Source organism: Notamacropus eugenii, chromosome 2 (assembly GCF_028372415.1).
Source record: "Notamacropus eugenii isolate mMacEug1 chromosome 2, mMacEug1.pri_v2, whole genome shotgun sequence".
NCBI classification, from domain to species: Eukaryota; Metazoa; Chordata; class Mammalia; order Diprotodontia; family Macropodidae; genus Notamacropus; species Notamacropus eugenii.
The window spans coordinates 286517550-286801606 of record NC_092873.1 but is presented as its reverse complement, the minus strand read 5'-3'; the positions used below and the strand labels follow the sequence as shown (position 1 = coordinate 286801606).

General features: G+C 38.1%; 4 protein-coding genes and 1 long non-coding RNA gene across 19 annotated transcripts; 4 read left to right on the top strand and 1 right to left on the bottom strand.

Moving 5' to 3' along the window:
• The first annotated feature begins 8798 nt into the window (after positions 1-8798).
• Positions 8799-13874, top strand: LOC140527341 (uncharacterized). Its single transcript, XR_011974769.1, has 3 exons — positions 8799-9035; positions 13292-13439; positions 13564-13874. It is a non-coding gene; the product is annotated as an uncharacterized lncRNA (long non-coding RNA).
• A 21562-nt stretch (positions 13875-35436) lies between these two features.
• Positions 35437-61642, top strand: HENMT1 (HEN methyltransferase 1). Of its 6 annotated transcripts, none has more exons than XM_072644193.1 (7): positions 35437-37376; positions 38785-38913; positions 42941-43053; positions 45653-45781; positions 49297-49479; positions 58010-58187; positions 61107-61642. In XM_072644193.1, the coding sequence occupies exons 2-7, from the start codon at positions 38794-38796 to the stop codon at positions 61566-61568; spliced, it is 1185 nt and encodes a 394-aa protein (XP_072500294.1). In that variant the 5' UTR covers positions 35437-37376; positions 38785-38793; the 3' UTR covers positions 61569-61642. The 6 variants fall into 6 exon arrangements, with proteins under 6 accessions (XP_072500294.1, XP_072500293.1, XP_072500291.1 ...); XM_072644192.1 differs by having other exon boundaries at positions 35437-37504; XM_072644190.1 differs by having other exon boundaries at positions 35440-37376; positions 45647-45781.
• An 8440-nt stretch (positions 61643-70082) lies between these two features.
• EEIG2 (EEIG family member 2) lies at positions 70083-155433 on the bottom strand. The gene is made up of 11 exons (XM_072644195.1): positions 155162-155433; positions 114985-115105; positions 112823-112852; positions 109286-109402; positions 100843-100889; positions 83821-83924; positions 81092-81187; positions 80758-80953; positions 80502-80629; positions 79605-79674; positions 70083-74773 (listed from the first exon to the last, which is right to left on the bottom strand). Exons 1-11 carry the CDS (start codon positions 155308-155310, stop codon positions 74731-74733), a joined length of 1101 nt encoding a protein of 366 aa, XP_072500296.1. The 5' UTR covers positions 155311-155433; the 3' UTR covers positions 70083-74730.
• Positions 155434-155906: 473 nt separating this feature from the next.
• Positions 155907-257207, top strand: LOC140527336 (mitochondrial adenyl nucleotide antiporter SLC25A24-like). 10 transcript variants are annotated; one of them, XM_072644184.1, is made up of 12 exons: positions 155907-156068; positions 156754-156884; positions 175468-175593; positions 207372-207498; positions 219422-219509; positions 226877-226988; positions 229216-229374; positions 234731-234883; positions 235781-235888; positions 242940-243107; positions 245937-246087; positions 256830-257207. In XM_072644184.1, the coding sequence occupies exons 4-12, from the start codon at positions 207429-207431 to the stop codon at positions 256994-256996; spliced, it is 1176 nt and encodes a 391-aa protein (XP_072500285.1). In that variant the 5' UTR covers positions 155907-156068; positions 156754-156884; positions 175468-175593; positions 207372-207428; the 3' UTR covers positions 256997-257207. The 10 variants fall into 10 exon arrangements, with proteins under 10 accessions (XP_072500285.1, XP_072500284.1, XP_072500286.1 ...); XM_072644185.1 differs by lacking the exons at positions 155907-156068; positions 156754-156884 and adding an exon at positions 171165-172023; XM_072644183.1 differs by lacking the exon at positions 175468-175593 and having other exon boundaries at positions 155907-156884.
• A 22050-nt stretch (positions 257208-279257) lies between these two features.
• Positions 279258-279976, top strand: LOC140522984 (uncharacterized). Its single transcript, XM_072638102.1, has one exon. The coding sequence runs from the start codon at positions 279287-279289 to the stop codon at positions 279974-279976; it is 690 nt and encodes a 229-aa protein (XP_072494203.1). The 5' UTR covers positions 279258-279286.
• The last annotated feature ends 4081 nt before the right edge of the window (positions 279977-284057 follow it).

Below are 284057 nucleotides of genomic sequence, written 5' to 3'. Positions count from 1 at the left end.
ACTGAGAATTAGTGGTTTGGGACCCATAACAGAAATTGGCATACAGAATAGGGTGCTGAAACTTGAGTAAAGAAGATTTCAGATTCTACCTCATATGAGCACAGGGGAAAATTTCATGACAAATCAAGGGATAGAGAGCATTCTAGAAGGTAAAATGGACAATTTGGATAAATAAGAGTTTTTACACAAGCAAAACTAATGTATATCAAATTAGAAGCAGATAACTGGGTGGAAAATCTTTGCAGCAAATTTCTCTGATAAAGGTCTCATTTCTAAGGCATATGAGAACCTAATTGTGTTAGGCAGTGGATAAAACCCTGAGCCTGTATCCAGGAAGACCTGAGTTCAGAGGCAGCCTCAGATATTTATTAGCTATGTGATCCTGAATAAATCACTTAATTCCTGTTTGTTTCAGTTTCCTCATCAGCAAAATGGGAATAATAAATAGTATAGAATAGAATAACAAAAGTACCTACCTCACAGTGTTGTTGTGAGGATCAAATAAGTCAGCCAGTAAAACACTTGGCACAGCACTTGAGCCATTCCCCAAATGACAACTGGACAAAGGATATGAAAAGGCAGTTGTTAGAGGAGGAAATCTAAACTATCAATAACTATTTGAAAAAGTGCTCTAAACCCTGCAAATTAAAACAACTCTGAGGTATCACCTTACACCTATCAGATTGGCAACACTGGCTAAAAGGGAAAATGAAAAATGCTAGAGGGATGTGGTAAAACAGGTATAGTAATGCATTGCTGGTGAAGCTGTGAACTAGGCCAGCTATTCTGGAAAGCAATTTGGAACTATGCCCCAAAAGTTAATAGACCATGCACACTGGTCTATTTCTCAAAGAGTTAAAAGAAAGAGGAAAAATGCCCATATGTCCTGGATACTAAAGGTGGAACTCATCAAATGGGGGATGACTGAATAAATTTATAGTATATGAAGACAATGGAATCCTATTGTGCTATAAGAAATTATGAAGGGGATGGTTTCACAGAAACTTGGAAAGACTTTTTTGAACTGATGCAGAGTAAAGTAAACAACTAGATGAACAATTCATACAATATTGTAAAGACAAACAACTTTGGAAAAACTTAAGAATTAAGAACTCTGATCAACACAAACACCAACCACAATTCCAAAGGACTCATGATGAAACACAGGCTTCCCACCTCCTGATAGAGAGGAAATGGTCTTGGGGTACAGACTGAGACATTTTCTTTTGGACACGGCCAATGTGTGAATTAGTTTTGCTTGCCCATACATGTTTGTTAACAATGATTTTCTTTTCAAATGGTGTGTTGTTGGGAGAGAAGGTGTATTTTCATTAATTGAAAAACTACAATTTAAAAATGAAAGAAAAAAAATTCTGCCTCAGATATTCTCTGTGTGACCCTGAGTAAATCACCCTTCCTAAGCTTCAGTTTCCTCAACTGTAAAATGGGGATAACACCTACCTAACAGGGTAAGGGGGTTTGCAAACTTTAAGTGACTGTATAAATGCTAGCTATAATTATTCAAAAGGCACAGGGTAAATAAAGGGGAGTAAATCAGATTTAGTAGCTGTAAGACAGATAAACACAGCACACAGGAAGTCTGCTAGCACAGGTTCACTCTTGATTTGGTTAGACAGGAAAGGGGTTAATAATCTTTATTCTACTCTCTGAAGAGGATTGCTGATAATGGGAGCATACCCTAATTACCCTTCTCGAAGGGGCTGGTGAGAAGAGGGGACAACTGGCCTTATATCTTGATAAGGTCAATTGAGACAGGTACAACTTGTACTTCCCCTAAATCCCCTCAAGCCTCAATGAGGACCAATTGAGGCAAGCACAAATTTCCCCCAGGCCTTGATGGAGCTCAATCAAGGCACACATATCATTCCAGCTTGTGCCCCCAACCCTAAGGTTCCCCATTCACTGACCAGTGACCACCTGCTTTATTGGGCACCATATAAAGAAGGCATATCGCCAGTAAAACAGCCTCACAAGTTTACATCACCTCATCCCTGTATCTCACTGTGCAGCTGCAGTAGATGTTTATATTATGTTTATATTATTATTATATAATGCTGTGCAAATATGGTGGAGATATTTTGAACCATAACTGTAGAAACTCACCCTGTTATGGCTATGGATCCTGGGAAACTGAACTCTAAGAAATAATAACAAAAAATCACTTTACACATACTGAAATTCACCTTACATACACTAAAATTCACCCTCTATACAGTAGCATTGTAAATCAGTAAGACTTATTGCACACTTGCCATGTGCCAGGTACCATGCTAAGCCCTGGGGATACAGAGACTAAAGTGAAATAGTCCCTGGTCTCACAGAACTATGAGGAGACAACATGGATATGTATGTACATGATATATAAAAAAAGAATACAAGGTAGTTATGTGAGGGAGATCACTAGCAGTCCAAGACAGTGGGATTGGCTTCATTTACTTAGAACTGTCATTTGAGTTGAGAAAAACAGGAATTCCAAGAGACTAAGGTGATAAGAGAGTGTGTTCCATATATGTGAGACAAGACAGCTCATGTCATGTGTACTGAAAGGGGGAAGGGAAGAAAGAGAACAAATATTTATCTTATAAGCACCTATTGTGTACTTTGCACTGTGTTAAGTGCCTTAAAATTATCTCACTTGATCCTTATAACAATCCTGGGGGGCAGGTGTTATTATGATCCCCATTTATAATTGAGGAAAATGAGGCAGGCAGGTTAGGTGATTTGCCCAAGTCACACAGTTAATGAGTATCTGAGCCTGGATTTAAGCTCAGTCAATTCCTGCCTCCAGAGCCAGCGCTCTAACCACTGTACAATCGAGTATGGCCGGATTGTAGAATTTGAGGAGGGGAGAAATGTGTAAGAAAGGTAGGAAGGAAGCAGGTTGCAATGAGTTTTTAAATGCCAAACAGAAGACTTTATATTTGATTTTTAGAGGCAAAGGAATGTTACTCAGCTGAATCAACTTAAGGTGTCTTCAGTGCTTATCTTTATTGATATCCTACCAAGGCTAAGTAAATCTCTCTCTTTTTTTTAATGCTGAATCACACATGAGTTTCTCCTTTTGTTCTAATGTTGAACCTAAACTACCAGGGAACTGGCCTGAGTCAGGCCTATCCCAAAACCAAGGTATATTAAGAAACTATATTCACTCATCTGAGAGACTGGGGGGGAGAGGGGAGAAGAAAAGATATAAAGCACCTGGTTGAAGATCAATGGAAGGAGAAATAGAAGCAGTTTATGCTTTGTAATATATACCACATTCCACCATAACAGAAGGGAAAAAGATTTGTTTGGGGAGTAGATCACAAAATAGCACAGGAGCATGATGCGATAGTCACGAGAATCTTCAGTGGGACATTTGCCAGAGCTCTCTCTCTACAAAAAGCAGAGCTGCTTATAAATTCTACTTGCCTCAATGATAATTTCACCTTTCAAAAGCTAAGGGAGGTAAGAAGGGAAAATTGTCTTCTGGCTCTCTTCCTCATTAATGAAGAGGAATGGGTTGGTGGGGTAGAAATGAGCACCTCAGGAAAAGTGACCTCTCATACTTTTTTGATAGAGAAGTTAAGAAACACTAGGCATAGTCTGACATGCATTCTCAATTTTGGAAAAGGTCTTTCTTGATCTTTCTGCAGGCTGTGTTCATCTTCTCCTTTTGTTCATCTTCTCCTACTGAATATTCTTTCCACTAGGGGTTTTCAGAGTACTGTTTTCTTTTAGTTTTCCTACTTTTCTGGCTGTTCCTTCCCAATCTCCATTGATGGATATTCATCTTTGTCTTCTAACTGTAGTTTCCTCTCAAGAGTTTTTCATATGCCCTTGTCTTTTTTTCTGTAGTATCTTATTTGGTGATGTCATCAGTTTCCATGGGTTCAATTATAATCTCTATGAAAATGACCTACTGGATCTATATACCCAGCCCTACTCACTCACTTGAGCTCCAATCTGGTGTTTCCAGCTGCCTAACCAGATATCCTATAAGCATATTAAACTTAGTATGTTTGAAACAGAACTCATAGATGGCAAAGTAAAGGCAGGGACTACCTGAGCTCTCCCAAATTTCCCTCCAAACACCTTTAAAATAACACCTAACACCTCAAACCAAATTCTGCATGGCAGAACCAACAACAGGTCAGGGTGAAACAATTTTCAAAGGCAAGGTAAAGGAAGTTGACCAGAAAGGTCTGTCTCATTAAGGTGGTGATTGGACCTGCTATGCATCACAAGCTACATCCTGGCAAGCCCGCAGCAGGCCTTAGAGATAGCTGCATCAGCAACAACAGCAGCAGCTTAAGGAGCTCTTAACCCACAGATGGTAAGGGGGGGTTGGACAACTGGTTAGAAGAAGATTACAGGGGACCCTTTGCTGGCACTAGGTGCAGGACCCTGTTGCATTGCCCATACACAGTTCTGGGTGAAAGTTCCAGGGCAAAGAGAAACACTAGCTAAGTAGCATCTGTGGCTGTAGAGGCGCAGTGGCCCCAGTTAAAGTTCCAGGGTGGAGAAAGCAAACAGGTGAGGAGAACAGTGACCACACCTCTCTTTAAATCATACTACCTTAGAAGGAACTGAAAATTTGCAGTCCCATCCCTCACCCTCAAACTAGCTTTGAAAACAGCAGCATAAGAAAATCTGAAACTTAGGACTGTGCCCCCTCCACCTTGGGAGCAGGGCCAAACTTTAATATAAAGTTGTAAGTTAAGAAATAGGCTAGAAAAATGAGCAAACAAAAAACCACAGAAAATTACTGTGGTGACAGGTTAGATCAAAACACAAACTCAGAGAAAGATGACAAAGTCAAGATAGCTTATATGCAAAACTTCAAAAAAAAATGTGAATTGGTCACAGGAAAAAAAATTCCTGGAAGAGCTCAAAGATAATTTAAAAAGTCAAATAACAGAAGTAGAGGAAAAGTTGGGGGGGAAAATGAAAGATGGAAGATAATTGTGAAAAGCAGAAATTACCAAATAGTAAAAGAAGCACAAAAATTCGCTGGAGAGAAAAATTCCTTTAAAAACAGAATTGGCCAAATGGAAACAGGTACAAAAACACACTGAAGAAAAGAACTTTTTAAAAAAGTAAAATTGAGGGGCAACCAGGTGGCACCGTGGACAGAGCATCGGAATCAGAAGGATCTGAGTTTAGATCCTGTATTAGACACTTACTAGTTGTGTGACCCAGGGCAAATCACTTAACCATGACTACCTTGCAAAAAAAAAAAATAAAAGTAAAATTGGCCAAATCAAAAAGGAAGCACAAAACCTTATTGAAGAAAATAATTCCTTATAAATTAGAATTGGGCAAAGGGAAGCTATTGACTCCATGAGACATCAAGAAACAATAAAATACAACCAAAAGAATGAAAAAAATAGAAGAAAATGTGAAACATCTCATTGGAAAAACAGCTGACCTTGAAAACTAAATCAAAGTGAGATAATTTAAGAATTATTGAATTGCCTGAAAGCCATTATCAAATAAAAAAGAACCCAGGCATTATTTTTCAAGAAATTATCAAGGACAACTGTCCCCATATTCCAGAACTAGGGGATAAAACAGAAATCAAAAGGATCCACTTTACCTCTTGAAAGAAATCTCAAAATGAAACTTCCAGGAATTTTTTAGCCAAATGTTGCAAGCAGACAAAAAGAAAAAATTCAGATATCATGGAGCCACTGCCAGGATAAAATAACATTTAGCAGCTTTTATATTAAAGGATAAGAGGGTTTAGAATATTCCAGAGGGCAAAAGAACTAGGATTACAACTGAGAATAGCCTACCCATCAAAACTGAGTATAATCCTTCAAAGGTAAAAATTAATATTTAATGAAATAAAGAACTTTCAAGCATTCCTGCTGAAAAGACCAGAGCTGAACAGAAAATTTAATTTTCAATTACAAAACTCAAGAGAAGCATAAAAAGGTAAACAGGAAAGAGAAATCATAAGATTCGATAAAGTCAAACTGTTTACATTTCTACATGGGAAGGTGATACTTATAATTCCTAAGAACTTTATCATTATTAGGGCAGTTAGAAGGAGTATATCATAAGCTAATTAGGAGAGTATGTCATATCTTACTTGTAAGATCTATGGTTAAGGGAAGAATTTATAATCAAATGAGACAGAGAGCATTACAGGAAGTAAAATGAGTAACTTTGATTACAGCAAATTAAAAAGGTTTTGCACAAACAAAATTAATGCAGCCAAGATTACAAGGAAAACAGAAAACTGGGGGAAATTTTTTGTAACAAGTTTCTCTGATAAAGGCCTCATTTCTCAAATATATAGACAACGGAGACAAATTTATAAGAATGCAAGTCATTCACCAATTGATAAATGTTCAAAGGATATGAACAGAAAAGGATATGGTTTTTCAGAAGAAATCAAAGCTATCTATAGTCTTACAAAAATGCTGTAAATCACTATTGATTAGAGAAATGCAAAATGAAACAACCCTGAGGTACCATGTCACACCTGTCAGATTGGCTAATATGACAGAAAAGGAAAATGATAAATGTTGCAGGCGATGTGGAAAAATTGGGACACTTACATACTGCTGGTGGAGTTGTGAAGTGTTCTAACCATTCTGGAAAGCCATTTGGAACTATGTCTACAGTGCTATAAAACTTTGATCCAGTAATAATACTACCAGATCTGTATCCCAGGGAAATTAAAAAAGAAAAGGAAAAGCAAAAGGATCTCTCTCTCTCTCCATATATATATATATTTATAGCAGCTCTTTTAGTAGTGGCAAAGAATTGAAAGTTGAGGGAATGCCCATCAGTTGGGGATGGTTGAACAAGTTATGGTATATGATTGTGATGAAATGCTATTGTGCTATAAGAAATGACAAGCAGGATAATTTCAGAAAAACCTGGAAAGACATATGAAGCAATGCAAAGTGAAGTGAACAGAACCAGAACATGGCACATAGTAACAGCAATGTTGTACAATAGTCAACTGTGAATGATAGCTATTCTCAGCAATGCAGTGATCCAAAATAACTCAGAAGGCCTCATGAAATATACTATCTACCTCTAGAGAAAGAACTGATGAAGTCTAAATGTAGATTACTTTATTTTCCTTTTTTTATCTGTTTTCTTTTGTAACATGGCTAATATGGAAATGTTTTATATGACCGTGCTTGTATAATCTCTGTCAAATTGCTTGACTTTTCAAAGGAGCAGGTAGGCAAAGGAGAAAATTTGGAACTCAGAATTCTTAAAAATAAATGTTAAAAAAAATCCATGTAATTGGAAAAAAATATAAGTTAAAAAAAAATTCACCTCCTCCCCTTGTGAACTTTCCTGTTTTCTTGTTGAAGGAACTACCATCTTCCTGGTCTCATAGGTTCACAACCCATCTCCTCAATCTCATTCATTTCACATATCCAATAAATTACCAGATTTTGCCTCCCCAACATTTTCCATGAGGCCTATTATGTTTAAAAATTAAGGTAAACTAAGAGACAGGGTTCTGAGCATGATCAATTTATTAGTTAGTCTAGCGGTATAACCAGGGACAGCTAGATGGCATAGTACCTGGTCTGGAGTCAGGAAGACTTCCTGAATTCAAATTTTGCCTCAGATACTTACTAGCTAAGTGCAAATCAGTTAACCCTGTTTACCTCAATTTTCTCATCTGTAAAATGAGCTGAAAAAGGAAATCTTTCTCAAGAAAACCCCAAATGGGGTCATGAAGAGTTGGACATGGCTGAAAAAGACCAAACAACCAAAAGCAGTAACCAATAAAATGTTCAGTTGCCTCTGTCAATGACCAAAGATACTGAGTGAGGACTGGCAGAGCAGCAGAAGAGTGTCTTCTGATTAGCTATTAATAACATTGTATCATGAGGAGGTAGATTATGAGTCACTCCACCTCCTCCCCATTACTTCCTTATTGGGAGATGAGAGTAATCCTCAAGTGACAGGAATAGTTTGCAGACTCTGGTGTGGTCTGCAGTGGTTTTAATTGAAATAACTTGAATTCAGGATAAGTGAGTGTGTGTTGAGGTTTAGAGGTACTCAGGACCCCAAAATACCAACACCCCAGGTCCTGCCCAAATGAATTCAACTCAAGCCTTCTTTCAGCCAAAGAAAAACAAAGTTTATTAAAGGTCTGCCATATTGTATAGACTTAAGGAATCTCACTATTTACTAGACGCTTAAGGAATCGGAGCATTGGTGATGCTTGTATTGTCAAGTGGACCAGATGATATCTGAGCTAGACTGAATTTGAGCACCTTCATGGAAACTGGATGGTTTTTATATACAGAAAGATTATGGGAGGGATCTAGGGTTGGCCAAGTAGTCTGAGGTGACTGGAGAAGGGGTTTAGGGAGGGTCATGAGAGTGGTCAGTAGCTGAGGTAACAACAGGTCAGATGTCAGAAACCAAGAAAAGGGGATTTTGATATGATCAAGGGTGGGAAGGAGTCTGAGGCAATCCAAGGTAACAGACAGTCAGTCGAGGGCTAGGCTTGCTTAAGGGTAACAGATTTAGGCATGAAAAGCCAGTTCAAGTGGGAAGATTTGAGGAGAGTTCAAGGTGGGGTTTTCCAGGGCCTTTGGACAAATGGAACTCAAATTCTTTTGGGGTAAGGGGTGAAAGTCTCGGCTTGGGCCTGTCATACCCCATCAAGTGAGGTTACAAAGGTTGTTGTTATTTGTCCTTAGTTTTTGAAGACCAGTTAAATCACAGGTAATGTCTTGAATTGAGTGTGAATTGGATTTAAATGAGGCAGAGTTCCCCAAAGTCATCAGCCTTACTCTCTCTTCCAGAGTCACTGAAGTCCAGTAGCAAGACAAAAGTCAGAATACTGGCAATGATCCAGGATGCAGTGGATCCCTTGGTGTCATCTTTGTCTACCAAGCTGTGCTGCCTTCACGGCCCCTGGAAGAAACTGTTCTTACCCACCCATTCCACTGGGGAAGCTTCACATGCTTGGGGTAGACATTATAAAGGTAGACAACACGTGTGGAGATTCAATTCACAATAAAATTGAATCCTAAGTGGAGGTAATTACAAGATAAAAGCTTGGCCCTTAATCAAGGTTCTTGGGATTGTAGTGGTGAAGTTACAAAAGTAAGGAGTTTGAACTTCCGCGGCCTTAGGAGAGTATTAAATCCATGCCAGCTTAATTAAGTCCCAAAAATAGAATTAAAATAAGTTTTCAATTTTATAGACCCCTTCTCTGCAGTGAAATAGCCATCACTCTAGTTCAGAGTCACGTCTTGCCTGCTCTGTTGTAATAGCCTCCTATTTGGTCTTGCTTCAAGTTTCTCCTCACATCCTCTGCCAAAGATTTTCCCAAAGCATAAGTCTGATCTTCTCACTCCCTCCTCAGTACACTGCAGGGGTCCCCTCTTATCTCTATGATCAAATATAAAATTTGGCATTTGAGGTTCTTTACAAACTATCCCCTTCCTATTTATCCAGTTTTTGTATACTTTAGTTCACTTCACGAACTCCATGACAAAGTGATGCTGATTTACTTGCTGTTCTTTGAACACAACATTGCATCCACTGACATTGTACCTGCTCATTGGCTGTCACACATGTTCAGAATGCTCCGCCTTCTTTTATCTGCTTCTTGATATTCCTAAATTCACCTTCTGCAGGAGGCCTTCTGGTCTCCCTTGCCACTTGAGCCATCTTAGTATATATTTTGCATGTACCTGTTTGTTTACATGTTGTCTTCTCTATAATAATGTAAGTTCCTTGAGGGGACGGTTGTGGTTTTTGTCTTTGTGTCCCTAGTGGTTAGCACAGTCCTTGACACGTAGAAGCACTTGAATGTTTATTGGTTGCTTGATTGTTTGATACTCAAAGAGTTTGACTTCTTAGTAATAATTCCATTTTATGGATTTTATTTTATATGTATTCTGCTTATCTTTCTAAATTATTTCATGCAAATCTTGTTTCTCTGAACTCCTCAAATATATTTATCATTTCTTACTATACAACAAAATTTCATTACATTGATATTCTGAAATTTTTTCAGCTGTATCCCAAGTGATGGGCAACTACTTTGTTTCTAATTCTTTTGCTATCACAAAGAGTACTTCTATGAATATCCTGGCATACATTGGACCTTTGTTTGTGTGTATGAGTCCCTTTGGGTATATATACCCATCATTACACATAGAGGGGATACTTTTCTAGCTTGGCAACCTATTGCAAAAATGACAAACCTATTTTTTATTCAGCAGCCTTTGGCAATGTTCTGCAACACTATGTGATATTTCTATGACCTAAGAGGAGCTGATGTTTTCAGACCTCAGCTTGAAAATCTTTTAAAATCTACAAATGATTTAAAATTTCTCCTAGACACTTGCTTTGCCTTTTCCCCCTCGAAGCTGCCACCAGCTGAGTATAAGCAAGACAATTACATTTATTTAATAGATAATTGAGAAAAACAAGGCTATTTCACTTAAAAATTCCCATATGCAATAAAATAGTATTAATTTTTATAAAATAATGCATGAAGTACCCTCACTTTGTACTTATAAATCACCAACTATGTTATATATAGTCATAGGCTCTGTGAGCAGAAGAAAACTTCTAGATCAGCATGGTGTACTACAAAGACAATTGGACCTGATTGCAATCAACAAACCTAGAATCAAATCTAGGCTCCCACATTTACTGTTTATGTGAAGATAGGCAATTCACTTAACCTCTCTGAGAGCTTACTCATCTGTAAAGTAGGGGCAGTCATATTTGCACCACCTACCTGTCTTCCTACTTGTGAACAGTTAAGAGAAAAATGGGTTGTAAGTCTTAAAGTACTATCAAAATGTAAATCATTATTGCTGATTCATAGAATTTTAGAGCTGAAAGGTAGAGGTCACATACTTCAGTGGCTCTGAACATTTACAAGGACTTGTTTTTAATTTTAACAAGTTTCATGGACTCCACTTGAAGTAGGTATACTATCAGATTCTGTTTATTGAAAAAACACGCAACAAAAAGCTACTATAAATTCAATAATGCTTTTAAATGACATTTATATTAAAAATCACTACATACATTTGAAAATCAGCAATAAATATTATAAGGGCAAGCAGAAAGCCTTTCCCTTAAGTATTTGCCTACTATACCTGCATATAAAGAGCTCAGCTAGGCCTGTAGGAAAGACGATGAAAGACCATAACCCACGGACCTAGCTTTACCTTGATATGTTGCCCTGCCTGCCCAGCTACTTGGGAGAGCAGAAGGGGTTAGACTTTAGAAAATTCGAGACCCTGGAACCTTAGAGCCCCTTAGCAATTAATGAGCCAGCACTCCTTAAGTGCGTGTAGTTTAGCCTTTAGATATTAAAATCTTTGTTTTTTAATGTTTGATTATTTTTAATTTTGAAATTCACAAACATGAAATACATAAGCATTGTATATATCCCATAAAATAGAAAAATAGTTTTACACATGGAACAAGTTCTAACATGAAGAGTCGGATTTTCTTTTTGAGAAGTTAAATTTAACACGGCCCTTTCAAAGCTATTCTCATTCCTTCTGGATTTCTATTGTTACGCTGCATGTATTCTAAAAAATCCATCAATTTCCTTTCCTTTTGTGGGGGAGAGGTGAAATGGAGGAAGGGCAATTCTATTCTGAATCTTCACTGCTATCCTGTGCTACCCCAAACTGAAAATTGTCAGAAAAGAAGTCAACCAAAATAAATTCTACCACAGTCCATGTCCCCAAAAAGTAATTTATTCTACATCCTGTATCCAACACCTCTCATTCTTGAGGCAGGTGTGCTGCAGATCTTGATAAATCCTCTGCAATACTGGTTGCTCATTATAATAGAGTTGTGACATCTTTCAAAGTTATTGGCCGTTACAATGTTGTTTTGTTATCAATTACTCTCTTGATTCTATTAACTGCATGATGCATTAGTTCATATAGTTCTTACTGGATTATAACTGAAATTGTCTATTTCTTGGCATGTTTGTGTTCCATTCCATTTATATACCAAAATTTGTCCTGTCTTTCTCCTATTGTAGGATGTCATACCTTAGTTTCTAGTTCTCTGTCATACAAAGGGAGCCGTTATATATTTCTGTACAGTTGAGGCCCTTGCTTCTTTCTTTATGGGAAAATGCCCTCTAGTGGTGTCACTGATTTAAAGGGTATACACAGTTCAATCAATGGCTTTTTCTTTCTTTCTTTTTTTATATATTTATTTATTTAAGTTTTCAACATTCATTTCCACAAAATTTTGAGTTCCAAATTTTCTCCCCATTTCTCCCCCCCACCCCAAAACGCCAAGCATTCTAATTACCCCTATCACCAATCTGTCCTCCCTTCTAACATCCCTCCCTTCCCTTATCCCCATCTTCTCTTTTGTCCTGTAGGGCAAGATAAGTTTCTATACCCCATTACCTGTATTTCTTATTTCCTAGTTGTATGCAAGAACAATACTCAACAGTTGTTCCTAAAACTTTGAGTTCCAACTTTTCTTCCTCCCTCCCTCCCCACCCATCCCCATTGGGAAGGCAAGCAATTCCATATAGGCCATATCTGTGTAGTTTTGCAAATGACTTCAATAATAGTCATGTTGTCTAAGACTAACTATATTTCCCTCCATCCTATCCTGCCCCCCTAGACATTAAAATCTTAAGGCTTATAGGTAGCTCATGACAACTTGGAGTAAGTTTGCCCAAGAGAACCCAAACCCTAGGGGCCAGAAAAATTAGTACAAATTGAAAATTAAGCTTAATGGAATTAGCTAGCTAGAAGAAATCTGTTCCGAGTCCTTGAGTGCTTGTTAGCTGGGGCAAAGAAATATCTTATGGGGGTGGGAAGGCCCTCTAGCCTAGCTTCTAAAAAGGAATAGATGAGCCATTAAAAAGCAAGGATGTCTCTCTCTCCCCTCCCCTCTTAGGGAAGTCTACTGCTGACCCAAAGCCTAAAGCAAGAACATCTGCTTTTCTAACAATGCTGTAAAATGTCTCTGGGTGTTTTTGGTGTAGAAGAGCCAGAAGTAGACAAGTTCCACATCTGTGTGGCTAGCAGGGCTGTTCCTGGCAGTGGCCACTATCTGGCAAAGATGATGCATTCAGTGGAAGACTACACAACTGGGCAACCCATTCAGGCAGGGGCAATTTGATGACATTACTAAAAGACATCAGTGATCTCTAAGGGTTGGAGGAGTGAAGGGCCAGTTGCATAAGCCAGCTTGGCTTAAGTTCTGTTTGGAAATTGTCCCCTATTGCTTGAAGCAAGGGAGCACATGTCTCACTCACTACCTTTGTTTTCTTTCTCCATAGATTATCTATTCCTACATACAAGAAGCTGTCCAACTGTTAAAGCCAATCTAATCTAAGTGATCATTAGGTGATCCTTCAATTCATACTCTTGCCTCAATCACAGTGCCTGAATTCTGATATAGTGAAGAAAAGTCTGGATCCACCACAGGTCCTGATACCTTCCACATGTCTGTCAGTTAACCAAAAAATATTAGATGCCTACTGTGTGCCAGGCATTGTGCTATGCATATACATGTAATATTTTTGTTTTTTTCTGTTCTCTTTTTTAACAGGACTAGGAGCCTCCCTAAAGAAGTGATGTCCCCTAGCTTTGCCAGCTTAAAAAAAAAATCTTTGAGCAGTCTTGCAAATGGGGGAAAGTGGTTTATATTCCATAACATACTCCATGCGTATATCTTGGCTACACATGTGTACTAGGTATGTCTGCTCTTCCCACACAATGATGTGTGTGCTTATGGAACAGTGAGCTCCAGGTTTCTGAGGGAAATTTTATATAGCTACTTTTATGTCATTTCATCAGATAGTTTTGATTTGTACTAATTGTGTTATTTGGCTGACTATTAAAGGTAAACATGGGAATAGAGTGCTCATGAGTTATTGTGCTGCTGGAGGTGAGCCCACTATGTGTCCAATCCAAAATAGTTACTTTATGAAATGTGGCTTTATGTGGCACTTGGAGGCACAAATTACTTAAGTCTACAGCCTTATGTATTACACAGACGTCTTTGATAAGCTATCAGCTGATTATTTGAAATATTGTGGAAATAAAATCCACAAGAACTGGCAACTGATTGGCTCTAAGGGGTAAAGAACAAAGATGATTCCAAGGTTGTGAACCTGATTGACTGGAAGAATGGTGATGCCCTTGACAGAAATAAAGAAATTAGGAAGAAGGGGAGATGTAAAGGGAAAGACATGTATTCCTACTTTGAAAATGAATGAATGAGTAATACAATTACAAAAAGAATATAGCCCTTGCTTAAATTAAATAAGAGAAGACAACATATAATGAGTAGGGGCTAAGGAGGGGTGATTTGATCTGGAAAGTCACTGGGATAGTGAGTGGAGCCACTAGACAGTTAATTGACATGCTCTTTCCAAGAATGGTAATGTTGATTTGATTATTGTTTCAAGGGAGGGGGAAGGGGTGGAATGTGGGCAGTGGCATGGTCTAAAGATGGCTAGTGAAAGTCTGAGTCAGGCCACTTAAGAGCAAGCAGGACCTGAGGGTCAGAGCTGGAAAGCCAAGGCACAGGCAAGGAGCCATTGCATAAATATGGCCAGAGAGCAATAGCTGAGTTTGAGATGTATATGGGATATCCAGGAGGGGGCTGAGCTCAGGAGAGAGATTACAGCTGGATATATAAATTTGGGAGAAGTGGGCCTAGGACAGAGCTTTGGGGAATATCCATGCTTGGGCAATAGGAGATGGATGATGATCTGGCAAAGGAGACTCTGAATACGTTCAGACAGTTGGGAAGGTCAGGTAAGAGCACTGTCACAGAAGTGCAGGGTGAAGACATTATCCAGGAGAGAATAGTAGTTAATATCAAAAAGTTACAGAAAAGTCAACAAAGACAAGGACCAAGAAAAAACCACTGGATTTAACAGTAAGATCACTGGAGAAAGTAATTTCAATAGAGTGGCAAAGTCAGATGCCAAATTGCAAGGAAATGAAAAATGATAAGGAAGTCTAGGAGTTTGGCAATTTAAAAAAAGTAGACATGTAAGATGATAGCTTGAGGGGATGGAAATCTATATATTCAATCTTTTTTTTAAAATAGGTTCAACCTGATCATTTTGTAGATAGCAGGCAAATAGTTAGGAGAGCCTTAGACAATGAAAATGAGGGAAGAAATGATTGATAAGAGAGAAAGAGACAAAAAGGGATGGTATCAAGGACATAAGCAGAGCTTAATATTGGAAAGGATAAGAGTCACTTCTCTCTCAGAAACTGGAACAGAGGAGGAGATGATGGAAGATAACAGGAGTTTTAAAGTGCAGAACAGGGGAGAAGGTGCTTTCAATGGCTACAGTACAGTAGGGAGGTTGTATGGGAAGCTTGAAAAAGGATTTAGAAAAATTGCAGAAGGAAGTGTTTGAATTAATCAGAGAAGACTTAAAGGATTGCTGAGCAGTCATAAGAGCACAATTGAGATCAGACAACATGGTTTTATAGTGGACCAAGTTACAAGATTTTGATTTCCTTCAGTAACTCAGGTGTAGAAGTGGGAAAGGCAAATAATGGAAGCAATTCAATTGAATTTGACACAGATTAAGGTGTGTGTGTGAGTGTATGCATGTATGCATATGTGTATGTATATATGTTTGTGTGTCTATATACATATATATATATATATATAGAGAGAGAGAGAGAGAGAGAGAGAGAGAGAGAGACAGAGAGAGAGACATACTCACACATACACAATTGTCAGTCTTTCTTTCAGGGCTGTTTGTAGGAATTTTGTACTCATGAGGCTCCAGAAATAGTTATGGGACATACAGAAATGCGGTGGGAGTGGGAGGTTAAGGAGGGGTATAACAGAGGGTTCCCAGCTGGTGTTTGGGATAGTGTCCAAATGGTAATGTCTTCAAATATTCTAGTATGATTATGGCCCTGCTTCCAGCTCTACTCTTGCAACCTTTTGTCTCCTTCTGCCCACTTCACTTCTCTTCTGTTATATATACTTCTCTCAGCATGAACAACGTAGGCCAGTTCATCAGAAAATGAAATTCACTGTAACTGTTGAATAAATGTTTGAACCCTAAAGTGAAGCTGTACTTGAGGTTGCCAGCAGGTGGTGGTAGTTTTCTTGATTTATGGTTTGAATTACCAGGCTTATACTATAGGTCTGGCTGAGATGGAGATGAGTAAATGTTACTATTTAAAAATTTAAAAAAAAAAAATTTAACTGTTAAAAACAGATTACATCTAACTCCTATTAAACCATCAGATGCTTTAGGAATCTAAGGAATGAAGGTGGAGCCAAGATGGCACTCAGAGTGGTAGAAAACAACTTCCCTCCACAAAACTCCAAGGTAGGGAGGCCTGGGACTGTGTACCAAGAAAGGAGGAAGTTCAGAAGCCTATCTCAGCAGTGATGGCTCAGACCAGGTGCAGAGCAAGGTCTTATTACAGCATCTAGTCTAGCCTGCAGAGAAATAACCAGGCCTGAAATCAATAGCTCTTTTTGAGGTGGCAAAGAATGGGAATCTGAGTGGGGTGCTCATACGTTGGAGAATAGATGAACAAGTTATGGCATATAAATGTGATGGAATATTATTGGGTGGAACACACAGAAGGATAATGATCAACCACAATTCCAAAATTCCAATGATGAAACATTCTCCTTACATTCTGATAGAGAGGTAAAGGACTCAGAATGCTGAATGAGACATTCTTTTTGGACACTGTCAACCTGGATGTTAGTTGATAATACATATCTGTAATGAGTTTTGGTTTTTTGTTCTCAGTTGGGAAGATTTGGGATGGGAGGGTGAGAAGGTAGATTTTGGCTGATTAAAACAAATAAAATATTTTTTAAATAAAAAAAACCAAAAAATAATTTTTTAACCTCTAATGGAAGCGGTGTTACAATGGAAAGAGCCCTGAACTTAGAATCAAACTACCTCAGTTCTAATGCTGTCTTTGCTGACATACTGTCATGGCAGTCCACAAATCACTTATCCTCTTTGAACCTGTTTCCTTATTTATAGAATGGATACATACATATATGTGTGCACATATAAAAAAAATATATATAAACATATTCACCTACTTTTAACTTTTTCTCCGTGTATATGTATATCTCTATATTGCTATCTATATCTATAGCTATCCATATAGCTATATATCTATATATATTCCTACTTTCTCTATCGACCTCACAGGTAATTCTGAGGAAAGAACTTAGTAAATTGCTCTGTAAATGAGAAGTAAGATGATTAGATTCTTACTGTAGTAGTAACCAGGTCACACTAGGTTGCTGAAAGATTCCTAATACCTCTCCTAAATCTTGACTGGGAAATGATAGTCTCCATTTAGCAGCTCAGCCCTGTCCTTGAGCCCAGGATCCTCTTTGGTTGTGCAATCCAGTTTACCCTGGTCTGGTTTTGTTGACTCTCTCTCTAGGACTCCTACTACGACTTCTCCAGTGGGATCTCATATCCAGGCTTTGTTCTCCCATATAGACTTTCCCTCTTCAGATGATCCCTCTGATGGCTGACTTTTGGTTGTTAGCAGTAGATTCTCTGCCCTTGCCAGCATGCTGTGGCCAGGCAGTCCTATGGCCTCAGTTGGTCTTGGTGAGACTTGCAGGCTCACAGAGATCCTCTAAACAGGTGCTCACACCTTCATTTTTTGAAGCATCTTTGAGCTGGCCAATGTTGTTACTCTCTACAATGGTGCAGACCACTTGACATTAAATAACTTAATGTTGGGATTGGAAGCTCAATTCCGTGTGGACGGTCTCGGGCAGGTAAAAGTGGGACTTCTAAATCTTAGAGTCTTACGAGGCCCTCCACGAACAGCGGGGGTTCGAGAAGGTCAGACTGAGCTAGCTCGGCTAGCTCGGGTATTTCCGCCTCTCCCCCGGAGATACATGATGGGTGGAGTCTCCCTGCCCTCGAGGTCGTCCCGGATTGGAGCACACCTAGTTACCTAACAGCACGGTATTGAGATGCAAACTGTGTGGCTGAAGATTAAGTAGGATTGAGGAAGCCTAAAAGCTCTCTTAGCACGTGTGGAGCCAAAGAGGATAGTAGGGCTCCGCTTCTTTTCTTTCCTCTCTCCCCTCCCCCTCTCTCCCCGCTTGTACTTCTACTTCCAGTCCCTTAAGCTTAGCCTCCTTAGGAAGTCTCCCCCTCTTCCTCCTAAGGAAGACTCCCTGCATTTGTAACCCGGACCCTGAAATAAAGCTCAACCCCTGTTCGACTCTGGAATGTCCTTTCTCTCATACGTTTATCCGGTTTGGCCAACCGAAGACCTGGGACAGGTAAGAAAGACTCGGGTAGCCCAATACAGGCCTCTAGGCCTGGCAACTTAAGGCCATTAGCAAAGTTATTTAGTTGTTGTTTTCTTGTCCTAATAACGTCCATTAATTTCTCCAGCTATCATTTTTCAGATATGAGCAGCTAGATGGCACAGTAGAGAGAGCACTGAGTCTGGAATCAGGAGGATTTGAGTTCAGATATGGCCTCAGACACTTACTAGATATGGGTAAGTCACAAAACCCTACTTATTAAGGTCCCTGTTCTGTCCTAGACACTGTGCTAGGCCCTAGGGTTACAGAGAAAAATGAAACAATACTTGCTCTCAAAGAGCTTATACATTCTATGGTGAAGACAAAATGTATATGTGAAGGTGTGTCTAGTGACCTAAGGTTTTCAGTGGCCCCCAAAACCAAATTGATTAAGTTTTGATAGTCATAACCTGGCAGGAATTTGAGGTAGGTGGGTGGAGAACAATGTTCTTGCCTTCTTAATTTCACCTTTGTTCTTGTGTAAATTCATTTGAATACTGAGAAGACCCAGAGAGGGCCTTGAGAATAGCTAACTCTAAATCAGTTATCAGTTGAAAAAAAAAATCTTACCACGAGGATGTCCTGCACGGCTTTTGTTAGATGGGTATAGTGACTATGATGAAAGAGCTGTTGGCCTACTTTCTAGAAACTGTTCTGTTTCTATTAGGAAGAGTTTCTAACCACTACACCCTACAAGGCTTCATCTGAGACTTGGGTGACCCTGAAAAAAATGAGACTAGAAGCTATTATTGGGGAGTAATAAACAACAAAAACTACCCATTCAGTAACTATGAGAGCAGCACTTAGGACTATCCAGAGGTCACCAAACGACTGGTGGAGCAACATGCTCAGTAGTCACCAGGAGACCAGAGGATTCTAAAGGCAAAACCACAATGAAGTTGCTGTTTCTGCAGCATTAGAAATGTGAGTTGCCTTGGGGAATATACGCCTGACCATGCACATGCCCCACTTGTGTGCCCCTCAAGTGTGATCCTTTGCTAGTTCATTTTCCCTACTGATAATAGATTTTTGTTTACAGAGGGGTAATGTTCTATTGCAACTTTGTTGCTATTTTTAATCACTATATTAATTACTATATTATAATTTTGAATGCTATTTCAACAAATGCTGTTGCTTTTAATTTATTTAATAATCATAATGGTGGGGACTCAAAACTATGATTGTAAGTAGATGTGGACCTTCAACCTGTGGGGGGAAGTTGGGGGGTTTCCACTTTGCAGAGTGCTCCAGGCAATGCAAGTACGAAGTAATTGGGGGAATGGGTAATTTCTTATTCTGATTCTCATTAATAGGATAAAACTGGTGCTGGAGTGGAAATGATGGGAACTTTGAGGGCAACTGACCACTCCATTTTAGAGTTTGTGATAGAGGAGAGGAAATCAATCTGGCCATAGTTTGATACGCACCCTCTAGATTTTGGGAAAACACATTTCAGAGAGTTCAGAGGAAAGATAGGTAGGATCCTGTGAACTAAAAATGCTTCATGGGAATTCAGCCCAAGAAGGATGAGAGATGCCAAGAATAAATCTTAAAGACATAAAGGGAAATAATTCCAACAAGTAGGACAAAGGGAATTTACGTGATGATAATGTGGATGCACAGGGGACTCATCAATTAGCTTACATTTTAAAAAGAAATGTCAGACAATAAACATTTAAGGGCCTATGTGCCAGGCACTGTGCTAAGTGGTAGGGATACAAAGAAAGGCAAAAGACAATCCTTGTATATATACAGGATAAATTGGGGATAAGCAACAGAAAGAGATCACTAGCATCAAGGGAGATCAGGAAAAGGCATCTTGTAAAAGGTGTGATTTTAGCAGGGACTTAAAGGAAGCCAGGAGGCAGAGATGAGAAGAAAGAATTGTACAGAAGACAGAAGCAAAGCCAATTAAAAGGAGATAAATATAAGACTATGGCATAACCTTGGAAAAATAATGTAAAGAAAGCTTAAGCTCAAAGTGAGCTTAAGGTAGGAAGCTAAGGAGAAAAATGGTTTTTAAAAACATCTATATTGGGAGAAAAGGAGTATCAAAGAAATGAAAGGCTATTTGCTTGGGGTGAATGGGATGATGACTGGGAAGAGAAGTATAGCAGGGCAGAGCCAAGATGGCAGACTAAAAGAAGGGACTTCCCTGAGTTCTCCCTCAAAGCCCTCCAAATACCTGTAAAAAATGACTCTAAACAAATTCTAGAGCTACAGAACCCATAAAATGAGAGAGAGAAAAACAAATCCCCAGCCCAAGACAACCTGGACATTCAGCAAGAAGGCTGTATTGCACTAGGCAGGAAGTGGAGTGCAGTCCAACATGGGCTGCATTGACCAGAGCAGGCCTCAGGAGACTGAATCATTGACACCTGTGGCAGTTTCCAAAGTTCTTAACCCACAAATGCCAAAAAAGTCAGTGGAAAAACTCTGTGGGACCTGGGGAGAGGCAAAGCCCAACTGGGTCAGCCTCAGTCCCAGGTGTGGGCATGGTGGCAACGTGGCAATGGTGCTGGCAGTGGTGAAGGCAGCAGCAGCAGCAGTGGCATAGACTACTTATGGATCTCTGGGTCCACAGACAGTGGGGGACTGAGAGGCTGATACAAAATCTGTGAAGCATATATACAGGGCAGTACACACACACCCACTCCCACCCCACTGGAAGCAGAGTCATACCTTGACAAAGAGTTAGAAAGTCAAGTATTTGGCTGGGAAGATGGGTAAACACTGTAAAAGAACTCAGACTATAGAATCTTACTTTGGTGACAAAAAAGATCAAAACATACAAAAAGATAACAAAGACAAAGCTCCTGTATTGAAAGCCTCTAAAAAAAAATAAACTGATTGCAGACCCTGGAAGAGCTCAAAAATGATTTGGAAAATCAAGTAAGAGAAGTAGAGGAAAAATTGGGAAGAGAAATGAGAGTGATGCAAGAGAAACATGAAAAACAAGTCAACAGCTTGCTAAAGGAGACATCCCCCTCAATACTGAAGAAAATAACACCTTAAAAATAGACTAACCCAAATGGCAAAAGAAATCCAAAAAGCCAATGAGGAAAAGAATGCCTTAAAAAGCAGAATTGGCCAAATGAAAAAGGAGGTCCAAAAGCTCACTTAAAGAAAATAATTCCTTCAAAATTAGAATGCAGGGGGTAGAGTCAAGATGGTAGAGTAACAGCACAGCCTTTCTAGAGTTCTCCTTCCAAGTCCAGCCAAATATCTGTAAAAAATGGCTCTAAACAAATTCTAGAGTAGCAGAAGCCACAAAACCACTGAGTGAAAGAGATTTCCAGCCTAAGGCAGTATGGAAGGCTGACAGGAAAAGTCTATGGCACTGGGCTTGAAGTGGAGCACAACCCAGCTTTGTCAGCATGGCAAGGCAGGGACAGGACTGGAGCAGGCTTTAGGGCACAGAATCACGGGCAGCAGCTGTGGTTCCCAGATTTCTCAACCCACAAACACCAAAGACAACTTCAAAGGTCAGTGAGAAAGGTCTTTCACCTGGGTGAGAAGGGAGCAGGGTCTGGCCTCAGCCTCGACCCCAGGATGGCAGCAGTCACTTTGGAGCCCCTGACCTAAAGACCCTGAGGGAATTGAACAATTGATCTGGATCTCAGCCCTGAGTGGTGGTCCTAGGGTGAGGAGGAGCACTGGTGTGGTGGAGCTAGTGCAGGTTCTGGAGAAGGAATTCCACTTACAGATCCTGGACAGAAAAGCTTGTGGTTGCTTTTAGACCAGAGTGCAGGCCAGGAGAATTACTCCTCTCCCTTGATTGTGCCATCTTAGAGGAACTGAGAACTTATAGGTCCCTAAAATATACCCTCCACTTGACAAAGGACTCAAAAGCCAAGTAACAAGCTGGGAAAATGCCCCCAAAATGGGAAAAAAATGAGACTAGAGAAGGTTACTTTCTTGGTGAAAAGGTATTTTCTTCCATCCTTTTGGTTGAGGAAGAACAAAGCATGTCATCAGAGGAAGACATAAAAGTCAAGGCTTCTGCATCCAAAACCTCCAAAAAAAAAATACGCAATGGTCTCAGGACATGAAAGAGCTCAAAAAAGATTTTGAAAATCAAGTAAGAGAGGTGGAGGAAAAATTGGGAAGAGAAATGAGAGCAATACAAGAAAATCATTAAAAGTGAGTCAACAGCTTCCTAAAGGAGACCCAAAATATGAAGAAAATGACACCTTTAAAAATAAACTAACCCAAAAGGCAAAAGAGGTCCAAAAAGCCAATGAGGAGAAGAATACTTTAAAAAGTAGAATTAGCAAAATGGAAAAGGAGGTTCAAAAACTCACTGAAGAAAATAATTCTTTAAAAATTAGAATAGAGCAGTTGGAAGCAAATGACTTTATGAGAAACTAAGAAATTACAAAACAAACCCAAAAGAATGAAAAAATAGAAGAAAATGTGAAATATCTCATTGGAAAAACAACTGACATGTAAAATAGATCCAGGAGAGACAATTTAAAAATTATGGGACTACCTGAAAGCCATGATCAAAAAAAGAACCTAGACATCATCTTTCATGAAATTATCAAGGAAAATTGCCCTGATATTCTAGAACCAGGGGGCAAAATAAATATTGAAAGAATCCACCAATTACCACCTGAAAGGGATCCAAAAAGAAAAACTCCTAGGAATGTTGTAGCCAAATTCCAGAGTTCCCAGGTCAAGGAGAAAATATTGCAAGCATCTGGAATGAAACAATTCGAGTATTGTGGAAATACAATCAGGATAACACAAGATCTAGCAGCTTCTACATTAAGGGATCATAGGGATTGGAATATGATATTCCAAAAGTCAAACGAACTAGGATTAAAACCAAGAATCACCTACCCAGCAAAACTGAGCATAATACTTAAGGGGAAAAAATGGTCATTCAATGAAATAGAGGACTTTCAAGCATTCTTGATAAAAAGACCAGAGATGAATAGAAAATTTGACTTTCAAGCACAAGAATCAAGAGAAGCATGAAAACGTAAACAGCTAAGAGAAATCATAAGGGACTTACTAAAGTTGAACTGTTTACATTCCTGTATGGAAAGATAATATTTGTAACTCTTGAAACTTTTCTCAGTATTTGGGTAGTTGGAGGGGTTTATATATAAAAATAAAATTAAAGTGTGAGACAGGAATATATTGGGAGGCAAAAGGGAGAAATGAAATGGGGCAAATTATCTCATAAAAGAGGCAATAAAAAGCTTTTTCAATAGAGGGGAAAAGGAGGGAGGTAATAGGGAAAAAGTGAAGCTTGCTCTCATCACATTTGGTTTAAAGAGGGAATAACATGCACACTCAGTTTGGTATGAAAATCTATCTTACACTACAGGAAAGTAGGAGAGAAGGGGATAAATGGGATGTGGGGGGGGATGATAGAAGGGAGGGAAAATTAGAGGAGGGAGTAATTAGAAGTAAATACTTTGGGGGAGGGACAAAGTCAAAAGAGAATAGAATAAATGGGGGGCAGGATAGGATGGAGGGAAATATAGTTAGTCTTTCACAACATGACTATTATGGAAGTCTTTTGCATAACTACACATGTATAGCCTTCTTAACTGCTTGCCTTCTCAGTGGGAATGGGTGGGAAGGGAGGAAGGGAGAGAATTTGGAACTCAAAAGTTTTAGGAATGAATGTTAAGAATTGTTTTTGCATGCAACTGGGAAATAAGAAATACAGGTAATAGGGTATAGAAATCTATCTTGCCGTACAAGAAAAGAGAGAAGATGGGGCTAAGGAAAGGGAGGGGTGTGATAGAAGGGAGGGCAGATTTGGGAAGGAGTAATCAGGATGCACAGTTTTTGGGGGTGGGGGAGGGAAGAGATGCGGAGAAAATTTGGGACTCAAAATCTTGTGGAAATGAATGTAGAAAACTAAAAATATGTAAGTTTTTAAAAAGGAAAAAAAATTTGGAATGGAGCAAATGAAAGCTAATGACTTTATGAGACATCAAGAAATTATAAAACAAAACCAAAAGAATGAAAAAAATAGAAGAGTATGAAATACCTTACTGAAAATACCACTCACCTGGAAAAATAGATCCAGGAAAGATAATTCTAAAAGTATTGGACTTCCTGAAAGCCTTGATCAAAAAAAGAGCCTTAGACACCATCTTTGAAGAAATTATCAAGGAAACCTGCCCTGATATTCTAGAACCAGAGGATAAAACAGAAACTGAAAGAATCCACTGATTGCCTCTGGAAAGAGATGCTAAAAGAGAAGTATGGTAAAGCTGCTCCATTTTTACTTTGTTTTTGTTTTCTCTGCAAAGGAGAATGACTTTTATTCTAGAAAATACTGAACAAAAATGACTAATAAGGCATTAACACCTAAATAAAGAGATAGTAAGAGATGCTCAATACCAGATAGATAGATAGATAGTTGTTGTTTGAATATAAAGGGGACTCAGTTCTCAAATGGCATGGATTGGAGGTCTCATTTAGGAAATAGCCCATGTTTCTCCAAGGGAGACTGATTTCTGCCTTTGTAGGGAGCAGGAGGCTGGGTGCTTGCTCCTTCTTTCCTCCATCTCCAGTAGCCTAATGAAAAAATAGAATTTTATCTATCTGTAACATCTCAAACAGTGTCAGAAAATTACTAGCTGAATGACTCTGGGTAAATCACTTAACCCATTTGCCTCAGTTTCTTCATTTGTAAGATGGGGATAATAATAGCACCTACCTCCCAAAATTGTGAGGATCAAAATGAGATAATTGTAAAACACTTAGCATAGTGCGTGGGACACAGTAAGTGGTTTATAAACATTAACTATTGTTAATAAATATTGGTGATCTAGGAAAAAACTTTTTAAAATAATTTTATTTTTAAAACATAATTTAATTAGTTTACTATTGATACTTCCTTCATTTGTGTTTTATATGATTAGCTCTTTCTTCACAACAGGTAATGCAGTTATCCCCATTTTACTAATAAGAAAGCATCATCCAAACAGGTGAAGTAATTTACCCAAGGTCATCCAGCTTCTAAGCAGCAGAACTTGGCTTAGAGCCCTTATAGATCTAGATATTCTCACATACTGATTTCAAGCTTTCTCTGAAATCTGGGTCTTCTGGCTTCTTTCTGAGCACTCTCTAGTCTCACAAGGGACTATGGGGCTCAGAACTTGCCATTATCTGATATCAAATCTGTTCAGGGTTTATTGACTTTGGAAACCATGGAAATGTTGAGATCTTCACTCAAGCTCCAAAATCTTGAACCTTTGGGCTTGGATTTGAAGTCTTTCCTGGAACTTGAACTCCACCAGCTCCAGCACTCAAGTGTTCCACATTCCAAAACCTTCAGGGTTCCTCATCTGAAATCTTAAAATGCAACAAACAGCACAAATCATATTCTCCCTTGAACTCAGTAACATACGCACATACTTAAACTCACAGTCCATTCTGCTCTGTTCATACATTCTGAGTGCCTGCCAGTAGCTACTGTTTTCTTAATCACAACTCAGGAGGTCAGCTCACTATAGCTACTCCACCCTCCCACCTCTCCATGGTTCATGGTTCATAAACCTAGACTGGCAGTGGTGGTGGTGTGTACATACAAATTAGTAACTATTCATAGGCTGTATTGCTGCCATCTGCCTTGCCCCAGGGCTCTTAATTCTCATGCCCTAGACTTCAGTTGGAGACTGTTATCTTTTCAGTAAAATGGGAATACTTACACTACCTATCTTATTACTTATTGTAAGGGAAGAGCTATTTTTGAAAGAAAGCGTATATAAATACCCTTAAGAGACTCATCAAACTGTAGGCTGAAGCAAGGTTTTTATCTAATTTCTTTTGTTAACACCACTTTCAATAGCCTTGCCCACTGAAACTGTAGCTAGTGTTACTGCAATTTTAAGATGCAATGGAATATTGGATAATAATGGTTTAACTGTCATTCTGGAGAAACTGATGTGATGATTAAAAAGACAGAGGAAAGGATTAAGGATTTATTTCCTAAGACAGTGTAACAGTAAGCACCCCAACATACACGGGGGGGCCTGCTATCACAGGTTCTTTGATCTGCTTCTCTAAAAGGAAAGCTTTTGAGGGATTAACAATCACTTTAATCACGCACATGTATCATTCAGTTCATTCAGGGAAAAAGTCAGCACCCTGAACTTCAGAGAAAATACAGAGAAATCTAAATCAACAGATAGCACTTCCAAACTAATAGTAAGCAATATATACATCACAATTCAACAGACAGGTCCACCTGTCTGAATTACCAGAGAAGGAAACACTAACATCTGGGTTTTCAAAGCCAGGGGGCTGCTTAGCAGCTTCCCAGAGACTCATCTGGCACATAAACTTTCTTCCAAAAACTAAGTCCCAAAGTAATATCTCACCCCCTCAAGAGTATTTATACCTTTTTTAGAGTCAGAGTCACTTGAGAGCCAGTGCTTCATTAACAAAAGGTGTCGGCCCTTCCTACAAATCTTCCCTGATCAAACTCCCCTTAATGGGCAGGCCATTAATGGGCATTATACTTATTGATTATACTAAAACAAAAACAGCAAAAGATCCTACTTTGCTTACCCTTACAGATAATTGGGTTCCTAAGACCATTTACCTGACATGGAAGGATAAAGAGAATTCTTGAGAAAAACCTTTAAGTGGTATCCTGAGACAAGTGATGGTAGGATTACGTTTCCAGAACTGAGGAGTCAGAAGCAGTTATTATGGTTAAAGGTGACGTTAGTAGTGTCTTTCTCACAACTGATGTATTATAAATAAATTGTCTTTTTTATTCTTTATATAGTGTTGGTATTTTTGGCCTGAGAGATTGGAGGGTTTGAAATAACACTTGTGGGAACAGAATAAAAAGAAAATTAAAAATATTTAATGAACCTGGGAAGGGGCTCAAAGCTAAATATTTAATTAATGAGAAAGATGCTGCACTATTAGTAATTAATGTGTAATTGCTGGAATGCTGGAACGTAGCCTTGATTATCTTAGAACTTATAATGAAAATAAATGAAGAAAATGAGGTAGTAATAGGCAGAGAGATAATCATCCCACTTATTCTAAGCCTTTATTATGACAGACTAGCTAGGTAGCACAGTATTGGCACTTGAGTCAGGGAGACCTGAGCTCAAATTCTGCCCCAGACACTTACTAGCTGTGTAACCCTAGGGTAAGTCACTGAACCTGTCTTCATCTGTAAAATGAGGATAAGAGTAGTACCTACTTCCTAGAGCTGTTGTGAGGATGGAGTCAGGTCATATAAAGCACTCTGCATACCTTAAAGTACTATGTGAGTGCTAGTCATGACCATCATTATAACACCTTTTCCCCTATTATCTTTCTCTTCACTTCCCAGTGCTTCCCCAGATCACTGACACAACTAAGGATCACAAGCTTTATCTTTCAACAGAATTTTTAGTTGGAAGGGTGGAGACCATGCCTTCTCTAATTTTTATCTTTTTAACAGCACCCAGTTCATTGCTTTCCACAAAGTGGCCAATTAAATACTGGTTTTAATGGAACTAAACTTGGTAAAAAGCCATATAACAGAAGATAAAATAGCATATTCTATTCCTTATTCAATCTCTTCTCTTCTACAATTTATAAAATGCAAAGCATTATTTTCCCTTGCAACATAGATGGCCACAAAGTAATTCACACAGTACTTTGCCATTAGTACTTTTCATTACATTCATTTTTTTTTTGCCACTTTTCTTTGGGGATCCATTGCTGGTCTTACTCTCAGGGCTAACAGATTTCTGAAGAATTACAGTTCTCCCAGATGTTGCTGTGGAAACATTTCCTTTTCCTTTCAAAGCCATGTGACTTTTCTTTGTGACTGTGGTAGTGTTGCCAGGATCTTCAGTGGTATCATCATTATGTCTGCAACGGGCAGAGGCTGAATAATTTAGTCTAATCTTAAAAGGTGTAGTTCCCATCTATTTTTGTCCTGCCTGTTTTTTTTTTTCTGTGATGTTTTAATGTTGTTACAGAAGTCACAAAAAAGTGTAGTCAGGCTTTGTGACTGAGTGATGAGAGCCTATATGTGCTAGGTGTTGTGAGTGACATGAGAGTTACAGTAGACAAGATCGCTGCTCCCAGAGAATTTATAATATAGTCTAGGAGACAAAATTAACACAGTAAAACAACTAGTGGACCCTTTAGAGCTGAAATGAATGTTTTTTGATAAGTGCAGTGGGAATTCAGAGAAGTGAAAAAGCAGTAAAGGTTTTAGGTTTTATAAAAAGTTTCATGGAAGAAGTGGGAAGAGTTTTGATGAAATCCTTTGAAAGATAAGTATGCTTTTTTTTATATTGTGGAGGAGGATAAGACATTCCATACAAGAGAAACCATATAAGAAAAGGAAGGACAGCTGGATTATTTCATTGCATATCAGAGCATATTGAAGAGACAAACTTGTTTAGAATGGAGGGTTAGGGAGCAGAAGGAAATAAACATCAGACAGGTGTAGCCATATTAAAGACTTTTTTTCCCTGATTTTTTTTAATTTGATGATATAGAAATAATACATGAGAGAAAAATAAAAATGGCCTGCAAACCCATGCAATCCCTACCAAATCTTCTGCAATGATGGTGGGAGAGTAGTGGGAAATGGGACAGAAGGTGCTACAAATCACATTATTTTTAGACTTTAATGTTAGCTATATTTTTAATCTAAGCGTGCAATCATGGTACAATGACCAACAAGTAAGCATGTTACTGTGGGAACTAAATTATGTCAATCTTGAAAGTACTGAATAAGTAAAACCAGACTATATAAAGAAGTCATGGCTAAGCAGAACAAAGGCTCACAGATCCTGCTTGGAGAGAAAAATGAAGGAATTTTCTTGTCTTTCTTTGTATCCCCAGCAGTTAGCATACTGCTTAGCACATAGTTAGTAAATGCTTTTTGTCTTGACTTGACTCAGTGGAAGTAGTTTAATTGTGTAAAACAAAAGCAACAAAAAATATTTCATGTAATTTTTGGTTCTATTATCTATAGACAGATATGATGAAAAATCTAGAGGACTATATGAAAAATAAATAAACTGTCAAGATTTCTATAAAAATTATTTTTCTTTTTAATGACAACTGAGCAACCACATTTGGACTCTAACATCATAGTCCTTAATCTGTAGCATGAGGAAGTAGAAGAACTGTTATGAAATAGAAATCAAAGCCTATCTTTGGGCTTTTAACAGCTCTTGAAGAGTGGTTAGACTAGTGTTGGAACTAACACAGTCTTAATGACTTTGAGTGATCAGCTCTCAAGTCGTTGTTTGTCCTTCATGCTCAAAGAGGACCAAAATGGCATCACAATAGTGAAAAAATGAAATAGTAAAATAATAAAATAGTATGGGTGATGCCTTTTGGACTTGCTTATGTGAGGCAAAGTTGCACAAAGTTTTTGGCCTCACTCTCTCTTCAGTTATTGAAGTCCAGTGGCTAGATAAAAGTCAAGATGATTGGAGATGGCTCTGGTTGCAGTAGATGACACTGGCATCTTTGATGTCTGACCAAGCTCTAAGCCCTCCATAACACCTGCTTCTACAGTCTTTCATGGCCTATTTAAACAAAATGTTCACATCTACCTATTCTGCCAGAGAAATCTTCATATGCTTGGGATAGATACCCCTCTAAATTGCCAGGCTTAAGGCCCATGGGTTGTATTCAAGGGAATATTAAAAATGTGCCTCAAAGCATATGAAAAAGGAAAATACCAAATGCTTGGCAAACAAAAAATCAGTTATTACCAAAAAAAGGATACCTAAGAAATATCAATAGGCAATTAATAACTACTACATGACTACCCCCCTATTGCTACAAAATCTTTATGAAGACAATATGTATAGCTATTGGGGGCTTGGTTGATGAAGATATAAGAAGACAGCAGGAAGCTTTGGAGGAGAATATGGACAGGAGTGATGTAGATAAAAAGGCTGATGGGTTGATATCTGCACCATTATAGAGAATACTAATGTCAATGAGATCACAGATTTATGAAAGAAGCGGGAAAAGAAAGAGAATAAGTATAAATATAATGGCCACTATATGTCAAGTGGTTTTTACAACTGTTTTCTCATTTGAAAGTATATAGACATGGGGATGATTTTGTGGGTTTCTTATTTCCAGCTTAGGCAGGATATTAAAAATCAAGGAGAGGAGCTACAGAATTTTTGAGCTGGAAGGGGCCTCAGGGGTCATCTGGTTCAATATATACCTGAAACAGAATTCTCACTACAACATAATGGTAAAATGACATGAGAGAATGTCACCCCCAAGTGTTTACTTCTCCAGGCTGAACATCCCCAGTTGCTTCAATCAGTCCTGGTCCATATGACATGAACTCAAGGTACTTCATCAATCTGGTTACCCTCCTCTAGATTATCAATGACCTTCCTAAATCATGTCACCCAAACCTGACTGAACAAAACATTCTAGGTGAGGTCTGACCAGGGAAGAGGATAGAGTAAGTATCACCCTCCCCCCAGGCCTATGCACTGTATGTCTCGTTATGTAATTCAAATTCTCTCTTTTTTAAAAAAGTTATCACATCACATCACATTACTGACTCATGTGAGTTTACAGTCCCCTAATATCTCCAAATCCTTTTCAAACTGATAGCTAAACATGCCTCTGTCTTGTACTCATGAAGTTCATCTCCTAAACCAAGTTTAAGTTAAGACTTTTTCCATTTATCTCTACTGAAGTTTATATTACTAGATTAAGACCAATGCCATAGCCTGTCAAAATCTTTATAGATCTTGGCTGTATTTGAACGTTAGCCATCTCTTCCAATCTCTAGTCCACCATCTTTCTACTGAAAGAAAAGAAGCATATTGTATAATCAATTCTCAGAAGTCAAGATTATTACATTGACTTGAACTCTGATTTTTTGGTGTCATTTCCTTTTACATTTGCTAATTTGTAAATCTGGTGAGTGGCAGCTAGATGGTACAGTGGATAGAGCACCGGTCTTGGAGTCAAGAGGACCTGGGTTCAAATTTGGCCTTAGATACTTACTAGCTATGTGACCTTGGGCAAGTCACAATTCTGTCTGCTTAGTTCTTCATCTATAAAATGAGCCAGAGAAGGAAATGGCAAACCACTCTGGTTTCTTTGCCAAGAAAACCCAAAATGGGGTTACAAAGAGTTGGACTGAAAAAACAATTGAACAACAACAAGTCTGAGAAGCATGCCATTTATACCTTTATGTACAAACCTGATAAAAATGTTAAGCAGTATAAGGCCAAGTACAGATCTGCAGCTCTATGCTGGAGACCTCCTGCACTCCAAGCTGGGCCACACAGCTAGCCTGGACTCCATCTGGTATTAATTCATACCCTTCCATCAGAACAGCACAGGAGTCTTTATCAAAGGCACTGCAAAAATCTAAGTAAACTCTTATTTTCCTAATCTGCCAGTTTAGTACAATGGTCAAAAAGGGAACAAAGTCTATCTTGGATAGCTTGTTTTTGGGGATACAAAAAGGATGGTGTAATAGTAAGCATCCCAATATACAGAGGGAGCCCTACTATCACAGGCTCTTAGATCTGCATTCATAAAAGGAAAGCAACTTTCAAGGGGTTAACAATCACTTTAATCAAGCACATGTATCATTCCTTTAACTAAGCACATATATCATTCACCAAGTTCAGGGAAGCCAGCACCCTGAACTTCAAAAAAAAAATACAGAGAAATAAAAAAATCAACAGTCTTGGCTTCCTCTGCCTTTCCATAATTCAACAGACAGGTCCAACTGTCTGACCATAGTTACCAGAGAGGGAAGCACTGACATCTGGGTTTTCAAAGCTGAGGGGCTCCTTTAGCTGCTTCTCAGAGTGCTCATCTGGCCAAACAAATACTTCCGTAGTCAGTAAGCCCCAACTTAGCTTAGATACAGATAGTCGTATGGACTATCTGTGCCCAACCTGTGGTAAAGCATTCCGAGCTCATATTGGTCTGGTCAGGCACAGAGGGACACACTGAAATTTCACTTTATCATGGTGATGTCACTTTGGTCCTCTTGGAGAAGGAAGATCAAGTGTAAATCTTGATCAAGATCAAGATACTCAACTCAGAGTATTTATACCTTTTTTAGAGCCAGAGGGAATCTCAACCCTTGAGAACCAGTGTCTCATTAACAAATGCTGTGGGGCCTTCCTACAAATCTTCCCTGATCAAACTCCCCTTAATGGGCAGGGAAAGATCTCTAAAGATCTCTAATTAACAATTAAAGAAACTGTACTTTACTCCTGGTTAAGACTCTTGATTGATAAAAGCAAGATTCAATCAGAGGCACTTGATCTTCCTTCAGTTTGGTAGTCAGTAGGCCTTCAGTTTGGTAGTCAGTCTAATACCACTTCTCTCCCAAACTTTTCTTCAGAGCCTCCCAAACACTGAGCTAGCTCTGGCAATGTGGGCATCAACCTCATTATCAATATGTACATCCCTGGAAAGTGCACTACCAAGGTAAATGAACTTATCCACAGCATTCAAAACTTCTCCAATGGTTCCACGTATGGATGGTGTGGTGGTGGCTGATGGAGCACCTGTGTTTTCTTGGTGTTAATTAGAAGGCCAAAATTAGCACAGGCAGCAGAAAGCTGATCCATACTTTGTTGCATCTCAGCTTCAGAGGCTGCATTGAGTGCACCACCATCTGCAAACAGAAAATCATGCACCAACCCTCCCACCACTTTGGTCTTGGCTTGTAGCCTTTTCAAATCGAAGAACTTACCATCAGTATAGTAGCTGACCTTGATGCCATGTTCATCCTTATTGAAAGCATTTGACAACATGGCTGAAAACATAATCCTAAAAAGCATGGGAGCAAGCACACAGCCCTGTTCTACTCCATTGGTGACTGAGAAGGCACAAGAGCACCGTTCACTATCCAGAACCCAGGCAAACATGTCATCATGAAACTGACATACAATAGTGATGAACTTCTCCTGGTAACTAAATTTTGACATAATTTTCCATAAGCCCTCATGACTAACAGTGTCAAAGTCCTTGGTCAGATCTACAAACGTGTACAGACCTCTGTACTGCTCTGGCGTTTCTCCTGGAGTTGTTGGGCAGCAAATGCCATATTGACTGTTCCTTGGCCCTTTCGGAAGCCACACTGGCTCTCAGGTAGATGATCATCTTCCAGGTGAAGGATTAGCCTTAATATTAAGGAAAACTAGCAAAAATCTTGCCAGCAGAAACTAAGAAAGAGACCCACTGTGACTGTTACAAGACAATCTATTCCCTTTACCCTATAGAGATGGACAGTAGAGGCATCCTTGAACTCCTGGGGGATAACCTGCTCTTGCCATATAACCTGGAAAATTTCAATGGTTCCCCCTACCTTGTAAATCTCAACTGGAATAGAATCAGCACCAGATGCTTTGCCACATGAAAGGAGTCTAATGGCCCTCAAAATCTCCTCTTCAGTTGGAAGTTCAGCTAAGGAGGGATTGACTTCAACCTGAGGGAAATTGTCAATGGCCTCAACATTGATTGATGATGGGTCTGTTGAGAACGCTATGGAAATGTTCAGCCCATCTCTCTAGGATCATGCCCTTATCAACTAATCAATGTGGCTCCACCAGCACTGAGTAGTTGTGATACACCATAGGTTTTTGGTACTATGTATCTACTCTTCTAAAGGGTTACTTCTTTTACTGTTTTCAAAAAGCTTTAACTTCACCTCCATTACCACCAGTCAGAGAATCATAAAATGCTGCAGTTAGGTGGGACCTTAGAGATAATCTAGCTCCAACCTCTGGTTTTAGAGGTGAAGAAACTGATGCCGAAAAAACTGACCCACCCCTTCCCCCCTTTCCCAGCTAGTTTCTCTTTGGCTTTTTCCCCTTCCATCCAGTTCTTTCTCAGCCTCTCACCAAATTAAAAGATGAAAAGGCACTGATATTTAGGGGGTGGGGTGGGGTGGAAGGCAGGGATTGGGGTGGGAATGGGATCTTTCATTCTGTATAAAAAAGAACCACAGTGAAAAAAAATGTAGCTACATGCTTCACTCTCTTCCCAAACTCATTAAGGAAAATTTGAGCCAGGGTCTCCCAGTAGCATTTTTACAACTGCTCAAAGAGCCCTCACTGGTGAGGTTGATAAATAGCCACAGCAGCTAGCCTTATGTGATTTGAATAATCCTATCCAGACTTTAAGGAGAATACACAAAAGGTCTCTCCTTAGCCCTAAAATCTTAAGTAGGTAATTCTAAAGCAGCTAAAGGCAGTAAGGTGGTTTCCCTAATGTGCACCATTAAGGTTGTTGCAGGTGATACTGTTTGCCTAAATTAGGGTTAGAGCCTCAGGTCTCCTCCTGACCAGGAGTTCTAAATATCCAAAATGATCAGTACTTTAAGGGGGGAGGTGGAGGAACCCAAACATTTTTGGCACAGTAATTTACGTGAGCTCTGTATTACAATACATCAAAATAAAAGCCCGGAACGTACAATTTGAGACCTTCTCCTTAGGAGGTGCTTGGGTGCATGTACTTGGGCTCCAATTCTAAAATCACATTTCTCCTTAGCCTCAAAATACTATCTCAGGCAGTTTCTCCCCAGCCCAAGGACACAGCCTGCCCTAGCAAGGGCTCCCTTCCTACTATAGTAGCCAGCTGCACCTGTGGAACTCATTAGTTCGAACCAGCTGTGTACTGAACTGGCTACGTACTGGAGCATAATGACATTTACTACTCACTGACCAATCGTGTATCCTTTGACTTGGACATACCTATCTTCCTTTACATTAATCTTGTCTAACAAGACATTGAGGACAGAACCCTGGTTTTTCCTGGTCAGCCATGACTGTTGGTCAACTTAGTGACGGTTCAGGCCCAAAACCACACCTCCAGGTAGCCCACGCTTAGGCTATTTCCTGCTGAGTTTTGGGTAAAATACCTGCGCAGTAGATATCAAAAGTGCATGTTCCTTTAAGAACTGACCACTCCCTAATCCCACCCCAAAACACCTAGTTAGCATATTTGGCACAAGTGATATTAGAGTATCCTATATAAACTTTCTTTGTACCCTTTTAAGGTTGTAGGTTCCCCAAGAACTCTTGCCTGCTGTAAAGCCTAATAAATCTTTACCTTGACTTCAACAAATGCGTGAATTCATGAATTCTTCTTCAGATGACCTGCCCCTGGCACCCTGGTTTTTGTGGGAGTCTCACACCCCCTTTCCAGCCCTCATTACTCCCACTTTTGTGGGCTTATTCTGTGAAAAGGAACTTGGAGTTGCCTTAGGCAAGTCGCTTAAACTCTGTGCTTAATTTCCTTCTTCTCTAAAATGAAGGAGTTGGACTAGTCTGCCTCCAAGGGTCCTTCCGGAGATAACGCTGCTGGAGAGAAAATTCATCATTTTAAAGGGAAATCTGAAAAGGAATTGAGTGCCTTGGGATAATTTTAGTTATTTTAAAGTTTGGAATAGTTATACTTTTCTTACTAAAACATTGTAGGAAAGATTTTTTTGAGCATGTTTTGACTTCCTATTGTGTAGTGCCTAAAAATTAGACAGAACAATTATTATGGAAAAAGTATTTTATGACCTATGAAGTATATTTGTTTCCTCATTAGAACTTAAAGCTGGAATTACAGTGTGGTATTCTCAGTATATTATTTAATAAACTTTTCCTTGCCCAATGACATTCATTCAACATTTCTAAAGTTTAACACAGCTTTTGGATTTTATGCAAAGCACCAAAATAGTCCTTGTAAAATGATTTGAATGATCCAGATGTCACAGATCTTTTCAATTCCAACTGCCTTAGCAATAACTTCACAGAAACCCATCCTAATTCTTAACTAGAAACGTAAAAAAAGAAAATAGTTCCTAAGTATAAATCATGGCTATCATAAAAAATTGATCCTAGTGAGAATGAATCAGAATGATGGCTTCTAAAGGCTTAATTTTTATAAGCAAAAATTAGGTTTGAGGTTGAAGTTTTGTTCCAAAGCGTTAGAGGTTCAGTCTTCAGATTCCTAGGATATGATCTTATAGGGGTCTTGTTTTTTAAATGAAAGTGGTTTCTAAATATTTCAGTAGAGAATCTTTCCCCCCACCCAGATTTTCATTTTATTCTTAAATACCAAATAACACAAGCTTTTCCTTATATAACGTGGACTGCGCGTGCAATAGGGAATCCTTTATGTAGTTCAACAAATAATTTTCCGAACTGTCCTGTTGGTCCGCGGGCCCTTTGCCCGCTCTTTCCTCAGACGAACAGTCGCCGCAGTTAAACAACATTACAGACCGTTTCGTCCTTGTTTGTTTATTTTTGTGGTTCCTTCCATCCTCACATACAACACACTGGAGCAGGAAGGCCTCAAGCGGCCGCGTTTGATTCCAGCAGTCTTTCCAGCTCGCTGTTCGCGGGGGTAAATGGGAAGAAACGCGGAAAGCCCTGGGCAAAGCTCCCCTGGCGGTGAAGCTCCACGCTGGGCACAAGGCCCGCGAGGGCAGGACGGACAAAGCGCTCCTCAGGGGGTTTCGTGCCTCTACAGATCAGGCTGCAACAAGCCCGGGACGCCCCCCTTCTCCTTTCCCTAGACCTGGGGGCCTTCCCCGTGCCCGTCTTGTTTGTGCCCTCTTGCGGGCATGCCGCTCCTCGAGGCCGGGGCTCTTTGTGCCTTTTTTCCTTTCTCTCCCCAGGTCTTGGCACATCGTTGGCGCTCACGAAATGCTGTTTAGTCGCCTAACTGAAAAGAGAAGAGGGGCTTTGCCCGCTTTTTTTTTTTTTTTTTTACAGGGCACTCTGTAGGGGGCTACCTTCCCCGCCCCTCCGCCCAGGTTACAGCTGCCTCTCCTTCCCGGGAGAATCAGGAGCACGTGGGCGCCGGGGAGCTCAGCACCTTCCCAGCCACAGTAGCTCGAGGGGTCACTCCAGGCCTACACACGCGAGCCGTCCACGTGCAGCCGCCCCGCCCCACCCCGGGGCAGGTGGGCGGGGCTTCTCTGGCTACCCCACGTGGGCAGTCCCAGGCCGGGTCAAACAGCGTGTCCGCAGGGCCTCTGAGCCCGACCGGAAGCAGGAGAGCAGGAGGCAGGAAGCCGGAAGTGGGCGGTGGCGGGAGCAGGCTGGGTGGGTGAGAGTCCTCGCTCGAAGGGTCTGCTGTGCGGTAGGCTGCTGGGGATCGGGAAGCCTCCGGGCCTGGCCAGGCAGGGCGGTGGGCACGATAGCCCTGCCCTTCCTGTTCCTAGGCCTCAAGGGTGAGTGGGGGCACCGCCCGCCCCACGTGAGAGGCAGGCAGGCCCGAAGCCTGGGTGTGGCCTGAGAAGAAGAGCCAATCTCCGCGTAGGGTTGGTCTAGGCTTACCCGTAGGCATGGTAGTAAAAGGTAGTTCTGTAACATAAATGAAGGGCGTTGGTAAACGTAGAAGAATTAAGCCTGCGGGTTGACGGAAAGAGGGTTTTTTTAAAAGAGCGTGTCATGTGAGCGTGGAGTTAGCTTAGGCAAGGAGCTTGAAAGCTGCGCTTCCTTTCCTTCCCGTGTAAAACGAAGGTGTTGGCCTAGCTGCCCCCGGGCTCCTTCCGGAGCTAACCCTGCCCCAGAGTTCTTTCACCTTCGTTGTGTCGCTTTAGTCTTGTGTCGCTTTAGTCTTGGCCCCCTCCTCTGGACTCCGCTTCTTGGCCAGGAGGTGGAGTGGTTTGAGGTTTCGTGGAAGACTCAGACACAAATGACCAAACGTTCTCATCGCCATAGCGTCCTCTCACTTCTTGAGCCAAAGGAGAGTATATTTAGATAAAATACTGCGCTGGATGTTCTGTCATGGAAAACAATTTTAGTAAAATTATTATATTCAGTGAAATCTAACATTTAGGCATATAAATCAGGTAAGTGTAAAATATGACAGAAAAGTGGCGTTGGCTGATGCAACGTTTTATTATGAACTGGTAGATCAACAAATTGAATTAAAGAAACTTGTAAAAAAATTTCAAGGTATCCTTTAAAAGATAGGTATATGTATGCATGCATATGTGTACATAAATGCAGACACACATGTGGTGTGTTGGCACTCAGGGATAGAATTAATATTTACCAGTAGGTTAATTATGCTATTTTAGGGCGTTTTTTGGTATTAGAAAAATTATTTCAGAGAGTGTAAGGTACTAGGAGTTTGATCTAGAAGGAACTTTTTTAGACGTTGACCACGTCTCTCTTGCTTTGAAGAAAAGGGAGACCCAGAGAGTTTAGGCGATACTCCTAGGAGTTACAGGGTTCATGAATAGCAGAGCTGGAATTTGAATTCTTGTCCTTTAATTTTAAATCCAGGAGTTTTTTCCATGTGATTTCCTTTATCCTACAGTTGAGAAAGTGTAATATAAGGTGTCCCAAAAGTCTTAGTGTATTGAAAATGCACCTTGTCCAATGATGGCATATATGAGGAAATAATGTAACTTAAAAAAAAAAACTTAACCATCATCATTAGAAGTCATGGGGAGAAAGGTTAAAAAAAATGGTATTTAGAGAAATTTTTTTTTTTTTTTAGAGTGACGTTATGGTTGATTCAGAAGGTCGAGGAGTTCAAGTAAAAGAGAATATTAAATTCACACCTTCATTATCCGAACAGCGGCATAAGTTTGTTTTAGATTTTGTACGGAAACACAAACCCCAAAAGGTTGGTTGGTATTTCATTGTTTTCAGCATGTACGAATGTATAAAGAGGGCTTTTTTCAGACATGTCCCCCAAATGGATGAGTGGATGGGGGAGCCAAACAAAACACTGTTATATTTAACTGTCTTTGGTATCTCTCAGGCCTAGCACAGCACTTGGAACAAAGATGCAGAAAAAGGTTTGAGTTGAGTATGTTGCAGTATCAACATCTTAGAGAGTTTGGATCAGATTTAACTTGATTTTCCTGTATTTAGAGAATGCTCTTAAGTGGGTAGGTTTATTTAACTGAATTGGACATTATTCAATATAAATAAAATTAAGATTTTCACTTGATGACCTCTAGGATTGGTTTGTGCGTTTGATACACATTTGCATTGTTTCTAGTAAAATTGTAGTTGTGAATTAAGGCCTGTTGCATTTGATCAAATGCTATACCAAAATTCCATTCACCTTTTTGTTGCATTTGACTTGTGTTTAGAAAGTGTATAGACCTGAGAAGTACAACCTCATTCATGATAAATAGGACTTTCAACGGACATCTTAAAGTAGGATTCATGTCTTAGGATCTGTGTGCAATCTGCACAATTGGTGACCTAGCTTCCTTTTTCCTCTACTTTGCCCAGATTCTCTGTCTCTTGCTTAGTCTTCCATCCTTTTAGCTGTGTTTTTGGATCTTTTATTTCAATTCAGTAAGGGTTTGTTCTGTGTATGGTATGTACCAGGAACTGTGCTAGACAGAGGCCTTTGAGGAGCTTACATTCTGCTGGACCAAAGCAACCTCTGGCCACAGATGTGCAAATGCAAAATATATACCAAGTAATATTTTTGAGAGACAGGGTGAGACTATTAATCTGGGAGGATTAGAAAAGACCTCAGGTGTAGGAAATGGTAACAGAACTAGGGTTTTAAGGGAACTAGAACTCCAAGAAATAGAGGTGAAGAAAGAGTCCTTCCAAAGGGAGCTTGTGCAAAGGCTGGAGGGGGGGAATGGGGTGTGTGTGTGTGTGTGTGTGTGTGTGTACAAATGTGTGTGAGTGTGAAACAAATAGGTGAATTTGGCTAGAGTATAGTGTGTGAAGGGAATGGTGTTAGAAGATAGGATGAACCAGGTTGTGAACGACTTCAAATGCCACACAGAGGAGTTTGTGCTTTATCCTAGAGGCATTTGGGAGCCACTGAAGATTCTTAAGCAGGGGAGTGATATGGTTCAGGAATATTACTAATTTGTCAGTTTTCTGGATCATGAATTGTGGAGGGGTATGACTGGAGCAGAGAAACCAGTTGTGGGCTAATTTAATAATGCAGGTAAGAAAATGATGAGGGTGTGGGAGAAAACTATACTATGAACTTTGGGCACAGCCTGACAGAAAAGCGTATTAATTGAATTCCAATTCTAAATATCTCTGCTTAGAGGAAAAAAATCCAAAGGAATAGAAATTAATCCGATCTTTGAGGATCTCAAGTCATTTTTCACTCACTATTAAACAGTATTCCCAAAGACAAAATTTTGCAACAAGATAGAAAACATAGTTACAGACTTTTGGTGAAAAGTTCAGTCAACAACAGTAACAAACTTTCAATGTTTTGCTTCCTCAAACAGAACTTGACTATCTGAAATTAACACACACTCTCTCACCCCACTCTCTCACCCCACTCTCTCACCCCACTCCCTCACCCCACTCCTCTCTTTCTCTGCTCATTTTCCGAAGGGCCCTTCTTTCATTGTGGTCACAGGTAAACTCATGAAATACTTCTATTAAATGAATTACTTAAAAGTTTCTTTTTCTTAGTCTGATCATTACACTAATTATTTCAGGAAAGAGTTCTTCCTAGGCTAATGAGGCATTTCCCTTTAAACTGATTAAACCTTTGATAAGAATGATTTTTTAAGAAGATTTCAGTGCTGAACATTGTTTTAGAATTGATCATTAAAAACTAATAAAATTTTCTCATTCAGATTAGAACAAGGACCTTTTGGTAGTTTGTAATGCACATTCTAAAGAGAGAATAAGGTGGGGAGTGGGTTTCTGTAGCCTTTCACCAAGAGCCTGAATTAGGGGAGGGGCTGATGTCTGCAAAATGGTGAGGGATACAAAAGGTGGTGCAGAGCTAAAATCAGTAAGACTTAGCACCATATTGGATGTGGGGAGGGTGGAGTGAGGTGGGGTGGAGTATGAAATAGTGGGAGGAATCAAGGATGATTCCAGAGTTTAGAACCTGAATTCCTAAAAGAGTGGTGATCTCCTTTACATTTGAATAGGGAAATTAGGAAGAGAAGGAAAGTGGGGGGAGGAGGGAGGAGAGGTTCAGTTTTGGACAAGATGTATTTGAGATGCCTATGGGACATCATAGGTTTGGAATGTACCTTCAAAAGATGATTACGTATTGGCTAATGAGACACTACTCTCCCTACTAAGAGAGAGTATGGATAGTGGAAAAAAAGCAGAGATTTCAAACACTGGTCACACCAACCTCTGAGTGAGACCAAAACTAGATTAAAATGTTAATTGGGAAATTTTTAACAAATAAATAAAAACACAAAAATAGGCAATATTATATTTTAAGAGCAAATCAATATGTGGCTCACAGGGATCCTAATTTAGTGGCCCCAGTTTCTATATGAGTTTGACCCCAGTGTAGAAGAGCACCTAAGAAATGCATATGAAGATTGTAGAAGATACATAATGATCCAGCAAAGGAGACTTAGGACAATTCAGATAAGAAGAGAACCAGGAGAGAGCAATGTTTATGAAAACAGAAGAGAGAATGTTGGGGGTGGGGAGTACCAACATTGAGGTGAAGAAAGATGAGCATGAAAAGAGGGTCACTGATTTAGCCCTTAATAGATTCTTGGAGAAAGCAAATTTAGTCAGGTGGTGAGGTGAGAAGTGAGTGGAAGGTGATGAAAAGGCATCAGTACGGTCATCCTTTCTAGGATTTTATTCTCAAGTTGGTTTTTTTTTTTTTTAAACAAATATTAATGTAAAAAAGATAGAGCTTCTAGGTATCATCAAAGAGCAGGGAATTATGATGTGGAGTTTAGGACCTTTGCATTGCTCCTGAGCTTCTGCTTCTGTCTGTATCTTGTGGAGAAAACTACTTTTCTGGAAGTGGAAGCTTCTGTAAATTGTGTGCTTTACTTCAGATGAAGGAATTAGGAGTACAATTGGTATATTACAACCATTGACAGAATTTGTATTTCATCTTTGAAAGGGGCAGTCGGATTTCTTTGAATGTTATGGTTATCGTGTGGTATTAAGGTACTTAAGGTTATACAGTACCTTTTGGGGTTGGGCTTGGATCAGTTGATACTCTGACTCTTTTAGGACTCTTGACTGATTTCTATTCCTTTAAATTATATGTTTCTAAAGACCTGCAAAAACTGTTACTGTGAGACTGATAGTGTTTTTACAGTAGGAAGGATAGGTTTCTACTTAAGAAACCATCTATAGTATTTTAAAGTTATACTCTTCAGAATAATAAATGATAAAATGTGCCAAACATTGATATATCCGTTCTGTATACATAGAAAAGTCAAATTAGTTATTATACTATTAAGATCTTTTTGTTATGGAAGTTTGTCACTCAAAGTCACTCTAACACCTGGGGGTATTTACTGAGGCATGCATTGAAATAAAACCCCAAAACCTTCTATTCTTATACTGTTCCTTATTTCTGCAGTTTTAAAAAAAATTATTTGATCCCATTAAGTGAATATGTTTATTTTTAGTAAAATAGGCTGTGTCATTACTTAGAAGAGAGGTGGTCCAGAATTGTGATCAGCTTCAGTGGAGGGATAATTGAGTTAGTTGCCTGGGACACAGAGGTTAAATGACTTGCCTGTTGTCACACAGTTGGTATCAGAGCAAGGGAGATACTTTCCACATCTGACTCTGAGTCTAGTCCTATTTCTTATATTGTGCTGCTTTTCCATGTAATTATTCTGTTATGTCCAGGAATCTCCTCAATTCATGCTTGAGCATATTTTGTTGATAAAATATGATTTCTGTCTTTTCCATTTTGTTTATAGGTTGCAGATTTGGGATGTGCCAACTGTAAGCTCTTATGGAGGCTAAAATATCATGAATCTATTGAGGTGCTTGCTGGACTGGATATTGATGAAAACATACTAACACGGAACATGTAATATTGTACTTGAAAATTTTTTTTCTAAAGTTTTTACTTTTAGATCAATAAGTATCATAGAAGACTTAGTATGATTAGGTTTAATTTAGTAAATATTGAACCTGAAAATGTCGGGAAGATTGAGATTAGTGAATAAAATGAGTTTGTTTTTTTTTTTGGTGATGGTGGTGGTTCTATCCCTTCATTTTGCTTAGTTGGATTGTGTTTTTAAAAGTGGTATGGGGACCCGCCTTGTTTTATTTGTGTGAAAGTCATGACAGGAACAGGAAATTACTGTTCCTGTGACATTAAGATGACCCTTAGTAAATTAGACCTTTCTTGATTGGAAGTCCATTTTGCTTTTATTTTATTATACTCTTATCATTGTAAATGACAGTGCATGGTTCTAAAAGGTACTTATCTTGTGAGTCAGTTATTGTGTAATTTTTTTTATTGTTGAAACTAGGATAAGATGGAAAAGAAAAGTGTTGATAGGTTTTTCCAGTTGCACCACATCTTCACGTGTTTGAAATATTGGGACTACAAAATCATACATCAATGCTCTAGACGTGATTGCCAAACAAAAACCAAAGAAAACATTTGCCTTGGAACAAAATAGAATTTCAAAGGTTCTCAAATACAGTATTTCCTGTATGTATGCTAAGATAATCTGACATTTGCAGATGAAACTGCAGGTATCATTACTTAATAATCTTGTCTGTTAATCATTGTCAAATGAGTTAATGTATGCAAAGCCCTGTGCAAATTTAAATGACTATATAGATATCAGTTAAATATAAATAAATACAGCATAAGGTAGGGGACGTAATCGCTACAGATATTTGCTAATATCTCAAGTGAATTCTGGTATAAAGTCCAAGTAAGTTTTTAGATGGTCCTGCTTACAAATAATGTATTTGATTGCTTTAAGTTCCAGAACACTGTAGGATATCCCATTGAAATCTATGATCACGCTAAAGAGATCAACCACAACCTAGCAGTCTACACAGGAAATAGCAAATAGAGGAGAGTGCATGTCACCCAGATTGTGTGGGAGGAGTAACTCAGTCAGTTGGCCCCATCTGTACATGCATTGTGCATGAAGTCTGCAGATGAACTATGGACCAGGCTTAAAACTAGTTAGGAAAAAGAACGGCTAGATAGTGTCTTTCCAAGTACGTAGCATTTTCATTGATTGTGAACTGTTTCTTGCTTCAAAAGCCCATCTTTTAGCTTCATTATTCTCCAAATGATACTGTAATGGTTATGAGTCATGGAAAACCATCTTGGTAGTACATGGTAAAATGGCTGCAGCTATTTCCTTTGATGAAACTTTGTGAGAAGAGCCATTAGTAATCAGGTACATGTATGAATACAAAAAGAGATCAATCAGTCATAAAATATGATACTTATTATAGGATGACTTGATCAATATTGTATAATTTGGGTGACATGCACTCTTATAAATAGATTATAGTCTGTAGTTATGAAAAATGATATTGCTGATATAATAGATTTTCAGCATGTGCTTCTTTTTTATGTATGATTTTTGGAAAGAAGTGGACAAGAACCACACTGGATGGGAACATGCTCTAATCTGTATTGATTGACAGAGAGCCTCTATGGGGGTCATAGTGCCATAGAAGTTTTATAGTAAAATATACAGTTTAATTGAAGCCTTAGTTTCAGCTTTTAAAAAATTAAGCATTGTTTTATAACTACAAAAGTTTGTGATTCCATTTTCACAAACTAATTTGGTGACTGAATACTGTTTAGGGCTTGAAGCATCAGTGGAACCCATAAATGCTGATTTTTGGAGTAGGGATTAAAAAAAGACCCCTAAATAAAAGGGACTTGAGTAATTTTTAGAACAAAGTGGAGAAAATTAAAATTTCATTATTCAATTTATTGAATTCTATTCAGTTATCTATTTTCAATGTTAACAGTATCATGGTGTTTTAGAGTAAAATATTGCTGGCATCAAAATTTTCTCAGGACCCCTATTTCCAGATAAGTTTCTTAAAAAGCAGTTTAATAAATGCTACTCTTTGTAACTGAGATGCCCTTTAATTTAAATATTTCTGTTCATTTTGCCTACATACCTCTTACTTTCCTAATATAATAAATGTGTGGAATGTTCTTAGGGTAAAAAAAAAAACTTTGAAATTAGGTATCTATTCATAAATATAAAATCCTGTGATTTCTAGTCCTTCAGATCATGGTAATCTTCTATCATGCTAAAAAGAAATTGGCTTTGCCTGTTGATACTTTTGTACTTTTAAATTTCAGGTCTATTACAATACCAACTCTAAAAGCCTATTTTCTAGGGAGCATGTGGTTATCTGTTCTCTCAGAATATGTGATCTGTAGGCCAAGGAGTGCGTTGGCATAATAAACATGATTTTTATTCCATTAACTTCCTTTTATTTTTTTACCTTTAGAGTTTTTGTAATTTATGCTACAGTTTGATTCTAAAGTTAGGTTTAGTATGAATAGTTCTTTGGGAATAAAGTCCCTTCATCTTGAAGGCCTGGTGGACTTTTGGCTGTTAATGATTATGGACATCAGACTTGGAGCAGTTTTAGTCCACCTTAAAATAATGCTTTTACAGTTACAGGTTACATACAGGTGCTGGAGACTATCTAGATCCCAGGGAGAGACCTTTAACTATTACTTTGTATCATGGCTCTGTGGTGGAAAAAGATCCTTGCCTCCTTGGATTTGATTTGATAACATGCATAGAATTGTGAGTATTAATCTGACAGGTATTCTGTGATAGTAGTTTAAAGGATTTTTTGCTGCCTGAATTAGTAGGAATTAAAGGGAAATGACATGTTTTAAATTACTTCTCAGCCCTATTTTATGCCTGTATAAATGTAATGCTAACTTTCTGGAGATAGATGTACTGCCTGACTCCAGCTAGTTAAATCAACCAGCATATAGTAAATGGTATACTACGTGAGGCGGAACTAAGAGAATACATGCATAAATGTAAAAGAAGACATTGTTAAAAGACCCCAAAACTCAGATCAAGGCAATAACAAATCTTGATTCTAGAACACTGATTGAATATCCCTCCCTCCTCTCATGGAGAGTTAGTGGATGGCTGATGTGGAACAAGAGCTACTTCTTAGACATGGTCAGCTGGTGTTTTTAACTGTACTTCCTGCTTCCTGGAGAGTTCTATTGGAGAAGGAGTGGTATTGAAGAATGACAGTGTTGTTTGAAAAGATATTGGTGAAACATTAACAGTGTCTGAGAATCAAATAAGTGGGTTCCTTTCTCTCATTTTTCAAATGGTGTATAAACTACAGGTTAGAGGAAAAATGCCCTAGATGAGTACTTTTTATTAGTAGCTTTTATGTATTATGTTTATAAATCTTTTGCCCCAATTGACTTTACCCTTGAAGAGATAATAACATTGAGTTTATTAATACCTAAAGGATCGATGGGGCAGCCAGGTGGTGCAGTGGATAGAGCACTAGTGCAGGAGTCAGGAGGCCCCGAGTTCAAATTTCACCTCAGACACTTGACACTCACTAGCTGTGTGACCTTGGGCAAGTCACTTAACCCAAATCCTGGGTCATCTCCAGTCATCCTGATAAATATCTGGTCACTGGATTCAGATGGCTCTGGAGGAAAAGTGAGGCTGGTGACCTGCACAGCCCTCCCTCACTCAAAACAAAGTCAAGTGCAAGTCATGTCATTATTTCTCTGATGGCATGGTCTTCTTTGGCAAAGAAGGATGAACACACACCCACCCCCCCTAAAGGATCAGTAATGGAACCTAATAGTTTCTCCTTTTAAAGTATACAGTCCTTGAGGACAGGAACTGTTTTTTGACTTTATACTCTGCTTAGTGTTGTGCCTGACATGCTTAATAAATCCTTTTGGACTACTCAACTATAAAGTATGGTTAGTGGTTCATACATGAAAACTTTCCTTTGGTTAGAGGCAAAAAACCCCCAAACCCTTCATATTTCATACCCAGTTTAAGTTAGGGCTAATAATACAGAGTTAATTTTTTCTTTTGAGAAAATTTTGACAAGAATTTAAATTAAGCTTATTGACCTCTGGTTTTGAAGGTTCTACCCTATACCTTTTTTTTTTCTTTAACTCAAGGTAACATTGACCCTTCTGTGTTGAGGTGCCTCTAAGATTCTCTGTGGCCCTTTAAAGATGACTAATAGTGGCTTACATTGTAGCCACCAGTTATGAGGACCCCAGTGGCATTCTATAATTCTGGTAACTTGAATTTGCTGATGACAGCTGAGTAGGCATGTTGATTCTGTCTTTCCTGGTCCACAGATCATTCTTGGCAGAGGGAAAAAGCTAAGTAATAATTAAGGTGCTCAGTCATCTTTTTCATTCTCCTTTCCTTTGTTGCTCCTTTTCCCAGTATACCTTAAAACAAAAAAAAGGAAAACCCACTTTATTGTCTTTGACATAAGAACATTTGACTTAATTTAATACAGCAAAATGGTGCCTTAAAGACCGTCTTGAAACAAGAAATCTATTGATTTGTTAAGATATGCAAGGTTTAGATGCAACCATAGAACCTTGTTCAGTGATCTTTTTCAATCAAATGTGGCATAACAAAGAGACTGACATTTGTTGTTGATACAATGAGAGATTTTAATATTAGAAGGGACCACTCTGATCATCTAGACCAACCCATAATCCTCACTGATATATTTGAAAAGTGGTCATTTTTTGGCCTCTGTATGAATGGGAGGCAGTCTTACTTCCCAAGGCAATCCATTGGCACAATGAATAGGGCTGGAATTGCAGTCAGGAAAACCTGAGTCTAAAACCTTTCTCTGACACTTTACTAGCTGTAGGACCTTGCACAAGTTACTTGACCACTCAGCCTTAGTTTCCTTATGTATAAAATGGGGATAATAGCACCTGCCTCATGATGTTGTTAGGAACAAATGAGGTGATATATATGTAAACACTTAGCAAAAGCGCTGTGTAAATGCTAGCTACCTCTGTTATTGTTATTTTATTTTTGCACAGCCCTAATTTTTAGGAAGCTGTTTTTTACATCATTATAAATTTGCCTTTTTATAACTTGCTATGCTCCTAGTTCTGCCCATTTGTACCAAGAAGAACAAGCCCAATTTAAACCACTACCTCATATTCCTCTGCTTTAAGGAACAGTTGGTATTTTTTTCCCCTTTATCTTCCTTATCACAAAGCCACTCATTCCTGGTATGTGCCTGACTGGGCTTTTTCATGAGCTTTTCTTCACTTGAAGCCGTCCTGTGTGGTGTTGGGGTAATTCGCTGAATGTCGTTTATTTATCTTCCCTTATGTATTGTCTTTTCTGATACCCTAGGAAGCCTTCTCAGCTTGTTACGAATCATCCTCTTACTCTCATCTAGTTGGTAATCACAGCCATGTAGATATCATACTTTTAAGTATAGTTCATCATTTTCCCCCCTCAGTTTTCATTTTAGATGTGCATATTGTTTCTGGGTTGATCCATCTTGGTTTTTCCCCCCAATTGCAAATTCCTTGAACAAGGAGTGTTAACTAGAGTCAGAGGACTTGGGTTCAAATCTCCTCTCTGATGCTCACTCCCAGATGACCTTGGATAAATCACTTAGCCTCAGTTTCCTCATCTGTGAAGTGAGGAAGTTGGACTAGAGGGCCTCTCAAGTGCCATAAGGCTCTAGATCTGTGTGCCTACTGAGACTCATAAACTTAAAGCATCATTACAGCCCTTGACAATGAACTCACTCTGGATTTAAGTTCTGATGATCTCATTGTAGTGCTACAATGTCTGAAGTATTTTGTGCACATTTGCCTGGCCAACACTGAGCTTTGAAGGGGATGTGAGGAATAGAAAAGTACATTTTCTAGTCCTGTTAAGTTACTTCCTGTCCCCACGTATACCCTATGTCTTCCAGTCTCCATGTTTTTGTTCACTTCTATCTTAGTCCTAGAATGTTCTCCCTCTTCATCTTTACCAACATAATGTTAGCTCTTTGAGGACAGCCACTGTTTCTTTTTGGTTTTGCTTCACTAGCTGCTTTTCTTTGTATCCCCAACATTAAGTGCTTAATAAATAAATGTTGGTTGACCTGATGAGTAAATTTTACGGTAATGACTAATGTGGTACTATAGATATTATAATTGTTATTATAGATGTTAAAAAAGTGTCAAACCAGCTAGTTCTTATTTAAATTGATTTAGAAAAAGTACTTTAAAAGAGTCAATACTGTCTTTAAGTTCATTGAATCTTAACCTTTTCAGAATAGAACATCTAGAAGCCAAAGAGCTGTCCCAGTTCCCAGAAGTAATATTTGGATTCTTCTCTCCAACTACGGTTATTATCAGCACACCAAACTCCGAATTTAATCCCTTGTTTTCAGGAAAGACACTATTCCGACATCCAGATCACAAGTTTGAATGGAATAGAACACAATTTCAGAGCTGGTGAGTTTTATGAATAACTGTCACAGTTGAGTTTAAAGTAATTAGAGTTAGATTTTTATACGTTAAAGTATACATTAAATTACAGGATGAATTAATACGTTTTTAAAAACATTAAGGATTTACCATGTACTAAATTCTGTGTTAAGTGCTGGTAATATGAATCAAAAAAGCAAGACAATCCTGCTCTCAGAGTTCACATTTTAATGAGGGAAAACAACACACATAGGATTAAGCTTCAAGTTAGATGGAAAAGCCCAGTGGTTCTCTAGGGTACAGTGAAAAAGCAGATGTGAATACATCTTATTTTAGTTTTGTTTCCATCAGAACCATATCCATTTCTGTTGTACTATTTGAATAGTAGCAATGAGAGCTTTCTTTTTGTGGGTCTTTGGTGACCATGTTTACTTAAGAGACAAAGACTGCAGCACCTGCATCCCCAGGTTGAATTTTCACAAGGGGTCATTCACCTAGACAGTGTCTTTGGGGGCTAGGTTAGAAGCAGGGAAGGTAGTCTAAAGGTGGGGTTCTGCCACTCTTGGGGCTCTTGGACTCAGCCATTAGTGACAGTTCTTGAATGGTTGTTGGCAGTGGCAGGCCCTTTCTCCACAAGGTGTGCTTTTTTGGATGATAGGTCAGAGCTGGAAGCAGAGATCATAATATCATTGTATTAGAGCTGTGTTGAGGGCAGGACCACTTTCCCCAGTGGGTGTGCTTGTTACTGTTGTTTGGGCCAGACTGAAGAGGGGACATTGGTTGAGGGTGGATGGGAGATTGCTGTTTTCCAAAGCATGGGATCTTGTGTTAACCTCCATCTGGATCTGAAGGGAGGTGATTGTGATTTATCCCACTTGATACATACTGCTGCCATTCTCATCTATGGAAAACTTTACATTCATTTTGAATAATCTTTAAATAAGCGATACTATATTCGGTCTAGTTTCTTCAAACTACCCAGGTCATCCATAGCTTCTTCTGCCGTTAGTTGGTATGTACAGGAACAATTCTAACAGTAGCCTCAGCCAAATGAAAGTAGAAAGGTGAATCTCTTACTACTTATCTTAAAGCAGTGATTATGTGCAACTTTAAATGGCAAACTGAGGACTTTGTATTTTTTAGTGGTAGCAGAGTGCTTCTGAAGGCTCATGACCAGATGAAGAGCATGGTTGACCTGCATTTTAAAAAAATTACTTTGGCAGCTGTGTGGAGACTTGTTTGAAAGGGGAGAGACTGGAGGTCCGAAGACCTTTTAGCAGGATATTGGAACGATTATATGAGAGGTGGGGAGAACTTGAATGAAGGTTGTAACCTTATGAGTGGTAAATCACGAGAGATGTATGTGGAAGTAGAATTGACAAAAAAAGACTTGGCAGCTGGTTAGGTTCAGAAAATGGGGAAAGGGATTGCAAATCTGGGTACCTAGAAGGATGATGGTAATAGGAAAATTTGGAGGAAAGGAAAGCTTGTGGAAGATGAATTCTCTTTTGGTCATTTTGGGTTTGAGATGTCTTTAAGACATGCAGGATGCCTAGATATTCAGCAGGTGATATGGAACTGGAGTTCAAAAGCAGTTAGGGCTGTATATATGTATTTGGGAGTTATCTACATACGGACATTCCTTTTTCCCTTTATACTTGAGATAATTACTTACAGGTGTAAGTAATTTGTAGATTAGATTTTATTATTGCAGTTTTTTTCTAGTTTTCCTTTCCTTCTGGTGTTCTCTCTTTCACACATTTGATTTTCATTTGTTGTTCCCTGGACTCCTTTAAATTGCTTAGTGCTCCCTAATTCCTGTATTGCGTAGGATGGCCTTTTAGGGGGGAGGGATTAAGTATTTGAGCCAAACTGACCCTGTAGCAGAGTAGGTATTGCTTTATGTATTATGGTATCAGGATCACTGTAGTCATTAAGATAATTTAAATCATAAGAGCTAACGAGATCTCTAAAAGAAAATGTAGAAAAAGAAAAGGGCCCAGGAGTGATCCTTGGTTAATGACTGTTGCTAACTGTAGTGGGACAATGGGCGAGCCATGGAAAAAATCACAATTTCAGAATTAGAAGGGATCTTGGTCATCATTTTTTAAAAAATAAATTATTTTGTTTTCAGTGTTTACAATCACTTCCATATATCTTAGATTTTTTTCCCCTCCCTCCCTCCCTGAAACAGCATACAATTTTATATAGGTTCTATACATACATTCCTGTTAAATACATTTTTACCTTAGTCATGTTGCATAGAAGAATTAAAATGAATGGGAGAAATCACAAAACATAATACAAAAGAAAATGTTCTGCTTCATTCTGAGATCGAATTCCATGGTTCTTTGGATGTGGAAGGCATTTGGTCATCATATTTAACCTGTATCCTCAGCCTACCCAGAGCTTAGCTCCTGCTTGAAGACCTTTGAGAGGGCAGGCCGTTCCACTTTTTAATTAAGAAATTATGGCTTTGCTTTTTTGTAGCTTCCAGTTTGGCTCCTACTTCTGCCTTCTGGAACTAAACATGACACTTAGTCCCTCTTTTGCATCACAAATATGAAGAGTTGTCTGTCCTTCCTCAGTCTTCTATAGGCTCAATACCCCCAGTTCCTTCAACTAGTCCTTCTAGAGCACTAATTTGAGGCCGTTTGCTATCTTGATTATCTCTTTGGACCTTCTCCTACTCATTAATATCCTTCATAAAATGTGATGCCCAGAATGGAGTAATATTTTAGCATCATTTGAACAGGGCAGAGTATAGTGTAGCTCAGGATTATGTTGGGTTTTTTTTTTTTAGGGGTGGGAGGTAGAAGGGGAGAGAATTCCCATGTTATACTTTTGACTCCTTGAATTTAGGGTCCACTTAATATCCCCAAGAGACTGTAAAAAGAAACAGGCAGGCAGGAGACCAGCAGAGAGCAGTATTACAAAAGCTAAGAGAGAAAACAATTTCCAGGAGGAAGTGTTAAAAAATAATCAAGAAGGATGAGAACAGAGAAAAAGCTGTGGAATTTAGCAATGGGTCAGTAGGTACTCTTAGAAAAAGCAGTTGCAAGAGAGTGAGAGAAGAGTTAGGGCATAAGGAATTCGGGGCAGCAAAAGTAGATGATCCTTTCTAAGCATTTAGCTGTGAAAAAGATGTAGATGGAATTATGGAAGGTTTACAGAGTCAAATGAAGGAAAGGCTGAAGACAGGAGAAAGAGGAAAGGTCCTGGAGGAGAAGGGGATGATGGATGGTGTCAAAGTCACAATTAGAAGGGTTAGCTGTAATAGGAGAAAACCCACTGTTTTACCAGATAAAGAAGAGACAGTGTTGTATGATATTGTCTAAGCTAAAGGGATAGGGAACCTTCAGCCTTAAAGACACATGTAGCCCTCTAGGTACTTGGGTACAGCCTTTTGACTGAGTTTGAGTTTTACAGAATAAATATTTTTAATGGAATTTGTTCTGCGAAGTTTGGATTCAGTCAGAGGACCACACTTGAGGACCTAGAGGGCCATCTGTGGCCTCTAGGCTGCATATTCCCCACCTCTGGGCTCTAAGGTATGTCATATGTGGCATAGAACAGGAAAAGGAGCTATTGCCTCTGTTTCTTTAATAAATTATTTCTAAAATAAATAAATGAGGTCCTCTGAGAGAAAAAGCGAGGGTTGTTTATAAGTTTTGAGAAAAGAGTATGTAGAAAAGCCATGTTGGGGAGGATGGGTCCTTCTTTGAGTTGTGAACTCCCTTAGATCCGTGGCACTTGACCCCAAACCAGTAGTGCAGAGCCCTTACCAACGTGATAAATACTGACCTATCTAATGGGAGCATTGCTTCGTGTTAGAGTGAAGTCCTCTGGTATGAAAGAAGCACCAAATAGCACAAAGCACCTGGCCCTTCCCATGTTCCCTCTCCCAGCCTCCTGTAGTTCCATCCCTTTTGTGCTTCCATTCCTGCGGTCGTATTCAGATCAGGGAGAGGAAATCAAAATCCACAGAACCCTCAAAGTTTAGAAGCCCCTGCCATTGTCTTCCCCTCTCTCGGTTATCTTCCTCCAGAAATGTTCCCAGGCTGCCTTTGTTTGCGCAGCCACTAGGGACCATGGCAAACTTTTGAGAGGTTCCTATTAAGTAGTTCTGTCTGTTGTTTCATCCCCCACCCCATGGACACATACCTTCTTTGAGGCTTTCTTCTCCTCAGTAATAGAGCTTTATTTAGGAAGACCAGTTTTTTTGTCCTTAACATTCGTTGCTACCTTATGCTCATTCTGAGCCCAAGCAGTCCAGACAGGGACTTTTCATTTTTAGTTGCATGCCTTTGCTTTTCTTTTTGGGGAAAAAAAAAATCTTAATTTGGTTGATGAATTTCCTATCTATTCCTTTCTTTCTTCTCATTGTAATTACTTGCCAGAATTTCCTTGAGATCATTCCATTTTTCCTGGGCCAGCTTCCCATATAGAATTGCAGACACTGGGATACTACTTATTCTTCTTCTTAAGTATCAAAATCTATTATTCGTCTAGGATGTGCAGCAGACTTATGCCCTTTTTAGTTGTCACAAGCTTTAATGACAGAGTTGTCTTTGGCTTCCCATCACTAACTACATAATCTAGCATCTAGTCTTTCAAGATCAGAAGTAAGTTCAGAATAGCAGTCTCATATTTTTTTTTTGAAAAGTGATCATATAGACAAGTTTAATATTTATCAGCTACTTCTGCTGTTAACAGAGAACATTCTAGCAGATGTCTATATACTTGTTATGCTCCATCACTGCTGTAAAGATACCCCAGATTCAGAAACTAATCTTAAGCTTTGTGGGCAGTTCTTTAATATACTTTTACCATGATAGCATTTCTATTTCTCGATTTTTTCCCCCTTGCTTGTAGTGCATAAATTTCTTTACATTTTCCCCTTGAGGCGGAAGTAGTGTAGTGGTTTTGGAGGCAGAATGACAATAACTTAAGTATATACACAATTAGAGCTCTGTTTGAAGAAATCGTGGATCTTTGGGATATGCATATTAAGTGTCCAGTTCAATTTCAAGAGGCATAAGCCAGGGTAACATGCTTGCTAGAACATGTCATTTCTCTCTCTTGTAGAGGATGTCCATCACAGAATCCATTCTTTGTAGATGAGGAGGTCCTTTGGATGCTCTGGTTTGTGGATGATATGATAGTTTCCAGAATACTGCAAACCTTCCTACGTGGGATCCGGTACAACTGCAGAGTTGAGCCTAACTAACCACGCACATAAAGAACACCCTACAGACAGAAAATGCCTGTTGTTCACACTGTCAGGCGCTTGAATTGATGGCCCATGATACTGGCTCCTGTATGTGTGATGGAGAAACACTTTAGAACAACAGAATTAGAGAAGAAAATACACTGACTTGCATGTGGGGAAATTGCGTTGTGCTTTTAGTGACCTTTCTGAAACAAAGGACCATCTTTGTAACATTAATATTCTGGTGATGTGATGTGGCTGTGAAAGCATGGCAGCATGCACCTATCTCCAAAGAATTCAAGGTTCAGGACATCTTGAAGGCATTGGAGAGATATGTAGACATGAGTAAGCTATGTATTTCCAATGAAGGACTATGCAAAAGTAGCAACATAAGAGAGATTGTCCAAGAAAGGGAAGTAGGCCCATCATAATAAGAGGTAAACAAAAAAACAATAACAGAGGTTTTTGTGTTCCACTGATACCTTATGTTGAGATTTAAGTAATCCCTGTCGTAGGTAAACCCCTATAGATTTGTGGGAGGACTTGTATAAGAATGAGAAGGTATCATGGGTTGGCATCTGCACCCTTGAAGGGCATTCACATTGATCATAGTTCCATCAAAATGTGTGCAAGGCACTGGGCTGAGTTGTAGGGGTACAAGGATAGAAACAAAGGAACCCTGTCCTCTAGGCACTTATTTTCAGTTGGGAGGGTATGTGATATGTATAGAAGAATATGAGAATTTGAAGAGAAGAAACATTTTGGTAGAGGCAGAAATTCACTTTGTGAAGGTGATACCTAGCTGAATTTTGAAGGAAAGCATGGATTCTGAAAGACAAATGTGGGAAGAAGAGAGCATGAGCGCCCATACTCATGTCTAGGCTTGGGACAGCTTAGGTGCACAGAGCAGAAGTGAGAATGTGAGCTTGGGGAACAGCTGAAAGGTGGAATATGTGAAAGGGAGTAACAGGAAATCTAGAAAGATAGACTGAAGACTTTAAGTGTGAGCTGGAAGCACTTTTATTTGCTCCTAAAGGCATTAGTCATTGAATGCTTTTCCAGCCAGGAGCATCATAGTCAGACATTTTGCCCCAGGGAGGAATAGGAATGTGTAGAAGGGTGAATGTAGAGGAGGAAGAGGAGTATAGCGGATGGAGGTTATCGTATTTGCTTTGTTTCTTTTGAATAAGGCTGCTTTTGATAATACCCTCATTAGTCCTAGTAATTATGAGGACAAATTTAACTCCTTGAATCAGAATTTCTCACATTGTTTCTCTTCCATATTCTGTTGTATATCAACATCTGAGGCTTTAAGTTTTTTTCGTTACTGCTGTTCTTGGATATTGTTTCTTGTGAGTAAGTGCTTCTCTTTTGTTTCTTGTGTTGTACCTTTTACAGTCTCTGGTGGCTGGTTTGGCAGATATATGTGTGGGCAGTTTTCTTCTTTGTTTTCAATTTAGAGCCTTCTTTATCAGATTTGCAAGTTTTTAAAAAGTCATGTATTTTTTGCTAGCCTTAATTAGATGTCATTGCCAACCACAAGAACTAACCTCTTCTTCCTAGGATATCTCCCGTGGTAGCATCATCATTCTGTGGAGCATGAGAAATTACTTCCTCCAGCTCAGATGGACATAGCCATCTGTTGATTAAATAATTCCCCAGGTTCATTGGTCCTTTTACTTCTGCCCCAGTCCTCCCCCTGCTGCAGTTGTGACGTGGGTTGTGATGCCCTTTTGCTTCTGTGTTTCCCCTTTGAAGTGCTTGTTCTATCTTTTCAAGAAGCATTTCTTTTTTCCTTAACATGCTGAAGGACCGAAAAGGTGCCTGACAGTCTTTTTATCCTTAAGAGGAAGACCAAGCCTGCATTTTTGCCCACACTTAACTGTTAGATAGCAGGGATAGAAATGAAAATAACAAATTCCCTGCAGGCTATGGATCCTTTCAGATTTCTAGAATTTTTACAGTAAGTTTTTCACTAGTTATCTGTCACTCGTATTAGTTTATCAAGTATTTAAGTGCTAAATGTTGTTTTTCTTTTTCTTTTTGGTTTTCTGTTCAGTTTAACCAGCTTTCGTTTGTCTATGACTGAATTCTCTACCTAGTTGATTGTTTTAAATCACTTTGTGTCTTTCCACCCCCTATTGTCAGCTGTCAAGGATTAAACTGGGTATTGTAGCCAGAGAGAAAATAAATATCTGAAAAGAGACAGCCTTATGCCAGAAAAAGTAGTGGTTTACCTGGTATATAGTCTTAGGGCACTGAGAAGGGCCTTTCCTCTCCAGACCTCACCAAAAAACCCAGACTCTTCGGTGAGTAAAAACTGATTCCGGAACAAAGTCTTTCATTTGTCGATTTGAAATGTGATTTAAACTGTAAACCCCTAGGGAGAAGGGAACATTGGCCTCTGTTCATACTAAGAAATGAATGACTGGTATAAAATTCTTTATTGAACAATCTCTTATAAAGAATGAGTAGAGAGAGACTCCATGAAGGCACCAGCAAGCCTCTGGGGTTGGACAGGATTGGATAAAGAACAACAGGCCTCTTCAGGAGTAACAGTAGCTTATACTTAGATAACACTTAGAAGCTTAATCTCCTCACACCTCTTCGAGGGAGCCAAAGTATCAACCTCATTTTCAGACGTTTGAAGTGAGCTCAGAATGCTTTAGTAACTTATCCCTGATCAGATGGCTGGTAAATAACCCAGCCTAGACTGAAACGGATGTCTTCTTACTGCAAGTCTACATGGCTTCTCCAGAAGGCCCAAGAAAGGAGAATTTGGAGCGTCAAAGACAAACTGGGCTTTTTGCACAATATTCCTTAGATATGCTCTTAGGCCTTTGTGTTTGACAGCTTAAGTGACTGAGTCATTGTTACCTACTGTGTTTCAAAGCCAAATAGAGGTTTTGGATAGGCATTATGCTTTGTTATCAGCACTATTTCCTCCTTTGATATGAATGATTTATTAGTTAACACTATTAAAGTATCAACCTGATGTCAATTAGAGCCTTTAGGGGGGAAATGATCTCCAAGTTGAGTAGTAAAGCAAATATTTTTTCAAAAATTTGTACTTTGAAGCATTTTATAATTTGTTTTATAATGTGCTATATCTATATAGTACATATACTATATATATAGCATATATTACATGTCTGTAGATGTATGGTTAGAACTATCTATGTGAATAAAACTTTTAAATAATTTTTTAAAACTTTGTTCACTTGAAAAACTAAGCTATTGCAGGTAGAAATTTTTTCTGATTAGACTTCTGGCCATAATATAATTTGATCTGGTTTTAACCAGTTAAAATATATAACTTGAAAGACAATTTGTCTTTCTTTTTAGGGCTTTAGATGCAGCAAGACACTATGGTTATTCAGTGGAGTTTACTGGATTAGGAGAACCACCACCTGGAGCTGAGGCTGTTGGGTTCTGTACTCAGATAGGAGTCTTTGTGAAAAATATACCAAATGCTGTTGAATCTCTACACAATGAAAAAACTATAGAATGTACTTACACAACAGTAAGTATGTCTTAGACTCTTAAGATGAAATGCAAACTTACTAATGATCTTCGGAGGAGAGAGTACAAGGCTACGAGACTTGCAAAATTAGATGTTATTTCCTTGACTCAGCAATAGAGAATAATTTCTTCAATTGCATATTGGATTAAAAAACAAAGTAGAACCTCTTGTTAGCACTAGAAAAGATGGCTGGGATGTTGCTGTGTTTAGGGTGTGTTTTCTTGTATCATTTGCCTGTATCAAAAGTTGGTGTTCTTGCTTAATCAGTGCAGGGAATGGTAAAACAAGTTAGGGAAGGTAAAAAAGCTTAGTTATAATGCCAAGCCGTTTAATTTTCTCTTTTTACTATAGCCCAGTAGCTATAGTGCTGGCCTCTTACCTGTAAAATTAGCCAGCAATTAATCAAGAAACTTATTAAATGCCTGTGTGCCAAACCTTATGCTGGGACCTGATGATACAAAGAAAAAAAAAGACAATCCTTTTCCTCAAGGAACTTAGATTCTGTCGGGGGAGACAGCATGTACTTAGATAATTGAAAGGTGGGGGGGGGGGGGAGATATTTAAGGCAATTCAGAGCAGGTACTGCTTAGGACCTCACAAATTTGTGTGAATAAACAGAAGGGGATGGACATGAGAGAGTCTGTGAAGGTAAAGTGGCAAGGCTTGGCAGCTGATTGGATTGAGGGTTGGGGAGTCAGAAAGAGGGAAGGGGGAAGGGTGACCCAGAGATTGTGAATCTTCAATGACTTAGAAACATGACAGTGTCCTTGAAATAGGGAAGCTGGAGGGAGAGAAGCAGGCTTAAGGGTAAAATAGTTCTTTTTTTATACATGTTGAGTTTAAGATGCCTTTGGGACATTCAGATATAGTTACCCAGCAGTCACTTGGTACTGTGGGACAAGGATTCAGGAGATTAGAGCTAGATAACTAGATTTGGCCATTAACTGCATGAAGAAAACTGAACATATGAGAGTAGATGAGCACAGAGAAGAGAGACCACGACAGGACCTTGGGGGTACTTCCATGGAGGGGGTAGAGTAGAATATGGGTAATTTGGTTAGATCAGAGAGTGGTGCCACAAACTGAAGGAGAAGAGAATACCTATGAGATCATCAGCAGGGTCAAAGGGCACAGAGGTCAAGAAGGAGGAAGCCTGAGAATAGGCCATGGGCTTTAGCCCATCAGAAATGGTTGGCCAAGGAGAGAGGCTGGGAGCCAGAACAAGTGGAGGTGAGAAGTGAATGCATAGTATCCAAATCTAGTCTTGTTTTACTACCATTTAAAATTATTGTAAGCAATATTAAGTATTCAACTAACTTGTTTTGATAATTTGCATTCAAGTGAATTTTGGTAAATTTTCTGTTCTGCTTCTACTTTTCTTACTTTGAATTATTTCATAAAGGTCCACTTAGAATTCTTTCTATTGCTCATAGTTGTTCATCTTAATTATAGTAGGCATGGAAGTGTTAAAAGTGGAGATGGTGCTAGGCTGGGAGTCAGGAGATACCAGAATTCGAATCCTACCTCACTGGCTATGTGATCACAGGAAAGTCACCCTCTCATAGCCTTCAGTTTATCTCTAAAATGGGAATACTTACCTCACAGCTATTATATAATAATAATTATTATTTGTAAATTACTATATGTGAAGATAAAATAAGAATATAAAACACTTTAACATATCTTTAAAACTATAAATGTTAGTTATTCCATTACATCAGTGAGCCACTCTTCTTCTTGGGCATATCGTTTCTGGCCAGCCTTCTATTTAGAAGTGACAAATAATGCTATTAGAATCTTTGAATAGAGCCTGCTTGTTGTTAAAACTCCCAGGGAATATTCCCAACAGTGGAATTAACTGGTCAGAGGCAGCTATTCATTTTTCCTGATACCTTCACTACCTAGACTGGGTTCAGTGAGCCCATGTTTTTCATAAAACCCTTCTGGAAGATTTACACTTTAAAGCCACTGCCTCTTCATGTACAAAACATACATTAAAAATGTGACTTGTTCTCACAGATGTCAGGGTAAAAAGTAGTGAAGAAAAGATCCTTTCTTTTCCTGTTCCTTCCTAATAGATCTTAAAAATTAAATGAGTCTTTAGTCAGTAGTCTACTTGATTAGATTATTCCAGATATGATATTAGTTTGTACCACATAAATTCACTTCTTATTTTAGGATTTCTAGAAATTAGAATATCGTTCATTGAAGGCAGGGACTGTCAGGTTTGGGTTTTGTATTTGGTTTGTGGAGGTTTTTTGGTGTTTCTTATGGTATCCTCTGTGCTACTTTTTAGCCTTATATGTTATTCTCCTTAACACTAAGTTCCAGCCCACCTGCCTTATTACCTCCTATCTGGTCTTCATGCATTTTGCTTGGGCTGTCCTCCATACTTGGAATACAGCCCCTCCTCATTTGATTTCTCAGAATTCTGATCTTCCTTCAAGTTTCAGATGAGGTGCAACCTCCTACACTGGCTTTATCTTGGTCTCCACAGTTGCTAGTGCTTCACTCTCACAAGTTTATACATTTCGTTTATTTATATTTCACTTACATGCTTCCATCCTTGCCCCCTCAGTAGAACCATAAGGTCCTTGAGGGCAGGGACTGTCTTAATTTTTGTCTTTGTATCAGTCCACATAATAGGCATAATGTAAATGCATTATGGGTGCCACTATTTAATAGAATTAAATAGCCCTCATAAACTTCCTGTGATGTCCTTCAGGAGACTGAGATTCAACTAATAATTTTCTATTTTTTTCTCTATCCCCCCATAGAGTACAATCATCTTGTAGTGCAGTTTTGCTTAGATTTTTTTCTTGATAGGTGGGTATGCATGTGCGCATGCACATGTCTGTGCTTAAAGAACATCTTTTGTATTTCAGAATAGTATCTGAAATTTTCTTCTCCTCCCTCTAGGTTGGTACAGTGATATATCCAAGCCTGAAGGAAGAAAAGTACCTCCGGAAGGCAGTATCCAATGAAGTTTTTTCTCAAATCTTAAAATTGAAGAGAGCTCTACTAGAAAGTCTCAAGATGAAGAAAGACAGGGATAGTGGTGATGAGCTTGAATTTGTCAAGCTTGAATGTGATAAATCCAAAAATGACCCCACTGAGGAGACGCCCAAGCCATTCTGTATTGGAAATGTGTTCTATATACCTCTGGAAAGGCTTTTCTCTTTCCCCAAAATAAAACACCTATGTGGTGACCTTGAGACGTTAAAAATGCTAATTGCTGATGAAGTAAGGCTAAGCAGTGATGGTTCTTCTGTCATGATTAACATTGTCGATGAAGAGGACTGTGATTTGAGTGACAATGATTGGGATGACTACAGTGGGGAGGAGCGTAATGGTGGTGGCTCTCATGGGACTTGCCTGTGATGGGGATGACCGTGAAGATCATTGATAAGTCGTTGTTGTTTTCACAATTCAGGGAATTAAACTTCTTAATGGGCTCTGCTGGTTATTTATTTTTTTTCTGTAGGAATCTTAGGACAATTTTATTTGAGGTTTGGGGTTAAATGTAAATTATTGATGTTGTAAACCAGTAGTGCCAAACTGAAATAGAAATAGGGCCGCTAAACCATTCATAAAGATCCTTGGTGGGGGGAGCTATATACTGACTTAAAAAAACACATAACCACGATGTATGTTGTATTGTATTTTTGTTTGTCCCAATGACATTCTAATCTAATTGTTTTGACACCTCTGGTTCAAACTCCCTTAGTCTGACTCTCCTTACCAGAACCACATGAGCAGAAGTGCTTACACCTTCAGATCAGTATTAGATTATGCCCTTATATGCTAAGCATTAATGGCAAAAATTTATCCCTAGTGAGAGAGACATTTTTTCATTGGAACTCTTAGGGTAGACTCCATGCCAAGGTGATCTGGCAACTCTGCTGGAGAATTTTCTGCTGCTTTGCTGCCTTGCCCTTCTTCCACCTGTCCCTGCAAAGGTCTGTTATACTTCCCCCTTTTTGTTTTGTCTTCTCTGGAGCTATAAAAAGGGAATCCTGCTCTCGAGTTCTCAAATGGCCATAACATAGATTGCAAGACAGTACTTTTGATTATGAAAAGTTGAAAACTAGGGGAGATGAATGGACAGGAAATTATGGGTTTGGGAAATAAGAAACTTACGTGAAGCAGCAGTAAATATAGGGGGAGGAGGAAATGTTATGGCATCAACCACTCAAAGGCTAATGTGAGATGAATATCAAAGTCAACATTCCTTTTGTAAAGGGAGTCCAGCTTCAGTCCACCTTCCTATATTCTCCACCTTTTAAAAACTGATTATTCTGGGCATTCTGTTGTGTCCCCTTATTTGCTTACATTTGTGTTACAAGAACTGTATTGAATAGGGATTGGACCTGTGACCTCATTGAAGAGAAAATATCCTTTTTCAACTGCCTAGAGTGCAACTCAACCTGCATGTAGCAGACCTGAGAGTTGAATCCAGAGCTTCCTGGCTCCAAGATCAGTTCTAATCACTCAGCCACGCTGTCTTTGCATTAATTACATAAGGGATTCCTCATTTTCTACTATGTCACAGCTCCCTGGTATTAGCTTTATGCACCCTGATTCTGAATTGTAGGCATAGAAACAAATGTGATGTGCAGAAATCAGAGACTCTCCTGTGTTGGAAGAAAACCAAGAGTAGCCATGGGAAAGTTGAGGCTTGTATTGTAAGAGATATTTTCATGTTCTTGTTAAAATGCAAAATGGCTTGAGTTTGCCTGTTTAGTCAGGAAAGTAATACTTAAACTGGCTTAGAAGAGACATATTACATGCAGGCTGACTGGGAAAAGTGCACCCTGAGCAGGTGCCTCAGTGATCACAGAAACTTCAGTTGCATAAGATTTCATAAAGATTCTAAGTGGTAAAGTAAGTTGGAAAACATCTAGTTCAGTCTGTGCCTAACAAAAATATTACCACCACAACAGATTTTTAATCCCAGTGAGTGGAGCCCTACTGGGACCACATTCTACTTTGAACAGCTCTACTGGGAAGTTTTTCTGCATAGCAAGCCTAAAATTGAACCTTTGCATTTTCTATTTCTTGTGGTATTGTCATCTGGTACCAAGTAGAACCAGTAATTCAGTTCAAATAATGCAAGGCTTGTGCTGAGGGTGCCAAGTCTGTCATCTAGGGGCTTATAAGGTCTTTTGGGGGAGTACAGTTTGTAAATATGAGTAAGATAATGGCAGGACAGAACAGAATAAGAAAAGGGAGAGAAATCAGGAGAGATTACCTGTATGACTGAATCATAAATTCAGTCTTGAAATCAAAGGATTCTAAGAGGCTGAGGTAAAAAAGGATACATTTCAGCCTACTCAAAGGCCCAGGGTGGGGGGCAGTGGGAAGGCCATAGCTAAGTGGGTCTGGGGATAGAGTACCAGGCCTGGAGTCAGAAAATTTCATCCTTGTAATTTCAGATCTGGCCTTAGACACTAGCTTGTGTGACCCTGGGCAAGTCACTTACCCATGTTTGCTTCAGTTTCCTCATCTGTAAAATGAGCTGGAGAAGGAAATGGCAAACTACTCCAATATCTTTTTTTTGCCAATAGTTTATTTTTAAAAAATTATTTTTGGTTTTCAACATTTGCTTTTATAAGATTTTGAGTTCTAAATTTTTCCCTCCTTCCCAAGATGGCATGCAGTCTGATATAGGCTATACACATATGATCATGTTAAACATATTAGAACAAAAGGGAAAAACCATAAGAAAGAAAAAGAGAAAATAGTATACTTTGATCTGCATTCAGACTCCGTAGTTCTTTCTATGAATGTGAATAGCATTTTCCATCATGAGTCTTTCAGAATTGTCTTAGATAATTGTGTAGCTCAGAAGAGCTAAGTCTAACAATCGGTCATCACCCAATGTTACTACGTACAGTGTTCTCCTAGTTCTGCTACTCCAGTATCTTTGCCAACAAAACCTAAAATGGGGTCAAGAAGAGTCAGGCACAACTGACAAATGACTCAACAATAAAGTATAGTATGGAATAATGTGAAATGTTTGGAAAACCAGTTTGGAGTCTTATCATGAAGGACTTTGACAATGAAAGGAGATTGTTTTTTCTTTTTTTTAAATGTTTATTTTGTTTTCAACATTCATTTCCACAAAATTTTGAGTTCCAAGTTTTCTCCCCATCTCTCACCTCCCCCTCCCCCAGAATACCTTACATTCTGATTACCCCATCCCCCAATCTGCCCTCCCTTCTATCACACCCCTGCCTTCCCTTAGCCCCATCTTGTCTCTTGTCTTGTATGGCAAGATAAATTTCTATACCTCATTACCTGTATTTCTTATTTCCCAGTTGTATGCAAAAACAATTCTCAACATTCGTTCCTAAAACTTTGAGTTCCAACTTCTCTCCCTCCCTCCCTACCCATCCCACTGAGGAGGCAAGCAATTCAATATAGGCTATATATGTGTAGCTTTGCAAAAGACTTCCATAATGGTCATGTTGTGAAAAACTGTATTTCCTTCCATCCTCCTGCCCCCCATTTCTTCTCTTTTGACCTTGTTCCTCCCCAAAAGTGTTTACTTCTAATTTCTCCCTCCTCCCATTATCCCTCCCCTCTATCATCCCCCCACACCCCACCTATCCCCTTCTCTCCTACCAAATTGAGTGTGCATGTTATTCCCTCTTTAAGCCAAATGTGATGAAAACAAGCTTCACTTTTTCCCTATCACCTCCCCCCTTTCCCCCTCCATTGAAAAAGCTTTTTCTTGCCTCTTTTATGAGAGATAATTTGCCCCATTCCATTTCTCCCTTTCTCCTCCCAATATATTCCTCTCACCCCTTGATTTTACTTTTTTAGATATCATCCCTTCCTATTCAACTCACCCTTTGCTCTCTGTCTACATATGTGTGTGCATATGTGTGTGTGTATGTGTATAATCCCTCCAACTATCTAAATACTGAGAAAAGTTTCAGGAGTTACAAATATTATCTTTCCATGTAGGAATATAAACAGTTCACCTTTAGTAAGTGCCATATGATTTCTCTTTCCTGTTTACCTTTTCATGCTTCTCTTGATTCTTATGTTTGAAAGTCAGATTTTCTATTCAGCTCTGGTCTTTTCATCAAGAATGGGGGGCAGCTAGGTGGTGCAGTGGATAGAGCACCAGTGCAGAAGTCAGGGGGACCTGAGTTCAAATCTCACCTCAGACATTTGAACTCACTAGCTGTGTGACCTTGGGCAAATCAACCCCAATTCTGGGTCATCTCCAGTCTCCTGATAATATCTAGTGACTGGATTCAGATTACTCTGGAGGAGAAGTGAGGCTGGTGACCTGCACAGCCCTCCCTCACTCAAAACAAAGTCAAGTGCAAGGCATGTCATTATTTCTCTGATGGCATGGTCTTCTTTGCCAATGAAGGATGAACACATTTTATCAAGAATGCTTGAAAGTCCTCTATTTCATTGAATTTTCATTTTTTTCCCCTGAAGTATTATACTCAGTTTTGCTGGGTAGGTGATTCTTAGTTTTAATCCTAGTTCCTTTGACTTCTGGAATATTGTATTCCAAGCCCTTCGATCCCTTAATGTAGAAGCTGCGAGATCTTGTGTTATCCTGATTGTATTTCTACAGTACTCGAATTGTTTCTTTCTAGCTGCTTCTAATATTTTCACCTTAACCTGAGAACTCTGGAATTTGGCTACAATATTCCTAGGAGTTTCTCTTTTTGGATCTCTTCTAGGAGGTGATTGGTGGATTCTTTCAATATTTATTTTGCCCTCTGGTTCTAGAATATCAGAGCAGTTTTCCTTGATAATTTCATGAAAGATGATGTCTAGGCTCTTTTTTTTTTGATCATGGCTTTCAGGTAGTCCCATAATTTTTAAATTGTCTCTCCTGGATCTGTTTTACATGTCAGTTGTTTTTCCAGTGAGATATTTCACATTTTCTTCTATTTTTTCATTCTTTTGGGTTTGTTTTGTAATTTCTTGGTTTCTCATAAAGTCATTAGCTTCCACCTGCTCCATTCTAATTTTTACAGAACTATTTTCTTCAGTGAGCTTTTGAACCTCCTTTTCCATTTGGCTAATTCTGCTTTTTAAAGCATTCTTCTCCTTATTGGCTTTTTGGACCTCTTTTGCCAATTGAGTTAGTCTATTTTTAAAGATATTATTTTCTTCAGCATTTTTTTGGGTCTCCTTTAGCTCTGCTCAGCGCCCCATGCCATAGACCTTTCTTGTCGGCCTTCCAGGCTACCTTGGGCTATAAATCTCTTTCACTCTGTCGTTTTGTGGCTTCTGATGCTCTAGAATTTGTTTGGAGTCATTTTTTACAGGTATTTTATGGGCTGTAGGGGGAAGAGCTAGAGTAGGTGCGTCTTTCTACTCCAAGGAGATTGTATTTAATTCAGGGGCAACAGGGACCCACAGAAGATTCTTGAGGTGAGTGATGTTCTTAGACCTGCACTTTATTTAGGAAGATTATTTTGTAGACCTGTGGAAGATGGATTGGGGAGGGGACATCCTGGAAACTACAACCTGACTTGTTAAACTCCCAACTTAGTACCACAGAGACAAATTTTCTTAAGTTATGACTTATGTTTAGGTTTTCTCCCTAAAAGTACACAATTTGTAATCTGCATCAGATGTGGGACAGGTAATTTGTTGTTACACACAAAAGAAATATTAAGCACAAAAGACAGCTAAACTAGGAAGAATAATAACTTACATCTACTCTTACAGTCTCTTGAGTGGTGGATACTTAAACTGAAGATCATGAAGTTGTCCACGATACTTCTTTTCCCATTAACTTCAGCTCTGCACTATCAAAACAACTACAGGTACCTGTTTTCTACTGAAAACGGTGGTGACCTTTCTCACCAAGATCTGTGGAATAAACTTCTGGACACTCCTGGCCTGCTGCTATTTTGCTCCAACCCGATCAGACCTCCAGACATTTCGAACTCACAAGATCACTCCTGGACATACACATCTAGGGATAAATACTCATTTTGTCTAGGCTCAGAAATGGTCAAACAAAAAAAATGACAGCCTTAAACTGGGCTTGGGCTTTAGATGCTATGTGCTCACAGCTGTAGGAAGGCCAGAGATAGGAGACTGGGCCAGTTGACCTTCGACATCCCACTGTAACAGGGAAGTAGTTTGAAATAGTCCTATCAATAAGCTGAAACTATAAAAAAGACCATGGAAGGTTGGGGGTTCATGGTGGTACCTTTCTTTTGGACTTTCAACAAATCTTCGGTTTTTCTAGCTCCATATCCAATACGGGGAATCTTCATCACTTCCAAGGGTAAGCCCTCTACTTCTGAGTCATACATGACCAGAAATAGGTCCCAGAGTTCCCAAGTGGTTGATCAGAGCCAGGGATGGCAGCTCTGACCATGTTCCATGGGATAGACCATAGGGAATTGACACAGATGTACAGGATCAAGAGACATTCCCCCTGTAAACAAGTGGTCAAAGGGCCTGAACAGTTCACAAAAGGAAAAAAAGTACAATCAATTGGATTTGATATCTAGAGCCTTGGTGATGGTTGTATTGACAAGTGGGTCAGAATGAATCTGAGCACTTTCACAGAAACAAAGTGGATCTAACACACAGAATGACTGTGGGAGTGATCTAGGGTTAGGCCAAGGGGGGTGTGTGTGGGGGGTGTGTGTGGGGGTGTCTATGGAGGGTCTTGATGGGATGGCCAGTAGGCTGGGGCATGACTAGAGGTCAGACTCTAGGAACCAAGAGAATGGGATTTTGATAGGATCCAGGGTGGGAAGTGACCTGAGGCAATCCAGAGGTAACAGAGATTTGAGCATAGTGATAATGTAGAGCTTATGGACTTGAGCAAATGCCAGATCAAGTGGGAAGATTCAAGGAGAGTTCAAGGGCGTTCTCTCATACCCCATCATTTATTCAATGATCAGAACACTTCAGTTTTCCTCAAGTGATTGTTCCTTTGATTTTGATTTGATCTGAAAAGCCTGGGGCTTCTGTTTGTACTAACTGTGGGTGAAGCTACACTTTATTGTATTCCACTGAGTTTACATATACATATGTATATATGTAGTGATGTTTTTGGCCTTTTTCTCAGTCAACAATGCTGTATCAATTAAGTAGAATCAGGAGAACAATACACAAAATGACTTGGGTGCCAAAAAGAATTTGAATTGTGATCAAATTAAGGATAAATCTCTACCCTCTAGAACAGATGATAAAGCACACTTCTCTAAGTAGAGAGATGGGACTCATCTACATCTAGTAACTAGATGCAATACTGCATATACCCCACATATTTGGAATGATATGTAGTCATTTTGTGGGTCAATTGCTCCACAATTTTCTGTTATTAGGGAAGTTTTGATGAAGGTGTCCCATGGGAGAGTGACTAAGTTTGCTTGCTTAGCCCCAGAAGACAGAATTAGGAACTGGTAAAAACTGCAGATGCAAGTTTTGCTTTAATGTAAGGAGACTCTTCCCAAGAAGTAGACTTGTTCAAAAGTGAAATGGGCTGCTTTGAAAGGTAGTGGGTTCTCCTTCCCTAGACTGCTGCCAGTGGAGAATGAAGATCGGGAGGATTGTAGAATGGACTGCTCTTCAATTGTGGCTTGTACTAAATGAACTTTGAGGTCCCTTCTACCTTTAATGTCTTAGTTTTCTAGATTTTTAAATGCACAGGAACAGGAGAGACTGCCTTCTGAATGCTGTTTCTAAGTATGTAAGACAGTCAATTCTTGATTATCTACATATAATGGAAGTGACTGAAGGAGCCAGGGCACATTTTTCCTTCCCTTCCCCATCCACTGGGTCCATTCTCAGGCCTGACCCATGTTCTTGCTGCTGTCTGCACACAGTCACTATTGCTATTTCCCTCCACTGGAAATTCAGAGAAAATCTGGCACTGGATGAGGTGTCACAGAGAAGCTGCCTTGAAAAACATAAGAAGCTCTCTCTCCTCATCCTTGTAGATCCAGGAATGGACAAGAACCAATCAGGAGGTGCTGGTCACCTCTGCCTTCTAGCAAGGAGGCAGAATTTGTAGCTGACAGGAAGGGGCCAGTGTGCTTGCTCAGCCCCATCATCTTTAGGACATCCTCAGCCAAGAGCATAATAGCATACTCTTAGATAATAGGTGTGCATAATCCAGGAGTGGGGAACCTTTGGCCCTGAGGCAACACGTGGCCTTCTAGGTCCTAGGGTGTGCTCTTTTGACGGAGTCCGAGTTTTACAGAACAAATCCTTTTATTAAGGGGATGTGTTCTGTGAAGTTTGGACTCAAAGGGCTGCACTTGAGGACCTAGAGGGCCACATGTGGCCTCTGATCAAACATCGTCCCTTCCCCCCCCCCCCCCCATAATCCATCAACAAATTGTGTGGCAATAGAGAAACATTCATTTCCAGGGCATGGACAGGAAACTGACCTAACGAAAAAGCAGAGAGAGCCCTTTCTGGTGCATATGACTATGGAAGGGATCCCTCACTGATTATCTAGTAGCAATGAAGAAAAATTGGCCTGGAAACACACCAGTTATCTATAGTATGATCCCTGATCAAGGCTCTCAACCTTTCAGTGCTTTAGGCAGCTAAGATGATGGGTAACAAAAAAGGTGCTTAATGCACTATAGAAGTTGCTCCCTCATCTAGGAGTACCCTAGGAGATCACAGGTCCACCCAATACCTATCCCTATGAATAAAACCAGGTGACTTGGTCTGGAGAGGGCTGGAGTATAGAGCTGAAGAAGTAAAATGATACCGGGGACAACTACTCCATACATTTTTTCTAACAGAATACAAAGAAAGCTCTAGGAAGTAAGATACACCTTGATCTATAAATTTAGACTCCTTTACTTCCCAATTTCAGAGGTAAAGAGGGAACATCTCCCACTCTTTCTTTGTATATTAACATACCCAAACTTTAAGACATGATTTTTATTGAACATTTTTAAAACTCACTTTAACATTATTACAAATACTTTACAATAAAAAAAAAATCAGCCATAAAAAAAGGGGACATTTTCCTGGATTTATCATTGTACAGTTTAAGCAAAAAAATATTATATCTAAATATGAAGGTCATTTTCCATGTATCCAAGCAGAATACTTATGGATTCACTTCATCAAAATACACTACACACATATGTATAGATACTTAGTGATAAATATTTCTACAATTAACCAATAAAGCACATTTACCTCTTTGGGTTTGTCTGTTTCTTTCCACAGACTGAATCAACCTCCAAGAGGAAGGGAACGTTGCCTGTATTCATTTCCAAAAACAACCAAATGGAATAGCTACAAAGTGCCCTGCTCATGTAAAATTTCACCAGTATTTATTGGCAAGATATTTCTGGGTTTTTATAATAGGAGGTAACCACAGAAGTCTGGAAATAAAGTATACATTTTCCCACAGAATTTAAAGCCTTTGCCAGTTTTGATCTCTAAGGAAACTGGCTTAAGACCAGTCAAATATCTACTTTATGCTTGTTGTGTCATCTTATTTAGGAAAATCCTATACATTAGGGGATTTTCCTGGGGTGAACTTTAGGTAGGTTTACTATACGTCCATTTCATACGTGCATTTTAAAAGGTTTAATAGATGGTAGGTACAAACTGGTACCTGAAAACTTTTTGGACACAGTATGTCAGGTCTAAGAGTAAGAGGCTGAGAACTTCTTGTCAAGAATTAACAATAATTTTGTTAAATGGATAAACAAAAATTAACACTGAGTAAAGGTCTTCTTTTTCCTATACTAAGCTATTGAGTTATGTACAGTATCTCATAAACATTAGGGCAGAAGAAAATCAAATTAATGACTCTTTCCATATGAAGCTCCATCCCACAGAAAGAGTACTGGACACACTTGTTATTCCTTGATGGCAAGGAACAATCATTAGATGTTATAAAGATCATGCCAGACTTTGTCAGAAGGAGGTGAACTCCAAGAGCACTTCATAACTGAGAGCAAATTATTGTATTCTAGAGGCCTCACACTTCAGAGTGTTATTACATAATCAGAGCTGTTTAAAAGCTTTTTTAGCTAGCCAGTAAGAACACCAATCCACAATATATTGTCCAAAATCTTATCAGCTTTGAACATGGTTATACCAAGTTTTGCAACTGAGGAAATTCAAAATAGATATTAGAATTCCAAACCTCGGAGTTAGAGATGCTCTTGTTCAGTTCTTTGATTTTACAGACAACCTGATACCCAGAGAGGTGACTGCAAGGCCAGGATCAAAACCCCACGTCACCTGACTCTCCATCTTACTAACACCATATTGACTCAAATGTTTATAATTACTTCTGGATTATATCATTGATTATTTGGAAGACATTAACTGCTATCTTATTTAGGCATGTTTTCATTGGAGGCTGGGGGGATATTTATGACTTTCAAGCTACTCAGGTTAAATTTAAAAGCTCCTGGGTGTTCTTGGAGTCAGAGGACATGGGTCTGAATCCTGGCTCAGACACTGAGTGTGTGACCTTGGGTATGACACCTCTTGGGCCTCAGTTTCCTCATCTATAAAATGAGGTAAATGAACTCTAAGGTTCCTGCCAACTCTCTACATAAAAGCCAAACATTGTTAGAGGAAACCAGTTTGGTTATTAACATTATTACTGGCATGTCCTTGGAATGAGATAAAATGATAAGCTTCAGTGTTTGGGGTCTACACTGTCTCACTAGAATGTGTGTCAGATTAGAAGGAGTAATTCATGCGTTGATTCAGATTTGGGAGAACCACACTTAGCCTTGTGAAAATGGGCATTCTGATTGATCTTTACTGACATACTTCTCATCATCATACTTTCCTTCATCTTTACTAATGTCTTTCTTCAACATTCTGAAATATACTTTTATTCTTTAAGAATATATTAATGCTTTTCTTTGGGACAGAATCAGAAAAAAAGAAAGAAATAATCTCCCTCTTTCAGATTTCAAAAACTTCTTTGGTTGTAAGAATTTGAAATTTGTTTTTTGATATTTAAAAATCTATTAAAATCACAACTAATTCTTAGAATAAGATCTTCTGATTGTAAATCAGAATAAAAATTAGACTTGTGGCTTCAAATATACTTGATGACTACTGTGATGTTCTGAGGCAATGAGCTATAAGTGAATCAAACTAGAAAAGGAATGCAGATGTTTAATCGGACATTAAATAATGCAAAACTTTTTAGCAAGACTGGATTTTTTTTTAAAATCCATGAATGCAATACTAACGGAACATGAAAGAGAAATAAAATGATGTTACAGGCTCTCATTGAATTCAGATCCTAAAGGCACTTACTTGGAAGTGCTTTTTCCCTCTCCTAATTAATGCCTATATTCATTAAACGTTTTCCAACTTTACACTAGACAGTTCCAAAATCAAGATTTGCTGGTATCTGTTGGATTTTTAAAATAAAGATATATTTTTTTAGTCTTCCCATTTCTCTCCACACTTTATTATTATTTTAAACTAGTATTGCACTATGGAAATACATTCTGGCTCTCATACAACGAAGCCAACAGATATAACTCCAATAAAAAATATAACCTAGAAACAATATTTGGGCAATAGAAAAATATGTTTTTCAGTGTTTTGCTATTAAGAAATAGCTCTTTTTAAATGATACTTTTGGCTCTATTAAGTTTATCCTTTACTTTCTTTTTTTACAATGATTTCTATATATACGGGACAGTCTATATGCTGTGTTTACAAATAACTTTTTCTTACTTTTTAAAATAAGCTTTCCTCATTAATTCTCATTGATTGCTTCTCCAAAAGAATTTCTAAATAATGATTAAGGAAACTCAAACCCTAGTCATTCTAAGTACTCTTCAACAAATATTACTTCTTCTTTATTTTTAATCTGCATTGGCAGGGAGAACGTTCATTCCAAGAGTTTCCGAAACTAATGAAATCACAAGCTTAGTTCCACCTGACCCCTTTCACCCCAAAAACCCTAACCCAGCCCAGGCCATGTATTTAAAAATAGCACGGGGCCAAAGCATCATTAAGCAGCTACAGAATGTATGTATTAACAACGGAATACCAGAAAAAAAAAGCTAAGCCCCAACATTTGCTGTTATAACTGCTCCAAACCTCTAAACTAGGTTACAAATAAAACTGGAATATTAAAAATTGTTCTCATTTAAATAAATACTATAATTTCTCCCTAATTTAGTCTAAATGAAAATATTTTTGTAAAAAGTTCTATTTGCAGACATATTGATGCAATGCCTTTCTTGAACGCAGCATGTCAGATCTGAGAGCTAATGGGCTGGGAATTACTCATCAAGAATTAATATTGTTACAGTGATTAAATGATCCAGAAAGAAAAGCATGAAATTCTTTCACATGTACACTGCAGTATCAACCTTCCTCCTCACATCCCATGGATAAGTGGAAGGGGGCTACATGGTCTCCACATTCTTTGACATGGTTTTCCTTAGCTTCCTTTTCTCAAGGCACCTTTGGGCATGGTTAAGGACAAAATTTAGTACCTAACTGCAGAGGGCTGACAGAAGAAACAAATCGACATCATCAATGCCAAACAGCAATTGGTCTGTTTTGCTCTATCCCATGCCAGACTGGATCCATTTCCCAGGCTCACACAGAGCTGAGCTTGTGTGCCAAAGGCCACTCTGGCTTCACCGAGATGACAATTTTACTTTCAGTCCTCTGAGATTTTGCGCCTAAAAACAGCAGACTGTATCATTCTGTGAGTTAAGTGAATGCCTAGCTGGGACAAGGTGACTACTGGTGACCTAATATACTGGATGTTAAACTTTGAAGCTTACCTGGAAACACTTCCAGAGTGGCAGTGCCTGTAGCTTTTCCATAGCTATTAGCGAATAGGAGCAATGCTATGTACAAGAATTCTGTTTGACGGTGCTAATCCCACTCAGTCATCTCAACTTTTATGTACTTGTTTCCGGGCCCTGCAGGTGTATTTATATTTGACAAATTTAGGAGCAATAAATGGTTTATATATTTAGATCACAGAGAAGCATTTTCCCTATTAGCATAGATACATATTTTAAAGCAAGTAATGCTTGAAAAAGGGATGGCAATTTGGTAGTGATATTTTAGGTAGTCTATAGGAAGAGTTCCTTGAAAAAACCTCTATTAATATAGGAAGAACTTATAAATTTGCATTCTAACAATCTGTTTAAAAAAAAGGGCTTTCACCTTAAAGCCAAATTCCAAACATAGTAATCATCACTGATTGTGAATATAGAAATGACACTTAAAATATAGAGCAATTTTTTCCTTTCCAAGACAGGATGTTTTCTAAGTAGGAAGCAAATATTTCACTAATATGTACATTTGCAACTTATGCCTACACATGGCCCTCACTGTGTAATGTAATAGTGCCTTCTACTCCCCATGCTGAAGTGTCCTGTCACGGAACAAGAGGCACTTTGAGATGAACAAGACAAACCAATGTTCATTTTCCTTTTTTACAGAAGAAATCATTTCATCTTGCTCTGTGTACTTTCTCACAAGAATTTGAGAAAAAGGACCCGAAAGCCCAAGTATCAGCATCTGAGATCCACAGGAAAGTTCCGCTCTAGCGTTTTATCACGACTTGTTCATATGCGCCAGATCCCACTCTGAAACAACAGCACAAAAACAAGATTTTAAATCTAGAGCCCAAAGTTTGGAATTTATCAGGGAACTGTGGTTAATTAATTAGGGAATTTTAGCAAGGAATAATGGTTAAAAACAAACAATTCCATATTACATGCATTTTGAGAGGAACCTAACTTAGGCCAGTCCCCTAGTAGTTTAGGTTTGCTCTTAGAACAAAACTAGACACTTCTATGTCATTTAATTGTTAAAAAAAAAAAAAAAAGCAATTCACTTAACCATATCAGGAGAAAGATATTTAATGAGAATAGTCAGTAAAAACACCTTGAGTTGATTCAACTAGGTGAAACTCCCTTGTCCAAGTCACCCATTGTAATCTACTAGCCAAATCTATGAGAACACAACCCTTTCTCCCCTGTACCCAGTACCAGCAGGTGAATAACTAAGGTCCAAAGTCTGAGTTTAGGCCACAGAGCCAACCAAGTCACAAGGAATGTTTCAATACTTTTAAAGGACAAACTTCCTTAATCTGCATGGGGGAAAGCAGTAAAACGTAGTTCCCATCACAACATGTTTTTATGATGAATATTAAATATTTCATGAAAATAAGGCATGCAAAATAAACAATTAGTGGATTTATGTGTTTAAATTTCTACCAATTTCTACTACCTTAATTCCAGGTTCTCATTATATTAGACTACTGTAAGAGCAGGCCAGGTAGCTGCTTCTCCCCTTGGCTTCTTTCCTTTCCAAACCATCCTTCATATTACTGAAAGAATCTTAGTTCAAGGGGTAGGAGAAGTGAGGCTGGTGACCTTGCACCATCATTTCTCTGATGGCATGGTCTTCTTCGGCAACGAAGGATGAATACAACAACAAGAAGATAGTATCATAGTTTTAGAGTTGAAAGGGCCCTTAAAAGGTCATCTAGAACATCATTTCACAAATGAGGAAACTGAAGCCCAGTGAGATTAAGAGACTTGCTCAAGGCCACACAAAGAATGACAGTCAGGATTTGAACTTGGGTCCTCTGATTCTGAGTACCTAAGTGGTACAGTGGAGAGAGTTCCAGGCCTGGAGTCGGGAAGGACTGAGTTCAAATCCAGCTTCTGACACTTACTAGCTTTGTGACCCCTGGGCAAATCACTTAACCCTGTTTGCCTCAGTTCCTTATCTGTAATGACAAACCACTTTAGCACCTTGGTGAAGAAAACCCCAAATGGGGTCACAAAGAGTCAGATGTGACTGAAACAACAACCGCTTCTGATTCTAAATACAGCAGCCTTTGCACTACACCATGCTGCCTCCAAACACAACTACATCATCTTATGAACAGCAACAACGAGGAACAGTGTAGTGTAGTGGGAAAGCACCAGTGGGAGAATGCAGGCTCCATTCCTTACTAAGTTATGTGAGTACAGGCAAATCAGTTTACTTGGCCATCTGCAAAATGGAGATGATGCTTGTTTTACATACCATACACAGATAGTGCAAGGCTCAAATGAGATAAGCTATGTAAAGGACTTTGTCAACTTTGAAGCATTGTATACTGCTATCTTATTCTCATTTTTTCATATGAGATAGATTTCAACTAGAAATAGTCTTGGGATAAGTGGCTACTCTGCTATTATTGGAAACTTCTTATTCTGTGTAACTTGGAGATGAATATATGGGATAGCAATATCTATGAAAACACTATTTTTTGAGTTTTTATGAATAAATAATCTGCCCAGGCAACTGTGGCAATAGCTCGGTTTGATATGATGGTCTCACACCAGTACAGTTTTTTGGCTGAATTTTTCAGGCTATTTTGAGGTCCATATTTGTAGCGTGTGAGTTTGCCATCTACAGTTCCATAAAAGATGTATAATTCTGATGCCTAATTGTAGCCACTAGGCTATGTCTTGCTGGGCTTCTGAAAGGTGTTAAATTTTTATAGCCTTCACTTTTGGGTTACATAGTCTCCCCCATTTCCTCTCAAAATCTCCTTTGTTCACTAAGTCCAAGATCCTTAAGAATAACCCTCTGTAATTTCTTGTGGCACTGACCTGGCCCTTAATTGACATCATAAATCCTGTTTCCACAAACAAATACACAACTCAGTCAATTTGTTGGATGCTTCTTTGTTGACATTGTTGGTGACTTCATATGGATGTGTTCCATTAAGAGCCCTTCGCTTCCACTGCTGGATTTTACATCATTTCATAGGCTCTAATGAGAGGTAAGTCATTTTCAGTTACATTATACAAATCCAATGATTTGCATCCATGATCACACTTTCCTATTAGTCAGCAAGTGATGTCTGCTTATAACCAAAGTATGTTTTTAGGCTTGTGGACTATTTAATGCAATCTAAAAATGTCTATCCTTTTTAGCATGGAAGTATTAATCTTTTTACACCTGACCTAGATAGAAGGGCCTTGTGTTTTGTTAATATGGTACAGTTTTTTGTTAGAGTGCTTTCTAAATCTGTGATGGCCCATTTTATAATTCTGAAAGGTGTATGTTAAGAATGGTATTGAATAGATGTTACCAATTTTTTTCCCCATTAAGTTTGATTTCAGAATGTCAGTAAGTCTTTTAACCTATCCAACTATAGCCATTTCTCTTTTATCTCAATAATGGGTTTTTTCTTTTTTCTTTTTCCTGTGCTTTCTGTTCCATCTCCTGTTTCAACCTTTAGTATTTTGGGGATAATTTGTTTATTTTTCTCTCTTGTCAAGCTTTCTTTATATTTAATGCATTCTCCAGCACTTCTCTGTTTTGAGTCAACACTGTTCAAAATTTTCTATCACTTTTTCTACGTGTTTATATTCTAAAATGTGTGGTGCCCTTCATATTTTAAAAAAAACCCCCAAAATTGGGGGTAGAAGTAGACTATAAGCTCAATGGGACAATAATAGCCCCCCAAAATTTATGTAATCTCAGGCTGCATGAAAACAATGTGTTCAGAACAAAGTTGGTGACAATTCTATTGTATTCTCTTGTTGACATCACTTCTAGAATGTTATATACCAGAGGTGTCAAATTAATATAGAAACAAAGGCCATTAAACCATACATAAGGATTAATGTGGGCCATATGGTGACGTTTTCGTTTGGTCATTTCAGTTGTGTCTATTTTTTGTTACCTCATTTGGAGTTTTCTTGGCAAAGACACCAGAGTGGTTTGCCATTGTGTTCTCCAGCTCATTTTTACAGATAAGGAACTGAGGCAAACTGGATTAAGTGACTTGCCCAGGGTCACACAGCTAGTAAGTGTCCGAGGCCAGATTTGAACTCATGAAGATGAATCTTCCTGATTTCAGGCCTGGCACACTGTGCCACCTAGCTGCCCCTATACAGTGACTCAGAAAACCACAATAAACATTATCTATGCTGTTATATTTTTATTTATTTTGTTAAATATTTTCCAATGACAGTTTAGTCTGATTTGGGTTCCACTTGGGCCACAATGTGGCCACATGTTTGACACCTCTGTTGTACAGTGTTTGGGAACTACATTTTAGAAAGATCATTTACAATTTGCAGTGTACCTGTAAGTGACTAGGGCAGGCTGACCAATGCCTTTCCCATTGTGTAATGGAATTTAGAGGGTGCCAAAAATTTTAAATGAGATTAAAAGATCATGCAATTAAAAATTTCGTTATATTTATATTTTGACAACATTGAAACTGAGCAAGAATAATTAAATTAGTTACACTAGGAAGCTACCAGATAGTGGTGGCTCTTGGAATAGTCACTCTCTGGGCAGTAATCTCCTCAAGTATAAAACAAGGACTAGATAACCTACAGGTTCTTCTATCTCTAAATCTATGATTCTGCTTTAAACATCTTAAGGTCTTCTTTCCCTCCAGTTCCCCTCCTCCAATCTTTACATAGCTACATACTGGATGGGCCCCTATGTGAGCGGTGGCCTTCAAAGTAATAGTTGGCAGCATCTAGAGTTCTTCCTCGGCAGGGAACAATGTCCTGGGCTCTGCAAAATCCAGCGATTTCTCCCATCACAGAACTGATTTGGAGGAAGGGGGGGTTTCACCCTCTTCACATGAGAGGGCCACTGATCTAGGATCTTTTCTTTCACAGTTAATTTGATTTCTGCTTTCTTCAGATATTGCTTTGTATTGCTTGCCCTGGGCACCAAAGCAACTGGCTCTGTTGCTCAGGGTGGTAAGACAGTTCAAAACTATGAAGACTAGCCAAAGGGACTGAGGATATTTAATTTAGCCTAGAAAAGAGAGGATTTCAGGGGAATGTGATAGCAGTCTTCAAATATTGGAAGATTACTTCCTAGAAGGCAAAACTAAGATGAATGGTTAGAAGTTACAACAAGGCAAAATTTGGCTCAAAATTAAGATGAATTAGAGCTGTCCAGTATGAGGGACTGCTTTGGGAGAAGAGGAGCTCTGTCACTAAAGTTCTTCTGAGGTGGGGTGAATGATCACTTGTGAGGGATGTTGAAGAACAAGTTGGGCCAACTAATTTCTGGGGCTCCTTCTAGCTCTAAGATTATCTGATTTTAATGTTCACATTCCCTAATGTAAGTTCATTTGAAAATTTGCAACATTTTTGCTGTAGTTGTGACCAGTTTCAGCCCATAAGTATTACAAAGTATTTAAAATACTTAAAACAGTCCTGTAAGGCATGTGATATATAAATATTATCTCTCCTTTTCAGATGAAGAAACTGAAATTTAAGGAAGGTAAAGTGACCTCTCCCAGGTTACATAGTCAGTAAGCGACAGTGCTAAGAACAGAACCTTGGCTTTTTTGCTTTTAAGCTTAATACTTTTTCTAAAACTACACAACACTCAATTTAGTCTCAGTTTCTTTAAGAATCTGTTTAGAATACATACCTATTTGGGAGGTGATGACTGCCAAAAGATGTACTCCCCCCAGGACCCACAAACAGCCTCAGTCCTTCTTCTAAAAATTAAAATAAAAACTGTTATTTTCAAGTAATATAATAGCCATGAATAAACTAAATTTTAGTTTCCCCAATTTCAGAAATTTATTTTAAAATTTCAAGTTATAGTTTAAAGTTAATGTTCTGTCAGCTCTCTCATCAAGTTACCTAACATTCTTTGTTAACTCAGTGCTAGAGAAATCAGTTTCTATGAATCTCCATTAGTAAGTTTATTTCTTTGTCTCTACAATCACTTAAATAATGAAAACTTAGTCAATTTCAAATGATATTTGTTTTCTCAGGCACAATAAAACTTTTAGTAGTAATATATACACCTTCAGTTACGGAGAGAGTTTTGGGAAAGAAAGATCTTATTGTTGGTTTCTGTTTAAATAGCACACCCCTGGGACTTCCACATTGCCTTACTATTTTGATGTGTAGCATTAATGGAATAATAAAAAAAAAAGCTGTCACAGAAATTCAAAACAATTCATAATGACAAAACTGATATATATTTATAAATCCAGACAGGGACAGAGGTTATTTGTCTTTTGCTTTTTTAAAAAACCAAAAACAAATCTGTTACAAATATATCTTTGCTTTTTAACAAAAGTCTACTCCTTGTCAAGGCCAAAATACACAGTCAGAAAGAAGTAAGCAAGAGAAGTAGTCTTGGGATTAAAATGGATATCTATTTATTTGTTTCTCTTAAAATTAAACGCCACGGTCTTTTTATATCACTGAATCTCCTCTGCTAACTCCTGATTTCCAAAATTTATTATTATATATTATATTATAATAAATTAGAGTTTATTATTCCAAAACTATTGTTTAATTTCATGCACACCTTCTGCACTGGAGTCCAGGCTGAAGTCTTGACTTTGCAATATTTTTTCAACAACATCATCTGCATCCACTCTGGTAGCATCAACGCGCTGTAGCTGAGATTCCACGGAATCTTGCTTCACAGGGTGCCTTTGAAAATTAAGTATTATTTTATCAGAATTTATATTTTTAAGTTTTTAAAAATATTAAAAATTTCCCCCATTTTTCTTTTCCATGATATCAAATATAGTACTCTAACCAGAGACGCCAAAATATACCTGTTGAGTTTTTCTGATGATTCATCGCCATCTTGTTTAATGGGTGCGTCAAGATTAAAATCAACTATTTTCTGTTCGGTGTCCTCACTTGGCTCTAGGATGCTTTCAATACCTGTTGATGTACTTCCCACTGAAGCATTTCTCTTGTGGCAGAGGTCTGAGAAACTAGATGACCTGGAGTGACATGTACTATAACCTAGCAGTTGAAAATTAAACTGGTTACAATGCTATTATCAAGAACAGCCTGATAATGCAACATTCCATATGACAGTGAGGTTTACATTATTTTGCAGTATAAAAACTTAAACAATTCAACTTCATTATTAACTTCTACCTGACACTTTTGATTGCTGGCTTGCATAGCTTGATGTTCTGGAATGTCCACAGGCACCAAGTTCATCTGGAACGGAGGCACTCTTGGCTGAGAGATCTGTAATATGTTATGATATTATTAATACTACTGATGGAGGCTTAGACTATTCACTTCTGGAGGAAACATCTGGACTGACTTGTGTTCTCTGGATCCCTGCTGCTGCTTTCTTGGAGGTATTGAGTAGTTATTCCAGGATCTCAGGGACATCTAAGGCTTCAGACCTCAAGCTTTCAGTGCTCTCTAAGTGGCCTGACTGAGGGCAAAGCTTGATTGCTGCCCATCTGATTTGAGCTCTGCAAGGTTCGGACCAGGGTTTTGGCTTGAAAAACACACCTATGAGCTTGCTCCTGAGTGGAGCTGTAGTATACTGCCCAGTACATAGAACAGGGCCTGGCAAATAGTAGGTGACTCAGTAAATGTTTACTACTTAGGTACAGGTCTCCTCCTCCATAGACCCTGGAAGTGGCCCAGAACTGGATAGTGAGCAACAGAACTGCCAGAGGTACCTATTTCTGGACCCTGTAGAAGGCTGGGTACCTCTGTGTGGGATTTGGCACCTCTTTTTACCCTGGTGCACAGCCTCTTCCTATGGTGGACTGGTCTGTATAGTATCCTCCTAGCTAGACTCTGTGCCCATTGTCCACAAACCTGTCTTTCTCCCTCTGTAGATCTGGGCTACACAAATGATTCACTGTGCTTTTGTAACTCAGTCTGGTAGATCTTTTCTAGATCTGTTTGGAGGAGTCAGGAGAGAGCTCAGTTCTGCTTCTTCCTGCTGTTCCACCATCTTGCCTATGCCATCCTGCTCTGACCAGGAGTTTCTAACTGCTCTCAAGAAGATCCCCACACACCTCAGTAGTTTTTAACCACTCCTGTCCCCAGAAGCAAGGACATTTCTGTGACCTGGTTTTTATAATATCTCAACATCTTCAACACTCTCTTCCTGCAGTTTGGCTGTTCTGTATATCCAGACTACATGCCCTTCTGATGTTTCCCACAACTATGCCCTGTAAGAATTCCCTCCTCTCCTTCCTCCCTGAGGATCCCTGTCTAAATAAGGCAGCACATTGTCCTGAATTGCATTTCCTCAACCTGAATCAATGCCTCACTTTATTTACTGATCACCTATTGGTCTGAGTTTTTTTAGGTTGACAGTCTATTTGGGTGTATGTAGGAGTTTTAATAATGGTATTACTGAATTTGTTACTATCAACTTACACTGATTTTGTTTATGTAAAACTTTAAATTTTATCATTAAAAAGGTTTTATCTCCTGTGATCATCTCTTTCCATAGTTTGGTCAAGAACTCTTCCCCAATAGAGCTGTGAGAAGTCTCTCTCCCTTACCAGCCCCCCACTAAGTTTTTACTGATATTTTCTGTTTCTTTTATCACCACAGTATCTTATTTATTCCTCCCTCAATCCCTCCCATAAGACATATAGTAATTTTTAGAGTAGAAAAAAAAGTCAGGACAATCGACTGATATATTGAAAAAGTTCAAAAATACGTGCTATGTGTAAACAGTCTTATGTTCCTTTGGTTATTTGACTTAAATCTTTTTTTCAAAGTGGCCCTGTTACTACTGGCTCTCTTTTCCTAAGTCTTAGTTTCTTCTTCTCATTTTCCCCTTTTTCCTTTAGGATTCTGCTTATTAGCTCTCTCTCTTGCTTTTATTTGGAGATGTATATCTTCTCTCTTAGTCAAGTACACCTTTAGCTAGTCCTATTCGATAGTTTTTCAAATTTCATTTTTGGTGCTCCTTTCCAAAAGGGATTTCTTTCATTCTTTTCATTATCCATCTTCTCTGCTTACTCTAGATCCTGATTTTTGTGGACCTAATTTTTAAATGACAAACTTTTCTATATTTTAATCAGTATTGAAGAATTTATAGCAGGAAATTTTGGGAAAAAATGTAATTTTGGCTTATACAGGTTTGTATAATAAGAATTCTATTGTGCTTTATTAAGCCATTTACAAGATAATGTCCATTTAAAGATGTTTCTTATAATCTTATAAATAAAATAAGTAACTCTGTTTTTCAAAAGTCTTGCAGGAAGAAATCACACATACTCTTAGTTCAATGGTACCACTATTAGGCCTACAGGTCCAGAAAGGTCAAAAACACAGAGAAGGGTCTCATATATACAAAATTATTTTGTAGCAGCACTTTTTGTAATAGGAAAGAACTGTAAATAAACTGTAAATAAGCAAAGTGGGCACTCAAAGTGGATTGGGGAATAGCTGAACAAATTGTGATCTATTAATACAAAAGAAGATTATTATGCCAAAAGAAATGTTAAATCTAAATGATTCAGAGAAACTTAAGATGACTCCTATGAACTGATACAGAATGAAGTGAGCTAAAACAGAGTAATTTAAACAATGACCAAGTTATGTAGAAGAAAACAACACTAAATGACTTCAGAACTCAAATAATTTTAATTTGAGAAGCCTAAGGTTAAACATGCCTTCTGTGTTTTAGGAGAGAGGTGATAGACCAGTGGTATGGAATTATTTATATATTTTCAGACATGCCCAAAGTCTGTATTTGATTTGTTCTGCTTGACTATATTTATTAGAAGAGAAGATTACATATAGGGTCAAGAAGAGTTACTTGGAAGTGATAAGAGCAGTGTAAAAATAGAGCAATAACACAAAAGAAAATGATAAGAAGAATCTCAAAGCCATACCTGACAAGCCAAGGTGGATTTTGAGAGTCTCTCCACCCTTCCGATCCTCATGTAGAGATTCAGATTCACCGGCAATTGGTATATACATTGACGTGGATGGAGGCCTATAAGTAAACACTTGTAGGCTCAGTATGTATGTGTGAGCCTGGAATATTATTTTAGATTATTTCTCCAACCTAATTAGAAGCACTCACTAATCCCAGCTTTCCCCCTGACATTTATTATTGTCTATTTAATATTCCCCCCAATACTATATTAAGAATTTAGGTAATATTTGACTTAGCTTCTTTTCTACTTGTTTATCCCACAGGTATCTCAAACTCAACATGTCTAAAACTCCTTAAATCTATTGCCCTTCTGAAATTCCCTAATACTGATGAAAGCACCGGCTTTGGTGCTATCATCATCTCCTCACTTTTATTCACCCTATATATTTGATTAACTGCCAGATTCTTATTTTTATTTCTGCAGCACCTCTCCAAACATCCCCTTCTCTTTACTTACACAACCACTCTTGCCTGGACCCTTTCTTAAGTCTTTACACACAAAAACCCATTTTCCAAACTGCTGGCAAAGTGATTTTCAGGTGTTACCATATTACTCCCCTACTTAATAAATTCCAGTGATTTTCTATAATCCTAAAAATAAAATATAAATTTTTTCCTTTGAGATGTAAAGCTCTTCAAAACCTGGTGTCTTCCCAACCCTCTAGTTGTCTTACACATGGCTTCCTTCCATGTAATCTAGGGTCCAAACACAGTGGTCTACTTGCTGTTCTTCACTTGGGATGCTATCTCATGGGTGTGTACCCTTCTACTATCTTCCATACCTCACCTTTGCCTCTTAGAATCCTGGGCTCCCTTCCAGACTCAGCTCAAATATCGACTTTGGCAGAAGGCCATTCTCACTCTCCCTAGCTGCTGATACCTTCTTTTCTAGGGTTACCTTGTATCCATTCCATGTATTTTGTATTTATGTACTTTGGCTCCCTATTAGAATGAAAGAATGTAAGGGGTTGTTTTTGCTTTTTGTCTCCCTGATGCTTAGCACAATGTTTGGTACACATTAAGAGATTAATAAATGCTTGCCGATTGATTGGATCACTGCTTGTTGAATCCTTTTAGAGGGGATTCTTGTTTAGCTATACGTTGGATTAGATGGCCTCTGAGGTTCCTTCCAACTCTAAATTTTACTGGACCAATTGGTTCCTTATAATCTCTTTGCAAATACAAGGTCATAGAGTTTTTTTTTTTTTTAATGAAAGAGTAGCCTTATTCTGTTATTTTATCTACAGAAAATAAGATGACTTTGTATTTATTAATCTTTTGCTGGTTTTGCAGTATGCTTCTCAAGTCTCTTGTATACCTTTCTCCATCCATCCTCATTTTTACTGGCAAATATTTTGGCCTCCTGTTTTACTGAGAAGATCTAAGTTTGACATGAATTCTTACATTCCCATTATATTCTTAAATATATTTGGTTTCAAACCCAGCCTATCTCTCCTCTTGTCTTAAAGGAAAGGATATTACTCCTTTCTTAAGGTTAACATTAATTCATCTGTGCCTTCAATCCTGTCTCTTCTGACTTCACTCTATAAAACAAGCTTCCTCCTCACAGCATCTTCAATATCTTCCTAACTCATTTGTCTTCTCTTCATCAGCTATTATACTATGGCATGTGGGTTATGTGGGATGAATGAAGGAATTAGCAGAGGCTTCATCAAAGAAGTGGCATCTGAGTAGGGTTTCAAAGAATGAATAGGAATTCAGCTAGTGAGGAGGGGGAAGGAAGGCATTCCAGGCCAACAAAGGCAAAAGGGTGGGAAGGTCCAGTGTGTGTTCAGAGAATAGTCTACTTTACCAGTAACATATGGAGTATGTGGAGGTCAATCACAGGGACATTTTTCTTATAATGGGTTGACATCCTCCAGCCTTTAACTCCCATCTCTTGGCTCTAGCTCTCTCGTTTGGAGGTACACAAAATTAGGTCCAATGATACTGTTTAAAACATGTCACAGCAGATAGTGTGATGGTGGACAATCACTGGGTTTGAATCACAACTCTGCTACTCATTATTTAAAGCCCTGTATAAGTTACTTCACCTCTCTAGGACTTGCTTCTTAAACCCCCATATGAGGTCATGACCCACAGTTTAATAAGTGCTGAATGAGTCATGAGTAGAAAAAGTTTAAGAAGCCCTGGTAGATAAACTTGATGCACCATCTCACTCTAAATCTGATTCCTCTAACCATTCTCTTTTCTACTAAAACATCCCCAGTTCCTTTAACCATATGCCATATGCCATATATACAAGGTTTTCAAAATTATTCTGGACACATTCTATGATGTTAATGTCCTTCTTAAAATGTCAAACCTAGATGTGGTTTGACCCCTAGAAAGATCAAGGGGCATTTTCTTTGCAAGTCCCCATGGAAAGGCATTAGGCAAATGGGGCATGCCAGTATAAAAGGAACATTATAAATTGGTTGAATAAAGTTAAATTTGTAGGTCTTATAAATATAATAATGATGGTATTATAAAATGATGCTGGCTGTGGCATCTTTTAGTGGAAGGTGGCCCTGGTTTCCACTTTAGCCACTACTTATTACTTCTGACTTTTCAGCTCTATGATCTAGATTTATAATGATTGATTATGGTTTGCCCATATGATAAGTGTAACCTTTACTTGAGCAAGAATTTCTCAGCTACAATTCTAACTTGCCTTATTTCAAGCAGACTTCAGATAGTTCATGAGCCCCATTTAGCCACAGTTCTACAAGTAAAGCTAGGAGAAACAATATGATCTTGGAAGTTCCTCTCCCTTAAAACATCAAGATATGGAAGCCATAGGTACCCTCCAGCAGTAACTGTGCAGGATTTGGGTCCAGAATATTAATACAACTCTTAGGGGTAGGATGGCTACTCTGTGTGTAGGGAATGCCTGTCCAGCCTGGCTTCACACCTCTATGAGTTGAATGGAGATTGAGTGTGGGGGTAGGTGTAAAGGGAATAGGGTAGGGACACATAATACTTCAGTGAGTACTGCCAAGAAATTACCGATTGTACATAGATTTCCCTGAGTTCACTGGTCAGCTGAAGTTATTCTTTGACTTGTGCCCTCGGGAATTCCATGCCAAGAGCACCAAGGTAGCTTTTTTATCCTTGAACAATGGAGCAGGCTACCATCAGGCCCTAATTCCTGGGTGGCCATTACCTGATAATAGACTTTGAAAGCTGTTGAAGGAACTTCACAAGTTATTAATGATCCATTTTATCCCTAATCTGCCAATCAATAGATGCACTGGTTTTAGCAGGGGAAGGACTCCACAGCATTTCTACATTCTGGCCTGGAGCCTCTAGTGAGACCAGCATATATAAATAGGCCAATCTGAGGAAGACTTGGTAGATCTAGTCTAGCATGAATTGGACAAAATAGGGCCAGGAAAGACTCTACTGGCTGTCATCAAACAGTGCACTTCAGAACATGAGTGGGTTGACAATAGTCTTCTTGTGAGTTACATATACCTTGAGCTCCAACCCTCAGACCCAATTGCTCTCTACAGAAAGACCCATGAAGCTTAAGGTGGTAGAGTGACCCAAACTGAACCTAGCTAAAATAAGACCTAGATCATTGAGGAGAAGATATGTTTGCTTTGTAGTCTGCTGGTCCCCAGTTAAAGGCATGGAGAGACAGGAAAACATACATATCCGCAGCAAGAAGCCCACTACCAGAAACAAAACTTCATTCTCCTTTGGTCTCTGACAATCCAGAACAACATTGTTCCTGCTCCTCAATCTGGGACTACCAGGAGGTCACTTATTCCAAGTCCAGGCTTTGGTGGACATGGGAGCCTCCCTCAACTTTTTATAAATAGGGTCAGGCCAGACTACAGCCCTGGTTGAATCTGTAGATAGTAGCGGCTATCAATATAGTTAAGCCCTTATGACTGGGCTAGCTCAATAAATTTAGTTCTCATGATGCTGAGTTAGGAGAACATGAGAAATACCTATCTTAGACATAAAAATCTCCTATATATATATATATTTTCAGTTGTTCTGAGGGATCAGTACCCCGCTTGGCACAATTCAGACAATTCTTACAATGTACAGATCATTTTTATCTTATTGTACAACTGGCTGGAAGAGTTATGGGGAAGAGTTAAGGGGCTACTTCCTTAGAACTAGATACCAGTCGCACTGCCACATTAGTACCAGACATTACATTATGCATTAAATGCCACTGAGGGAAGTGGTTATCTCTAGTAGAGAGTCTTACTAATTTGGTTATCAGTACCCTTGTCTAAGAAAGAAATATTTGAGAATTATATCTATATCCATATCTACATATCTTATCATTTTTTGGGGAAAAGAATAGTTAGAGGTCTAAAAGTCTGATAATAATGGCAGTGCCATTATTATAGGAGATAAGTGCCCTTTGCCCTTTATCTTTAAATTGTTATCATTTCCCCTCTACCTGAAGTACTAGATTCAGCTTAAGGATTGTCTTTTCAGAATGATGACCTTTTCTCTCTCTTCCAGTTGGGCAAAACAATACACAAGACCTCTTCTGCTCGCTCCTGGTGGCTGGCACAAGGAGGCCTTGTTGGGCCTATGCCAAGAAATGTTTGGTAAATAATTTCTACTCTCCTCTTGGGAGTATTTGTCTTATATCTTTAGGGGCAATTATTAAGGATTCTATTGTTATTTTACATAAGTCATTTTGGTGAGCCTGTATATCTGTTACTGAGCTACAAAGTCTCTGACTGCCCAAGGGCTCTGGTTCTCATTAAATACCTCTCGCTCACTCTCAAGAAAATTTGTGTGTTTAGTCAGTGGGATTTAGTCAACTAATATTCTTTTTGCCCACTACTGAAAAAATTCTAAAGGTACAGAACAATGGCCCACAACATATGTGAAGTATTCGAGTGCCACTAACAAATAAAGTGGTAGAATATATAGGCAGTATCTTCCCCAAAGTGTATATACTTCAGTCTCTTTGACATTCTTGGAAAGGAAAAATAAGTAGTGTCAGTCAGCTTGGAATTAGGGTTAGGGAAAGACATGCCATTTGGAATGCATAAAACCCTAAGGTTTTCTAGCATGATATGAACTCAAACTTTTCAGAACTTGCTGGACAATGGACAGTAGTTTACCTTGATTATATTTTGACCTCATGGGACCCTGGCCAGCACTTTGGTAAAAGGCATCCTTCAGTACCTGCACTGGAGCCACCTATTCACAAATTCAGATAAGTATAATCTGAATAACAGGAAATGGGATTCCTGGAACTTGTTAAGTAATGGGTCAAGGTAAAGGAATGTTATACATTGGAATGACCATGTGATGGCTACAAGTATTGCAATGGGAGCTCCCTGTAGTTACAAAGGACAATGTCTTAAGTTTAGATATTACAATGGCTGTTTTACTCCAATTTTTCTAGCTCTGACCATATCTTTCATGAATTTACTCAAGTAACCAAAGACCTTCTATCAGATACTACTTAAAGAAAGTACCTTTAGGGAGCTTAAATAATGATTGGTCACTGTCTCAGTGCCATGACATCCAGGCTCATGGTAAACAAGAGTTGAGATGGCAATGGGGTTAATCCTATCCTAAACTGGTACCTCTCCTCAGGTACTCTGGCCCTATATGTATGGAAGCTATCAGAAGCTGAAAAGAATGACACAATCATGGATAAAGTACTGTGGACATTTACAGCAGCATTGGAGGGATCATAGATTTGCAGTGGGAAGGCACATCAGAATTATTTAGTCCAACTTTCTTACTTTACAGATGAGGGAACTGAAATCTGAGATGATAAGAACCTTCAGCATATCTCCCAAAATCAAATTAATGAAGTGAGTGCTATTTCCCCCCAGCCATTTCAATTTTCCATTGTGCATATTCCAGGCTATGATAATCAGTGGATGTGATATACCCCCAGATACCCATATAAGGGTTATCATAGCCCCCCAAATTTCACAGCCACTCAATCCTGACTAAATTTCACCGATCTGATCCGACAATAAGAGACACAATCATACATAACAAGAGGATTCATACATCTAGGAAGAGTTATCTACTAGCTAAATTGGAGGGACCACCCCTACCCCAGCAAGAAAAGGGGTGGTTTCAGATAAGTCTCTTTTCCTCCCTCTCTGATCCAGGTTATACGTCTCTGCTTTAGGAGTCTCAAGAGACAATGTGGTGATTATGGAAGACCAGCCTATTGGGAGGAGCTGTCCAAGACATTCTATACATAAGAATTCTAGGAGCTCCACTGTAAATCAATAGAATACACCCATGTGCTGGGATGATAAAATATGCTAGATCAGAGGGAGAAGACCTGAATTCAAAGCCTAGCTCTGCTACCTGATACTTGTATGACTTGAGGCAAGTCACAAGTTCTGTGAGTCTCAGTTTCTTTTTCTGTAAAAGGAGTAGATTGGACTAGATGATCTTTGAGGTGCTTTCCAGCTCTTAAGCTAGGATTCTATGGTTCTGCATATATCCCATTCACCCCCTAGGCATGATAGTCTAGTGGTCTGCTGGAAAAAGTCCTGAATTTGGAGACAAGTGAGCTTTGGGTTCAAATCTAGACTGTGATCACCCCAAAACACTAACATAGAATGAACTAGACACTAGGTCCAAGTAGTAGTCATGGAAATCTGTGCCAGACTTGCTGGGGGTGGGCGGGAGTGGACAACGACTCAATTTGAATGAATTCCTGTGTTTAGAGATGGGGAAAAAAAGAACATGGAATAAGTTCTGAGTCATACTTTACTAAGTCTCTGGAATTGCTCACTGCTATCAGTATAAATGACATACCAATAAATCTTATGACTCAAAAGGTAAACCCCTGAGTTTCCAAAACACAGTTCAACTGTTGGACTGCCCTTAAGGTCATGTGCTTCCAAAGATTATTCAAACGAATTACTTTCCATTACAGAAGTCTGCATTCTTGACTAACCACAGAATGCAGGTGCAATGATTCATGGTATCCTTGACAGACATATTAATAATTTTGTTTTGTTTTCCTAGGCATCAGAGTATAGATAAACTTTTTATTTTTTAATTCATGGAAAGTCAGATTGTATTTCCTTTCAGACCTCCAGAGAATGATATATAAAATGGTAGTCATTAAACTGTTGTACTCATTATTTTCAAAAAATACTGTTGTACTCATTTTCTCAAAACAGAAAAAACATTTATTCAATGGAGCAGCATGATCTTATGGAAAATGTCAGCGTGCAAAGTCAGAAAATCTGGGATCTAATCCCAGTTTTAAACCTGACTGATTATAAGTCCTTCAAGAAAATTTCTCAGGTTCTTGTACTCCAGAGCTCACCACTAGTAAAATTACTCAAAGAAAAAAGAATAGTAATTCATAAAGAAACTGAATAGGAAAAAAAAATGTAGAAATGTGATTAAGGGTTCTATTGATTTAAGATAAAATTTTATTCCATCCTTAATTTGAATGACTGATTCATTACTTCATATATATATATACATACATGGTTATCTATGTATATAATAGCTATATATCTTTTGATACCTTTCCTAAATTGCTAATTTTTAATTACATTCCTTCTTCTGTTCTTAACTTTTTTTTAGCACATATAAACATAAGCACTGAAACAAAAAAGTTACGAAGAGAAAATCCACTTCATTATTTTTGGTAATGAAATAACACTAGGGCACTTGATAGTATGGAATTGCTGTGAGAATAAAACATAACCTAGTATTCAAATAACATTTTTTTTTTTAGTGATGATGTGAATAAAGAGAAGGACTTGGCAAATAACACTCACTACAATAAAAAATAACAAAATTATCAGGTATAATTTTAGCCACTCATTCATAGAGTGATTCTATAGTAAAATAAAGAATAATTTATAATAAAAAATTGATTTTAAAATCTCTGTTCTTAATACTGAGCAACTAAAATGGACAAGCTTAATAGCTGATCAGAATAAAGAGTATTATTATAAAGATTTAACTGTGAAAAAAAAAGCCTGGCTGGACATTCGATGAGAGGTAACTGAAAGGCATTCACGTCAACTGGTAGCCATACAATGTCAAAAGATGGAGGAAGACCTTCAGCCATCAAGTGAATCACCAGGAAAGGTTTAAAGTAGGACAAATCATCCAGGACAGACTGAGATCTGCATAGCAAGGAAGGAGCACCCACACTTGATGAGGTCACAGGTCCAGCCAAGGACAGCATACAAATTCTTGTCTTGCTTCAAACTCTCCAAAGGCCATAGCAGATTTACAAAGAGAACAAGATGGAAAACTGCACTATAACCTGGTGACTTTTACTATTAACTGACCCCAAATAGTAAATAAAATGATCATTATTCTCATGTTTCATCATGCTATCATTTGTGTATTATATATGAGACATAGCAAATTATATCTGTAGTTGGTACTAAAGATGTTACTTTATCTGCAGGAATATAGTTTTTAGCTATGATCCTGTTTATTATTATTAGTAAAGACACTTTCAATTCTCTTATGAATGAAGCTCATGCTTGCCATTTCTTAGAGATTAGAATTATGTATGTTTAGTTCCTTACAGTACATTTAGTAGCTCCAACAATTTTTTTAGAAAACTCATGATTGTCAGTATTTTCATATTTTATCTTGTATTTACAAAATATTTCAATTCTAATTACTGCACACCAATGTACTATAATCTTATGAATATTGCTGAACTAATGTAAAGCTCAGTTAACTCACAGTTATTTCTATCTTAAATGAAGTATATATCTGATGTGCAAAGCATTCAACTTTACCCATGTCAAAAGTGCGAAACATGAGAAAAAATGTTTTCACATGATATACATGACATTTTTACTTCACTAAAGGGAGAAAGGATGAGAACATCTGACTCCAGTTCACAAGTGGGGTTATCAGATATTCTTTATATGGCTATAGTCCTGACACAACTTGCCTCCTCACAACTACTCATCAAACAATTCCTCATCTGAAAACTACAGTTAAAGAGTAACCACAGTAGAACAGGAACTAGTAGAGAGAAGTGCAAAGAATTTGTCTCTCCTCCCCACAAAATGCTTGGTCACAGGGGGTCAAACTGAGTAATTATTAATAAATATAAGAGGGTAGTTCATATTCAATCAACCAGGTAAAACCTGGATTCTGAGAGAAAAGTTTAGTCTGCTCAAAATTCCAATATGGTGGCAAAACAATTAGGCCAAACATAGTTTGAAAGAGGAAACAATTAAATTTTTCTGATTGTTAACTTTTTAGAAGCTGAGATCTTTGTAAGGGAACAGAATTTTAAAGGAAGAAAAGCTACTACATGACAAGAATATCTTATATACATTGGTGGTAATACTTTGTTTTCATACACACTATCATTTTGATTCTCATAGCAACCCTGTTGTCTAAGTAGTATTATTCCCATTCTACAAAACTGAGCTTTTGAGAGATTGGGTGATTTGTTCAAAGCCTCAAAGACAAATTAGCAGAACCCAGGAACTCTTGACTCTGGGTTCAGAGCTTCTTCCAGATATCATGCTGCCCCCTACTCAACTGCCAAATAACATTATAACTTTTGGAAAATTAGCCTGACAATAGCACATTTTTACTTCTGTGTGCAGGAGGACAATTTGGGTAGGATGACAACCTGGTGTTCTGAAACTGAAATGTAGAAATGAAACAATAACCTCACAATGAGACATAATAAAATTAAAAAAATAATCCAAAGAATATTTTTTTGGGGGGGAACCTTACACCTTTCTTATCAAGGCTCCATGTTTTTTGCTTTATGCCTTAAAATGAGTTAATTCCACATTGATGCAGTAGGTGGGGTGTTGGCCCTGCAATCAAGAAGAACTGAGTTCAAGTTTTCTCTCAGAGATTTATTAGCTACGTGACCCTGGGCAAGTCATTTAATTTCTCTTACCCTTACTCTCCTCATTTATAAAATGGGAATAATAGCACCTACATCATCATCATCATCATCATCACCACCACCACCACCACCACCATAGTATCGAATTTACTATGTGCCAGGCATTGTCCAAGTACTGTACAATTATTATCTCATTTGATCCCTCAACAATTCTGGGAGGTAGGTGCCATTAATATCCCTATTTTACAGATGAGTAAACTGAAGCAAACAGAGGATAAATGCCTTGCCCATGGTCACAAAGCTAGTAAGTGTCTGGGGTCAGATATGAACTCAGATTTTCCTGATTCTAGGCATGGCACTCTACTGTGCTACCTAGCTGCCCCCACAGGGTTGTTTTTCAGGATCAAATGGGAATTACCTATAAAATCCTTTGCAAACCTTAACACACCATAAAAATCCTAGCTATTATTAACTAGAAGAATCTTACAGAATTCAACACTTAGGAGTATTCTTCATATATTTTATTACAGAAGAGAGAAGAAAAAGGAAGGTAAGAAACAGTTAAACTGAAAAGCCTGCCATGCCTTCTGTGGTCTGTCTGGTTCTGGCTTTATCTGATATTATACTCAACCTACATACTTATCTGAGCTGTAGCCAAACCGGTACTTGCCCTCATAGTACATACCTTCCACTTTGCCTGACTCCATGTCTTTATTCACATTGTTCTCAATACTGGAATTCCCCCATCATACACACCTGTTAGAAATCTGCCTGTTCTTTAAAGCTCAGCTCAAATGCAACTTCCTACATGAGACCTTATTAGCTTCTAGTACAGAGGGAGCACTGTAATACTAAGTGGTAAAAAAAAACTTGTTGAATTGAATAGAATTTCCTGATGTGCTTAGTAGTCCCCACCCCACCTTAAACTTCAACAGCATTTTCTATCCCTCTTAGGCACTCTTAAGATATTATTTTATGTTATACACATTTATATGTATCATATCCCTTTTAAACACTAAGCTTCATGAAGGTGGCAGGGACCTGTCTTAGTAAATTCTGAATCTCTGCTACTTGCCTCCCCCAAGGCTTAAGTATGATGTTCTGCACATAGGTGGGTGTTTAAGAAATGTTTAACTAAAGAAATTCCCTTTTGAAAACATACAAGTATGTAACAGATCTTTAAAAAATGTGATATAGAAAATCTGAGAAATGGATTTTATAGAGAATCTGAAAAAGCTTTCTGGTAGGGAAGAGAAACTGATAAACGACAGAAACAGTTTGGATGGTATACAGCTTTTCTCCAACACTAACCCTTAAGACACAAATGTCTGTATTAGCCCTACAGTGAATATATAACTTAACCATCCATCCTTTTCAGCAAGCTGAAAGTGGGGGAAAGTTAGGTGGCAGTGATTTCTGTTTAACCCCCAAAGTGCCAAAAAGCAATAGGTGAATGGAGTAGCTGTTGATTGAATTCCTCTTGCCTTGGAAAATATTTGCACTGAATAAAAGAAATCTATATGCTTACTTTTACTGATTTAAAGAGGCACTAAATGAATTTGATTTTTAACTAAAGCAAAAACCAAACTACTACAAACCCACGAGAAATGTTATACCTGCAGAGGATATTAATCTCCAAGAACAAATTAACATTTAAATTTAAATAGTTGAATAACACTCAGTGTGTTTTCATTACTTCAGGGAGCTAAATGAAAAGAAAAAGCACAATTATTGAATCCATTTGAGCTTACATTTGGCCTGATCTAGATAAATATATTAAATGCTACATGGCTTTTAAGAACTGCTAGAAGAGTTTTCAGAAAATGATTTGGGAATAACTTTTCAGACAGCTGTTGTTACCAAATGGAAAGCTACATCCTAGTTTCTCTGAACAGACTAAGAGAATCTGAGACTTTATGATCTGGTCTACAGTGGATTGTTAACATTTTTCATAAAGAAAACATCATTTCAAACAAAACACATTGTGCTTAAATGTTCAGAAAATTTTACTTCAATACTTTTGACATTACCAATTTAGACTTCAATCCCTAGTAAGCCCCAAGGAGCCAAGTGGTGATGGACCTCTTCACAATGACAGTGTGAAGGTCTTCAGATAACTATCTCTGGGCCTTTACTCAGTCTTTCCATCCTGTTGAGTTCTAGCAGTGCTTGAGCTACACTCTCCTAACCTTTAAGAACCCAAGGTCAGGTCCACACAACAATAAAGCATTAGAGTAAAACTTAAATGGAGGCTTCAGAAATTAGTATAAGAATTTTAGGAAAAAAAATTTCCTCTAATCCACTGCCTCCTTAAGATACCAACATATTAAACTACTTAACTAAATAGCGATGCTGTTAAGTATTCAACTTGCAGTTTCTGAGCTTCAGTTTTATTTTGTTTTTTTAACAACATGACTTTTGGGATAAATAGATATAGCAGTTCATGGTGAATTCTAAAGGTCCTATAATATTAAGGACACTTATAGTCTTTGCATGAGTCAGCCCTTTCTTGCTTAACCTACTGTTTTGTCAAAAATACCTATGATGATATCTTATATTAGAAATCCCTTATCTCACTGAAGTGCTACTTCCAAATGGTTTTGAAAAAGATATTCAAAAGGAACAGATTAAAATATCAAGAACATATGCTCCTATGAGGATGGCACAAATGAGAGGGTGGAGAGCATGTGGAAGAGAATCAAAGGAGAGAGAAACAGCTATGAGACTACAGACCATGAAGAAATGAAAAGTGAGCTCCAGAAGTGGATTCTGAAGCTGACAAAGAAGCCTAAGTTAGAGGCAGTATGCCATTGTGGACAGAGGGCTGGACATAGAGTCAGGAGCCCTGGGTTTGAAACCTGTCTTTGATCCTCCCCAGTCATTCAGCCTCTCGGAGCCTTAATTTCCTCATCTATAAAGTGAGAGGGCTGTATGGGATGCTCAAGGACAACTAGCATATCTTGACTTTTGTCTTGCCGTTGGACTTCAATGACTCTGTAAGACAGACTGAGGCTGATGACTGTGCAACTTGGCCTCACTTAAATCGAATTCATGCATGAGTCGACATCACCTGCCATTGTCACTTGTCCTCTTCGAAAAGGAAGGACAAATAAATAACAATAATAAAGAGAGAATAATAATATCCATAGTCCCTACATCTCAGGGTTAGTGCGTAAATCAAGCAAGAAGAGATAAAAAGTGCTTTGCAAATTAAAATGTTATTTATAGGTAAGATACAGCTATATAATCACTTATTATTATACAGCAGTGATCTGGACTTCAACTATCCTGACATTTCCCAATCTTCCATAATGTGCTGTCCTCTCCTCTCCAGTTCTCCATCCTTTCCTTTTCCCTCCCTCTCTCTTCTTCCTTCCCCCTCTTCCTCATTGTCCCCTTTTCTCTCCCTCTGATAAAAGCAAAAGAGATGATTGATTGATTCTTGACTTGCGTTGATGATAATTTCATTATCTGAAAAGTGATTGAAATGAGGGAAACTATTACTTTGGTCCTACAAATTCTGGACAATAAGAAGGAATTGGGGGCTGCAAAAGGATTTCGCTGACAAATTTGCTTTTAAAAAGGCATACACAGGTGATGAAAGTAAGGGCAGTTACATAAAAGTGACTATATAAAAGTTACTGGGTGATATAAAAATGCGAGCAATACAAAAGTCCAAGAGGAGCCAAAGGCTAATGAATAAGGGTTTTAAAAAGTTATGCTGGGAGCATGGTGATTAAAGAAGGTATGGAACTGGTATTCAGGGTAGGTGGGATGATGATAATGACTGACATTTAGACAATGACTTGATATGCATGGTTTCATTTGATTTTCACAATAGCATTATGAAATAGGTTGTAGTTCTTCCTTTGTTTTCAAAGAGGATCAATGACATCACAGGTGATGTCTTGATTTACATGTGAATTGGATTTAAATGAGGCAGAGCTACAGAAAGTAGTCTGCTTCACTGTCTCTTCAGACTCAAAGTCCACTGGCAAGACAAAAGTCAAGATGACTGATGAGTGGTGATGGTTCAGGATGCAGTGGTTTTTTGGATGTTTGACTAAGCTCTAAGGGCTCCACATCACCTGCTTCAGTTGCCTTCATGATCACTGGAACAAGGTGTTCCCAACTACTCACTTTGCTGGGGGAGTAGTTGGGGTATTTGGAGTAGACAGCCCCTCTTAACTCATTGACAGGTCTGAGGTCTAGTGGTTACCCTCAGCCTGGTTTAGCTCGTCTGCTGAGATGGTTTTGCCCAGTGTGGCCACTGCTCATGCTATAGCTTCTTAAAGCCACAGGTAAGAGCTGGGTAACAGGTAAACATCAAAGGGGGAGGAGCAGCCCAGGAAAAGGGTTAGGCAACCTCCGCACCCCCCAGCACTAAAGGTATTAACTTCCCCAGAAGTCAAATATTTGCTTTGAGTCATATCTGCAGTTGATAGGCATCAGAGGAAAAATTTGAATCCAAGGTTTTCCTGATTACAAGTTCAGTGTTCAGAACTACTCAACTGTTCTTTTGTAATGATCTTTACACTACAAAGTACTGGAAAAACTTGGTTAATAAATGTGTGTTGAATTGAACGAAAATGATTTAACATGTGCGAGCAATGGGAATACAGAAACAAAGAGGAAAAATAACTCCTGTATTTAAGAAGCATAAAATCTATTGGGGAAGGGAGAAAGGGAGAGCAGAGAATATAATTTACACAGATAAGTGTGATGATACAAGGTAATCTGAAGAGGGACAGGGTGAACAACAATGGGGCTCACATGGGTGGTGTGATCCCTGAAGGAAGATACAATAGGATCCCTGTGAGCAGACAGAAGGAGATGGATGCAGAAGATATTATCAGGGTGAAACTGGAAAGACTAGGGGACTGAAAGGAAAGAGAGGGCATAGGAGAGGTATGAGACAATGAGACTGGTGATGTTGTGAACCCAGGGGACTGGAGTTTAGGGCTGAATTGCTTCATTGTGAATTGAAACAAAATAAATAAGGTGATAAATAGATTTTTAATGTTCTGATGTACAAATTCTCACAAGAGGTAACTGAAATATGTGTAAGGCATCTATGGTGCATAGAGCACTGTGCTAGAGGTAGGGTGAAATAAAACTGAGATAAATCAAGGAACTGCTGTTAAGGGAGCTTATGACTCTAGGAAGAGGATATGATACACATTTTTTAAATGGTCATTGTATGTGTAGTAAATAGTAGAAGAGACCCCATTTAGAACATGTATGATTGAAAAGAAAAAGGTGGTCTGATCATGGGGTGAGGGATTAGGGATGGGCATCTTTAGTAATATACTGGGATCCAAAGGAAGGTCTCTAGTACCATCATCCTCTATGGAAGATTTATGAAAAGACACTAATAAGAATTGTACTAAATAAGTATAGTCACAATTGTATCTTACTAGCTGTGAGGCTCTGAAGGAATTTTGCTTGCTTCAGTTTCCTTATTCAATTTCCTTATTTTCCTTATAAAATAGGGAGAACACTTACCTCCCAGGGTAGTTGTGAGCATAAAATGAGATAACACCTGTAACGCATTCAACACAGGGCCTGGCACAAGGTAGGCACCATATAAATATTTGGTATTACTATTATATCAAAGAAATCACAAATCCATCTAAGTATAGGAAAGTTATGCATTATTCATTCTGGGGGATGGGGGAAGGGGTTTGAGTCAGGGAGGAAAGTCCAGATCTGTGATTTCACTGGTGGAAGGAAGGAAATTTCAGTGAGGAAACTCTCCCTGTCAATTCAAATCAACTCTTTACAATTTATACTCTTAAGAGAATTGCTAGGGGCCACTGAGAGCATAAAAAAATGACTTTTCCTGACCAGGTCATTTAGCCAGTATGTATTAGATACAGGGGGCAGCTAGGTGGTGCAGTGGATAGAGCATCAGTGCAGGAATCAGGAGGACCTGAGTTCAAATCTCACCTCAGACACTTGACACTCACTAGCTATGTGACCTTGGGCAAGTCACTTAACCCCAATTGCCTCATCCTGGGTCATCTCCAGTCATCCTGATGAATATCTGGTCACTGGATTCAAATGACTCTGGAGGAGAAGTGAGGCTGGTGACCTTGCACAGCCCTCTCTCACTCAAAAAAACAAAGTCAAGTGCATGTCATGTCATTATTTCTCTGATGGCATGGTCTTTTTCGGCAAAGGACGAACACACACACACATGCATTAGATACAGGACTTTAATTTAGGTATTCTAGATGCTAAAGCAGGCTCTCTCTTCACTGTACTATCTCTCTAAATATATTCTATAAGTATTCCTAAGTAAATATTTCTCTTATCTTGGGATCCTATTATTCTTTGAAAATTAAGTAACTAAATGTATGGAGAAAATATGTGTTTATTCCTTAACACGGAACCTGTGAATTTGTTTTTTACAACAATATTTTGGGAATTCTCTCCACAAGCAGCGGCCCAGTCTCTTCTTGAATACTTCCCCTGATGAGGAAAAAAAATGACTTCAATTCAAAAGAGACTTTCTAAGTAATCAAATCAACTTCGTCATCCCTGAAAAGGCAGTAGCGATCATTTGCTCTGTGCCTTCAGTCATCAGGCACTGCTGTAGTCTCCTTCTGGGTCAATACTCTCTCATATGTCTGCCCAGAACCAGGGGTTCTTAACTTTAACATTCTGATAACTGCATTTCAATAAAATGGAATTTCTCTGTAATACAATGCATTTTATTTTATGTGTTGTCTTCCATTAGATGAATGCAAACTTTTTTTGTCTTCCCAGTGGTTAGCACAGTACCCCTCATATGGTTAAGTGTTTAAAAATGGATGAATTTAATTTCATCCATTTTTAATTATCTACTATCTCAGTTGACAAAGGAATCCATTTCACTTTCAGACAGCTCTTGTCAGAATGGTCTTTCATACACTGACAAGTGTGTGAATCTGTAAGAGATATTTTAGAGGTAGATCAAAGGAAACCATTTTGAAAGGACAAAAGACCTATCAGCTCAATATAAAACAAAATTATTTTGAATATTTCTTAATTTTTTCTGGGTTATACACATGATAAAAATTTAATTATAAACTTTAGACACATCATTCATTATTAATACTTCAACAGAAATCCCAATGCACTTATTGTGCATAAACTTACGTTTTAAAACATGGATCACCAGACATGAGCTGCATACTGATCAAGACCTAAGGATGACAAAAACAAATAATGTTTTAAAAAAGCATCTAATATACTGAGAACTTCATTAAATTATGTTCACTACACTAAACCAATTTAAATGACTACTTTATATTGAGAATACATTCTGGTGTCAATAAACATTAAATTTAATGTTAAGAACCTAATAGACTCAGGGTTGGGAGTAGAAAGAAAAAAACCAGACAGGTGTTCCATCAGTAAATTTTCTTTCAGTGATCTGAGTTAAGGCTTTCATTTGTCTGTGTATGCCTTAGAATCAATTAAGAAAAACTAAGAATAGGAATAAAGTAACGACTTAAAAGAGGAAGAGGGATAAAAAAAAAACCCCATAAAACACTTAATTCAGAAAAGACAATATTGGAGGAAATAAGAAACAACTCATAACTCTAAAAGTGAATGCATTAAACAATCCAATAAAACAAAAGTGACAAATTAGATAAGAAAACAAAACTTCATAATTTATTGCTTATAAGAAAAACAGCTAAAAAGTAAAGTCATTAAACTGAAAAACTTTTGCACAAACAAACCCAATGCAACCAAAATTAGGAAGGAAGCAAAAACTTGGAAAGAATTTTTTGCAACTACTGTCTAAAATATATAGAGAACTGAGTCAAATTTGCAAGAATATAAGTCATTCCCCAATTGATAAATGGTCAAAGGAATACGGACAGGCAGTTTTCAGAGGAAGAAATTAAAGTTATCTATAGTTATATGAAAAAATGTTCTAAATCACTATTGATTAGAGAGATTCAAATCAATACAACTCTGAGATACCACATCAGAACTATCAGATTGGTTAACATGACAAAATAGGAAGATGATAAATACTGGAGATGTGGGAGAGTTGGTACACTAATTCATTGTCAGGTGTGAGCTGATCCAACCATTCTGGAGAGCAATTTGAAACCATGCCCAAAGGGCTACAAAAATGCATATACCCTTTGACCTGGCAATATTGCTTCTAGGATTGTATCCCAAAGAGATCATAAAAAATGGGAAAAGGACCCATATGTACAAAAATAATTTTAGCAGCACTCTTTGTGGTGGCAAAGAACTGGAAATCGAGGAGATGCCCATCAATTGGGGAATGGCTGAACAAGTTGTGGTATATGAATGTAATGGAATACTAATGTGCTATAAGAAATGACGAACAGGAGGACTTCAGAGACTTCTGGAAGGACTTATATGAACTGATGCTGAGTGAAATGAGCAGAACCAGGAGAACATTGTACACAGCAACAACCACAGTGTGCTAGGAATTGTTCTGGTAGATTTAGCCCTTCACAGCAACGCAAGGACCTAAAACATTCCCAAAGGACTCTTCAGGCAAAATGCTTTCCATAGTCAGAGAAAGAACTAAGGAATTGGAAAGCAGAATGAAGCAGACTATTTTTTCTTGTGTTATGTTTTGTTTTGCGTTCTCTCATAGTTTTTCCCATTCTTTTAAATTCTTCTATGCAACATGATTAATGTGAAAATATGTTTAATAACAATGTATATGTAGAACCCATATAAGATTGCATGCCATCTCAGGAAGGGAGGGGGGAGGGAGGGGGAGAAAACTTAAGACTTATGGAAGTGATTGTTGAAAACTGAAAACAAATTAATTTATTAAAAAATAAAAAGCAAAGTCACACACAGAATAAAAAGGAGAAGCTGGAACAAAATTTGCTAGGCATGAGGTGAATCCAAAAGAGGAGCAGCTACAATCATGCTATCAGACAAAGCAAAACTAGAAAGTCTCGCTGGATGGCAGGACCCCGGGCTCCAGGGCCTCCATTTAAGGAGTCTCAGCACAAACTTCTACACTCCTTTTGGACTTCTCCATCTCTTTTCTCCATTCCTCTCTCCTCCATTCTGCCTTTGCAGCTTCCTTTTGTGGTACCTTCCTCCCATTAGACTGTAAGGTTTTTGAGGGCAGGGACTGTCTGTTTTTATTTGTATCCCCAGAGATGAGCACAGTGCCTAGCACAAAGTAGGTTCTTAAAAATGTTTACTGACCAAAACATAAAACAAAAACCATAAAAAACATACCAACATTAATACTAAACTTAAGTAGCACAAAGCAAAAATTAACTGAATTGCAAAAAGACATACATAAGTACTAACACAACATCAGGGAGAGGAGTTTAATTTTCCTCTTTCAAGGGGATAAACACAGGCAAACAAAAGGTAGAGAATTAAACAAATTACTGGAGAAATTAGACCTCAAAGCTTTATGATGGAATCACTTAAAAATGGCATTTACAAAAACTGCCCACGAAAGCCCAAAGAAATTGCAAATGAATATAAAAAGGCAGAAATACTAAACACATCCTTTAGAGAGCATAAAGCAATAAAAAACAGTAATCAATTTAGGTAGACAAATAAAAAACACAGAGCTGAACGGAAACTTGATGTGATATTATTGGGCCTTGCTCAGGCTTTTCCAAAAGCCTCCCCCGCCACAAACTGCCTCAGTTCATGCTCTTGCCCCATGGCATGAAGTGAAATACTACAACATGCTAGAGTGCTTCTGCTCCTCACAAGTTTTACAGGCAATTTTCTGATACTGCTCCAAACTGTGTGGCTCCCATACAGATGTAGTACTTGTCTACTCTACTTATAGTCATATGAGAGCCCAAGCTTTACAGAAGAAATTTTTATGTAGTTAGAACATGTTGTATGTGGGCTTTGACCTTATTGTATGTTGACCAGTCTAGTCACTGTCTCACTCACATCTTCTGAAATAAAACCAACTCCATTTGCCCCATTTCACCCTTTAGCTATTGTCTTCTTCCTCACCTTCCTTTCATTATTGAACTTCTTGACAACACCTGCTGCCTCTGTTTAACTGAATTACAGAATTATAAGATGTGAGAACTAGAAGGAACTTAGAGGTCCAACCCCTTTATTTTACGGATGAGGAAAGTATGGCTCCTAGATGGTCAGTGGCTGGCCTACTGTTGTAGGCACTTAGTTGAATCTGAATTAGAACCTCTTTGTCTTGACTCCCATTTCAGCGCCCTTTCCTCTATACCATGAGCACCCCAGATGGCTCAAGAAGCTGAGCAACTTCACAGGGAGGAACATTTACAGAACCTGATTTGAATAGTTCAGCAGGTACACGCAGGCCTAAACCTCTTAGTGCAGCCTGTCTTTCAGTCACTGGGCCCATATCAACTATAAGGTTAGTTGGAATTCATAGATGGAGGGCTCGGTAATTTTCTCCATCAAATAAAGTGTGAGTGGTACTGTTAATACTATAGGCAATGTGCTCCTCATTTCTTCTCCAATGGTTTTTAATTTAGGCTTCAATTAATTAGTACAAATGCAGTTCTCAATGTCTCCAATGGTCTCCTTTTTGTCAAATGCAAGTGTTTCTCTTAAATCTTCATTCTTCCCTATGTTGCTGTTGTATTTGATGAGCTGTTGACCACTGACTGCATCATTTTTTGAAATTCTCTCCTCCGCTTCTATGCTATTGTCTCTTTTTGCTTCCTTTTTCTTTTTGACCACTCCTTTCTTCTTTTCCTCCTTCTATCCCTAACTAGAGGCAAGATTCAGTACTTCCTTGGCTACCCTCTCTTTACTATTCCTCGATATGAACCTTACATTCCGGTTAAACCCTGTTTAACTTTCCCAACTGTCAAGTTATGCTCATCCTGTTCCCTCCATCTAGAATTTCCATATCCTCTCTTTTACATATCTCCAAATATTACCCATCACTTAAAGTTAAACTAAAGTAGCACCTCTTCCAGGAATCCTTCCCTGGTTATTCAGGTCACAGTTATTTTTCTGTTCTCTAGACTGAACCAGCACTTGTTGGAGCTGGAACTATCAAAATCTATCTATCTATGACTGACACTGATAGAAAAATACCATCAAGGCTGGTCAGGGGAGGGAAGAGCAGGGCAGGCTGGGCCAAGACCTTACCTGGTGTTCTGCAGCCAACTACGTGCTTGCTACTTTAACTATTTTGCTAAGAAGGAGTTAAATTCAGTTGTTTTCATGCTGCCAAAGGCCTACAAGTACTGTCAGTTCTCTAAATTTTGGTGTCTTAGGGCAAAACCTGAGTGGCCTTGCCCACTGATCACACTACTTCATCACATACTGCCAGAATTATTACCCACCTATTTCATGTGTAGTAGTTTGTCTTAGCTCTCTAACTAGATTGTGAGCTCCTGTACGGAAGAAAGAGATCTTATCTTACATGCCTTTTGTATTCCCCTCAGTGATCAGAAGAAAATGGGGACTGGTGACATTTCCAGATCTTCAGTTACCCCCTTCCCTACCACCACCATCATCATTATAGCTGAAATTTATACATAGCTTTAAGATTTGCAAAGCGTGTTACATCCATTTTCTCCCTTCATTGATTACAGATGAGGAAATGGAAACTCTGAGAGGTTATCTAATTTGCTCATTGTCACATATAAATGTTGGAGGCAAGATCTGAAATGAGATCTCTCCCAACTCCAGATGTAGTATTCTTTTTGTACAACACTATCACTTATCAAAAGGAATCACTGAACGATAATAGCCTCTACAAATATCTACAACTTAATTCTGAACCCATTTAACAGCATTGGTTAATGGTTAGAACCATTAACAGCAACTTGAGGATACTAAAATGGTTTATAATGCTATAGCTTCTAAGAATCCACATTCATTCAAAGCCCCCAGAGGCCATTTGGGTCATCTATTTCAACATGTGGATATTTTTACAAATATGTTGTCTTTGTCTTTTTTTTTCAAGGGAGGAATTTACAGTTTTATAAACAGAAACAAAAATGGTGACAGTTTTAGATATTAAATAGATTCTAATTTTTTCAAGAAAATTATTATTTTATTTGATGTTATTAAGTCTACATTCAAGATCTCCCTCATCCAAGAAGCTTTTGCCTTTCCTTGTGTACTTTGTGTAGGCTTTTTGCTCCTTAGTTTGCCTTAAGCTTTAATTTTTTTGAAAGTACAGGTATTTTGTTAGTCAGTTAACAAGCATTTATTAAGCACTTATTCTCTTCTAAGCATTGTTTTAAGTGTTCAGAATACAATGAAAGGCAAAAAGACTGTCCTTATTTAATGTTTCTTTAATGTTGTTTCTCATACGTTAAGTCTGAGGTACAGAAATCCTGGTCTTTATTCTTTTTTCAATAATCTTACAATATTTTATGTCATACAATAATATGTGCAATACCATAAGCAAGAAAAATTCTTCCCATTTAAGAAATATGGACTGAGAAGCTAATCTAGCATCAATATAAAAGTCAAGACAGAAATAAGTCATAATCTAAGTTCCTAATTGTTTGTTCTGCACTTTTCTGTAACCACAGGTTAAAAAAAACAATCTTAGGTGTACAAAAATGTACATTATAAAGGATCATCCTTCTACCTTTCACTGTCACCATTTCTCCTATGGAATCCATTATCTCTTATGTAAGATGTGATGTAGTTAGAAGGATTATATACATTTTCACATCTTTAGAATTAGACAGCTACAAGAACCTGAATCTGAATAAAGTTACAGTATTTCCATTTGTCTTCCTCCTTTATTCTACAGCTTCCTTTCTTCATTTATGTCTTTAGGACCAATCCCTCCTTTCAAGTTTAAATCTTTTCTTAGTAGACCACACATGGGAAGGGAAGGCCAAAGACCTGTTATAATGAGATTTCAATAGGGCCTTAGACAGTCTCAGCATTCTTGCAGATAAGATGGAGAAATGCAGACTAGATGATGTTGGTTGATTTGTTAGTTGGATGGATGATCAAACCCAAAGACTGTTGGTTAGTAGATAGAGATCAACCCAAGGAAAGTTTCTAATCACACTAAAGGACTATTTGACATGTTTATCAGAGACTTAGGTGAAGATACAGAAGGCAAATGTATAAAATGTTTAGATGACAAAACTAGAAGGAACAAGTAATATACTGGATGGCAGAATAAGGATTTAAAAAATTTTTGTGGGATAGACGAGGCTGAAACCAGCAAGATTACATTTATCTCTACAAAATTTCAAGTTTTACACTTGGGAAAAATGAGGGAGACAACAAGTCACATGAAAAAGACCTGGATACTTTAGTTGACTACAAATTTTAATCAGTTAACCTTATGACATGGCTTTCAAAAAAATCTAACAGAAACTTAGAGGAGACTACATTTAATAGAAGTTATATAGACACAGGGAGGTAATAGGTAACTTTACTCTGACAAATATTGTGTTCAGTTCTGGGTGCCATATTTTAACAAGGAAACATAATGAAATGTATATAACAAGAGTCCTAAAAAGAAAATTGTTAATCCTGCCATATAAGAAATGGTTGAAGAAATTGAGCCTAGAAAAGAGAAGATTTAAGAGAGACATGATAATGACTTTGTAAGTATCTGAGTACCTGTTAGGTAATAAATAGTAAATCTATTTTACATGTTCCTAGTTCTACCTTTTAAAGAGCTAAAGAGAAGTTACAATGAGTCACATTTTAAAAAGAATGATTATAACTATTAAAAAATTAAATAAAAGGCAACAAATAGACAAAGCACTAGATTCAAGGTCAGGAAGTGCTGGGTTCAAGTATTGCCTCTAATATACTAGTTGTGATCATGGACAAAGTTAATTAACTTTTCTGTGACGTAGGCAATTCCTTAAGATGGTTACAGATGAATTGCCAACCCACATAAAGGGAATTTCCATACCAGAAGTTCCTCATACTGTCAAAATCCTAAGTCTGTACCGCAAAGCTAGGCTGATCATCTCAGGGATACTGTGGAGGCGATTTGTGCATTGGGCAGGAGGCTGGATTTCTATGATTCTTTGTCTCACAACATTTCTCCTTCAAATATTACTCCGGACATTTCCTCCTTTTCAATCTGAATCAAAATTGAAGCTACTTTGGCCAAAATGAATATGGCTTTCTAGATCCTCAAGTGTGGCCCTTTGACCGAATCCAAACTTCACAGAATAAATGGATTTGTTCTGTAAAACTTGGACTCAGTGTAGAAAAAAATACCTAGAAGTCCACATGTGGCCTTGAGGTGGCAGGTTCCCCGCCTGGAGATAGTTCCTATAGAGATAAACTCTCCTATTAGTTCTCTTGTGTTTTATTGAATCACTAATCTTATTTGTTCAGCTCCCAGTCACATGCACTCCATTTTCACAAAGTATGACTATTTATTTAAAAGAAGAATATTCTCTTTTGCCCTGCTTGTTCCTTCACTTAAGTGTGCAAGTACAGAGGCTTCCTAAATTATGAGAGATAGTTGGTCTCTTTACAGAGACATTCTCTTGATGCTTTCTAGCTAAAGAACATTTGACCTTTCTGGATTTCTGAGAAAAGGCAGAAATTGTCACAAGGTCAATCTCTAAGCTCCTTTTTAACATGGAGGCACTAGGCAAACAAATACCCCTGAGATTTCAGGGGTACAATTTTTACCCAATGAATGCTTACGCGAGAAGGATCAATTGGAGATAGTTTAACTGAGGTCCTCTCTGCCTCCTCAATTATTTTGTTTGGATAGGTCTTTGGTTGCTTGGCAAAATTTTAATGGACTATATGAGTAGCAGGCTCCCAGAAGTACTTGTCAACAGTAGAAGGGCAAAAAGGTGATTTCCATGTTACTACAATAGCCACCTTATTACCTTTCCAGTCCTCTTTCAGTTTACAGTAGCTGAAAGTATCCTGTTCCTTCTACCAAGGCCCTGATGGACTAGTCTCACAACCAGCTTCTGCTGCCAACCAGAAATCCACTGTAGCTTTGCTTCCTCTCATTTGGTTGCCCAGGTTGTACTGCTCCCTCTCGCCATCATTATTTGCTCCAGATAGAATTTCTCTTTGCTATCATGGTTCATCCCTGCACATGGACCCCATAAGGAGGGGTCAACATAGATCACCTCTATTATGCATTTATATGTCTACCACAGACTCTAAGGAATTACTTTTCAGGTGCTTGTAGGCACTTTGGAATGCCCAATGATGATTTCTCCACTATTCCTGGAAATGACCTTTTAAGAGGCAATGATCTCTTTCCATATGGCTAGGGCACCAAATGAGGCACATCAGGGTTCCCTAATGTGAACACGGTCTGCGTTTGTCTACCTCAGTGACTTAGGCCAGGCTTTTCCAACTGGTAAATGCTTCCAAGGTTTTGACTAGATTCTCTTGATTTCATTTTGGTTTTGGAGGCCCTTGTTGGGCTGTGTCCCACTCCTAGAGCCCTCAAGGAGATAGTGTGGCATTGTGGAAGTCAAACTGTATCTTGATTGATGAGGCCCAGTGACTAGATTCTTTTCACCTCAATGTTGGCTATTACTTGAAAAAGGAGAAAATTGCATCCATCTCTATTTAACATCTGTGTATATACATATACACAAATGAAATTTGCTTACTTTAAGAATATTTTACTTACTTTAAGAATAGAATTATCCTGTCTTGTATTTTTGGTATCATAACCTTCTAGTAAACAGCGACGAGTGGTACTTCCTGATCCAGCAAACTCTGCTAGGTTTAGATCTGCAAAGCCCAGCTATGAAGAAAAAGGGAAAATATTAGTAGAATATTTAAAAGTACCAGTCTATTCATTTTCTCTAATATTTTGCTAATGAAAAAAATTTGTTTGTGACAGATGTTACCCTTGTATAGAAAGCACTTTATGATGTTTTAAATTATAAATTTAAATTTACTCCACAAAATACTCTCATTTGATCCTCACATCTACTCTGTGAGGTAATCAAAGCAAGTATTCACATCTTAATTTTAAGATGAAGTTACTGAGGCACACAGCAGAGAAGTGATTTGCTCAAGGTCACAGGATAAGAGGTGTCATGGCAGAATAGATGAAGAGCTGTCCTCAAAGCCAGGAGGGCCTCTATTCCACCTCTCACTCATCCTGGCTCTGTAACATAGGGAAAGTCACAACATTTCAGTGCTCTAAGTAACTCTCTAAGACTCTAACAGACAAAGAAGGTAGAGGGAGTTTCCTCACTTGGGATTTCCCTGTACCAATGAATTCACAGGTCTAGTTGCTACTCCTATTCCATACAACTAGTGAGTGATAAAGCCAGGGCTAGACCTCAGGTCTCTTGACCATCTCTGGCTGTTTGTTCTTACCATTCTATTATCTTACCTTCTAGTCCAGAAAGCTCCTTGTTTCCAGACAGACAAAAATTGCGATTCTTTCCCATCTTTCCTGATTCCAGTTCATCTCTACCTCACAGTTCACCACTACTTCTTCTTGGTGCCAAATGACTTGACATGGAACAGCTTTCACCCTCCACTCAGGAATCAAGTGGTCTAAATGCTTTACCTGGTACAAATTCTCTATTGCCACCAACTGTACTTGACTACCCCTCCAGTCCCCTTTCAGTTTATAGTAGTTGAAAGCATCCTGCTCCTTCTACTAAGTCCCTGATAGACTGGCCTGGCCTCATACCCAGCCTCTGCTGTCAGCTACAAACTCACTCCAGCTTTGCTGTCTCTCATTCTGTTGCTCAAGTTGTATTCCTCCCTCTGTTATTATTATCTGCCCCAGAAAACATTTCTCTCTGCTGTTATGGCTCATTCCTGCATCCTCCCTCTAGCTCCTGTTGCACCTTGGCCCCATCTTTTTACTGCCTTAGGGATAAACACAAGTCCACTCTCCATGTCAAAGGAAATAAAAGTTAAATTCTTAAAGTAAAAATATTGTATCTTCAAAAAAATTAAAACCTGTTACCATAACAAGAATGTTCAGGAAAAACTAAGAATACAAATTAACATCTATTATTAATATAAATTATCACCAGAATTAACATATAAAAGAAACCTGAGCAATTTTTAAAAAGTAATAAGATTCTATTTACAAGGTGATGTGTGGTTTAGTGGCCTCTTGGTGGTGCAAAACTGGTTCAGCAAAGGACAAAATAAGTTTTTAGGCTACATGGAGGGTCAAGCCAAGCCCAGTATTCAATTAATCACTAACCATTTATTTAAATCCTACTACGTTCCAGACACTATGCTGGCACTAGGGACATGATGACAAAGTCTATCACAAGGAGTTGACAACATATATAAATGCACAAAAACCATAACAGGTGATTTTGCGAGGCATTATGTAGCTGTATCTTGAAAGAACAGAGATTGAGGAAAGAATAGAGTGCACTCTAAGTTGGAGGGACAGTCAATGCACAGGCACGGAGAAAGGAGGTAAAATCTCATGTACAAGGAACAATGAAAAGGCCAGTTTTGCTAGATTATAAAAGGGAAAGGGAGTAATATATAATATGTAATAAGGTTGGAAAAGAAGGCTTGAAGGGTTCTAAATGTCAAACAGAGGAGTTCGTAATTGATCCTCTAGAAAAAATAGGGAGCATCTGGAGTTTATTAAGTAGGAGAGGGATATGGTCAAATTTGCATTTTAAGAAAATCACTTTGGCAGCTGTCTGGAAGATGGATTGGAATATAGAGAGACCTGTTAGGAGACTACTGAAAAGCTCCAGATGAAAGGTGATAAAGGTCTGAACAAGGGTGAAGGCTGAATGAAAAAAGGGATAGATGGGATAAAAGATGGATAGGGTGAGGGGCACTGAGGAATCAAGGAGAAAATAGGTTGTGAACCTGGAAAGATGGTGGTACTCTCAAAAGTAAAAGGGAAATTCAGAAGAGAAAAGGAATTGTTTCAGATAGTATTACTATTTCATGTGAGAGCTTGAGATGACTGTGGGATATCCAGTTCAAAATATCTAGTAGCCACTTGGTGATGTGGGAGTAAAACTCAGGAAGGGAGACAAGGGCTTGATATATAGGTCCAATAGTCATCTGCCTTAAGATGATGATTAAACCAATGGGAGCTGATAAGGTCACAAAACAGGGGAGAGGGGGAACAGAAGAGGACCACGGACAGAATACTGAGGCATACCCATAGTTGGGGGAAAGGGGAGGACAGTGTTGGAATGATATGAAAATATTCTAGCACATAAGACTGAAAAGGAATGCTCAGATAGGTGGGAAGAAAAAGAAGAGAAGCAGTGTCAGAAAAACCCAGAAAAGAGAAAGCATGTGCTCAAAAACATTCAGTGTTACAGGGAGGTCAAAAAGGATGAAGACTGAGAGAAGTCCACTAAGTTTGCAACTGAGAAACCATTGTGACCTCTGGTGAAAGGTGTTTCAGTAGAGTGGAGAGGTTGGAAACTAGACTACAAAGAGTTGAGAAATGAGTGAGAGCAGGGGAAATGGAAGCAATGAGGACCAACAGCTCTTTCTCAATGACTGCCTGAGAAAGGGAGGAGAGAGAAAGAAGAGTAAAGTGAGGGGGTGATAAAGTTTCCTTTGGCTTCATACATTAAGTTATAGGTATTAACTACCTATCTTTGTATCACATGACATAGCAATTTCACACAACGAAGAATATCAAATGCTAAATCCATTGAGCTTCTGGGGTCCAGTGCAGGGGTCCAAAAATGTTTGAGATCTGAGGGAGTTACGTGCATGATCATCACATAGTCATTCTCACAGCCCACGGACTCACTGGAGATTGCAAGAATGTATGTATCCATTGAAGGCATGCTAATACAGGACTGAATCAGTTTGTATCACATCCACCAGAACTAGCCAGTTTCCAAGAGCTGGAGTTTCAAGATAATAGGACTTACAAAGGGAAAAGTGCACACATTTCACCTCAAAGCTCAAGCACCAAGTATCCATAAAGAGATCCACATACCCTCAAGAAAGTCATTAGGTTTTAGCCACTTTTTTCTATATTATGGTACTCTCTCTAATTTATTTGTGCTGTTCTTTGTTTATGATGTTGGGACATTTAATTGTCTTATAGTTGAGTCTTTAATCAGGAAGTGGCACATGTAGTTGAGATAAATTGCATCTTGAATTGCTCAAATTTTAGGCCTACAAATAGCAATAAGGAATAAACAATTTTTAAAAAATATTACTTTAGAAAAATATATCTATTTACCTTCGCATAAGCCTTTCCTCCTTTTAATTCCTGCCAAAGACACAAAATACAATCATAAAGTAATTATTTACCAAAGCCTTAAAATATTATATATCAAAGAAATCACTATTATATGCATTCATCTTTCATAATAAAATGGCAAAATACCATAAGAGGCTTTAATTGCAAACAAAATGTCTGAGAGTAGAAATGTCATATGTAACAGGGTCTTTTTTGGTGGGGAAAGAAGAAAATAATCACATTAACAATATGTATATATCCCTTTGAGATATGCTAACCTGAGTTAAACAGAATTTCCCTAGGATTCAACTTGTACGAGAAAGATAAAAATAACATGGAAAACCTGATAGTAAGGAGTCAATCAAACAAGAAGGCTTAATGGGAATGTTCTGGACTCTTGCAATAACATGAAAGAAAGAAAAAAACTATGTTCATTATATTCTACCTAAAACAAACAAAAAAGTGCTAATAATTTTTTTAAAAGTTTTCAGTGACAAAGGTTACCACAAAAAATGTACAATGCTAATAAGTCATCATTGCTGATTAGTCATTAACTAAAAACTCCTACTCCTTGGCTATTTCTGTCAGTTGAGGTTTTACTATATGTACATTTTACAGCCTACTTGGAAATATAACCATTTGAAGATAGGCAGTTGGAAAGGGCTTGATGGGCCCTCTTCAAATTAAGGTAATTTTTTAAGCACATTAAAAAAATGTAATTTATAAGAGAATTTATAGTAATGTAAATGCCAGACATCAAAATAGCAGAGCAAAGTTATAAGTTGTGATCTTTAACAAATGTTTCTTGAACAAAATTTGAAGCAAATAAACTAAATGAAATAATGAACACAACAGAAGGTAGGGAGTACAAACCCAAACTTTGGTAACAACTTGGATCATTCATGATTTAGGTTATTTAGAAGTATTCACCTCTGTACATACGTACAGTAAATCTTGTTTCACAGGAAAACACATTGCGACTTCCTTTCTGCTCCTGCCCTACACCTCACAACACATTGCACTGTTATTTTTAACACAAAGAATAATATGTAAACAGTGCAATATGGTAGAGAGGATATCTCTCTCAAATGACTTTCCTTTTAAGAATGAACAACAAAGCCTACCAACACAGTGACTAAAATGCAAAATTCATCTTCTGCTTATACTTCAATGATAGTTTACTATTTATATATTTTTGTTTTGTGTGTGTGTTTTTTGATAATTCCATGTCTGGCACCTCTTTAAAAGTTTGATTAGTATTCTATTTTTTAAAATGCTTAAACAACAGTTAAATAAATAATGACTCATTCATTTCTATTTCAGGAAGGAGAGATTATTTTAATTTTGATATCAGTAACAGGTTTATACAAACTCAAACTTACTAGCTGAAATTATACTTTTGACCTAATACCAAAATATAGTTATCCAAAATTATATAACTTAAAATTTACAAAATGCTTTCACATACATTATCTCATTTGATCCTCTCAACAAACCATGAATTAATTTAGTGATAGGAATTATTACCCTAATTTTACAGATGAGGTAATTGAATCTTAAATGGCGTGCCAAGGTTACATAGCTAATAAGCAGAAGCAGCAGGATCTGAATACAAATCTTCTGACCTTCCAGTTATCCTTATTTTAATAAAGTAAATTCAGCTATGTGGGTGAAAGAAAATTAAAGCTGCCTACTTCATTCCACAGAGAGAGTCAGTAAGAAGGTTAAAATGCATCTCTTTTGATCTAGCATAAAAGAGTAGAGTATCCAAGCTTATTTAAGGTCTCTTTAAATTAATTTTGCTTTCTTCTAAAGGTACTATTATAGTATCATATACTTGTATAAATATATTCATATATTCTTTATGTACATTTTCAGGTTTATCCTTTGTTTAACCTCCAATATGATTATGCAGTATTATTAATAGTAAGATATACAATGCTAATAAGACAGGCTTCCTGTCTTGTATTTACATTTCAGACTTTAAAATTTTCTTCAGATTTACTGCATTTCTGTAGCAAATTATAATTACAATCATGGGAAGCTCAATTACGTGACACAGGTACAACAAAAGAGAAAAGGCATAGCAATAATTACACAAAGAAAATTACTATGGAAATAATTATGGTTTGTAAAAGGAATAAATTGTGTGCTATTTTTACCTTCCTCACAGAGACCCTGTAGATGCAAGGATCCAGAATACCCGTAGCAGCACTTGCGCTCATTTTGCACATAAATGAGAACTTCTTTCTCCAGTGAACACAGTTTGCTTGCACCACCTCCCTGGGTGGGGGGAAGACAATGGAACCAGTTAATTACTATAATAGACATGTGTTTAAAAAAATTATACTCTTGTACTTTAGTCTGATAAGTGATACTGAATTGGGAACTAGGATTTTTAGAAAGTAACAGAAAGAGAAAAATACAAATTGATGTTCTTGTTCTAAAAATCTGCTTAGAAAATTTGTTTCCTTTGAAATAATTTTACCAAAGTAAACTGAAAAACGAAGGTATACAACTAAATACCCCAAAGTGTATGCATAATTACCTCATATATAGCTACACCATGATTTATAGAAATAAATTTAGCAATATTCCCTTCCCTTCTCACCCCCTACTCCCATCCCCCTAGAAACCCTGTGATCGTTTTATGAAGTGTAGCTCCATAAAACCACCTTAGATGTGAGTGGTCCTACTGAGGTAGCTAGAGAACTTTTAGAATTCTGCTTGAAATATGGCAGAAGGCACAATTTGCTAGTATATTCAGTCAGGTTTGCTTCTCAAAGTTTAGTAGGGCTCAATAGCATATGGTAGTTTAAGAATCCTTCCCGTGATACAGCTGGTCATTAAGGGCATACAGAAGTATCATATAAGTGGAGCCTGAGCCTTTCAAATCTGGTGGATGCCTGAGATCATGTGAATCATCATACCCTGCTCTGTTGACCAGATGTGTTTCTATAAGGAATGAGGGAGGATACATCTACCACAGCTGAAGCGAAGTACTACTTTATCATTCCTCAGATCTTCTCTGTACCATAGCTAAACAAAAAACAAGACAAAACAAAATCCTTTTGTAAACTGGACCTATAAGCATCTGATTTTACCCCAATACCGAACCAGACCAGGGTACCAGCATTAGGCCTCCCCTAATACAAGGCTGCTCAACTATGTGGTATTTGAACTGAAGTTTCCCTAACACCGGGTACTATGCCATGCTGCCTTTCATCTATAACTAATAGTCTTAGAGATGTGACTGGGGGCTGAGGGAGAGGTTAGGTAAAGGATGAGGAACCTTAGGACTTAAGAGCACATGTGGCCTTCTAGGTCCTTAAATATGGCCTTTTGACTGAATTCAAATTTTACAGAACAAATCCTTTTACTTTTACTAATACATTTTTTTGTCTTTTATATTTTTATTTTATAAACATATTTAAAATACCAAAGAATAAAGTAAGTTTCAATGAACTAATCCTCCCAGATTGACTGACACAATTAGAACATTAGGAAGCCATAAGGGCTAAATTGATGGCTGCTGTACTCACTGTTTAGTTCTAACTTTCCCTGCCTGACTGGTGTCACCACTGCACAAGGCTGGTTGGTGAGAGTTTATAGGGGTTGAGTATGCCAGTCTGTTATCAGCTTTTGATAACAGTGCAATGTGTTTCTGTTTGAAGTGGAAATTGTAAATTGTTGTGCAGCTCAGCAATATTTTTTAATTCCGTCTGCTTAAGAGCCCATCATGTCAAAGAAGACCAAGACAATGCTGAAGGAAGAAAACAGATTTTTAACGAAGAATGGAAATTGCAATATCAACGTTAAAGAAATTCAGTGCTCATCAGCATTCTAACATTCATGAGGACCACAAATATTTTAAATTAGGGGGAGAGGCGTGAAATTAAAAGAAGAAAAGCAAAAGCAAAGCCAATTATTTCTAGCAGCAATAAGACCTGGAAATAATGTCACTGAAGCAATTTAAAATGTAGATAATATGCTCAGGGGGAAAAGGGGAGCCATTCAATGATGTAGAAACTGTGAAAACATGCATTGTTGAAGCTGTAGGATGCTTAGACCCCGATAACGTTTCAATGTACAAACATCTGCGTCTTTCAAGGAGAACCATAAATGACTGGCTTCATGAATTAGCCTTCAACTTAAGAGAACAACTTCATGTAATACTTCAAAAGGAAAATATATATTATTCAATCACTTTGGATGAATGAACTGATACTACTGACTCAGTACAGGTTTTATACTTCATTCAGGTCATAATGGAAGATTTTCTTTGCTATGAAAAATTACTCCCTTTGGGCACTCTAGTAACAGAACATGGGGTACAGATTATCTTCAACAACTTTCAGGATAAATGTTGTGAAGTTGGACTGAAATTGGTAACCTTAGCGAGTGGATGTAAAGATGGTGCACTTTCTATGACAAGAAGACATTATTGCACAAATGAAAAAAGGATTAACAGATCCACATGCTATCATTTCTTTTCACTATATCTGGCGTTAGCAGAATCTCTGTGTTAAAGCTACTATTTTAAATGGCACTTTGCAACAAGTTATAAATACTGTTAACTATATTTGTGCAAATCTAACGTAGCATCATCTGTTTCACAGCATACTAAAGTTGAACAATGAGGTATTCGGTACAGATTTGCCATATCATTCTAAAGTGTACTGGCTATTGCAGGAACAGGTGCTAGCCAAAATGTTATCTCTGCAAGAACAGATAGTTAAATTTTATGAAGGGGGCAGAGCCAAGATGGCAGAGTAGAAAGACACATATACTCTAGCACTTCCCCAACAAACCACAAAATACCTGTAAAAAATGACTCTCAACAAAGTCTAGAGCAGCAGAAGCCACAGAAAAACAGAGTGAAGGAGGTTTCCAGCCAAAGATAACCTGGAAGGCTGTCAGGGAAGGTCTATCTCACGGGATGCTGAGCATAGTGCAGCCCAGCCCTGGCCACGCAGCACTGGGAGGAACAGGACCTGAACAGACCTCCTGGGCAGAATTCCCAGCAGGGAGGGTCCCAGATCCCTTAACCCACAAGCCACAAAGAAAGTTCCAAAGGTCAGTGTGGGAGGGCTTTCCCAGCTGGGAGAGAGGGGAACAGGGCCCCCCCAGCACTGGCCCCAGGCAGTGGCAGAGGCTGCAGTAGCAGCAAGTGGCTACAGTAGCCACGGAAGCAGCCTGGGTCCATTGTCCAGGCAGCTCTGCTTGAAGCCTCTGGGGCAACTGAGCAGTTTATGTGAACCTCAGCTCTCAGTAGCTCTGGGACCCGACCCCACCCAAAGCCCCTGGGGTAAGTGAGCAGCTGATCTGAATCTCAACCTTGATTACAGTACTAGGGGGAGGAACACTAGGACTCTCCTCTTGACAAAGGATTCAGAAGTCAAGTTACTGGCTGGGAAAATGCTCAAAAAAGAGGAAAAAAATGAGACCATAGAAGGTTACTTTCTTGGTGAACAGGTGTCTCCTTCCATCCTTTTGAATGAGGAAGAACAAGGAATACTGTCAGAGGAAGTCAAGGCCTCTGCCTTCAGTACCTCCAAAATGAGCATGAAATGGACCCAGGCCATAGAAGAGCTTGAAAAGCGAGTCAGCAGCTTGCTAAAGGAGAACCAAAAAAAAAGCTGAGGAAAATAACATCTTTAAAAATAGGCTAACTCAATTGGAAAAGGAGGTCCAAAAAGCCAATGAAGAGAAGGAGGCTTTAAAAAGCAGAATGAGTCAAATGGAAAAGGATATTCAAAAGATCACTGAACAAAATGGTTCTTTAAAAGAGAGAGTGGAATCATCTCATAATGATTATGAGATAAACCAAGAAGTTATAAAACAAAACCAAAAGACTGAAAAAAGAGAAGATAATGTGAAACATCTCATTGAAAAAACTGACCTGGAAAATAGATCCAGAAGAGACAATTTAAAAATTATGGGACTAACTGAAAGCCATGATCAAAAAAAGAGTCTAGACATTATCTTTCAGGAAACTATCAAGGAAAACTGCCCTGATATTCTAGAACCAGAGGGCAAAATAAATATTGAAAGAATCTACCAATCACCTCCTGAAAGAGACCTAAAAAGAGAAACTCCTAGGAATACTGTGGCCAAATTTCAGAGTTCCCAGGTCAAGGAGAAAATATTGCAAGCAGCTAGAAAGAAATAATTCGAGTATTGTGGAAATACAATCAGCATAACCCAGGATCTGGCAGCTTCTATATTAAGGGATCAAAGGGCTTGGAATAAGATATTTCAGAAGTCAAGGGAATAGGAATAAAACCATGAATCACCTACCCAGCAAAACTAATACTTCAAAGGAATAAATGGGTATTCAATGATATAGAGGACTTTCAAGCATTCATAATGAAAAGACCAGACCTGAATAGAAAATTTGTCTTTCAAACATAAGAATCAAGAGAAGCATGAAAAGGTAAACAGGAAAGAGAAATCATAAAGGACTTTCTAAAGCTGAACTGTTTACATTCCTACATGGAAAGATAATATTTGTAACTCTTGAGATTTTTCTCAGTATTTGGGTAGGTGGAAGGATTACACATACACATACAAAGAGAGACAGACAGTACAGGTTGAGTTGAATCAGAAGAGATGATATCCAAAAAATTAAATTAAATTAAATTAAGGGATGAGAGAGGAAAATATTGGGAGGAGAAAGGGAGAAATGGAATGGGGCAGGCTATCACTCATAAAAGAGATGGGTGGGTGGAGCCAAGAGGGTGGAGTAGAAAGACACACATATACAGGGTCTCCCCACACAGCCCATAAAATACCTGTAAAGAGAGACTCTCAACAAATTTTGGAGCAGCAGAAGTGGAGAACAACAGAGTGGAGGAGATTTCCAGCCCAGGATGACATGAAAGGCCCACAGAAAACGTCTGTTGCACCAGACGTGGAGCAGAACCCAGCCAAGCCTTGGCCGCTGGGCTCGCAAACAGCCCTCGGGGGAAGAATCTTTAGTCACAGCAGCAGCAGCAGTTCGCAGATCCCTCAACCCACAGGGGCCAAAGGTCAGTGACAGGGTTTTTTCAGCTAGCCAGGAAAGGGGAAAGGCCTTCCCAAAGCTCTGGCCTCAGGCAGTGGCCACAGAGGCCACATCAGGCAGGCAGCAGTAGTTACCACAGCAGCCTTCATCCATTGTTGGATCGTAAAAACCCTGGGGGCACTGAGGAGCTGATTAGTATCTCAGCCCTGTGTAGAGACCCTGAAGGAGCTGATCTTTATCTCACACTGAATGGCGGTGGAACTGGAAGCCAGATGGCTGTGGAGAGGAAACTCTGCTAAGATTCTGGGCACAAAAATCTCTCCCTACTCCCAGATCAGTGTACATGCTTGATTGGGCCACCTTGGAGGAACTGAGATCTTACAGATCCCCAGAGTATACCCTACTCTTGACAAAGGACCCAAAAATCAAGGAACTGGGTGGGAAAATGCCCAAAAAAGGGGAAAAAATAAGACTATAGAAGGTTACTTTCTTGGTGAACAGATATCTTCTCCCATCCTTTCTGATAAGGAAGAACAATGCTTACTATCAGGGAAAGACATAAAAGTCAAGGCTTCTGTATCTCAGATATCCAAAATAAATATTCAGTGGTCTCAGGCCATGGAAGAGCTCAAAAAGGATTTTGAAAATCAAGTAAGAAAGATGGAGGAAAAATTGGGAAGAGAAATGAGAGAGTTGCAAGAAAAGCATGAAAAGTGGGTCAACACCTTGCTAAAGGAGACCCAAAAAAATGCTGAAGAAAATAACACCTTGAAAAATAGGCTAATTCAATTGGCAAAAGAGGTTCAAAAAGCCAATGAGGAGAAGAATGCTTTAAAAAGCAGAATTAGCCAAATGGAAAAGGAAGTTCAAAAGCTCACTGAAGAAAATAGTTCTTTCAAAATTAGAATGGAACAGATGGAGGCTAATGACTTTATGAGAAATCAAGAAATCACAAAACAAAACCATGAAAAAATGGAAGATAATATGAAATATCTCATTGGAAAAACAACTGACATGTAAAATAGATCCAGAAGAGACAATTTAAAAATTATGGGACTACCTGAAAGCCATGATCAAAAAAGAGCCTAGACATCATCTTTCAGTGAAATTATCAAGGAAAACTGCTCTGATATTCTAGAACCAGGGGGCAAAATAAATACTGAAAGAATCCACTGATCACCTTCTGAAAGAGATCCAAAAAAAGAAACTCCTAGGAACATTGTGGCCAAATTCCAAAGTTCACTGGTCAAGGAGAAAATATTGCAAGCAGCTAGAAAGAAACAATTCAAATATTGTGGAAATACAATCAGGATAACACAAGATCTAGCAGCTTCTACATTAAGGGATCAAAGGGGCATGGAATATGATATTCCAGAAGTCAAAGGAACTAGGACTAAACCCAAGAATCACCTACCCAGCAAAACTGAGTATAATACTTCAGGGGAAAAAAATGGTCTTTCAATAAAATAGAGGACTTTCAAGCATTCTTGATGAAAAGGCCAGAGCTGAAAAGAAAATCTGACTTTCAAACACAAGAATCAAGAGAAGCATGAAAAGGTAAACAGGAAAGAGAAATCATAAGGGACTTACTAAGTTGAACTGTTTACATTCCTACATGGAAAGACAATATTTGTAACCCTTGAAACTTTTTTCAATATCTGGGTAGTTGGTGGGATTACACACACACACATACACACACACACACACACACACACATACACACACACACATAGAGCACAGGGTGAATTGAATAGGATGGGATCATATCTTAAAAAAATGAAATTAAGGGGTGAGAGAGAAACATATTGGGAGAAGAAAAGGAGAAACGAAATGGAGCAAATTATCTCACATAAAAGAGGCAAATAAAAGACTTTTCAGTGGAGGGAAAAAGGGGGGAAGTGAGAGAAAAAAACATGAAGCTTACTCTCATCACATTCGACTAAAGGAAGGAATAAAATGCACACTCATTTTGGTATGGAAACCTATCTTACAATACAGGAAAGTGAGGGAGAAGGGGATAAGCAGGGTGGGGGGAATGATGGAAGGGAGGGCAGTAGGAGGAGGGAGCAATTATAAGTCAACAGTCTTGGGTAGGGACATGATCAAAAGAGAGAACAGAAGAAATGGGGGGGGCAGGATAGGATGGAGGGAAATATAGTGAGTCTTACACAACATGACTATTATGGAAGTTATTTGCAAAATTACACAGATATGGCCTATATTGAATTGCTTGCCTTCCCAAAGGGGATGGGTGGGGAGGGAGGGAGGAAGAGAAGTTGGAACTCTAAGTTTTAGGAATAAATGTTGAGTAATGTTCTTGCATACAACTACGAAATAAGAAATACAGATAATGGGGTATAGAAACTTATCTTGTCCTACAGGACAAAAGAGAAGATGGGGATAAGGGAAGGGAGGGATGTTAGAAGGGAGGGCAGATTGGTGATCAGGGTAATTAGAATGCTTGGCGTTTTGGGGTAGGGGTAGGGCAGAAATGGGGAGAAAATTTTGAACCCAAAATTTTGTGGAAATGAATGTTGAAAACTTAAGTAAATAAATTTAAATACAAAAAAAAAGATATGAGAAAAATGTTGCTCAATGGAGTAGAAAAGGGAGGAGGTGAAAGGGGAAAAGTGAAGCTTATTCTCTTCATATATGGCTTAAGGAGGGAATAACATGTTCACTAAATTTGGTATGAAAATCTGTCTTACACTACAGGAAAGTAGGGGAGAAGGGGACAAGTAGGGTGAGGGAGATGATAGAAGGGAGGGCAAATGGGAGAAGGGAGTAACTAGAAGTAAACACTATTGGGAAAGGACAAGATCAAATGAGAGAATAGAAAAAAAAAGAGAGGACAGGGTAGAATGGAGGACAATATAGTTAGTCTTACACAACATGACTATTATGGAAGCCTTTTGCAAAACAACACATATATAGCCTGTATTGAATTGCTAGCCTTCTCAGTGGGAATGGGTAGGGAGGGAGGGAGGGAGGGAGGGAGAGAAGTTGGAATTCAAAGTATTAGAAACGATTGTTGAAAATTACTATTGCATATAGCTGGGAAATAAGAAATACAGGTAATGGGGTATAGAAATTTATCTTGCCCTACAAGAAAAGAGAGAAGATGGGGATAAGGGAAGGGTGGGGTGTGATAGAAGGGAGGGTACAGTGAGGGAAGGGATAATCAGAGTGCAAGGTGTTATGGGATGGGGGAGGGGAGAGATGGGGAGAAAAATTGGAACTCAAAATTTTGTGGAAATGAAGGTCAAAACCTAAAAATAAATAAATAAATAAATTTTTAAAAAAGGAAGCAGTGACAAGAACCATCATCTCATGAGATTAACCTTATTTCCTTTTTTCTGATAGAAACAGAGTGTTTAAACTGGCAAAAATCAGGATAATAGTTGACCTAGATTGTAACAAAGCATTTGACAGAAGCTCTCATACTATCCTTAAGGACAAGATGGGTGAGATGTGGGTTAGACACTAATACAATCAAGTAGATTTAGAACTGTTTGTACAACCTGATCAAAAGAATAACTATTAATGGTTCAAAGACCACTTGGGAAAAGGTCTCCAGTAGAGTGCCCCAGAGATTGGTGTTTAATATTCTTATCAATGACTTGGGTAAAGGCATAATGGGCAGATTTGTCAAAAATTCAAATCTCAGAAGAATGGCAAAGGAAGATTGATCAAAAAAAGATATGATGAACAGTGGAAACAACTCAATGCTGACCTATGTAAACAAGTTATTGGTAATGCAAATGGGTTAGACATTGTAAATTAAGTTGACAAAAATTATTATAAATTCTACAGAAATTTAATATAAATCAACTGCTAAAAGAAGGAAACCAAGAGTCTTTTAAAAAGAAACTGAGTTAGCAAACACAACTTATATGCCAAATGGAGAAGGTTGGTAGTCAAAGTCAATTATCAGTTTATAACGTAAAATCGTTGGTAAAAATTTAAAAGTATTATGGAAGATTATGGACAGTATCATAAAGCAGAGAGAAGCAGCAAAGGGTAAAAGATTTAAAGAATGCTTGGTGAAAGACCTAACTAAATAAAGTTATCCTACGAGAATTTGAGGATGAAAATGAAGAGACTAATAAACTTTTGCAAAGAAACTTTTTTTCTATGAACAAGCATTTATTTTCTCTCCCTCAACAAAAGCCTTATTAACAAATATGTATAACGAAACAAACAAATAAAAAAACTGGCCTCATCAGCCATACCCCGAAACATATGTTTGTCTCATTTTGTATCTCTTATCCATGACTTCCGTCAGGAGGGAGAGGAAGGAGAGGAGGGGGAGGGGGAGGGAGAAAGAGATAGAGAGATAGAGAGATAGAGAGATAGAGATAGAGAGAGAGAGAGAGAGAGAGAGAGAGAGAGAGAGAGAGAGAGAGAGAGAGAGAGAGATTGAAGACAGAATATAAAAAGGAGCTGAGAAGTGGAAGAGCAGTGAGGGGGCAAAACAGCAGGTGAAGAGGTACAAAAGTGCAGAGAATGAGGGGTAGAGCCAGGAGCAAAGTCAGCACGGCCAGGGTGCTTCATGAAATGGTGGTCCAGACTAGTACAGCATGATTCATCATCAGTCCTCTCAAACTCATAGTTAATCATTGCATTAGTAAAAGTCCTTAAAGCTTTCAAAATTACATTACAATGCTGCTGTTACTGTATAAAAACTGTTCACTTGATTCTGCTCAAGATTTTTGAAATAAACAAAGATGGTGGCTATATCTACTTGTTAGACATCTTTACCTGGATATCTTGTTGGGATTTGGAACTCAGCATATTCAAAACAGAATTTCTAACCATCTTCTCAAACCCCACCCTCTTCCTGATTTTCCTATTTCTATTGCAGACACTATCATTCTTTCAGTCATGCAGATTTATAACTTTGGAGTCATTTCTCCACTCTTCTTTCTTCCCTCAGTCCTTCCCTCCCATGTCTAACCAGTGCCAAAGTTTATCAGTTCTGCCTTCATAATCTCTCCCGTACCTGTCCCCTTCTCTCCACTAACCACTAGACCCAGTTCAGCCTTGACTAACTCTCATCTGGATTACTGAAATAGCCTTTAAAAATAAGTTTATATGGATGTCTTTTTTTTACATCATCAGTTTTCTCTGATATTCCTCACGCCTCTTAGAGGGCCAACCCATACAATAAATAGTATTTTTAAAGAAGAAAAAAAGAGGAAAAGCCAGCATAACCAATCAATATATAGAAAAAAAAACTTGAAAAAGTATATGTACAAGCCTGTCACATTCACTTTTGAATTGTGTGTGGCTGCTCTTTCACTTTACATTGTTGTAGTTTTTGTGCGTATTGATTTTGTGGTTCTGCTTACTTTATGCAGTCTCAGTTTCTATGGATCTGTCCGTGTTTCTCCGTCTTCATCACACACGTCATTTTTTACAGCCAACTATCATTTCATTACATTCAGTTACCACAGTGTGTTTATCCTTCTTCCATTCAATGGGCATCTACTTTGTTTCCACGTCTTTGCTACAAGAAAAAGTGTTGTTACAAATATTTTGGTATTCGTGAAGACTTTCTTCTTACCAGTGATCTCTCTGGGGTATAAGCTCAGTAATGGAGTCTCTGGCCAAAGATGATGGACATTTAAGTCACTTTATTTGAATATTTCCAAACTGCTTTCCACTGAGTTCCTTGAAAATATTGAGTTCTAAATACAGCATGGTAAGGAAATAATCTGAGACTAAAAATTACCACTGAAAATTCCTTAAGATGGGTGACTGAATGCTTTCTCATTAGGAGGCTGTCTCTCTTGAGGTTCTGGCTTGAACATGCTTTACCTCACTACATTTTGCCACAACAGCAGTCATATATATCCATATCTCTATCTATCTAATTCATCTAATCCATCCATCCATCCATCCATCCATCCATCCATCCATCCATCCATCCATCTATCTATCTATCTATCTATCTATCTATCTATCTATCTATCTATCTATCTATCTAAGTTCATGTATTCTAGTGATAAATTTAATGCTTTTCTTAGACTTTACTAATGACTTAATTTTTAATGAGCTAGAAATGTCATTAATTTCTTATTTGGATGCAATAATATTTATATACAACTTTACATATAAAAATATATATAACATTTATATGCAATTTATACATTAACATTTGCAAAGCACTGTGTGTATAAAATTGCATTTTGACCCTCATAAAAACCCTATGGGATAAATGATATTATCACCCTCATTTTACAGATGGGGAAACTGAGTTAACTGTTTTGCCAGAATCATAGTGCTATCAAAGTGTCTGAGGCAAGATTCAAATCCAGATCCTCCTGACACCAAGTACAGCACTCTATCTACTCCCTCCGCTCCCACTGTAGTATAATATCTCCTTATTTAAGTGGGAAATTTCTCACCCAAAGCCCAAACACCATTCTATGAAGACTGAAAATCTGAATGAGGTTAAACTTTGGAAACAACTTTCTTTCCAATGCCAAAATTCAAAACAAATAGCAGCCACACTCATACTCCTACTTTATACCCCTCCTGGTTCACCAGTGCTCAGACTGGTATTCTTTCCCATATCCACCACCAACGTTAAAGTAATATGACATGCTCAGAGTATCTTTGTGGAACCTGTATCCAAGTGTATGGCCAGGGCTGCACAATATACTGGGAGATGGAGAACAGGGACAAGGAAGAAGGTTAAGAAGAACAGGAATATAGGTATAAAAAGCCCCAGGGAACTTTCACAGATGCCCTGGATTCCAGAACTTAAATTCCTATACCAGGTTTGGCTCAATAGCCAGGACAGTGGGGAGAAAAGAAAGGAGGAAGTGGTCATTGTGTTGACAGGCTGTTTGCCAGGACAGCCATGACTCTGTGCTAGTCCTTATAGCAGAATTTGAAAGTAAAATATGTATATTATACTGTTATACTATACATATAAATCAGTACTGAAGAGAAGAATCCAGGTCTCCTGACTCTTAATTCAGCACTTTCCCTACTATTCCACAAGCTAACCACAAGATCAGATTCTAAACTCACCAATTTAGAACTTGAACAAGATCATGTTTTAAGCTACTGATATTTAAATCAGTAAAAACTTTAAAAAAAAGTCTTAGGCATACATCTGATATAGTCCCTTGTACTTATGCTGGACGTAGAGAAATTCTTCCAATGGGCTTTCAATTGTTTCTCCTCATTCAAAACTCTACTAGGAGAGGGTAAGGGGGTCAGGGAGGAGATGAAAGGAGCAAAGTGTTTTGGTCTGCTTGAAAGATCAAGCTTTTCTAACCCAATGCTCTTCTTTTTAAAGTAAGGAAACTGAGGTCCTAATCCTTTAAAACCAAATTCAAATGTCTTTGTTGGGTGTTGATTGATTTTTTTCATATTCTTATCTTACCAATGATCTATTCAGTAAAGCAATTTTCTGGTAATGTAATTAATATAAGCAGTCAATAAAAATTAGCCCATTAAAAAAGAATGTGAAATAATGTAAAATAAAAGCTCTATGGCATTATGCTTGAATAAGGACAGTAGCAATTTTTATCCTTTCTAATGGGTTCAGTGGTTATGACAGATGGTGTCCAGAACTATATCATTCTATTAGTTTTAGAAACACTTGCCTTTAGCCGTGTTAAAATAAATCTTTTTATTGTTGCTTTGTTTCTTTTAAGTGGTTAAGTGACTTATGAAATTCAAAGGAAGCTGATGAGTCACAGAAGGGAAAGCACTGACGTGACTGATCACAGTTGCCAAATACTTTTTCTGAGTTTGTTTCCAGGGTAACCAATCAATATAGCAAACTGCCTCTAAATTTGCAAGTGAAATGGTAAGTGTGTAATAAATGTAAGGATTTTAATGAAATTAGAGACTACCTTTATGAAACTTTTCTGCTGTGGTCAGACAATACAGGATGATGTGGCAATAGAGTCCTGGAAGAGCCCTTAGAAAACATCCAGGTCCTGGGAGTATTAACAAGCATTAAGTACCCAGGAATCGTACTCAGCTAGGGGAGTAACAAAGGCAAATACAAACCAGTCCCAGTTTACAATTTTCCAGGATGAAACAAGTACAGTAATAAGTCAATGCAAAATAAATACACTGGAAATTTGAAGAGGGGAGATCAGCAAAGGCTTCCAGGAGGAGGGGACATCTGAAGGGAGCTTTGAGAGGGCTCAGAACTCCAAGAGGCTGAAGGAAGAAGGGAGGGAGAGCATTTCCGGTGCCTGGCATGTGAAAAATGCATGGAGTGCAGTGGGTCTGGTGAACGGTGAATAAATAACTAGTCTGCTGGAAAAATCTTTTAACATCATGCTCAAATTCCACTATTAAACAATTATAATGACTACTGGCATTTATGTAGTCATTATTTCCAAAGGAACTCAATAGATCTGCAACATGCTCAATCTCATTAAAGCACAAAATTTTAGATTATTATCTGTTATGGTATACAGATGATAATAGGAGTTGATTTTTTTTCTTTTAAGAAAACAGACCTAAGGAACTGCTTTCAGGAATTCCAGTACTACCAAAAATTTATGCTGAGTCCAGTCCAATTTTACCTTTAAACAAAATTGTTATATGTTATCCAAACTCTATATTTTTCAGTTAACATAGGTTTTTTTCGTAAAAGAGATGTATCACTTAGGGAACAGGAATTTTAGGAAAAACAAGGAACAGAGCTGAAAAAAATTAAATACTGAATATCTAAATTGAAACTATATAATTATAATTTTAACCACAACACTAAGAAATGTCCTTCAATGGCATTACCAAGATTTCTATTTTGTTCTAGTGCAATTGACATGTCAGTCCTAGCTAACCTGAAATAGGTCGTGGAAAGATATTCAAAAAAATAAGTGACAAAAATTCTAGTTTAATATTATGATGTTCCCAAACAGAAGCATAACAAAAAGTCAATATTCCTTTAATCTGACTATATATATATTTAAGAGAGTTAAAGGAGGTTTTACAAGTATAATTTGCTGGCATGTTAGTGATTTTAACACCTCTTTGTGTAAATACTTGGTGTGTACTCAAGAAGCAAACTGCTCAATTTTTAGGGTATGCATTTCTACTCTGGAAATTGGCAAATGCTATTATTGGGGCTTGATTTATTGTTCTGTTGAATGTCCAGACTTAAGAAAGTAATGGAGAAAATGTTAATAATGTAGATTAAATTTAAAAGTATGTCAAATGTACTTTTTTTTTTGATGGGGGGGAATAGCTGATTGTTCTACATTTATCAGTACCCCATTAGGCTTTAGCACCAACCCTATATTATTGCAGTGAGATCACTTTTTGCTAACTATACAGTTACTTAATTGGATACTTAAAGGAACTGGGATTTTGTTGGGATAGGTACTCATTCACTAAAGCAGACTGACTTCCCTCTCTGATCTGGTAGACTGTTGTTGCCTAAAATGTCATCACCTTGTGGCTAGCCCTTTCTAACTTACATAGGTTGGTCCTCAAGATCCAAACACCCAGTTCTGTCTGGGTCAGGAGTCAGGAGGGAGTTGATTTCAAAGCATTGTAGAGGTAGGATGATTATTAAATCTTAGAACTGCCTCAGCTAGTATTTTACAACCCCATGGGCTGAAGCTTCCCATCAGTAAGATGAGGGGCTTGGGCTAGTTATAGGGGTGGGAAACTTGTGGCCTCCAGGCTGGGAGGATTTCTAAGGTTGCTCTTAGGTCTAGATCATATGGTCCAATATGCCACAAATAACCCAAGATAGTGGAAGCTGACAGAGACACACATTTTGAAGTCAACATTCTAGGTCCAAATTCTACTTCTGCTGCTTAGTACCTGTGGCACAGTTAAGAGTACTTGATAAATATGACCTCAGACACTTATTAGCTGTATCAGGCTAGGTAAATCACTCAAATGCTTTCAGTCTCAGTTTCTTTCTCTGTGAAATGGGGATAATAATAGCTTTACCTTATAGGTATTGTTGTTATGAGGGTTGTTATGAGGACTAAATGAGATAACATATGTGAAGTGTTTTGCAAACCTTAAAATTCTATATGAATGCTAGTTAGAATAATATTGATGATAATAATAATTAGTATTATTTGTAGAAGAGGAAACTGGAACCTAGGAGGTTGTGATTTAGTAACAGTAATAGCAATTACAGTGATGATGACAATAATGATGACATCACAACCCCTCTGGTCCCAGTTTCCTCCTCTGTAAAATGAAGAGGCTGGATAAGATGGGACTCTGAGGTTCCTCCCAGCAAGCTCACTCACCCAGGTGATCATTCTTTTCTTTTCCTCTCTTTTTTCCTCACTGTGGAATGCATTTTCCTAGTTTAAGATCTACTTGCCTAATTATTCAAATGCTAATTTTACAATTAGCTTTTATGATGCATGAGACATCATTAAAAGCATATTTGACTGGAAAAAAGATAGGCTGGTGGCAGCCTGAGTACAAGACAACATGAGCAGCTGAAGTGCAACATTGGTAGCTACAAAATAATTTGTTTCAATTTTTAAATTTACGTAGAATTTTGAGGTTTGCAAAGTATTTTGGAAACTTTAATTTCTCATTATTGTCACCAGCACCCTTTAAGGCAGATGATATCATTATCAGTAGTTTACAGATGAGGAGTTGGGAGGTATAATGAAATAGGGTCGGAGCACAGGGCACTTCTGTATTATTCTGAAAAGCACTGGCTTGTAAGCTGAAAGAAAAAACTGATATGCTTCTAATGATACTAGCAAATTTGTTTTATAACAAAAATTTCCTCCTGAAAGTGTCCTATTTGGTGGATAATTTTTAAAAGTACTTGAAATAAATCAATGCAAGGTCCTGTAATTCATATTCTAAAGTAAATGAAGTGATGGCACTTTTGAAAAATTTAAAGATAATAAATGTTGCATACTGCCAGAGGAAGTCAAGGGCCCTCTCTCCAAAGGGGACTTAAACTTGGCTCAAGAAATAGAAGACCTTAAAAAACAAGTTAGCAGCTTACTAAAGGAGAACCAAAAAAATGCTGAGGAAAATAGCAGCTTTAAAAAGAGGCTAACTCAATTGGAAAAAGAGGTCCAAAAAGCCAACAAGGAGAAGGAGGTTTAAAAAGCAGAATTAGCCAAATGGAGGAGAAGGTTCAAAAGCTCACTGAACAAAATAATTCGTTGAAAGAGAGAATTGAGTCCAGGGAAAAGAATGACTATGAGTTAAACCAAGAAGTTAGTAAACAAAACCAAAAATTTAAAAAAATAAAAGATGGATGTGAAAGAACTCACTGGAAAAACAGCTGAGGTGGAAAATAGATCCAGGAGAAATAATTTAAAAATTACTGGGCTACCTGAAAGCCATGATGAAAAAAAGAGCCTAGATACTATCTTCCATGAAATTATCAAGGAAAATTGCCCTGATGTTATAGAATCAGAGGGCAAAATCGCTCACCCCCTGAAAGAAACCCGAACAGAGAAACTCCTAGGAATATTGTAGCCAAATTTCAGAGTTCCCAGATCAAGGAGAAAATACTGCAAGCAGCTAGAAAGAAACAATTTGAGTAGTGTGGAAATACAATCAGGATCTGGCAGCTTCAACATTACGGGATCGAAGGGCTTGGAGTAGGATATTTCAGAAGTCAAAGGAACTGGGATTGAAGCCAAGAATCACCTACCCAGCATATCTGAATACTTCAAGGGAAAAAATGGACATTCAGTGATAGAAACAAATTTGAAGATTTCATGGTGAGGAAAAGACCAGATCTATATTTAGAATTTTGACTTCCCAAGACAAGAATCAAGAGAAGCATGAATAGGTAAACAGGGGGAAAAAAAAAGAAAAGAAAAATCATAAAAGACTCTCTAAAGCTGAACTGTTTACGTTACTACATGGAAAGAAAATATTTTTAACTCTTGAAATCTTTTCTCAGTATATGGGTAGTTGGAGAGATTTTACATACTCACTCATACACATACACATAGATAGATAGTGCAGGGTGTGTTATATCAGAAGAGATGATATCTACATACACACATACACACACAAAATAAAATAAAATAAAATAAAAATTAAGGGGTGAGTAAGGGAGTAATGAAACGGGGCAGGCTATAACTCATAAAAGAGATAAGAAAAATCTTATTCAATAGAGGAGATAAGGGAGAAGGGGAGGGGGGGGAAATAAAGCTACTTTCCCCACATGTGGCTGAAGGAAGGAATAACATGCTCACTAAATTTGATATGAAAATTTATATCACACCACAGGAAAGTAGGAGAGGAGGCAACAAGTGGAGCAAAGGGAATGTTAGAAGGGAGGGCAAATGGGAGAAGGGAGTCGCTAGAAATAAACACTTTTGAGAAGAGACAAGGTTAATTGTAGGGGGGAAAAATAAGGGGGATAGGGTAGGTCAGAGGGCAATATAATTAGCATTACACAACATGATTATTATGGAAGTCTTTTGCAAAACAACACATATTTAGTCTGTATTGAATTGCTTACCTTCTTAGTGCGGCTGGGGAGGAGGGGGTGAGGGAGAGAAGTTGGAATTCAAAGTAGTAGAAACAAATGTTGAGAATTTTTACTGCATATAATCGGGAAATAAGAATTACAAGGATAGGGGTACGGAAATTTATCTTGCCCTGCAAGAAAAGAAGGAAGATGGGAATAGGACAGGGGTGGGGTGTGATGGAGGGGAGGGTACGTTGAGGGAAGGAGCAACCAGAATGCAAGGTATTAGGAAGTGTGGGGGGGGTGATGGGGAGAAAAATTGGTCATGGTACAAAGTAAGGTAAAAGCAATTAGTATTAAAACAATAGACTGAATTAATTACTGAGAATAAATCAATGATATCTTTAGTTTGGAGAAAATAATTTCAGTCTAACTTTCCAAGAGGAAGGTAACCTCTGATAAAATTTGGCATTGATGGAAAAGTCAAGGTTATAATGGTAAATTTGATTTTATGATTGCCATTTAATCAGGAACTAGAACATGTATAGAAAGACATGTAAGCCACTTAAGACTTGCCTAAAAGATGTTCCTTAGCCAAAGTGAAACTATAATCATATTTTAAACCTGGTTATAGGAACTTGCCATTTTTAGATGATGTGGGACTACTAAGTGACTGTTCTTCTGAGTCTAACTCCAGGTATGGATAGCAAGAAAGGCGATCTGAGCCTCCATTACATGATGCCAGTAAGCTGATGAGATGCTGGTATGAACTGCATAGGTGATCTCAAGGGAAGAGTGGGAGAGCGGCTGTTCAGCATGGGCTGAGGTGGGATTCTCTGGACTCAGTTTCCCCAATGACACCTGGCAGACTTTAAGCCTGACTGAATACAAGTGGACAATCTACTCCTGCCTGGAATAGACATGAAGTTGGGGAGATATTGTTTCCCTGCAATGTCCCTACTCTTGGTGGCAATTCCCTATGGTCAAAAGGTTTGTAACCTTAATACCAGATCTATTCAATTATAGATAATGGGTAGAGGAATATCTGAGGCTGCCTAAAATTAAGCTATTAGGCATAGGACTTTAGACCAACAATATTGTTAGGGTCTTTTTATTCTTAGTAACAGTGAGGAGACAATTAGATCAAGAGATTGTGAAGTTAGCAACATAAATATTATCTGTGTCTCAGTTGGCTTATGTTTTAAAAAAAAACTTTTGTGGTCCATATTGTAAATGCTTTAAAAAGATGTATCACCTGACCAAAAGTTTGAATTGCTTTATCTGTTATAAACTGTGTTAAAAATAAATTTTAAAAAAGATAATAAATGTATGATATTTTTTCTGTATTTCCCAATATTAACAATACCTCCCCCCAATGAAAAAAAATGTAAAGATTCGTTTGTGGGCGTGTGTTCATCCTTCATTGCCAAAGAAGACCATGCCAACAGAGAAATAATGACATGACTTGCACTTGACTTTGTTTTGAGTGAGGGAAGGCTGTGCAGGTCACCAGCCTCACTTCTCCTCCAGAGCCATCTGGATCCAGTGACCAGATATTCATCAGGAGGGCAGCTAGGTGGTACAGTGGATACAGCACCAGTGCAGGAGTCAGGAGGACCTGAGTTCAAATCTCACCTCAGACCCTTGACACTCACTAGCTGGGTGACCTTGGGCAAGTCACATAACCCCAACTGCCTCATCCTGGGTCATCTCCAGTCATCCTGATGAATATCTGGTCACTGGATTCAGATGGCTCTGGAGAAGTGAGGCTGGTGACCTGCACAGCCCTCCCTCACTCAAAACAAAGTCAAGTGCAAGTCATGTCATTATTTCTCTGATGGCATGGTCTTCTTCAGCAATGAAGGACGAACACACACGATTCCTTAGGATGACTGGAGAAGACCCAGGATGAGGCAACTGGGGGTCAAAGATTTGTTTATTAACCACTTGTCTGGCCTACATTTTATTTTGAAGACAGATGTTTCTTGATATGAATGGAAAAGGAACTCTTTCCATAGACAGATCTTATTTCACATGAATAACAATAGATTGGCAAGAGATTCACCATGGGATAGCAGATGTTGAAAACAAGTACTTAAACCTCAACATGTTTTGACCATGGTGAATAAAGAATGCTCTGATTTATCTAAGAGATGTTAATATTCCTATCATTTTTAACTTTCTTTTTTCCTGACCCAGATCTGTGATTTGATTGGTATATGGAACTCCATGTGAGTCACTTTCTATACCAATGCAGATAGGCACTTTTTCTGAAACTTCTAGGTCACCTAGACCCCTCTCAAGTGGCTTGTCCAGGGTCACACAGCTAGTATGTCAAAAATGGGACTTTCTGGCCCTGACGCCAATTTTCTCTCTATTGCAGCTATGGTCTCCACACTTATGATTACACTCTCTTATCAGTAAGAAATATTTGAAAATGAACTCCCAATCTGTGTATGTTACTTTATTTATAATTTATGTATTACTTATACAAAAATAGAAATTGAACCAGAATAAAATGATATTTGATTCTAGAATCAAAAGTAGGAGTGGAGTTAAGTGAGTAGGAGGGTTGACATGATTAGACCTGCACTTTAGAAAAACCACTTTGGCAGTGGAGGGGAGGATGGATGATGGAAGTGAGGCAAGACCTGAGGCAAGGAAACCAGTTAGGAGGCTATTACCACAGTCCAGGTGAGAGGTGATGAGGGCCTGAACTAAGGTAGAAGTTTTGTGAGTGGAGAAAAAGGACATGAGGGAGATGTTGTGGAGAGAAACATGACAAGACTTGACAATAACCAGATATGTGAAGTGACAGTGAGTGACATTGATGTTATAAACTTGAATGACTGGAAAGATGGTGGTCTCCCAGACCAGAAGTGTCAAATTCCTGGCCAGCAAAATTCCTAACTGAGGCTAGAACCAGATTAAAATGTAAATGGAAACATTTAACAAAATAAGTGTAAATTTATGGTTTTCTAAGTCAAAATGTAGCCCACAGGGATCCATTTCTATTTGAGTTTGACACCATAGTCCCAGACAAAAACAGGGAAGTATGGAAGAGTTGAAAGATGAGTGGGTTTGGGGAGAAAGACAATGTCTTGAGATTTGTGATGAAGACCCATGCTTGCTCATCCTGTCTGACTCACTCTGTCCCACCAAAAATGAAAAGTGGGGAGGGGGGAAGGACTCTTACTGGTCACTGCCCAGCTTCAAGGTAATCTGGGGGACAGAGGATAGGCATGCTAGGAGTAGGGGATGGTACCTGCACAGATGTTGTTAGGCATGCCCAGGTAGTAGTTAAAATGATAATTTCCATGGGTGGAAGGAGTGTAATGCTGAGTTCAGAAATGGGAGAGAGTGGGAGCATGAAGGTGGGGGAAAGTGTTGAGGTATAAAGGTAAGTCTAGTTGCAATGGAGACAAGCCCCTCAACTGGCTATTGTAGGGAGAGTGAGAAGGGATCCACCTTCTCATCTTCCAGTTGGTAGATCTCATATATACACATACCATGGGGTTAGGTCACTGCTCTCTTGGTGTCAGGCCATGTTCTGAGACCCCTGCACTTATACCTATCATACTGTCTCAGTAGCATTTTGATGATATTACTTTGAAAGGCAGCTGTGACTGGTATCTAGGATTTATTTATATCAAAGAAAGTACAGTTCCATATTATTTTTATATGTTATGAATATGAAAATTATAAAGAATTTTTATCAATAAAAATTGTGTAATTTTTAAGAGATTTGTTTGCACGCTTTTATAAAACTGCAACACATCCTTGGTTTGATTTAAATAAAATACAAAATTACTTGCATATATTATTTGTGAAAAGTAGGGAGGGTATGGAAAGCAAGAAAATTCTGTTTTCCACATTCCTACATGATAAGGGTTGTGACCTAGCATGGAGAGGTTAGAGGTCAGAAGCTAATGCGCAGGCCCAAGGAGCTGTGTAAGGAAGGGCTTATCAGAGAGAAGAACATGGAGTCACATGGCCAAGGGACAGTATCGTGGGAGATCCAAAGTTAGGAAAACCGTATAAGAAGCCCCATCTTTCTGAATGTGTTGTAATCGTCTTGTAACCTTACTGGGGAGGCTACCCTTCCATTTGGGATGTCATGATTAATAAAAGTTTTCCTGATTTCCTGATTTCACAACAGGTATTGATAATATTTAATATAAATTTTGGACTTTAATAAGGGCCAAAGCTTGAATTAAGAAGAGTCTGGACCTAACAGTCTCCTTTGTTATCTTAAGTAAACTCAGAGAATGCCTTTTGGTTGTATCTTAAGTAAACTCAGAGAATGCCTTTTGGTGTCAGTAAAATTTCCTTAGGAGACCTTTTTCCTGGCATCTTAGTTATAAGGAAAAACACAGATGTCCTGGGTTGTTATTTCAATTGAAACTTTGTTAAAGGTACTTTCCTGTGACAGCAGGAGGTCTGCCATCAGAGTGGTAGGATTTTCTCCTTATCTTATGTTACAGAGACATATGCTACAGAAAGGAAATTCGCACAGCTTGGGATTATAAAACCCATTGACACTACTTTGTTAATTGTCTTACTAAATTTACGATTTGTTCAACTAAGAGAGTTCCTTTCTCACAGCGAAATGTAGAAAAACCAGAAGATTTCTGTACTGGACAGCCAGATTTGATCCTGGCTCCACAGCGCTATGTAACTGTTATCTTTATGGAGATTTGTTTAACTGATTAAATCATAAAATGTATGCATTTAGCCTGTTGCCTTTTCTCTAACAAAGTTTTCAGTCAACAGCATCATTCTTTACTTAAGGTGAGCATGTTTCTCACTGTTGGGGGCTTGTTAGATGGGCTCACTTCTAACAGAAGATGACTCTTTTTTAAAGGAGACTCTGCTGTATGAGCTTTCTAAACTACTGTTTGATATAGGATTTATGGAAAGATTCAGACAAAAAGCTTTAGGATGGAGAAGTTGTAGAGAAGCAACTAATGATTGCAAAAAGAGATAGACAAAGGGGAAGCTGACTATAACCTAATTTATAATCTTAATATGTGACTGACTAACCCACAAAATAGTAGTAAAAAAAAAAAAAAAGGATAGTTAACATTTATATAGTCCTTATGTGCCAAGTATGGCTAAGCACTCTACAATTATTATTTTATTTCATCCTCACAACCACTTTGGAAGGAAGGAGCTATTATTATCCCAATTTTCCAGATAAGGAATCTGAGGCAAACAGAGGTTAAGTGACTTGTCCAGTTTCACACAATAAGGAAATGTCTGAGGCCAAATTTGAACTCAGGTTTTCCTGAGTCTAGGCCCAGAGCTCTATCCATTGTGCCACCTAGCTACCTCAAAGCAGGTAAATTCACACAGAAAACAGAGCTGATACACACAAGGAGACCTACAAAATAAAAATATGCAAATGAATTTAACTAACAAAGATTCCTCTCGAAAATTCTAAGAGCAATACCTCTAGGTTTTTTGTGATACAGTGAGATGAAAGAAGAATTGAATGAGCAATAATTTCAATGCTACTGCTATATATTTTATTACCCAGAATACTAGGTAAGAGGTTTCAGAAGTAATAGAATTCTGGAATAGATACGGAGAAAGCCACTACAGAATCTCTTTCTTTATACGTTTCACCAATTAGAGATTTTGTCGTTCAGTCATGTCGGACTCTTCATGACCTCATTTGGGGTTTTCTTGGCAAAGATACTGGAATGATTTATCATTTCCTTCTCTAGCCCATTTAACAGATGAGGAAACTGAAATAAAACTGAGGGTAAGGTGAGGATAAAGTGACTTGTTCAGGGTCACACAGCTAATAAATGTCAGTGGCCAGTTTTGAACTGTGCTTTCCAGAAGATGTGTCTTCCAGACTCCAGGCCAGATACTTAACCCGCCTCCACCAGGTTGCCCCAATTAGATACTCTGGGGTAAAAAGTCTTTTATTATGCAAATTTCCTGGCAGCAAAATGTTTTGGACTAGCACACTAGAGAGGCTTAAATGTACCCCCATACTTCCACACCTTCAACCATGGCTATAGTGAAACAGGAAGCACTTTAGCAGACCTGCAGCAGTTTGAGTAAATTTCACCATTAGGTGGGGCAGCCCTTTGAACAAGGAGGCTATAAGAAAGTTTTAGGAGGGTATCAGGGTATTTCTGAAATTTGAGGGAAACTCCTCGCAGACTACTGGAATGCTTTTCACCTTCTGGTGGATTACTTTGATCTAGGGTTATTGGATGTTTTTATTAAAGTAATAATTTAGATGAACACTTGGGCTGAGTGGTCCACTGTACCAAACTTGGAACTAAGAACGTCCTCATGCATAATTAATGGGGAACTATTTAGACAATCAAATTTATCTAAGTCCAATCAGTCTCAATCTAATCATTATAATATGAGATAAAGGTCAAAAGAGATTCTACTTCCTGACTCTTAGCATTACTATTGTATTTGTGGAATTCTTTTCCTTGTGACCTTTAAAAATGTTTGTCCTCCTTTTTTCAGCTTTTCCCAAGCTGAGCTTCAATATACGTAGTTCAGTGATAAGGACTCTCTTTAACTGCAGTCTAACAATAAGAAAGATCTCTTAACTGAACAGGGACTGTTCTAATGAGAAATTTTTCATAAAATATTCATAAGTCATTTTATAGTTAGCTTGATCAATATGTATTTGTGGACAAGAGAGTTTGAAATAAAAAACAATAACCATACCTCAAAAGTATTGAAACCCTTCCTTTCAGGCACTAGTGGGATAGCCAACAAAAAGAGAGTCAGGAGATGGAATGTTGCCTGTTAAGGAACAATAACCCAGCGAGCAGGACTGGGGTACAGAGTATGTGAAGTAGTGTAAGGTTAACTTCTTCTGGCTTGTTACCTGCAAATTTAATAAGCATTCTCTTTATATCTCTATAGGTATATCAGGAGAACTGGCATGATGTGAGTGTTGAAAGATTAGGTTAAAAAGGGCTTTAAATGCCAAATAAATGAGTTTACATTTTCTCTTAAAGGTAATAGGGAGCTGCTAAGGGATAGGGGTGGGGAATCTGTGGCCTTTGAGGACACTCTAGGTGGCCCTCTAGGTCCTCAAATGCGGCCCTCTGACTAAACCTAAACTTCACAGAACAAATCTTTTTTTTTAAAGGGAATTTGTTATGTGAGGTTTGGATTCGGTCAAAGGGTTGCACTTGAGGACCTAGAGGGCCATGCATGGCCTCAAAAGCCACAGATTCCCCCAAAAGCCACAGATTCCCCACCCCTATTAAAATTCATTGAGAGTGTTTGGAGAGGGGGAAAAGGGAAGATATCAGACCTATGTTGAAAGAAAATCACTCTTGTGGATGTTTGGAGGATGTATTTGGAAAAGGGATATACTTGAGATAGGAAGACCAAATAGGAGCCCGTTGCAATAGTATAGGCAAGAGGGGGTAAGGATCTAAACTTAGATGGTGACTGAGTAAATGGAGAAGGGCTGAGGGGAAGAAAAGCAAGATTTTGGAACTAAACTGGATATGTAGGGTGAGTGGAAATGAGGAGTCACTAGCTGATATTGAGACTGTGACCTGGATAACTAGAAGGATGGTGATGCTCTCCACAGTAACGTGGAAATTTAGAAGAGGGGTGAGTTTGGGTGAGAAAGAAAAGATGATTTGTTTTGGACATGTTCAGTTTCAGATACCTATAAGATATCCAGTATGAAATATCTAAATAGGCAGTTAGCAATGCTTTACTGGTGTCCAGGAGAGATGCTAGAGCTGGATAAATAGATCTAGGAGTCATCTGCATAGCAATAGTAATTGAACCCAAGGGATTTGATGTGGTCATAAAGTGAGAAAATGTGGAGAGAAAAGTGAATAAGTCCTAGGACAGAGCTATGGGTATCCTCTATGTTGGGATGGGACAGGGATGAGCCAGCAAATGGCACTGAGAAGTAGTCAGGTGGAAAGGAGGAGAGCTGAGAGTCGTGTCACAAACACTCAAAGAAGAGAGAGGATGTAGGAGGAGGCAGCCTATACTATCAAATGCTTCAGAAAGGTCAAGAAGGATGAAGACTGAGATAAGGCCATTAGAAATGGAAATTAAGAGATCACTGGTAACTTTGGGAAGAAGTTTCAATTGAGTATTGAGGTAAGAAAGCAAACTGCAGGGAGTTAAAAACAGGGAGAGAAGTGGTGAGACCAAGTATAGATAGTTTTTTCTTACAATATGGCTGAAAAAGTGGGATAGAAAAAATGGGAAGATAATTAGAAGAGGCAATGCAATCTAGTAAGTTTTTTTTAAGGATGAAAAGACTTGCTTTTGTCTGTAGGCAGTAAAACAGGAGCCAGTAGATGGGAATGCTACTTTCTTCTAATGTATTAATGTTTTGCTAGATCTAATTGCCCGACTAAAGAACTAAGTCTGTGACAATGTCCTATTAACCACTGGGACCTAAACATTTTTATTTGCAAGACAAAGAAGTATTTTTTTCCTCTGTGCTTTCCTTTTTTATTTTTATTTTTTGTCATCTAGCTTCTCCTGGCCAAAACAGACAGTTGAGAAACCAACTGCAGAGGCACACTATGGGTTTGAATCCCTCATGACTCTTTCTGTACAACACTTCTGCTCCATCTGACTCTGCTTGGAAAATGCAGTTCTAGTGTATTTAATAGGATGATCCTCCACAAGGGGTATTAAAAATTTTTTTTTTAAATCTCTACTTCAGGATCAAGCTTTTATTTACTTTTTTAAAAAATACTTTAAAAATCATTTGAAAAGAACAATTACTACTTACTGGGTACTCAGACACAAATAAAAAAGTGAGAAAGTCCTTGCCCTCAAGGACCTTACACTCTACTTAGAGATACAATGCCTCACACTAGGAAGCCAGTATCTCACAACCATCCTGAAAGTCTTCTTGGGTACTTAGTGAAGACTTCCTTTAATAATGGAGGCCTGCTAGATGAGATCATTTTTGGAGTGCTCTGAACTAGAACAGAGTTGGACATTACTTCTTTATTAAAGAGTGACTATGTCTATACACATAGAATTATGGTGACTTTGTTGGACAAATTAACCAGTTAATTAAATAACTGGCTAATGTGATCCAAAAGGTCATTGTGTATATAAACAAACTCTAGGACAAATTTCCTCTTGGTCTTTCCCAAAGTCTTACCAGGACTTCCTATCACTCTGGATCAGAAACAATGGTAAAGCCATCATGAAGGCTCAAGGTAACATTTTAAGAGTTACTTTTAGAGGCAATGCCTTAAACCCAAAAGAATAGCTTATGATAGAAATTTCAGACCCTTAGTTGGTAGAGATATTTGGAGGTTGAACATGGGGGTTATGGTGGAAGGGGAGAGGAAGAGGAGAAAACCACATCCTGGCTAGGACTGGATTTGCCTAGAAAAAGTATAAATAAAACATAAAATTTGGAATCCTTTCGTATTGTTACAGAACCCACTAGTTCACTCTAAAATGGATTGCCTTTGATGAACTAAGAAAATTATGAAATTTTAATTATGAGTTATTCCAGTAATGATTCAGTCCAATTAAATTAAATGAATATGATAAAGACCAAAAAAAAATCAATATTACAGGTATATTATGCTTTTCATTAAGACAAAATAACTCTTGGATATAAGCCATTTTCTAAACTACATTGCTTAAAAATAGCATTCAAAAAGGGAAATGCTGAGCATTTTTTCAAAGCAATCAAATAATAGATTTAAACATAGAAAGAGAATGTACTTAACTTTCAGTAAGTAACATGAGAAACATAAATCAGGTAGGATCTCACGTACAGGACTTTTAAAGAAGAGTTGGTATGAGAAATGCACCACCTTTTCTTAAGAAATGTGCCTTGAGGAGTTGTGGAAAGAGGGGAAATCTAAGACCTATTTCTTATCCAAAGAAAAACCTTGCTAGAGTTAACTGTTGCTGCAGTAAATAATTATCCAATGCTATGAACAGGTAAGTCTCTCTTTCTTTCTTTTTTTCTTTTTTTGAGGCAACTGGGGTTAAGTGACTTGCCCAAGGTCACACAGCTTGTAAGTGTCTGAGGTTGGATTTGAACTCAGGTCTTCCTGAACTTCAAAGCTGGTGCTTCATTCACTGTATCACCTAGCTGCCCCTAAACAGATTGTTGTTATGCTCATCTTTCATTGCCAAAGAAGACCATGTCATCAGAGAAATGACAACATGACTTGCACTTGACTTTATTTTGTGTGAGGGAGGGCTTTGCAAGGTCACCAGCCTCACTTCTCCTCCCGCCTGAACAGATTTGTCTCAAAGAAAGAAGTGCAGGTTATCAATAGCCATAATGCTCCAAATCACTTATTAAAGAAATGCAAAGAAAGCAACCCAAGAGTCCCATCTCATTGGGAAAGATTACAAAGGAGAAAAATGACTTTTGGAAAGGCTACAGTATTTAGACAGGCACTCAGCACTATTGGTTAATTAGTGCAGCCATTCTGGAAAACCATGTGGAACTATGCTGCAAAAAGTCACCAAACTGTGTATTCTCTTTGCCCCAGGAATACCAATATTCAATCTATAACCTGAAGCTGAAAAAAAAAGACCCATGTGCATAAAAATACTTATTAGTAGCTATTTTTGTTGTAGCACAAAAACAACATAAAAAGAAATAAAGAGGTACCCATCAGTTAGGAAATGGCTAAAAAAATGATAGTGAATGGAATTTTATCGTATAACAAGAAACAAAAGGGATAGTTTCAGATAAAACTGGAAGACTTCTAAGAACTGAATCAGAGTGAGGTGAATAGAACTAGAAGAGCAATTTATACAATAACTTCAACATTACAGAGAAAAACAACTTTGAAAGACTTAAAGAACTCTGATCGATGCAATTACCAATGACAGTTTCTAGAGGACTGATACTGAAGCATGATACCCGCTTACTGACAGGGATGCTGAAATCATGGTACAGAATTAGACATATATTTTTTGGACATGACAAATCTGTGGATTTGACTATGCTTATTTGTTATAAGGAATTATTTTTTCCTTTTTTTATAGGAAAGGACAGGGGAACTAGCAAGAGATTTGCCAAAAAGAAGAAATGAAAAAACGGTTATTGAAGCATTTTGAAAAATACACCAAAAAAGAGAACAGAAGGAAGGTCAGTAGAACACAAACAAGCAGGAAGTTTGAAAGTGACATGCTGAATTTATTATACTAAAAAAAAACCCCATTTTTGTACATTGTGCATAACAGAGACTTGTAGTTTCACATTATTTTTCTATTTTACTTTATATATGTTCTTTCTTTGTGTTCATTAAGTTCCAAATAAATGTTTTAAAAAAGAATTTGCTACTAAGGCTCACAGTTATATTTCTTCAGTTTAAATACAATTCACAATTGGGAAATAATATACTTGCTTATATTTTAGTATTACTTTATAATTCCTGTTAAAAAGTGAAATACAAGAGACTGATTTAATTATTAATTGCTGCTTCTAGATCCTTACTCCAGAAATCAAAAAAGATCTATTAAATGCAATCATGACGATGACAACTAACTTCAGTACTAGAGTTCTTTTTACTATAGCCAGGCTTGTCTTATTCAAAATACTGACTTAAAAAAATTCTTAGATTTAATTTAATATAAGGTTTAATTAAATATATAACATATGCAAAGCACTCTATTTCTTATTACAATGTTGGTGTGATATGAAAGTATATCTGTACCTCCTTTATTTAGGCCAAACACTTTCTTTCAACTAGATTTTTGATGCCTGTTAGAAGTTCATAGACAATATTTTAGACTAAGGTCTTGGACTGGATGGCTAGGCAACACTATATATACACACAGATACATAAACACACAATTCATAGTTACACAACTGACTGAAAGGTATAGAAAATACATAATCCTATTTTGCTTCTCTGTTGACCACAAAAAAGTATTTAATTAAGTAGTAGAAAATGCAGCCTTCAAGGTTCTCTTCTAACAAGGTAGCTTTTATGCACAGGTTAACATTATATAAAATTGCTTGTAGAGGCAACAGACGTAATTTTCAGTTTAGTATCAAATGAGGCATGAAACAGGGAGATTGATGCTTGTCAAATGATTGTTATTATCCAGGAGGAAATATGGAGGTAGAAACCAAATGGAAGAAGTATTCCCTGTTGATGATGAGATTCTTTGGCTTTTTGAGGATGGTACCGAACTGACTGCATCAAGGCCCAGAACACTGCTGGGCCTCCTAAATGAGATCCATAATTATTTATGAGTTTGGCCTATCGATATAAGAACACTGAATTTGGAAGCCAGAGAATTTAGGTTCAAAGTCAATCTCTGACTCCCAGGGGCTGAGCAGAGGAAACACTTGGCTGAGCTCTCCCACATTTCCCTCCAAACAACTTTAAAATAACACCTCAAATAGAATTCTGGAGTGGCAGAGTCTAAAAAGTCAGGGTGAGACATTCATTCAAAGCCAAGTTCTGCTATTTGCTACCTATATGACCTTAGGCAAGTTTATTAAGCTTTTAGGGCTTCAAATTTCTCATCCATAAAACCAGCAGGTTAGACTAGACCTCTAAGATTCACTCCATTTCTAAATTCCAATCCTGATAAAATTTGAGGGGGTTAGGGGTTCAAGCCTTGGCTCTGCCACTTACTAACTGTAGGACTTCAGGCAAGTCCCTTTACCTTACCTTTCTAAGCCTTGGTTTTGTCCTCTATAAAACAGGATTAATGTTACTACCTGCTTTCTGGACTGGTACTTATAATGTGATATAATATAAGTAAAATTATTTGCAAACCATAAAGCCCTGTATAAATATAAGCTATTATTATGGTGACAATTTTCAGACCCCTCCCCTCCTGGCCTTTTTTGTATAGACTTACTCCAGTTTGTCGATATTTCTACTAAAATGTGGCATCCAGAAATGGACTTGGTACACTAGACATAGCCTGACTAGAACAGGGTATATATTTTACTAGGCAATGTGATGGGAACAGTGAACAGGGTAAAAGGAGCCCTACGTTTTAGATGTAGTTTGATGACCGGGCACATGACACAATCTTCCTCAGCTTCAGTCTTCATCTGTAAAATGAGGGTGTTGGCCTAGTTCTTCTTAAGTCTCTTCTATCTAACTGTCTATTCTATAATCAAAATTATTTCTCATTATATTTCATTCTATATCCCAACATACTTGTCATCCTTAATAATACAATAAAGTATTCAGAATTCTTCTGGAAAATAATATCAAGGTGCTCTGGTGAGCATGCTCCACCATAATTAATCTATGACCTATGACTATAATGTAACAAGATTCTGAGGTAGCCTCTAAAATTGGGTTCAAATCTCACCTTTTCCATGAAGTCTTCCCTCTTCCCCTCATGCAGAAATTATCTATGAAATCTGGCACCAATAAGGTGAGCCCCTGGGAGATGAAAAAGAGGGGTAGACCAGCCCAAACTGGAAGATGGTGCCAGTTAAAGCTTCTGTGACTATCAGAACTAATATCTGTCCTGTCTAGGCACTTATAGCCTTGGGGAGCTAGGGGACCCAGTCTCAAAAAAACCAAAAGATCCATCTTGTTCAACCCATTCATTTTACAATTAAGACAAAAAGGCCTACCAGGTAAATTGGCCCACTCAAAGTGTCAAAAGTAGCAAAGATGGAAATGAAACACTGATGTTATGCCTCTTAATTCAATGTATATCTATCATTCAGACTCAGATTCTTAGCATCTCTACCAGTACCTTGAACAAGGTTGTACAGAGCAAGGATTTAATGTCTATTAAAGAAAGAAATGTCCCATATACACCAAAGTATTCACAGCTGAACTTTCTTAGTGGTAGCAAACAAAAACTGAAAACAAAGCGGATGCTCATTGATTCTGGAATGGTTGAACACACTGTGGTAAGTGAATGTCATGAAATATTGACTTGTGAGAAATGATGAATTTGAGGAATTCAGAGGGAGGAGACATATGAAGGTAAAAATTAAAACAATAGATAGAATGGCAACAGTAATGCAAATGAAATGAACATGAAAACAATAGATAGAATGGCAATAGTAATGCAAATGAAATGAACACTAAATTAAAACTGTGTGTTAAGTAATTAAAAGAGGGACCATGGTCTAGTGGACAGGGTACTAGATTCATAGTCATGAAGACCTGGGTTCAAATCTTGCTTAAGACACTAACTGTTCAATAGTAGGCAAGTATTTAACCTTTCTGTGCCTCAGTTCCACATCTGAAAAATGAGAGGATTAGTTTAATGGCCCAGTTGTAGAAAAGAGTTGATGAAGTAGTTCTTTTTTCAATAGAGGGGTGGAGGGGACCAAGAGTACAAATGTGACATATTGTTGCAGTCACTTTATTGATTGGTTTTGCTTATTGTTCTTTGTTTCAAGAGCTCATTTGGTGATGGAGAGGAAAGTTATAAACGACTGGGACATCAAAAAAATGTATTTTTTTAAAATAAAGGAAAAAGGAGAGATTGAACTAGATAATCTCTAAGGCAGTGTTTCCCAATCTGTGGGCAAAGAGCCCTGGAGGCAACTGAATAACACAGTAAAGTAAAAAATAAAACAAGAACCCAAAAAAGGTGACCATTAATAAATGAGGTTGATTTGTCATCTGTTTCATTATTAGACACCTGCAGCTTATATGTACATATATCCATGGTATTGTGTGAATATGCTTTACACGTAATGACTCTGGGCAATTCTAAAGAGATCAGTTTGATGGAACGGATTGACCCTATTCCATGATTTTATCTGAACCAATTCTCATGGAGTAGCATTTAGAAAAGTGCACTATCTTTACTATTATGCTAAAAGAGGATAGTATGAATTGTGGATTTAAAATTTCTCGTATGGTTATGAAGAATTGTGGTAGCATGAACAGAGGGTATTTACTATAGACTTGCTGATATTTGCTATTTACTACAGTTCATCTCTTAAAAGATAGTTTTTAAAACATTTACTATACCATGAGAGAAAACCTTAGGAAGAAAACACTAATGGGAAAAGAAAGTGCCCACAGCTTGTTTACAAAGTAAAAGATTCGATAAACATATGTGCACATTAGCTTCCTGGACACTCCCAGAACTCACATGTGCTTAACGACAGCTGCATGTGAAAGCTATAAAGTACTGTATTTTAGATATTAGCAAATAAACAGACCAAAAAGCCCCAAAAAACAAAACAAAAAAAACCAAACTGGGGAAGACTGAAAATATAGGAATTCTGCACATATTGAGGGAGATTAAATATTAATCTTCTTCAACATATGATCCCCAATATTCTCACTAAATTATCTCCAATCAGGCCCCTACACTAAGAAAAGGAAGGAGGGACGGCTAGAATAACTGATGAAAATTTATGAGTGTAGCCATAGACTCTAAATTCAGTTCAATTACCAACTCTTTCATTTAGCTTTCTTAATCATATGCTACAGTCAGCTGAGCTGGATTGATAGTTAAATTTTCAGCATGAGCACCTGAAACTGTCCAGCACTACAAATCAGGGATTGATATAATGTTGACCATCTAAGCTTAAAGTGAAGGAAATAATGTTTTCTAAGTCAATATGCTCCCTGGGATTCTCAGGTTTAGTGACCCCCCTTTTCTGTTTGGTTCTGACACCCCTGGTCTAAAGTACTGAGTGGTTATGTGACTTGCCCTGGGTCACACAGCCAACACATATGGGAGGCAGGACTTGAGCCCTGGCATTGCTGTCTTCAAGGTCATTTTTGTATTCACTACTCATATGCGGCCTTTCACTTGCATGTTCCCAACAGGAAAAAATAAATTCATTACACCTTTCTTTTCCCAAATTCAGGAGCCATTGTAAAGGAAGCATGGCATGATGGACAGAGTAACTGGTACCATCTTGGTACTCCCAGGCAGCTCTCTAAGCCTTAAGTTACAGCTGAGGGCATTGATAGAGGGAATTCCTTACCTGAAGTCCTTTAAAACAATGAAGTCATAAGTCTGGTAAAAAACAAAATTAAACCCAACATCATAAATGCCTTTCAGTCTTTATTTTTCATATAAATTAACATTTAATGGTATTTGAAAATATCCTATCTTCCTAGGAGAAAGAACAGCTCTCTGAAATCAGTTAGCATGACATATTCCTTACATTGATTGAGGAGTTATTTGTGAGGTAATTCTAATCTAGGAAGCTCCCCTAGAAATGTAGCACTTAAATCTACTCAAACATTTTGTAGACTGAAATCTACAAGTACATACTTTCTCCCTACCTCCGAATACCTGAACCAGTTCAACATGGTTCAGTCCTTGACAATTCTTCTCCTACTTTTCCATTCTAGGGATTCAATGTTTTTGAGGAGGGGATTTTTACTTTCCAGAAGGTCTGGGAGAACTACAGACAGTGATGTCCCTAAGCAACACTCTTTAAACCATGACTTTCTCCACACTAGAAAAGTCTACAAATCAGACTTGATGTGTAATACGGTGTAATGGTAATTTAAGGTTAATGGTGGGTAGGTGGGGAAAGGGTTAAAGATCTTCCCCACCCTTATTAGGCCTCAATACCTTCTGTTAATTTTTACTGAGGCACTAGGTCAAGAGGGCCTTGCTCTCAGGTTCTGAAAAGTGTATAAATACTCTGAGGTGAGGTTTTGATTTGGGGGCTTATTTTTGGAAGAAGGTTTGTGTGTCAAATGAGACTCTGGGCAGTCATTTTAAGAAGTCCCCTGGCTTTGAAAACCCAGATGTTGGTGCTTCTCTCTCTGGTAACTATGTATATACGTAATGGTCAGACAGATGGAAGCCCTATCTCTTGATTTTTATTTCTGTTTGTATTTTCTCTGAAGTTCAGGGTGCTGACTTTTTCTCCTGAACCTGAGAATGCTATATGTGCTTGATTAAAGTGATTGTTGACCCCTCAAAAGTTGCTTTCCTTTTAGAAAAGCAGATCTAAGAACCTGTACAGCAAGTCCTCCTGCGTATGTCAGGGAGCTTGCTGCTATATGACTATTGTTAAAGTCATTTAATTGACAAACATATTACTAAGTGGTTGCTCTGTAAGTCCTATGGGGAAATAGAGATGCTGTCATGTAGCCTTTGGGGGGAAGGGGGATACTTTATAAACTTTATAAAGAAAATCGAATATGAGGGGAACAAAGTACCATGTGATATTTTATGCCTTGGATAAAGAGGGGGCATTAAGAGCCATTCTTTGAATTGGTTGAATTTCAATCAGGCAGAGGCAAGAACAAGGCATGCTTAAGAGCTATAAGGAAAGGTCAAGTGGTTCAGAAAGAACCCCAACCCTTTCTCACATAGCCCCCAGTTCCAATATCCTCCACCTCAACAGTGATGGCTTTGACAACTTTCAGCTCAGCCCTATTCACTTATCATTTACTCCAAAGAAGCCTTCTCAGCTCTCAAACCAGGGTTACAGAGCCCAGATGGATGGACAGAACTATGAAATCTGCAATGCCATACAAGGAGAGACAATTACTATTCATATGCATAACATTTTAAAGTTTGTAAAGTACTTCCTCAGCATTACATTGCAAGGCAGGGAGTATTACTAACCACATTTTACAGATGAGGAAACTGAGGCTTATTTTAGGATTATTGTGTAATTCCCACAAACTGGAAAATTACATATTACTGATTTCCATACCATGCCATAACTTCACCAAAAAATTGAGGACATTTCCTGAGAGGGTCCTTTTTTCTTCTCTTCATTTAATATTCCACTGACATCATCCCTCTTCCTCTGACTGTAATGAGCTCTTATGCTTGTCAGGGCCAACCCTCTACATGTACCTCTGACCCTCCCCTTTTATCTTCCCCAGCAGACAGTCCCCACAATTATTATCCCAGCTCTCTATCACCTCTTTACTTTCCTGCTGCTTAAACATGCCCAGATCTGCCCCATCCTTATAAAATCCTCATGACATACTACTACCATGCCTGCTAGCTACCATCTCTCCTTCCCTTCTCAGCTAAACTCCTTGAAAATGTAACTTACATTCCAGTGCCTTTACTTCCTTTGCTCTCACTCTATTCTAAGCCCTCTGCAATCTGACTTCATTACTCAACTGAAACTGCTTTTCCCAAAGCTACCAATAATCTCTTACTTACTAAATTTAATGGTCTTTTCTCAGGCCTTATCTTCTTGAATCCTTATCCTTACTGAAACACAACATTATTGTTACCTTCTCTTCCTAACTTTTTCCTCTCTGGTTTTCCTGACACTGCTTTCTGCTGGTTCTCCTACCAGTCTCATTTGCTGACTATTCACCTATATCATTCCCATAAACTGTGTTTCCCCAATCCCTTAGGCCAGGGGTAGGGAACCTGCGGCCTCAAAGCCACATGGGGCCTTCTAGGTCCCTGGGTATAGTCTTTTGACTGAGTCCAAGTTTTACAGAACAAATTATTTTTATTAAGGGGACTTGTTCTGTGAAGTTTGGATTCAGTTGAAGAGTCACACTTGAAGACCTCGAGGGTCACATGTGGCCTTGAGGCCGCAGGTTCCCCACCCCTGCCCTCTTCTGTTTTCCAGTTAAACTCTTCAACTAGTAATTCTCTCATCCCATAGGTACAATTATCATCTCCAGGTAGATTTACCTAGTCCTAGACTCCCATAAGGGCAATGGTCCCAACTCTACATACTACCAGATAATTGGAATCCATCCTTCCACCCCCCCCCACCCCCCCCACCCTTCCCCTCAGCTCTGGGAGGTTGGTTTTTGCCTTATCTTAGAGGGGTCAACCTCTAAAGGCATCTTCCTGAAATCTCTTCAACATGCCCCTAAGCAAGTAAACATAGGATGTGCAAATTTAGAGTATCCACTCCAAATATTTACATGAACTATCTGTGCCCAACCTGTGGTGGAGCATTCTGCGCCTGTATTGGTCTGATTGGACACACTGAAATTTCACTTTATCATTGTGATGTTATTTTGGTCCTCTTCGAGAACAAAGGACAACAACCAACCAAGCAAGTACACTTTGGCTGGGCCCCCTTCCAACCTCTCTTTTTTTGGCTCCTCTCCTCAACCTCCCCTCTTTTCCTGAAAGTTCCTGAGGGTAGGAGCTGTTTTGCATGCTAGTATTTATATCCTGGGCACTTTGCACAGTGCCTGGCATGCTGTAACTGCTTGATAAGTATTTTAGTATTCTGTCATTGAAAGTGGAAGTGCCCTAGGGATCTCAAACTCCAAAACTGAATTCATTATCTTTTCCCCCAAACCTATCCCCCTTACTTATTCCTGTGGAAGGCACCACTATACTTCCATTCAACCCGTGTTACACCATACTTGTCACCCTCAAGTCTTCACTCTTGCTCATCCCATGTCCATTCAGTTGCCAAATCTTTTATTTCTTTTTCTACAACATCTCTTGCATTCATTTGTTTCTCTTTATTGGTTCATGTCATCATCACCTCTGGCCTGGACTATTGCAACAGTCTTCTAAATGGACTTTCTCAAGTCTCACCTCAATGCAATCCATCCTTCACTCGGCTGCCAAAGGGAATTTTCTAAGGCCTAGGTCACCCTTCCAATTGATAAACTCCGAACAGGCTCTTCTACCTTTAGATCAAATATAAACTCCTCTGTTGACTAGCCTGGCACCTTTCTATTTGTCTTCTATCGGGTATTAGTATACCCGATAGAAGAAGGTCTAGCCATACAGGCCTCCTTGCTATTCCTCAAACAACACCTCTTCTCCCATTTCCAGGCCTTAGCATGACTGGCCCCCATTCTTTCCCCTCCCCCCCACCCTCTGGCTCCTTGAATCTCTGGCTTCCTTGGAGTTGCCTCCTGCTCAGTCTTCTCTTATCCCTCCAGCTGCTCAGGATGTATCCAGTTATGCACCAATTTATGTAAATGCTGTCTCTCAGATTAGATGGGGGGGGGGGGGGGGCTCCAAGAGGACAAGAGCTAGTTTTGCTTTTATTTGTATCCCTAGCATTTAGCACAGTACCTGGCATATAATCAGTACTTATTAAAGTGCTAGCTGATTTTATTGACAAATTCCAATCGTTATCCAACTTGCAATACCTTCCAGAAAGCAATGTTATAAGTTCAAAGACAAAAGGTACAGAGTACTGAGATTGTATAATGACTATGCTCAAAATTTCATTTATAAATTGGTTATTTGGAGTTTGGAAGGCATTTACACATAGAAACAATTCTATAATTGAGGATAGCTTCCAGACTAACCCAATTTAAATCCTATTTATCTTTAACAAAGCTGAAATATTTTGTTGCAATGCTAGTAAACAAGAGAAAAATGAATGACACCGAATAAGAAGTTTCCTTAATTTATCTCGGTTTTTTTTTTGTTTGTTTTTTTTGTTTTTTTGAGGAAACCATGTTTAACTAGAGATTTTTCTGTAAGAATTCTGAAAGAGGATGAGGAAACCCGAGATTTTCCCAAGGGAATGACAAAAATTAGAAGAGAGGAGAAGATAATTGGTTAATAGACTTGAGAGTTATAAGATACCTTGTGTGATATAATACTTATTTTGCAAATATGGAAACTAAGGTGGCTTGCACAGGGCCACACAGTCGGATCCAGGATTTAAATCTAGGTCCTGACTGAAATCCAGAGCTTTTTCCACTATAGAAAGAAGCTATATTTTCATCTATGAAAAGGAGATTGCCTAAGCTTAAAATTAACTGACCTTTGAAGACAGAGAAATGAAAAACAGGACACGGGGAAAATAGGGAGGGGTGTGGGGAAGGAGAGGGGTAGAATCATAAACAATGTCTGGAACCAGAAGGGATCTCAGTTGCCACTCAATTCAGTGCTTTCATTTTATTGATGATGAAAATGTAGATAAGTGACTTGCCCAAGGTCACAAGGGTAGTAATCATGAGGAATAAGGTAGTCAGGAAGAAACACTGTGCCAAGTACTTTTAGGCACCACAGCCCAGGACAGCATGATTCCTATGGCTGGAAGGGAAGGGAGGCACAGGGGATGTGGCAGGAGGAACATGCAGGGCCACTTGTCTGACACCTCTGCCTTAGGGCACTGTGAGGTTAGCTGATTTTCCCAGTCATATAACCATTATGTGTCAAAGGTGGGCTTGAACCCAGGTCTTCCTAGCTTCAAATTCAGCTCTCTATCCACTCTCCCACAGTGCCTTTCAGTACTATTATGAATAATGGAAAATAATTTTTTTTTGGTGTAAACACTTTAAAGTGTAAAGCCAGTATTTGAAGAAAAATCAACAGTTCCTACTAACCTCTCTTCCCAAGCCAAAGAACAAAAATTCATTCTTTAAGACAGCATTTTCTAAAGCTACAACTTTCCAATAAAGGAACTTTACTCAGATTTGGCAGACTTGTCAACTAGGTTGCTTCTCCATTTCTTCCAAGGCTGGAAATTCTCCAGTCTTTTACAGCATATTGCTTCACTACACTCCACAACCAATCATGCTTCATTCTCTAAGGACACACAATAGGATTAAGCTAATTGTGCAACAAGTATAAGAGATAGAAAATTCAGAACTGGAAAGATCTAAGGACCCACAGAGTTCCATTAATAAACCTTTCAAGGCCTTTCAAAGTTAATCAGTATTAGTGAATAATTTAAACAGTAGCATTATGATAAAAGAATGCAATAAAAATTGCTGCCACTTCTGTGAGGATATCTGACTTGAATTAAGATTGAGTTCTCATAGTTCCAGAACCTACAAATTCACAATACCACCCAAAGGAAACAAACACAATGCAAAAACTCAATTGTGATGAACACCAATGGTCCACTATTATAGTCCTCTCAGGTCTAATGGCCTGTGAGGCACTAGCCTTTGGATTTTGAGGTAGAGACTTTAAGCAGGGGGAATAGGAAATAGGTCCCTTAATGCAGGGACCATGCCTAGTCTTTAATATATAATTCATAACATGCCATACACTGGCTAGGCCTTGGGTAAATTGACTACTGACTCAAATCAAGTTGGTCTCCTGGGAAAGAGTGTCTTGAATGCTTTTTGACAGAAGTGGGAGTAGGAAAGCAAGAAGGGAATACGAATTTAAATAGTGCCTATTATGTGCCAGGCACAGTGTTAAGTATGGTGCTTTACCAAATTTTATCTCATGGGAGGTAGGTATTGTTATTATCCCCGTTTTACAGGAAACTGAGTCAAAAAGTGGTTGAGAGACTTGGCCAGAGTCACACTGCTAGTGTCTGGGAACGGATTTGAACTCAGGTCTTCCTGACATCAGGAACACTCCTCTTTCCATTCCACCACCAATTTGGCACCAGAGCTAGTAAATGGCATTCCCTATTAAGCAACTCTCCTGAGTGAGGGTCAAGGAGAGGAGATAGATGTCAAACAGCAACCTTAGTAGCTGCTTGTAGCAGCAGGGAGAGTATAAGGTCTCTCCTTGGAGAAGGTCTTGAAAGGAAGAAAGAGAATACTTAAATTTAAAGACAGCTTCTCAAGGACAGCAGAATGTGATATCTCTCTCTGGAGGTGAGACAAGGAAGGGAGGAGAGGGGAAAAGGAGAGAAAAGAACCAAGAAGGGTGAGAAGAAATCAGAGGGGTTGAGGAAATAAGGAGAAAGGGCAGAAAGGAAAGGAGAAGGAAGAACAGGGGGAGGGAAGGGAAAGAAGGAAAGGAAAAAGTAACAGGGAAAGAAGAAAGGGAGGGAGAAGGGAAGGAAGAAAAGGAGAGAAGGAAAACAGGTAGAGAAACAGGAGAGAAGGGAAGAGGGAAGAAAGGAAGGAATGAAGCAGCTAGGAAAGGAAGAAGGAAGGAAGGAGGGAGGGAAGGAAAAAAGAGGAAGGCAGGCAGGTGGGAAGGAAGAGAGGGAAGAAGGAAGAAAAGGAGGAAGGAAGGAAGGAAGGAAGGAAGGAAGGAAGGAAGGAAGGAAGGAAGGAAGGAAGGAAGGAAGGAAGGAAGGGAGGGAGGGAGACAGCAGGGGCAGCAGGGCAGCAGGGCAGCAGCGCCGAGGGGCGGCGGCAGCGCTCACCTGGAGCTCTCGGCGCTGAAGCTGCCCCCGTCCAGCAGCCGCATCTTGCAGAAGAGGATCCCGTTGACAAAGGGCACCGAGGAGAGCTCCTCCAGCTCGAAGTCCACCTTAAACTTGAACTTCTTCTTCTTCATCATCATGAAGGCCATTCGCCGCGGCGCCGGGCGCGGGGCGGCGGGGAGGAGGGGGCGCCCCCTCAGCGCCCCGGAGCCTCCTCTCAGCCCCGACCCATAGTCGCCGGCTTCCCGAGCCCGGAGCGGGGCCGGAGGGGGAGCGGCCGCCGCGGCCGCCCCTCGCCTCCGCTTCCTCGGCCGCTGGAGCGGCGGCGGCGGCGCCCGGAGCGAGCGGGCCGCGGGGAGGCGCCCGCCCGCAGAGGGGGCTCCGCCTGGCCCCGGGAGTCGGGCGGACAGCGGCCGCGCTGGCGCCCGGGATCCCTGCGGCGCGGCCACGGCCACTGCCGCCCCTGGCCGTGCGTGCGTACGGACTCCCGGTCCGAGCGCCAGTAACCGCCACGGCCGAAGCCGCGGCCGCCGGAGCAGGAAAGGAGGGGGGAGGGCGGGGAGAGGGAGGCGGTCGGGCAGCGAGCTCCTCGACCGCCTCAGCCCCCGCCGCCGCCGCCGCCACCGCCTCTCGCGGGGCCGGGGCAGCGCCCCCCAGCGGCCGCAGCGGGCGTCGCCGCGGGGGCGGGGTGGGGCGGGGCTCGGGGAGGGGGGAAGGGAGGAGGGGGCGACAGGGTCTGGGGCGCAGGCGGACGCCGAGGCCGAGAAAAGTCACCTCCCGCAGCTTCTGCGCGGAACATGTGGTGTCTCTCTTTGGGTTAAAATAGGCCAAAAAAAAAACAACCAGGAGGAACCAAAAAAGAGCTTCCCCCGAACACTTCCTTTTTGTCTCTGCCTTTTCATTTTCTGTTAGTGTTGCTCCTGGTCCCCGCCCTCTCCTTCGCTCTTCTCTTCCAGAGAGAGCCCCTGACTTGGACGGGAGTCACGAGGGAGAAAGACGAGAGAGACAGAGACTGGAGAGACAGAGACGGGAGAGACAGACAGAGACAGAGAGGAGATAGACAGAGACAAGAGAGACAGAGACGGGAGAGACAGACGAGAGAGACAGAGACTGGAGAGACAGAGACGGGAGAGACAGACAGAGACAGAGAGGAGATAGACAGAGACAAGAGAGGCAGAGACGGGAGAGACAGAGACGGGAGAGACAGACAGAGACAGAGAGGAGATAGACAGAGACAAGAGAGGCAGAGACGGGAGAGACAGAGACGGGAGAGACAGACAGAGACAGAGAGGAGATAGACAGAGACAAGAGAGGCAGAGACGGGAGAGACAGAGACGGGAGAGACAGACAGAGACAGAGAGGAGATAGACAGAGACAAGAGAGACAGAGACGGGAGAGACAGAGACGGGAGAGACAGACAGAGACAGAGAGGAGATAGACAGAGACAAGAGAGACAGAGACGGGAGAGACAGAGAAGGGGAGGAGAGAAACAGAGACGAGAGAGACCTAAAAGAAGAGACGCAGGAGAGACAGAAGCAGAGGAAAGGGAGACGGAGAGCTCCGGCTGTGTAGCCTAATCTTTTCTTTTTCAGATGAGGAAACCTGAGGATCAGGTGTGCCCAAGACATCCATAGGTGGTAAAGGACCTAGCACGAGTGGCATCCAGGCCTCCGAGCCCAGAGCCGAGCTCTTCCGCGGTGCCACGCTGCCCTAGCATTCTAAGGTGATGGGGGCGGGGAGGGGAAGCGCCCTCTTCTATGACTTTCTCACAGGATGAAAAATAGACCCTGACTAAAATAAATTTGAGGATTTCTTGGGAACCCCAAGTGTTCCCCCCTTGGCACCCGCGCCCCTCCCCCCCAGATTCATTGATCGTGGTGTCTCTGTCCTAGGTATCAAACTCTGATCCTAGGTACCTCTGTCCTAGGTATGGAAAGGGGCCAGCTTTCGGAAGGGGTGTCGTCATCCTTACAGAGCTAACCCCGGTCCAGATTTAGATTTTGTCTCGAATCGGAAGCTTGCGTCTTGAGAACCTGCCCCTGGCTGCCTGGGGCTGTGTTTCTTGGTCCCCACACTAGCGGGCTCATGCATCCATCTCCACGTCATCGCAGAGGGCAGCCTCCGGCGTGCTGTGTCAGGGCTGGTTCTGGAGTCACTTGCTGTTGGGAATTTGACAGCTCCTGTGACATTTCCGAGGCGAAACTGAAATACCTATTCAATCCCTTCCGTTGTTTCTTGGCGATTTTGTTTTCACCTTAAACTTAAGCTTTGTCAGTATGTGTTTATGAATATTCTGTGATTTAGAGCACTTGTTTTATGAAGGAAGAAATAAATATATATGACATATAGTAAACTTAGATGGTACAATATGTAATAAATGTAATATGCAATAAATATGTGCGTAGCATTTATTAAGCATTGATTTTATTAAGCCAGGAATAGTGTTGAGCGCTGAGGATACAAAACCAAGAAAATCAGACAGTGTTAAACCTTACAGGAGAAGACAAAACATAAAGAGGATCTGGAGAGAGCAGGAGAGTGGGGAGAGATGGGAAGGGAAGGAAGAGACCTGCCTGGTCTAGGAAGGTGGTATCCATGTGAAGCAAAACTAAGAACCAGGGTCCAAGTGAGAAGCTATTTTATTACTGATTTACTTTCTGCTTTGAGTACCTTTCTAGAAGGGCTCTTTTAATATCTCTCAGGGAGTCTTTACATTTAAACTAAATCTGACTTTTAAGAGATCTTCCCTTGCCCTGTGGGTGGGGCATAATGAGCCAGAGAATGCTGGAAAAGTCTAGTCAAGGAGTGGCAGCCTCATGGCCACATGTGGCCATGTCCTTAAGTGTGGCAGACCTAGAGGGCCTGTCTGGCCTAGAGGCTATGGGTTCCCTGCCCCTTTCTAGTCCCCTCTGTTCTTTAGAGGTCCAGCACTGTCAGGATTGAATCTAGTCTCTAGAAGCCTGGAGGTGTGGCCCTTTAGTGGGAGAGGCTCCCCACTTCCACCTCGGACTACATAGATTTGTCTGTTTACAAAATATAAACTATTCCCCCTTTTCTCTATTTGGTAGTTTTCAGTCCTGTCTGACTCTTTGTGACCCTATGTGGCATTTTTCTTGCCAAAGATAATGGAGTGGTTTGCCATTTCTCCAGCTTGTTTTACAGATAAGGAAACTGAGGCAAACAGTTAAGTGACTTGCCCAGGGTTACGCAGCTAGTAAGTTAGTGAAGCCAGATTTTAACTCAGGACAATGAGTCTTGGCACTCTATCCATTTGGCCACCTAGCTGCTCATCCTCCCTCTTCCACTACAATGTAAATTCCTTGTGGTCTGAGACCTAGGACCTAGCACGGAGCTTTATACCTCATGCATACTTAATAAATACTTGTTGAATTGGACTGGATTGAGTTCTATTCAAAGGATGCTGTTAAGTGAGATCTCCATTGAGAAAACCAGACTTACCTTGGTTATATAAATTTTTTTTTAGCTCTCTGCTTTAAAAAACTAATTATATATTGAAAATTTGGTTTACAAGCAAAAGCCAAAGTGAGATGAGGAGTGGAGGTGGGAGTGAGTTACAGATCAGTTGCTTTGGCACACTGTTATCTGCCAAAAATACATTTTTCCCCAACAACCCTCCAAAAAGGTGGTGCTTATCCTTAGTAATGTACTCTAGTGCTGAGATGTTTGGAGATGGACAGGAATCAATGAATGAGTATTTATTGATCCTACAGCTAGAACTAAGCAGCTGCAAAAGGTCTGAGGGGGAATCTTTGGCCTCAAGGCTACAGGTAGCATTCTACCGCCTTGGGTGTGTGATCTTTTGACTGAGTCCAAGATTTACAGAATAAATCCTTTTATTAAGGGGATTTGTTCTGTGAAGTTTGGATTCAAAGGACTACATTTGAGGACCTAGAGGGCCACATGTGTCCCTGAGGTTGCAGGTTCCCCACCCTTGCTTGCCAACTCTTACTGAGCCTATGACAGGCACTTCAATAATATTACTTTTAAAATATGTACATATGTTAGTCATTTATACCTTCTGGAGGTCATTATCTCAACTCCTGTCCCAAAGCTCATTGGTTTGGGACTCTCCTTATAGTTGGAGATGAAGGTGAGGGATGGGGGCAGAGTTGGTGAGAGATGAGAGCTAAGAACTTCCATTCTGTCAGTCCCCCTTCAGTGACGCTTTTATCAGCAGCTTTCTAACTTTGAAAGACAAAATATATAAGGTCAACCTCACTTCAGGTTGCTGAAGGAAAAAAACTCTGGGAATACATGAGGGGAGCAGGCAGTCTTCATCATATTTATATACCAGGCTTGCTATGCTAAAAGGCTTTGGAGAGTTTCCCCTCCAGAGAGATCCTGGATGCCCTCTGTCTTGGTTGAGCTAAGTTCCCTCCATACCAATGGTGAAGCTCCTTCACTCTGTGTCTGGTATACTCCTTTGTATACCCTCTCTGATTTTTTTTTGCTATGATTTGGATAAATCAATTTCTTTACTATTCTCTACGTGTGCTCATTGAAGAGCACATATTAGGTGGTAAAGGGGTCACATTTTGTATATGGAGATTGGGATCCCTTATTCCCCAAATGACAAGCAATCAAAAGTCAGCTGGAATTTGATTATAACCCCTAGACTAATAATATTTAAAGGAGCAGATAGATGTAATTCTAGTCTTGTACCCTTCTCTCTATCTGAGGAAAACAGAGCAGTGACTTTTCGCTTCACCTCCTGCCAAGAATGAAAGTTTCCCTTTGAGAAGGGTGTCTCTATTCTGCCTTCCTCTGAGCCACAGGACAGCATCCTCTTTGCCATATATAAAGCCTCACTACACATGTGGGCCCACTCTCTCTTTATCTCTGCATAGGTAATTGTTAGGCAAATAATTATTACCTCTTTTATAACCAAACTTTCAGAGATAAAAAGTTGGAAGGAAATGGAATAATCACCATAAACTAGGGTGAACTAGGGTGTGTGTGTGTGTGTGTGTGTGTGTGTGTGTGTGTGTGTGTGTGTACTTTTTAAGAGCCAGGAAAAACCCAAGAATAGGCTTTAAGCTAAGAAACCACGGCAGTTTTTGGTCTTTCCTTAAGGAAGAATTTCAAGTCAAGAATTTCAACAGATTTGGAAGCTAGAGAAAGCAAATCATTTAATCAAGTATCCTGGCTGAGGCAGTTGCCTCTGGTGGCAGTGGATAGTGGGGGCTGATCTCCAGTTAGGATAGATCTGTGCTCAAATCCATCTCCAAACACTTACTAGCTATGTGACCGGGGCCAATCAAAACCTTTGCCTCAGTTTCCTCATCTGTAAAATGAGTATAGTAATGTCACTGCTGTCCCAGCACCAACTCTGTTGTGTCCTTATCACTGGTCTAGGAATGTACTTATCACTGTGGAGAGAGAAGAGATTGGAGCTGTGATTATATTGGAACAGAGTGAGGATCCAGTGAAATAGTGTTTTTAAAGCATTTTGCAAACCTTAGAGTGCTTTATAAATGCTAGTTCTCATTATTACTAAGCATTCCACTGGACACTGGCCAGTGGACACACCTTACAGAGGTGGGGAACCTGTGGCCTCAAGGCAGCTTTTTTACTGAGTCCAAGTTTTACAGAACAAATCCTTTTATTAGGGATTTGATAAGTTAAATAAGATACATAAGGGGCAAGTCCAACATAGCATCCATCGAGGAGGAGGCCTGGTGGGAACAGCATGATGTCACTAAAAACCATTAGTGACCATGCAGTATGGGAGGCCTGGGTTCTTTCCCAAATACATCATGGACACCTGAGCCTTCTATATAAGCTCCCCTAGTCACAGCTATTTCCCTCTACATGTCCCTTTCAATATATATTGCTTTTGTGTGTCTATTCTCACCACTAATGCTTTGTGTATTTTTGGGAGAGTACATTTCATGCTTATGGGGAGGATGTTTTATTACTTTTCCCATTATGCTCTTGAAGTAATGGTATCTTCCAATGGATTATTCAATAGTTTTGTGGATCCCATAGACTGTCATGAAGTGAAGCTAACCATTCCCTGGGGGACATTCCCAGTGAGTTATGGGGTATCCTCATATCCTTATGCTTTTAAAAAAAAAATCCCCTTGTTCACTCGTATGTGATAAATCAAAATCTTATGTGGTATAATAGAAAGAATATTAGAACTGGATTTAGGAGACCTGACTTTAACTTATGACCCTTACTAGCAGTGGGAATGTGGCTAAGCCCACTTAAACTCTCTGATTCTATTTCCTCACCTATAAAATGAAAATATTAATATGCTACCCATGGGTTGTGAGGAAAGTGCTTTGAAAAATTTTAAGTAAATTAATAATACAGTAAAGGCTCAGAGCTTCTAGTAATATACAGGAAGTATAATTTTCAAATCAAAGGGTAAGATTTTCAAGCCTAACCTACAATTCACGAGTTCCTTGTCCCATATCCAGTTAAACTCTGCCATGTCCTTATCACTATGCTAGGAATATACTTATCACTGTGGAGTATGAGAAGTAAATAGAGGCAGAGAGAGATTAGATTTATCATTTTATTGGAACAGAGAACTCCTTGACGAAGAGACTCTCTCCCACAGCAAATCAGCACCTTCTCTACAATAGTCTGTAATATTAGAAAGAATTGTCTAGAACTCTATGTTAAGTGGGAAAAGAGAATAAGCATGTATATAGTACCTACTATGTGCCAGACATTTTACAAATATTATTTTGCTCGATTCTCACAACAGCCCTGAGAGAGAGGTTCTATTATTATCTCCATTTTACAGTTGAGGAAACTAAGGCAACAGAGGTCAAATGACTTGCCCAGGATGATAGAGTTAGCATCTAAGGCTGGATTTGAATTTAGATCTTCCTGACTCCAGGTGGAGTTCTATCTGCTGTATCACCTGTTACACTAGGCAACTGACTTGTCTAAGGTCACATCGTATGTATCAAAGGCAAAAGAAGTAAATATTACTGATAAAAGAACTATATATTGCTTTCTGCCCTTAGTTTGCAGTCTAATTCCAAACTATGATGAAATTCTATGATGAAAAATACTAAAGCATACTTTTTTCACTTTATTTATTTTTCTTGTTTTTTTTTTTTTTGGTGTGTGTTTTCTTTTGCAACAAGCCTAATATAGAAATATGTTTTGTATGACTTCCCCCATTTAACTGATATTAAGTTGCATTCTGAGGGGATGAGGGAGAGGTAGGGGGAAGGGAGGGAATTTGGAATTCAAAATTTTAAAAAATGAATGTTAATTTTTTTACATGTAATTGGGAACTATTTAATGAAATAAAGTGTTTAAGAAAAGTTTGCAGACTAGTAGGAGAATCAAAGTAATGCATATCAGAAAACAGAGAAAAAAGGATATGATATGTATTGAAAAACGGCTTAGAATAGTACCTGGCGCATAGTACGTGCTTCCTCTTTGCTTTATCTTTTGACGAAATCACTCTATATTATAGATATACAATCCCACGGGTTTGGAAGCTCCATCAGATTCATTCTCAGGACTCTCAGCCCCTTGAGAATGTCATCTTATTTGAATAGGTGTCTATTATTTCAAAATGGAGCTTTGGGTTAGAGAGTAGTAAGAAATAAGTTTGGATAGGCATGTGGGTATTCATCCTTCGTTGCTGAAGAAGACCATGCCATCACAGAAATAATGACAGGGCTTGCACTTGCCTTTGTTTTGAGCAAGAGAGGGCTGTGCAGGTCACCAGCCTTACTTCTCCTCCAGAGCCATCAGAGTCCAGTGACCAGATATTCATCAGGATGACTGGAGATGGCCCAGGATGAGGCAATGGGGGCTAAGTGACTTGCCCAAGGTCACCCAGCTACTGAATGTCAAGTGTCTGAGGTGAGATTTGAACTCGGGTCCTCCTGACTCCTGTACTGATGCTCTATCACTGCACCACCTAGCTGTCCCAATGTGTGTTCGCCCCTCGTTGCTGAAGAAGACCATGCCATCAGAGAAATGATGACATGACTTGTACTTGACTTTGTTTTGAGTGAGGGAGGGCTGTGCAGGTCACCAGCCTCCCTTCTCCTCCAGAGCCATCTGAATCCAGTGACTAGACATTCAGCAGGATGACTGGAGATGACCCAGGATGAGGCAAGTTTAGATAGGCAAGAAAGGATTGGAGGGGTTCTTAAAGGTCAGACAGAGGAACTCTAGTGCAGTGGTTGAGGGAACCATATTCCTCCTAATTAATATTAATGGTATTAATTATCATTAGTATTAATAGAGCTTAGTATGTGCCAGGCATTGTGCTAAGTGCTTTACAATTATTATGTCATTTGATCCTCACAACAATCCTGGGGACTAGGTGCTATTATCATCCCCATTTTACAGATAAGGAAACTGAGACAAACAGAAGTTACCTGGCTTGCCCAGGGTTAGTTACCCAGCTAGTAAATGTATGAGGTTGGTTTTGAACTTAGGTCTTCCTGACTCCAGGCTCAGTGCTCTATCCATTGACAGAAGAATGATATGATAAAAGTCCTCTTTTAGGAAAATTAGCCTGAGAATGGAATTGGAGGCAATTACCCAATATTTGTTTGTCTGAGAAAAAAAATGCATCATATTTGAAAAAAACATCCTACTTTGCTATTTTGAAACTCCTAAAAATTGGTGACCTTTTGTTTAGTTTATCTTAACTGGAGAGTCTCTGCATATTTTCTAGACAGATTAAGTAATATATGATTAATTCAAATTGTTACTTCAAATTAAGCTATAATAAATGGTTACTAGGGAACTACAAGAGGAGTTTAAATAAGAATTTTCTCAACCTAATAAAAATTTTGTAATTTAACTTCAAAGAAATGATGGTAGTTAAAAACAGTAACACCTTCCCTCTTTGTTATATGGATACACAGTGACATAATTATTACAACTGAAGTCTGACATGAAAGTAGGGTAGGTAACTGTCTTAAAAACAATCTTGTTTTCAAGTAAGACTCGAGACTCATTTTTTTTTACAGTTTTTATTTTTTGGTATTATAAACTTGACAAACACCAACAAAAATGAACATTTCTAAATTTAAAAAGGAATAGAAGAAGACGATTACATGTGAAACTGTAAACACTGAAGTCGATTTCAACAAGATGGTTCCATTCCTTCATGTTGGGACCCTCTATGGCATCTTTGGGGTTGGCTTTGCTTATAGTTCTGAACCCTTGTTTGGAATCTTGGGAAAATCCCTGTACTAGATAACCCAAAAAGCTGATACCAAGTTGGCCCTTTTAAGCACATTATAATCAACATTATCTATTATTATAAACAATGCAAGAGGAAGAACCAAGGAAACTCACAAGTAGCCAATTTGCAGAATCATAGAAATAGAATTGGAAATTTCTCAAACATCATTTAAATGAACCCATACTTGAATGGGTATATCCTCTACAGCAGCAACAATGTAATGATAATGGCCAACATTTATATAATGCTTTAAGATTCGGAAAGCACTTACAAATAATCATTTTATTCTCACAACAATCCTGGGAATGAGGTGCTATTATTATTCCCATTTTACTGATGAGACAAATGAAGTTAAGTGACTTGTCCAGGGTCACACAGGTAGTAAGTATTTGAGGCTGTGTTTGACATCAGGTCTTACTGACCCCAATCAGGTGCTCTATCTACTGTCTCACCAATCAATTCCCAACAAGTGGTTATCCATCCTCCACTTGAATACCTCTGGTGATGGGGAGTCTACTACCTTTTGAGGAAGGTCATTTCTCTTTTGGATGATCTTTCTCAAGGGGCTGATGGTCCTGAGAATGAATCTGATGGAGCTTCCAAACAACTTAGTTGGCTTTTTTTTTTTTTACATCAAGCTGAAATTTGCCTCTCTGTAACTTTCTCTTCTTGTTAGTTTTAATTCTACCATCTTGGAAATAACTGATTTAGTCATATGGAAGGGCTGTGTAGTCAAAAGAACTTTTAAAATTTGCTGCCTGAAAACCTGAGATTAAATTTCTGCTGTTCTGCTACTTCCTGCCTGTGTAGCCCTGGGAAAGTGACTTGCAAGTGTCCTTGTATCACCTCCTCTGACCTCCCTGTAAGTGGGCCTTGTGTGAGTTCTCCAAAAGATAGTCTTTTAGGCAAACATATGTTTGACATTTGAACAATGTGGCCAGCCCATTGAAGTTGACCCACTGCAACATTTTGAATGTTTGGCTTTCTTTTAGGTAGCCCAGTAGATAGAGTGCCTGGAATCAGGTGCTTTTATTGTCTCTGTTTTACAGATAAGGAGAATGGAAGCAGGGAGAGTTTAAGTCCTTGCTCAGGGTCACACAGCTATTCTCTGAGGCTAGATTTGAACTCAGTTATTCCTGACTCCAGGTCCAGTGCTCTCTATCCACTGGGCCACTTTGCTGCCTCTAAGCTTCTAACATGTTATGAAAGTGTTGGTTGATATAAATCTGAGTTGCTTATTATATTTTACTTATTTTTCAGATCTTGAGATAAGATGAAAGGGAAAATGGTGGATTCCCCTTTATAGAAATGGGAAACTATTTCTTCAGCTGGAGTTAAAGTGGGGCTGGGATGTTAAGACAAAATGGGGTGACTGGTGGTAGATTTGGCATGCCTGGCATGCCAAGATACTCCTAGTAAAAACACAAGCCAAAATATCCCCAGAAATGTATGCATTTAAGGGATATCAGTTATTCTCCTTGGGATGAGGAATGTTTGGAGTTTGAAAGGAATGGAAAGTCAATTTCCCAAACATAGTAACCAGAACCTCTTGCTGGAAGGTCTTCCTGCCTTTCTCTTATCTTCTATTTCTTTCATTCTTTTGGTTTTGTTTTGTAATTTCTTGGTTTCTCATAAAGTCATTAGCTTCCATCTGCTACATTCTAATTTTTAAAGAACAATTTTCTTCAGTGAGCTTTTGAAACTCTTTTTCCGTTTGGCCCATTCTTCTCCTCATTGAATTTTTGGACCTGTCTTGCCACTTGGGTTAGTCTATTTTTAATGTTGTTGTTTTCTTCAGAATTTTTTGGGGTCTCCTTTAGCAAGCTGTTGACTCACTTTTCATGATTCTCTTGCATTGCTATCATTTCTCTTCCCAATTTTTCCTCCACCTCTCCTATTTGATTTTCAAAATCCTTTCCGAGCTCTTCCATGACCTGAGACCATTGCACATATGTTTTGGAGGTTTTGAATGCAAAAGCCTTGACCTTTAGGTCTTCCTCTGATGGTATGCATTGTTCTTCCTCATCCAAAAGGATAGAAGAAAATACCTGTTCACTAAGAAAGTAACCTTCTACAGTCTTATTTTTTCCCCTTTTTTGGGCATTTTCCCAGCCAGTTACTTGACCCTTGAGTCCTTTGTGAAGAGGAGGGTATACTCTGGGGACCTGTAAGTTCTCAGTTTCTCCAAGGTGCCATAATCAAGGGAGAGTTTACTCCTCTTCTGGCCTGCATTCTGGTCTGGGAGCAACCACAAGTACTCTGTTCTGGGCAGAATCTGAGAGTAGGATTCCCTGTCCAGAGTCTTCAACAGCTCCAGAAGCCAGTGTTCCTCCTTACCCAAGGATTGCCACTCAGGGCTGAGATCTAGATCATCTACTCAGTTTCCCCAAGGTCTTTAATGTGAAGGTTCCAAAAATGGATGCTGCTGTTGCAGTTGCTGCTGCTAGCAAGGCCAGACTGCATTCCCTTCTCACCCAGATGAAAGAGCTTTCTCACTGACCTTTGAAGCTGTCTTTGGTGTTTGTGGGTTGAGCAATCTGGGAACCATAGCTGCTGCTGGGGTTTCTGCCCTGCTCTGGTCCTTGCTGTGCTGAGGCTGGGCTGTGCTCAACTCCAAACCTGGGGTGATAGACTTTTCTCCTGTCAGCCTTCCAGGCTTTCTTGGGCTGGAAATCTCTTTCTCTCTGTCATTTTGTGGCTTCTTCTGCTCTAGAATTCACTCAGAGTCGTTTTTTACAGGTATTTTATGGACTATTGGGAAGAGCTTCTACAGGTCTGTCCTTCTACTCCACCATCTTAACTCTGTCCCCCTGCCTTTCTCTCTTCTGATGTATTTTACCTTATTGGCAATAGTGAGCCACTGAGGAATTTTGAGGAGGGAAGTGGCATATTCAACCTCTGTTTAGAAATATTATTTGGCAGTTGTGTAAAGGATAAATTGAAGAGAAAAGAGATTAGAGGCAGAAAACAGTTAGGAAGGTACCATTAGATACCTAGATGCCCTAGTTCCTAGAGAGGTGAAAAAGGCCTGGACTAAAGGAATCAATAGAACAGACAGGATATATAAAGGTAGAGCTTACAGGAGGAAGGAGAGGAGAGAGTCAAAGATTTTGGGCTTGGATATGATGCTGCCATCAATAGAAATAGGGAAGTTGGGAGGAGAGAGAAGCTTTTTTTTTAAAGAGTTTTATTGATGTTGTTTAAAAATTTGTTTTGACATTACAGTTATTTCAGAATGAATTCACCGTCTATCCCATGATCTTTCTCTTGTAAAAGAAAAAAATGAAAAAAAGTCAAGCAAAATCAGCCAATACATCAATTGTATAGGACATTTCACCCCCATGGTGAGACCAGGTTAGTGAAGACCATCAATTTTAGATATGCTTATATAATGAGTATTCTGGCCCCACCTTCCTAGAGCAAGGTAAAGGAAGAAGGGAAAGAATATTTATTAAGTACTTACTCTATTGTGTACCCTGGCACAGTGTTAAGTATTTGACAAATATTATCTCATTTGATCCTCATAACAGCTCTTTAAGTTAGGTGCAATTGTGATCCCCATTTACAGTTGAGGAAACTGAGAAAGACAGAGGTTAAAGAGTCACATAGCTAATAGTTTTCTGAAACTGGACTTGAATTAAAGCCTTTCTGATTCCAGGCCTAGTACTGTCCATTGTATCCCCTATAGCTGCCTCTAGTTTGGCTAAATCATCCTCATAGAGTCCTAGGGGTACCGTGAAGGGTTGGGGTGTCTCTTCTCAAATGCTATCAGCTCAAACCTCCATTCCAGATCTACTAAGATGGCAAGCACTAAGGTACAAACACTTCTCCAACACTTTGGGGGCACACTCTTCCCTATAATATACATATATACATACATACACACATACATATGTCTATATGCATATATGTGTGGATATATTTGTATGCATGTATATATATGTATATACATGCATACATATATATTTATATGTAATATATATTTTATATATATGTATATACACACACACATAAACTAATGTAACTTAGGGTTCAAAGCTTATTTGTAGAAAACTCTCTTCATTGGTAGAGTTTGATTACTTGATGTCCAGTGCTTTCCTAAAGGACAGATTTGTCAAGAGTTTTAGAGAAGAGAGCTAAGTCTTCTGGCTTTTACTTAGGAAGGAAAAGTCATGGGATTCCAGATTCTCATCAGGGAGAGGTTCTTGAAGGGAGAAGCTGACATGTGGAAGATCCTCAATCATGGCCCCATCCTCAGCTTACTACACTACAGACTTTGAGGAATTTCCTCTTGGGTAAGGACTGGGACCTTCTTTGTTGAACTGAAATATATGATATCTCACACACACACACACACACACACACACGATATTTTTTTCTTCATAGATAAGTTGATTCCTTTTCCAAACATTTTTTTGTTAATATCTAGTACTTTTAATTTAATGTTCTTCCTTCCACTACATTATTTCTTCTCTTGTTCACTTCTGATTTAATGGCATTTGTTATCATTGGAATATATACAAATACTGGTTGTGAATGATTCATAAGATTCAGTTCCTTGTTGGCAAGAGTCAGGTTCCTTCTTTGTTCTGGACAGTGTTTAGTATGTATAGGTAGTCAATTAATTTTCTTTAATTGATATTAATGATGATGATGAAGACAGTGATAAATACAGCAGTTCAGCAAAGGAGTCTTGGATTTGTTCCAGTATAATGCTCTCAAGTATTTAGGATACCCAGATTCTATGTAGTTCAAGGACTCATTCCCTTTATTTCTGAGGTATATTTATATTCTTGGATCGATATGTTGGCTAAATGTTTTTTTGTAACCTTAACATAACCTTTTAGCCTAAGAGAATGTTGGAGATATAGATTTCTTAGTGCTTTCACTAGGTCAAGGAGAAAACCCTTAAAATAACTTGGAAGATCTTTACCTTCAGTGAGAGAAAAATCCCCAGACCAAACAAAGCTCATCAGAATGACTAGACTTGGCTTTAAGATTTCAACTCTCAGGTCCTATTAGAATTTAAACTGAGTTGATTTCTGTTAGGTTACAATTAAATGTGGCTAGTCATTTAAAAACAAATACTGCAGGTAAGTTTCATATTTCCCATAGATAAAACAATAACATTTACTTTTCCAATTCCCACACATAATTGTTATTTTATAAAGTGCTTTTAAAAGTAATTTTTGCTTTATGGTGGATCTGATAAAAATGGAGAATAAGGGTGACAAAAAAAAAAAAAGCCCTCATTATCACACTCCAAAAATAGCTAGCTAGGGAAACACATCATGAAAGTTGAGTGAATTTGTAATATGAAATAGCTTCAACGGCCTTTATCTACAGTAATGTGTCACTAGTACCTTTCTTCTTCGTCTTAAAAAAAATATGAAACTGTATGAATATAATAATCCCATCCTAGCCTTATTTTTAAAAAATCTTAACATTCAGTTTTTAATTTCATCTTTTTTGAGTCTTGCCTTCAGTTTCAACATCTTTCTTTGTAAATAAACTCTTTTGTCTATTTGAGGGGGAAGAAAACTGCTAGTACTGTTTCCCCTCCCTGGCAGATCACAAAAGACTAGTTAGGAAAGAAGTGGAGGATGTTGTGTGTGGGCAGCAGGAAGGGTGCTGCATGCTTGGCAAGTCAACTTGGCCAAAAGAAGCTACAACAGGTGCACCATTGCCCAGCCTTATCTCATCAGGTTTTTCCACAGCCAAAGCAAAGTAAAGAACTAAGAGAAGAATCTGGATCATACACATACAAGATCCTTCAGTCATAATGGCAGAGATAAGAAAGCAGAATGAGTCATGTGTGCAAACAATTCAATTTAAAAGTAAAATCTTTTCTTGGATTTTCCAGATATCAGCTTCAATTCATTGCTTTATTTTGTGTGTAGAGTTGACTTCTTAGCTTAGTTAATTTCTTGATGGCAAGTACCTCAACCATGGAACCATTTTTTTCAGGCCAGACACACTGATCTTTATTGTTTCCAGGTTCATAGCAGCATGGATAGGCTGGCAAACTATAGTTTACTAGCACTTTGTACTTCTTTCCTTTTCCTGCCCCAAATCCTGCCCACATCCCATCGCCAGATCTAGATCTGGTGCTATCAATTTTTTCCACAACTACTACCTTTTCTAGTCTTATGAACTGGTTACCTTTGCTAACACTTTGACTTAGATCTTAACAAAAGGTTATGTTTTACTGAGAAGTTACTACAGTTTGAGTCATGCCCTATTTTCCCCAGGTCTATTCTCTGAAATAGTCGAACAGGACTGAAAAATTGTCTACAAAAAATTGCTTCTGGAAATAGCTGAGCCAGCAGCAGAGCAAATCCTCTTGATCTGTTTAGCATATAAGTGGAGGATTTCACAAGGTGTCTAGTACAGTAATCTTTGTTTATGCATCTCTACCCATGGGGAAACCCCCGCAGTTCAGGTAAAGGGGGACTGTTCTATTTCACTCCATGAGGCATACTGCATATCTCTTGGAGACTAGGAGCTGAAGAAGACGTTTAGTATCAACCTACAATCTTAAATCACAAACCAACAAATTGCCTGGCTCAGAGAGGGGCAAGGTGGATTAGTCTGGCTTCATCAATGTCTTAAACCTGGTTTGGTCTTACATATATTATATATATATGTAATATATACACATATACACATACACATATGTAATATATACACACATACACACATATGTAATATATACATACACATGCACATACACACATATGTATATATGTGTATAGATATAGATATAGATATAGATATAGATATAGATATAGATATAGTAGCACCTGAAGCAAAGCCATGTTACTTTGAGTCCCCAGAAAAGGTACCCTAGGTTTAAATTATCTTTCGGTCTTTATCTACTAAATATCATAGCTCATGAACTTTTATTGATACATGTGTTTTTACTTGTCATGCAGAGGCTCAATAAATTTAGAGTACAGGTATTTAATGAAACATATCAATTCATCCATCAACAAGCATTTATTAAGCTCCTATGTGCCAAGCACTGTACTGAGCACTTGGGATACAGAGGCAAAAGTAAAACAATTCCTGACTTCCAGGAGCTTACATTTGGTTGGGGAAGACAGTATGTACATATATAGGGATATGTAAAATATTTTTCAAATATGTTCAAGTTCATTTTGGTAGAGAGGGTACTGATGGGATCAGCAACAGCCTCATGTAGAATGTGGCACTTCATCTAAGTCTTTTTAAAAAATTAAATTTTATTTTTCAATCCTCATTTTCTCTCTTCTGCCTCCCCCAAATCCCAATTGAGAAAGTAAGAGAAACAAAACTCCTGTTTTAGTCAAACAAAACAAATTCCTGCATTAACCATATCCAAAAAAAATCTCAATTTGTACATTGAATCCATCACCTCTATCAAGATGTGGGTAGCTCACTCACTGTGAATCTTTTGGAATTATGTTCAGTCATTGTGTTGATCAGAGTTCTTATGTCTTTCAAAGTTGTTTATCCTTACTATGCTGCTAGTGTATGTCTTGATCTCCAGGTTCTTCTTCATTCTATGTCAGTTCTTATAAGTATTTCCATGTTTTTCAGAAACCATCTGCTTCATCATTTCTTACAACGCAATAGTATTCCATCACATACAAGATTCTGAGCACGATCAATTTGTTAGGTAGGTTAGTAGTAACCAATAAATTGGGCCAATGGACTTTCTCTATGACCAAAGACCCTGAGTGAGAGCTGACGCTGTCTTTTAAATATGACTCTCAGTTGGCAAAGGTAACCAGACCATACTGATTGGTAGATATAAGAGGAAGTGGGTCAAGAGTCACCTCAGTTCTTCCCCATTATATCTCTTTGGGAGTTGGGAGTAACAGCTCAGGTGATAGGACTAGTCTGCAGACCTAAAGGTAGTAGGCAATAGTTTTGATTGAATCAATGTGAATTTGAATTAAGCGGGTAATGGGTGAGATTACTGTGGTAGATAGTACAAGGGTGGAGATTTAATCTACAATACAATTGAGTTGGTGTGGAGGTAACTGCAAGACAAAAGCTTGACCTTTAAGCAAATTTTTCTGGAGTGTAAGTGAAAGGTATAGTTGTAAGAGTAAAGATTATTAACCTATGCCAGTTTGACTAAGTCTTAAAAATAGAATTAAAATCAATTTTCGATTTTACAAAGTCCAGCCTCCTCATTTTACAGATGAGGAAATGGATGCTAGAGAAATTAGGTGACTTGCTCAAGGTCACAAAGCTACAAAGGAAAGAATGTAGAGAGAAAAGAGGAGAAGGTCCAGGACAAATCCTTGGGGATAAGGTGAATGAAAAATGAAAAGTAGCAATAGAACATTGCCCCATATACCTGGGGCACACTTTCCTATTGTTGTTGTTGTTGTGTTCGTCCTTCTTTGCTGAAGAAGACCATGCCATCAGAGAAATGATGACATGACTTGCACTTGACTTTGTTTTGAGTGAGGGAGGGCTGTGCAGGTCACCAGCCTCACTTCTCCTCCAGAGCCATCTGAATCCAGTGACCAGATATTCATCAGGATGACTGGAGATGGCCTAGGATGCACTGAGGGACCTTGGGCCCTTTAGGCCAAGATCTAGTCAGATACTCACTTAGGGTGAGGTAAACAATCAATAGTGGGAAGATTAGAAATGATTAAGAGTCAAGAAGTTGGGCACACATGGAAGGAAGATATGATGAGGCAGTTAGGTAGTGCTTGGATAGAGTTTTGGACCTGAAATCAAGAAGACCTGAGTTTAAATCCAGCCTTGGGAATTTACTAGTTGTGTGACACTGGGCAAGTCACTTAACCCTCTTAACTAACTACTTCCTAGGATTATTGTGAGGATAAAATTAGGTCAATCACTCAATAAATTTATTAAGTGACCACTATGTGTCACTCACTGTGCTAAGGACTGGAGATGCAAAAAGAAGCAAAAAACAGTCCCTGCCTGCAAGGATCTTACATTTGTAAAATGCCTTGCCAACCTTAAAGCACTCTTGATGATGATGATGATGCTATGTCAAGAATGTATAGAATATGCATGACCAGGGCATGTGTAGAGGTACATACATGTAAGTAATATGTGTGGCCAAATCACACACCTCGTACAATAACTCATGCCTCCAACTCTCTAAAATCATTGGTGTCATTTGGTGGTGCTATTTCTCCATTGTTCCTTCTTCTACTTCAAGTTAAGACTATACCTGAGAATTATATCTATAATTGCTCCCCTCTCAGTGCCACAATGTTTAGAGAGCTGGTATGGGGCAACTAGGTGGTGCAGTGGATAGAGCACCAGTGCAGGAGTCAGGAGGACCTGAGTTCAAATCTCACCTCAGACACTTGACACTCACTAGCTGGGTGACCTTGGGCAAGTCACTTAACCCCCATTGCCTCATTCTGGGTCATCTCCAGTCATCCTGATGAATATCTGGTCACTGGATTCAGATGGCTCTGGAGGAGAAGTGAGACTGGTGACCTGCACAGCCCTCCCTCACTCAAAACAAAGTCAAGGGCAAGTCATGTCATCATTTCTCTCATGACATGGTCTTCTTCAGCAATGAGGGACAAACACAGAGAGAGCTGGTAATGACCAGGCTGGGGGGGAGAAGGGAGAGAATTATATGCACACACACATTTTTAAAATTGATCTGCATTATTAACACTTTCTCAACTCTAGACAGTCATCAAAACAATAAATTGAGCTTTGATTTGTAGTTATTTTACAAACCTTTTATAGCTGACTCTAACATACCCCAGCTTTCTTCTATGAAAAAGAAATGCATCTTTCCATTATGAGAAACTATAAATTCCCAAAATGTTTCCAGGGTTTAAGTTCTTTTAAACACAGAACATTCAGCTAGATAATTAGAACCTATAGTATTTGGTCTATCTTTTGAACTCTTTTTCTTGGACTGAATTGCAGTACATTTTCTCAGACAACTCTCTGACTTACAGTCAGAAGTTTCATATAACTCCCACTTAACCCCTGATGAAGATCCTATGACCCCAAAAATAATTTCATCAGTGAGAGTATAGAGAAGTGATATGCCAAAAGACTTCACAAAAATTGTATGGGTCCAAGGCATCAAAGATTTTCCACTAAATCCAAGATCCATAGTTTCCAATGCAAATAAATGGGTATGGCAAAGCAATATGTTGAGGAGAAGGAAGATAACCTGGAAAAACAGGTTGGAGTAAGATTGTAAAGGGCTTTAAGTGCTAACAGAAGAGTGTGTATTTTGTCCTAGAGCCAATAGGGAGCCATTAGAGCTGTTTGAGCAGGGTCAGACCTATGTTTCAGAGATAACAATTGGGCAAGATGGATTGGAAGAGGCAATAGATATAGGGAGACCAAATAGAAAGCCAGTGTAGGAATCTAAGCAAGAGGTGATGAGGCCCTGAATTAGGATTGTTATGTGAGCAGAGAGAAGGATACAAGTAATAGGGTGGAGGCAGAATCAATAAAACTTGACAACTGAATGATTAGATATTGGAGGGGGTAGGAGTGAAGAGTCAAGGATGTCTGTGAACCTTTGTGACTTAATGAATGATAGTTGACTTAACAGAGCTAGGGATAAATTGGCAGGAGGAAGATAATGAGTTTGAATTTTGGAAGGTTTGGCCATGCCAATTCATGACAAATTAGTTCAAGTTCAGATTTCCAGGGACTTGCCCGCACTCATGAAGCAATATCTTTAATGGTCACAACTGAAGGTAGCAATTCTCCCAGTTTCCTTCCAGCCTACCTAATGGTAGTCCAACACTCAGTGCAGGAGACCTTAAATGGCCAAATAGCTTATTATGGTCAGCCTACCTTTACTGCCAGGGTCCTTAATACGGCCAGAGAGCAGTTCTATCTATAGACTAGACTTCTTATTGCATGGAAAATGGGGTCACAACAGAATCCCCAATTGTTGAGGTCAACCATGTTTCTATAGCTCCCCCTACAGCTCTCTTGTCCCTTAACCTAAAAAATATTCCATAACCACTGGATGCTACAGGTCTAGGTTTTAGTGTACTGAATGAGAGCAAATGTCCTTGAAATCCTGTGCCTTCTCCCCAGTAATTGAAATAATAGATGGTTTTTTACTTTGGCTCAGATTTGTGACCCAGGAGACCAAGCCCCTATAGGTCTGAGTGGGGAGAAATTGATCATCTGGAAGATCATCTTCTTATTCAGTGGCTATTGAAATTTGATGACAGACTTCGCATAACACATCCACTGAGTGAGTATCTAGCAAGATTACCTTCTTATCCTTATAGTGCAGGAGGGATTATCCAGAGCAAAGGTATGTGGGTCTAGTTATTCAACCCCAGTTTAGGACCTCAAGACAAATCTGTTTGGCTACCAGGCACAGGAACAGATTCTTCCCAGAAGAGTGGGACAACTTAGCTATTAGGTTAATCATGCTCTTCAGCTGGTTACTTATTCTGGGGGCACCAATTTTAACAAGATAGATCTACTTAGTGGCCAAATCTTAGGCTCAGGCTCTGCATATGTTTCTGAAAATAAATCAACAGAACTTGCAGCTTCCCACTTTTCCTGCTAGTGAATGGCACTATTTATCAAAAAAAAAAGAACTGGAAGTTATGGTTCTGTAGACTGCAGTGTACCATCTGGGCAAGCAGCAGGAACAAGATGCTTTTACCCAGGCACATTTGTCCACATTTCAAGCCGGCATATTTCTTGCAAATGCAGGATGATTCGTCTCTGATATGTTCGTACATCTCCAAATATGTTTGTCCTTCCCCCTTCTACCTCTGCCATAGCAGATTGTTCATCCATGTGGCCTTGTTTAAAATCCTCTCTACCAACACTTAGGCCTTTGGGTATCCATGTACAATAATGATAATAGTAATAACAACTTAAAAAACTAGTGCTTTAAGTTATTAATTATAATATAATTATATTGTAATGTATTATATATTATAATAATATAATTATATATTATACAATTTATTATTTATATTATAAATATTAGATATATTATATATAAACATATATAATATATAAAAATTATATAATATACAACAATAGATTGTAATATATTATATATATAAAATATCATATAATTATTATCTCATTTAAATCTCACAACAACCCTGGGAGATTTTTGTTCATCCTTTGTTTTCAAAGAGACCTAATATCCTCACGAGCGTGATGTCTTGACTTGCATGTGAACTGAATCTGAGTCAGCCTCATTCTTTCTTACAGCGTCATCGGTGCAGGGGAAAGACCAAGGCCAAGACGATTAGTGATGAGTGCAGTGAGTAACTGTGGCCTTTCTAAATTAAGGTCTTTCCTGGGCATCAGTTTGTCTGAGGCCACGCCCACTCAGTAACTAAGGGCTAGGCAAGAATTGAGACAAAAGATGGACCAATTGGTAGGTAGGATTATTATCCTCATTTTACACAAGATAAAACTGAGGCAGGCAGAGGTTAAATGATTTGCCACTTGCTACAACTGAGTGAGGGAAAGGATGTGGTTAGCATATGGCAGTAGTATAAAGATGCTACCTTCTGGAGAGAATGTCAGACAAACTGTTATTCACTGATCCCTTGTGTTTTTCCCACCCTCTTTTGTGTATCTGTTCAGAACCTACAGGGAACTAACTACATGTTTTGAAAAACTCACTCTGGACAGACTCTGAAACAAAAGTCCTACAGAACTTGCCCTTACTAATAGAGTGATCATCATAGCAGGAAATTAGATGTTCCCAGCATTAGATCAAGCCATTCAATGCGATGATTATTTTAATATGAGAAAACTTATGGGCTTTGTCGTTGGTAGTAGTAGAGTCATCAGTACAGCAGAGATTTAGTTTTACTATAGAGCCATTTTCTGTTAACAGTTTGCTAGTACTGGGAGTCACGCAGATTACATACATCCTGAGGGAAATTGGGATGGACCAGAAGGGAGGGTTGTTTTGACATTCTCTGGAAAGGAAAGGAGAATTTTCCTTAAGGTTAAGAATACAGGTACAAACCTATTCTGTGTGTTTTGTCAAATCAAATAAAATCTGTCCTATTTTAAATGCCACGAGAGCCCAAGTATTTTCAGGGAATCTGAGGACTTATTTTGAAGGGCAAAAATCCCTCAAATACATTCTATTCCCAGGGTTTAACTGGATAGGGCATAAACTAGAGAGATTTTATGAGAGACCCTCACCTCCAATTATATGCAGATTTGAGGCCCAGTTGATACACAGTTGACAAATATTTTTCTTTAATTAATGCAATATGACTGTAATGAATACTGAAAGAATATGGAATAGGATGATTAAAAGAGTGACAGGAAAGAAAAAGTAATAACGATGCCTAGCAAATGTAAATTTTGTATTGTCTTTTCCCTCTGGTTTTAAATTATGAATATTTTTGGTTCAAAATACTTTGGTGTACCTTAGGGGTCCATAACTAAAAATTTTAATGATGCCAATGGGAAAAAAGATTCACTTAAATGTTCAAATATAAGAAATAGTGTCATGATTATTTGTCCCAAAGGCATTCTTTGGCTAGCATCCTGAAGTACTAACACCCTCTACTGAGCTGTTAGACATATTACATTATCAGCCACATTTTCAAAAACTGGCTTCTTTGTCTTCAAACTGAAAAATAGGGCCTTTGTTTACTAAAAGCATGAATTCTGATTCTATCAATAATCACATCTCCATTTAGCAAACACTTACTAAGCAAATATGAGCAAGGCATTGTGCTATTCAAGGGGGAATAGAATGATGAAAAATAATATTCTGCCTAAAATTCCTACCCTCAAGGAATCCACAATATAATTTAAGAAATCATTGTGAATATGCCAGCAGATGAATTAGAATGCAATGAAATGTAATCTGGGGGAGCAAAAAGAAATGAGAGAAATAAGCTACTTGTCAGAAAGACATGTCACAAAAATGTGAATTTCAGAGGTTAGGGACTAGGTTTCACTGGTATAAAGAACTCAGGACAGGTAGGTGGCACAGTGTAGATGGAGTGCTGGGCCTGGAGGCAAGAACACCTGAGTTCAGGCATGACCTCAGACACATATTAACTATGTGACCCTGGGCAAGTCACTCAACCCTGTTTGCTTTAGTTTCCTCACCGGTAAAATGAGCTAGAGAAGCAAATGACAAACCACTCTAGTATCTTTGTTACAAAGAGTTGGACATGACTTAAGAGATGGAACAACAACAAAAAACGAACTCCATAGTGAGAAGGAAGCTCTCTACCAAGGTAGGTCAGCACCTTCTTTCCCACTTTTAGTGTTATTGAGGAGTTAAGTGACTTCCCCAGGGTCCCATAGTCATCATGTGTCAAAGACAGGACTTGAACCCAGGTTTTCCTCCCCCTTCTGCCCCAACTCCCACCTTGGCTGGCTCTCCAGACATTATGCCATGCTGCCTCTCTTAGGTCAAATATCCCTCAAAATGAAAAAGATGCATTTGAAATTCACCTATTCCTTCTTTTCTCCTTTAAAATTAAGTGCCAAAGTAGTATAATAGAATTTTAGTACAACACAGTGCTGGTTTTGGAGACAGAAGACTGAGGTTTAAATAGTAGCAAGAAAATTTACTAGCTATATCACATTTCAAAAAGTTATTTTTATCTCTCAGAACTTCAGTTTTCTTATCTGTAAAATGGAAATAATCATCCTTACACTAACAGCCTCATGGGGTAGTTGTGAAGAAGGTGGTTTGATAAGGGATTCATGATTGCATCAATAGAACCATTCTCTGCTACAGATCACAATGCTTCTAAGGAGGCTCTACCCAATCCATTGGGGACTTTCCAATTGATCTTATAACATATGGCAGGGAAGTGGTGGATACCAGTGAGGAACTCAGATTTGTCCATATGTTGACTTCATAAATCTCACTATGTGAAAAGTTGGCCCACCACCTCCAATAATCATATAGTCCCTCCAGAATATATTTTCTATCACTTCTTGTGTGAAAGTCATCACTATTAATATTCTGTAGCCTACTCATGCCCACCAGATACTTCTTCCCTATTGATGAATCTTTCTGGGCCTGGAAATAAACACATAAGCCACTTTTTGTTTGCTCTTTAAATTTCATTTCCCATCAGACTCGGATCATGTAAATTGTCTTGAACCTTCAATGAGACTAAAGTAGTCATTTAAGTAAATTAAGTAACTTAAGTAATATTGGAGGGGGAGAAGGGCTGGAAGCTTTCACCCTGAATTTCTGCCTTCACTAAAAAAGTTGTTCTCCCCTTATACTTGTAAGTTTCATCATGCTGTGTACCAAGATAGTGTCTCATAACAAACATCACCAGTGTTACCTTCGCTATGCCCCTGGGTTGGCATAGGAAAATAAGTTAGATCAACATTGTTGTTGAGTTGTGTTTGAATATTCAAGACCTCATAGCATGCCAGTACTGTTCATAAGGTTGTCTTGGTAAGGATACTGGAATGGTTTGCCATTTCCTTCTCCAGTGGATTAAGGTAAACAAAAATTAAGTGACTTCTCAGGGTCACACAGCTTGTAAGTGTTTGGGGTCACATTTGAACTCAGGTCTTCCTGACTTGAGACCCAACATTCTATCTACTGAGTCACCTAGCTTCCTCCTAAATCAACATAGCGTAGTTCATATGGCATAGCATAGGTAAGTGGTATAGATAAAATTGCTACAACTATGTCTTCAAGTCTTCATGTCTTCAAGTTGTGATTATTTGAAATCTTTTATGTTAGTACATTTATCACTTAATCTTCATAAAGTCACTGAATGGTATAGCATGAGCATAACTAGAATGAAGTACAATATAAGTAACTCTTTCCTAATACTATTTAAAATCTAAAACTAGTTTTAACTCCATAAAAGTAAAAGATTCTGACTACATTCACAGCCATTTTGAATGGTGAAATAAATGCATGAGCTGACAATCATGAGCATTTTTCCCCCAGAAGGATGATGATTCTGAATCTGGGGCATTATTTCTTTTAATGCTGATACAATTCAAACTCATGCTTTATGATGTTGTCATAATTTCAATTTCCATTAAAATGAAACCAAACTTACCACTGAGCTAATATAAATTTCTTTCCACACCAAGGGAAAATTTAACTTTCACATCCTGTAGTTTTCCTCAAATCCCAGAAAGAGTTGGCAACAGCTTTTAAACTAAATATAATGGAGTTAATTAGCGTAACTGCACTTGAAGTTGACTGTTTGAATATGCCAGCCTGAGTACAACTCACTTTCAAAAAATGCTTTATCATAACGAACTCTTTTTAAGATCTTATCCAGACCGAGGCCCCAAATGATGTTACATAGCTCTTTTTAAAGTAAAACCATCTGTTTCACTCAGAAAAGTAGAACTGAATAAAGCACTTAAGATCCAAAGAATTATGTATGTTAGAGAAGCTTTCTTTGGTGGCATGAGCCTGGCTTTATGAAGGAGTCAACTTCCCTATTAATTCCTGAAATTTCACCATTACCTATTTATTTGTTTGTATTAACAAGGCAAATAATCTTTGACTGGTGGTGATCTTTTTTAGAATAGAAATACCCTCATTGGGACTAACTACAGTTTTTTAAAAAAATTATATGAACAGCTACATAATATGAAATAAGTTTATTGACAGGGCAAATGAAAGTAGGGGTTTGGGTATATGAAAAGAGCAGGGGGAACAGAAAAAAGAGGTCAGGAGTCCCTCCAAACAAGGCAGACTGCTTCATCATTTTACCTACTGCTCCCTTGAGTTCTTGAGAAAAGACATGTAAAAGTCTATCAAATTTTTAAAAAAATCTTCTAACTTGATAGTCAGGCATTATAAGTGAGCATCGCGTTAGTATATTACTAGAGTTTATTTACTTTACCTTGGATGCTCCTAGACTGCTAGATGGTATTTCTATTAGGGAGGTAGTGGGAATAAGTATGATAATTTAGGATGATTCATTCCAGTTTGTTTTAAGCCTCAATTTTGTGACTAACTAGTTGTTATATAAGCTATTTTTCTGCAATAAGATAAGCACTTGAGTCATTCAGTTTGGCAGGAAGGTGTGTATATGTCCCAAATCTGGTAAATGTCTGATAAATATTTGCTAATGACATTAGGAAACTAAAGTTCTGATTGATTGTTTCTTATCACTATGAGTTTCAGAAATGGATCAATAGTCAGAATGTAGATATAAATTGTAAATGCCCTTAGCCAGAATCAGAGACCCCACATTGGAGACGCCACTCCTGGGTGGCAACTAGACCAGACTCCTATGTTCCCTGCACTTGGAAATATGAGCATCCTATGTTTAGTCAAGATCAATGCTGATTGATGAATACTTGTCACAATACCACCTAGGAAGGAGAAATGAATACTTGTCACTATATCACCTAGGAAGGAGAAATGTGACCTCTGGCTAGGGAGAAAGGGAACCTTGTTGTGAACATCCTTATGAGACATGCTCATCAGGACCTTTAGAAATCAGATTGGCAATTTGTTTCTAGAGGCATTCATGTTTATGTTGTGGAAAAGATATGTGCATGCTCTAGATTAATAAAGTTTGGTTTCGTGTATTGATGAATTGAAGCCTGAATTAGTGTTTTTTTGGTCATATCTGAGTACAAGTTCCACCTCAGGTCCTTACGTATTTAACTGTGAGACCCTGGGCAAGTCATTTGACCTCCCTCACCCTCAGTTTCCTCATCTGTAAAATGGGGATAATAATAACACCTCACCCCCAGGGTTGTTTATGACAAATGAGATCAGCCAACCAGCAAACATTTATGAAGCCCATACTAGGAAATCTTAAAGCATAAAATAAATGCTAATAATAATAATGGTAATTATTACTATTCCTGTGTGGCTGATGAATCATTCATTGTTTTTTTTAAAAAAGCATTATTTTTTTGTTGATATCTTTTGTTCTAATATCTTCATTTCAGTGAGCCATCCTTTGTAAAAAAAGAATAAAAAAGGAAAGTGCTGGGGGTAGTGGTGGTGGTGTGCAGTTTAGTAAAACAAACACATCAGCTGAGTCTGGTTGCATGTATTCTATTAAACATATATAGTATTTCACTTCCTCAAAGAAGGGAAGAAATGACATTTTCTCATCTCTTCTTCAAGACCAAGTATGGTCATTATAATTACACCGTGTTCAGTTTATTTTTATTTTTGTATTTACATTAATATTATTCTTACTGTGTACAGTCTTTTCCTGGTTCTGTTTATTTCACTTTACATCAGTTCATGTAAATCTTCCTAGGTTTTTCTGAAGGCATCCTGTTTGTCATTTCTTATGGGACAAGAGCATTCCATGGTAACTATACACCAAAACTTGTCCAGCCAATCCCCAGTTGATGGAACATCCTCTTGATTTCCAATTCTTTGCCACCACAAAAAAAGCTGATATACACACACACACACACACACACACACACACACACACACACATAAACATATAGATCCTTTTCATTTTCCTTTGATCTATTTGGGATGCAGACCTAGTAATGATATTGCTGGGTCAAAGGGTATGCAGAGTTTTATAACCCTTTAGGCATCATTCCAAATTGCTCTCCAGAATGGTTGGATCAGTTCACAACTCCACCAACAATGCACTTCCCCACTCTTCTCCAACATTTATCATTTTCCTTTTCTGTCATTATTAGCCAATCTGATAGGTGTGAGGTGATATATTACAATTTCTTTAGCCTCTCATTGCTTTAAATGATTGTTGTCCTGGGCTACCAGGGCACTATAGGAAATCCAAATCTCAAATTAATTGTTGTTGCCTCTTTAAATGTGCTGTCTTTCTTTACCAGGGCAATGCTACTGATTGTCTGTTAATAAGAAATGCACCTTATCCCTTGACCCAGCAATACCACTACTAGGTCTGTATCCCAAAGAGATCAAAGATAAGAAAGAGGACTTATTTGTACAAAAATATTTATAACAGCATTTTTTTTTGTGGTGGTAAAGAAATGGATATTGAGGTGGTACCCATCAACTGGAGAATGGCTGAATGAGTTGTGATATATGATTGTTATAGAATATTATTGTGCTATAAGAAATGATAAGCAGGACAGTTTGAGAAAAAAAACCTGGGAAAATCTATATGAACTCATGCAAAGTGAAGAGAGCAGCACCAAGAGAACATTGTACACAGTAACAGCAATATTGTAAGGATAATCAATTGTGAAAGACAACTATTCTGATCAAGACAATGATCCAAGACAATTCCAAAAGACCCATGATGAAAAATGCTATCCACTTCCAAAGAGAGATGAACTCAGCACACATTGAAGCATATTGAAAAATAAAACAACTTTCTTTTTATTGTTTTGTTTGTTTTCTTTTGCAACATGGCTAACATAGAAATATATTTTTTATGACTTCACATGTATAATTGATATAAAATTTCTTGCCTTCTCAAGGAGGGGGGAGAGGCAGGAGAGAGTGAGAGAATGTGGACTTCAAAATTTAAAAAAATGATTGTTAAAAATTGTTTTCCATGTGATTGGGAAATATCTAATGAAATAAAAATATTATTTAAAAATATGACATACCCGTTCAGCTATTTGTAGTGGTGGAATTGCAATGCATAATCCAAATCTACCACCTAGTCCTTCTTTTGAACTCAAATATCAGAAATATGGCAGGACCATGGAATAAAATTTTTCTGTCTGAAATCTTTCATTTTCCCCTCTAACCACATAAATTCTCAAGATTAAAAAAAGTATTCAATCAGATTGAAAAGCAAAAGGAGAGTTATGTGTTAACAGATTTTTTCAGCTGAAAGGGAGTTCAAAAGTCATTTAATACAACTTTTTCATTTTACAGATGAAGAAATTGAGATCCAGAGAAATTAGGTAGGAAGTAGTATAGCTAAGCTTTGAACTGGATCCTGTGATTAAATCTAGGGTTCTTTTCACTCTACCACAAGGAGCTGTGAACTCAGTAAAGTGATTATTTTAATTAATGTCTCTAAGTACACAGTGCCCACAGCCAGAATTAAGAAGAGCTTTGAAGGACAGAAACAAGCAGTTCATTGAAGTTGGGAGGTTGTTTCAGAGAGGCAATAACATCAAATTGGCCTGAAAGATGGATTTGGGGGTGATAATATGAGCAGATGAATTGGGTTGCAAAATGATTTACCTGTACTGATAGCAAGCAGGTAGAGACATTAATGAAAGGGGTCATAAAGATAGAATTATTTATTTACTAAGTGATTATATTAATATGTTAACTTTCTGGTGAAGTAATTATTGATTTCTCCTTTTAGTAGTTATTTTAGATGACTAAATAATAAAACATACAACTTGTTTTGTTTGAGCTTTCTTCATTGACTTTTGTCCACATTTAATATGTGCAGTTTCTTGTTACTGATAAAATGTAATATAATCAGAGTCCTGGAAGATTAATTCTTTAATTAACAACTAGAAACTTTCATTAGTAGGATTTTATATTCACTTATAAACTTGAACCTTAGCATACTTTCTCACTGGGAGGTCTGAATATTTTCCCTGAAGTCTCAAGTCAGTTTCTGAAAGAACTCCAGTTCCTGAAAAATTGTGTAACTCACATTTTTGTAAATTGAGTCATATTTAAGGCAGAACTGAAACAAAGAGAGGTCAATGTTAAAATAATCCTGTTCCTTATCCTGGAATGGGAACACTAAAGAACTGGATCCTCTTTATGGGGAGTAAATCCAGCCCTTCAGATATTGTTCCCCAGGGGGCAAAACTACACTGGCCCAGCCCTAGTTATCTGGTGAACCACAACTGAAATTGAAGTTGTCTGACTCAACCTGAATTTTTAAAGTTCCAGTTGTTTCGCTGAGATGGTCTGGGTGTCTTGTCTCTCTTCTAACCCCACCCATTCCCACATCAGAACTCTATGTGGCCATGGATGGATCCTGTCCAGAATCTCCTAACTCTACCATGGTCCAGTGAGCTATGAGCTAGTTCAGTGTATAGAGGACATTAAGAATTAGAGGTCAGTCTTGGTGGGGAAGGAGTCCTGCTGATAGAATGCTGAGTGTGACTCAGGGGAAGAGTGGTAGACAGAGCAAACTGATTAATGTACATTAGAAGCCTGAGGGAGTGAAGGGAAGGAGAGGCATAGTTGGTGTTATTGGTGGCATCCCATAGTGTCTTTGCCTGGGCTCCCCCTTTATCATGATATGCAGAGGAGTGTTCATGGGTGCTTGTCTGAGTTGGGATTTGCAGTTTGGGTGCTCTTGTTATTAGATGTCGTACACTAGTATACAGCCAGTTCATAATAGCTGAGATTAGATTCAAGCTTCTGCTTTTTATTTGAATTGTGTTCTCTGTTCTTGCTTTTATTTCCTGTGTGTGCCTGAGCAATTTGACAATATAACTGTATCAAGGAGAGAACCACGAGGTTCTGCTTTTGGCTCAGTCCTGCATTTTAATCAATAGTTCAGATGAATATATGGAAAGTATATATATCAGATTTGAGGACAACAGTACCTGCCTTGGACATAATGGGTATGTGATAAATGCTTATTGAATTAAATTGATGACTGAAATAAGTTTTAAAGGAATTCTGACAGGTTGAAATACTGCATTGAAACTAACAAGATGAAATTTCATTGGGACAAATAAAAACTTCTCCATTTAGGTTCCAAAATCAATTGCAAAGGACTGGAGAGACTTGTCTAAGGAGAAGCAGTTCATATGAAAGGCATCAATGCAATTCAATAAATACATATCTATTATTTATCTGCGGGTCTTAATTGACCACAAACTTCATAAGAACCAACAGTGGGTTTATGGCTGCCAAAAACTGATGCAATCTTAGGTTGTATTAATAGACCAGGAATCAGAATTAAATTTAATTGGCTACTATGAAGGTCCTTGTTCCATTTTCAACTCTATTACTAACCAGGTGTATGACATTGAGCAAATCTTTTTACCTCTGTTGAAGAAAGGGTTAAATTTAATGATCTAAAAATCCCTTTTCAGCTCTAACATTCTATGGAGTTTGGTATTTAGTTCATGGAAGTAATAATCCCACTGTATTTATAAAATCATAGATTTAAAGCTGGAAACAACCTTAGAGATTATCTGATATAACCTACTTATCTTACACTTGAGGAAACTTAGTCCCAGAGAGGTTTTGCAACTTGCCCAAAATCACACAGGTGTTCATAAGGGATTGAAATCAGGTCATTCTGACTCTAAATCCAGTGCTCCTCTCTCTACACCACAGTACCCCACTTGTGGCTGGTCAGACCATGTCTGGTATACTGTGTTTGATTATTAATGCTTTATTTTTTTTAAAGTAAATTTTGTTTATGACTTTTGCCTTTTCAATCTGTACTCTCCCTCACTGCATTGTTACTTTGTACAAAGAAAAACAATTAAGCAAAAACATCCCTTATAGTGACTACCTATAATGATGTGTCCAATATTTTGCCCAAGTAATCTTTGCTTCTCTAACGTGAAAGGAGAACACCATCCAACTCCAGGACTTTCAATGACGTTTTTTTAGTGACTCAGAATTCAACTTCCTTTTAGTGACCTTTAAAAATTTACATTATTGTTGTCATTGTGTACACTGTTGTCTTGGTTCAGTTTATTTCACTATGTGACAATTCATACCATCTCCACCCATGTTTCTCTAAATTTCTCGTGTTTATTTCTTATTGCACAATAATGGTTTGTTTCATTTACATACTGGATTTTCCAGTCATTTCTCAAATGCTGGACATTTACTCTCACTGTCCACCCCTCCTCCACCTCCACTTTGCTACCACAAAGAATGCTGCTTTGAATACTTTGGTATATATTGGACCTTTGTTTCTGTCTTAGAATTCCTTAACCCTTATACTCAGTAGCGAGATTGCTGAGTCAAAGGATATGGAACAGTTTAGACATTTCTTTTGAATAATTCCCATTAGAAATCTAGTTTGGTGGTGCAAATTCCCAGATTCACCAATAGGCTTCCACATTATGTCTAGGTAATCTCAATAGGACACCCACGTACCAGTTTTTCCACAGCCCCTCCTGCAATGATGTTCCCATCTTTTGTCATTTTGTCAACTGACATGGTGAGAGGTATTATTTCCAGGTTGTTTTGATTTGAATTTATCTTACTATTTGGAGCTTATTTTTATATGACTCTTGATAGTTTGCATTTTTTTTTTGAAGAGGTAGCTGATAATTTCAAATGGGCCAGAAATTAGATGCAACTAAACAGCATCATGGACAGCTAAGTGGTACAGTGGATAGAGGGTTGGACCTGGAGTCAGGAAGATGAGTCTTCCTGAATCTCAAATCTTCAACTACTTTTCAGGCAATTTTGAATTGGTTGTTTTGTAGACATGTTAAAGGACAGCAAAGTGGCTCAATAGAGATATGGGTCTGAATGCAGGTAGACCAGAGTTCAAATGTGGCCTCAAAGACTTAATTGTGTGACCCTGGGCAAATCACTTAACTCTGTTTGCTTCGGTTCCCTCATCTGCAAAATGAGCTGGAGAAAGAAATGGCAGACCTCTCCAGCATCTTTGCTAGGAAAACCCCAAAAGGGGTCACAAAGAGTTGGACACATGACTGACACAACAACAGATATCTTAAAACTCAACATGCTCCAAACAGAACTCATTATTCCCCCCCACCCCAAACTTTCCCCACTTCCAAACTCCTATGTTACTATTTCTCAGTCCTTCAAGGTTAGAACCTAGGGGTCATCCTTGGTGCCTTGCTATCTCTCACCTCCCTATATCCAATCTGTTGGCAAGGTCTGTTGATTTCACCTTTGTAACATCTCTTGACCATGTAACCTTCTCTCCTCTGACACTGGCTCCACTCTAGTGCAGGTACTCACCACTTCACATCTGGATTATTGCAATAGCTTGCCTCAAGCTATTGCCTCTCTCCACCCAGTTGTCAAAATGATTTTCCTAAAGCACAGGTCTGACTATGTTACCCTCCCCCCTCCCCTGCCAAACTCCAGTGGTTTCCTGTCATCATTAGGATCAAATAAAAAACCCTGTGTTTGGGCTTTCAAAGACCTTCATAACCTGCCTCTGTCCCCAAATTTTCTAGTCTTCTTATATCTTACACCTCTCTCTCCCATGAACTTTTTGATGCAATAATATTGGTCTTTCTGCTGTTTCTTGAATAGGATACTCAATCATGTGACTGCCTGAGTTTTCTCTTTTAAAGACTTTTTTTAAAAATAAATTTTCATAGATATTTTCAGTTTCTTCCACCACCATAGTATCCATATATACCTTCCCTTCTCCCTCCTAGAAAACTATTCCCTATGACAAATAATATTTTTTTGAGTAGAAAAAAAAGCACAACTAATTGATACATTGAAAAAGTTGGAAGATGTTCAATGTATAACACTTGTGAACCTCTTGCCTCTCCCAAGGGGTAGGTCAGGGGTATCATATCTTTTCATTTGAGTCCTATTTAATCTTTATAATTTTGTTGCATTTACTTTTGATTTTTTGGTATGTCGTTCTTTCCATTTACAATTGTTGTATTTTCTGCCTATATTGTTTTCTTGGTTCTACTTAATTCACCCTGCATCAGGTCATATAGATCTTTCCATGATTCTCTGTATTCATCACACTCATTATTTCTTACAGCACAGTACTATTTCATTACATTCATGTACCATAACTGTTTAGCCATTCCTCATTGATGAGCATCTACTTTGTTTCCAGTTCTTAACTACAAATGCTGCTACAAATATTTTGGAGTATATGTGACTTTTTCTCTTATCATCAGTGGTTTCATTGAAGATATAAGTCCAGTAATGGATTTTCTGGTTCAAAGTTTATGGACATTTTAGTGACTTTATTTGCATAATTCCAAATTGCTTCCCAAAATGGTTGTGTCATTTTATAGCTTCACCAACAATGTTATTAGTGTGCCCATTTTCTTATAACATTGGCTACTATCATTTTTGTCAATTTGCAGGGTATGAGGTGAAACCTCAGGGTTGTTTTGATTTGCATTTCTTTTATTATTAGTGATTTGGAGCATTTTTTTATTTGAATATTTTAAAATTCTTTTGCGAATAGTTCATATTCTTTGACCATTTATATATTTGGGAATGGCTATTATATATACATGTGTGTATATATTTTATTTATCTTGGATATTAAATCCTTATCAGAAAAATTTGATACAGTTTCCCCCCCCATTTGACCAATTTCCTCTTATCCTAGATGCATTAATGTTATCTATATAGAAACTTTTCAATTTTAAGTAACCAAAGTTATCTATTTCATCTTTTCAATTGTCTCTGTTCATGACTCTGAGAATTTTTGATGACTATGCCCCAGGCTTGTAATATTCTCTATCCTCATTACTGTGTCCTGGCTTCTTTGGTTTTCTTCAAGCCTCAGCTAAAATCACACCTTTTGTCAGAAGCACTTCCTGTTCCCTAGATGTCTGTTATCATTTTTGTATTCCCAACGATTAGCACAGTGCCTGGCACAAAGTAGGTCCCTAATATATTTATTGACTGAGTTACCACAAAGGGCAGAATTAAGACCAATGGACAGAAGTTATAAGGCAGAAAGTTGTAGATTGACCCTCTAATAATCAGAGCTATTTGAACAATGGAAAAAAGATGGCCCTAGGTGATAGAGGTCTCTCTGTCATAATTAGTTATGAGTTGGAATCAGTCTATCTGGATTCCTAGTACATCTGAATCAGCATAAGAAAGGCAGACTCCAAAGCTGAGTCCTATATTGCCTTTATCAGGACATAGTGAGGGATGAAAGAAACAATAACCAATGATTTGGGGTGATCTAGAATTCCCCCCTTTTCCTTAAGTCCTGATTTTAAAAGTTCAGTCTTTTGAAGGGCATTTCAGATAATGAGATTGAACTTTCTTGTTCAGACCCATTCAGGTATGGTAGCCATTGTGATCTACTCAGGTTTGTGCGGGGATAAATTCTTTGAATGGATTCCCCAAGGCTAGGAGTAACTTAAGAAGTAGATGAAATAGTCAAAGTTCAGGGCTAGGCTCTCATTGTAATATTCATTCTCTAATTAATTGTTAACTAATCAAAGTTGATTGGAGCTGCTCTCTTCCAATGGGCATATAAATTGTGAGCCCTACCACCATGATATCTTTGGTCTGAGAGTGATGGCCCAATGGCAATCTTTTTTTATTAAAATACTGGCATTATTGATAACATGATTGAATGACCCGGAAATCATGTCTCTCAAATCTTTTTAATTGCCATAGGATAGAGGTGATTTTGAGGAATCCAGTCCTTCTTGGACCCTGAATATGGCTCAGCTGCATTGGAGTTCCAATGCATAGAATGTATACATGCCATAGAATGTAATTTATGCATTGGACATACTGCTAACTTCATCATTAAAAATGTTAGACAAAGGCTGAGTAAGCATCTGTTGGGGATGCTATAGAACAGGAATTCTTAACCTAGTCTTTGTGAACTTGTTTAAAAAATATATTTTTGATGACTGTATTTCCATGTAATTGATTTTCTTTGTAATATTATGTATTTTATTTTATGCATTTGAAAACATGGTTCTGAGAAGTGCTCTCTAGGTTTCACTAGACTGTCAAAGAGGTCTGACACACAGAAAAAGATTAAAACCCCTGGTATAGAAGGTACTTGATAGGAAGTTAGATTAAATTAATCTCAGAGTCCCTTGCAATTCTAATAGTAATTCTAATATTCAATGATAATAAAATGAGGCAAAACTCAAGTTACACACTGAAACAGTGAGGGCCAGTGAAGAAACTCCCTTGGGAGACTATAGATGACTTTTCTAGGTGAACTCCTAAGAGCCTTCCCCAAAAGATCCTTTCCCTTTTTCTTTTCTCTCTCCTAATGTTGCCAATTCACCCTAGATCCTGGAGAAAAATGTTAATGGCCTACTGACTCTGAACTGGGAGTGACCAAGCCATTAATTTATAGAAATACGGAACCTCAGAGTTGAAGAAGAATCTAGGGGCAACTTAGTCAAATATTTAAGTGTTTAGAGCCTTGTAAAGGTTGGTTTCAGATTAGGAAATCTGATCTCTGTTGTCAGCTCTGACACCAATTATGTGACTATGGGCAAACCATTTAAACATTTCTGTGCCTCAGTTTCCTCTTTGGTGAAATTGGGGTAATGATACTTCACTACTGCTTCACAGGGTTGTTGTGAAGACAGTATTGTACAAACTGTAAAGTGCCTTACAAAAGTGAGGTATTGTCATTATCATAATTATTAATGTTAAGAATCCTGTCTACAACATTTCTAGCAAGTGTTCAAAGTGTCTTTGTTTGGCAATTAGAACTGCCTCCCTCGGAGGCATCCCATTCCATTTTTTGGAAAGCTCAAATTTTTAGGAAGTTTATTTTTACATCAAGCATAAATATGTCTTTTGGTAGCATCTATTTGTGTCTCAGTTCTGTTTTCTGAGGCCACACAGAGCAAAACCTTCTTCCCTATGAGTACACTCAAAGATACCTATCAACTTCTCCCTGTCTTCTCTTCTCCAGGCTAATATCTATTAATTATGAATTTATTTCAGTCTAGGAGATGCTGGGAACCCCAAAATTCAAGGGCAAAAGAATTCAACTCAAGCCTTATTTCAGTCAGGGACAAGGTTTATTAAAACACCAGTTGAGGTGGGTAAGATTTTAAGAATCCCTGTTATTGGCCAGGTTTTAAGAATCTGAGAACTTTAATGGAGGCAAGATGGACCTTTGATACCTGTGAGAAGATCTGGAGGTGACCTAGGAGTAACCAAGTAGTCTGGTATGACCAGGAGGTAACAGAAGGGGTTTAGATGGAATTAAGGAGTGGTAGTCTGGGGTGGGGCCAGGTGCAGACAATGAGAGCCCCAATGAAAGGGCAGTTGAAAGGATTATTAACTAGGAAGGGCCTGGGCATGTGGGAAAGTTCAAGGGAAATTCCAGGAGGGGGTGGTTCCTAGGGCCCATACCCCGTCAGATTGGTTGAAGGTATTGTGCAAGTTGACAGACCCTAGATCTTTTTCTGATTAATCACTGTCTCTCTAGCATTTGTGAAGATAACTATGAAACTCATCTTGTTAGATTTAGTCTTACTTTCTAATAGGTCATAGATATTTTTTAATCCAAACTGGGTCATCCACTTTGTTAGCTGGCCCTTTCTGCTTTGTGTCATCTGCCAGTCTGATAAAGTTGCTAACTATTTCTTTATTTAAGTTACTGAAAAATATTCAAAAGTATGGAGCAAAGAACAAATGTCTGAGAACTCTACTAGAGACCACCATCCAATATGATACAATGGCAGTATTAACTATTCTTAGAGTTAAAAGATCACTGAAAGGAGCTCAGAAGTCACATATTACAGTTCTTTCAAGTTTGGGATATAATTCATCTCATATTTAAACCAAATGTGTCAGAGACACATTTTTGATAAATTTGTAAGCATTCCACTTGGAGATTTGTGACACATAATTCTTACTAAATCAGAAAAGCCTCCTCTCTTTTAAGCAGCCTCAAAGTTTACGGTGTTTATGAAACAAAACATGAAAATAGCAATTATAAAACAAAAGCATATTTTTTCAGGCAGGGTTTTAAAAATTACTAAACGAAGAGATCAATATTCATATCTACATGCAAATACCCTAAGAGAAGATAGATCTTCCCAGAAACTAACTCCTCCCTCTAAAGATTCAACTGAAAACAAAAGGGGCACCTTTAGATCCCCACCCTTAGTTTAGTTAGCATAAACAAGACACTTTTCATTACTTCCTTAGTTATAGGTATAATCTCCCTCCTAACTAGTTCTGTTAGAAGAGAATGAAGATCACTTTTTAAATTAAGACTTCTACTCAAGGGAGTCAAGAGAGGTTAAAAAATATTGAACCAGAAACGCTACTATAATTTAAATTTTTATAACATATAAAGGGCTCTTGATGCTTTTTGTTTTCATTTTGGTGGTTTGAGTTCATTGAGGACAACTATTGTTCAGTCTTTTCAGTTGTACCTAACTCTTCATAACCCCATCTGGGGTATTCTTGACAAAGATCCTGGGGTGGTTTGCATTTCCTTCTCAAGCTCATTTCACAGATGAGAAAATTGAGGCAAACAAAGTTAAGTGACTTGTCAGAGTCACAAAGCTTATAGTGGTCTGAGAGTGTGTTTGAATTCACAAAGATGAGTCTTCTTGACTCGTGGCCTGGTACTCTATCCACTGTACCACTTATTTATTTATCTCCTGTCTTTAAATTTTCTCTTTTCCCCATCTAGCCTGAAGTTCAACCAAAGTTGGATTCTAAAAGATTTCCTATGGAATTAAAAAGGAAAGTTGGAACGTGCAGGCTGTAAAATTAGTTATCACTCTTGCAATAGCTGCATAGATCTGCTTCCTCTTCTGGTTATGTCAAATTAGCATACTTTACAGTAGATTAGATCCCTTATGAAACTTTTCCTTCACAGTTTTAGTTGACAATATGATACAGCTACTTCTTTTAACTGAATTTTGTTATGTATGCCTGGGATGAAAAACCAGTTTTTTCGTGGATTTTGTTTTACTTGAAAACTGATTAAGTCTGAATTATTCATAAAATGTTATACTCTGTATGCAAATTATATAGTATTAGTAGATCTTTTGGGGATTCCAGCAGTTTATAGTTTGTGGCTAGGAGGATGTCAGAGGTTGTTCTGACCTTGACTCCTGAAAGAGATGGCCGTTTGACAGGGGTTTGGGAGGAAACTTGTATAGTGCTGATTCACTGAAAGGAAGACCATTGGTCTACTTTGGCTAGCTTTGAGGAAAACAGCAATAGGGATTATAACTGTGGTTCTAGAGTTGGACAGAAACTTGTAAAGCAGTTAGGAAGGAGACTGATTATCTCAGTCAGTTAAGAAATGGATTTATAGCGGAATGCAACATGTGTTCCATGGTTTAAGTCGTGTTTAATTCTTCATGACCCTATTTGAGCTTTTCTTGGCAGTGATACTGAAGTGGTTTGTCATTTCCTTCTCTAGCTCATTTTATAGATGAGGAAACTGGGACAAAATGAGTTAAGTGACTTGCCCAGGGTCATTTAACTAAGTGTTTGAGTCTTCCTGATTCCAGGCCTGGCACTCCATGTGCTGTGTCACCTATCTTCCCAAATACAGCATAAATCTTAGATAATTATTTGTAGTATTCTTTTGCTTTTGTTTTCCTGGGTACTTCACATTCACTTCTTTTGTTAATTATTACTTAACTATTGTTAATTTATAAGCATATGACCTGAGTATAGTCCTGAAATGAAATATTCTGACTCTCATTTCTTTTCTCTTGTGTGTCTGGTTTGAACAAATCTGATCATGGCTATGTTATTCAATTATTGCACCTGCTTACATATGGCACCTGTCTGCACATGGCAGATATACCTAAGGAATTAAGGTAAATTATTCTTAATTAGGCTTATAAAAACTTAGATTAGAATTACTCGAAGACACCAAGGCAATAAATGTATCAACATCTTGAAATAATAAGAAACTTAAGTCCAGACAGAATCATGGATTCAGAGTTGGAACCCCTCATTTTGCAGATGAGAAAACTGAGGCAAAGAAAGGTTAAGTAACTTGGCCAAGGTCATACAGGTAGTGACAGAGTAGGGATTTGATGAACACCAAAAAAATCACCCAAAAAAACAAAACCAAAAGCAAACCCCAAAAGCAAGCAAATAAACAAAACCTCCCCCCCTGCCCTGATCCTGGCTTGTTCCTACAGGAAGATTCTTTTTATCCCTAGGGTATATGGAAGATGATACAACTAAGTGTTTGGACAAATCTGGAGTTAGAAAAAAGAGACTGGCAGTCATCCTAGCACTTTTGAGGTTTTAAATGCATTCCACAGCTTTTTTCTTTTTTTTGGCGGTCCCAAGATAATCTGGGATGACAGTTTCTGCTCATGTTTTTTCCCTAAAAAAATCCACTGGGGAAATGCACATATTCTTGGTGGGACTAATGGCAATAGTGGATGGAGAAGGGGATGGTGCTTTACTATATTCTCTTTCTTCTCCTTTCCATACTCTTTCTTGCTGACTTTTTACAATTTAATGAATTCAGCACCAGCACTGAAACCTATTTCCAGACATTTTCTTTGGTGGTATGTTCCTATTAATGCTATAAAATCAGAATTCTTATCCCAGGAACTGCATAGACACCTCTAGAGGGTAGGGTGTGCTTATTGTTATTTAGTCCTGTTGTGACCCCATGGACCATAGCATAGTAGGCCCTTCTAGCCTCCACTATCTCTTGAGGTCAGTTTAATTTATGTTTGTTGTTTCTGTGACATTATCTATCCATCTTGTCTTCTGCTGTCTCCTTTTCTTTCAATCTTTTCTAACATAAGGGTCTTTTCCAATAAGTCCTGTCTTTTCATTGTGGCCAAAGTATTTAAGTTTCGGCTTCAGTAGTTGACCTTCCAGTGAAGAGTCTGAATTGATTTCTTTAGTACTGACTAATTTGATCTCCTTTCAAACGTCTTCTCCAACACCAAATTTGAAAGTGGCCATTCTGCAGTGCTCAGCTTTCCTCATAGCTCAACTTTCACATCCATACATTGTTACTAGAAAAAAACATGCTTTTGACTATGCAGACCTTTGTCAACAAGGTGTTGTCTCTACTTTTTAGTCTACTGTCCAGATTTTCTTTCTTTTCAAGGAGCAAATGTCTTTTAATTTCATGTCTGCCATTTGCAGTGATCTTTTAGCCTGATAATATAAAATCTGACATTGCTTCTATTTCTTCTCCCTCTTGCCAACATATGATAGGACCAGTTGTTAGTCTTTTAGATGTTAAGCTTCAGTCCAGCTTTAATACTCTCCTCTTTCACCCTCATCAAGAGGTTTCTTAATTCTTCACTATCTGCCATCTGAGTGGTATCATCTGCATATCTGATATTGTGGATATTTCTCCTGGCAACCTTAATTCTAAGTTTTGATTTATCCAGCCTGGCATTTTATATAACGTTCTCTGCCTGTAAGTTAAATAAATAAGGTGACAATATTCAATCTCCTTTTCCAATCTTAAGCCAATCAGTTGTTCCATGTTCAGTTCTAATTGTTGCTTCTTAACCTGTGTCCAGGTTCCTGAGGAGACAAGTAAGAAGATCTGGTACTCCCATCTCTTGAGGACTTGCCACATTTTATTGTGATCCACACCGTCAAATATTTTAGTGCAGTCAATGAAGCAGAAGTAGATGTTTTTTTCTGGAACTCTCTTGCTTTCTTCATGATCCAATGAATGTTGACAATTTGGTCTCCAGTTCCTCTGACTCTTTGAAAACCAGCCTACTCTTCTGGTAATTCTCAATTCACATATTGCTAAAGGCTAGCTTACAGAATCTTAAGCATAACCTTACTAGTGGGTAAAGTGAGCACAATTGTTTGGTAATTTTAACGTTCCTTGTTATTGTCTTTCTTTAGGATTGGGACATAAACTGATCTTTTCCTATCCAGTGGCCATTGTTGTGTTTTCCAAATTGCTGGCATATTGAGTGCAGCACTTTAACAGCATCATCTTTTGGGCTTTTAAATGGCTCAGCTGAAATTCCATCACCTCCAGTAGCCTTATTGTTAGCAGTGCTTCCTAAGGCATACTTAACTTCATTCTCCAGAATGTCTAGATCACTAACCGTGCCATCTTGGTTATCTGTGATGTTAAGATCTTTCTTGTATGGTTCTCCTGTGTTATTCATTAACTTCTCAACCTCTTCTGCTTTCTGTTAAATCCATACCATTTTTGTCTTTTATCATGTCCATTTTTGCATGAAATGATTCCTTGATATCTCTAATTTTCCTGAGAGCTCTCATCTTTGCCATTCTGTTGTTTTTTTTTCTTTTTTTCTTTTTTGCATTGTTCACTTAAGAAAACCTTATCTTCTTGCTATTCTCTGGAATTCTACATTCAGCTGTGCTTTTTATTGTGAAATTCAGGGTGTGAACAGATTTCTATTCAATCTCTTTTTTCCTCTATATTAATTCGTTAGGGTCACAACCCAAAAAATCAATCAAAGCAGTGAAGAAACCAAAGTAAGCTACAGGTTACCTGTATTTCATTTCTCCTTCTCTGCCCTTCCTTAGGTGTCTCCTTTTCTACAGAAAGACTGATTCCCACCTCAAAGTCAAAGCCAAAACTAATCCCTGGAGGTAGCCTCCGCAGTTGCCTTTACATTTCTGAAGCTCCTACTGTGTGGAAAGCTCTGAGCCGGGCACCTGAATGGGTGCTGTCCTGTAGGCTGATAGGGACTCAGAAAGGATGCTCAGGGGAGAGACTTGAGCTCCAGGACTTGCGGCTCCCTGCCGGTCAAGCGTCCTGCGACCCCGAGCAATACCAGTCTCAGTCCCCCAGTTTCGTCCTGCCCCACCCCGGGGAGCTGGCCTGCAGGAACTGCCCAGCGCGTAGAAACGGACGCTGGACTTTAGAGGCCTTTTCCTCACTGAGTTCTGACGACGCCCCGAAAATGTGGGCCCTCCTTACTACAGGGCCACTCAGATCTATAGAACTAGATGGGCAGAGGACGCTCAATTCCGTGCAGACTGGCTAAGTGAGCTCCGCTGCCCGCTGCCGGCTGCCCGCTGCCCGCTGCCCGCTGTCCCGGCGCGGGTGCAGCTGCCCTGCCTCCGCGCGACCAGACAGCTCGTGCCCTTCTCGGTCCGCAGCCCGAGCCGCCACCGCCGCGGTCCTCGACCGGGCTGGGCGAGGGAAAGGCCGGAGCAGAGCCAAGGAGGGCGGGCTGAGGGCCCGGCTGGTGGTCGGAGGAGACTTTTCCCACGTCCCTTAGGGTGTCCCCCCCACTGCCTCTGGGTACGATGCTCCGCTGGGTGCGTGGCTTCCTGCTGACCGCCCGCAGCAACAAAGAAGACGAGTCCAACCGCCGCTATGAACACCTCTTTGCCCAGCTGGACCGCAACGGGGACGGGAAGGTGGACATCGTCGAGCTGCAGGAGGGTCTTGGGAAGTTGGGCTTCTCTGTGGGCGATGAGGCGCACCAGGTGGGCAGCAGGTGAAAAGGGGATGGGACAGAGGTGGGCAAAACCAAACCCTTTCCCCAAGATCTAGCGAGAAACCCATAGCTCTAGTGAATTTCTTTATTAAGAAAAACACCCTTTCCCCATCCTCATTCTTACATTAATTTAATGAACGAAAAATAATGAAACTTTGACCTGTCCTGGCCTCCTTTCCAACTTAGACCATGGTTTCATGATTGTGTGAGCAAAAGTGGAAAGATTTCGATCTGGGAATGCCTTAAGAGTGGCCCCTGCGGTTGACAGTGATAACACACGGTAGCCTTCCAGGAATGAGTTTCAGGAATTGTGAGGCCCTGGGAGAGGGGCTTCTTCCAACTACTGACCACTGCTTTTAGGAAGTCTCTCTAGATACCTAGTGGCCTAAATACGTCTTCCTGGCTGCTGCTTGCTGGGAGTACATATGAGAACCCAGGGGCCCTTGATAAATGGCTTCCGAAGGGAGAAAGTGCTGGCTAGGATCTGGGTTTGAATTCTTGTAGTACCACTTACTATTACTTGGGTGATCTTGGGTAAGTCATAACCTCTCTCTAGGCCTTCTTTTCTTTTTCTGTAAATGAGAGGATTGAATGAGATGACCTCTAAGGTCCAATGATTTAATTTTGGAAAATAATTAAGCTTTTAAGGCTCTGGTGTACAAATATCATCAAGAGTTTTGCGCAATTCAACAAACATTTGTTAAACAACTGTTCTATGAAGAGCACTATGCTGAATGCTGGGTAAAAGACAAAGTTTTGATATGAGGGTCCTGCTGTCATGGGACTTACAAGTAGGGGAAAAGATACATAGGACAAGTAAGTATCATGCAAAGTGACAGATGGTGAGCACATGGATATGCCAGCAAAGTGATCTATAGGGAGTGTGGGTGGAAAGATGAGGTTTCTTGGAGGAGGTGACATTTGAGAGGACTAGAGACTTGGGGGGGTGGCCTAGAAGAAACCTCTTAATAGAGCTTACGTAGCACTGACTAATGGGGATAGTAAAAGATGTGTGTGTAATTCCCCTAGTATCTGAATCCAGGGCATTATATTTCTTGCATTCTATCATTCTTTCATCCTTATAATGCTGGTGTTATTTCACTTTCCCCTTTCTTCTTCAAGTGCAACTTTAAGTAAAATTTCATTCAATTAAATTAATTAAATTTTCAATTAATTAAATTTCCAATTAGTTAATTAAATTAATTAAATTCAATAAGATTTATTAAGTATTTACCATTAACAAGTACTAAGTGATGGGGATACAATTGTACTAGGTGTTGGGAATACAACTACCAAAACTGTAATCTCCCAGAATTGTTCTGAGAATTAAATGACATAATTTAAAGCCCTTAGCACAGTGTCTGACACATAGTAAATGCTATATTATTTCTATTTATTTTTTTACTGTCTCTCTATATCTTTGCTTTAAAGTTCTATAGTATTAAATTATGAATGTTTTCGTAGAAATGTGTTTAAAATTTTTTTGAAAGATATATTGTTTGGGTGAAGTCTTCACAATGGATTTGCTGGGTTGAAAGGCATGAAAAGTTGTATTAGTTCTGGACTAATATATATATATACATATATATGTGTATATATATGTATATATTTACATATATACATATATATATATTGCTATATTGTCCTCCAAAATGTTTGCACTAGTCTTCAGTCCTACCAATAATATAATAGGGTACTTGTTTCCCCACATTTCTACCAATATTAGATTTTTATAAACTTTTTGTATTTTTCTATAAGATCATATCCTCTAATTCTCATTAGAGAATTTGTTTGTTTTTTTTTAGCAATCATTTGCATTTTTCTCAACCCTAAATTGCCTGTTTGTATGATTTGACTCATTTCATTGGGGATTATTTATGTACATCAGTTCCTTCTAGATTCTTATGCACTTAATATTTTTAAAAATATTTTGAAAGCAAGTATTTTCCCAATCTATTTCTTTCCTTTTAACTTTAGAGATACTGCTTTTTGTTTTTATCTTTCTGTTCTCATATAACCAAACCTTTTGATTTTGTGTTCTGTAAGTTCTGTTTGTTTGATAAAAATCCCTTCTCTGGCTAGTTAAGAAAAATAATTTTCTTCTATTTTTTTAATGAATTAAAATTTAGATTGTGGATCCAGTTAATTTATTATGGTTTATGATATAAAATATGTATCTAAACTATTTTTTTTTTTTTGCTGCATTGCCATCTATTTTTTTCAAAAAGTTTTTTTTGGAATGGTGATTGTATTCCTAATATTTTTAAAATATGGGCTTATCAAACATCAAATCTTTTATACTCATTGGGTTCTATTCTGTGGTTCTATTATGTTTCCTTGACTTTCCATTCTTTCCCTAGTACTAGACATTTAAAAAATAATTATCGCTTTGTAGTGTTTTGATATCTATGAGTGTTTGCCCCACTTTGCTGCTTTTCTTTTTGACTCTTTTTTGTATTCTTGTTCATCTTTTTAGCTCCCTACTTTAATACCTTCATTAACTCTTAATGTTGTTCAGTCATGTCTGACTCTTCATGGTTCCATCTGGGGATTTTCTTGACAAAGATCCTTCAGTGTTTTGCCATTTCCTGCTCCAACTCATTTTGCAGATGAGGAAACTGAGGCAAATAGGGTTAAGTGACTTGCCTAGAGTCACACAGCTAGTAAGTGTCTGAGGCCGGATTTGAACTCAGGAAGATGAATCTTCCTGACCAGTCCTGGTGCTCTGTGCACTATGGTGCTACCTAGTGGCTCTATCTTTGCAGCCTTTTTAATAGTGTCCTGGGCTCCAATCTCTCCATTCTTTAATTGATCCTTCAGATTGTTGCTGAAGTGATTGCAGTGTAGTGTGTTTATTGAATGTCTCTGCTGCTCAAAAATCCTTAAAAGACTCCCCACTGCCCTGTAAATAAAATAGTAACTCCAGACCCTGGTATTTAAGGCCTACCACTCTCTGGCTTCAATGTACCTTTCCAACATGACTGGCATAATGAAGAGAGGGGGTTTTGAGCAGGAAAATTGGGTTCAAGTCCTGACTCTAGCACATATTAGCTCGTGTCAATCTGGGCAAGTCACTTAACCTCTTAGTGTTCTAGGCAACCCTCTAAGACCCTTCAGCTGCTGATGAGGCACTTACCTGGTAGAGAGGGAATTTTCTCATTTTCTCATTATCTTTATGAAAATCCCAGATTGTCTTTATCACCATCTTCCCATATGACATTTATTATGATTTTATCTAATTCAGTGAAATCATTTATTGGTATTTTGCATGGTATTGCATTAAATCTGTAAGTTGGTTTGGGATATATTTACTATTTTTGCTATTTTTATTTGACCTGCACAGGGAGTATCTTTCTATTTAGTCATTTCTTCCTTGATTTCTGTTAATTAATTTGACTTTGTACAGGTTTCTTATATGCCTCAAGTCAATATTTGGTGCATTTTTTGATTTTTTTTTTTATCCTTAATGTTGGCATATGGTACTGATTGATGATTGGGGGAGGGGGGAGAAATTATCTTATGTCTAATTTCTTTAGTAAAGTCATTGATTACCATTAATTTTTGTTGTTGATTCCATTTTTTAGATATATCATTATGTATGAAAAACAGATATTTTAACTTCTTCAACAATGATTATTCTGTTAGTTTCTTTTCATGCCTTATTGATAAGACTTCTAAAACCATAATAAATACAAATGGCAAGTGAAAACTTCTCTTTTTAATGGGTATGCTTCAGTGTTTTTCCATTTTCCATGAAATATTAAAATTATGGAAATCTCCATTTGGTTTGTCCCTTTTCCACCTTGATTAGATTCTTTTTAATGTGACCAACTTTCTACATTTCATACCATTTCACAGTCAATCAGCATTGTAGCCACACAAACTTCTATCATAGCAAGAAAATCAATAAAACATTTGTTAAGAGAGACTCTGTGGAAGGTGGTCAGCTTAATTGCCTTCCACCATTTCTCTTGACCATTTCCCAAAGCAGAAAACCAGTTCCTGATGTCTTTTATACCCTCCCTGGGTAATGAATGGATTAATGCCAAGACTTATATGTGTGGGACCCCTTTTTAGGGGTTTGGGGCCTTAATTAATGGGGGCAACGAAACAATGTAGGAGATGGAAGTTTGTGTTTCCTCTGTCTTCCCTTTTTCTCTCCTTTTTTTGGGTTTAATTTTATTAATTTTTTTGTTACATTTTGTTTCAAACCATCTCCTCTTTCCTTCTTCACCTCACACTATAGAAGGCCACTATTTGGTGTACACACACACACACACACACACACACACACACACACACACACGTGTAAAACCATACTATGCATACTTCTATTTATCAGGTCTTTCTCTAGAGGTGGATGACGTGTTCCTCCAAAGGTCCTTTGTAGTTGATTTGAGTATTTATAATTCTCAAAATAGCTTAGTTATTATGCTTATTCTTTTAACAACATTGCTGTTATTGTATACAATGCTCTCTTATTTTTGTTCATTTCATGTCTCCTTCTTTTTGAATGGCTGACAAGGTTTTCAAAAGCTTTCATTTGCAACTTGTTCATATCCTACCTTTCCAGCCTTATTGTTGTTTAGGTGTGTCTGCTTTTTCCTGATCCCATTTGGGGTTTTCTAGGCAAAGATACTGAAGTGGTTTGCCATTTTCTTCTCCAGCTCATTTTATAGATGAGGAAACTGAGGCAAACAGGGGTAAGTGATTTACTTAGGGTCACACTGGTACCAAGTATCCCAGGTCACACTTGAACTCAGGAAGATGAGTCTTCTGATGTACAAGGCCTGGTATTTTATCCATGGTGCCACCTAGCTTTCTAGCCGCCTTATATATCATTCCTCTATGTGTACTGTAGTTCAGGAAAACAAGACTTTTTACTAGTTCTGAAACAGGACATTATGCCTCTCCCCTCCATTCCTTTGCACTGGCTGTTTCCTATGTGAGTGTGTGTGTTTTTATACATATACATATATACACATATACATACATATACATGTCCATCCATCCATCCATCCATCCATATACATATATATGTGTGTATATATATATGTGTGTGTGTGTGTGTGTGTGTGTGTGTGTGTGTGTGTGTATGCATATACACTTATTGCCTTCCCCAACTTAGGACTGGGAGATTTTGTTTTTTATCTTTCTATTTCCTACACAAGGCCTTGTACACAGTAAGAATTTAATAAATGCTTGTTGATTGATCTCCATTCCATGTTGGCCACGGCTGTGGAGTTCAGCTACAGAGATCTTTAGTAGTTTGCAATAGCATTTCTTTTAGGGCATTCAAGGGAGCCAGAGAATGGGGAAACTGTTAGTATATCTCTTGCCTATACTTGGATCAGTGGATGTGGTGTTAATAGTACGTGTTGAGGAAAGATTGGTTGAAGCTGTTGAAGACTCATCTTGCCTACATGTGAGAATGTTCATGGCTGTCTGTCATTTTTGGGTCATGGCTTCATTCTGTTCAAACACATAGAATGCACCAAATTTGGGGGATATACAGTGCTGAAAGCTGCGATCAGGTCCAGGTTAGCATTTGCCTTTCTGGATCACCCCTGATTTCTTTTTCCCTAAAGAACAATTCCTTAAAGAACATGGGTGCCCAGTGGTGGACAAGGGGCACTTGTTAACAGGGAACCTAATCAGACCTTATCAGAGACCTCTATTCAATCAGTCAATGAAACAATCCCTACTCTCAGGGAGATTCCATTCTGTGGGAGAGGCAACATGTCTGTATTATTCAGAACAAATACAAGGTAGTCAAGGGAGGGAGAGAGGGAAAAGCTTTGTGTAGAAGGTGATACTTGAGCTGCATCTTGAAGGTGGAGAGGTATTTGTTTCTAAGAGATAATGAATTTGATCTCTCAAATCTTTCTGGAATATTTGTTGTTGTTGAGTCATTTCAGTCATGTCACACTCTTCATGATCCCATTTGGGGTTTTCTTGGCAGAGATACTGGGGTGATTTGCCATTTCCTTCTCCAGTTCCTTTTACAGATGAGGAACTGAGGCAAACAGGGTTAAGTGACTTGCCCAGGGTCACACAACTAGTAAGTGTCTGGGGCTGAATTTGAACTCATGAGTATGAATTTTCCCCAATTCTAAATCCAGTGCCCTATCTACTGAACCACCTTGCTGCTCCTTCTGCAGCGTAAGTCATCTTTATTTCCCACTTCCTCTACAACAAGTCACTTTATCTAGCTTTCAAGAAGTGTTCCTTAAATGAATAAGGCATAAGAGAAGGATAAAAAGAAAATGTTCCTCTCTTACAGGGGAAAAACGAATGACAAATGGGATTAAAAAGGCAGAAGCTTTTTCATTCCATTTCCCCCTCATTGATCCTTGCAATAAAGATAATGCAGATGTGGTTTGAAAATTGCAATGAGCAACGTTGAAGTTTGGAGGGCAATGACTCCAACGGGAAACAGAATACTGACACAGAATACTTAAACTACATGTGTTCAGAACCATAAGAACTGATGGTTTTTATCTTTAGAATATTAAAAAAATTTGGTCAAAATCATCAGTATCATTTGAAGTTTTGAGAATTTGTTTTTTCACTTTCTTAGGCTGAAGATGAAAAATCCCAAAGTAGTTAGTGATTATATATGCATTTTAAAAAGAATGTTCTTAGAAATTATTCACTTATGCCCTTAATTTATATGTCCACACAATAAGTTGGTAGGAAGGAGAGGGAAAAACATTTATATAGCATTTACTATATATCAGACACTGTGCTAAATTTTTACAAATATTATTTCATTTGATCTCCTCAATATCCTTGGGAGGTATGTGTTATGATTTTATAGTTTACAGCTGAGGAATTCACAGTTGAGGAAACTGAGGCAGATGAGGTTAGGTGATTTGCCCAGAGTCACACAGTTAGTAATTGTCTGAGACTAGATTTGAACTACTCCTAAATCCAGGTCTAGCATTTTATCCATTACATCACCAGTTGCCTCTAGAAAGAAGGTAAACAATGAGGATCCTATCTCCACAACATTTTTCTTTTACTTGCAGCATCAGATGTATGTGAATTTATAAAAGGAAATTGCTCTGGTTCTGAAGAGTAGTTTTATTTATGGGTAGAGAAGAGGAAACAGGTGAAGAGTGTGTATCTGACAATAAGGAAAGGCATTAGATAAAGGGTTTAAAGATAGAGCAGTCAGAGGTGTTTCTAATAGGCAAGTCAGTTAAAACTTGCTCTTGATATAGGTGAACCAAGCTGGGAGAGAAAGAGCAAGTCATTTTGGCTTGCTTTGTCAATTCAATAATGTTTTATTAAGTGTGCCTTCTATTTGAAAATTAATCTGATAGTCACTGGGTATTCAAAGATAGTTGATACAGTCTCCAATCTTAAGGAGTTTATAATTTAGTAGGGGAGAGAAAGATGTATATAAATAATTTAACTACAGATGAGAATATATTTAATTATAATAAATTAAATATAACATTAAATTCACAGAGGAGACTATGAAATATTTGAGGAGAGGAGGATCAGGGGAGGCTTTAATAATGAAAGCTGGTTTGAAGAAAATATCAACAGAAGGATATATTGGGGGAATCCATTCTGGTCATATTGTTGTTTGGCTATTTTTCCATCATGTTCAATTTATCTGGGGTTTTCTTGGTGAAGATACTGGAGTGGTTTGCCATTTCCTTCTCCAACCCATACAGATGAGGAAACTGAGGCAAAAAGGATTAAGTGACTTGCCTATGGTTACACAGCTAATGTCTGAGGGCAGATTTGAACTCAGGAAGAAATGACTCCAGGCCAAGCGCTCTATCTACTGCACCACCTATCTGCCCTTCTATCCTGTACATCCTGAAACCCTCTGGTGGGTTGAAAGTGGTATGTTGTGCAGTCCTGTTGTAGTCCCTGGGGGTGACTGTTAGAAATTCAGGCAGAATGAGTCTTTTAGTTTTCTCTAGGAACTTGTAACTTTGCTTCAGAGTACTACTTTTACTAATTAATGTGACATTAGGGCAGCCTGCAGTAAAATGGGATAGTCATACTTTTGGATGCTTTGTCCAGCTTTTTTTGTTTGTGCTAAGTGTATTCCAAGTCTACGCTGCCAATCTGTACGTAAAAGGACTATGAATATTGAAAAGTAAAAGAGATTGATAGAGCTCAAAATGACCTTAATAAGTTTCCTTTCCATTCTTATCTGGCTGACAAATTCAACAATTACTACATGGAAGACACTGCGTTAGTTTCTGAGGGTATAAGGACAAAAAACCAAATCTAGGCACTATGCTCAAGGGGCTTATGTTCTTCAGGAGGATACATAAGCAATGGGTAATTAGATATGTAAACAGATGGATAAGTACTCCAAGGTCAGTGTTTTTTCCACTGTTATCATGCTGCCTTCTGTCTTAATTCTGTAAAATAAATAGGATGATTTGGGGATAGGATCTACATTTTGCAAAGAGGGCATAACCAGCAGAATGAAAACTGTAACATACTTGGGCATTAGTTAGAAATATCTTTACTTTTAGGACTTTTAATGTGCGTATCAGAGAACAGAAGGTATGACTATAATAACATTTGAAAATATGCCTTTTATTATTCATCCTGAAACCCAGATTTGTTTGCGTCTGATATAGTGGTGATTTTTTCCAGCGTGGATTGTCAAGTGAGAGGTGTGTCTAGGTGACCTTGAAAGTCTCTTTTCATTCAAAAAAAACATTTTAAATATAGGGCTTATGGTGTTACCCACAATACTCCTGAGTGCTCAAACCAGGTTAAAATGTAGTGGAGAAATCTTTAACAAAATAAAAGACAAGACAATAAAACATAGATAACATTAATATGTAGATTTTTATGTCATTATGCAGCCTTCAGAGATCTTTATGTGGAATTTAGTGATCCCTGTTTCTGTTTGAGTTGGACATCACTGTTTTGGAAGTCTGTAATTTTCATGTCTTTGGTTAGTTTAGCCATGGACTGACAAAATTGATTTACTTAATAGCACCAGTCTGGCTATACACTAGTACTAAAGAATTTCTCTAATGGTTTTCTTTTCTCTTGTAGCATCTTTTAAAGGCAGGTGATATTAACAATGATAACCATCTAGACTTTGAAGAATTTATGCAATACCTTAAAGACCATGAGAAAAAAATGAAGTTGGCATTTAATAGTCTGGACACAAATCAAGATGGTGAGTTTCATTTTTTCCATTTGCAAATGGCTTAAAGTACACACACATATACATATCAAATTTATGCATATATACATATATATGCTACCAGCATTGAAGGATGTTTCATTGTCTAATATGAAAGCTTTTAAAAGTTTTCTTTTTCCCCAGAGATTAGAAGTAGCCATCCATCCATCCATCCATCCATCCATCCATCCATCCATCCATCCATCTATCCAGAGTCATTTATTAGTGGTTCTATATGCCATGTGTGGTGCTGGACACTAGAGATACAAAGACAAAAGTGAACCAGTCCTTGTACTAAAAAGCATAAATTCCGTCTGAGGAAGGAGACATGCATATGGATGCATATGTAAAATGCATGCAAAATAAATTTAAGGTATTTTTTTTTTTGTAGAGGTGGGGAATGGAAGAGTGGAAGCTAGAGACATTAGCCACTGGGGAATTCAGAAAGGCTTCATGTAGAAGATGGTGCTTGAGTTGATTCTTGAAGGAAACAAGAGATTCAAAGAGATGAGGTGGGGGTACATTCTAGGTACCAAGGACAGTCAGTAAAAAGATGGGAAATGGAATGTCGTGTATGAAGAACAGCAAGAAAAACAGTTTGGTTGGCCTAGAGAATGTGGAAAGGTGAGTAATGTATTAATACTGGACATATAGGTTAGGGCTGACTTCCGAAGAGCTTTAAATATCTATTAAAAGAATTTATATTTTATCCTAGGGGTAATTGGAGTTTATTGGGCAGGTGAGTGAGATTGCCTAACCTGTGTTTTAAGAAAATCACTGGTGACTGTGTGGAAGATGGATTAGGAGGTGACAGACAAAATAGGGAGACCAGTTAGGAGGCTATTACAGTAGTCCATGTGAGAGTAGAGAGAATGGGACTGATAGACAAGATGATGTGTAGGTAGAAATGAGAATATTTGGCAACTAATTAAATCTGGGGAGTGAGAGAGAGTGAAGAGTCAGAAACCAAACCAAGGATGTTCAACAAATGGGTGATTAGAAGGATGATGGTGGTCTGAAAAATAAAATATTTCAGGAAGAGTTTTCTATAATGGGCTCAATTATGGGTGTACTAGGGGGAAATGATAAGGAAGGCTATTTTAGAAATGTTAAGTTTGAGATACTTATGAGATATTCTGTATTAAATGTCCAATAAGCATTTTGAGATTCACAATAGGTGCTCAGGGGAGACATTTGTACTTCATATATAGATCTGGAAGTCATCTGCATAGAGATGATCATAAAATGCACGTGATGGATCAGGATAGAGCCTTAGGATATACCCACAGTTAAGGTGTGTGTTGTGGAGAATAAGCCCCCAAAGGAGACTGATACCTGTGATCAGACTGGTAGAAGGAGAATCAAGAAAGTACAGGCTCATGAAAATTTAGAGAGGAGATGATATTCAGGTGGAGGAGATAATCAACGTTATCAAATACTGTAAAAAAGTGGAGAAGGATAAAGGGTTGAACAAAGGGCACTTTTTTTGTAAAGAGTATTTTGGTTTTTTCCAAATACATGTAAAGATAGTTTTCAACATTCATTTTTTTAATAAGATTTTGAGTTCCAATTTTTTCTCCCTCCCTCCTTTACATCCCCTCCCCTAAGATGGCAAGCAATCTGATATGGGTTATATATGCTTAATCATGAAAACATATTTCCACTTCAGTAATGCTGTGAAAGAAGAAACAGAATAGAAGAGAAAAGCCACAAAAACCAGAGCAAGTGAAAATAGTATGCTTCAAATTCAGACTCCATAGTTCTTTCTCTGAATATGGATAGCATTTTCCATCATGAGTCTTTTGGAATTGTCTTGGACAATTGTATTGCTGAGAAGAACCAAGTCATTTGTAGTTGATCATTGCACAATGTTGCAATTATTGTGTACAATGTTCTCTTGGTTCTGCTCACTTCACTTTGCATCAGTTCATGTAAGTTTTTCAGGGTTTTTCTGAAATCTGCCTGCTCATTATTTCTTATAGCACAATAATATTCCATTATATTCATATACTACAACTTGTTCAGCCATTCCCCAACTGATGGACATCCCCTCAATTTCCAATTCTTTGATACCACAAAAAGAGCTGCTATAAATATTTTTGTACAAGCAGTTAGGATACAGACCTAGTAGTGGTACTGCTGGATCAAAGCATATGCACAATTTGATTGCTCTTTGGGCATAGTTCCAAATTATTCTCTAGAATGTTTGGATCAGTTCATAACTCCACCAAGAGTGCATTCGTGTTCCACTTTTCCCACATCTTCTCCAACATTTATCATTTTCCTTTTTTGTCATAATAACCAATTTGATAGGTGTGAGATGATAACTCAGAGTTTTTTAAATCTGCATTTCTCTAATCAATAGAGATTTAGAACATTTTTTCATATGACTATAGAGAGTTTGATTTCTTCATCTGAAAATTGCATGTTCATATCCTTTGACCATTTATCCATTGGGGATACTTGCATTCTTATAGATTTGACTCTGTTCTCTTTATATTTGAGAAATGAGGCCTTTATCAGAGACACTGGCTGTAAAAATTGTTTCCCATCTCTCTACTTTCTTTCTAATATTGGTTGCTTTGGTTTTGTTTGTGCAAAGCCTTTTAAATTTAATGTAATCAAAATTATCCATTTTGCATTTTGTAATGTTCTATATGTCTTGTTTGGTCATAAGTTCTTCCCTTCTCCATAGATTTGACATGTAAACTATTCCTTGCTCTCCTAATTTGCTTATGGTATCACCCTTTATGTCTAAATCATTTCCTCATTTTGACCTTATCTTGATATATGGTGTGAAATGTTGGTGTATGCCCAGTTTCTGCCATACTATTTTCCAGTTTTCCCAGAAGTTTTTTTTCCCAAATAGTAAGTTCTTATGCTAGAAGTTGGAGTTTTTGGATTTATCAAAGAGTAGACTACTATAGTTATTTACTACTGTGTTTTGTGTACCTATCAATTCCACTAATCCACCATTCTCTTTCTTAACCAGTCCTAAATAGTTTTGATGATTTCTGCTTTATAATATAGTTTAAGATCTGGTATGGCTAGGCCACCTTCCTTTGCATTTTTTTCACTAATTCCCTTGATATTCTTGACTGAAAAGGGCATTGTTTTTGCCAATTAAGAGATCCTGGGTAACTTTGGAAAGAATGGTTTCATTTGAGTAATAAGGTTGGAAACCAGACTTAAAGGACTGAGAGAAGTGAATGAAAAGAGAATGTGACAAGGAATGTAGACCACTTTTTAAAGGAACTTGGCAGAGAAAAGTAGGAGAAATATCAGAGTATTACTTGAGTTAATGGTACAGTCAAGTAAGGTTTTTCTCTTTTTAAATTAAATTATTTTTTAAAAAATTAGCAATTTTTTATTTTCTTTCCCTACCACATTCTCCAGTTTCCAATAGTACTAAGACAGAAAAGAAAAATAAAACACTCATAACAAATATTCACAGTAAAAGCATGCTCCAGTATTGTGTCAGAATATATGCCTATTCTACATGGCATGGTTAGTTCATCACCTAGCTTGCTTCATCTTTGGTCCTCCTGAATTGTGATTTGTCATTGCATTGATCAGATGCCTCAAGTCTTTCTGAGTTGTTTTTCTTTTTAATTAATTTTTTTTCTGAATATAACAAACACCAAGTGGAATAGACATTTGTATACTCATAACAGAACAAAAGGATGGTACATGAAATTGCTTACATTTCATGGTTTTTTTTTTAAAGTATGTAATAAAATCAGTTTGTAGTTTTAAAAATATCCTGCTTGCCTGGATTTATTTCTTGCTTTCCTTTTGTTCTTTTTCTCCATTAAAAAAAAAAGATGCCTCAATAACTCTCTTTTCTTTTGCTACCTTATCCTTGTCTTCTCCCTTTGCCTTCCCACTCTTTCTCCCATTGGAAAAAAAGAAAAACAAATTCTTTGCAATAACTATACACAGTAAAACAAAACAAAACCCCATATTGTCTGTGTCTGAAAATGTATCTCATTATGCATCTTGAGTTCATCACCTCTCTTTCAGGAGAGTGGCACATTGAATTGTTCAAATTTATTAAGTCTTTCAAGATTTTCTCGTAATGTTACTCTATAACTAGTGTTTCTGGGTTCTGCTCACTTCTGTCGATATTATCTCATACAGGTCTTTTGGATTTTCCCTGAAATAAATACTCTAATTTGTTTATCTATTTCCCTAATATATGGGAACCCCCTGAGTTTTGAGTTCATTGCTGCTACAATAAGAGATACTATAAATATTTTTGTACATATGGATACATTTACTCTTTCCTTGATCTCTTTGGAGGTAATAGACCTGGTAGAGACAATTCTTGGTCAAAAGGGTTTGACACAAGTTTGTTGCTTTTTTGTACGTAGTACTAAATTGCTTTCTATAGTGACTCCCAATTCTAAGCTCTATTTTCAGTGTATTAGTGTGCCTGTTTAGTTCTAACCATTTTAATTTTCTTTTTTTTGTCATCCTTGTTAATCTGATGGATATGAGGTAGAATCTCAGAATTACTTTAATTTACTTTCTCTAGTTATTTGTGATTTGAAGCATTATTTTCATGTCTGTTGGATTTTCTTCCTTTGAAAAATGCCAATTTGACAATTTTTGGAGGAAAAAGTCTGAGCAACTAATAGCTGAGTTTTGTGTGCTGCTGACTGATTGCTTGACACTTTGGACGATTGTTGAATTCTTTCTGCTTTCATTTTGCTCCCTGGTCCTAAGATATCTACCAGTTTTCATTTATGATTTCTTAAAATATAACATATAAGCTTTTTTTGGTCATGATTTTCAGGTAGTCTGTTTGTTCTTTGATTATATCTTGTTTACCTGTTTTCTAGGTCATGAACAATGAATATTTCTCCAATTGTCTAGATCTATGCTTTGTTTTGTAAAAAAGTGTTTTGTAATTGTGTTCATATAGTTCTTGTGTATGTCCTGGTAGGATGGCCCCCAACTATTTTTATTGTTTGTATTTATTTTAAATGGAATGTCTCTTTCTCTTTGTACTAAGTTTTGTTGGTAACATAAAGAAATGCTGATGATTTATGCAGGTTTATTCTGCGTCCTGCAATTTTGCTAAAGTTGTTTTGACTATTTTTAGTGTATTCTCTTGAATTTTCTAATTATACCATCATATTATCTGCAAAGAATAATAGTTTTGTTGTTTTTGTTATTAATTTTTATCAATTATGCTTATAATTTTCCTAATATTGAATAAGCCCTGCATTCCCAGTATAAATCTCATCTGGTCATGGTATATGATATTTATGAGACATTATTACAGTTACCTTGTCTGGCACTTTATTTAAGATTTTTGTTCTCCCTGGTTTAGGTACCAAAACTATATTTATATCTAGAAATATCATTGGTAAGACTCCTTCTTAACTTATTTTTCAAATAGTTCATATAATAGTGGAATTAATTGTTCATTAAATATTTGGCAGAATTCACTTGTAAGTCTGTCTGGTCCTGAGGAATTCTTTTCTTCTTAGGTAGCTCATTTATTGCTTGTTTAATTTCTTTTTCTAATGTAAAGTTGTTTAAGTATTCTATTTCTTCTTCTGTTATTTTGGGCAATTTGCATTTTTGTAAATATTCATCCATTTCACTTAGATAACTAGTTTTATTGCCATATAATTGGAAATTGCTCTAATTTCATCTTCATTTGTGGTACATTCACCTTTTTCATTTTTGATATTGGCAATTAGGTTTTCTTCTTTCCTTTTTTGATCCAATTAATGAATGGCTTATCTATTTTATTGTTTTGTTTTCCATAAACAAGCTCTTATTTGTATTTATTAGTTAAATAGTTTTTTATTTTCAATTTTATTAATCTCTCCTTTGATTTTTTTAGGATAACTATTTTGGTGTTTAATTGGAGATTTTTAATTTATTCTTTTTCTAGTTTTTTTTACTTGCATGTCCAATTCATTGACCCATAATTTATCTCTTTTACTGATATAAACCTTTACAGGCATAAAATTTCCCTGAAGTACTGTTTTCCCTGCAGTGACATTTTGTTATGCTGCCTCATTATTGTCTTTAATGAAATTATTGATTATTTTTATGATTTTTTCATTGACCCATTCATTCTTTAGGATTAGATTATTTAGTTTCCATTTCATTTTAAATTTATACTTCCAAAATCCTTTGCTGAATATGATTTTTATTGTGTTATGGGTCTGAAAAGTGTACATTTAATGTTTCAGCTCTTTTTTTTTTTGGCATTTGTTTTTGAGATTCTTGGCCATGTACAGCTGAGAAAAAGGTATATGCCTTTTGATTTCCATCCAATTTTCTCTAGAGGTTTATCATATCTAATTTTTCTAAAATTCTGTTCATCTTCTTAACTTTTTCCTTATTTATTTTGTGGTTAGACTTATTTAATTCTGAGAGGGGAAAGTTGAGGTCTCCTACTATTATAATTTTACTGCATTTCCTACTGTAGTTCATTTACTTTTTCTTTAAGAATTTGAATACTTTAGAATATTTTCTCTTGTGTTATGTTTTGTTTTGTTTGGGTTTTTCTCATGGTTTCTCCCATTTATTTTAATTCTTCCATGCAACATGACTAATGTGAAAATGTATTTAATAAGAATGAATATGTAGAACCCATATAAGATTGCATGCCATCTTGAGGAGGGAGGGAAGAGAGAGGGGGAGTAAATCTAAGATTTGTGGAAGTGATTGTAGAAAACTGAAAACAAATAAATTAAAACAAAAAAAAGTAAAAAAAAAAGACTTTTAATGATTTGAGGGGATTCCCGTCAATTAGAGAATGACTGACCAAGTTGTGGTATATGACTGTGTTAAAATACTATTGTGCTACAGGAAATGACAAGCAGGTTAATTTCAGAAAAACCTGGAAAGACTTACATGAACTGATGAAAAGTGAAGTGAACAGAACCAGGAGAACACTGTACACAGTAATAGCAATATTGTACAATGATCAACTGTGAGTGACTTAGCTATTCTCAGCAATACAATGATCCAAGACAGTTCCAAAGGATTCATGATAAAAAATGCTATCCATATCAAGAACTGATGGAGTTTGAATGTAGATTGAAGCATACCATTTTTCACTTTCTTTCTTGTATGTGTGCATGTGTGTGTATGTGTATGTGTGTGTGTGAGTGTGTAAGTGTGTGTGTGTTTGTGTGTGTGTGTGTGTGTGTTCCTCTTGGTCTATATCTTCTTTCACACCATGACTAATATAGAAATGTTTTGCATATTTGTATGTGTATAACCTCTATCAAATTGCTTATCATCTCAGGAAAGTAAGATGAAGGAGACAAGGAGATTTAGAACTCAAAATTAAAAAAAATGTCTTTATATGTAATTAGGAAAAAATAAATTATTATTAAAAAAAGAATTTAGATGCTATGCCATTTGGTACATATATATTTAGCATTAATGTTACTTTATTGTCTATGGTACCTTTTTAGGAAAATGTAATTTCTTCCCTGATTATCTGTTTTTAAATAGATCTATTTTTGCTTTTGCTTTGTTTGAGATCGTGATTGTTACCCTGCAGTTCTGCTTTTTACTTCAGCTGAAGTATATAGATTCTTATTGAGGCCCTTATTTTAACAGTGTATGTGTGTCTTTCTATTTCAAGTGTGTTTCTTGCAAACAATATATTGCTGGATTCTTGGTTCTAATTCATTTGGCTGTCCATTTTCATTTTAAGGGTGAGTTCATTCCATCCATATTCACAGTTATGATTGCTAACTGTGTATTTCCCTCCATCCTATTTTCTTCTGTTTATTCTTCTCTCTCCCTCTCTCTTTTTTTTTAACCCTGTCCCTCCTCAAAAATATTTTGCTTCTGGTCATTGCCACCCTTAATTCGCCTTCCCTTGTATTACCCTCGTCCCTATTGCCTTACCTCCTTTCTCTCCTGTTTCCTTATTGGGTAAGATAAATTTCTATACTCAACTGGGTGTGTGTGTATATGTACATACACACACACACACACACACACACACACACACACACACACACACACACACACATATATTCTTCCCTCTTTGAACCAGTTCAGATGAGAGTGAGATTCAAGTGTTTCCTCTCCTCCCCATTTTCCTCTCCATTATAAAAACCCTTCTTTGCACGCCTCTTTTCAGTGAGATAATTTTCCCCATTTTTTTTCACTTCCACCTTCTTCCAGTACATCCCTCTTTCTCAACCTTCCCAACATAATAGACTCACTCCTGTGCTCATTGTCTAAATAGACTTCTAACTGCCCCATTGATGATATATTTTTGGGGGTTACATGTATCATTTTTCCACTTGGGAATGTAAAAAGCTTAACTTAATTAGCTTCTTCATGATTTCTCACTCATGTTTACCTTTTTATGCCCCTCTTGTGTTTGAGTATCAAATATTCTATTAAGCTCTGGTCTTTTCATCAAATCCTCTATTTTAGTTGTTAAATATCCATTTTTCTTCTCCACTGCCTCTAAAGCAGACTACTAATGTCTTCTGCTGTACTGCACCTCCAGTCAGCCCCCACCCCAGCACCACAGACCTCTCCTTCTGACCTCCCATGCTGTCCTGGGCTGAAAAAAATGACTCACTCTGATCTTTTGTTGGTTATGCTACTTTAGATTCAATTTGACATGCTATTTTAAAGTTGTTTAGAGGAGAATGTCAGGAGGGCTTAGCTAGAAAGCTCCCTTCGAAAGTTTGGCTCCACCATGTTTTTTGCTTTCATTTCTAGTAATCTCTTGTTTTATTTTCAGAATTTCTACTTTTGTGTTTAGTTGGAGTTCATTGTTTTTCTATTTCTTTTTTAGCTCCATGCTCAATTCATTGGCTCTGTCTCTGTTTCTGTCTCTGTCTCTGTCCCTCCCCATCCCACCTCCTCCTCTACTTGGGATGATGAATGTGTTTAGAGATAAATATTTTCTCTAAATGCTTCTTTGGCTGCCTCCCAAGAGTTTTTGGTTTGTTATTTCACCGTTGTAATTTTCTTTGGTTAAATTTTCCATTGTTTCTATGATTTGTTCTTTGAGCCATCATTTTTTTAAGGAGTAGGTAACTTAGTTTACAATTAATTTCTTAATATTTTCTTCAAGGTCCTTCATTGAATATTATTTTTATTATATCATAAGGATATGCTAGATATTGCATACTTATGAAGTTTTTATGCTTTATTACATGGCTAATATTTGTATGAGTGCCAGACATAGCTGAGAAATATATATACACTTTTCTGTTTCTGTTCAGTAACCACCAGACACTTACCACAACTAACTTTTTTTCTTATCTTTTGGTTAGATTTGTTTGGGTTTAAAATGGGTACATTGATATTCCCTAGTATTGTGGCTTCACTCTATATTCTTGTAAACTGATCAACTTTTTCTTTATTTGTAATATATATGTGTGTATTATATATATGTATACACTCATGTATAAGTATATATAAAATATTGATACTAATTATCTATGATCTCTTTAAGAATAAGTAATTTCCTTCTTTATCTCTTTTAATCAATTCTGTTTTTACAGTTGCCTTATCTGAGGCTATGCTTACTATCCATGATTTTTTGAGTTCATATGAAGCATAATAGATCTTGCTCCAGCTCATTATTTTTAACTCTGTGGGAATCTTCATGTTTCAGGTGTTTTCTTGTAAATAATATATTGTTGGATTCCTTTCTTTGCCCACCAAACTTCCCTTTCTACAAAGAAGAGGATGGTGAGAAAGGAGTATGCTTAGCTCTAACAATCTATATTTTATATTTGCTTCCATTCTTTGCACCCCTTCTCTTATCCTTGTCTATTCCCCAGACACAAGTTCTTACATTTTATTTCCTTTTATTCCCTCTTTACATTATCCACTCTCTGAAGTTGGACTTTGTTTTGTTCATGATTAATTCTTTCTTGAATCTACTTTCTCTTTTAATCTTCACTGCCCCTGTATCTGTTCCCACCTTATTCCCTATTGAGTTTAGTGTCATTCTAGACCAAACTCTGTATATATGTGTTTAACCCTCCTTTGTCTGGTTCAGATGAAAGTGAGGTATTAAGTGTAGTTCATTAATCTGTTCCCTCTACTCTTTCTTTGATAATTGTATAATCTTAGGAACCCTGATTATATGAGATAATAAATAGTGCCATCTTCCTCCATCGTTTTTTCCCTAGTGTATTCCTTTTTCCTTCTCTTTTCTATTTTGCTTAAGATCTTTAAAATACATCCAAAGTGTTCTCTAACTCTGTGTTATTTGCTCTCTCTGTGACCCTTGAAGATATTAAGTGATTACATTAAAGATTATATGGAACAATATCAGATATCTTTCACACTTATGGCTATAGGAGAATTTTTAACCAAATTAGAGATGGAGATGAATAAATATTTTTGTTAACAAATTATATGATATCAAAACTAATAAAGGTCTGATACTCAAGATAAATAGGAATCTAACCAAAATACATAAGATCAAGAGCCATTCTTTGATGAATAAGTAGTTGTAGGATGAGGAAAAGTAGCTGTCAAAAGAATTGCAAACTATTAGCAACCATATGAAAAATTGTTGCAAATAACTACTAATAAAAGGAGGATTAATCAAAGCAACCCTTAGGTTTCCCTTCACAGCCAGCAAATTGTAAAAGGTTACAAAAGTTGGGAATGGTCAGTGCTGGAGAGGTTGTGGAAAGGTAGGAACACTAATGGATTTTTGGTAGAACTGTGAATTAGTCTTACTCTTCTGGAAAGCAATCTTAATTTAGGCTAACAAATTGACTAAGGTATCCTTAATCTTTGATCCAGAAGTCACATTGTTAGGCATATAATATACTCCAAGGAGGTCAGTTTTAGAAAGAACTGCCCCATATGGTTTATAGTGGCATTTTTCAGTATTAGAAAGAAGAAAAAGTAGATGTCCCTTAGTTGGAGAGTGGCTATACAAATTGTAGTACCTGAATATGGTGGAATGTTATTGTGTTATAAGAAATGATGCACATAGCTAGGTGATCTGGTTGAAGTGGAGGACTTTGAGCCAGGAAGTCCTGAGTTCTTATTCTGCCTAAACTAGCTCTAAGCAAGTCACCTTATTGCTCTCAGTCTCATTTTCCTCATGTGTAAAAAAAAAAAGGAGCTGGAATTCCATGGCCTCTAAGAAGGTCTCCTCCTGCTTTAAAGCCTTGATACTATAAATATGAAGAGTAAAGAGAGACAGGGGAACACTTACACACGCTGAAACAAAACAAAGTAAGCAGAAGCAGGAAATCAGCATACAAATGATGGCTACACCACTGTAAATGGGAAAGAACAACTAAGAATCTACACGGACTCTTCTATGATCATAATGATCATACTTGGTCCTGAAGAAGAGCTTTGGAAATACACCTCCCATTCTTCTTTATGGAAGGATATATATCACTATATATATCACTATACACACACACACACACATATACACATAGGTGTGTATATCTAATATATATATATGTATGTACATATACATACGGATGTGATACACACACCCCCACACACACATATATATGGAAACACACATACTATGTATCTTGGATATATGAAACACGATATGTAATTAATATCAGACTTTGTTAATGTTAGTTTTGTTAAATTGCTTTTCCCCCTTTGTTATATGAAATGCCACTCTGGGAAGTGGGGGGAGGGATACATTGGGAAATGAAGGTGACTTGAAAATAAAAGATATCGATATCTATATCTATCCGATTGTTTTCTTTGATGTTTCTCTACAAGTTCAAATGAGGTCTTCATTTTTGAAGTTTTATTTAATTTATACCTTGCACATAAAGTCTTGGTACTATCCTGACTCTTGGGATTTTATAGATTGATATAACAATGCCCCTAAAATGTTGATATCATGGTCTTTTCAAAGACTTTCAAATGGCATATGTTTCTTTTCATTCTTTTAAAGGAATAATTGAAACCTCAGAAATTATCGAAGCTCTCAAGATACTAGGTATAGAAATTTCTGAACACCAGGCAAAGAAAATTCTTCAAAGGTTGGCACTTATTTTTATTTTTGATAATTTTTTTAAAGCTTTAATTTCAGCGTTCCATAATAGAAATATGGTCCTTTTTTCTTTTCTTTAATCTTATGAAACACTTATTTAACTTATGTATATTGTTTATTGAGTTGATTCTTTTATGTGTGTATAATATATATGTATATAAGTCCATGTACTTAAATATACATATATGTGGACTTGAAAAAAGAAACTGTGCAAATAAGCATTTGTTATGCCTTTACTATGTGCCAGGCACTGAGTTAAGCAAAAAAGGGCAAAAACAAGCCCTGCTCTCAAGTAGCTCACAGTCTAGTGAGAGAGACAACTTGTAAATAACTAGGTAATACAAGATATATACAAGGTAAATGGAAGGTAATCTGAAAGGGGAAGGCACTAGCACAGAAGTGATTGGGAAAGGTCCCCTGCAGGGAATGGGAATTTGAGCTGTGTCTTGAATGAAGCTAGGGAAACCTAAGAGGCAGAGGAGAGAAGGGAGATAATTCTAGGCATGAGAGTCAGCTGGTTCAAAGGTAGGGAGATGAAGGATGCGGTGTAGCTTGCCAGCATCAGTAAGTAGGTTAATGTAGTTGGATTATAGGAGGTCTGGAAGAGAGTTTAAGTGTAAGAAACCTGAATGTTATGGAGGGACAAGGTTGTGAAGAATTTTAATGCCAAACAGAGGACTTTTTATTTGAAATGGCAGTCACAAGGAGCCACTGGAGTTTAGGGAGTACAGAGGTAGAGTCATCAGACCCATGCTTTTGGAAAATGCAAATATCCAGCTTCCAACCCGAGGAGCTTGATTAGAATGAACCAAAACTAAGTGACATCAACCCAAGCTGCTAGTATATGAGTGCAGGCAGGGAAAAACAAACAAACAAACTCAAGATGATTAGGATCCCAGTGGATCAGAAGTCATGTTCCAAATGAGCCCAGTGGATGAGGCTTTCTTCAATAATAAGAACCACAGGGGGAAGGTTTTGTTCTGAAAGAGGATATTTACTTCAGAAAGAAAGTGACCAGTCTGTTTCAGTTAGGGGATAGTGGTGGTTCTGAAACTCCAAAGAAGATATCTGACCAAAAAAGACTTTCAGCTTTATGGCTTGTAACAGAATGGTGCATGGAAAACCAATTTTAACTTTGAATTATTGATGGAACATAACTATTTAAAAACTGGCTTTGAGTAGCCTGAGAGTGGGGAGAAATAAAACACCCATTTCTTATGTTTAACTTTTATTTTGTCTTTGATTATTTATCAACTTAGTTATACTTGGTAAAGTGAGTAACACACTTGAGTTTTTTGTTTTTTTATCCTTTAGTGAATTGATCTCATCACCTGTTAATTCCTTCTACCAGCCAAAACTACATCTTACCTTCTGTTTTTTCAGTGTATGAAGCTCTATATATGTAAGGCTAACATCCCAGTCTCTAATGAGCTTTATGAGAAAAGCAGAAGTGGAGCAAGATGACAGAGATAGGAAGAGTAACTAGTATAGACCAAGTATACATAGAGGAACTTTGTGCTATAGGCAACACATTTTGAGGGTATTGAGTGAATGGCAATCAACATATATGAAATAGGGAAAAGAATTCCTTAAGAAAGGTGACCAAGAAGATACTAATTACTACTGACTCATCTGCCTACTTCTCCTCACTCTGAAACCTTTAGGAAGACATTCTGCATATGTACTGCATATGTACTCACTAACAAGATGATAAGGGAGCAGGCAGGCTTTCACAAATAGTATATATAGCAGACAGCATCTTCACAGTCACATGTGTGACTTGGTTAGGCTGTATGGCATAGGGGAGAGGATGCTGGCTTTGTAGTTGTTGTGTTCAAGTCCTGACTCTAATAAATGGTAGCCAGGTAAACAGGAATAAGCTACGTAATTTCCTAGTTCTCTAGGTAGTTTCTCTTTCTCTCTGTCTCTCTCTTTCTCTTTCTCTGTATGTGTAGGTATGGGTAAAAAAAGCCATATTTTCAGTCACACAATTAACTGAAAGGTACAGAGAATGTAAGATCACATTATGCTTAATATTGGTGGATTACTTTTTAAAAACCATTTAATTTAAATGCATCCTGAAAGTGTCTCCTTCAACAAGGTGTATCCCATGATTAGGTTAAGATCAAATAGGACTCCTTGTAAGATGCAGCAGAAGAGTTCTGTGACCTTCTGATTATCAATATCAAGTAAGGCATAAAACAGGAAGACATGTTGGTCAGAAATATTTGCCACTGTCTTGGAGGACAGTTAGCTCAAGGTTCAAGTGGAAGAGGAACTCTGTAGAAGAGGAGATTCTCCGAGAGGTTTCTAAAGGGTGAGATTGTGCTGCTTTCATGAAGTCTTGGAATACTATGGAAATTCCCAAATGTACCCATAGGCACTCAAGAAAGTTCAGCCTAGCAAGCAACATAGGAAAGAAGAGGTGGGTGAAGAATGGCAAGAGACTAGATTATGACATGTAGTTGGTTGAGCATTCCATCTAGTTGGTTCATCAATTGATATATCTTGGGTAGACGCTGTGGATAGACAATGAATTGGGTTCAGAATTGAACTGAGAGGGAATGGGATAAATTTCTTTTGGGAACCTGCGCAGAACTCTCAACTATCCCAATCTTCTCCCTGAAACAAACATTTTTTTCCCTCTGAGTTTCCCCTGAGAAGTTTTTTCTCGCAAGTCTACAGGTCATGGAACAATGAGTGCCCTTTTTTCCAAAAAATCAAAATTCACACACACACGTATGTATATGTATATATATAGCATATATATACATATATGTATATGTGTGTGCATTTTATACATATGGATTTGAACTATGCATACATGTATGTGCATATTTTTTGGGGGGTTTAAATCTATGATTTCCTTGGTAATAGGAACTCCCTATGAGGAAATTCCCTCCACTGATGCAAACTAGTCAATATTCTTCAAGTTGGAGCACTGTATTGTTGAGTGACTTGCCCATGGACACTCAGCTAATGGGTGTCAGAGGTCTTGAACCCAGTCCTCCTTGACTCATAGACCAGTTCTCTACCCATTATCTCATGCTGTTACATATTTATGGAGCAATACTGTGCTTTTTTTCTAGATGTTTTGCTAGTTTCTCAATTCTGAGGCCCTTACCAATATATCAGTGTTGATTATGCCATCCTAAGAGATAGCTGCCTTGTAGTCAGTGAGTAAAGGAAAGGCTGTTCTCTTGAGCAGGAAGTCTTTTTAGGGTTTGTTCAAATTTCCAACAACTGGAGGATGAGATTTCCTCTACCACTTCTCTGTCTACCTACTGCTTACTACATTCTCTTTGTTTTATTTCTTCTTTCCCCTCCCTAGTTTTATGTGCACTTTTGTGCATTTTATATGTGTTTTTGTGATTTTGTTCTGGTAGACTGTAAATCCCTTAAAGGTAGGTATCATGCTTTAATTTTTTTTTTGGTGATTATCTCTCATTGATATATAGTTCTGCATACATATTATAATTGTTGATTGATTAGCATACAATTCACTAAGGCAATTTTCTTTAATTTAGCACTAAAGACTTTACAATGAATGAAGGACAAAGCATTTATAAAGGGCATATTATGTTGGAAGACATTATGCTACATGCTGGAGAAATAAATACTTAAACAGAGATAGGTAAATAGACATACAGATGTAGATAGATATATAGATAGATTAATAAGACAATCTTTGATGTTAAGGAACATGCATTCTCATAGGTAATATTGAGGAGAGTTTTGTACTGAGGAAGTGGAAAAGGGACTGGGGAACTCTAGTGGTAACCGAGGGTTAGTGACATTGCCTATATGGATGACTAACTGGAATATGAACTTAAAGCATAGCCTGATATCTAGTAGATATATTTGCCTGAGTGGGCTAATTTGCACACACTCAGTCACAAATCAACTTGGTTGGACCTTAGGGGCAGGAGCTCCAGAAATGAGTGGATTAACTTCCCCAGGGAGCAGGGCCTGGGTCTTAGCAGCTCTGGATCTTAGCATATATATAGAGGTCCAGATCTTAGGTTTGGCATGGAGAGTACTAGACATGGTAGAAGGAGGAGAAGGTGCCAGGCCTAGAGGCCTGAGGGCTACCCGAGTCTTCCCTTACCTCACCTCCCGAGGTCTTCGGTTGGCCAAACCGGATGCTCGTATGAGAGAAAGGACGTTCCAGAGTTGAACAAGGGTTGAGCTTTATTTCAGGGTCTAGTTACAAGTGCAGGGGAATTCTTCCTTAGGTGGGAAAGAGAAAGATCTCCCAAGGAGGCAAAGATCTTACAATAAGAGATTGGAAGTAGAAGTGTAAGTGGGGAGAGAGGGGGAGGGGAGAGAGGAGAGAGGAAAAGCAGAGCCTTGTTGTCCTGTCCGCTCCGCGCCCCTCTGCCCAAGAGAGCTTTCAGGCTTTCCTGATCCTACTTAAGCTCTGCAGTGGCATAGTTTGCATCTGAATACCGTGCCTGTTAGGTAACTAGATGTGCTCCAATCCAGGACAATCTCGAGGGCGGGGAGAGCTCTCTCCCATCACGTTTCTCACGGGAAGAGGTGGAAATACACGAGATAGCTCGGTTCACCTCGATTCCCAGCCGTTTCCTGGGGGGTCTCGTGAGAACTCTAAGATTTAGAAGTTCCCACCTTTACCTGCCCGAGACTGTCCACATGGAATTGAGCTTCCAACCCTAGCAAGAAGGTCTGTAGTGACATGTAGAAAGTGAGATGACTTTCTACATGGATGGATGGCTAAATGGTTGGTGAGATGTGAGCTGAAGCCATTTAAATCTAAAGCTGTAGGGGACTTTTTGATTTAGTACCACTTTTTGGACAAAATACATCATTAAAATAGTTGTAAAGAAGTTATTTTTCAAAAAAAAAAAGAGCAATGGTTGGTTGAGGTTTCTCTTGGACTAAGAGAGCCATGGATATACTGGAAGTTCAAGGCCTTGTCTTTGGTGGTATGCAAAAGAATATTTAAAAAGCTGTTGTTGGCTTTATCAGAGTTCTCATGGTGCCTCATGGATGTATGGAAATAATTCTGGATTCCTGAAGGTAATGTCAGTGGCATGCAAGCACTGGCAGGTTTTACCATGTTGGGAATAATGAGATAAAGATATGGTATACAATGAAGATTTAATCCTGAATTATTCAAGCAAGCTATTAGTAAGAAATGATAGTAATACTGACTATAATTATTTCATCCTGAAGTTAAACCAGTATAAATTAATTGCTACAGTAAGGAGTTCAAAAGAGCCTAGAAAATGCCTTTGTCAGAAAGCATTTAACTTACTTGACAAATGGAGAGAGATGGGTTAGAATATAAACTCCTTTGTAAAAATCTTAAAAAGAAGAATGATCAATGACTATGAGCAGTACTATCGAGTAGAGAGAAGCAGTAGGAGAGTAAAACCAGTCTCAAGAAGATTTAGCATGGTCTAACTTTGCAACTAAGCAGTCACCCAAGGACATTCAAGGACAAAAATGGAACAAGGACTACAAAGAAAATAAAAAGGAAAATATCTGCAAAAAAATTGCAAAAAAATGTTTTCTCCATCAAAGATAGTGGAGTCTCTACACTTCGACCCTAACATCACAGGCCTTCAGTTTCTTACAGAGGAAGTATAATTAATACTACGGAGAACAAAAATGGGTAAAGCAACCAGATTAGGTCAACTACATAAAGAGGAGATTTTGGGGAGGGAGAGAGGGCAGATGATACAATTGAGAAGGCATTGAGGGACTGATTTATGAGTGTCTAAAAGGGGGAAGTTACCAGAGGTGTAGAAAAAAATTTCAGACCTTGGTTGATTAAAAAAAAAAAGGTTTCTAGGAAGACTTTAATAACTACTGACCTATATGACTGTTCTCTCATTTATATTTATGGGGGTCATCTATACATCAACTGAAGGCATCCTTAATGAGGGCATTAGGGAGCAAGCAGGCTTTCACAAATGATATTCAACAATGGATCACATTTTCCCCAACTCATAACTGACAGAAAGGTGTAGAGAAGACATCATTGTGCTTATTGTTTATTGATTAAAAAAAATTAACAAATGACCAAAAAATTCTATTCTACCATATCAACATCATTCAGTACTCCTTGGAAGATGTTACAACAGAAATAATCCTGCTCACTAATTCTATGATAATAGATATTAGTGAAATCATAAAACAGGGAAATGTATACTTGTCAAAAGCATTTGCCACGAATGAAAAGAAGATGAACTGATCACATGAATAAGGTGAGGGACAACAGGTGGACAACAGAATGACCCCTTGCTACCCTCCAGATGTTGGGAGAAAGTGAGGATGGACCTCTAGCAAGGTGGGTGGACCTCTCGGTGGAGGATGTAGATGAGAGTCATACAGGACACCCAGACATGCATGCATTCTTTTATTCTTCATAAAAGAATCTCCTGAATTGATGAGATTACTGACCCATTAAAGCATTTGAGCATTTATTTGAGTTTTTGTCAAGAACTGCTAGAACTTGCTGGTGCTGGTTCTGAATGGTAGAGGATGTGATTACATCAACAATGCTGCTGTATTGTTGTATTACTAATTCATTACTAATTATTTCTGCATAATTAATGTCAGTAGTGCAGAAGGAGCAGTGATTTTACTGAAATAATAGAACTTTCTTTTCCTCCAACTTCATTAAGACTTGAAAATCCCAATAGAGAAAGCATCATATTTGGCTGCATTTCCCTCATTAAATCCTAATGTCAGAGAATTGTCTGTAATTCCTTCAAGTGGTTGTTAGTTTGCTTCCAAATGGTTGCATGTCATTTGACTCCTGATTAGGTACAGCTACTCTGACCTGTAGCTCAGAAAGGGAAAGCATATGTATGAAATCCTTCGAAAGTTGGGGAAATAACAAACTACAGATAGGCGGGTAAGAGAAAGAATTCTGTTCCCTTCAACAGGCATTTGTTAAGGGCTTAATGTGTTCCAGGCACTATGGTAGGTCCTAGGAATCCCAGAACCAAAGGACAAAGTCTCTATCTTCATAGTTTTCACTTGCACACAGATAAGTAAATGCTTAACACATACAAAGATGCTACAAAGTAATTTCAGGGTGGGGAGTATTAACCACTAGAAAGTTAGGAAAAGCCTCCCATAGGAGACATCTTTTAAACTGAGTTGAGAATGGAGCAAGGTGTTCCAAGAGGAGATGGGGGTGAGAAAATACTAGAAAATGAAAATGGTTCTAGGGTAATGAGCTGTGGTAGCTGCCATAAATACATAATATGAAACTGTTTTCCATCTAGATAGATTACTAATGCTAACTTATTTAATGCTAATCACTGATGTTAATTTTATTTATAAATTAGAGCATAGGTTTTAAACATGTCATTATTTCAGCATTGATACTGATGGGACAATGTCAGTGGACTGGAATGAATGGAAGGAATACTTTTTATTTAACCCAGCAACAAATGTTGAGGAAATTGTACGGTTTTGGAAACGTTCTACTGTAAGTGTGCTTTGTATTTTACCTCACACTTATTTTATGTTATAAGCCAAAGGTATAGCTATCAATTATGGAAACCTTAAGAAGCTTGGTAGAGTAACTCTTTACCTGGTAAGTTTTGAACTGTGTCAGTCAGACTGATGAGACTAGGGGCCAGGGCATATGGTTTCCAATTTTCCTTCCTGCTCCCTAGCCAAGGTTTTTAAATCTTTTTGTGTCTCAGAACCCATTGGCAGTCTGGTGAAGCCTATGGGACTTTTTCAGAATGTAAAAGTAAAATAAGATTTCAAATAAAACCAATTAAATTGAAATACAATTATCAAACTATTAAAAAAAAAAGTCAGGGAACACATACAGGCTTGATATTCCTTCAGAGAGTTCTGTGTTAAAATTGTATCTTGTTCTGGTCCTCCTAACCCCACTCCCCCAAGCATAAAAGGGCAATAGGGGCAACTAGGTGGCATAGTGGACAAAGCGCCAACATGAGTTCAAATCCAACCTCAGACACTTACTATCTGTGTCCCTGGGCAAGTCACTTAACCCTGTTTTCCTCCTCTGTGAAATGAGCAGGAGAAGGGAATGGCCAACCACTCCAGTATAAGAAAACCCCAAATGGGGTCATGAAGAGTCAGATAAGACTGAAACAACTGAACAACAACATAAAGCGGCCATAGCAGGAAATAAGATTGCAAGGGGAACCTGGGAGTCATGTACAAACTGTTCCAAAGATTGAAGAAGCATAATTCACAAAATATGTCATATATTAACTAAAAATCACATCCTGGGAATATTTGTGGGCATGAGGAGAAACCATCAAGGTGTTCCTGTAAAGGTTTTTGATCCATATTAACCCTCCTATGTAAGATAGGGGAAAGTTGATTTACATTGGAAGAAAATGGTGCTTCTTATGGGCGAGGGGGATTTATAATTGAAATTAGTCCCCATTCTATGTGAATTGACATTGCATTGATTTATACTCATGTGCTTGTCTTCTTCTATTTGATATATATATATATTTCTGCAAATTTATTTCCCTGACTGGATTGTAAGCTCCTTGAATATAGGAATCGTATCTTATTTAATTTTATATTCCCGACACCTAGTACCATACTAGGCGTTGCATCATACTAGGTAACCGTATGGAAGTTATTTTTTGTTATGATTCCTGTTTCACAGATAACACACAGGAGGCACTGGAATTCTCATTCTCTAGCTTCTAAAAGGTTCCCTCTTGATCTGGTCAGATAGGCAGATAGCTTTGGAGGGGTTAATAATCAGCTTTATTCTAGTCTACTCAAATGGTTACTAGGAGAACCAGATCCTACAGCATTCCCTAATCACCCTTCTCACAGGGACTGTCTGGAAGGGGTGGTAACTACTCTTTTGTCTCAATGGGGTCAGTCGATACAGGTACACTTGTGCACTCCCCTAAATCCCCACAAGGTGCAATGGGAACCAGTTGAGGCACACTCAGATTCCTCTATGGGTTCCCTGTGGGATTCCCTCCTGCCCCCCCCCCCCGCTCGACCAAATCCTATTTGCTTTTATAGGACAACAGACAAAGAGGGCATCTTGCCAACATTAAACTCACAGGTTAACTTTAGCAACATCGTCATTCTGCACAGGCATAGTAAATATTACATTGTCACTCCTTTTCTCAAGGCACAGCCTCAGTAGGACTGTCTGTCACTATAATTCTAAGAACTACCATCTAGAATCCTTGGGGCTATTCTGGGGGTTATTATTTAACACCTAGAAACTAGACATTCCCATGGCCATGGATCCTGAGAAACTAACTCTACAAAGGATAACAAAATCCCCTTTATATACAGTCCCCATGACCACCTGTCCAGTAAGTTGCCAGTATAAGGTAACAATAAATAGGATATAGAAACTAAGAGAAAGAGGAACACAGAAGCTACTTGCCAAATCTGCTTCCAGAATTAAGGCTACATCCAAATTCTATGTGCTAAATTGAGAGATGACAGCTAGGCCCCAATGTATGGCTCTTGATCTGTGCAGAAAAACCAGATAAATGATATACTAATAAGGCAACCCTAAGGAGGTACGGATGAGACTTAGCCTGTCTCCGTCACTGGAACCTTATAAGAATGGGATGGAAACAGGATCTGAACTCAGGCCCTCTGACTTTCAGTCTCTTCCTTCATGCTAGCTTCTTGAGATGGTCCATTTCTAATTTTAATAATTTGGTAGCTTCCTTTTCATTTAGGGAATCGACATAGGGGATAGTGTAACTATTCCTGACGATTTCACAGAAGAAGAAAGAAAATCTGGCAAGTGGTGGAGACGCCTGCTGGCAGGTGGGATAGCTGGTGCAGTCGCTAGAACCTGCACAGCACCCCTAGATCGGGTGAAAATCATTATGCAGGTAGGTGGGTGCATGGTTCACCTGTCTGTGTTTCCAAATAATACGACAAGGGGTTGGTACTACTTAAAAGAAATATTTCAGATCTTACTAGTGCTTTTGATATGTGAGTTTGACTTTATTAAGGAAATACAATTTAATATTGATTTAAATACAATTTACTATTAATTTAGTCTTCTCAATGCTCTTAATGCATAACACTTGGGCTATGTAAATTAAGGATTTTATTAGAAATTATGGTAGGATCCATAAGAACAAGACTTTTAGTGCTTGTTGGTTGGAATATTGGACTTCCTTGAAGAATACTTTCATGTTGTTTCATGTCATGAAAACTGTTACATTATAAGTACAGGCACCTTTCCTCCACATGCAGATCACAGCCTTTCCATGCCTCATCGGTCTTGGATGTCTGGATTCTTCTCTTGTTTTTCCACAGATCTTTCATAAGTGATTTACCAAACTTGTTATTTTGTATCCAGTAGGGGATTGGTTTGTTCCCAGCGTCTTAGCCAGAATGTGTGTGTCTGACTGTTCATGACCCCATTTGGGGTGTTCTTGGCAAAGATACTGGAGCGGTTCGTCATTTTGTTCACATGAGTAACATATGAGTTACAGAAGCAAACAGTTAAGTAATTTGAACTCTGGGAGAAGAGTCTTCCAGACTCCAGGTCCGGCACTCTATGTACTATGGCACCATCTAGCTGCCTTATGAATTTATGACTAGTCCATCTTATTTTCCCATCAAATATTTTCTTGATATCATTTATATCACTCCTTTCACAGAAGTCTGTCAATGAGGAAATGAAAGGGGTTGTATTATAAAATAGGCCTCTGAGGGATCTTTCAGCTTTCCATCTATGATAACATGCTTAGGTTCATCATTAATCTTTCAATTACCTTTGGGTTGGCTGTCAATTTTATTCTGGAAATTCTGGAGTACTTTCTGCTAGTAATCCTTGTTTGTAGCATCAGTGTTTGTAACTTTGAATTTGCTTTGCTTTCTCTAAAAATTTTTTTATTCTGAACTTAACAAACACCAAAAAAAATTTCCATGCACAAAGTAGAATATAAAAAGGAAATTTTTATGAAGCTGTGGATCTCAATTACATAACACTTGTTTTGAAATGTATATAATAAATTCAATGTATTACTTTTAAAGTTGGACTGCAATTCTTCTGAATTTTCTTCTATTCTCTTTTGTGCATTAAAAAAAGTTTCCAAAATATCCCTGTGTAACAAATGAGCATAGTTAAGAAAAACAAATCCACCCAGTGGAAGTTATTTTTTAAAATGTATATCTTTTTCTTCACCTTGACTCCATCATCCTTCTGTCAGGAAGTGTATAAAATACTTTATTATTGGGCCTCTGTTGGTCATTGTATAAGTCTTTCACTGTTGTTTGTCTTTACAATGTTGTTACTGTATAAATTGTTCTTTCAGGTCTTCTTTTATCATTCTGCATCAGTTTGTATAAGCCTTCTAAGGTTTCTTTGAAATCATCTTTAATCATTTATTATGGCACAATAATATTCCTTTACATTCCTAAGCGATAATTTGTTCAGCTATTCCCCAGTGGATATGTAGCCTTTAGTTTCCAATCAGGAAGTTTGCTTTGCCTATGACCAGCCCCTCCCTGATATTATCCTGCTTAACTACTCCCATCCCTATTCCTAGCTATTTCTCTGTTGAGTTTGGTGTATTTGTACCAAATATGTTGTGTGTTTATGAGTGTGTTCAGACATTGAGATAGATTCATTGCTGCACCTATTCCCTTTTCTATGTTTGTATACTCTTTAACAATATCTACTTCCTTCTTCCTCCTTTCTATACTAGTATATTTCTTTTACCTTTTTTCTCTTTTCCCTCTTAAAAGTCCCAGAACAGAACTAGTCTACCCTTATGTCCTTTGTTTTTCTTATCAAACTCCCTCAAAATTCTTTGAAGATTCGGGTTCTGAAGGGATACTTGTGTCTTCTCCTCCATCTGACCATCATTATACAGCCTTTTCCAATTGCTTAAACCAATTTATATTTCTAGGTTTCTCTTGACTTTTATGCTTGCTTTCCAAAGTTCCAACTCAATTCTGGTCTTTTCATCAGAAATGCATTAAAGTCCTTTATTCCATTAAGAATCCTTTTTTGCTCCTGTAAGATTGTACTGAACTGTAGGGTAAGTTATTTTTGGCTGTAAGTTGATGTCTTTTGGAATATCATCTTTCAAGATCTCTGCTCCTTTATAGTAGTACCTGCCAAATTTTGTGTGATCTTGAATCAGTTTCCTTGGTACTTGAACTGCTACTGTTGTTATTTTTCTTTGATGTGGAAGAAATGGATTTTGGCCAAGATATTCCTAGGACTTCTCGTTTGGTGTTCCTTTCAGGTGGTGATCAATTATATTCATTCTATTTTCATTTTACTTTCTGCTTAATAGATCTGCTAATAGATCAGCACAGTTTTCCCTAATGATTTTTGGGAATGTAGTGTCCAGGCTTTTTTACAAATCATGGTTTTCAGAGAGTCTATTATCAAGTGATCATTCCACTATCTGTTTTCTAAGTCAGATATTTTTGATAGCAGATTTCTTACATTTTCTTCTATTTTTTTGCTCTTTTGATTTTGTTCTAATATTTCTTATCTTGTGGAATCATTGATTTCTGCTTAGCCTACTCTAATTTTGAGTCCATTAACTGTATTAGGCTCACTATTTTCTCTTCTAAGCTATTTATTCTCCTTCCAGTTCTTCACTTCAAAGATTTTATTTGAGGTAGCCTTGAAGGATAGTGCTGAAAGAGCAATCTCATTTTTCTGACAAGAAGGCTAGATTCTGTGGTTATACCACCTAGGAAATTAAAATCCCCCTCCTCTAGTACACATGAGGTTGGCATTCAGGTATATTGTCCATGAACTTCCCTTTTGGGTAAATATATCTTGTTTCTGTCATGTGCTTCTCAGGAACTTTATTGTTGCCCTGACCATGGGCATATCTTGGGCTAGGAATGTCCATTCTATAGAACTCAACTCCCGGGCCATTTGGATAAAAATAAGTATGATTCTTTCCCCAAGTGCTATTTACCAGTTTTAATGGAGAGGAAAGAGAGAAATACCCTCTCTCACTCTACTGTGAAAGACCAATTCCAGGGGTAAGACATAAGGGCAAATAAAGCAAAAAGGACTAAGTGTAGTATATTCCTTTCTTTGATAAATTAGCAAAGAGGTTAATCCCTGCAACCAGAATCCATCCTTCTGAGTTCCAGTGAGCTATTCATATTGGGGTCACCTCAGTCACTGAAAAGCAGTCAGGAATTATCCACATCCTCTCCATCAGTGGGCATACTGACCATCACACTGTTTCAGGGGAGCAAGTATGTTAATATTAGTTGGGGTGGGGAGGTACTACTCTCTCTGCACTCTTCCCACCTTAGAAAGCTACTTGTGAAGGATTAAGATTAATTTCTTGGATTAAGAGGTACCTATGTAGGAAAATCAGTTTTTCTTTAGGAAATAAAGGAATTTCTTTAGGAAATGAAAAGTAATTCTTAAATCCTATGTCTCAGTACTATAATATTTCTTATTTTGACATACAGAGATCCTTCAGTTAGTGATTCTTCTTGGAACAAACTACCTTTTGTTTTGTTTTTTAATGAATTCAACCAGCTGCTATTAAAGTTATATTCCTTTGAAGGTATGAATTCCGACAGATATAACAAACACATGTGGCTACCCTTAGTTATAACACGAGCAGGTCTTACTTGTTTGATTCCAGTGACTCAATCTCAAGTGTAGGGGTCAGCTAGTAAGTTGATAAGCATTTATTAAATGCTCCTGATGTGCCAGAATCTTCACTATGAAGACAGGTGAACGTAGACAGAGAACTTACATTCAAATAGAGAAGACAACATGTAAATAACTACACATAGGTGATATATAGTAGATGGAAAGTAATCTCAGGAAAAGATGCTAAAAGGTGGGGGTGACCACAGGGAGGGATGTAAGTCCTTGGCAAGGGACAAAAATATCCTCAGAAAGGGAATAAACGCTTAGTGGGAAGCAGAGTAAGCAGCACTGGGGTCTGTCAGAGTTGAGACATCATGAAACAAGGACAGATGGAAATAATTGGGGATGCACTGGAGGGAAAAGATGAAGTGAAATGAGAAGATCCAGAATGGGGAGAGAAAAAAGAGAGAACTATGGGGAAGTGGGAAGAAAAGAAAGAATTGGGATATATAAAGAGGACAGAAATAAGGTAGAAAAGATGGGAATGGAAAGACAAGGATGGAGAAAAGATGAAGAGAAGGACACAATAGTTAAATGCTGAATAGATGAAAGAAATGTTTCTCCTTTGCTGTCTGCTATGCAATTCTTCTACGGCTTCTTAGGATGTATTCTTATGCCTTCTATATGGTTGCTCTCTTATAACATTTTGTTTGCACCTTTCTGATTCACTTATAATTATTTGTGAAGCAATCAGGGTTAAATGACTTGCCCAGGGTCACAGAATTGGTAAATATCTCAGGTCAGATTTGTACTCTATGCAATTCTCCATTCTGATGCCTTTATTGTTCATTTCATGTTTGGGTTCTTTATGTATCTCATCATTTCCTCTGCTAGATTTTTAATTCCTTGAAGGCAGTAATTATCTCTACCTCTCTAGTCAGTCTCCTCTTCCTCCGTCCCTTCTAAACCAGTGGCTTTGCACATGGTAAACACAGTTTGATAAAAAGAAGCGTATTTGTTAGCAGTATTTCTGACTACAAAGTGTATCACTGGACCAGAACCACTTTATTAATAGAGCTTTGGGTAAGCTTTCACACAACAGAAGGAAAGATATGTATGTAATAGAAATGAGAAATACTCTCTACTAATAAAATAGTCATTTTCATGAGTTACAGCTGTACTGATGTCTGCCAAAGTTAGCCATTCCTTTAAAGAGGATTTGTTATAATTTTTTTGAGGCATTTGGGATCAAGTGACTTGCCCAGGGTCACACATCTAGTAAGTATCAAGTATTTGAGACTGAATTTGAATTCAGATCCTCCTAATTCCAAGGCCAGTTCTCTGTCCACTGTGCCACCTAGCTGCTCCTCTGCTGTACTTTTCAATAACTGTGCTGTTTTAAGAGTAATCATAAATTTCATATAAGCTCAAAATGATTCAATAATGAGATAAAATCAAACAAGATAATCGTAAACTGCTTTGGTCAGTGTCTGGCACATAGTAAGTCCTATATAATGCTCATTATCATAACTGTTATTAGTTGAAATGGACCATGGCTGCTAAAACACATTGAAAATAGAAGGTGCCACCTGTATGTGCTTTGTAAAGAATAATAACACTCAGGCCATTTCTTTTCTTTTTCATAGGCCCAAAGTGTAAACGCAAAGGAAATTCATATTGTTGATGGATTTAAAGATATGTTGAGAGAGGGAGGCATCCTATCCCTTTGGAGGGGAAATGGTGTGAATATTTTAAAAATTGCGCCAGAAACGGCTATTAAGGTCTTAGCATATGACCAGGTAGGATATTACCAAAATTCATTATGAAGAAGCAATTTTTGAGTTTTAAAAAACAGTAAGACCATTTTAGCAGAACAGTGAAAGTAGTTTTTAATATGACAAATTAGCCAATTGCTTTATTTTTCTTAGCATTTATTAGAGCTCTATTAATCATACTATTTATAAAATAACTAAACTAGGTCTTTGAATAATTCTAGAAAGATTGGCATTATAAATTTAGGCTAAAATTCTTTGGTTTAGAAATTGGAACTTCATATAGTAGTAACCTAGCAGGTTTTATTAGATTATCACTGCCTGGTGTCCAAGAAGAATCCATTCACATAAAATATCCTTGCATAAAAAAGCCATTGCCATACATTGCATTATTAGTATTACTTTTGAAGCCACTTTGCTATCAAAAGGGGCATATAAGATGCAGACCTCTTTTGAGTTTCTTTGCTTTTATTTCAAATGTAGTATCTTATATCTGACTGTGCATACACAGCAATAGTGATGTGATACAGAAAAAAATGAGGCCCAAGGTAGGTAATTTACTTAATATTCTAGTGAATTAAATGCATATACATTTAAACTCTACATATTTTGCTGGGTGTGGGCTCATAATAAGTGATATCTTATAATATATAAGATATTTACATAGACATGATATTATATATTTGTACAATGGAGAATATATTATATAATACTTATAAAATAATACTGTATGCTAGAATAATATAACAATAATAATAGCTAACATTTATATACTTTACAAATTTATGTTAGTAAAACCCTATAATATATTATCTCATTTAATCATAATAATAGCTCGTATTAAATAAGTGGCATTCTTTTTAGAATTAATCTCTCTCTTATTTCAGCATTTATATATGTGAACTATTTTATTTACACACACAGTATAAGAAGTTGTTGACTCATGACAGTACCAAAATTAACAATACTCAGAGATTTGTTTCCGGTTCTTTGGCTGGAGCGACCGCACAGACCATGATCTACCCCTTGGAGGTAAGGACCATTGTGAAAAATTGATTATTGAAATTGATGATTTTAATGTAAATTGTAAAATATGTTTTTTCCTAATGAAGCCCGGATTAGGTTTTTGAACTTTAAATCTAAGCAGAGGAATGGTAGGATTTGAAGCTGATGTCATTAAGGCCTTGAATGTCTAATATTCAAGCCAAGTTCTTCCACAGTCTGGCACCACCCCTGCCTCATATTATTTCTCTCTGTGCATTCTTTTTTGTCTCTATGCAGATGACACCAAGATCTGTTTTTCTAGCTCTAGGTAGACTCTAATGCTTTGTACTGACTTTACCCAATGACTCTTGTGCATTTCAAACTGGATGTCCCAAAGGCATCCCAAACTTCAAAATGCCTCAAATGGAGCCCATTATCTTTCCTTCTCTTTGCCAGTGTGTATTCCCTTAATTTCCATTTCTTGTCTCTCTGCAGTGCAGAGCAGGATTTCAATACCTGGCTTGTAGTCTTCTTTTCTGCCCCAACCCTTGATCTCATAAACTCCAGACGTCAACATATATGTGGATGGTCCCCCTCAACACCCCAGTTTCCCAATTCATTAGCTTCCTCAGTCCTAATGCCTTGTGCCTTTGTACTACCTTCATGACACACAGCAATGTTAACCCTTTAGCCTAATTCATCACTCTTCTGTTCCATGATATGGAAATGTGAAATTTCTGTCTTTGATCACAACTTCATATCCTCCATCCACCCCTCTATCACTCCAGAACCTAGTCTTTGTTCTCATTATGATATCTCATTATTCTATCTCTCTCTGTTCTTCCAGCCCATTACTTTCCTCCTTTTTCAGTGCTGACCCTAGAATTAACCAGTTCAATTATACACTGTCATCTACTTTGAAATTCTTTGCTTCTGTCAGTCTCACTGCTCAAGCCTTACTAAACCACAACTGTGGCTTACACTATCATCCTCCTCTCCTGCTGGGAAAGTTGCAAACCATGCCAACTGGATCCACCACAAATTGATGCTACCTAATCTCAGATAGTCCCTCAATGCTATGTCCAACCCCACACTAAATTCAAACAGAGGATCTTCAATTTCAAACTTGGCTTACTATCTTCTGCATGACCTTGGGTAAGTCATTAAACCAATCTAAGCCTCAGGGTTTTTTTTTAAATCTTTAAAATTAAGAGATTGAACTGGATGACCTTTAAGGTTCTGTCTGGCTCTAAATCTAGGATTCTGTATTCTCTTGTACTGCCCACAACCAGCCTCTGGAAGTGTTGTCTTCAGGCTGTCCCACACTACTCCTTTTCTTCTCCCTCTCAGCAGAAACCTTTGCCTCTTAACTTTCTTGAAAAAATGGAGGCCATCTGACTGATCTTCTTGTTCACCGCTGTTTTATGAATCAACATCATTCCCCATCATTCTTTGCTCCAGTCTCTAACAAAGAGGTGACCTTTCCCCTGGTTATACCTTCTACTCATGCCAGTAATCAATTCCCCATATATTTAACTGCTACTCATAAGCCTCCACATTTTCCTCTGATTCTCTTTTCCAACCAGCCAGATTGAATCATGTGACATGATAGCAATGTAAAAGGACATCTACTTAAAATAGAGTGCAAGATGTAAAACAAGAAATGAGTCAAGTAGCAAACATTCTCACCACTCATTTCCCAAGGCACAACAACCTTCTGAACTTGTAAAGAATGTGTGTTATGAGGCCTCCCAGCTCTTCTTCCCACGCTCACTTATTGGTCTTGCCTTCTAAGCTAATAAGTAGAACAAGAAAAGCAGAAGACGGGTTTATGAAGCAGCTCTTTGTGCCTCCCTGTAGCTGTTCTAGCAATGTGTTGTAGCAACCTGAGGAAAGGGAAAAAAGATGTTTGCAGCTTGCCCAGAGGGAATCTAGCAACCTTGGATTCTGAAAGGTCTTGTATCTCAGTGCCAGATGAGTGATATCTTGAAGTCTTGCAACTGTGGCTTCTCAGAACAAGATGTCCATTTGGGAGTATGTCTGGAGCTGTTGTTTGTGGACATAGAAAAGGAAAAGTCTCCTGTTAATGGTGGTGGCAATTAAAAACCACTATGTGACAGCTTTCTGTCTCTCTATTCATTTTTTCTCTCTATCTTTTCCAGATCATTGCCCAAAGTTTTCCAAAATTCTATCCCTTCTTAGAGTTTGGATTCATTCTCCTACTAGTTGTGTTGCAAAATTTTTTTGTAATCAGAATCAGCCTAGAGGTGGTATCTGATATCATCTGTTGTATTTTGAGTCATAGAACTAGAGCTGGGACTTCAGAGGATATATATATATTTTCCAACCCTTTTATTTTATAGATGAAATTGAGGCTGAGCAGAGGTCATTCTTGTCACACAAAAGTGGTCAGCATCACAGACAGGATTTGAACCCAGGACATCTGTCTCCAGAACCCATTCTCTTTCCACTGTTTCTCATTGTCTTGCACTTCATGCAGTCCTGTGGGAGATGGAGCTCTTAAGAACATGTTTCACCTACATTTAGAGTTAGTTCATGCACTCATCTCCATTGGTAGTCTTCTGAAACTTCTGCATGATGCCATCAATTTTTCCATTGTCCTTTGGGTCACTTGCCACCTTGATAATGCTCCATGATTTGCAGTAGGAATTACACTTGACAAAATTAAGTTGGGAAGAAGAGTCTAGTAACACCTGAACCAAGTATGTTCAGAAATAAATTTGCAGGCATCAAAGGATCATTCTTCAGGACATCTCGAAGCAGAGAAGATACCACATAAAGGAAAAAAAAACCCATGGAGGTCTGAGGCCACCAAGAAGACTGGACATTATTGACCTGTATGAATATTTTCCCATTTCTGTAAAATCACTGTGAGAACAGTCTATGGATACATTGATGATAACATGAGTAAGCAACAGACAGCCTTTTCTAGTCAATTTTCCATGCTAAGCCAAATCGCCAAAATCATATGACTGATAGAAAGGTGTGGAGAACATAGTGTTTATTGAATTTATTGAATATAGTGTTTATTGCTTTTGGTATTTATTGATGATAGAAGATTTGTTTCAGTAGGGCAAAGGCTGTCCTCTAAAAAGGACATGTGTTATGATCATATAAAATCTTATATGATTATCTTAGGGAGATGCAAGCAGTGGGATAACTTGGTTCAGCAATCTTCTGAATATCAACATGAAGTGAGCCCCAAAACGTGGACACATGCAGGTGCTAAAGGCATTTGCCACTGTCATGGAACATGCCTTTCATAGAGTTCTAATAGACTCTGGGGAGACCCAAGAGAACCCATTTTAAAATATATGACAACCTTTCTTTTTCTTTTTTTTTTAAAAACAATTTATTTATTTAACATTTAAAAAAGTTTGAATTCCAAATTCTCTCCTCTCTCCCCCATCCACTGAGAAGGTAAGCAATATAATACCCATCATCCACTGCCTTTCTAGTCCATGTCACCTTATGAACTTTCTTCTGCACTATTCTCCATATTGTTAATGCATTTCATTGATATGCTTTTCTTCTTTTTTTTTGCATCTCTATCACTATCTCCTTCCCTAGTACAACATTCTCCTTCCCCAGTAACAGCGTTCTATTGTAACGAATAAGTATAATCAAACAAACAAATAAAAAAGTGGCATTGGTTATGCCTGAAAATTAGTGTCCCATTCTGTATCTCTCCTCCATCACCTTTCTGCCAAGGGATGGGAAGCAGGCTTCATCATCAGTCTTCTGGACTGGTCATGACATTCATTAGAATTCTTAAGTCTTTCAAAGTTGTTCTTTACAGTAGTGTAGTCAATGGTACAATTGGTCAATGGCACAATTTGCTCACCTAACGATAATAACAGTAATGACTGGCATTTACATAGCACTTTACAAATATTAGCTCGTCACAACTTGATGATGTAGGTGCTGTTATTATTTCCATTTTACAGGTGAGGAAACTGAGGCAGACAGAAGTTAAGGTGACTTGCCCAGTGTCACACCATTAGTAAGTGTCTGAGGCTAGATTTGAACCCAGGTCTTCCTGATTCCACTTACTAATGATAATAACAGCTAGGATTTATTTAGCACTTACTGTGTGCCTGAAAATTAAACAAGCCCTTTATAATTATTATCTCATTTGATCCTCATAACAATACTTGGAGGAAGGTGCTGTTGCTGTTCCTATTTTACATATGAGGAAACTGAGGCCACTTAGCCATCCGGCTTATGCCATTTTGTCTCAGTTCATACAAATCTCCTCAAGTTTCTCTTTATTTCTTACAAGCACAATAATATTCCATTACATTTATATATCATAGTTTGTTCAGTTATTCCAAAATTGATAGATATTTTCTTTGCAGTTCTATAGGAAAAAGAGTTACTATAATTTTTTTTAGTTATGGATTCTTTCCCTATGTTGTAGAGTGTGGTATTGCTCTGTCAAAGGACATATACAATTTAGTGACTTTTGGACAAGATTCAAAATTTCTTCCCAGAATCATTACATGGTGTCACAGGTCTAGCCATTGTGCATCAATGTGCTTGTCCTCCCACAACTCTTTGCTTTCGGTTTTTGTCATCTTTGCTAGTATGATGGTGTGAGGTAGGATCTCAGAGTTGTTTTAATGTTCATTTCTCTTATTAGTAGAGATTTGTAGCATGTTATATATACTTCCAAGTCTATTTTCTTATTCCCTAGTAAGTTCAGTGCCTGGCACACAGTCTTCTTTCCTGAAACTCCCACCTTCTTTAAATACCTGAGCCTCCCAATTGATCAACCTTGTCAGCTCTCAAAGCTTCTGTCTCCAGTTTACTGTCTGCAGGAAGCCTGCCCCTTCCCTGCCTTGCCAAATTTGTCTCAGGGACTGGAATTCTTATATATGACTCTGGATAATATGAATTTGTAGTGGACTCAGTCATCACGCTTTCATGACTTCCTTAAGTAGGATTAAAGTCAGCAGATGTTGGCAGTGACCCCGGGCTGAAGATGAATAATGGAAGGGCAAAGGAAATAGGGATTCAAGGAGACTGGGCAGTGTCTTGTTGAATTAGTTACTTACAAGATTGGGGCAGCTAGGTGGTGCAGTGGATAGAGCAGCAGTGCAGGAGTCAGGAGGACCTGAGTTCAAACCTCACCTCACACACTTGATACTCACTAGCTGTGTGACCTTGGGTAAGTCACTTAATCCCAACTGCCTCATCCTGGGTCATCTCCAGTTATCCTGATGAATATCTGGTCACTGGATTCAGATGGCTCTGGAGGAGAAGTGAAGCTGGTGACCTTCACAGCCCTCCCTCCCTCAAAACAAAGTCAAGAGCAAGTCATGTCATTATTTCTCTGATGGCATGGTCTTCTTTGGCAACGAAGGATATGATGAACATGCATACACATATAAGGTTAGTCTTATAAAGTCAAGACTATGAAGGGAAGAAAATGATGTTAGAGATGATAGAATAAGAGCATCGAGTTGTGGAGGGACTCAAGATTGCAGGAAGAGTGAAGAGAGAGAGAAGTGAGGCAGGAGGAGAGGTGGAAAGGCATCAGAGAGGGGAATTTCCGAGTTCAAGATCATTGGATGCTAGTGAGATTTAATATGGGACCACCTTGGTGGGTGGCTGAAGTAGAGTGAAACTGGGGCAAGTTGAAGATGTCAGCACACTAGGAGAACAGGGTGTTCTAAAGGACATAAGCATGAATATTGGGATGTCCAAGAATGAAGGTAGGGGGATAGGATAGAGAAGATTAGGTCAGCTGGTTAAGTCATTGAGGGAAAGAAAGAGAGTGACCTGAAGGCTAGTATATGAGAGCAACAAGGATCTAGGTATGGAGGGATGGAGTGAACTTCAAAAGAGAAATTGCTGAGTGGAAGTAGGTGGGTCTGGAAGTAGCAGTGTAGAACAAGAAGTAGCCTTATTATTCTTATTGGGCCAGTATGCCGATGGGCATGAGAGCAGGAGAAGCTGGCAATGAAAAAGGGAACAGGGAAGAGTCACATTTACAGGAAGTCTATAAGATAGGAAAAATATACTATGAATAGATATTAATAATAAGTAATAGTTGTAATAAACATAATTATACTAACAATTATATTATGCATAAATTATATCTGTATACATCATACAATATAGATAATATGGTATACACTAAGAAATATTTAATATATAAATATAATAAATAATAACAGTAAATAAAATAAAAGGGAGTTTTCTAGTAGAGCAGAAAAGTTACAGAAGGCAGAAAGGAGGCAGACAGTGGATTGAGGAGGGAAGACTGAGCTTGATAAGAATGAGAGTATGGGGACAGTTATAAGGGAAAAAAAATCACCTTGGCAGTTTCTGAATCACAAAGATTTAGAGGAGCAGTAGCAGAATGTACTGTCCACAGGACAAAGGAAATAGAATAGGAATATACCAATAACTCATGGAACTTTGATTATTAACAATAATCACTAATATTCATGTAGCACTTTAATGCTTCAAAGAACATAACATGCTTTATTTCATTTGGTCTTCTAAACAATCTGTCTTTCTAGTCTTCCATATGATTACCTTTCATGTCCTTTGTGATTCTGCCATATTGGCTTATTTGCAGCTCCTTGTACATGACACCCTCATCTTGTGCATCTGGTTCTTTGCACTGACTATTCCACAGGCCTGCAGTGCTCTGCCTCCTCTCTTTTGCCTCTTGGAATCCTTAGTTTCCTTGAAGACTCAATTCCCATGTCACAGTCTGCTTGAAACCTTTCCCAGTATCCCCTGGAACCATAGTAGGATTTCACCAAGCTCAGTTTGAACAGTCTTGCTGTAGACACTTGCAAATATATGCCGCTGAGAAAATGATTCACTGTAAGATTTCTTCCTTTCTGGAATTCTATGTATCAGTGAAAAGAATCCATTAGATTGTGAGCTTCTTGAGGCAGGGGTGGTCTTTTGACTCTTTCTGTATCTTGAATGCTTAGTACAGTACCTGGAACCGATGCTTAATCAATGTTTATTGACTGACTGAAATGACGTAATTCATTAGAGTGCTTTGAATTTAATCAATCTGATCAGATATTTGACTATATTCTTTTGCATTCAGGTTATAAGGACCAGGTTGGCTCTAGGTAAAACTGGACAATACTCAGGAATGTTTCATTGTGCCTTGCAAATTGTGAAGAAAGAACACCTTGGAACTTTATACAAAGGCTACATCCCTAATTTTCTGAGCATCCTTCCTTATGCTGGCATAGATTTATCTGTCTATGAGGTGAGTTTACTCCCAAGATGAGTTATAGCAGTTGAGTTAAGAAGAAATCTAATCTTCAATTATATTTAAAGAAACATACTGGGCCACTTTGGCTTTTGATAACAGACCACTTTGGACAGAACAATATTTTGTTTGTCTGTTTAATATGTTGAGTCTCTTTTTGCTAATGGTACTCAGTTTTTGGTTATCCTTATGAATTATTTTTGGCTAAAATGATGCTTGACCCCAAATATACATATACATATGCACATATATACATACACACACATATGTGCATCCATATATCCATATGCACATATATATATATACATATACGTACATACACACATATACTCAAATTTAAAGATGAGGAAGAAAAGAAAGTGACAGTGGAACATGTCTGTTAGAGTGGGTTAAAAAATGAGGCTGGTCAAACACCGTGGCCAAGATCTCCTATTTTGATTTCTCTATAGTCTATTTGATTTTAAGTGGTTTGGTGGACACAGCGTTTTCCCTCAATCCTGATAGATCATCTCAAAAGTATATACTACTGGTCAGAAAGATCAGGTAAGAGTGGTCAGGCAATCCCACAAATGCATTAACCCTACTGGAAAGCCAACCCAAGGCACAGGCTCACTGGTGGTTTTGCCTTATTCTCTGTGAAGCAGAGCATATTACTGTGGTTTGTGGTGATTAAAAGGGTCTGAAATTCATAATTTCTGGATAATTTAATCATTTTTATTAATAAAGCCAGCACATTATTAATAAAAGGATGGTCATTTGGCCATCTCTCTTAGATCAAAGTCAATAATGGTGGTGGACTCACAGTTTAATATACCTTTCAAAGAGAAAGTGTTCCTGTGGGGTGTCAATCAACTGATTGGATAACACAATAGGAGGTCAGCTATATTAAAATGGGGGACTGAGAATGACATCATGTCATCCCTGGACAGAGAAACTATCTCTGTACTCAGACCACCTCCAGCCTTGGGCTATCTAGACAAAAGCATCTGTCTCTACCCAAGCTTGATAGAATGGGATTCACCTAAACTAGAGATTCCTCCTAAGGCTGAGTTGGTTCATATAGAGGAAAAGTTAATTCAGTCTCATTATCAGTAATGTCCTTCAAGAGACTGAGCTTCTTACTTTTAAAAATCAGAACTTTAGACAAAGGGAAAAACTCTGGTCCTCCCCAAGATATTAGTTATTGCAAATTATTTCTCTCAGGTTGTTCATGCAAAGATGAAATTTTATTTGCATAGGGAATTCCCAGTGAGGAAACACACTCTAACAATACAGATCAGCACCTGCTTTGCATCTTCTAGTCTTTGGAAAATTGCCTGGGGGTACTGAGAATTTAAGTAACTTACATGGACACCTAGGTGGTGCAATGGATAGAGTGCGTGGCATGGAATTAGGAAAACTCATTTTCCTGAGTGAAAATCTGGCCTCAGACACTCACTAGCTGTGTGACCCTGGACAAGTCACTTATCCCTGTTTACCTTAGTTTCCTCATCTATAAAGTGAGCTGCAGAAGGAAATGGTAAACCATTCCAGTATCTTGGCCAAGAAAACCCCAAATGGTGTGATGAAGAGTCAGAGGTGACTGAAACAACTGAGCAATAATAGCTCAGGATCACACGGGGGAACTTCTGGATCCCAAAACTAGATCTCTACCCTTTAAACCTCTCTATTATTGCTTTTTAGAATTTAATGCAATGCATTTATAGTTGTATACAATTTTAAAGCATTAACTTTTAGGAGAGGCAATGTGGCAGACAGGAACACCTGAGTTTGAATCTCTCCTCTGTGGGGACTAGCTGTGGGAACCTAGGTAAGTCATTTAATTGCTTAATGCTCTAGACAACTTGAGACTAACGCACAGAGAAGGTGCTGACCTGCATTGGTAGAGGGAATATTCCTATTGGGAGTTACCTGTCCAAATGAAACGACAAGTTCAATCCCTATCTTACATTTTCTGAATGCATTTTTTCTCTTGCCTTCTTTGTACTACTTATACTCTAGTTTGAATGTCAAACTACTTCCATCTTTGCGTCTCACTCATCTAAACATTTTGCCTCCAAATATAGCTGACCCAGACTCTGATGGCTATATTTAAAATAATAAATACTGAATAAAGACACTCTTGAATTTAATGATTTATTTTCTCAATTTTGTGAAGCTATAGTATTTTCAATAATGACTTCAGGACTCAAGTATGAAGTTTAAAATCATTCAAGAAAACAGAGACAATTTAAAATATCTGTTAGTGTAGTGGCCCTTTCAAGAGAGTTTTAGACATTATAAATGTAGACACCATCTATAATCCAGGGTATAGATGATTCCATCTATAGCCATTTAGAAGTCACAGAGCATTTTAGATGGAGGAGATGATCTACTCTGGAACAGTTCCCCAAATTGGCTTGCCCTGAAGAAACAATGGTTAACTGAAATGGTTTGGATGTATTGGATTTGAAAACAATTTCAGCATGTCAAAAAACACCCTTTTTTCTAAAATGTGGCCAATTATAATTGCTAGAATGGTACATAGGGAGTGAGGCAATTGACAACTGGTTTTATTAAGCTTAAATATTACTTCAAAGTCAGTGGGGGAGCTAGTGAAGAATCTGAGAACTCTGTATGTCTACAGCTCCCCACATTTATCATTGAGTTACTATATCCTACAGTAGCTGTACAAGCAGCTTCTCTCTTTCTCCCCACTCTTGGCAGTAGACTTGTCTACAAACATCAGAGTCAGCATGGCAGATGGTGATTTCATATGAAAGAGAGAAAAGTTGTAGTAGTTAGTTTTTCATTGCTATTATGTGTTGCTTCTTTGTTCTCTAACAGTTTTTGAAGAATTATTGGCTCAATAATTATGCAGAAGACTCTGTAAACCCTGGGGTAGTACTTCTGCTGCTATGTAGTGCCTCCTCCAATTTTTGTGGTCAATTAGCCAGCTACCCTCTGAACCTAGTAAGGACTCGGATGCAGGCTGAAGGTGAGTTTCTGTCCAAGGTCTCACAGATAGTAAGTGGAAAAGCCAGCATTAAAGCCCAGTCTTCTGATTACCGATGGAATACATTTTCCTTATGGCCAGATTGGCAGCACCAGAAAAACAATATGTGCAGAAGGAAAGGATAAGAATAAGAAGTTAAGTTATAGATCTAGCTCATGAGAGAGTACAATTATCCCTTCCACATGGTGACTTTCCCCAACCAGGTTTTGATATGTTGTGGGTCAGCATAAGAAATTAAAAGGGAATTTTTTGGGGAACTTTTGCTTGAAGCCCCAGATGACACGTGAGGGTCAGCAGATGACACAGAGCCCATGATCTAGTACTTAACCCAAATTTTACAATTAGGTACTGTAAATTCACCACAAAAGTAAAAGAAAAAGAAAGAATTCAGACTTCTTTTCTGGTACAAAGGGAGGACCAAAAATTTTATATGGATTTTCCAGATTGTGGGGATACTGCGCCCCTAACCCCTGTGATGTGGAAGGGAGAACTGTATGTAGGGAAGGGGACAAACATTTAAGTGCTTCCTATGTGCATTGTATGTATTCTACAAATGTTGGCTATTTTAATACTATGTGCTAGGCACTGTGCTAAATATTTTAATCTGAATTATTTTGGTTTGTCCTCACAACAGCCTTGGGTACTATTATTAACCCCATTTCTACAGTTGAGGAAATCGAGGCAGAGGTTAAGTGATTTGCCCAGGGTCACATAGCTAACAATGTCTGAGGCAGAATGTGAACTCAGATCTTCTTGAAGCCAGGTCCAGTGCTCTATCCACTGGGCCACCTAGCTGCCCATGTGGGACAAGGCAGAGAAGAACTAGGAGTTGTATGTATGTTTGATGGATTCTTTTCTCAGTGTGGTATAAGAATAGGAATCTGCATTTAAGGAACCCTGTAGTCCTGTTGGACTGCAGGAAGCTGAATGAATGAAAAAGCATTTACTAAGTGCTTTCTGGCAAATTAAGGTTCTAAGGTCGTTCATAAAGAACTAAGAGTTTGGGGTAGGGGGAGGGACCAAGAGGCCAGCAACTTGTGGCAGGGATGGCAGAGTGAAGGATGATGGGAGGTTAATGAGGAAGGTGAGTTCTGCTCTTAAACCTCTTGTGGAATGAACTGGTATATATTCGGGTGGGATGTTAGGGACTGATGGTTACTGTAAAGAAGTTAGGCCACCTCTCTAGGGTGTCTGATATAGGCAATCTACTACACAGTGTAGGAAAGGCATTGGGGACACCAGCCAGAGCCCAGGGTCATTGGGGCTACACTGGCTAGCTTCTTGTATCAGTGGAATAGATTACATCCACCAACAGCCTGGGCACTAATTACTCAATCTTAATCAAGAAAACCTTTTATATCCTCATTTCTAACAAACCTCTGTTTGGTAGGTTATAGTTTGAGGAAGAGGAAAATGAGGGAGGAAGTGCATTTCAATGGGAATGGAAGGCTTTGATCAGTCAAGAGGAAGGAAGCACTATTTCACTGTCACAACTGCTTCCATGGAGTCACCTATTTCTTTTAAAAACATGTCTTATTGATACTTTTGCTTTCTGTACCGTCAGTATTTCCTAACAGCCTTTCCCTGGCCCAAAGAATAACTGTTAAATATAGATCATTTGTGACATGGTATATAGCATTTTATATCCATTGCTCAGGGAAGCTAGGTGACTCAGTGGATAGAAGGCTGGGCTTAGGAAGGTAGGAGGACCTGAATTCAAATCTGAACTCTGTGATGCTGGGCAAGTCCATTCACCCTGTTTGCCTCAGTCTCCTCATCTATAAAAAGAGCTAGAGAAGGAAATGGCAAACCAATCTAGTACCTTTGCTAAGAAAACCCCAATTGGGGTCACAAAGGATTGGGCATGACTGAAAAACAACAACATATCCATAGCTTACCATCTAATTGCCAAGAATCTGGAAGTCACCTGTTATTTCTACACGTATTAGACACAGAGACAGAGAGGGTCAAAAATTAGGTAAAGTATTATGTTAGGTAGGTGAGAAAGAAGGTTCCTTAGGATCAGAATAGGGACTAGACCTATGATTTAATCGGTATCAGGAACTCTCGGTGGGGAAACTATCAGTGCAGCTCAGCACCCTCTCTGTGACTTACAGCATTAGAGAGCTATCTAGAGAGTTAACAGGTTAAACAACTTGCTAAAGGTCACATAGCCAGAGGCAGGATTTGAACCTTCTGCTTTCAAGGCTGTGTCCCTTTTCCAACATGCTGCTTTATCCATATGTATCATAATGATCGTTTTATTGTAAATAGTTACATTTATACAGTTTTTAAGATTAGTAGATACTTTACACACATGATCTCATTCTATCCTCACAACAACTGTTTGAGATGACACTATTATTACCCCCATTTTACAAATGAGGAAATAGACTCATAGGTGAAATGATTTCCTTGGTGTCATAAGACTGTTAAGTGACTGAGATGTGTTGGCGCGTAGAAGGTGATTAATCAATGTTTATTGATAATTTATTGACCACAGGTCTTCCTTCCTCCAAGTACATCATGTTCTCTACTCGGACACCTTGCATGTCGGATGGCATTCAATTTGAGTTCTTTAGAATGTTGCAGGTTTTGAATGACTGTAACTGTTGATACGGTATGATCCTGAGACCTGTACTTGATGGAGTAGTTGAAGTTCAATCATCTAGAAGATCTGCTTTTTCCTTCTTGTTGGTTACGACTTTATTTCCTGGATAATTTTAGCAGAGAAAGTGCAAGCTTCAGATGTCTTTCTGGTGCATTGTAGTTAATGACACTGTGTTTAACTTTCTTTAGGGTGATGATAAAATTAGGTTGGGAAGGTAAAATTGTAGAGTTAATTGCTACGATATACAATAGCATTGTATATAATTATAAAACATTTTTCAGTGATTTTGATCTGTGATTTCATTCTTTCAGTGAAGATACACAGCTGTTCTTCACCTTTAGAGTCCTATCTGAGGGTACCAAGTGCTTAAATGATTTGCTCCAGAGCAGGGGTGGGGAACCTGTGGCCTCAAGGCCATACATGGCCCTCTAGGTCCTCAAGTGCAGTCTTTTGGCTGAATCCAAACTTCACAGAACAAATCCCCTTAGTAAAATTACTTGTTCTGTAAATCTTAAACTCGGTCAGAAGGCCTCACCCGAGGACCACATGTGACTTCAAGTCTGCAGGTTCCCTACCTCTGCTCCAGACTCACATAGTCAGTGTGTGTCAGAAATAAGATTTCAACCCTTGAGGCTGGCCCTGCATCTGCCCTGACCCTTGGAATACCATAATAAAAATCTGTTACAAGAAAATATCAACAACATCTAATGGAATTTGACATTGTGAAGACCTCCTGGTGAACGGTGTAGGTTTTTAAAAAGAATTAGAAAATGTCCCTGCCATTTGCTACAATCAAGGAGTCTATTCCAAAATGTCTTACAAGGTTTTCTACAGCAGTACAAAGATCCAAGCCAAACTCCCCGGCATCACAAAAGAAAAAGGCAGAATAACAGTTGAGAAACCAGGAATCCAAGTGTCACTAAAACACCCATCTAACAGTGAAGAACTGTTGTTCTTCACACAGGCTCTGGAGGGGAGATGCTCATTGTCAACTTGTACTTGCACTGCAAGCTTTTAAAAAATGTTGGTATTATACTACACAATAGTGCAACTATATTATATGAACGTACTAGGTTAAAATAACATTAAAAATGTGCAAAAACAGACTTGGAAATTAATGTTACAGTAGTCTGATTTCTTTTCATTTTTTTTATCTTCCATAAAAGGAGCTCTGCAGAGGAACATCTTTTATTTCTTTCAGGAAATAATTGTCAAAGATGGGCTAGCAGGCTTATTCAGGGGCATCACTCCAAACTTTGTGAAGTTGTTTCCTGCAGCTGTCATCAGCTGTTTGGTTTTTGAAAATGCAGAAAACATTTTGGGATCATCCTAGAAATGAAATGTGTGAACTATTGTCACTGAGCAGAAGGGCTTAGAAACATGGCAATTCCTGGATTGACTTTTTCTTTTAAAATGTAACAGGCCCATGTGAAGAGATGTGGTATCTTTTATCCAAGAGAAAGGAAGGTGTCAAATGTCACACAACATCTTACTTTAATTTTGTGTATTCTGAAATTTAAAAATTAAATCATAGATTTGATATTATTTGTAAACTAAATCCTTACTATGTTTAGAATTCTATTCTCCTTCCCAACTGAGATCCCCTGAGTCCTAATCTGAGGCTTGCATATCTGAACTGAAACACATTTTAGGGTGAGATTTGTAGATATAGAATATAAACTTATAGAGTTTTATATAGATATTATATATAGGTATATAAAACATACCTATTATGTAGGTAAGTAAATTACAAAAGTTTTGGTCTGTCTTGCCATTGATGTTAAATGTTTTATTCCTTAAAGGGTGTATGGAGAAATACTGTATACATACAGCCTTTAAAGACCTTAATATTTCAATGGATCTCTACATTTGGGTATTTCTGTCAATGATGTAGATCACAAGCCTAGTACAGTTTCCTCTCCTGTGTGTTTCTTGTCACTTGAACTTCTCCATTGGTGGTCCTCCCACAGTGTCAGGGCCCTTCCTCTAGATCTCTTGACTCTTTGTGGGTTGCCAGCGTGGGCTGTCCATTGTTCCCTTTCTCTCTTGCTACTCCAATGACCTGCTTTCTTTGCCAGTTATGCATCTCTGTTATGTTTCTGCAGAGGTGTCTAGTGTTGGTGTGCCACAGCCTACTCACACTCATTGTGCTATATTTTGGGGCTGTTTGAAACTTTTTTTGTTTAGAGGTATTCCATGCCTCATAGCTAATCATTACCACAAGAAGAATATTCTTTTACTTCCAGGGTCTTTGAAACTGTTATATAATTTCCTGAATCCATTTCAGTGTCTGTTGAAGACAAATGTAGTGATGGACAGGTTCTATGGGTTAACCAGTCATCTAATTGCATTCCATAGTCTGGACAATAAGCGTTCTTTATATAGCTTAACCAAGATGTGCAGAAAGCATTTGATTGAAGATTGGTAGTGAATCTAATTGATTATTCTTATCATTTCTAATTTTTTCAAATGAGTATTAATAATGAAGATGATAAGTACAACATATTCCTGAAACAAGCTGAATTTAGAGAAGCAGTGTACTGTAGTGAATAGAGGGTTGGCTTTTGGAGGTAGGACAGCTTGACATTTGACAGGTACAAGCTCTGGGACCATGGCCAAATCACATATCTCTCAGTGCCTGAGGCAGCTCTTTAAGATTGAAAATTGCAGTAGATTTTTGTTGTTCTGTCATTCGGATGTATCTGATTCTTTTTGATAACATTTGGGTTTTTCTTGGGAAAGATACTGGAGTGGCTTGCCATTTCTTTCTCCAAGTCATTTTAAAGATGACAAAACTGAGACAAACAGGGTTAAGTGGCTTTTACGGGTTCACACAGCTTTTAGGTGTCTGATGAGCTCAGGAAGATGAGCCTTTCTGATTCCAAGCATGGCGCTCTATTTAGTGTAGTACAGCTGCTTGAAGTAGATTGACTAATCTGCATTAGTGGAGGAAATTTCCCCTAGGAGCTCTCCAGGTAGATAAAATCATAGGTCTGACCAAACAAGTTATGGTTTTATATAACCTGATTTTCTAGACAGTTGTCTTTTTCTTTCCAAATTTTTTGAATAGGACTACAGAATAACTAGTTGAAGGAATCTCATTGGTTTATAATTCAGGTCCTAAAAGTCATGCCAATAAGATTGATAACTCTTGATAAAGTTTGTTATAAAGTATTAGAGCACGTATCAAAGTCCAATTATAATGAATATTTGCTGATTTAGACTACTTTCTGAATTTTTTGAATCAAAGAGAAATAATGCATCTGAAACATTTTAAAACATCAATTTTTTGCTTTCATGAAATCATCCCTAATATAGACATCTATTTATTTATAACAGATGATTTCTAGGGCACTTAATTTCAACTTTCAACTCTTCCCCTGTACTTAGGAATTAAAAATTCTAAATAGCAGTGCGTAAGAATCACGTTTTAGTTATTTACTAAAAGATGTATCAAAATGGACAATTCGGTTTAATCTGTTAGAATTTTTGTCTGTAGAAAAATGAAAGTATTTGTACCTTTATTTGTTACCATTTCTCAAAGACATTTAATTTAATTACCAAGGAATGAAAGTGATTTGTATGTAATTGATACATCTGGACTTCAGATTATCCTCTTTCTGGCAATTAAACTGTGTTTTCAGTTCATATTAATAATTCACATGTGGTCTCCACTAAGTCCAAACCCAATGTATTAAATGATGAAAGGGCACTAAGTGAAATCCAAGAATTGCTAGACCTGACCAAATATACTTAGAAGAAATTTTGCTGGAGGTGATGTAGTTCTAAAGGCATTCCAGAGATTGATTTTCAAGATGTCTCTAAGATAGAAGATTCTAAAAGACTGGACAAATGGAGAAGTGAGAAGATGCTAGGAACTTATTCCTATGTGCCTACTTTTTCATCTTGAGGATATTTTTATTGATTCTTACAAGGCTCAAGAGTCCCTGTCATGGAAATGTCAGAAGGGAACAGACAAATTTTTGTAGGGAATTTTCTGTATCTTTATATTCAGATCACTTATAGGAAGATGTAGAGGATATTTGTTCCTGCAGTGTCTACTGTTTTTTGATTATGAAAAAAAAGCAACTTAAAACATATTCCTTGGTATGAGAAAGTGAAAATGCTTGAAGTCTTTTCCTAAATATCTCTCATTTGTAACAAGATCATATAAAATTCTCTAACAGCTAACATTTATAGAGCACTTTAAAGTTTACAAAGCACTTTACATATATTTTTCATTTCATCCACACCACAACCATATGAGGTAGATGCTAATGTTATTTGAATTTTACAGATAAGGAAACTGAGGCTGAGAGAGATTAAGTGACTTGCCTAGGGTCATGCAGTTAGAAAGTGTCTGAGGCAGGATTCAAATTCAGTTCTTCCTGATCATCTCAGTGAGACTCAGGGTCACTCAGAAGATATGAACTTAACCATCCAAATGGGAAACACAAAGTGCATGGAGAATGTATACTACCTGGATTATGATTTCTAGTTGGAAAGGCAACCCATGAGTTACTTCATCAGTACATGCATTTTATACAGGTATTACAGATGACTTGTGAAGAAAGCCCAGAACTGAAAAGGAAGAGGATGGGCCAGGAGAAGGCTCAGAGCATTCAGTGATTCTAAGCTACTAGCTTTCAGAAACCCATCTTTTTTTTTCTTTTTAACACCACTGTTGTCTCAGTGTTGGTATATTGCTGTGAATCATGAAGCCCTACATTTCTCAGAATGACATTTGTAGGTGACTCAAAAGGCATTGAAAATATGCATGGTGTCCAAGCATGCTGGGGGATTTGATCAATGATGACTTCTGAGCAAAAGTGGCGTTGAAGCCCCAATCAAAAATGTGTGACTGATAAAGAGGTGGGTTGGCCACTTAGCAAGGGCAAGATGGAACAGATGGGTAGCCTGAGTAGGGCAGGAGTATTCAGGATATACCTGAAGATGCGGAGAAACCCTTCCAGTGTGTTGGGTATATCTGGAGCTTTCAGAGGAAGTCATAGACAAGAATCGCATAAAATGGGAGGGCATGGTTACATTTCTATATATACCATTGAGGAGGATATCTGTGGGAAAGAAAGCATGGATCCACTGAAATAAAAATATATCTCTTTTTTTTTGTAAATAAAGTTTTATTGATAGCTTTTGTTTTTTATATATCACCAAAATTTCTCCCTTTCTCTTTCTACCTCCTCCTCTCAGACCCATCTCATACAACAAATAATATTTATGAAGGAATAAAAAGGAAAAGAATTGGAAAAACTGAACAAAATTAATTAATACATTGAAAAAACTCTGAAGATAAAAATAGCTTTATATAGTGCTTTCAAATTTGCACAACAAATGTGTCCTTTGTTTCTCCCACCAACCCTTAGAGATACGTGCTATCGTTATCCTTGTTTTAAAGATAAGGAAACTGAGGCAAACAGAAGTTAAACATGACTTTCTCAGGAACATGTGGCTAGTATCTGAGGTTAGATCTGTATTCAGATCTTCCTTAATCCAAGACTTTATCTTTGCAACTTTATATGCACTTTATCTACTGTACCACCTAGCTGCCTCAGAATGCAATTTCGCACTTCTGCAAAGGAGTGGGGTAAGGTGTGTTCTCATGTCTCTTCTTTGGAACCATGCTTATTCTTTGTAATTTTGCAAAATTCACTTTTGATTGTTTTGTGGTTGTTTCTATTTATAGTATTATACTTATTATATAGACTGTTTTCTTGGCTCTGCTTCACTCTATAACCAATGTCGGAATGCTTCATCATGCTTCTCTGTCTCCATCATAATTGCTATTTCTTAATCTCAGTAACTATATTCATGTACCATAATTTGTTCCTGAATCCATGGTTCTCTACTTTCTACTTTGCTACTACGAAATTCTACTACAAAAATTTTGGTTTATACAGTAACTTTCTTCTTAGCAATGATGTTTTTTGAAGGTGGGAATGCCTTAGGGCAGCTAGGTGGCACAGCGGATAGATTGCTGGACCTAGAGTCAGGAAAACTCAGCTTCCTGAGTTCAAATCTGGCCTCAGACACTTACTAGCTCTGTGACCCTGGGCAAGTCACTTCACCCTGTTTGTCTCAGTTTCATCATCTGTAAAATGAGCTAGAGAAGGAAATGGCAAACTAGTCTAGCATCTTTGCCAAGAAAACCCCAAATGAGGTCACAAAGTGTTGTACATGACTAAAAATGACTAAACAACTTATACGTAGCTCACCATACCAAGAATCTGGAAGTCATCTATTATTTCTATACCCATCAGAGACAGAGAGGATAAAACGTTTGTTAAAATATTATGTTAGCTAAGGGAGAAAGAGACTAGAGAGTAGATTTATGATTTAATTGGTATAAGGAACTCTCAATGGGGAAATTATCAGAGCAGCTTGCTACCTTCCCTGTTGCAGATAGCATTATAGAACTGCCTAGAGGACCAATAGGTTAAGTGACTTGTCCAAGGTCACATAGCCAATATGTCAGAGGCAGGTTTTGAACTTAGCTCTTTCTGCTTTCAATGCTGGTTCCCTGTTCCAATATGCTGCCTCATCCAAATGTGTTATAATAATAGTTTTAGTGTAAATAATTTCATTTGTATAGTTTTTAAAATTTGTTGATGCTTTATGCACATTATCTCATTCAATCTTCACAACAACCTTTGACGTGGATACTGTTATTATCCCCATTTTATAAAAGTGGAAGTAGACTCAAAGGTTAAATCATTTGTCTGGTGTCATAAGATTGCTAAGTGACTGAGACATATTGGCACACAGAAGGTAATTAATCAATGTTTATCGATAATTTATTGACTACAGGTCTTCCTTCCTCCAAGTACATCGTGTTCTCTACTTGGACATCTTGCATATGAGGTGGCATTCAATTTGAGTTCTTTAGGATTTTGCAGGTTTTGAGTTACTGTAATTGTTGGCATGGTATGATCCTGAGATCTGGACTTGATGGAGTAGTTTCTTCAATAATGAAGTTCAAACATCCTAAAGATCTGCTTTTTCCTGGCTTGATATCTAACATAAGAACCTTCATAGGTAGTGATGACTTTATTTCTTGTATACTTTTAGCAGTGAAAGGTCTTTCTGGGTCACTGTAGTTAATACTACTGTGTTTAACTTTCTTTAGGATGATGATAGAATTAGATGAGTAAGTTAGAATTATACTGGTAATTTCCATTATATATAATAAGATTGTATATAATTGGAAAACTTTTTTTAGTGGTTTTGATCTGTGATTTTATTCTTTCAATGCAGATACATAACTATTCTCCAACTTTAGAGACCTATCTGGGGGGCACCAAGTGCTTACATGATTTGCTCCAGAGCCTCAAGGCCATACATGGTCCTCTAGGTCCTCAAGTGCAGCCTTTTCACTGAATCCTAACTTCACAGAACAAATCCTCTTAGTAAAATTACTTGTTCTGTAAATCTTAGACTCAGTCAAAAGGTCACACCTGAGGACCTAGAAGGCCACATGTGGCTTGGAGGCCACAGGTTCCTCACCTCTCCTCAAGACTCACACAGTCAATGTTTATCAGAAGTGAGATTTCAACCCTTGAGGCTGGCCCTGCATCTGCCCTGACCCTTGGAATACCATAATAAAAATCTGTTACAAGAAAATATCAACAACATCTAATGGAATTTGACATTGTGAAGACCTCCTGGTGAACGGTGTAGGTTTTTAAAAAGAATTAGAAAATGTCCCTGACACTTGATACAATCAATGGGCCTATTCCAAAATGTCTTACAAGGTTTTCTACAGCAGTACAAAGATCCAAGCCAAACTCCCCGGCATCACAAAAGAAAAAGGCAGAATAACAGTTGAGAAACCAGGAATCCAAGTCCTCACTAAAACACCCATCTAACAGTGAAGAACTGTTGTTCTTCACACAGGCTCTGGAGGGGAGATGCTCATTGTCAACTTGTACTTGTATTGCAAACTTTTAAAAAATGTTGTTATTATACTACACAATAGTGCAACTATATTATATGAATGTACTGGGTTAAAAATAACATTAAAAACATACAAAAACAGAATTGGAAATTAGTGTTAAAGTAGTCTGATTTTTTTCATTTTTTTTATCTTCCATTAAAGGAGCTCCGCAGAAGAACGTCTTTTATATCTTTCAAGAAATAATTGTCAAAGATGGGCTAGCAGGCTTATACAGGGGCATCACTCCAAACTTTGTGAAGTTGTTTCCTGCAATTGGCATCAGCCGTTTGGTTTATGAAGAAGCACAAAAAGTTTTGGGAGCATCCTAGAAATGAAATGTGTGAACTATTGGCCCTGAGCAGAAGGGCTTAGAAACATGGCAATTCCTGGATTGACTTTTTCTTTCAAAATGTCACAGGTCCATGTGAAGAGATGTGGTATCTTTTATCCAAGAGAAAAGAAGGTGTCAAATGCCACACAAATTTTACTTTAATTTTGTGTATTCTGGAATTTAAAAATTAAATTATACTTTTGATGTTATTTGTAAACTAAATCCTTACTATGTTTAGAATTCTATTTTCCTTCCCAACTGAGATCCCCTGAGTCCTAACCTGAGGCTTGCATATTTGAACTGAAACACATTTTAGGATGAGATTTATAGTAGTAAGTAAATTATAAAAGTTTTGGTCTGCCTTGCCAGTTGATGTTAAAAGTTTTATATTTTAACTCTTCAAAGGCTGTATGGTGAAATACTACATACATATAGCCTTTAAAGACCTCGATGCTTCAATGCATCTCTACATTTGGATGTTCCTGTCAATGATGTAGATCACAAGCCTAGCACCATTTCCTCTCCTGTGTGTCTCTTGTCACTTGAACTCCATTGATGGTCCTCCCACAGTGCCAAAGCCCTTCCTCTAGATCTCTTGACTCTTTGTGGGTTACCAATGTGGGCTGTCCATTGTTCCCCCTCTCCCTTGCTACTCCAATGACCTGCTTCCTTTGCCAACTATGCATCTGTTATGCTTCTGCACAGGGGTCCAGTGCTGGTGTGCCACAGCTTACTCATACTCATTATTTGTTCAAACAACTGAGTTGTTTGAAACTTTTTTCTTTAGAGGCTCTGTTATTCCATGACTCACCATTAAACATCACCACCAGAAGAATGTTAATATGACAAAGACAGTCTTTTATTTCTAGGGTCTTTAAAACTGTTGTGTTTTTTCCTGAATGTAACTGAGCCCACTCTTTTCCTCCTGCTTCTGAATTCATTTCAGGGCCTGTCCAAGATAAATGGATCAACTCTATGGGTTAACCAGCCATCTAACTGCATATCCTAGTCTGGACAACAGGCATTCTTTATCTAGCTTAACTAGGGTGTGGAGAAAGCATTTGATTGATGATAACTAATGAAACTAATTCACTATCCTGACCATTTCAAATTTTTAAAAATGAGTATTTATAATGAAGATGATAAGTACAATATATTGCTAAAACCAGTTGGATTTAGAGAAGTAGTGTGCTGTAGTGAATAGAGGGCTGGCTTGTGGAGTTAGGAAAACCTGAGTGTACATTCTGTCTTTAACAGGTGCAGGCTCTGAGACCATGGCCAAATCACATATCTCTCAGTGCCTGGGGCATCTCTTTAAGATTGAAAATTACAGTAGATTTTTGTTGTTGTTTAGTCATTCAGTTATGTCTGATTTTTTGTGACTCCTTTTGGGGTTTTCTTGGCAAAGATACTGGAGTGGTTTGCCATTTCTTTCTCCAGATCATTTTACAGATGAGGAAACGGAGGCAAACAGGGTTAAATGATTTTCCCAGAGTCACACAACTATGAAGTGTCTAATGAACCCAGGAAGACGAGTCCTTCTGATTCCAGGTCTGGTGCTCTATTTACCATGGTACAACTGCCTGTAGTAGATTGAGTAATTCTACATTAGTGGAGGATATTTCCCCTAGGAGATCTCCAGGTAGATAAAATCATAGGTCTGACCAAACAAGCTATGGTTTTACATGGCCCAATTTTCCAGGCAGTTGTCTTTTTCTTTCCTATTTTTTTGAATAGTACTTAGGAAATATCAGCTAGTTGAAGGAGTCTCATTGGTTTATGATTCAGGCCCTAAAATTCATGCCAATAAGCTTGATGACTCTTGATAAAGTTTATTATAAAGTATTAGAGCACATACCAAAGTCTAATTATAGCATAATTTGTTGATTTAGATTACTTTCTGAATTTTTTGAATCAAAGAGAAATAATGCATCTTTGATGCAATAAAGCATCAAAAGGTCATTTTTTTTGCTTCCATGAAATCATCTGTTACATATACCTCTATTTATAACAGACCAGATTTAAGGCACCTAATTTCAGCTTTCAAATCTTCCTCTATATTTCGGAATAAAAATTCTGAATAGCGGTGCATAAGATGCAGGTTTTGGTTGTTTACTAAAAGATGTATGGAAATGGACAACTCAGTTAATCTGTTGCAATTATTCTCTGTAGAAAAATGCAAGCTTTTGTACCTTCATTTGTTACCATTTCTCAAAGACATTTAATTTAAATTGCCAAGGAATGAAAGTGATTTGTATGTAATTGATACATCTGGACTTCAGATTATTCTCTTTCTGGCAATTAAACTGTGTTTTCAGATCATATTAATAATTCACATGTGGTCTCCACTAAGTCCAGACCCAATGTATTAAATGATGAAAGGGCACTAAGTGAAATCCAAGAATTGCTAGACCTGACCAAATATACTTGGAAGAAATTTTGCTGGAGGTGATGTAATTCTAAAGGCATTCCAGAGATTGATTTTCAAGATGTCTCTAAGATAGAAGATTCTAAAAGACTGGACAAATGGAGAAGTGAGAAGATGCCAGCAACTTATTCCTACGTGTCTACTTTTTCATCTTAAGGATATTTTTATTGATTCTTACAAGGCTCAAGAGTCCCTGTCATGGAAATGTCAGAAGGGAACAGACAAATTTTTGTAGGGGATTTTCTATAGCTGATCACATCTTCGTGTTCAGATCACTTATGGGGAGGTGTAGAGGATGTATGTTCCTGCAGTGTCTATTGTTTTTTGATTATGTAAAAAAAACCCTTAAACACAACAACTTTCTGGGTGTGAGAAACTGAAATCTTGAAGTCTTTTAAATATCTCTCATTTGTAACAAGATCATATAAAATTCTCCAACAGCTAACATTTATACAGTACTTTAAGGTTTGCAAAGCACTTTACATATATTGTTTCATTTCATCCACACCACAACCATATGAGATAGGTGCTATTATTATCTGAATTTTACAGGGGAAGAAACTGAGGCTGAGAGAGGTTAAGTGACTTGCCGAAGGTCATGCAGTTAGAAAGTGTCTGAGGCAGAATTCAAATTCAGTTCTTCCTGATCATCTCAGTGAGACTCAGGGTCACTCAGAAGATATGAACTTAACCATCTAAATGGGAAACGCAAAGTGCATGGAGAATGTATACTACCTGGATTATGGTTTCTAGTTGAACAGGCAATCCATGAGTTACTTCATCAGTACATGCATTTTATACAGGTATTACAGATGACTAGTGAAGAAAGCCCAGAACTAAAAAGGAAGAGGATGGGCCAGGAGAAGGCTCAGAGCATTCAGTGATTCTAAGCTACTAGCTTTCAGAAACCCATCTTTTTTTTTCTTTTTTTTTTTTAACACCACTGTTGTCTCAGTGTTGGTATATTGCTGTGAATCATGAAGCCCTACATTTCTCAGAATGACATTTGTAGGTGACTCAAAAGGCATTGAAAATATGCATGGTGTCCAAGCATGCTGGGGGATTTGATCAATGATGACTTCTGAGCAAAAGTGGCGTTGAAGCCCCAATCAAAAATGTGTGACTGATAAAGAGGTGGGTTGGCCACTTAGCAAGGGCAAGATGGAACAGATGGGTAGCCTGAGTAGGGCAGGAGTATTCAGGATATACCTGAAGATGCGGAGAAACCCTTCCAGTGTGTTGGGTATATCTGGAGCTTTCAGAGGAAGTCATGGACAAGAATCACGCAGGATGGGATGCACTTTTTAATGTACCATTGTTGAGGGGGGGGGCTTCTGTGGGAAAGAAAGCATGGATCTAATGAAATACAATTTCATCTTTATAATAAATTTGTATTGATTGCTTTTATTTTTTATATCACCAAAATTTCTCCCTTTATCATTCTACCTCCTCCTCTCAGAGAGCCATCTCATACAACAAATAATATTTTTGAAGAAAAAAAGAAGAGAAAAAAATCAATACAATTTATTAATACATTGAAAAAAGTCTGAAGACAAGAATATCTCATACACAGTGCTTTAAAATTTGCACAACACTTTACATATATTATTTCCTTTTTCTCTCACAACTCTCAGAGACAGGTGCTACTATTATCCTTATTTTAAAGATAAGGAAACTGAGGCAAACAGATTAAAGTGACTTTCCCAGGAACACACAGCTAGTATCTGCAGCTGGATCTGTATTCAGATCTTCCCCACTCCAACACCATCACTTTATCTACTGTGCCACCTAGCTGCTTCAGCGTGCAATTTCCCACTTTTACAAAGGAGTGGAGTGAGGTGTGTTCTCCTGTCTCTTCTTTGAAACCATACCTATTCTTTGTAATTTTGCAAAATTCACTTTTGATTGTTTTGTGGTTGTTTACAGTGTTGCAATCATTGTACATACTGTTCTAAAGGCTCTGCTTCAGGCTACATCAAACCATGTGAATGCTTTGTCATGCTTCTTTGTCTTCATTATATTTGTCATTTCTTACATCTCAGTAATAGTTAACTACCTTCATGTACCATGATTTGTTTAGTCATTCATGAATCCATGGTTCTCTACTTTTCTAATTTGCTACTACAAAATTCTGCTACAAATGTTTTGGTGTATATGGTGACTTTCTTTGTTTTGCCTCAGTTCCTCCTCTATAAAATGAGCTGGAGAAGGAAATATTAAGCCACTGAAGTATCTTTGCCCAAATATCCCCAAGTGAGATCATGAAGAATCTGACACAACTGAAAAATCACTCAACAATAAGTGGAATCCTTTGGTCAAAGTGTATGGACATTTTAGTCAATATATTTGCATAATTCCAAATTGTTTTCCAAAATTATTTTTTTTTATCAATTCAGAACTTCACCAATACCACACCAGTGTGTGGATCTTCCCACAGTCCCTCCAACATTGACCCTTGCCATCTTTGATCATCATTGCCGATTTGCAACAACTTTAGCAATGTTTTGATTTAAACTTCTCATATTATTAGTGATCTGGATTTTTCTTTCATGTGATGTTAATTCTTTGCAATTCTTCTTCCACAGGTGTATCTTCAAATTGTACTTTCTCATCTCATTCTGCCTGCTGTTAATAGAGCTATAAACGTCTTTCTATACAGCATCCTCAGAGGTTCTGGTATGATATATCCCATTAGCCTTGATCCTGTTAGTCAGGCAAGCAGCATGTTAGTGACTAGCGAACTGCATCTAGCAGTTAGGAAAAACTATTAGTTCCCAAAAGAGAGTTGGTCATTAGAATCAGGAGCAGAGACACGCGATGATAGTAAAAATACAGGTATTCCAACACGGAGATAGAGAGTAAGCTGGGTCCTGTAAACTAAGTTCCTTAAAGAGACAAAATGTCAATGTAATCACTTTTCTAAGGGTGGTTACACTTATCTTGGTTGGTTGGTTGTTATCCTTTGTTCTTGAAGAGGACAAAAGTGACATTACTATGTTGGGGTCAAGGTACAGTGTGTCTGACTATGGCTGATCAGGTCAATAGGAACTCAGAAGGCTCTACCACAGATTGGACACAAATAGTCCATATGAACATTTGGAGTGGAGATGTGCACATCTCATGTTTCTTTTGAGATATTGCAATTCTGTTTTGCTCATAGAGCACAGGCCTTTCTCTGATATGGGCATGCCATACTGGGTGATCCTATACCAGTGTCTCCCATTTCTCAAATCAGTATCAAAGTTCTTCAGAGAAACCTTGAGAGTGTCCTTGTATCACTTCTTTTGACGTCCATGTGAGTGATTATTATGAGTGAGTTCTCCCTGAAATAGTCTTCTAGGCAAAATAGTCTTTTGGCATTCAGACAATGTGGCCAGCACATCAGAGTGGTGCTCTGTGCAGTACAGTTGGAAAACCTGGCATTTCAGCTCGAGAAAGGACCTCAGTGTTTGGTACCTTCTCTTGCCTGGTAATCTTCAGAATCTTCCTAAGACAATTCAAATGAAAGTGATCCAGTTTCCTTGCATGGTGCTGGTATGTTGTCCATATTTCACAGGCATACAGCAATGTCAGCGTGTAAGGATGATGTGGTGCTGGCTGGTGGAAAACTTTTGTTTTCTTGCCTAATGGCAAACAAAACCTCTTCTTTGTTAGGAAATTCACCTGGAGAGATATTGACTTCAACCTGGGGTATGTGGTCAATGGCTTCAGTATGGATTAACGATAGTCTGTTGAGGACACTAGCCCATCTCTCCAGAATCATGTCCTTATTATTTATTAATCAATGTGACCAAAGTTGAGGTACACTCCAGGACTGTAGCCCATAAGTAGCTTTCAGGGTTTCATAAAAGTGTTTTGGATTGTTAATATCATAAAACTGAATTTCATCTGTGTTCTTACAAAGCCAAGAATCTTGCATCTTTCTAAGCTTTGCTTGAACTTTACTTTTGATGGAATTAAATGCTACCTTCTTAAAGAGACGAATGAATTGTCCTGCTGATAAAGTCTGTGGAGTTCTCGTTTTTTGTTTAGTGGCTTCTGAATTTCCCTATCATTTTCATCAAACCAATCTTGATGTTTATGAGTGTCTTGACCCAGATGAGTAACCAAATCTCTGAAAGCTGCCCACTCCTTTTCTGTTCCACTGTTGCCACTTGTGTGTTGGCTCAGCTTTCCCTCCAGAAATACTCTAATCTGTTGTCACTGAGTCTTGCCTTGGGGCCACCACCTTGCTAAATGCGAATACTTAGTTTGGAGAGAATAAGTCTGTAGTCAGTCCTTCACTCTGCAGCTCCCATTGCCTTCATCACTCTCACATCCTGTTTATCTCTTCTCCTTACAATGACATAGTCTATTAAATGCCATTATTCACTACAGGTGTATCCATAAAGTTTTATTGCATTTAGGTAAACAGAAGACAGTGCTGGTGCATAACAGCAAGGACCCTGACATACACAGGAAGGCCTGCCATACAGGTTCTTAGATATGCTTTTCTAGAAGGAAAGCAACTTTTGAGGAGTCAACAATCTACTTTAATCAAGTTCATGTGGTATTTACTTAGCTCAGGGGAAAAAGTTAGCACCCTGAACTTCAGGGAAAATACAAAGAGAGAAATAAAGATCAACAGACAGGGCTTCCAATTGTCTGACATAAGCAATAGATACATCATAGATCAATAGACAGATCCAACTGTCTGATCATTACATACATACGTAGTCACTCTAGAGAGAAGCACCAACATCTGGATTTTCAAAGCCAGGGGGCTCCTTAGCAGCTGCCCAGAACCTCATCTGGCCAAACAAACACTTTCATTGAGTAAGCCTCAAAACAAAACTTCCCCTCAGAGGATTTATACACTTTTTGGAGCCAGAGGGGCATCATAATCCTTGAGAACTAGTGAATCAGAAATTAATAAAAGGTGTGGAGCTCCCCTAATCAAGCTTTCCTTAATGGGTAGGCTCATTTAATGGGTGGAGAAAATCTTTAATCTCATTAGCATAACATGGTGACGAGAAGGTCATGAAATATACAAGTCTTCAGTAGGTAAGTGAGATAATATCTGAACTCTGGTCTTCATGACTCAAGGCCCTGCACTGTATGGCACCATCTAATGGCCTTATGCTTGGTAGTTTATTTAGTCTCTCAGGTTCTTTAATCAAACCAGTAGTCTCCCAGTCAATAAGGTACTGGGGCATTTAGAGCTCAAGATCTCTTTCATGATAAGCTTTCCTGGTTATTTACAACAACTTGGTGTTGGTGTTTGGGTAGTGGTGGTGATGGTAAGTGGGTTAAACCTGGGATCTAAGCATGCTCAAAGCATTAGGAATTAATTGAACATGTCTATAGTAGAGATGAATCTAGATTGAAGTGGAAAGTTTACAGATGAAAGACTACTGGGCTCATCGACTATGCAATCATGAAGAAGTTAATGGTATCGTTCTTCAGGTTCCTGGATGACTAATCTGTGTGACTCTGGCCAAGTCATCTGACCTCAGTTTGCCTCAGTTTCCTCATCTGTAAAATGGAGAGAGTAATAGCACCTATCTTTACAATGTTGTGAGATTAAAATGATTTTCAGATTAAAATGTTTTCAAAGTTCTTAGCAAACCATAGTTATATAAATGCTAACCATTGTCATTTTATTATTATTGAATAAAAAAGAAAAACTAAGCAAACCCAATCAGTGCTTTGAAAAATTTTAACATTATATGTGATGTTCCTCTTCTGGGTACCTAGCTCTGCAAAGGAGCAGGGGGAAGGTGTTTTCTCATATGTCTTCTTTGGGGCTAGGTTTAGTCATTACAATTTCTTAACACCCAGTTTTAACTGTTATGGTTATTCTTTCTGTTTGCATAATTGAAGTCATTATACACATATATGTATGTATACATACATGTGTACAAGTATGTATGTGTGTACATGTGTTTATGTATATGCACACACACATGTATAGGTTTCCTGGATCTACCTAACTCATTTTGCATCAGTTCACATAAGCCTTTTTATGCTTCATCATGTTCACTGTTTCTTATAATAGTGTAATATTATTACATTCCCATACCATAGTTTCTTTAGTTATTTCCAATTGGTCATGCTTTGAGGTATTTTTTGTTACAAAAAATGATGTTATATATGTTTTGGTGTATATGGAATCTTTCGTTTTGTTAATATAATCTCTCTAAGTCAAAGAGAATGGACATTTTTGTCCCTCCCCACCCCAATTCTAAATTGCTTCTCAGGACATTTGGATCAATTCATTGCTTGGCCAGTAAACGCATTAGCATGCCTCTCTTTTCATCACATTTCCATCTTTTGTCATCTTTGCCTGTTTCCTGAGGGTGAGATGAAATCTGAGGGTTGCAATTTGTATTTTTCTCATTATTAGTGATTTAGAGCATTCTTTCATGTAGTTAAAAATATGCAATTCTTTTGAGAACTGTCTATTCATGCCTTTTTGACTATTTTATTGGGGAAAGCCTTTGATCCTATATATTTTTGTTAATTGCTTATGTATTTTGGATATCAAACCCTTATCCTAGATATTATATACAAGGATTTCCACCACTCAGCTTTTTTCCTACCCTCATATTACTTTTGTTTGTGCAATTGTTTTTCAATTACAATAAACATCAATTTTTAACCTTTTGTTTTTATCTCCTTTGGATAAGAATTCATCACCAACCTAGATCTATTGAAGAAATATAATCTGCTTCTCTTTTAATTTTTTATGGTATGATTTTTAATATTTAACTCATATTCCTTTTGAATTGTTGTGGAATATGGTATGACATTAATTTTTGCCAAAATGTTTTCTAGTTTTCTCAGCAGTTCTTATCAAATAGAGAGTTCTTTCCTATGCAATTTTTGTTTGGGGGGGTTTATTAAACACCAGGTTACTGAGTTTCATTAGTATTGGATTTGGAACTGGAAAGATGAGTTTAAATCCTGCCTCATGCACTTATGAAGTGTGAGATTGAGGGGCAATCCATTTAACTATGCTACGCTTCAGTTTCCTCATCTGTAAAATGGAATAATAATATCATCTACCTCAGAGGATTGTTGTGAGAATCAAACAGATCAAATTTGTGAAGTACTTTTTAAACCTTAAAGAGCTCTATAAATGCTAACTATTACTATTTTCCTGATTTACCCTTCACTAATTTAAGTATCAGGATTATACTTTTCTTATCAAAGGATTTTGGTAGATTGCTTTCTGAATGTTTTAGAATGATTTATGAATATAGGTTTTAATTACTTTACAAGTTTGATATTATTCTCTTTAAAAGTTTGACATAATTCTGTAAATGCATCTTGATCAGGAGCTATTGTTATTATCCTTTTTGTAGTGTCTTACATCTACTTCTATTTCCTTTTCTGAGAATGAATTATTTAAATCTTTAATTTGTTTTTTGTAATTTTGTATGTTTTATATCAATTTCTTCTTTGTTCTCATGTTTATGGGCACATAAGTTTTAAATTAGGGAATTATAGTTCTTTTTCTCACTCCTGGCTTTGTTGTTTTATCTTGTTCTTTTTTTATTTTGATGATTTGATTTTTTACCTTTTTAATCAGATTGGCTAAATCTGTATCAATTTTGTTAGTCTTCTCTAAGAATCATGAATTAGTTTTGTCTTTCTTCTATTGTATCCTTTTCTTCTCTAATTTTCCAGATTTCCTATTCTGTGATCATTTGGGGTTTACTTAATGATTTTCTAATTCTTAAAATGAATATTCAGTTAATCTACTTTTAAAAAATCTTTTCTTAGTGCTTATTTTTTTCATTTTTCTTTTGAGGATGACGTTAGTGATATCTCAGAAATTTTACTATTTTGTCATATCATTAGCATTGTCTTTCCCATAATTATAAAGTATTTCCATGCTTTGCTATTCTACTCACTTTTTATTTCATATTTTATTGTAGTTTTCGCCCAGATTGAGTCTTTTGTTTGTGCTCCCTGAATCAATTTTTATTTTTATTGTGTTGTTTTGTTTCTTGTTTGTCCTTCATTCTTAAAGAGAACCAATGACATCATGAAGGTGATGTCTTGACTTGTGAGTGAATTGGATTTTAATGAGGCAGAGTTGTACAAAGTCATCAGCCTCACTCTCTCCTCCAGAGTCATCTCAGTCTAGTGGCAAGACATAAGTCAAGATGACTGATGATAGCCTCTATTGTGTTATGGTTGATAAAAGTGTTTCTTCTTTCTAAATATTCATTTGTAATTTCTCTGTGGCTTAACTCATGTTTTATTTCTGTAAAAGTCATTTTTTAGTTGTCCCATTCAGAGGATACCACAATATTTTTTTAGCAACAACTTTTCCAGTAGTCTGTTTAATTCTCTATTTGCCCCTCTGTTTATCTTTTTGTAGATTTGTCCAGCTCTACAGAGGAATATTAAAGCCTATTACCGTTGTGTTACTATCAATGTCCTTTTGCAATTCAGTTAATTTTTCTTTATTCATTTAGATGTTATGCTATTTGCAGCATATAAATTCAACATTGTCATTGGTTCATTGTCTTTGGTTTCTTTTTTTTTAATTAAATTTATTTATTTAACTTTTAACATTCATTTTCACAAAATTTTGGGTTACAAATTTTCTCCCCTTTTCTCCCCTCCCCCCCCCAAACACCAAGCATTCTAATTGCCCCTATGACCAATCTGCTCTCTCTTCTATCATCCCTCTCTGCCTTTGTCTCCATCTTCTCTTTTGTCCTGTAGGGCCAGATAGCTTTCTATACCCCTTTACCTGTATTTCTTATTTCCTAGTGGCAAGAACATTACTCGACAGTTGATCCTAACACTTTGAGTTCCACCTTCTTTACCTCCCTCCCTCTCCACCCCTTCCCTTTGGAAAGCAAGCAATTCAATATAGGCCAAATCTGTGTAGTTTTGCAAATGACTTCCATAATAGTTGTGTTGTATAGGACTAACTATATTTCCCTCCATCCTATCCTGTCCCCCATTACTTCTATTCTCTTTTGATCCTATCCCTCCCCATGAGTGTCGACCTCGAATTGCACTCTCCTCCCCATGCCCTCCCTTCTATCATCCCCCCCACTCTGCTTGTCCCCTTATCCCCCACTTTCCTGTATTGTGAGATAGGTTTTCCTACCAAAATGAGTGTGCATTTTATTCTTTCCTTTAGTGGAATGTGATGAGAGTAGACTTCATGTTTTTCTCTCACCTCCCCTCTTTATCCCTCCACTAATGAGTCTTTTGCTTGCCTCTTTTATGAGAGATAATTTGCCCCATTCAATTTCTCCCTTTCTCCTCCCAATATATTTCTCTCTCACTGCTTGATTTCATTTTTTTTTAAGATATGATCCCATCCTCTTCAATTCACTCTGTGCACTTTGTTTCTATGTATGTGTGTGTGTGTGCATGTGTGTGTGTGTAATCCCACCCAGTACCCAGATACTGAAATGTTTCAAGAGTTACAAATATTGTCTTTCCATGTAGGAATGTAAACAGTTCAGCTTTAGTAAGTCCCTTATGACTTCTCTTTGCTGTTCACCTTTTCATGGTTCTCTTCATTCTTGTGTTTGAAAGTCAAATTTTCTTTTAAGCTCTGGTCTTTTCATCAAGAAAATTTGAAAGTCGTCTATTTCATTGAAAGAACAATTTTTCCCCTGAAGTATTATACTCAGTTTTGCTGGGTAGGTGATTCTTGGTTTTAGTCTTAGTTCCTTTGACTTCTGGAATATCCTATTCCATGCCCTTCGATCCCTTAATGTAGAGGCTGCTAGATCTTGTGTTATCCTGATTGCATTTCCACAATACTTGAATTGTTTCTTTCTAGCTGCTTGCAATATTTTCTCCTTGACCTGGGAACTCTGGAATTTGGCCACAGTGTTCCTAGGAGTTTCTCTTTTTGGATCTCTTTCAGGCGGTGCTCTGTGGATTCCTTGAATATTTATTTTGCCCTCTGGTTCTAGAATCTCAGGGCAGTTTTCCTTGATAATTTCATGAAAGATGATGTCTAGGCTCTTCTTTTGATCATGGCTTTCAGGTAGTCCCATAATTTTTAGATTGTCTCTCCTGGATCTATTTTCCAGGTCTGTTGTTTTTCCAATGAGATATTTCACATTATCTTCCATTTTTCCATTCTTCTCTCTTTGTTCTGTGATATCTTGCTTTCTCATAAAGTCATTAGCCTCCATCTGTGCCATTTTAATTTTGAAAGAACTATTTTCTTCAGTGAGCTTTTGAATTTCCTTTTCCATTTGGCTAATTCTGCTTTTGAAAGCATTCTTCTCCTCATTGGCTTTTTGAACCTCCTTAGCCAATTGAGTTAGGCTAGTTTTCAAGGTGTTAATTTCTTCAACATTTTTTTGGGTCTCCTTTAGCAGGGAGCTGATCTGCTTTTCATGCTTTTCTTTCATCTCTCTCATTTCTCTTCCCAGTTTTTCCTCCACCTCTCTAACTTGATTTTCAAAATTCTTTTTGAGCTCTTCCATGGCATGAGCCCATTGGGTGGGCTGGGACACAGAAACCTTGATTTCTGTGTCTTTGCCTGATGGTAAGCATTGTTCTTCCTCATCAGAAAGGAAGGGAGGAAATGTCTGTTCTCCAAGAAAGTAACCTTCTATTGTCTTATTTCTTTTCCCTTTTCTGGGCATTTTCCCAGCCAGTGACTTGACCTCTGAATATTCTCCTCACACCCACCTCGCCTCCTGATCCTCCCAGCCAAAGTTTGGGGTCTGAGATTCAAATGCTGCTTCCAGCCTTAGGGCTTTTGGCAGGGGCAGGGCTGCTATTCAGTGTGAGATTAAGTTCAGGTGGTCAGGTGGGGGCAGGGCTGCCTCTCAGGCTCAGTTCCCTCAGGGGGTTTATGCACAGACCTTCCACAATGGATTCAGGCTCCCGCCCGCTTGGGGAGCCCCTGTCTGCGTCCGCCTCTCAGCTTCTACCTCCTGGGGGGGCCCGAATCATGGGGGCACCCCACTCCCCTCTCGACCTGCCAAAGAGACTCTCTCACGGACCCCCGTCACCTGTGGGTGGAGGTACTTGTGCGGCCGCTGGTGATCCCGTCCCTGAAGCCCGCTCGGATCTTTTCCTCTCGGTGCCGCGACCACGGCAGGGCTGCACTCAGCTCCCAGTCCCGGCATCCAGTCCACAGCGCGAAGAACCCCCCGCGAGAGGTTTGCAGGTCTCTCTGGAACAGAAATCTCCCTGGCTCCAATGTTCCGTGGCCTCTGGGTGCAGAATTCGCCGTGAGTTACTTCCTTGTAGCCGTTCTATGTGTTGTGGGTTCGGAGCTATGTGTATGTGCGTCTTTCTACCTGTCTTTGGTTTCTTAAAGTTCAACGTATCTCAAATGTCTCCCTTTTATTCAATGTCCTCCTATGTCATTGCTGATGAGACCCTGATTTTCAGGATACTTCATTTAGTGGGGGATGCACCTTGACTTCCTTTGCTTTTTGGAAAAAAATATATTTTCCCATTCCATTCTTCAGTTTCTAATGGGTATAGAAATCTAATGTTATACAAATTTTCTTTCCTTTATATTTGAAATTCTTTCTCCTGTTTATTTGTTATTGGATTTCTTAAATTTAACTACTATGCATCTTGGAGTTTGAAGTATAGGTATGCTTATTTTATTTTATTTTTTTGCCCCTGATGCAGTCTATTGATTCTTTCAATTGATGCCTGGTTTTTTCTGTTCAGAGATTCTGGGTAGTTTTTTTGTAATATTTCTTGTATTATGACGTTCAGGCTTTTAAAAATGTGTCATGTTATTCTAGAATAGGGCTTTTTAAATGTTATCCACTTGTGGCCCCTTTTCGCCTTTTGGAAGCATAATTTGGCAGCATTAGTTGCCATTGTGTGGCCTAAGTGCATGCCAGTGCAAAGTGTGCATGCTTTGTGTTCGGAACCAAGGCTATATTGAAGTTGCGCCATGCAACACAGGCAAGTGCTGCCTGCAACACGGGCAAGTGCCTCCTGAAACACCTCAGATTCATTACCTGTTTGATTTTTAATTAATTTTTGGTCATTGTGCATTCAGAAGCCTTTTAACTGTTGCCAAATTCGTCTCGACCCACAATTTAAGAAGCGCTGTTCTAGAAGACCTGTGTGCCTGAAAATGTCTCTGTACACCTTACCTTGAACGTCAATAGCTTTTGTTCACATAGAGATCAAGGTTCCTTTAAAGTTATTGCTTCTTGTACCTCTTCTTTTTGAATGTCTCTCATGTAAGCATTTTTGCCTTTGAAATCTGTTTTTCTCTCTTGCTTCTTTGGTGAAACTTACCACCATGGGTTCCAGTTTTTCTAATCTGCTAACTATTTCTGCATTGAAAAATATGTTTTGCCATTTGTTGTCTTCCAACTTCTTAGGGTTTCAATTTCTCTTGAACTATTCTTGAATGAATTATTGCTGTTCATGTTCCTTTGGGATTATTTAGAATTATGGATTTCATCAGGCTTTGGTTCATTTCTTTTGCTTTGTAATTATTCAGAGAAATTTGTAATCTTTTGGGATTTAATACTCAACTTATTTTTCCTTTCTAACTAGTATAGGAGCAGCAAGGTGGCATAGTGGATAGAGCACTGGACCTGAAATCAGGAAGACCTGAGTTCTAATCCAATCCCAGATACTTACTAGGTTGTGTGATCCTGGGCAAGTCACTTAACCCTGTTTATCTCAGTTTCCTCATTTATAAAATGAGCTACAGAAGGAAGTGGTAAATTGCGGCCAAGAAAACCCCAAATGGGGTCATGAGGAGTTGGACATGACTGAAGTGACTGAACGCAGTAAAACTTTAGTATCCTCTCTATTGATTTATCTGCTTGTACATTAGTTATTAGTTTTTTTAACTTAATTTTTATTCCTCTTGAAATCTTTGGTGTTTCTGCCTTTCTTGCTTATCTGTCACTCACTTTATGACTTTTCTCCCCTTTGGTGGTTGGAAACACCAAGATGCCCAAACAGCAGAGTTGCCTTGGCTCCTCCCACTCCCTCTTCCCTCCTTTTCATTGTCCTCAGTCCCTTTCCCAAGTTACTTTTGAAGTTACAGGAATGGATCCAACTGGATTTTGGTCTCCTTTTCTTCAGGCCTAGTACAGTTGTTCATACTGGTCTTTTGTTCTCTTTTTCTCTGATTGAGATGAAGCAGCTTCTATTGCTTTTTATGGGATTGGAGAAGAAAGGCCAGGTGTTCATGGCAGTCTTTTCAGCCTTGGGTTTCCCTAACCTAAATGGAAGGTAAAAGGAGGCCACTTCTCCTTTCTGTTCAGTTAGCTAGACAGAATCAATGTTGACGGCTTGTTGCAGTGACATGGAGGATGATGTGCTCTGCATCAAGAGAGAAAGCTCAGGATGTATCACAGGTACAATCTTTGAGTTGGTTTGTATGTCTCTGACAGAACATGGAGACTGATGGGGAGGGGTGCTGAATGAGTTGAGTTAGCTTTTTTGAGTGTTAATCCATAAAGCTTTTACCTTTTGTGGACTTCTAACTATAATTACGAATGTATTATTTCTAATAATCTAATGTGACCATGAATCTCATGGTATGTGTACAAAGCTTGCAAATGGCTTTCTCTAAAAACATATGTTTAGACAGGGAATAGAGGACTGGGATCCCATCAGCTATGGAATGCCCTTTCAAGGTCAAGATAGAGTTGTCTTTTAGATTTATCACTTGCATTTAGTAACAGAGTTCTCACTGTTATTTGCATTGGATAAATCAATTACCTGTATCCAACTGAGTATGACCAAATGTTGTGATAAAATTCTCCACTTACATAGGAGTATTGTTCGAGGTTGACTCTCATATTCTGGTTTCTGAAGAGTGCCTTAACCTAGGGCAAGACAAACTCCTATGTTGTCAAAGAGTTCATGTTTTGTCAAGAAGGCACCATCAGTGTCAGAGCAAAAATTTCATGAGTGGGGAAACAAGGAGCCAGTAAAAGGGAAATGTATGCCTCATCAAGTATCAAATTCAGCTACCTGGGCACACTAACTACAACTATAATGAATTAAAACTGAGAATCATGGAAAGTTAATTAGTGGAAAACATTAATTAAATTGATTAAAAATGTGGAAAATTCGTATTCTATGTGTATAATGTATACCCATGTATGATACACAGATATATGTGGTATATGTCCTATAGATCAGGATTCTACCTAATTTCCTTCATTTGGTTCAATCAATACTTGTCAATAGGTATAGGGTACAGAAAAACAAAATGCTATGTAATTGACTATCAAGCTCACTTTTTATTTCTACCCAAATAACCTGATTATTGACTTACATCAAGTTTTGTGCAGCCTTTTATGCACCTGTGAGATTGAATCTGTAAATCTGATGGAATATCTGTTGCCTGCCACCTTTGTTACATAACCTGTCTAGGATCTGCCTGCATTAATTGTCTTCATGTACCTACTTTTCCTGACCTCCTGCAGAGCTCTTGACACATCCTGTAAGTGCCTGCAGAGAACTGTCATTTCCTTGGCTTGTTGGGTAAACTCAAGCTGCTGTTCTTTGTCTGCAAGTGGATCTTTATACTCTTAGCCCAATAAATTGTAGAATTTTCTTAGTGTCACTTTTTGACTCGCAGAGTATTTGAGATATTTACCTTGTTTTTCCCCCCCAGATTCAGACTGTTCAGGAAGACAATCCAAAATACCATGAAATATCTTTATTTCCAGCAAAAGAAAAAAAATTTCCAGGAAAGCAGTGTCCTTGCTAAGAATGGACTTAATTTTGAGAATATAAAATAAGACTCTATATGAAATTTTGAGGTATTCTTGACTTCCTTGGTATTAGGCATTATTTCGTTGCATATTTAGCAATGCCACATTGCCTTTTTAGTCTTTGGTTCTGGTTCACATTTTCCCATAAATCTTCCATTGACAAACTACTTAATGAATTGTAGATATTTTTAATTAGATTAAGTTGACTATGGTTAACTAGTTAAAATACATAAACTATGACCAATGCAATAAAATTTGCTTTTTCAATTTACAAACATTATCCCTCATTTATATAATCTTTTCCAAAAGAAATTTTTAGCTTTCAGGAGAATTGGTCAAAAGTTGAAGGATTTTACAGTGGTTAAAGAAATTGTTGCAGCCTAACTTAAAATATATGTGCATAGAAAAGCTCCTTTGTAATGCTAAATGATTTAAACTGTACTTATATCTGCTCTTTGTAAAGTCTACCCATCGTACCTAGTTGTTCTGTCTGGAGCCAAACAGAACAAGCATAATATATTCATGATAGCTTTTCAAACCTACATCTTTTCTTCTCCAAGCTTTTGCTGTTCAGTTGTTTTTTCATCCTGTTTGACTCCTCCTGATCTATTTGGGGCTGCCTTTCTCTGGACACTGTACAACATATCCATATTCTTTCTAAAACATTGTTTCCAGAATGGAACATAGTACTCTTAATGTGCTCGGAACAGTTTAGAGCAGAGTGGGCCCATCAGCCTTGGTGCTTCTGGACCCTGAACCTTTCTTAGTGGAACCTGAGATTACATTTTTGACTTATACTTAAAGTACAATAAAAACTATCTTGCTCATTTGTTCACCTTCCTCATTTGTGTGAAGATTCCTGATTCTACCATCATCATGAAGTTATTTTCTTGAATTAAAGTGTTAGATTTTACACTTATAGCTTTAAAGTATATCCCAATCAAATCCTATATCCACCCAACTATTCTTGTTGATTTTATGTCTATAATGTTTTCCTTCACTCACACCAAATTCAAGCCTTCATGTGCTTTCACCAGAAGTATTGAAATAGCCTTCTAATTGGTTTTCCTTTATCCATCCTCTTCTCCAATTCATCTTCTGTTTAGCTGCCAAATTGATATTCTTTTTTTGAAAATTGGTTTTTTTTGGATACATTTTAAGTTCCAAGTTGCTCCCTCCCTACCCACCCCATTCTTGAGAAGGCCACCATTTGGCACAGATTATAACTATATCTATATCTATATCTATATCTATATCTATATCTATATCTATATCTATATCTATATCTATATCTATGTCTGTGTCCGTGTCTGTGTCTGTGTGTGTCTGTGTCTATGTCTGTATCTGTGTCTATATCTGTGTCTATGTCTACGTTTATGTCTATGTCTATGTCCATGTCTACATCTATACCTAAATCTCTATATATCTGTGTAAAACCATACTATGCATACTTCTGTTATCAGTTCTTTCTCTGGAGATGGATAGCATCTTCTTTCATAGGTCCTTTGTAATTGATTTGGGTATTTATAATACTCAGAAAAACTTAGTCATTCACAGGTATTCTTCAAACAATATTGCTGTTACCGTGTATAACATTCTCTTGGTTCTGCTCATTTCACTATTCATTATTTCATGCAGATATTTCCATATTTTCCTAAAACTAATCAACTAATCATCTTTTACAACACAGTTGTATTCCATCACAATCATATACCACAACTTGTTCAGCTATTCCCCAACTGATGGGTATTCCCTCAATTTCCACAAAGAGAGCTGCTAGAAATATTTTAGAATATATAACAGCAATATAGTTATCAGTTATCTGTTATTACTAATAAATCATTTTTGTCCCACCTTTTCAGTCCAATGATTATTCTTCTCAGCAAAAAAAAAGAGAAGCAAAATGAGAGATGTCATCTCTGGTTCTACAATTCCTTTGATCTTCCCCTTTTTCCCAATATAACCTTAAAAAAGCTCTTTTTATCTGTTCTATGGGAGGTAGCATTGTGTAGTGAATAAAGGACCAGCTTTGGAGTCCAAATGACTGGTTCAAAATCTGCCTCTGAGATATATCTATATCTGTATCTATATCTATATCTATATCTATATCCATATCTATCTATCTATCTATCTATCTATCTATCTATCTATCTATCTATCTATCTATCTATCATCTATCCTAGCTGTGATCATAGGCAATTCTCTTAGTATCAGTGCCCAGGGCACTAGAGACTTAGTTGGAGATGCTGACTTAAAAACTGGAGGAAATAATGTTAAAGCTTTGCCATTGTACTCAATGGACCATGGGGTTTATCCATCTGACTTGTTGCTGAAACCTCCTACACATGTTGCCTCTCCCTCTTATAATATGAACTCCTTGAGATTAAGGCCTGTCTTGCTTTTCTGGGTGTCCCCAGAACTCAGCTCAGAGCTTTGTGCTGTTGGGGAACTTCCCAGCCTCAGTTCCTGAAGAGCCCTCAGAGATCTCACCCACCAGCTGAATCTGCTGACAGGGATAGAGGGTTTTGGGGTGGGGGTGGGGTCTCATAATTTGAGTAGCCAAACTGAAAAGAGAAAAGATTTATTGGCATTAAGGAAGACTTTGAGGGTCAGTAGCAGCTTCATCTTCTTCCAGAACTGATAGGGTTTTTAAAACTTTTCAGAGAATCTAGCCAATAAGCAACAGTCTGTGATTTTGGATAGATAATATCTTTTATAGGACAGGGAGGGGTAGAGAAAGCAGAAATCTTTCAAGAGATTAAAGGAGGAAGTATTTATAATGTAAGTGGCAAGATTTAACAAAATGAGAAAATAATTCTTGTTCAAATTAAGGAAAGAAGAGATGACCAAATACTTTTCCAACTGTTAAATAAGTTTGTTTGATTTAAGAAAATAGGGTTGAGGTTGCGGCTTATCCTTTGTTCTCCAGGAAGACCATGACCTCAGGAAGATGATGCCATGATTTGCAAGTGAATTGGATTTCAGTGAGGAAAGACTGTGTAAAGTCACCAGCCTCACTTTCTCCTCCAGAGCCATCTGGGTGCAGTGGCCAGATATTGGTCAGGACAACTGCAGGGGTGAGATAACCACTATGAGAAAGTGATGGGCATATCTCTTCTCTAAAGTCAGGAAGTATTAATGGATGAGATCATGTACTTTACCAAATCCTTGTATAGCTTGTAATATTTTATTTTTCCTTCAAAACAAAGTAAGTGCTTAATAAATGCTTTTTCATTTCTTTCATTCATTCATTCATTTTTATAGTGGAGTTTCTTGACTTGGATGACATCACAAGTCCAGATTAAAAAAAAAAATTATTCTTTGTAGGAATAGTGAAAGATAATAACAAGGGATCTGCTAGTTCACCCTACAAAGTTAAATGATGGTAAGGAAGGCCTTCAGTCAGTTGGATAGATATCATGGATATCTATATCTATACATATAGATGTAGATATCATGGAGGTCTTATGGAAGGACAAAGGCAATTTCACAGGAAAAGAAAAGTATGGATGACCTACAATCTCCACTTTGATGGTATTCTATGTCCCTTGAAATCCACCAATGTAACTCGTGGAACTGATTGCCTTTGGTAACAAGGTACTATCTAAAGTCATGTTTTCACAGTCAATTAAAGATGTCAGGTGGTTTTCTGATTGTTGGGGGAGACAAGACCCAATTACAAGAAAATCTTAACAATAGAGTGACTAATAGATCAAATAACAATAGAAATGTAGTCACTTGGGAATGCAAGATTAAATAAATCAATGAGTGGTATTGATAAGGGTTGTAGAAGATTAGCACCTACAGTCTTACCTGGTCCTGACAGCACTCAAGGGCACACCCTTATATTAATTTCGCACCTCTTGAACGCCATAAATTGAAGAGAAGGTACTGACTTGCATCAATACAGGGAGTTTCCTATACCTCTGAAAGTACAGACCCAGTCTCTAATCCTTTCATCTAATCAGATGAAACATGATAATTAGTTTTGTAATTTTGCATTTAAGACCTAAAAGAACGATAGTCTGATAGACTAGTAAGTGCTTTCATGCTTGCAAAGGGCCCAAAGACTCCTCCTTCCTTTGTACTGCCAATCCTAGTGCTCTGATTCACACTTTTCTCCCAGCAAAGCATCCTGGAAATCTGCCTGGATAAGCAGAAGAGATATTTTGCAGATCCATATCCTGGTATGCTGTCTTGATAAGGACTTTTACCCTAACCTGAAGATAAATGAGATTCTGGTGTAATAGTAGGAGACTTACTTCTTGGCAAATGTGATTCTTGAGTAGGATTAAAAGCTTTATAATTGGCAGACTGCCACTACCTCAAGTTGGGGAGAGAGGAGGACCCAACTAAGATTCTGGGATAAAACTTTAATTGGAAAAAAATGAAGTGAGCTATCAGTTCAAAACTATTTGATGGTTTAAATGTATTCCCTCATCTGTAAAATGGAAGTGGGCATGGGCTAGATGAAGTAACATTGGTAGCCATGAAATTCTATAACTATCTCCAACTTTTTACTGCTTGGTCAAAAAGCTTTTAGTACTTACTATGTGCCAGACTCAAAATGTGCCGAGGATACAAATAAAGGAAAGTCTTCCTTTTTAGATTGTAAACTCCTTGAGGGTCTTGATAATGTTTTGTTTCTCTAGCCCCAACCATAGTACCCTGTACTTTTTTTGGGAGGGGAAGTAGGGGTGCTATTTAGGACCTCTGATTTCATTGAGGTAGGGAGTTCCTGGTGTGAAAACTCCCTTCACCAATACCTTTCAGCAATCTCACAATTTGCTGAAGAAGTTTTATGTATTTATAAATAAGATATTTATATTAAATACATTTTAATAAATTTTAAATAAAAATTTAATAATACTTTTTTGTTATTGAATTGAAAGCATTTTGGTATAATAATTTTTTTTTAAACCCATCTTTTCTCTAAAGAACATTATACCGGTGCAAATACAGTACAGGATAGTCCCTGTGGACTGCCTTCTCTGGGCAGTGGGCAAAAGGACACAGTGGGACACATTTCTAGGATTGTGCTGATTTCAGGGCAACTCTTTACTTACCCTGTCCACCTCCTCCTAATCTTCCAGTATTTTCTACTCTGAATAACGGGGATACTGGGAAGGGATAGGGATCCTGTTCCGTTTTGCGAATGAGAGGAGGGGCGTGTAAAAAGTACGTTATGGGCCGAATGAAGGTCAGTAAAAGAGCCTCAGGTCATAGCATCCCCGAACCGAGGGAGCGCAGAGCGGCTGTCCTTTCCGGAGCTCCAGTAATGCCTCCCCAGGAGGCTGATTCCACCGGGAGCCCTTTCCCCTTCACTGCCACCACCTCGTGTGGACAGCGACCAGAGGCCCGGGCCGCTACCTCCTTCCGTTCTCCGCCAGATCCGGCGGCTGATGGCAGGAGAAGGCTTTCCCCTGGTCCTCAGGACCCCCCAGCTCTGTCTCTGGGCGCGATGCTCCGCTGGGTGCGTGGCTTCGTGCTACCCACCAGCATCAACAAAGAAGACAGAGAAGCCAACCGCAGGTTTGGAAACGTCTTCAGTCCGCTGGACTGCTACGAGACCGAGACCGAGAAGGTGGACATTACCCAGCTGCAGGAGTGCCTCCTGAGCACGGTGCCCAGCTCGGTAGTAGAGGTGGGGGGTTCGGGTGGGGGCAGGGAAGGAAGGAGGTGGGGCCAGCAGAGACGTTGGGCTCAGCCAAAGAAACTTCCCTGGAATTCTAGCCCCCACACAGCCTACTCACTCCTACAGGATGCGTCTTTACAGGGATGTAACAGAGATGAGAGAGGGGAGCTCCTCACTGGCTGTCCAGGCATATTTCTCATGGACCTCTGATCCTCATGGATCCTGATCACCTCATTATATACCGTGAATAACCGCGTTAGGAAACCTTTTGTATCCTACTTCTTAAAATCACTTGCCATAATGAACCCATATACAGCCTCACCGACTTCGGCCAGTGGAGAGTCTCCTGGTGTGAGAACTCCTCCTATAACAACCCAGATCACAACCCATCTTACTGATTTAGTAAATTACCCAGGAAATTAGTTGTCTGGGGATAGGAGACTTTAAATGCGAGAGATACATGTAAACATCAGGGGCAGGATTTGAGTTCTGGACTTTCTGTCTCTAACTAACGTTCTCCATCCACTATGCTGAATTACCTCTTCACTCTGTTGTAATGAAAAATGGGTATTAAAAAATGACTGTACCCCAGGTAGAGACTGTTGCTGTGTTATCCACCAGTGTGACCCCTTCAGCCTTATCAATAGAAATTTCAAACAATGAATAACGTCAACAACAAAGGTTTATTAAGGAAGGCACCGAATTGGAGGATGAGGTAGATGCAAAAACCTGGGCCAGCATTGACACCAACTGCCAACGGGGTAGGCAAGCTGGTTCAGCTGAAGCAGAAAGGCTCCCTGAGTGAGAAACAACAGGAACCATGTGCCAGACAAGAAGAGCTACCACCACTTTGCTCACCATCTCCCCAAAGAAGACAGCTCATGACCCAGAATCCAAAAGCCTTTGGAATAGCAATGCTAGCTTGGTGTCTGCAGCCATCAGCCGTCAGCCTGTGGAGATGCAGCCTGGCTACTCTTTCTGAAGGTACTGCAGCTGCATCTGTTGAAGATCCAGAAAAGAAATTTCTTAAAACCAGTCTTTGGCATTGTCAACCTTTGCAGCATCAGAAACTGATAATGATTTTATCAGTGGAAATTACATTAAAGAAGAGGAATGACCACCTGCTTTGCTGCTACACCTCAAGGACTATGGAACCTTTCCTTCAATCTGATTTGTATCTGAAATTTACCATATGCATTATCTCTCCAGTTGGAATGGGAGGTCCTAGGGAGCAGGGACTGTTTCACTTTTCTATTTATATTTCCAGGACTTAGGACAGGACATTGAACATAGTATTATTCATTCATTTATTCATCCATTCAAAACACAGTTCAGCTTAGAATAGAAACCATTTGGAGGCCCAGTGGGGTTCAGGTATTCAGTAATGATGTTTGACTTTAGTAAATAAAGCTTTTTTTGTTGGCATTATTCTGAGGGTTTTGTTTAAAATAGTTGACATATTTTCCATTTCGTAGCCCAAATGGCCTGGATATTCTTCAGTTAATTAAAAAAGTGACGATGTGTAACTTTCATTTTTCATTCTAAGGCACTTTTAATTTGCTTAATCCTCTAGTTGACTTATTTGGGAAAGCCTGGCCTATCCTAGATGGTACTGCACATATGTGCACTTATCTAACTTAAAACAATTTTTAAAAACACAACAAAGCTACAACTGTTTGCACATGCCCTATTATTGATTTTAATACCAATATCAGACAACATTATTTGTTTTCTTTATATTATATAGCATTTTATATGTCATGACATGCACATTCATATATTATTAATATTTATATGATACAATGTTTATATATTCATATAATATATTTATATATTTCATGTATATATTTACATGACTTTAAGGGTTGCAAAGATAGTAGAAAATAAGAGTGATGAAGACCTTTTGGTATCTAGTGATGCCCAAAAGGGGCTTAAGCATCAAACTAAAAAGGCCTTTTTGAGCTATCCTGTATTGCCTGTGTTAAATAGCAAATCGTTTTGAAGTCAAGAAGACTCGCATTTGAATCTCACCAAACATAATTAATATGTGATTCTGGGTAAGCCAATTAGCCTCCTGCACCCTCAATTTCCTCATCTGCAAAATGTGCAAAATAATAGTCTCCATCTCAAGGATTGTTTGGAGGATCAAACGAAATAAGGTAGAGAAGATACTATAAATCGCCATCATTGTTATATTGAAGTTTTTTCCTTTGTTTATTGTTCAGAAAACTGCTATTAGGTGAGTGACAACATGATCTAGTGGTTAGCAAGCTGGCCTAGAAACCAGAAAGAGTTGGGTTCAGATCTCACCTCTGATACATTCTGGCTCTCTGATCTTGTCACTCAAACTTTTCATGTCCTGGATGACTCTCTGAGACTATAAATTGCTGAGAAGAAACTGACGTGGTGGTAAAAGGAAGTTTTCTAAGGCAATGAAATCTCTGGTGTGGGGTGGAACCTCCGGGTTGTTTTCAAGGGTGTGCTAAAACCAGGTGGAGCTGGCTCAGGAGAGCAGATGGTTAAATTTACCCTTAGAGCATTTACACCTTGTAAATCAGCAAACACTATAAAGCAGAGCTTGGTTTTCTTTTTAATATCTAGACTTAAGAAAGTGATGAGTAAAATGTTAATAAGACAGATCAAACTTAAAAGGTGTCATGGATACATTTTGTTTTTACCCAGAGAGCTGGTTGTTAAATATTTACCAGTATATTTCCTGGTTGCTTTGATTTGTATTTCTCTAATTATTAGTGACTTGGAGCATTCTTTCATATAGTGGTTAAGAGTTTGCAATTCTTCTTCTGAAAGCTGTTTAATCATATTCTTTGAGCACTTATCTCTTGGACAGGAGATTTAATTATTAGTTTGGGGCACAGCAAGTAGGCCAAAAGTTGGCTAAAATGGACAGTGCATGAATTAGGGTAGTATGAAATAAGTCTGAAGAGGTAGGTTAGAGGTATATTGTGAAGGGCTTTAAGTATCAGGCTGAGGACTTTTTATTTCATACTAGAATTACTGGGGAGACATTGAATGTTTTTGAGCAGGGGAGTGACATGATCAGAACTGTCCTTTAGGAAAATCATTTTGGAAATTAAATCATTTTGAATTAAAGTCAGGAGTGCCTAAAAAGTAGGGAGATCATTTAGGAAACTGCTACTGTCCAGGTATTATAAGGGTGAAGGAGACAGAGGCAGAGACAGTGAAAAAGAGACAGAGGAAAAGAGACAGAGAGAGAGAGAGAAACAGGGAGAGTCTCTACTGATATATTTTCATTTTTCTGTAACATTTCAAAAATATCTTTTTCAAATAATTGCTCATTTTGATAGAGCACTCTACAATTTACAAAGCATGTGTTTCTTAATAGCTCAATGAGCGAAGTAGCTAGGGTAGGTAGGTCTCTCAGTGAGTAGCATGTGGGACTTGGAATCAGCATGATCCGAGTTCAAATCCAGCTTCAGACACTTATTAACTGTGTGTATCTGGGCACACTTAACTCCACTTTGTCTTTTTCCTTAACTAGGAAAATAATAGCACCTTGTCCTCAGGGTTGTTGTGAGAATCAAATGAGATGAATATATTTAAATATATTAATATATATATTAAAATACTATATTTTGTAAACTTAGAGCTCTATGTTAATTAATTCCAACTGTTATCATAATATATTTTAAAATCTAGACCTTTCATTGACATAGGGAGCGCTTGGTGAAGAAACTGTTGCTATCAATGTAAATCTGTAACTGCTCTTAGTTACAGATAGTCTTAGAGTTGCTGGAATACTTAGGGGTTGTGTCTATAGGACTGTACATCAAGTGTGTATCAGAGGCAGGACCCGAACCCAGTTCTTCCTCACTCTGGGGCCAGTTTTTATCTATTCTTCCATGTTGCCTCTCAGTAAAATGATTACCATCTCCATTTTACAATCAACAGAATTGAATTTGAGAAAGATTAAATGATTCACCTGTGATTAAAAAGCTAGTAAGTGACAGAGCCAAGACGCTAAACTAAATTCTTCTGGCTTTTTAAACTCACTGGGCTTTTTAATATATCACATTGCCTTCCAAGCAAGTAGCTGCCAGACTGGTAAGGTCCACATGTCATAAAGATTGAGTAGTAATTATAGTTTTCTTTTCTGTGGCACGTAGATGGTTTGGTGAATAAACTGCCTAGGTCCAGAGTCAGAAGACTTGAGTTCAAATCAGATCTCAAACACTTACTGGCTGTGTGACTTTGGGCAAGTCACTGAAACGATTTGCCTCAATTTTCTCATCTGTAAAATGGGTATAATAAT

Excerpts from the sequence above, each read along its gene's own strand:
- LOC140522984 (XM_072638102.1), top strand. The coding sequence starts at position 279,287 with ATGAGAGGAGGGGCGTGTAAAAAGTACGTTATGGGCCGAATGAAGGTC.
- LOC140527336 (XM_072644188.1), top strand. The coding sequence starts at position 198,133 with ATGCTCCGCTGGGTGCGTGGCTTCCTGCTGACCGCCCGCAGCAACAAA. Across the intron at positions 234,884-235,780 it reads AGGTCTTAGCATATGACCAG|TATAAGAAGTTGTTGACTCA; the intron begins GTAGGATATTAC and ends TTACACACACAG. Across the intron at positions 235,889-242,939 it reads CCATGATCTACCCCTTGGAG|GTTATAAGGACCAGGTTGGC; the intron begins GTAAGGACCATT and ends TTTTGCATTCAG.
- EEIG2 (XM_072644195.1), bottom strand. The coding sequence starts at position 155,310 with ATGGCCTTCATGATGATGAAGAAGAAGAAGTTCAAGTTTAAGGTGGAC. Across the intron at positions 112,853-114,984 it reads ACAGGGTCTCTGTGAGGAAG|GAATTAAAAGGAGGAAAGGC; the intron begins GTAAAAATAGCA and ends TGTCTTTGGCAG. Across the intron at positions 80,954-81,091 it reads CCAGCAATCAAAAGTGTCAG|GTTATAGTACATGTCACTCC; the intron begins GTAGAAGTTAAT and ends TTCAACTGCTAG.
- HENMT1 (XM_072644190.1), top strand. The coding sequence starts at position 38,794 with ATGGTTGATTCAGAAGGTCGAGGAGTTCAAGTAAAAGAGAATATTAAA. Across the intron at positions 43,054-45,646 it reads AACATACTAACACGGAACAT|TTACAGGTTACATACAGGTG; the intron begins GTAATATTGTAC and ends ATGCTTTTACAG. Across the intron at positions 58,188-61,106 it reads TAGAATGTACTTACACAACA|GTTGGTACAGTGATATATCC; the intron begins GTAAGTATGTCT and ends TCCTCCCTCTAG.